Source organism: Erpetoichthys calabaricus, chromosome 7, assembly GCF_900747795.2.
Source record: "Erpetoichthys calabaricus chromosome 7, fErpCal1.3, whole genome shotgun sequence".
NCBI lineage: Eukaryota > Metazoa > Chordata > Cladistia > Polypteriformes > Polypteridae > Erpetoichthys > Erpetoichthys calabaricus.
In genome coordinates, this window is record NC_041400.2 from 172,589,472 (window position 1) to 172,877,829 (window position 288,358).

The 288,358-nt window shown below is 39.2% G+C and overlaps 2 protein-coding genes and 1 pseudogene across 3 annotated transcripts; 1 reads left to right on the forward strand and 2 right to left on the reverse strand.

Annotated features, from left to right (window-relative positions):
• Window positions 1-7,498: 7,498 nt before the first annotated feature.
• Window positions 7,499-121,860, reverse strand: serinc5 (serine incorporator 5). The gene is made up of 12 exons (XM_028805727.2): window positions 121,405-121,860; window positions 86,720-86,887; window positions 68,409-68,587; window positions 63,589-63,671; window positions 55,040-55,133; window positions 52,158-52,369; window positions 49,995-50,090; window positions 45,181-45,307; window positions 42,202-42,271; window positions 41,626-41,665; window positions 14,460-14,604; window positions 7,499-11,805 (listed from the first exon to the last, which is right to left on the reverse strand). Exons 1-12 carry the CDS (start codon window positions 121,429-121,431, stop codon window positions 11,658-11,660), a joined length of 1,389 nt encoding a protein of 462 aa, XP_028661560.1. The 5' UTR covers window positions 121,432-121,860; the 3' UTR covers window positions 7,499-11,657.
• Window positions 121,861-177,250: 55,390 nt separating this feature from the next.
• LOC114655163 (40S ribosomal protein S29-like) lies at window positions 177,251-177,589 on the forward strand (annotated as a pseudogene).
• Window positions 177,590-177,704: 115 nt separating this feature from the next.
• On the reverse strand, window positions 177,705-205,559 carry cdk7 (cyclin-dependent kinase 7). 2 transcript variants are annotated; one of them, XM_028805728.2, is made up of 12 exons: window positions 205,402-205,559; window positions 201,246-201,305; window positions 198,966-198,999; window positions 197,576-197,643; window positions 196,530-196,598; window positions 195,377-195,487; window positions 192,428-192,546; window positions 190,661-190,760; window positions 189,349-189,435; window positions 187,776-187,925; window positions 186,431-186,575; window positions 177,705-177,923 (listed from the first exon to the last, which is right to left on the reverse strand). In XM_028805728.2, exons 1-12 carry the CDS (start codon window positions 205,465-205,467, stop codon window positions 177,895-177,897), a joined length of 1,038 nt encoding a protein of 345 aa, XP_028661561.1. In that variant the 5' UTR covers window positions 205,468-205,559; the 3' UTR covers window positions 177,705-177,894. The 2 variants fall into 2 exon arrangements, with proteins under 2 accessions (XP_028661561.1, XP_051785482.1); XM_051929522.1 differs by lacking the exon at window positions 198,966-198,999 and having other exon boundaries at window positions 205,402-205,438.
• Between the last annotated feature and the right edge of the window lie 82,799 nt (window positions 205,560-288,358).

Below are 288,358 nucleotides of genomic sequence, written 5' to 3' on the forward strand. Positions count from 1 at the left end.
AGCATCTGAATTTGAAGGTTATACCTATGACACCTGTTGGTGGCCAGCCACGAATGTGCAACATCTGGCTCAGAAGTGATCTCCTTGCAGTGTGAGCTAAAGAGAAAACTTCTGATCAGTTGTGAACTCGCAACATTTAGCTCAGAAGTGGCCACCTTGCAGCTTCAGCTAATAAGAGAGCACATTTAGTCAGCCATGCAGAGACGGCTTCTGAACAATGTGAGTGGAGCGCTTCCTGATCATGTCAGTGGATCTCTTCCTGTGTCGACCGCCACCTTTCCTGTGTAATGTCATTACTATGACCCACCTTTCCACTTTGTAACTGCCATTCTAGTCGCCAAGTGAAGTGCCATGGACTCACACCATGAAGTATATAAGTTCAAAGATTTGCACTGTGTGACACGAAGCATCTTAGTTTGAAGGTTATAGCTATGGCAACTGTCGGTGGCCAGCCACGAATGTGCAACATCTGGCTCAGAAGTGAACTCCTTGCAGTGTGAGCTAAAGAGAAAACTTCTGATCAGTTGTGAACTCGCAACATTTAGCTCAGAAGTGGTCTCCTTGTAAATGAGCTAATAGTAGAGCTCCTTTAGTCAGCCGTGTTAGAGACCGCATCTGGTTACTGTGAGTGAAGCGCTTCCTGATCACGTCAGCTCAGCTAAATCTCTTTCTGTGTTGGCCTTTGTAACCAAAGGTTAAAAGTGTGCCACTGTGAACCTTTTTATTCCACAGATAAATGGGTTCTGACTCGGGAGTCCAAAAAACACAGAAGTCCCAAAAATATTTTCAGAAGTTGCCCTGCTAGGATTTTACCATCCAAACCTGACTACAGTCGTGGACAAACGTTTTGAGAATGACACAAGTATTGGTTTGCACACAGTTTGCTGCTTCAGTGTTTTTTAGATCTTTTTGTCAGATGTTTCTATGGTATACTGAAGTATAATTACAAACATTTCATAAGTTTCAAAAGCTTTTATTGACAGTTACATTACATTTATGCAAACAATCAATATTTGCAGTGTTGGCCCTTCTTTCTTTGTCAAGACCCCTGCAAGTTGCCCTGGCATGCTGTCAATCAACTTCTGGGCTAAATCCTGACTAACGCCAGCTGTCCATTTTTGTATAATCAATGTTTGGAGTTTGTAAGAATTTGTGGCTTTTTGTTTGTCCACCCGCCTCTTGAGGATTGACCACAAGTTCTCAATGGTTATTAAGGTCTGGGGAGTTTCCTGGCCATGGACCTAAAAATGTCGATGTTTTGTTCCCCGAGCCACTTAGTTATCACTTTTGCCTTATGGCCTGGTGCTCCATCATGCTGGAAAAGGCATTGTTGGTCACCAAACTGTTCTTGGATGGTTGGGAGAAGTTGCTCCCGGAGGATGTTTTGGGTGACAAGGCCTTCAAAAAACACAGCTGAGTCAGGCTGACAGGGAGAACACATTACTGCCATGCAAGCAACCTGACAATGGAGATGAGAAGTGTGAAAGACGGCCGGCATCCTTACCCGGCCGGTATGCCCTCAGGATGGGAGGTCAGGGGAGACAGCATATACAGGGCTTTATCTCCCCCAGGATCCTAGATAGCTCAGATTCCCACATGGGTGCCTGCAGGGCATGCTGGGTAGTGTAGTCCCGGGAGGACAGCCCTGTTGGGTCCTGTGGGGGCCACCAGGGGAAGCTGCAGGATTGTGGAGTCTCTACATCACTCAGAAGACAGACCATGTATGTGGAAGACAGGGAGCACTTTCTGGGCGGCTAAAATAAAAGGAGCTGCCTGCCTCACATCATGGAGCCTGAATAGGGAGGAAGAGGAGGATGAAGCTTGCGAGAGGAGCAGAGGAGGAAGTGAGAGACAGACAGAGGAAAAGACAGAGTGTGCTGTGTTGTGCTTGCTGTACTTGTGGCTGAGGTGGGGAGAAACCCTTATAAAATAGTTTTTTCCAAATACTGTATAAACTCTTTCCCTTTTAACCTGTGTCCGTGCCTGCTTCCTGCACTTGAGGACGCTGCTGCTATGCCAGCACTGTAGTGTACTGTCTAACCTTACGTGCGTACTTTAAGTAAATCTGGAGGATTCCACCAGGTGGCAGTGTCAGAAATCATCACGGTGAAAAAGCAATGTCCAGTTTTGCTGTGTTGTGTGTTGAGGGAAGAAAGAAGTTAAACATAAAAACTCTTTGCATTCTGATGCTGTTGTGAAGATGAAAAAAAAAAAAAAGAAAAAGACGGCAATAGCGACATAGAGGATGGTATGTGAGGCCTTTAAATGTATCGCGTCATTACGATGGGGAATATGCAACGCTTATATTGCCTATGTGAGAAATAGATGAAGAAAAGCACCATGAAGACTATGTAATCACTTTGAAGCATTCATCAAACATTGAAACGCACAGATTGATCCTGGATTGGAGCAGCAACAGGGTCGCTGTCACATGTTGATAGTAAACAACGCTGCTTACGTCACGTACCAAAATTTGAACACACACGACGCCCAAATATTTGCTGCTACTGCAACTCGTGCATGCGTCACATTAATTTCTGACAACATGCTCAGAGGACGTGTCAAAAGAATGCTGGGAATGTGTGGCAGCCATAATGCATGCGCATAAGTGTTCTGAGCGTGAAGTATAAACTGGCCCTAACACCGAGGCCTTTTACTCAATGAATTATTCAGCAGAAGTGTGTCAGGAAACACTACGGTGGCTCCTTCATACCAGCAGCTATACGATAGCGTAATACCTCACTGGGACTGCTTGCTTAACATAAGCCACGTCAGGCATTTTCATCTTTTTTGTGTGTATTTGAGGGGGTTTGTGTATTATTGTTTGCAATAATTCTTGAGCTTCTCTTATCTATTATATAGTGCCATTCATATTTATCTCTCTACCTGTCTGTCCATTTCAAGGCAGTAAATAAAAATGAACTTCAAAGCACATAATACAGGACGCCTTTCTAGTTGAGGTGTCTCCAAATAATAGGGTACATATACAAACATTCAAAATAAACTTTATTATCATTGTATATTTGGCACGACACCTGTATCTCCTTAACAAGGGGGGCACAGGCCGGTCAGGTCATAGAGTAATCTTGTGGTATTAAGGTCTGATGCTAATAAAGTTGGCAGTTGACTGGCAGTTACAGTGAAAATGTAGTTGGCATCCACCTCTTTTTCCATAAAACACAAGTTGGGATTTTAATAAATTTGACTGAGAATTTGTTACATCTCACCTGAAGAAGGGGCCTGAGTTGCCTAGAAAGCGTGCATATTGTAATCTTTTTAATTAGCCAATAAAAGGTGTCATTTTGCTTGACTTTTCACTATTTGTCAATCAAAATTCTCATAAATTTTCTTTTTTTCACAGTGCTGCCCAAAAAACAAAATAATGAATGATTAAAAATTAAATTCTAAAAACTGAAGTGTCAGCAATCTGTGAGTATTCATCACTCGTGTTCAGCGTCTGGTTGAACCGTCTCTCGCAGCTGTTACAGCAAGGCGTCTTTCAGGATACATCTCGGTTGATTTGCACAAAGTGATGGAGCAGGAATTGTCTGTTCCTGCCTAAAAAAATGCCCAACCTGTGCCAGGTTGCAAAGGAGAAGCCGTGGAAAGTAATTTGTAGGTCTTACCACAAATGTTTAATGAGTTTAAGGTCAAGACTCCAGTATTGTGCTTTGTGTCATTGTCCAGATAGATAGATAGATAGACAGACAGAGAAACTTCCTTCCCTGTTTAAGGTTTCTAGCAAAAGCACAACGTGTTGCATGTTGGTCAGACACGCAAGTGTGAATTTTACTTTACTCTTCACTCATGATAGAAAATTCTGTTCTTAGTGCACCCTCTAGTGGTCAGGGACACCTACTGTACTAGCAAAAATGAGAAATCCGAACTTCCTCAAAGTATAAAAAAAGTAATTTAAAAAGCAAACATCTATCCATTAATTTATCAGAACAGTTTAAATATCTTGGGGTAAATATCACAAGTAAATATAAAGATCTTCTTCAACACAATTTTACTATCAGTATAGAAAAAAAAATCAGACAAGATGTGAGCAGATGGTTTACCCTCCATCTTGCATTAGCAGGGAGAATCAATACAGATGTCAATCAATCAAGATGACCATCCTTCCCGTGCTTCTTTTTCTATTTCAGAGCATCCACATATTCATTAACAAATCATTCTGTAAGAGACTAGACTCAATTATAGCCCTATTTATCTGGAATTGAAGTCATCCACACATCCAAAGGGTCACTCTACAAAGACCATAACAGAAGGTGGCATGGCACTACCTTACTTTCAGTTTTATTATTGGGCGGCAAACCATAAAGACCTGGGGCCTCATGTATAAACAGTGCGTATGCAGAATAAGCCCATTTCCACGCTCACATCACAATGTATAAAACCTAAACTTGGCGTAAAGTCATGCACATTTTCACGCCAGCTAAGTGTTTGGCGTACACAAGTTCTCTGCTCAGTTTTGCATACTGGCAACACCCAGCGTCAAAGCAGTGCTGCTGTTCCTGTGTGGTTTCCCTTTCTTTTTTAAATCCACATCCCTGACGCGACTATCAAATACACTGAAATTAACCGCATAAAACACCTGGCCTAACAAGGCAATGTTCTTCACCAAGTACTCTGTAATTAAGAACTTTACCTACCATCAGTGTTCCCTAGCCTTTGTGGGGTCATGGCCAAGTGTTTCACATGCCAGTGTGCGTTTGTGACCCACCTTAACCCCACTGTGAATTTAAGAGTGATCATCTGAGTGGGAGGGAAATGGGATGAACGGAGTGTGATGGTCAAAGTTTGGGATTCTGTGTGATCACCAGAGCTTCAAGTGCAATCATCAATGCTTTTCCACCTCAGTGAATCTGGCACAACCATCAGAGACTGGTTTAGGGAGGTCAACCGCAATCCCCCCGCAGCCAGGTGTTACATGGGTGTCCCCTTGGCCTGGTCCAGCCACTTGGGTCCTCAACAATGAGGATCCTGCGAGCTGGATCACCCTCGGGTAATCGCGCCACATGGCCAAAGTGCCATAACTGACGCTCCCTCACAGTGCAGGTAATGTGCCTCATTCGGGACTCCACTAGCAACACAGAGTCAAACCAGCAGTACCCAAGGATTCTCCGAAGAGACACAGTACTGATGGAGTCCAGTCTTCATCTCAGGTCACTGCATAGCGTCGATGTCTCGCAACCACATAGCAAGACAGGAAGCACCAGGACACTAAAGACTTGGACCATCGTCCTTTTGCACAGATACTGTATCCTTTCCTGCGACCTCATGACCCCCCCCGTTCTCCCAATCCGTCTACTGACTCCATACGGAGAGTCACCAGAGACATGAATGTCACTGCTGGGGTAAGTAAACCTCTTGACAAGGTCGACATTCTCTTCGCAGACAGACACACTGCTGATGCCTGAGTGTCGAGAGATTTTTATCCCACGAACCCCAAGAGCAAAACTAAATAAATTACCTAATGTCTATCTATCAATCTAATATGTTAAAAAACAAAACAAACAAAAAAAAAAAAAAACCTTTTCTGTGAATGTTATACGCTTGGAATGGAAAAATACTTGCTACAGTAAAGGGGTGCACAGTAGACGAGCCATGCATTAAGAAAAAACACAGAATTATACTATTCATGTGTAGCTTCAGTGAGCGCAGTGATCGATATATATATACACATTTTTTTTAAAAATTACTACTACTTTGGGACCGTTTGTTATCTTTTGTTTGTGGGTATCATTCCGCCTGCATCGTTTGTTGCTTGTGGTGCAGTGGTTAGCACTGCTGCCTTACAGCTCAGATCACATTTTTGGCCACAATAATCAGTCCAGAATAGTTGTCTGATGCTTCCCTGGCTGACAGGAACATTTAAAAGACCATTGCACCATCATAATCCACTCAAAACTAGCGCAGCTCCTCCTTTCCCATTGACTTCCAAAGCATTTGGCAGAGATGAGCGAAGTCCCGGCCCAATTCTGTGATTTCTTCAAACTCACAGTGAAGTAAACACGCGGTTCGCTCATCACTAGTCAAGAATGAAGATGCAAAGACTCTCTGCAAGAAAGAAAACTGACTTTTATTAAATGATAAATAAAATAAACTCAAGGGGAATATTCAGTAGACAGAATAGTTAACAGACTTCATTTTCAATTTTCTCTCGCACACGTTTTTGAGAAAATGAAATGCAGGAACTTGTTCCTGGAATGAAAAATGAATATAATAAATGAAGACGACTGAATATGCCCCAGAAAAATAAATAGCACCATAGAGAATTATAGTTGTGTAGGAATGCATTGTTTTAAAGTGATTAATACAAATGATGAACAGCACTGAGGGTTTTAATAATGAAACTAAATGATTTTACAGTTTTTGTTTAACCAACACAAAAGCTTTTGGTCTGTACTCATGCATAATTTGAGGTAAACTTGTTTAAGAAAAAATCTGGAATTATACACTGTATGAAATATATAACACAATTACGCAAAATCCTACATTTCAATAAACAAATGTTTTGTACAAATACCATTACTGTAATACAAATACAAAAACTGTGTGTATGTGTGTGCATATCTGTATATAAAACATAATATACACACACACACACCAACACATAAGACACTTATATATAAAGCGTTAATGTATAATTTTTAACAATATAAATTATTACATAATGATATTAATATCATAAAAAACAGGTGCAGATGGAGATCTAGAAGAAGAGAAATTTAAACTGGCAACAATAAGTGTCTCTAACTATACTAATATTTTGTACTGGATAAATGAATTTTGATTTGTCATAGAGAGTATATCAGTAATGCATGAAGCAAAACTGTGAAAATAGCACATGAAATCCAAACTCTGCTTATAGGTGTGGTATTACAATTCATTCTAATTCTATTATATTTACTCTTCCTTATCATGAGAACAATATGAAATTAAATTAAAACAAAGTGTTTTCTTTTCTCTTAAATATTATTCATAAGTATTAATCAATAAATTGTTGTCTATTCCCGCAATATAGATTTTTTTTAATCATTTAATTGAGTTTTGGTATCTTCAATACATTCTAATTTATTTTCTAACCTTTTTATTTGGTTTATAGAGGCACTGCCTTTAGCTTAAAATATTAAAAGGTAAATTTGTTGTGAATTTATGATTAAGAACAATGGTAACACATTAATTTATATAATGCAAAAAAAGCACCCGTTACTCAACTACTCTTATGTAACAAAACCTTAAAGGCCATGGGTGGCTGTCAAAAAACAGGACCTGTTAAAGCCCACTGAGGCATCCCTTTTGTTTAAATGTAACTTCTGTGCAATGTGGCCTACTAAAATAACTTCACTTTGGAACAGTCAGAAGTGTCTTCTGTGAGACACCTTTCTCTTGATAGTGCATATTTCAGTATATGACCTGTGAATCCTTCATATTCGTGAGTAAGTAGTTTTATGAGACAGGGATGAATATCCACTTTACTAATTCTTTGTAAGTGTTATGAACGAAGCCTTTGCTAAGGTCTTATTACCTATGAGTAAATGAGTGATTGATGTATTTTAAAGTACCTAAAGTCTTTCCAGATTATTAATGTTCAATCAAATAAAACACAAGTTATAAATGTCAAACCATAATAAAAATTGTCCTATGTGAACATATAACTATAAAAACATAATGGATAAAAGTAGTTACTTTTTCACAGTCATGCTATATATTTACTTGCCACATGAAACTGCACTTATAAAGTGTTTTATATAAAAATAAAAAAATGACCTAGCTTGCACATGCACTTATAATGGAGGTTAAGGGTCCCAATGTTTAAGAAAAAGAGCCATCAGCGTTTCTGAGGAATGCTTGTGACAACAAAAGTGAAGCAGCAGTAATACATTTTATCACAGATTTCAGGTACAATTTCCTTGAGGCCAGGATGAGATTCATACTCGCAGTGGGTGATGTATGTAATGTTTTGACACCAAGTTTTAGTACTAATCGATTCATACACGGAGAGAATGTCCGAATTCCATGTAGACTTGAGTGCTGTGAGGCTGGAATGACAGCTCTGTGATACCAGTCTGCCCATGCTAAAACATCAGTACTAAACTTCAGCTCGATTAAAACTAAATGCAAGTCCCTAACATCTGTTCAGCTCTTGTCACTTGATTGCACACTACATGAGAGCTCTCTAACTTTCCTCTGCTAGACCACTGGAGCACATGCATGCATTGTGATACTGAAAACAGCAGGCAGTATCTGTTGAAACTAATACAATCTTCATTTTCTTTTTGAGTGTGTGTGGATTTAGCTGGTTCATATCCCAGGTCCTAAATGTGTCTGTGTGGGCTTCCTCTGGGTACTCTGGTTTCCTTGCACAGTCCAAAGACATGCAAGTTGGGTGGATTAGTGTTGTTAAAATGGCCCTAGTGACTGTCTGTGTGTCTACCCTGTGCTTGACTGGCACCCTGTCCAGAGATTGTGGATTGTTCCTACCTTGCCAATGTTTGTGAGGATGGTCTCAAGCTTCCCCTTGACCCTGCTCTGGATAAAGCAGGTTTGGAAAATGGATGGATGGGAATAAGCTGCTACATAGTGAAAGACAGTGAGTGACCACAAGTGTGACTTTTGTCAGTAAGCATTTCCTAGTTGTCTACAGCACAGGTTCTTAAACTATGAGTTGCGACCCACTATGGATTGGGTATTATCTGAAACTGGGGCGCACAAAGTTGATTCACAATAGTACATGATGGAAAAGGGTCACATATTGTTTGTGGGGAAAGCTGCTTCTGTGACTCTCCATGCGGATAGGGTTCCCAAACAAGACCCAAAACACCAGAAATGACTGTTGGAGGCAAATATGGAACTTGAAAACATTAAATTGACAAAGTTGGGTCACAGGAAAAAAAAAAGGTTCTGGTCTACAGAACAGAGTCAGAAATCAATTATCTGGACATTCCCATTCAATAATGTCAACAGCAGCATCTGGAGACTGCTTTCGAGGTTGGACCACAACAGTGCTTCTGAAGGGTGCCACAGAGGAAGACCACAGAGGTCGTCACCTTTTAAAATGGCCAAATCTCACAATAATGTTTTGCTTTTTGCGCCTTTATTCCTGATTAATGATTTTTCAGTCAATTTGGTGAAATCCTTCAAAATTTTGGGAACAACTACAGTATAACAAACACTCGCCGCTGGTACATTAATACAACTTCCATCACAAGAAGGCTCAGCAGCAGTTGTACTTCTTACACCAACTAAGGAAATTAAATATTTCCCAACCAATACTAGTTCAGCTTTACAAAGCCATAATTGAAAGTGTAATCACATTCTTTATTGTTGTCTGGTTTGGTTCAGCAACAGCACACTCTAAACATAAATTAGTGTCTTGTGAGGTCTGCTGAGAAAATAATTGTCTGTGCTCTTCCATCTGTGGCAGACCTGTACACATCTCGTGTCAATAACCATGTCGCAAAGATCACCACAGATTGATCTCACCCAGCTCATCACTTATTCCAAAAAATCCCCTCTGGTAAACGTTTCTGGTCAATTAAAATCAAAACTAACAGGCACCTCAAAAGTTTCTTTCCCAGAGCCATAGCCCACTCAAACCAGTAACTTAGCCTGTCTTACAACAGTTATTATTATGTTCTCTCATAAACTGCATAAAGGTGTGTGTGTATAGTGTAAGTTGTGATTTATTTCCTATAGTGAAAGCATTTCTCATTTTACACCTTCCCCATAACAACATAACACCTGTAATATTGATATTAATGTTTGAAATTAATTATTGATGTAATATTTTAATTTCTTATTTTGTCTTTTATTTTTCTTCTCTCCATTATGTAAAGCACTTTGAGCTACTTTTTGTATGAAAATGTGCTATATAAATAAATGTTGTTGTTGTTATAGTATGTGTACATGTACTGTATGTGTATGCACATGCACACACACTACAAACTTACACTTTCTCTTGCTTATAATCATTTGCACATCTCCTTTATAACTTTACAATATAATTGCAACTCTGAAGTTTTTCTTTTTAACTTATGCTATTTAAGTTATTTGTATGTGATGTTATGTTCTGTTATAAAGATCTCCAAATCTACCAAGTCAAATTCCCATACATTAAGTACTGGCGAATAAAAGGGATTCTGATTCCTAAAACAACATGTGTATGCCTTTTAGCAATATGTGTGCAATCTCAAGATATGGATCGATACTCCAACAATTTTGACTTTAAGAAATTACTTATGGTTAATGCTTTGTTTTATGCTGGGACATTGGTTCCCCTAATATGCAAGAATATACTATGTATGTTTTTAATTTATAAAAAATGCTCCACTTTAGAATGAAATTTTACACATCAAATTAGTATATATCATGACTGTGAAGAAATAAGTTTAATCAAAAAAAAAACAAAAAAAAAACAAAAAAAAAACCCCTATTTATTCAGCAATTAATACACATCTCCACACCTCCATCACAGAAAGTGACACACATTCTTAATTCTTTTGGTTATGAAATTTCACAAAAAGTTCAACTTAGTGAACAGGTCTTCACTTTGTGGGATATGCAATGGCATATGAAGTGTGAACTTTTTAAATTCACCAAGTGTTTTTATCTTCAATTTCGCTGTATATCAAATTTTTACAAAAAGCTAAATTTCTTTACAGTAAATGTTAAAGACAGACACTAGTACTATACGTGACTATTATAATAATGTGGCATCCTGAGGAAATAAAACAAAAATAATAAAAATGGAAAACTTCACTTTAAAAAATTACTTTAAAGATTTTAGTTTTTGTAATAAAGAAATGGGCAGTTTCATGACGATTATATTAACAATTCACAAAATTAAAATATAAATGCAAAGGAGAACCATAGCTTGTTCACACTGGGAATTTTAATCTAAATCCACATTTTTCCTATAGCTCAATGACTCCTACTTAGTGTTATAAAGTCAGTTCATTATTAGAATGAAAATGCAAAAGAGAGAACAAATTTATATTTAAATAAAACAAAAATATCAATCACAATATAGGAATTTACAAAACCAAGTATGACTGACCCAAGTCATATTTTGTTCACCATATGGCTTTATAAATGGCTACAAATGTACCACTCCCAATATATTTCTAATTAATGTTCATTTCAAAACACTTACTGTACCTTTTTTGGCTGGGATATAAAATATATTTAAACACTTGATCTTGTTTGCTTTATTCTAACATAAAACATGATTTGTCTCCCCTCTAACAACCTTTAATTATAAATGCAAAAAGAAAAGTGACAAGAAGACTGTAGATAAAATTTGACCTAGTGAAGTAAAATGTCAGTGCTGGAAAAAAAAATGCAAATAGTTCTTTTAATGACTCTCCATGCATGCCTTCCCAAATGCTTGATAGGTGTACCAAACCAAAGTCAGGTTTCATATTGTCCCAGTCCAGAAATGCCACAGTGGTTTTAAAAATCTTGAAAAAGAAATTCTGTTTAGGGGCACCCTTGGCAAAAGCAAATACAGAGAAATTACTTCTTTAAGCATTGTATTCAAAAAGTCCATAAAAGTCGTACCATTTATAAAAAATAAACTGTCTACAGAAAATTGAAAAAGGTTGACAACAAAAGGTTAATTCACCAAAATACACATAACTTCAGTTTCTTCACTGCAGGAATTCTCTGTTTGGGCAAACAATAGGAGCAACAAGGGTCCATGTGTATAGCAGAAGACAGGCCCAGCAGGAAGCCATCTTGATCCAGTATGTAGACCAGCTTCCATGAAATAACTTCTCAATTTTGGCATCATAATAGCTGTAGAATAATAAGAAAGGATTATAATTTCACAATAATACTGATATATCAGATTGCAGAAATTAAAACATCTCTCCAATGATATCAAATTAAAACAAGGATGTTTCACAAAAATGCAATTGTCACATGCAGCAGTCAAGTGCTGGTACTGTTTGATGTCTCATGTTTTACATACCATGACAGAAAAGGAAAAAGAAAAGAACTGCAGGAATTGCAGCTGAACTCTCCATAGTTGTTAACCCTTCATAGAGCATCGGCTCCATCAGGCTGCATGCTATTTTGCTGTCATTAAAAGGGACAAGCATGACTGTGCTGGAAGGTCGGCACTCAGTTGGTAAATGTGACATCAGCAGCAATTTTCAGTCATTTAAACTGACAGGTCCAGTAACGATATCAGCAAATGCATCTCTGCAAATCTGACATGTCCCACGGCTAGAAGTCACATAAATATGATATTAGCTGAACCTGCATGTCTTTAGACAGTGGGAGTAAACTGGAGCACCTGGTGGAAATCCATGCAGACATGGGGAGGAACATGCAAACTCCACTCAGAAAGGACCTTGGAAGTGAACCCCAGCTTCCTTGTAGCAAGGCAGCAGCACTAACACTGAGCCACCATGCACCCACTTAATTTGTCCACAAGACTGTACTCCAAAACTCTACTGGGTCGCCACTGGTCTTTTTAATAAATTGTACTGTGGCCATTGCATTTTACGTGCTTATAACAAGTTAGGTATTTCTAGAGTAATCTTTATAATTGTGCTGTCATTAGATTATCAGACATTTACCCGTTTAGCTCCGAGGACTGTTGATTTAGTTAAAGTAGTTTAAACCACCACATACAGATCTCAACGGTCAGTTGCTGACCTAGTCACTGCTGATTGCAGAGAACATAGCTATCCCTTTCTTTTACAACACATCACAAATGATCAGTTTTGGCACTCCGGTTCTAACTTAATATTGTCATTTAGTTTGAAGAATGCTTGTTTTTCTTGTGTAGAATATTCTCCACTTCTCATATTGGCGTTAGCCTACTGACTGACTGATGATAAACATCTGTAATGCTTATGCTCCCTTGAAATATGACATACAATGTTGTACGATTCTAAAACATTGCAAGGATATATAAACAGAAAGGACCTGTAATATATAGACATAGACTGTATTTTTTCAATCTATACAACTTTTATTCTCAAATCCCCAGTGTGTGTATATAACTTAAAACTTAAATTTTAACTGCATTTGTAAGGGTAGCACTCTTAGTAAAAGAAAAAAAAACATCAGTCCAAGCATCCTTGTTTAAAAGATGTTGGTGTTATTCAAAGCAAACAGTTCACACAAAATAAGGAAAAAATTTGATAATTTGATAAGACATGCAAAAAAAAAGGGAAAAATCTTGTTTACAGGTCTATATGTTAACTTTTTCACTGTACAAACGCACACAATAGTCAGAAAAGGTTATGCCCTTAATACCTATCTGACTAACAGTTCATGCTGTTTCTAGCTGTCTACATTCAATTTAATTGTCACACAGTGCTAACATTAAGAACATTCTATTACTTTTAACTTATAATGGGTACAAGAAAATCTTCCATTATCTATGTTAAAGCTACTTTATATATGTTGTGGCGGACGGGATGCCTTGAGGATGGAAGGACCAGCAGACAATACCTCCCACAGGACACGAAAGGGAAAGCTCCCCTAGTTTGCATCAGGGCTATGGAATTGGAGCTTGGAAGCTTAACCCACTGCCAGGGGGTGCCTGGACAATTGTGGTGCTCTGGACAGCGGAAATGCAGCCAGAAGATGATCTGGGGACACCTGGAGTACTTCCGAGTGCCCATGCAGCACTTCCGACACACCCAGGAGTGCTGCCGGAACCTAATGGGATTGCACCTGGATATAATATAAAAGAGGCCACCTCACTCCACTTTGAGAGCTGGAGTTGGGAGGTGGAGGACAGAGCTTGTGAGGAGAGGAGGTGGCAGAAGATTAAGCAAAGGAGAGAGAAGAAACGAAGGAAAAGAGAAAGAAGGGACTGAACCTTCATGGGGGATTTGTGCACTGTGTGCAGTGCTTTAAAGGCAAAAGAAGAGTAAAAATAAAAGTGTGTGTGCTTTTTGGACTTGTGTGTCACTGTGTCAGGGCTGAACTTCCACAATGTATATATATTCAAACGACGCAAAAGCTTACCAATAGCATTAACTTAAAGGATTTGGCTCTGTTATATAAAATATACAAGCAAAAAAGATAGTGACAGATGAAGTGTTCAGACATACACTGCTGCTGCAGAATGTGAATTTCCCCTTGGGATTAATAAAGTATCTATCTATCTATCTATCTACACCCATACACAGCCTGGATTCACATGAGATTTAACTTCTTCTTTCGGCTGCTCCCATTAGGGGTTGCCACAGCAGATCATCTTCTTCCATATCTTTCTATCCTCTGCATCTTGTTCTGTCACACCCATCACCTGCATGTCTTCTCTCACCACATCCATCAACCTCCTCTTAGGCCTTCCTCTTTTTCTCTTGCTTGGCAGCTCTATCCTTAGCATCCTTCTCCCAATATACTCAGCATCTCTCCTCTGCACATGTCCAAACCAAATGAGATTTTAAATGAGATTTAACAATAGGAGGATAATAACTTACTGAAACCAATTAGTGACCGTCATCATCACATACAGTGATCCAAGAAAGAAGATGAAATGGAAGAAAGAATAGCTGTAGACTGTGCCTTGTTTCTCATCAAGAATTATTTTCTGCCCACCGTTTTCATTACCCACTTCATAATCACCTGTGCAGAATAAACAAAAAAAAATGAAATGAACATTAAACTGAAATTATTTCTCAATATATTGTAATAATACTTTTTGTACGCCTTTTAATTACAGTAAGTACAGATACTGTACTAAGTTGTATTGATTGAAATAGTATCTAAATGTTTGTTTTTTTTAAGCCAGGTCTGGTGGTTTCAGATAAGGGAAAAGAATGTAACTATGGAGTACTAGCACATCAGCATCATCACTGAGCAAAAGGGTGTCAATGGCTTAAAAGGTCAAGGTGGTATCTTCTAATAAAGTACTGCAGTGATTACATATTTTTGTTCAAACCAGTTTGTTACTTTGAGGTCTATCACTGCTTTTAACAGAAAATCTATTTTTTATAAGCAAAAATTGCACTTTTGACTGCATTTAAAATAGGAAAGTGACTTGGCCAGTTTAAGGCTTTCAACTTATTGACACGGTCCTCGATACTATTTTTTGTTTAAAAACACAGACATTAGTCTCCTTTTTGCTTTTCACTGACACTACCCAGGCATTTTCTACCCCCAAAAAACAGAGACTTTTGAAAACTCTCTCCACAGCCATATACTTCTTAAATCACTTGTTCAGCATTGCAATGCTGATGGGTGAAAATGTAGACTTTTAAAAAAACAGATACTAATTGATTTGCTTATTACATTGCCCATCCTGACTTGCTTGTTACAACGTCACATTCCCACTTGGTCAACCCTCACAGAAGAAAACCATATTCCAACATGGTGGGCAAAGAAGAGATGCTTTCAAAGGCACTTGTTGTGCTGCTTACTGGTATTGATTTAAGTTGCATTTTGTAAAAGTTTGAATGCTGCAAACATGCGAGTAGTAAAGGAGCGTCACTTTTATACATCATAATTTTGACAGGTGTTTGTCCCGCCCCCCTGGCATTTCCGGTACTCACAGTCTGCCACTTGAGTTAATTTGGGTGTTTCCCTGCGCGCTGATCTCTGCCTGTTGTCGGGTGCGCTGTTTGACCGGCATCAGCCCTTTTGTCAGTCGTGCGTATGGAAAATGGTCGGCTGCTCTTAGCCTTGATCCTAAAAACTGGGTCTGTTCATCTTTGTGATCCGAACCGGTCCTTCGGGCCCCCCCCCCCCCCTGTAAGGCGTCAAAAGGTAAGTCAGTGATTTTGGGGCGGAGCAGGCATCCTGCTCGTGGCTGCGCACAGCGCCGGGGTGTGTACAGAGAGTACAGAGAGCTTGAGTGAGCCTGCTCTTATCTGTTTACAGCGCCGGGGTGTGTACAGAGAGTACAGAGAGCTTGAGTGAGCCTGCTCTTATCTGTTTACAGCGCCCGGGTGTGTAGAGATTACAGAGAGCTTGAGTGACAGACCCCTGCAAGAGGATGGAAAGGAAAACTTTAGAGAGGCTCTATTACACACCCAAGGAGCCTGGCAGTGCATCCCAAACACGTCCAGAGCATACCGTTACCTTGACAGCCATGTAAAACCATGCCCTTTATAAAGCAAGGCGTAATGTAGATACCAAAGTGATTTAAAACAACAAGTTTTATTGAATGAATCAAAAATATACCAAAAAAAAAAAAGTGGTTTAAACAATTTTTATTGAAGCAAAATTCCAAACATAGCAAAATAACATGTTGTCTTCACTTTCCGGGTTACACACTGTTATACATTAATTGCTTAAAAGTATGAATAAAAGCAGGTTATACAGTTGTAAAATAGCCACAGAAGCTTGTTTGAATATAGATTAGCAATTCAATTTAAAAAGTAGCAAAAATACAAGAATTGTATACACTGTTGAAAACACAAAATCAAATTGCAAACCAGGTCCCAACCCATCAGTGAGCCGGTAATACATCTAAATAAAATGTTTAAGCCAACACATGTTTAATATATTTGTATTTCACTAAATTATGTAAGCCTATTTTCTCTGTTTGGAACAGAGCCGACCACATAAAGCTGGTCTTCACAGGCTGAATTAGTTGTGCGTAAGCATCAATGGGTATCTCGCCCTTCTCAAACTCTGCTATAATATCATCCACATCATTCTTGATAGCTTTACGAAAACAAGGCAAGTTATACATTTTTAGCAAAGCACGCACACAGGACACAAGTCTATCCTTTCTAGCCCTTTCGAGCATAAATAAGCTCTGTTTATATGCAATAAATGGTTTAGTGAACCAGATATTACAAATGTGTCCATCTGGTATGCATTTGGTCTCTTGACATTCATCACATTTTTCCCCTAAATGTTCAACAGAGCTAAAAACATAAGCCCAGACGACTGAGCGACCGATTATGGTCATAATGAATCTTTTTTCTAGCGGATATAATATAAGGAGAATATGTTCTATAGGTATTACGTGTCACGATGGGTTGGGACCAGGTTTTCCTTGTTCTAGCTGCCAAGTCTTGGATCCTCTGACAACAAAACAAAACAAAATACAACAGTTAGTCAACAGAAAATATAACACATACAGGTCTTGTTTAGCATGGATAAGGCCTTTTGATTAGATTTCTGTAAATCGATGTTGGTTTTAAAAAATAACTGTAATGGTGATTAGAGACAAGTTGAAAAGCAGCTGCCCGAATCTTGGGTTTTGTTGCATGATGCATCTTTTGTATAAGCTGAAAACTGTTTACTACGGCAACAAACTGTTTCAGACAGTTAAGAATATAAATTTTAGTCGGTTGCACAATTCTTAATCCACACAGGGGTTTAACCATAGAAAACACCGTTTGAATTAATCTTTTAATACTGATCTGTTGACAGATGTTGGAAACACAAGGGTACATTTCCTCAGAATCAGATTCTAGTAAAAGGCAAGTGTAACCATCCTGAGATTCGTCACCCAAACGGCATGCTAAACAAGACCCCATTAATACACCTCTTACACAGGTGCTAACGACGGAAGCTACAACAGCGTTCACACAATGTTTCATTAAAATCAATCCGGCTCTGTGACTGCGATGGCTGTCAGGTGTTTGGGAAATTACACACAGGTCTTGAGACTTCAGACTTGATGTTGAACAATCTTTTAAAACGTGTTTAAAGACCTCACCGGCCATCTTAAAGTCACTCTAGGGAAAAAGAAAAGTTATATCCCCACACGAAAAAATGCATACACCTAACGGGCTATCAGTAAAACATAACAGAATTCTGGACAATATATCAGAAGCTATCTGGATAGCCTTCTCAACACAATCGTCTGCAGTGTTGGAACAGATATGGGCTATGCGACTTAAAAGACACAAAAATGTATCACGTGTCATTACAGGAACGGTATTCCCTATTGATCTATAGATACATCTAGTCACACGTGAAATAGCCAGTATGCTTTTTACATCGGCCCTTCTATCTGAAAAAAGGAAACACTCCACCAAGCCAGGCATTCTTTCAGTAAGCCTTTCAATGTCACGCATTAATTCTTTAACATCAGGGTTTAAATCATCTTTCTTTTTAGCGATAAGACCTTTCAATGTTGCAGAAATTACTTCTTTTGCATAATACTTGGGCTCCGCACATGCAATCTGTCAAGTTAAAATAAAATAAAATGAGAACCTATTATTGTACCGCCCTGTAGATAGGGTTAACGGAAAATTTCTTAAACCCAGACTCCAGACTCACCATGTCCAAGGTCTTGTCGTCTAGGACAGGTGCATCAGTCTTTTTCACGCCAGATGTCGTCGGGCCTCCAGCCAGCCAGCAATCGCTCGGTCAGAAGAATGGTTTAGCTGTAAACAAGTGTTAGTGCCTCCATTCTGACCTTAATAGCGGTGGGCGATGCCAACCTGCTAAGTATCAGTCATAACGGAGTGGACACCTTAGCTCATCACAACATACCCAATTCTTGTTATTGAGGAGGCCTGAGGTTTTCGATGCAAAAATCGTTCTTTAAATATGCTTTTGGGCGAAGCTTTTTACAACGCTCGGCCAATCAAAGCCTTTAAAGATAAGATTTTTTTAAGATAACCCGCCAGCATATTTTTAACCAATCAATAAACACAAGCCTCATGTTAAGCTAGCCAATGGCATTACACCGGTCTGGTTCGGGCATGCGCTGACTGCAACGAGCCCGTCCCATGTTCATGCCAGCCAATCAGGATACAGACCTGTTGGCGGGAGTGTGAAATGTGTAAGGATTGAAGGCAACATGGCGTTGCTGTCAAAAAGTACGAGCGACTCTGTCTATGGAAAATGTATTAGCATATGGATTAAACAGCAACAGACAAAAATATTGTAACACATACAATAATGCTTCGGTTATTCGGGCGGTTGTTTTTCTAAACCAGGAGATTTCACGGCGCATCCGAGCAGAAGTGCAAAGTAAGACAAGTCCTTTTAAAATTGTGTATATTATCATGATTGTGCATCACGTTGTGATATGCTATTATAGAACCATAATTTAAAGGTAAAATGAAATGCTCTTGTTGTCATTTTTAATACGTGCCATTTAATTTATGATAGGCCTATTAGTTGGTAAGACAGGCCAGGGCAGGCGGTCTTGTATGATAAATAATAAAAAAAAAAAAAAAAACGATAAAGCGTTAATATTTATGTATATACAAGTCATGATGGTGTGTACACGTTTCATTAGTCTTTTTAACCCATGGTATGATGAACTTGTGCCTTAAAATAAGAAAAAAAAAAAAAAATCGGCGCATTTTGGTACGTATGTTGACCTTGTAGCGTTGCACGCAGAGCTGTCATTTTCTAAGCCATCAGATCAGGGTTCGCATCGGAGCCGAAGAGCAAAATTGGGACATGTACTTTTAAATTCTGTATATTATTATGATATGATATGTCATAAATGAAATGGTAAAATGGAATTCTAGGTTTCTTTACAAAATTAACATCTGTTGCCGATCGTTGAGATAAGATGTGTGTACTTGACCCCGCGGGGCTTCTTGGAACATTCTAGAGGCACCCATAGAATAAAATTTGATAAAAAAATTCATTGGAATATACGTTTCACCGGCTGTCTATAAGTGATAACGATGTAACGATGGACCATTCTAGAGGTACCCTGATACATGACATAAAATGATAAAATTCCATGGAATATTTTTATTTACGTTTTCACCGTGTGTTTATAAACGATAATATTTGATTAATGTTAGATGGTTATCGGCCTAATATATAACTGACTTGAGCCGAATTACACATTAAAATATTTTAATGCATTCTGCATTCCTGGAACATTATGGCTCGCTTCTTAGATTCGGTTGAATTTGATGCTCAGCTTTCCGATCGACATAGAATTAGTACCGAATCGTCCGGTAAGATTTGTATAATATATATACACGTATAATTAGTGAAAAGAAAAAAAAAAAAAAAAAAAAAACCTATTGGTTTACACCTTAAAGGTTATAAGGATATTTATATGTACACTGTTAATAATAAAAATACATCCACCACCTTATTATTATTTTTAACAATATTTCAGCACGTGAGAAATTGCTTGAATCTCGATTAACGACAGTCTCACCGAGAAAAGCCACCACAAAACCGCCAAGACGAGTTGCAACCACCTTATTAGGAAGTGTGACGGTACCTCGGCAACCTACAGGTATGAAAATAAGAAAAAATAAAATTTTGTTGTTAATATCAAAATCTAGAGTGTGTTTGTATTTGGCGTTCACATCACAGACAATAAGGACCTGTGATCTTCAGGGGTCAGCCTGTATGTGTTTGTGCTTTATTTATTTATATTTTCTTTCTTTATTTATTTATTTATTTATGACGTTATGATCTGCTTCTTATATCCTGTAAGTGCCTTGTGCATGGAATAGGCTCTATATAAATAGAATGTATTATTATTTTATTATTATTATAGCGCTCAATGTACCCTAGCGTTAGGCAAGAGCAACACATGGATAGGGGGCCCGGCTTGCATAACCCAGTGTGCAAGCCATTGATAAGAACTTTGCTGACCAACGCCCGGACGTGGACTGCTAACATTGCTTAGCCCTGTGTGCACCCGACTGATAAGAACTTTGCCGCCCAAAGGTCTCAGAAAATGAGCAAAACTGTATAGATGAAAAGATTGGGTGTGTGTCGCTATTTCGCGGGGCCCTTTTGGGTCGGCGAGCTTAATGAATTGCTGTACGTATCCATATTTATATTATATAGCTATTAAGATTGTGGTTGATTTAATTTTTTTTTTTCAGATTTTGGGCAATCCGTTGGTAGCATTTCCAAAGGAAAGAAAACAGAGAAAGCAACAACCAAGTCTGGAAAAACCATTCATTCAGATGATAAAGTTGATAGCCGTGTGCATCATTTAATCGAGAAATGGCTGATGTGTGCTATTAGAATTATTAATTCATTTAGCAATAGATGTAAAGGTATACAGTTTTTATCAGCCTTTATCGAGGAGATATTATGTCCTCAGAGTAATATTTTAAAGAAATATCTTCTGACCTGTATCTCAGGCATTTTTGATTCTGAGCACATACCGGTAGTTGAACTTCAGACAGCTTACCAAAGGCTGCATAGACTGGAAAGCATGATCTTAAAAGATTGCACAAGTCTGGGCACCGGTTCTGGTACAAATTCTATATGACTAAGGCAAGCTAAAATGAAAGCTAGTAACACATTTTTAAATATGATCAGAAAGATCAAAAATAAATACAAACGGCTGTCTGCTTATCAGAAAAGGCGATTGAAATGTACCCGGGGTCCTAGGGCTAATAGAACAAGAGACCAAACAGATTCTTCGGCTCTTAACGCACATGTTGAAATTGTAAGGGAATCCGAAAGACAGATGAAAAGGTTTAGAGCTACAGAGCATAACTATGAATTCCGTTTTATCGATTTGGATAGGATTAAGTCCTATACACAGGCCATAAACATTGTCCATCAAAGTATTCAGGGTCTTTTAGATGCATTATCCCCGAATATTGCACCTTGCGATTTTGTTCAATTGCGACTTATTTCCCCGAGTTTGCAAAACAATCTTTATTCCCAAAAAAAGAATCTAGACAGCTTTGACGCCACAGGCTTTTTAAATTACGTGTCTCAGATGCTGCAAAGTAATACAGAAATTATTACAGATTCTTCTCTCCGATTTGTAGTAACCATTGTGAAAAACATGCGTGGTGGTGCAAGACTTAGAATTAACACATTACTCTTCAGTAAAATTATTAATACTAAACGACGTCTATTAGTAGATTTCTCACATCGGGGTAATTTATGTTTTGCAGGCGCTGTCATCCGCTTACTCAGTCGGAAAGATAAACCGGATAGCTGCATTCTGCAAAAAGCTAGACAAATGCATAAACAATTGGGGTTTTCGGGTGACAAGAAAATATCTTTTTCAGATGTAGAAAAATTTGAGCATCTATTAGATGTTTCTATAAAGGTACTATACATGCATGAGAGTACGTGGAAATACTTCACAACGGGTCCTACGCCTCCAAACTCTAAAGTGATTTTCCTACTCTTACACAATGAGCATTATTATGGGATTTTAAACGTGAAGAAATTTATCGGGGCTAATTATTTTTGCGAAATTTGCCATGCTGCTTATTCTCACAAAGATCGCCATGTTTGTGCCAATACATGCAGGGCCTGCCATGATGCTTCCTGCATTGAAGTAACAGGCTGTTTAACCAGATGCCGGATATGCAAAATCATCTGTCAATCAAACGATTGCCATGAGAGGCACCAAAACAAACAAGCATGCCAGTGGAAAGAATACTGTACTTACTGTCAGTGTTATACAGAGCTTACCCACCGTTGCAAACCAAGGCTATGTCCTCATTGTAAAGAAACAATCACAAGCTGCGACAAGCACTTATGTTATATGCAACCGTTATTAAAGAGTCCTGTGTCAAAAAAATATATATTTTATGATTTTGAATGTCGGCAAGACACGGGTATACACGAACCGAATTACATATACGCTTTACACATGGATGGTAACACAAGCTGGGAATTTGCCGGAAACGAATGTGTTGAAAGATTTATATCAACTTTTATAGATAGTAAGTTTAAGAATTACACTTTTATTGCACACGATGCAAAATCCTATGACAGTTATTTTGTAATTAGTCAATTAATAAAAGAAAAAATGAAAATGGATTTGTTAACGATCGGTGGAAAAATCATGTCGATAACGGTGAAAGGTTTAAACATCAGATTCATAGACTCTTTGAACTTTTTAGCATCAAAATTGTCTAAATTACCGCAGGCTTTGGGTTTTAAAGGGGCTAAAGGATACTTTCCTCATTTTTTTAACACGATTGAGAACCAAAATTATGTCGGGCCTAGACCGGCTGTAGAATTTTATGGTGTGGAAAGTATGATGCCAGACGAAAAGAAAGAATTTCTTTTATGGTATTCTAATCACAAGAATGACGCATTTGATTTTCAAAAGGAATTAAAAATGTACTGTCGCTTAGATGTAGAGATTCTAAGGTCGGCTTGTATTTTGTTCAGACAAGAGGTTATGGAGATCACCAAAACGTCAAAGGTGTATTTAGACGAGCAGTTTCAGATCAAATACAAAATATTATCGATTGATCCTTTTCAATATGTTACTTTAGCGAGTGTTTGTATGGCAATGTTTAGACTTAAATTTTTGCGTGAGCAAACCATAGCTTTGCCGTTACAAGACAGTTATCACAGAATACAGAAGCGCTACTCTACACCGGCCATTCAATGGATCATGTATTTAGAGGCCCAAGATAAACTAGATATTCGGCACGCGCTAAAACCCGGAGGTGAAATGCGTATTGGAAAATATTATCTAGACGGCTATGCTGAAAATAACGGCATAAAGATGGCATTTGAATTTAACGGTTGTTTTTTTCACGGGTGTAATATCTGTTATAATGAAAAATCATGGAATAGTGTTACAAACACGTCATTCGGTTCGCTTTATTCAAGAACTATGGAAAAAGTTCACTACTTAAAAATGCAGGGTTTTCAGGTGCATCAAATCTGGGAACATAATTGGCGACAAATGGTTCGTGAAAACACCAGTGTGCAGAATTTCCTGAAAACCGCACGACTCCCAGAGGCTTTGAACCCTCGGGAATCTCTCTTTGGTGGACGAACAAATGCAGCACGTTTATATTACAAGGTTTGCGCTGGTGAAAAAATCCATTACTATGATTTTACGAGTTTATATCCATATGTGAATAAAACCAAAAGATATCCAATCGGTCATCCAAAAATTATTTATAAGGACTTTGGACCGTTAGAAACGTATTTTGGATTAGCCTGGGTGAGGGTGTATCCACCCAGAAATCTTCTATTCCCTGTTTTGCCATGCAAAATAAACAAAAAATTATATTTTACGCTTTGCTATACTTGTGCTGTGTCACAACAGCAGCGCCCCTGCACACACTCTCACGAGGAACGAGCGATAACCGGTTGCTGGACAACACCGGAATTGTTTGCAGCCGTACAGCAGGGTTACAGAATTGAAAGCATTTATGAGATATGGCACTTTGAACAAAGCTCTACTGAACTTTTTTCAGAGTATATTAATGCCCATTTAAAAGCTAAGCAAGAATCGTCGGGTTATCCTGAGAGCTGTCTAAACACAGAACAGTGTAAACTGTATGTGTCCATGTTTTATGAAAAGGAAGGTGTACAATTAAGTGAGCACCTGATTAAAAAAAATCCGGCCCGAAGACAAATTGCAAAACTTTTTTTAAATTCCTTGTGGGGTAAGTTTGCACAAAGACCTAATTTGCCACGGACATCTGTAGTTACGGACCCAGAAAAACTGTTTGAATTACTTTTCGCCCCAAACTATGAGGTATCTACTTGTGATTTTATTGATGATGAATGTGCGTGTGTGACTTGGACATATGATAAAGATCGTTACAATACACCTTCCAATGTTAACATTTTTATTGCGAGTTTTACTACAGCTTATGCAAGATTAGAATTGTATAATCTTTTAAACAAACTGAACGAAAGAATACTATACTATGACACGGATTCAATTCTTTATATTTCCAGAGCAAACGAGTGGGACCCAGAAACCGGTTGCTATTTAGGAGAATTGACGAGCGAGCTTCCAACAAATGAATACATCACAGAATTTGTAAGCAGTGGCCCGAAAAGTTATGCTTACAAGTTATCAAACGGTGAAACCTGTCTAAAAGTTAAAGGTATAACATTGAATGTTAAGAACTGTGAAAAGGTGAATTTTGAAAGCTTGAAAGAACTGGTTTTTGAGTATGCAGAAAATATAAATGGGTGTTCACAACATAAAAATATTAAAATCGAAGATATTGGCATTGTCAGGGTGAAACGCAACTGGCATATAGAAACCAGAAAAATAAAAAAAACACAGCAAGTTGTATATGACAAGCGTGTATTAACTAAACATTTTACGTCGTTACCTTTTGGCTATTGATACTGAGAAAAAAAATAATAATAATTGTTAGAGAGGTATCAATTATAAAGAGCCACGGATCACATTTAAGGGTGCACCTCCCAGCATGCATGAGAGTGTCTATTATGGGATGTTAAAAAGTGAAGAAGGTGCGCGAGGGTCGCAATAGTCAATCCGCAAAAAGAAACATTTATTTGTTTTAAGTAAGAATCAGCAGTGTACCGAGTTAAGATAAGTGTGCGTTGATGACCAGAGGTGGGTTCGTTTGCATTTTCCTTGTATTTTATGTTTTATATGTTAAGATGTAAAGTCGTTTAAATGTACTGATTACGTTATTGATTTGAATTCTATACTGCCGGTAAGCTAATGCTTAATTTCAGTAATACTGCCATCTAGTGGACTTTGGGTACTTTATCAATAAGTTTTATATATTCTTTTTTATTGTAGACCACACACACAAATACAAATACACCTATACCTATACCTATTCGAATGCAGGTGTATATCTCCAAATAAATAAGTTCAATTTCAAACTAAGCTGCTGTGTGGAATATTCTGCATCATTTGCCAGTGTCCTGACCGACACTCCGGAGTGAACACTATAAGTCCTGAACATACGAAAGATAAAGTGGTCCTTTGCTACAAATTTTGGTCCTTCGAGCCGGAAAGTGTGTTTACAAAGGAAGAAGGATGTCGGAGTATCAGTCCTACAGTGACCGTCCTCGACGCTTGACCCGTCCACCAGCCTATCTTAAAGAATTTGAAGTTCAGTATCCTGGTCAAGTTCCTTTACCACCTGTGGCCCATACCGCACGCCCATCACCTGATAAGGAAAGGTATCAAGAGTATACCAATAAATACTACATCCCAATGAAGTCAACAAATCACTTTACAGCCTCATCTCCTACCAGTCAGTACAGTTCCTATGGAGGAGAGAATAGATTGTACACTACAGTAGATCGGTGGGATGTACAAGATGTGAAAACACCTTTACTTCAAACAGAAGATACTGATTTCTTACCACTGAGATACAACTTAGTTATTCACGACCTTGAACTTGAGAATCAACAGTTAAGACAGACTACACAGTCCATGAGAGAGGAGATCGGGCACTTATGAGAGATGCAGGTAGGCATTCAAGAGCAGTTAAAATTAAATCAACAACTGCCCTCAACCCACAGGCAACTGACCCAAGATCAAGTTCCCCCAGTGCCTGCACCCAGAACTCGTATTAGATCAGCAGAGAAGATTGCCTTTAACTTTGATCGAAATACTCCACCACTACCCGCTCCGAGGCGTAGACAAGTGGCAGATAAACAAGGAAGCGCCTCTCGATGACAACGAACCTAGTACGGGCCGAAACTTCATTCATCATAGACCATCAGAAGAGCAGCAAGCTCTTATGGTTCCAGAACCCCCAGGCATTCAATACGTATGTGAAGAATCTTCTCCTATGTATGGATCTGTAAACCATTGCTCTCCACAACCAAGTTTTTTATTGCATACTCCTATTAGACAATATCAAGATCTTCGGAAGTCGGAGCCACTAGAACTGACTCAAACCTATTCAGTACCACACGAACAACACTGTTCTTATCCTCCCATGTTGCACTCTGCTCAAACGGAACAGCAGCACAGTGTTATTAAGCAAGAAATGACGTATAGAGGTCCAAAACCAACAATTCCACATTTCAGTCATAGGGATCCCAGTGAGTTTGCCCATCTCAGATTAGCTTTGATGAACCTACTGCCAGAAGATGCCACCGAGCTCTTTAAATATCAGGTGTTGTTGGATCATCTGAAGCTAGAAGAGGCACGTCTAATAGCTGATTCATTTCTGAACTCGGTTACTCCCTACACAGACACAATGGCAGCATTAACAGAAAGATTCGGACAACCTCATCACCTAGCTTTAAGCAAAATAGCCGCAGTTATGGACTCGCCTGATATTCAACCTGGTGATGCAGCAGGATTTGAAAAGTTTGCCCTTCAGATACAAGCCTTAGTGGGCCTACTCCAAACTTTAGGTCCAAAAGGTGATATCGAATTACATTGTGGCTCACATGTCGCTCGTTTACTAACCAAATTACCTTCGGAGTTGCGATCATCTTTTAGAAGACAAATGTGCTACCAACCAGGCACTATTTATTCCCTTCTGGATTTAGCAAAATGGCTTAAATTTGAATCTTGGTGCCAAAACTATGAAGGCCAGACCAGAGGCAAAGGACACAAGGATCGAGCGATGCACAGACCAGACAATAGAAGAGATATAGGAGCTAAAACCCGACAGACCACTATCTTTCATGGCACAGAGCAATCTTCAGCGTCACCTACTTTGACATCATCAGCATCCGTGTCACAGTCTACAAGTAAGAAGCCTGAGAAGAGCAAAGTTTTCTGCCCATACTGTGATAGCACTGAGCATTACCTGAGTCAATGCTCTCAATTTCAACAACTTAATAAGGAGCAGATAATCAACTGGATTAAAACTAAGAATAGATGCTGGAGGTGTTAACGAGCCCATCAAGCAGCTCAGTGCACACTGAAGAAGCCATGTCATCTCTGTAACAGGAAGCATCTTCAAATCCTGCATGAAGTAAATGACAGATCACCAAAGGAAGAAACTTGTTTAGTGAGTTCTACAAGTGAAACTCTTTACCTAGATAAACATGAAGGCTCCAGCCATGTCCTCCTTAAAATAATCAAAGTTCGTCTACAACACCAAGATAAAGTTTTAGACACTTATGCTATTCTTGATGATGGATCAGAGAGAACAATCCTGTTATCTGATGCTACCCAGAAACTAGGTCTGAAAGGAGAACCAGAGGATCTAATACTAAGGACTATTAGACAAGATGTGAAGACACTGCATGGTGCTTCAGTATCCTTCAGAATAGCTTCAGTTTCACAACCTAAAAAGAATGATCTTATCACAAGAGCCTTTACAGCTGATCAACTGAGTCTGGCAGAACATTCATACCCAATAGCAGACCTACAGCAACGATACAATCACTTAAAGGGTCTTCCACTACAACCTGTTCATAAAGCATGCCCTCTCTTGTTAATTGGAGCTGATCATCCACACTTGATCACCCCTATTGCACCTGTGCGCCTTGGACCACCAGGGGGTCCTGCAGCAGTTAAGACCAGATTAGGGTGGACATTACAAGGTCCAGCACAACTACTTAAGGAGAACCTGCAACCACAGCAATGCCTTCATATTACCCTCACCCCTTTAATGTCTGAACTTTTCAGAAATGTTGAAAGACTCTGGCAAACAGACATCATACCTTACAGAAATGAGAGACTCCTAACAAGGTCTAAACAAGATCAAGAGGCCATAGATCTACTGCATGCGAAAACGATAAAGGTAATGGTAGATGGTGTAAACCGTTATGCCACACCACTGCTACGCAAGAAAGATATACCTTGTCTACAAGCATACCAAGAAGCTGTTATGCCGAGTTTGCGAAGCATTGAAAGACGTCTGTCAAAGGACTCTACAAAGGCAGCTGCATACAATGAAGAAATTAAAAAACTGGAGGAGGCTGGATATGTTATTAAGTTACCAGCAGAAACAATCACCTCCTCTGAAGAATCTTGGTTTATTCCTCACCATCTGGTTCAGCATAATGGTAAGAACCGGGTTGTATTCAATTGCTCCTTTAAATATCATGGACATAGCCTGAATGAATACCTGCTCCCTGGGCCAGCCCTCAGTCCGTCCCTATTAGGAGTGCTCTTACGTTTTAGGGAACATCCTGTAGCAGTAGGTAGCGACATTAAAGGAATGTTTCATCAAATCCGCCTTTTACCTGAAGATAAACCTCTTCTCCGTTTTGTATGGCGTAATTTGGAAAGTAGCATTTCCCCCCTTATCTATGAATGGCAAGTACTTCCCTTTGGCACCACCTGTAGTCCTTGTTGTGCAATTTTTGCTCTTCAACGACATGTAATGGACAACACTGAATCAGGGGATGAGATCCGATCCTTAGTTGAAAGGAACTTCTATGTAGACAACTATTTGCAGAGTCTACCATCGACCCAGAGGGCAAAGCAACTGATAGACAAACTAAGAGATCTTTTGTCAAATGGTGGATTTGACCTTCGTCAATGGACTAGCAATTTTCCCAAGATACTAGAACATCTGCCACAAGAAGCTCGTTCAATCAGTACAGAACTCTGGTTGTCTCAGGATCGATCAGATTCCACCGAATCCACTTTAGGCTTGAAGTGGCATTGTTCCTCAGACACGTTCAAGTACAAGTCTCATCCAGTGCAGAAGACAACTGTTACTATGCGCCACATATACAGAGTACTCGCCAGTCAGTATGATCCTTTGGGGTATATTCTTCCATTCACCACACGTGCCAAAGTCCTGGTCCAAAAATTGTGGGATAAACAAAGAGATTGGGATGACCCTATGTTGCCTGAAGATCTATTAAGAGCCTGGAATGAATGGGAAGGAGAACTTCACGCTCTGGATAACGTTAGTATCCCAAGATGTTATACACCTGTTGATATGGACTTATTTCCTATTACCAGACAGATTCACATATTCTGTGATGCCTCTGAACAAGCTTATGGGTCCGTTTCTTACCTAAGAACCGAAGATAAAGATGGTAATATTCATCTTACCTTCATTATGGCCAGATCTAGAGTTGCACCAAAGCGTCGACAAACCATACCAAGACTAGAGCTATGTGCTACATTAAATGGAGCACAGGTAGCTAAACTCTTAGAAAATGAGCTTACTTTAATAATAAACCAAGTGGTTCTGTGGTCTGATTCCACAACGGTGTTATCCTGGCTTCAGTCTGAATCCTGCCACTTTAAAGTATTTGTGGGAACCAGAATAGCTGAAATCCAAGAATTAACAGATCGCCATTCTTGGAGGTATGTGGACTCCAACAGGAATCCAGCAGATGATATCACACGGGGTCAAACACTAGCTGAATTGTCTGTACCACACAGATGGAATCAAGGCCCATCATTCCTTTTTAAACCTGAGTCAGAATGGCCAGTAAGGCCAAATATTACGGTTCCAGAAGTTGAAGCAGAGCAACGGAAGAGTGTCTTCTGTGGTAGTACAGTGACGTGTCATCTAATTCCTAACCCTAAGGAATACCATACATGGATGGAATTAGTAGAAGCTGTAGTTCAAAGCAGGAGTGACCAAACCATTCCTACCGCTGAAGACTATCGAATGTCAGAATTTCTTATCTTTCAAAATTCACAGTTAGACAGTTTTCCTGAGGAATATATGTTGCTGAAGAATGGAAAGCCTGTTCCTGCCACCAGCCGACTTCTTACTTTAGCACCAGAGTTTGACACATCATGTCAGCTTATCCGAGTTGGAGGGCGATTGCGCCGTATTGAAGAGATTGAGCAGTCATCAATTCATCCTATTGTTTTAGACCCTCACCATCCAGTCACTAAATTAATTATTCAAGAATATGATGCCAAACTTCATCATCCAGGTCCAGAGAGAGTGTTTGCCGAATTAAGGAGAAATGTCTGGATCCTAAGAGGCAGAGAAGCAGTTCGCAAATTCCAACATACTTGCACTGATTGCCGTAAACAAAAGGCAAAGCCCCTTATCCCTAAAATGGCAGACCTACCCCTAGCAAGATTGAGGCTTCAAAAACCTGCTTTTTTCAGCACTGGCATGGACTGCTTTGGACCATTTCAGGTTAAGATAGGTAGGCGTTGTGAGAAGAGATGGGGCATTATCTTTAAGTGTCTCACTACCCGATGTGTGCATTTGGATGTTCTCAATAGTATTGACACAGATTCCTTCCTAATGGCACTCCGAAGGTTCATAGCTCGAAGGGGCACACCCTACGAGCTATTGTCTGACCAAGGCACAAATTTCCGTGGTGGAGAGAGGGAGTTAACAGAAACATTTTCCACCCTTAGTTCAGAGCTTCAGAAATTGCTTGCAAAGCAAAAAATCAATTTCCGATTTAACCCACCAGGAGCACCACATTTTGGTGGCGCATGGGAGAGAGAAATTCGGTCCGTGAAGCAGGCCCTTTACACCACAATAGGTTCACAGTCGGTGTCTGAAGAAGTGCTTAAAACCGTTCTCATTGAAATAGAAGGAATCTTGAACAGTAAGCCTCTGGGGTATGTGTCATCAAACATTGCCGACTTGGACCCAGTTACACCTAATTTCCTACTGATGGGGCGGCCTGATAGTTCTCTACCACAGGTTGTCTATCCCGTTAATGAGCTGATGGGGCAGCGGAGATGGAGACAGAGTCAAGTGCTTACTGAACAATTCTGGTCAAGTTTTGTTAAATACTATCTACCCAGTTTACAGGCCAGACAGAAGTGGCATAAGGAGCCTGAAAACCTACTAGAAGGGATGGTAGTCATGCTCATTGATCCTCAGCTTCCTCGAGCACTTTGGTCAATAGGCCGAATTGTTAGAACCTTCCCCAGCCCAGATGGTCATGTAAGAGCTGTAGAGGTGAAGGTGAAGGATAGACTCTATACTAGGCCTGTTGCTCGTCTTATTCCCCTTCCAGACATTCAACATCAGGACTCTGATATTAATAAATCATAAGTTTGATAATATTTTTTGTTTGAAATAAATAGCAAATATGCATAGCATATTTGGGGGCGGCAATGTTAGAGAGGTATCAATTATAAAGAGCCACGGATCACATTTAAGGGTGCACCTCCCAGCATGCATGAGAGTGTCTATTATGGGATGTTAAAAAGTGAAGAAGGTGCGCGAGGGTCGCAATAGTCAATCCGCAAAAAGAAACATTTATTTGTTTTAAGTAAGAATCAGCAGTGTACCGAGTTAAGATAAGTGTGCGTTGATGACCAGAGGTGGGTTCGTTTGCATTTTCCTTGTATTTTATGTTTTATATGTTAAGATGTAAAGTCGTTTAAATGTACTGATTACGTTATTGATTTGAATTCTATACTGCCGGTAAGCTAATGCTTAATTTCAGTAATACTGCCATCTAGTGGACTTTGGGTACTTTATCAATAAGTTTTATGTATTCTTTTTTATTGTAGACCACACACACAACTACAAATACACCTATACCTATTCGAATGCAGGTGTATATCTCCAAATAAATAAGTTCAATTTCAAACTAAGCTGCTGTGTGGAATATTCTGCATCATTTGCCAGTGTCCTGACCGACACTCCGGAGTGAACACTATAAGTCCTGAACATACGAAAGATAAAGTGGTCCTTTGCTACAATAATAGTAAAATAAAATAATAATGGACATTCGTTTACCTGAACATACGAAAGATAAAGTGGTCCTTTGCTACAATAATAGTAAAATAAAATAATAATGGACATTCGTTTACAACACCCATTTTCCTGTATCTTAAGCGGGCCGAGCAACTGTGGGAAATCTTTTTTTGTGAAAACATTGTTAGAATCCGGGACGGAGATGATGTCACACAAACCTCAAAATATCCTGTATTGTTATTCCGTTTGGCAACCTCTCTATACAGAATTAATGAAAAAATTCAGATGTATAAAATTTGTCGAAGGTCTCCCGGACTCTCTAAATGACGACACGTTGTTGCCCCGTGCTAAGATAAACTTGGTGGTTGTCGATGACCTCATGCAATCAGCCTGTAAAAGTAATGAGCTGGAATTGGCATTCACAAAGTATGTTCATCATAGAAATCTGAGCGTAATCTATATTGTGCAGAATCTTTTTTGCCAGGGAAAACAGAGCCGTACTATAGCTTTAAATGCAAAATACATTGTTTTGTTTAAGAACCCCAGAGACAGGCAACAGATATCAATATTGGCCCGACAGATGTACCCCAGAAGGTGGCGCTACTTCCTGGAAGCTTATGAGGATGCAACTAAGTCAGCCTTTGGCTTTCTACTGGTAGATTTAAATACTAATACGCCCGACGAGTTTCGTCTCAGAGCATCCATATACCCGTCGCAGCGCCCGGTGGCTTACGTGTTTAAAAACCCAAAGGATAAAAAAATGTGATTTTAGTGGCCCCTGTGTCATTTTATAAAAGACGTCTTCCCGAACACCATGTCCTCCAGGATTAAACGAAATTTACAACTCATGCGATTGCTTATAAAGGCAAAACCAAAGCAGAGAAAGTCCATTTTGTGTGCAGCTTCTGATGATTTAATTCTGGCTATTTGTGAAATTGCGCTAAATGCAATTAAGGGTAGCCTACCATTAAATTCCAGACAGATCGGCATTCTTAAAAAGAAACGCATTATTATAAAAAATCTGAGCAATAAAAAAGTTGCCATTAAACGAAAGAAACGTATTATAAATCAGTCTGGTGGATTTATCGGCCAACTACTTGGCATAGCGATTCCTTTACTCACCGGTCTAATTGCAAATCGGTAAAAATGGAGCACGCTGAGAAAATGTACCTTGTACCAGAAAAACAACTGGAGCAGATCAAAACATATGCCGGTGAAGAAACAGATATGACAAAAAACACTATGCAAACGCTTGACCATGAGATGAGAAGTATTGTACAAAATAGTGCCCTATCACCGAATGAAAAACTGGAACTGTATTTTCACACTTTGCAGCGCTATCTGAGTCTATTGAGACAACGGGAATCACAGAAGTCTACATTGACTCTCATCCTACCAGAAACTGAAGCGCCACACCAGACCCCCGCATTGCAACCGACCACAGACAGGGTTGATGTTGTCATAAGAGACGTTTTGGATGCCGTCTCTCAGAGACACCGTAAAAATACGGAAATGCTAATTCGGAAAATGACACAAAACTCGACCACAACGTCCTGGAATGAAAGAGGAGAATTTTTATATAAAGGCACACCCGTTATTGGCACAAATATGATCGATCTGATCAAGTTCGCCACGCAGACAGGGACACTAAATAAGAGTGGAAAACCAAAAGGTTGGGATTTATTCTTTAACGCTATGGCCGAAATTAATGTGCCCGGGTCCATTTTTCCGAACTTGGGTGTTCGGGCTTTATTTCAAGAGATTAAAAATGACCCCAATGCGCTTCAAGCCAGCCGTAAACAGCTTCGTCCTCCTGTATCACGTGATTTTCCAACAAGGCAGGACAGGGCCTCCGGTTCAGTAGCTGAAACACCCAGGCTGGTTAGACAGATCAGAAAACGGCCAGTCTTTAGAAAAAGTCAACTATTAAAAAAACACACATGGCTCACAGTATGAATAAAAGTGTTTCAAAAATAAATGTAGAAAAATAGTGTTTTAATATGGCTGTTTATTAGTATGTACTATTGCTATTATTGTTATTATCATTTTAGATCATTTTGTTTGTTTGATTGTATCATGAAGCTGTGAAAATACTTTTACACCCTGTATTAAGGCTTTGAAAAATAAGGAAGCTGCTTATATCATATACAGTTTTATTTGGGTGTATTATCACTATTATTTTCATTTAGATGATTTCGTTTGTTTGACTGTATCATGATTCTGTTAACTGTGTGAAAAATGCTTTTACACTGTGTGTTATCACCATGTGAACATTTACAAATAAATAAAAAATATAATATTTATACAAACAGACCCTATTATTTTTTTATCTGTCTGATTATTGGATTATTCACTATAATGACCACAGACACGTTTTATGTTGGTTAATATCTCATTTATTTATGTATTTTCAAATAAGGGGATACAGATAGTTGCAACATGTTTTGTTTTTTTTGTTTTTTTCTGCATATAATATTCAGCAAAAGCAAACACACGACTGACTTATTTCTGATTTCTGGGTAAACATATCCAGTTTCATATTTTCAGTTTGTCCCCTTTTTATTTGATGAAAATATCTAACTACCATCTGGTCATTTAGACGAACATCTCCTGGGTACAAGTCCAATATTTGGTTCATGGTAAGTCCTTTGCTTTTTTGATTCAGATAAAAAACACAGTGGTGACCACAACTGGTTGAGAAAAACCCCTGTAACTGAATACTGTTATAAGTGATGCATTTAGCATTAATCTTCAAAAATTTCATAATAACTTTGGGAAATATTTCAGAATCTGGCGGGGTTCCATACGAGTCAAAAAATTCAGCTTTTCCATGATTTGCAAGGTAAATGGCAATCCAGTGCTTTCCGGGTTTATCATGGGGATCTGTGTTTACGATCATAAACAGAGGTCTGTCAACCAACTTCTCCTTGGGCAGTTGATCTGAAGGGAATACATCCAGAAAATGGATGCGTGTCAGCGGCCCAGATGTAAGGGCGGTCCTGAGCTGCACAGTGTCCAGAGGCTGCATGTCTGAACATGTCTACGGCTTAACTGTAGTCGTAAATAACTTGCCGATGCATGTTAATTTCAATGATGTTGTCAAAAACTGCATACACAATCATATTCACTGTATCTTGCAGCGGTTGAGCAAATCTTATTTCGGCCCTGAGGTTGCCTGTTTTGATGAGTGAATAGTGTCCTGTTGATTCCATATCAGGGCTTAGGTTGAATGCAAAAAGTGAATAGCCTTTAGCAAACTCTTCACGATCAACTAACAGGGCCTTATCTTTCATCCTCTTGTCAGCGGTCTCCACCAGTTGAAAATGTTCTCTGACACAGTGTCCACTAGCAAAATCAGGCTGCAGAGGCTTGCTGGGTATCTGCTCTCCATCCAGGTAAAGAGCCATGAAGTTGATGTTGTTATGTTTAAAATTAAAGGGGTTGTGTGTAAAGTTGCCACTGAAAGCTGCATTGTCAACAAATCCCAAAACAACCAATTTTGGCAGCTGTCCCAGAAACAGGTTTTCCTGGTTGCAGACACGGCTACCGGTAGGTATGCTGAACACTTTCATTTGAACCCGGTCGATTGGGTATTTTGCGTTGCTGGTCATCAAGGCCTCAGCATGACCCAGTCTGACTGCCGGGTTGACTTGAACTCTTTTCACAAATAATGATGCTGATAATATGCGGACCTTAAATTCATCACCATTGCTCATCAGACAAAAGTCATCCTTATTTCGCACCAACTTTAGTTTTACATCAACCCCATTAATTAATAATTTCTCTTGAAAGAAGAGATCTGCATGGATGTGACCCAATAAATCAACCCTGTGGCTTCTGGACGTGTAAGCAGCCCTTTTATTGAACCCCAAATTTGGGCCATCCAGTGCAGTGGCTTCGTGGTGACCGGGTGTGTCTTTATAAAACAGGCCAGCTGAAAATTGTGTTTTCAGGGTCTCGTCTCCGTAATTTAGTACGGTTTCGATAAACGCTCGATATGGGTAACAGTTACTGCTCTGGCTGATCAATCTGTCCCCGATGGTGATGTCCACCTGACTGAACAAAGAAGCAATCGGGTAGTTTACCATGGCAACACGTGAATCGGCGGCCAGAGTTGTTCCATCATTTTTATGTATTTTACAGCTTAAGTAGAGGAGTGTGTTGTTGAGGTCCAGGTATTGATCATTTCCGGCAATCGAAAACTCAAGTGGGGCATTTTCTGACAATGCTGTGAGAGGCGGCACTTCGGCATAGTAGCTTTTTTCAATGCTGGTTTGTGTTGGTGACAGCTGGAATACGTCCAGTTCCGATTTTGCAAATTCATCTGACGCACAGTGTACAAAAGCCATGTTTAGAATATATCACTAGAATTTTGCTTAGTTCTGGATCTTCTCTTGGTTGACTTTCTTTTTCTTTTGGCAGAGTGTCGAGCTTTTTTCCTCATTGCTGTCTTCCTGGGCCGTGCAGGTGGCCCGAGCAGTGCTAGATGGGGTGTGTGTCTTTTTCTTTTAACACCTCTCTTTATAACAATCATACCAGAACCTTCTTGTTGGGGTGTTGCAACTTTATTCATTACAGCACCAGCCACGTGACTCATGACATCATTAGCAATGCTTTTCGCTGCAGACTTGACATGAGGTTTAGCAATTTCTAGCCCACGCCTAAACAGAGGCACTGCTTTTCTGAAGAGAGCTTTAAAAATACCACCAATACCACCACCGTACTGGACAGGGAGACCATGAAACCCTGGTAGACCATTGCCAGCTTGTATCTTGTAATAAGATGCGTAGGTGCGTGGATCTCCATAGTTTTTTGTTACAAGCATGTTTAAAAATTGATAGATCTTGCTGGACGAAAATGCAACTTGATTATTACTTTACCATACTGGAACGGAACTGGTTTATTCTGGTCCGTCTTAATTTCAATCCTTATAGTATTGAAGCTTTGCACGGTGAGTGGTAAGTAGTGTGGCTTTTCAAAAAATATGGTGACATTTGCACCGTCTTCGCCTTTTATGTTTACACATCTCAGTAATGGCGCATGCGTATCTCCAACAAGTTGTGGTTCGATAATATCTGTATACACGAACATGGTGGAAAAACCACCTGTGATATCTGCCGAGTTGGGTGACTTGTGAGACGGCTTATCATGATCAAACCCGAGAATGTAAGACAGCTCCCCGGACACTTGGAGCAAAATGCTTTTATCACTAATCAGGCGAACGGTTCTACTGGCAGGATTGTATTTAAGTATTGCCTTAGGTGATGACGGGGTGTTATTAATGACATGATTCATTTCCGACAACAATGTTTCAATATTCCTGAAATAGCCTTTGTTTAAAGTGTATGTCCATTTTGTTGATCTTGTTTCCTCATTCATTAGCGTAAATTGTGTTGGTTGAGTGATGGAATTGAACGTTTTTGGGTATGTCAGTTCCACCAACGCCACTTCCCAGTCTCTGGACAGTTCTATTGTCTTGGCTAGCTGAACGGTGAATGATGCTATCGTGTTGTTGGGAAAAGTCCAGGCCGATGAATTACTCGGCAGTGTCACATAAAAGCCATTTCTGAATGTAGACATTTTTTTTTTTTTTTTCTTGCTTTCTCAACTTCTTATGTCTTTCAATTTTGAAGCCTTGACCCAACTGTTAAATTTCTTGTCCCAGCCAAGCCATTTTACCAATACATGCTTGTTTCTACCACGCCCACGACTGGCTAGAATTTTCTGGATGCGGTACACCTGGTTAGCATCGGGGTTTATTTTTTGTAACTCTTCTGCATAAAACGTCCCTTGAATTTCATCACCTGCATAATCTTTTAGTTTGTAGACAGGTTTGATCCGTTTTAAGCAGTCCACGATAATAAATATTTCATCTGTAAATGACTGCTCATAGCCTTTTTCGAATACACCTTTTAATTTTGAAACACGGACATGATCCCCTATTTTCAAAGTGCACAGAGTAGATTTTCTTTGCCCTGACCTGCCATAGACTGTTTTCCAAACACTCAGAGCATTTTCAGGAGTCACATCTACAGGGCTTGTTTTAATCGTGGAGTGAAAACTGTGGTTATAACTCTGCAGAAAGTCTGACAGGACATCTATATACCGAAAAGTATTGGCATATGTAAAATATTTCCACATTTTGGACTTTAAGGTTCTATTGAACCGTTCTACTATGCTGGCCTTTACATTGCTGTTCGTGACAAAATGTACAATATTGTTCTGTCTGAGTAGTTTTTGGACCAATGTGTTATGAAATTCTTTGCCTTGATCTGTCTGTAGCTTCTTAGGAACTCGACCCTGTCTAAAGATCAAACTAAAACCCCGAGAAACTTCTTTCCCTGTCTTGGCCTTTAATGGCACAGCCCAAGCATATTTTGACAGCACATCGATACACGTGAGGATAAATTTATATCCATCATTGAATCTTGAGTAATAAGACATCTCTACCAGATCGGCTTGCCACTGGTCATCGACCGTTGAAACAATGGTTCTGTTTCTCTTGAACCTCAGCCGTGCTGGTTTGTGCACGCTGTAAGTGTATTGCCCAATCAGCCATTCCAGCACATTTTTTCGCTTAACATTTTTCCGACGACTTGATACATTTCTCAAGAAGCTGTTAATACCACCGAAACTGCCAGGCTCCTTGGGTGTGTAATAGAGCCTCTCTAAAGTTTTCCTTTCCATCCTCTTGCAGGGGTCTGTCACTCAAGCTCTCTGTAATCTCTGTACACACCCGGGCGCTGTAAACAGATAAGAGCAGGCTCACTCAACCTCTCTGTACTCTCTGTACACACCCCGGCGCTGTGCGCAGCCACGAGCAGGATGCCTGCTCCGCCCCAAAATCACTGACTTACCTTTTGACGCCTTACAGGGGGGGGCCCCGAAGGACCGGTTCGGATCACAAAGATGAACAGACCCAGTTTTTAGGATCAAGGCTAAGAGCAGCCGACCATTTTCCATACGCACAACTGACAAAAGGGCTGATGCCGGTCAAACAGCGCACCCGACAACAGGCAGAGATCAGCGCGCAGGGAAACACCCAAATTAACTCAAGTGGCAGACTGTGAGTACCGGAAATGCCAGGGGGGCGGGACAAACACCTGTCAAAATTATGATGTATAAAAGTGACGCTCCTTTACTACTCATGCGTTAAAGGCAAATAATTTACTGGTCACTACAGTTGTGAAATAAATCCCGTGGATTGTGCTACCATAACTTCAAGGATTTTTCAGACAACGTGCACATGACCAGTGCAGGCAAATGTCTACATAATAAATACTAAATTTTAGTTATTTAAGTGTGGACGGAGATACCTTTCTAAATAATGTGAAAATGCTAGTATGGATGGAGATCGTTTCTGCTTAAAAAAAAAATTTTTACATGAAAATATAGTAGTATGGATGTTAAAAAAAAAATTCTCAGTAAAATTTATAAAGACACCTACTTGTTTGCACATCTAGACCACACAAATGTATTCTACATTTTAACACTCTCTCTCATTAAGATGCTCAGTAATCAGTACAATAATGTGCAAATAGATAAAAGTATCAGAAAATAACTAGCAGGACTGGTAGGATTTACCGCAGCATTCTACGCCTATACTCATTTAAGAGCACGAATAACAATAAATGGAATTTAATATTTACAGGACATCTCCAAGTGTCAAACCATTTTAATAGAGTTCAAAAAGGAATGAAAAGAAAATGTTCATACTCTGTCCTGCGGTGGGCTGGCACCCTGCCCAGGATTGGTTCCTGCCTTGTGCCCTGTGTTGGCTGGGATTGGCTCCAGCAGACCCCCGTGACCCTGTGTTCGGATTCAGCGGGTTGGGGAATGGATGGATGGATGGATGTTCATACTCAAAAGACCCCAGATCACCTTGCAAATTTTCTGATAAAAGTAAAATTTCTAAGATGGCAGTACAAAGTCTGGTTCAAGCCACATAATTCAGATTAGCAGAACGAATTGACTTGAAATGAAGGAATTATTTAAAATGAAAGCCTATAGCTGCCCTTGCACTCCTTGACCAGGATTGCCTAAAGATATTTAACTTCTATCAGATGATTTCATTTTTCAATTTGCTATTTACTTCACCATGACACTGGGCAACTGAATTTTTTTAAAACACATGTTGTATTTTATAAACTAAAGAATGAAAAATCATGTTTAGTGTGTGACAGCCCAAAATAATTACTCTTGCTGACAGATTATTTTTTGGCAAGATTTAAACATAACATACAGTAGTTAGAACATGTCACATTAGAATTTTTATTTTATTTTCCTTTTCAATGTTGCCATAAAGTGAACTTGAAATTTCTGAAATGTGCATTTTTTTTTATTGTGTTTGGTGGATTGTTAACAGGTCTTAGCCATTATTTTTTGTTATTTATTCATCTTATACAATTTCTTGTATTAGGAATTTGTTATTTCTCGCGTACCCTTTGGGGTCAGCGACCCTGGAACAATTGCAGGTTAAAGGCCTTGCTCAAGGGCCCAACGGAGTAGGATCCCTTTTGGCAGTAACAAGTTTCAAACTGACAACCTTCCGGATAACCAGAGCAGATCCTAAGCCTCAGAGTCACCATTAATAAAATGAAAAGACTTATAGAAACAAAACTGCAGTAGTAACACACATAATAAGAAGCTTAAAGACTGACTAATAGGCATGTAAATGAATGTACATAACCAAGATTTATTTAAAAAAAATACCTGAATCCAATAATTATTAAATACAGTGGAGTAATTCTATCAGTTAAACTGAAAATTACGAATAACACACAAATAGTTCTAAGTGAGTTGACAATGACAATAACTGATAAAAAAATGAATTATGATTGAAAGACAAATCACTGCTTAAATCTGCAACATGCTAGACACAAGTTGGAAAACACTACACATAACTAGAAGATGAGAGGCGCTAAGGAGCTGAAGGTAGACTTCAGTAGAAGGAGACACAAAAAGGATGCCCTTTTGTTCATTCTCAGTACCACTTGTGAATGAATATAAAAATTTTCCTAAATATTTTTCCAAAAGCTTGGCTGGATGGATTAGGGGGCCTCCACTTCTACATGGATATTCAACAGCTGTCTATATAACTAACAAGCTATTTAAATGATCTTGGCAAGAAAACAAATGCAACATTGAAATGTTTCAAGTTAAATAATGGCTTAAAGAAGTTACCTCTGAAGTTTTACTAACTTTTTGTTACTTTTTTCGGTACAATGTTCATAGACATAACAGCAAATGTCTTGTACCTTTGCTGGTTTCACTTATGTCATGCAAGAAGAACTTGAGGAATGTAGAGTTACAGCTTTGCTTCAAAATTCTTCAGTCATATGAAACAAACCTAACAGGTGCATAATTTGATGTGCTATTCGTTTAGATAGTAATATGGGCAGAGGTTTTTTAAATAGCATTTTTTTAAATAGCAAAATATAATAAAACTCATTACCATCATCATCGGGGGCACAACAGAAGCAGCAACGGGCTACCTATTAAAAAAAACAACAAATTATATTTTTTTGATTACTGCTTCAAGTACTATGTGGCAGTTTTTAAAGACCACAAACTCCATGAGTCAAGTATACTGTATCACCTTAATGAAAATTTTGTAATAACAAATCCCCTTTTCATTTATTAGATTTGTGGAATTTGGCCACCATTCAGTATACATTAAACAGTAACTTAATAAAATATGGCAAGCAGCGATTACAATTAATATTGCATACATAAGAAAATCAAAATATCATCCTAATATTAAATGAAAAACACTACACTTTCATGAATGAAATCTCCTTCATATAATGCCACATATCCTAGGTTACTGCTATGGTAGTAAAAAGGTATTAAACTGAGTTATGAACTTTAGGTAACTCCCTACAGTTAGGGTCAACGTGATGTAGCAGCACTGTAAGGCTATCACAAGGATATCCCACCTTGCAACATTCTTACTAGAATAACAGTCTTACTTTGTAAGGGGTAAAAAATTAAAAAAAGCTTAAAAAAACGTTCAAAGAAACTTACTAACCTCGTTTTCAGGAACAGAAGTCTTGCATACTCGTAAAGCTTCAGAACTTGATCGAGTTGTTGAAGTTAAACTAAAAACATTAAAAACAGTTCCCTATTTTGAATCCAAAATAGAATAAGATTTTTGAATTCTTAAGTTTCCACAAACTTTCATTTGTTCATTCACCCAGTGCTGAATGAAGGAAACGAATGACATGGCATCATTCTATCACAGGGCCCACTTACAGACACACATACACACACATTTCCTAAAAGAACCAAATTTATTCACTTCCATCAATCCATTGCAATGGCTCTACTGCTGAAAGGCAGCAGGATTAAGCAGTGCACCTCATTTTACATATTTTCTTATGTTGCAGCCTTATGCTACAATCAATTAAATTCATTTTTCCCTGCATAAAGCAGAACTCAAACCAGTGAATGAGAAAGCAAAAACAAGAATTTAGAAAAATCAGAAAATTTGTTAAAAATAAAAAAACTGAAATATCACACTGGCACAAGTATTCAGACCCTTTACTCATGTACTTTATTAAAGCTCCTTTGGCAGCAATTCCAGATTTAAATCTTCTTGGGTACAACATAATAGACCATGCCCCCTGGATTTTTTGTCATTCTTCTCTACAGATCCTCTCAAGCTCTTTCAAGTTGGATGGCGACCATCAGTGGACAACTATTTTCATGTATGACATGTTCGACTGATTTCAAGACCCAGCTCACGCTAAGCAGCTCTCCTGTTGATTCTGCTTAGGGTCATTGTCTAATTGGAAGGTTACTGTTCAGCCCAGTCTAATGTCCAAAGTGCCCTGGAGCAGGTTTTCAGTAAGGATATCTCTACTTTGCTCTATATGGCTTTTTCTCAAATCTGGCTAGCCTCCCAGTCCCTAATACTGAAAATACAATGTCATAGCAAGATGCGGACACCACCATGCTTCACTGTTGGAATAGCACAGGTGATGAGTAATGCCTGGTCTCCTTCAAACTAATTCTCAGAATTAAGGACAAATATTTCAATCTGGGTTTCAAAGAAATTGTTTCTCACAGTTTGAGAGTCCTTTAGGTGCCTTTTTGCAAACTCCAAATGAGCTTTCATGTGTCATCTGTCTACTCTGCTATAGAGCCTAGATTAGCGGCTACATTTTACACAAATTCTGTGGAGCTCAGCCAGAGTAAACATCAGGTTATTCATCACCTCTCTCTTACCAAGGCCCTTCTCCTCCAATTGATCAATTTAGTGGGGCAGCCAGCTCTGGGAAGAGTCGTGGGTGTTCCAAATTTATTCCATTTAAAAATTCCACCCATCCATTTTCCAACCCGCAATATCCTAACACAGGGTCACGGGGGTCTGCTGGAGCCAATCCCAGCCAACACAGGGCGCAAGACAGGAACAAATCCCGGGCAGGGTGCCAGCCCACTGCAGAACACACACACACACACTAGGGACAATTCAGGATCGCCAATGCACCTAACCTGCATGTCTTTGGACCGTGGGAGGAAACCGGAGCACCCGGAGGAAACCCGCGCAAACATGGGAGAGAACATGCAAACTCCACGCAGGGAAGACCTGGGAAGTGAACCAAGGCCACCTTACTGCGAGGCAGCAGTGCTACCACTGCGCCACCGTGCTACCCCATTTAAAAGTTACTGAGGTCATTGTGCACTTCAATGCTTCAGAACCTTTTTGGTAGCGTCCCCAGATTTAAACCTCCACACAATCCTTTATCTAAGCTCTGCAGGCAATTACTTTGGACTTCATGGCCTGGTTTTTTCTCTGACACATGTTGTCAACTGTGGGACCTTCTATAGACAGGTGTGTGCTTTTCCTAATCATGTCCAATCAATTGAACTGACCATAGGTAGATTACGAACAAAGAGTAGAAACATCAATGATGATTATCATGTGTCACAGCAAATGAACAGAAAATGAGAACCCCAAACAGCTCGACATCTTGCATAACTAGATACCAAGATGAGTCAAACAGCATCATATGTGGGGGTTTTCTCATACTGGTGAGTTGGGAGCATCAGACACAAAAAAACTAAAGTGACATCAAAGGGTTCAAATTCAAATGTTAAATGTGTACTTCTGCTATACAGATAATAAAGTATGAGGATTCACTTTCTCACAAATGTTCTGTAAGTTTAACCTTCATTAATTTGCATTTAATAAGTACTACTTAGTTTTTTTTAGATCACTTGGATTTATACACTTCAGTTTAATTTCTCTCTATTATTCATATATACACACACACACACACACACACATATTATATATATATATATATATATATATATATATATATATATATATATATATATATATATATATATATATACACACACACACACATATATATATATTATATATACACACACATACATATATAACATATGGTTACATGGTCGGCCTGTGACTCTGTGCTAAAATAAGTACACCCTCGGGATGAATGAGAGACGGTTAAAATTGCATCTTAAAAATTTGTGGAAAAACTTGCACATTTATCTAAGAAAATACAAAACAACGAAACCACCAAGAAAACATATTTTATACTATAAGAAGTTTTATTAGATTTGATAAAAAAAAGTTAAATGTTATTTCCACACTGAAAAAAGTAACATCACCTTAAGAATGTACAGCCTTTGTCAGTTGTGCAAAAGGTAAATAAGAAGGGAAAAACAAAGCCTAGGAATATGAAAACTTTAAAAAAAAAAAAAAAAAAAAAAAAGTGGGTGCAAAAACTGACCCATGTTTTCTTTTTCATTCACGCACAAGATGAAGCCTATATCTTATATAGTCAGTGTTTTTTTTTTTGTTTTTTTTTTTACTCTAATCTTTTTATTTTTTTCAGTGTGGATGTCACACATATAGTTTTTCCTTTGCAGAAAATACAAACATATATAATTTTGCTCTACCAATCAAAAAGGTTTTAAACAAAACAACAGTAGAGATCATTAAGTACACTTTGAATGTATCCAGACTTACCAGGAGTATAAAATGCAGGCAAACAATATAATTGTTCCCAAAGTTGGCACGATTTTGTTGTCACCCTCCAGGCTTGTACCAAAGGACGGAGCACAAATGGAAACATTCACATTATTGGGTCCTAGTACTGAAATATATTTAAAAACAAATCACAACACTGATATTCAATAAAAGTTGCTCTAAACTTGTGTTAACAAACTAAATTTAATCTCATCACCAAAATACAGAAAATACTATGTCAAGCTTATCCCTGTATACTGATGTTTATTACTTTGGATAAAAAAGTTTTATTACAGAAGAACATGTCGGACAGATAGTAGTAGCAGGAAGACACAAAAGGAGAATTTTAGAATTTTAATTTACAGGCAACAAATATCAAATAAAACTTAAATGTTATTGTTTATATCTATCCAGAAACTAACAAATTAATAAAAACTGATCAAAATGATTCAATATTTCAAAATGATTAACCTTACTTTTTTTTTTTTTAATTTATTAAAGAAAATGGTTTTAAAGCACATGAACAGTCCAAGTTAGCATACATAAATGTTTATTATTATAAGGATAAATGTCTTGTTCAGGATAACAAAATTCACATTGTCCTTTAGTTTGCAGATACCATTCCTCTCAGCAGTTGTATCCATTTACATTCATTACATATTGATAAAAAGAGCTACTGTGAGGTTCATTAAAAATGTATTGTTCTTTTACAGGAGAAGTAACTCCTTTGTGGCCATGACTTGTTTCATTATAACAATTTTGTACATGAAAAGGAATGAGTGACCTTTAGGACTGCACAGAGTAGTGTTCGGTACTAAAATTTTGACTTTGGTATCAAAGCCAGTTTTCTGAGCTCAGTACCGGTACCAAAACAGTTCCAAAGCAAACATTGGATAACTCCTCCCAAACCCCCATCACAGAGCTGCTTCATTCATCAGCCCATAAACATGGGTGCCTCCCTACGCCACTACACAATTGCATGCCTTCCTGCTCTGCTGCACAAGGGGAGTTGGGTTCACTCCTTTCCTTTGAATGCCCTACACGTTTATATTAATATATTATAGAAAATTAACTTAGGGACCAATTAGCTTTAAAATTACTAAAAAAATTATACTTATGTTTTCATTTTTAAGTAGCTTATAAGCCCTTGTTTGTAATCATAAAGGCTGCTTTTTGCTTGCAAACAATCTGTCGTTTCTTTCTTGCTGCTAAGTTTAAAACTTCAGAAAGACTGTGCAAAGTCAAGGACACTATGTGCTCTGGGAGAGTTAAACAGTTCAGAAGACCAGCTGCTAAGACTTTAACCTTGAGAAAGCTAAATAGACTATTAGTTTAGAGAGAAAATTTTATATATATATATATATATATATATATATATATAGTATATTGTGATGGATGCCTGGCAGCTCAACCCGGCCGGGACGCCCTGAGAAGGAAAACATGGGGGAAGGTAGCTTTTCTGGGTCACTGCCTCCCCCAAGACGCTAGATGGCAGCTCCCCTAGACTGCAGCAGTATCCCAGGTTCCCACAGGGCACAATGGAACATGGAATTCAGAAACACAGCCCTGCTGGGTGCTGTGAGTGCTGCCAGGGGACGCTGTGGGAAGATGGTGGGAGTCTAAGTGCTCACTTTGCCCGGAAGTATTAACGGATCATGTGGGCAGAAACCCAGAAGTACTTCCGGGCTGACAAGAAAACTAAAGTTCTCCATCTGATCTGGAAGTGCTGGCAAGTCACAAGGACGGAAGGAAGGATGCACTTCTGGGTCAAGGACTATATAAAGAACTGTTAGAGACCCAGCAAGTGAGTCTGAGTCAGAAGGAGATGGACAACGCTTGCTGGGAGGTGTGGAGAAGAAAGAATATTGTGTTTATTGTTTGCTTATTGTGTTCATTGTGGTAAAGGTGCTTTGGAGCACTGGAAAGAAGGAAGAAGAAAATGAAAACAACTTCTTAGTGTTTTAACCTGTGTCCAGAGCATCTGTCTGTTGGGTAAAAGGGGCGACATTGCCACCTAGTGTCCATACACTTACTATATATATAGTAAGGGAGGTGGCTGAGTCAGTGTGATTAGGATCAGATTGATCTATACACATACTAAATCAACAGGACATACATTTAACTGGGACAATGTACAAGTAAAATTTAAGGCCAGTACTAAAAGTGCCAGAGAGCTGGCCGAACCTTGGCTATCAAATGAGAACGCCATTAACAGACACTTGGACATAAATCCAGCATATGCAAACTTAAGAAGAACATGTTCATAATAAATAAACTGTACACCCAATTCCCTCCCCCCCCCTCCTGATCACACTGAGTTAGCCACCTCCCCCACCCCCCAACTCCACGTAATAATTTTTTGCTATATATTGCCTTTGATTCTTTTAAGTCTAAGCATTATCCTCTGATGAAGACCCCTGGCAGGGGTTGAAAGCTCAGGAATAAAAACTACTTCATGATACGTGATTCATTTTTCTCCCTTTATGGATCTCCAGCTGCAAATATGCAAACCATATCACAGACCTTCTCTTCCATATTATATATATATTACACACATGCATACACACACACACATGCATACATACACAGAGTAATTTTAGATATGTACATTAATGCTTTTTATGTATTAAAGCTTTTAAATCAAGTTAAAGTAAAATGTGTTACAATTAATTAGCTTTAGGCTTAATAAGAATTAATAAAATAAAAAGCTTGTGTGTGTATCCTTTTAATTCCACTAAAAAGCTATCTGCATTTATCAGCTCAAGGCCCTTCGCTTTCACTCAAAGCAACCAGGCCTTTACCTGCCTGCTCAGACAGCAGCATTAGGTAATGACAGGCTAAGCGTAGTGTGTTCTTTAAGAAAACTTAGCACCATTGTCTCAAAAAGTACATCTGCATAAAAACAGCATTGAAGGATGCGTGTGTAACATGAGACCATTCATTTGAGCAGCCCAGTATCTTGTGTGTGGGTCCTTGTGATTCCACTTTATTGATAGGAACTGATCATTAAACAAGTCTATGTCACCTGCATAGGGTAAGGAGTACTTAATAAACAAGAAAGTTTTGGCAAGTTTCAGTCAGATGATAGATGTAAGGCCAGGTGAAGGGCTTTTGTAATGGTGGGTTTGGACATTAGGTAATGGTAGGAAGAACTACTGTAGAATGAGCAGAGTCTTCTGCATAGATGATAAGAAATGTACTATAAACCTATGCATTTCCTAGTTTAAACACTTGATCCATGGTCAAGTCTCTTTGTTACATTGCTGTCTATAAACATGTTTTTCTGCATTCCTATCTGGACTCCAAGACTACCTTCTTTAAAGAGAGACAGAGAGAGCTTTTCTCCACAACAATATAAGGTGTCCCACTTGCTGATTTGTGTAAAATATAATAAATATATTCAATTTAACAGTTGAAGAGTGGGTTTCACCCCTGAAGTTCCAATTACACTAATCAGTGGCTGAGCACAAGGTGCTTGAAAACTACCATTTACTATTGGTACCGAAATTAAAGAAATGATGGTACCATGCCGTTTTAAAAATTGTTTTTAATTTTGTACTGTTTCAGTACCAGTATACTGCCCAGCTGTAGCACAGAGTAAGTATGCAGCACTATGAACCACCTTCATGAATGCCTAAATTAAGTAAACGAGTGAAGTGCATATTGAATGGATAAGTCCAGGAAAGTTACAGTAAAATACTGAATATCCCATGTAAAAAATGGAGAACTGAAGCTTGAACTCTCTATCCTAACAATCCAATCTGAAGCTGAGTAAGTACAACTGACCAAAAGTTCAACTTTCACTTAAGCAGATGATATAGAACAGTACAATACAGCAGTGAAAATGTGCAGTAAATGGGAACTGGGAAATCAAAGTGCTTAAAATGGGGACAACACTACTCAGGTCCTGGTGACTGCCACTGCAGTCCAGTAAAGACAGCATTCAGAAGCAACAAAATAGGCAAGGAGTATAGCGGGTATATATAAGGACAAAAATATATGGCTTGAAATTAGATGACAAGACTACAAATTCGATCATCATGTTCACTAGAAAGTCAACCACTGCACCCAGAAATGGTGTTTGCTATGGACAATCCATAGTATAATATCCATCCATCCATTTTCCAACCCGCTGAATCCGAACACAGGGTCACAGGGGTCTGCTGGTGCCAATCCCAGCCAACACAGGGCACAAGGCAGGAACCAATCCCGGGCAGGATGCCAACCCACCGCAGCCATAGTATAATATCAATTCAATTACTCAAACTTCAATCACACGTGCCATTTCTCCAATTATTTCCCTCAGGTATCTTTCACACAAGCTACATGAAAGCTGAAATTGTCAAATTAATTACAGCCAGTAGGTGGCACCCTCTCTCTAGCACAACATCCAGTGTATCTAAAAAGTCCAAATAACCTGCATAGTTTTTAGCTGCAAATGAACATACAAGTTTATATCTATGCAATTCAAAGTCACTTACAATCAACCATACAGGCTTCAACATGGATAGACATGAAATAGAATCCAATCCTTCATTCACTTACATTTTCATTAATATTCAGTATTTAATGTAAGATCGACCCAAAGAGACCTCCAAATTAATAGTGCATATATAAATATTGTTATATTTATTTAAACAAAGCAAAGCAGATATAGTGACATGCTCATGGTCACAGAGTTAAGTTGGTGTTAAGGAGTGAATCTGCAATCTTATTCTTTAAAATGTAACACATTAATTAGTCACAGCTCAATAAAGTTACTAAAATGCCATTTGTGTCTTAGGAGGTATGCAAATAAAATTAAGCAGACTTACTGTACTCTGTAGGTTTACTTGCAAGGGCTGAATAAGTAAGGTACATGACATATACACTGATGACTCCAGACTGCAAAAGACCAGAGTTTGGCTGAACTGGGAAAAAATAACATTTATATTATTATTATTTGTACTACTATTAGTAAAACAAAACATCAATTTATATAAATACAATAGACAAAAAGTTTAATACAACAAATCTGAAGAGACGATATACAAATCTGAGATAGATTCTTACAAAAAGATTAGGCAGTCCAACTCATAAGAGACCCAACTGCCAATAACAGCAAATTAACTTATTATTATATTCATTTAGGAGATCAGAGTAGATTATCAAAGAAAGCAGATCCCAAACTAGCCTTAGTTACTCCAAATTGCAAATGATCATTATTTTTAAAAGTAATTGATCATTAGATTATACTCCTTCCTCAGTGACTGAAATATCCAACTTTTTAAAGCAAAATGTTGTCCTCAAACACAATTATTTTCCACCTGAATTAATTTAGTCCTGCATATAGATGTAAAACGTATTCAACTGTTATGTCTCCATTTCAGTTCTTTACTGTTTGTTTTCTGGTGATAAACTGTTGAATAGAAAGGGTGATTAAAACTATAAGGAGAAATGCAAAAGCAGTTTTAAAGGCAGAGGAATTTCCAGCCAGGCCACAGAGCTGACAAATTTGAGGCTTTTGTTTTTGTGTGGTAGATGGGACAGATAATTACTAAGAATCCAGTACCAATCCAACCAGATAGACATTTTCAAGCCATATAAAAAGAGTAAAAATAAAGGGATAATAAATTGTATATACGAGGGACGTTCAAAAAGTTTCCACACTTTTATATTTTCATTGGAAATGATGAAGGCCGAAGGAGTAGTAATTGGTCATGTCTGAGAGTGTCATGTGACTAGTTCTGTCTGACAAGCCGGCTGCCCTTGCAGTTTAGTATAAGAGTTGTCACCCTGTGGTGATAATGGCTGCGAAACTTATAAATTGTACCAAAGAGGAACAGAGTTCTGTCAAATTCATCTCTGCATGTGTGCTTGGTATCGGGGATAAAGATCTCTCTCATAGAATCATCTATGAGTCGATTGAAATGTTCGAAAATGGCCATACTAGTGTGATGGATGCAGAGCGCTCCGGACGTCAAGCTACATGTGATGATGATGTCAAAGCAGCAGCGCATTAGTGGTTACGCGCTCAACCAAAAACATTTTTTGGTGATGGCAATAAAAACTTGGTACGATGGTGGGAAAATTGCATTGCAAAGGAAGGTGACTATGTAGAAAAGTGATGTAATTTGTTTTTGAAATTCTTAACAGATTAAAAAAAAAAAAAAAAGTGTGGAAAAACTATCTGAGCATCCCTTGTAGATTAATCTGAGGAGAACAGTATATAGCTAAGAACTGCAAGGGATACAAGAACTAATTTATTTAAACATGTGATGAAATGAAGCTTGAAAACAAGAAAACAGATAAACTGTTTAAGAGAACATATTTCGGTATGCACCATATATTATAAAATTAAAGCCTACCATTGATGTAAAATTATCAGTGAACAAATCCACTCAGTATTTTTAAATCATTTACATTTTTTCTTCATATTGTTTGGGACAAAGACATTTTTTCCTTGATTTACTCATCTGCTCCTCAGTTTAAAATTACAAATCAAACAATTCAGACGGAATTCAAATGCACATTGCAGTCTTTCATTTAAGGGTTATTTGCACACATTTCAGTCACACCATGTAGAAGTGACACTTTTTCTGCATGGTCCCCCCATTTCATGGCACCATAATGTTTACACACACTCATATCTATATATATGTAGATTGTGATTGTACATGTTGGTACAAAAACATTCTTTCCTTGAAAATGCAATCTCTGTAATTAAATTATGAAGCACCTTTTACTGAGAACACCACATGGCAATACAGTACTTGTGCAATACAACACAATTGCACACAATTTGTGCAAAAGTAAAGTCATTTGCTGAGCCAGTAGTGAGCTTGGTATCTACAGCAACAATTCTCCCCAACAGGAAAAACTCATTTACAAAATTACTTTGTAAATGATCAAGGCTTAATAGACACTGTATTGGTAGATCACAAACGAGTCAATTAAAGCCATAAAAAAAGAGCTAAAGAAATAAAGGATTAACTTACGTTTCTGTATACAAGGTGCAATAGCCAGCAGTGAGACAAACAAGCATAGCCCACCATTGACTCCTAAGAATATCTTGTTGAGGGTGCAGCCCTCAGGATGAGTGTGGAAAACGGCCATAACAACTAAGGCTCCAACTGCAACAGAGTACAGCACTAAGGTAACAAATGCCAGTGCAGCATACCACAACCTGTTGTGCTTGGTACCTGATGTCCTGTAAAAGGAAAATGAGTGATGACTCACAATATTACCTTGATGAAGCATACAAATAAAGTATAACAAATGTAACACAGAGTAATGAGAAGCACAGGTCTAAATCTGCAGTGTCACAACTTATCTGTCTATTATATAAAAAATATTAGGACGAGACAAGACTTTTTCAGAAAGACGACACGTGACTTTCTCAGAGAGACACTTTCATGTCCCGTGAGACAAGACTTTGTGCCAAGAGATTTAACCACGCCCGGGACCAGAATATATTGTTCGGATTTAAACTTTAAGTTGGAGACTTGTAGATCGTCTAATTCGTGTTGCCATCAGGGAAGAGTAGTGTTTCTTTCCAATGAAGAGGCATATCCTCGAGAATTAAAAGATTTGTTGTTTGGTGAATGTGAAATCCGCATACACTGTCACGCTTGGGTCACAGAGTTACACAGGAGACACAGGAGATTTTAAAGACAGAAACATTATCTCAAACACTTCAAACAAACATAAGTCTCCTTCAGGAGAAAATCTTCCTCTTCATAAGGGCGCACCTTGGCAGCGGGACCCCCAACAGGAGCAGGGGATGTCTGGGGGAGAAGAGAGATAAGGCAGTGAGACAAAACGGCAGCTGCTGTATAGGCTTTTAAATGTTCAAAACACGGCGCGAGATGCAGATCATGTGGCACGCCAGCAGCAGCTGATCAAGCAAAGAGGAGGTTATATATATATTTATATAATTTATTTATATAATGTTTCCCATTATATCACTGTTTAAGAGGGGGCTTCGGAGGAGCGACCACATTTCCTTGGTGTGCGTTCAGCCACCCTCTTCACAATGCCAGTGCCACGCTGCTAGGCCCATAGCACTGGTGACCGAAGCCCGCTAATTTTTAGAAATATTATTTTTCCTCTATTATTAATGCAAATCATTTCTTTTGCAAGTAAATTAATCAGGCACTACACAGTACACGTTGTTATACGTACACAGATCTTTGCTTGTGATTCATCAGAGCATTACATTAGATTAGATCAATTTTATTAATCCCATAGGATTAATTGATTGATTAATTGATTACATCTTTCCTGAAGAAGGGGCCCGAGTTGCCTGGAAAGCTTGCATATTGTAATCTTTTTAGTTAGCCAATAAAAGGTGTTATTTTGCTTGACTTCTCACTAATTAATCACATGGGGAAATTCAAATGCATGCAGCAGCAGAAAGATGGAAATAGAACAAGAATACAAACTAATCAGATAAAAATAATACAGCCAATCAATCAATCATTAATTAAATAAATAAACCTGATGAGTACATTGGGTGGAGGCATTGAATTTCCTAATAACAGTGGGTAGAAATGACCTCCAGTCACGTTTCTTGGGAAACCATGGTGAAATGAGCCTGTGGCTAAAAGTGCTCCAAAAGTGTGGCTCTTGGAGGGGATGGAAGGGATTTTTTTCATGACGGAATACAATTTTGTCAGAATCCTCTCTTCCACAACAGCTTCCAGTGTGTCCAGGGTTCGTCCTGTGCTGGAGAAGGTTTTCCTCATAAGTTTGTTCAGGTATTGGGCTTCTTTTAGGTTGCTTACCCAGGAAGCCACAGCACTGAACACTACACTGGCTACTATGGACTGATAGAAGATTTCCATTCAGCTTGCTGCACACATCAAAAGACCAGAGTCTTCTTAGCAAGTAGTCTGCTCTGGCCCTTCTTGTGTTGATGGACCAGTGCAGTTTGTTATTTATATGAACCTCAGGTACTTGTAGCTCTGCACCACTTCCACATCCTCCCCATAGATGGTGACTGGTCTCAAAGGCTTCTAGCATGCTGGAAATTCACCACTAGTTCTATTATCCTGCTGATGTTGAGCTGCAGGTTGCTGTCACTGTACCACTAGATGAAGTCCTTCACCACCTTCATATACTCCAATTCATATCCATTATTAATGCTGCCTATGACGGATGAATTATCTGAGAATTTATGTAGATGACAAGCACTGGTATTGTGCTGGAAGTCTGTTGCATAGAAGATAAACATGAAGGGAGAAAGGACAGTTCTCTGAGGTGCTCCAGTGTTATACACCACCATTTTTGACACACGGCTTCTCAGCCTCTGCTGTCTGTTGGTCAGGTAGTCCATGATTCAGGACCACTTACTCACCAAATCACATCAGTTCAATTTAAAATACATTAAGACATCCCTGCATGCGTAGCCAGTGCAGGGCAAGGCAGACTCACTCACATAAACATTTACTCATAATTAATTAGTTACTCATTCATTTAATTAGCTAAAACTAATGGTTAGTGAATCATATTTAGCTGATTGGAGAATGATTCCTCCAATTATAAAGCATTTAGGCTTCAGAGGCTAGTCATAAAAATAAACAAAGCATGAGCTCTCCAATAAAATGTACAGAACACACAAATGGTTGGCTTGTAAATCTATCAACATTAAAAAGTTTAAACTTAAAATAATTCATCTAAATACATGACACATGCAATACTATTACAAAAATGGAACACTGGAACCCGGCAGAAAAACTAACCTGCTCAAGTTCATGCTCCACAGATGTTCTAGGAAATTAACCTGTAATCTCTGAATTTCATGAAAAAGCTCTATGCAGTAAGCCACAAACCAATTGCTGTAAACTGTAATTTGGTTTTTAAAAAAAGGCTATCTTACCAGTTCTTGTTCCATTTGTGGGCAAATTCCACTAGTAGAATGAGTTGGATTATTAAAAAAAGGAATCCTCCTGTTGCTCCCACATATCGCCATACTGCAAATAAAACCAGGACAGTGATGCTTTAAAAACAGTCCTAAAGGATCCACCTGTGCATTTGGCTCTCTCTTAAACAAACAATGCACCCAAAAATGGTATTTTGGCAGTGTTGGCCATTTGGATCTGTCATATATTTAACTTTATGATGTCCGTTCTCTGCAAAAACCACGAGAATATTTTTTTTTCTCAGCCATTAATACAAACTACACGGAGTAAGTGGCATATTAAAAATATTATTTTTGGATAAGCTAACAAAGGTCAGAAACCTGTTCAACTATATCAAGAAACCAAGTAAGGCCAAGTGAACAACAAAGACAAGGATGTACCAAGATGTCATATGTAATATGTTACCAGGAGATGATTAACAGATCAGCAGATGTCATGTAAACACATGACTGGACAAGCTTGCCAAGGTATCATGCAAAGTTCTGTTTGTGATTATGTTTTTCGATGGTCTTTATATAAAAAAACATTCACATGTTACTTACAGTGCATCCGGAAAGCATTCACAGCACATCACTTTTTCCATATTTTGTTATGTTACAGCATTATTCCAAAATGGATTAAATTCATTTTTTTCCTCTGAATTCTACACACAACACCCCATAATAACAACATGAAAAAAGTTTATTTGATGTTTTTGGATAGATAGATACTTTATTAATCCCAAGGGGAAATTCACATACTCCAACAGCAGCATACTGATACAAAAAAAAAAAAACATTTATAAAAAAAATAATTATTTGCAAATTTATTAAAAATAAAAAAACTGAGAAATCCCATGTACATAATTATTCACAGCCTTTGCTCAATACATTGTTGATGCACCTTTGGCAGCAATTACAGCCTCAAGTCTTTTTGAATATGATGCCACAAGCTTGGCACACCTATCCTTGGCCAGTTTCACCCATTCCTCTTTGCAGCACCTCTCAAGCTCCATCAGGTTGCATGGGAAGCGTCGGTGCACAGCCATTTTAAGATCTCTCCAGAGATGTTCAATCGGATTCAAGTCTGGGCTCTGGCTGGGCCACTCAAGGACATTCACAGAGTTGTCCTGAAGCCACTCCTTTGATATCTTGGCTGTGTGCTTAGGGTTGTTGTCCTGCTGAAAGATGAACCGTCGCCCCAGTCTGAGGTCAAGAGCGCTCTGGAGCAGATTTGAATCCAGGATGTCTCTGTACATTGCTGCAGTCATCTTTCCCTTTATCCTGACTAGTCTCCCAGTCCCTGCCGCTGAAAAACATCCCCACAGCATGATGCTGCCACCACCATGCTTCACTGTAGGGATGGTATTGGCCTGGTGATGAGCGGTGCCTGGTTTCCTCCAAACGTGACGCCTGGCATTCACACCAAAAAGTTCAATCTGTGTCTCATCAGACCAGAGAATTTTCTTTCTCATGGTCTGAGAGTCCTTCAGGTGCCTTTTGGCAAACTCCAGGCGGGCTGCCATGTGCCTTTTACTAAGGAGTGGCTTCCGTCTGGCCACTCTACCATACAGGCCTGATTGGTGGATTGCTGCAGAGATGGTTGTGCTTCTGGAAGGTTCTCCTCTCTCCACAGAGGACCTCTGGAGCTCTGACAGAGTGACCATCGGGTTCTTGGTCACCTCCCTGACTAAGGCCCTTCTCCCCCGATCGTTCAGTTTAGAGGCCCGGCCAGCTCTAGGAAGAGTCCTAGTGGTTTCGAACTTCTTCCACTTACGGATGATGATGGCCACTGTGCTCATTGGGACCTTCAAAGCAGCACAAATTTTTCTGTAACCTTTCCCAGATTTGTGCTTCGAGACAATCCTGTCTCGGAGGTCTACAGACAATTCCTTTGACTTCATGCTTGGTTTGTGCTCTGACATGAACTGTCAACTGTGGGACCTTATATAGACAGGTGTGTGCCTTTCCAAATCATGTCCAGTCAACTGAATTTACCACAGGTGGACTCCAATTAAGCTGCAGAAACATCTCAAGGATGATCAGGGGAAACAGGATGCACCTGAACTCAATTTTGAGCTTCACAGCAAAGGCTGTGAATACTTATGTACATGTGCTTTCTCAATTTTTTTATTTTTAATAAATTTGCAAAAATCTCAAGTAAACTTTTTTCACGTTGTCATTATGGGGTGTTGTGTGTAGAATTCTGAGGAAAAAAATGAATTTAATCCATTTTGGAATAAGGCTGTAACATAACAAAATGTGGAAAAAGTGATGCGCTGTGAACACTTTCCGGATGCACTGTATATATAAGCCACATTGAATGTTGTTTGCCTATATTTATTTACTTATCTTCCTACAGCATAAAGTCACAAGTAGACTGCAGAACTTCATAGGCATGTCAATCAAACATAGGAAGCTCTGAGGTCTACCTGTGACTTTATGCTGTAGGAAGATAAGCAAAATAAATAGCTTTTACATTTAAATGTTTTTTATAGAACGACCACCAAAAAACAATCAGAAACAGAACTTTGCACAATACTTGGCAAGCTCTGTAGGCCCTGCTGTTCGTTTGTGTGTGGCAAATTCACTAGCTGGATGATGCTCAACCACTTGCTGCATCCAAACGGTGCCATCTTTCGCCTTTATGCCTGGTGTAGTTGTGTTGTTCTTATGTGTGACTGGATGTTTCTTGCAGGGAGGGCTTCTGTTATCTTTCTCAAATGTAGAACCCTCATCCGAGTTCACCCCTGTTATACCGCGCCTTTATTTGAAATTTATTTGAAAACTAACAGTGTCAGATCGGGGGGAGTGTGAACATGACTGAGAGAATAAAACTGAATAATAAAAAAAAATGCTAATCTTTACAAGTACCATAAATTTACACCGGCTGTTACAGACTCAAATGATGTATATTTTTATTCTATGATAATAAGAATAAGAGCAGGTCACTACTCAAAACAGTAAATGCAGGAAAGACCCGGGATTGAACCTGCAACCTCTTGATTATTAGACAGCAGTTCTTACCTCTGCACCAGCCAAGCGGACATGTCAGCATTGTCCCCTAAGCCAATTTCTTTTTCTTCGGTTATATTATTGAATAAAAGTGCACTTGTTTTGTTACAGTCATATGAAAAAGTTTGGGAACATCTCTTAATTCTTTGGATTTTTGTTTATCATTGGCTGAGCTTTCAAAGTAGCAACTTCCTTTTAATACATGACAAGCCTTATGGAAACAGTAGTATTTCAGCAGTGACATTAAGTTTATTGGATTAACAGATAATATGCAATATGCATCATAACAAAATTAGACAGGTGCAAAAATTTGGGCACTCCAACAGAGCATATGACATCAATACTTGGTTGAGCCTCATTTTCAAATATAACAGCTTCTAGACGCCTCCTATAGCCTTTGATGAGCGTCTGGATTCTGGATGGAGGTATTTTTGACCATTCTTCCATAAAAAATGTCTCTAGTTCAACAAGCGACTCTGTTTGTGGCGTGAGTGCAGAAAGGGCTTCTTTCTCATCACCCTGCCATACAGATGTTCTTTGTGCAAATCGCACTGAATTGGTGTATCTGTACATCGTTCTACATCTGCAGCAAGATGTTCTTGCAGGTCTTTGGAGGTGATCTGTGGGTTGTCTGTAACCATTCTCACAATCCTGCGCATATGCCGCTCCTGTATTTTTCTTGGCCTGCAAGACCTGGGTTTAAAGCAACTGTGCCTGTGGCCTTCCATTTCCTGATTACATTCCTTACAGTTAAAACTGACAGTTTAAACCTCTGAGATAGCTTTTTGTAGCCTTTCCTTAAACCATGATAATGAACCATCTTTGTTTTCAGATCTTTTGAGAGTTGCTTTGAGGATCCCATGTTGTCACTCTTCAGAGGAGAGTCAAAGGGAAGCATAACTTGCAATTGACCACCTTAAATACTTTTTCTCATGATTGGACACACCTGTCTATGAAGTTCAAGGCTTAACGAGCTAATCCAACCAATTTGGTGTTGCACATAATCAGCATTGAGCAGTTACATGCATTCAAATTAGCAAAATTACTAGGGTACCCAAATTTTTGCACAGCCAGTTTTTCACATTTGATTTAAATTCATACAACTAAATACTGCTTCATTAAAAATCTTTGTTCGGAAAACACCCCAGTACTCAGATGTTCCTAGGAAATGAAAGACATACCACTGTTACCTTTTCTGTTGAAAGTAAAGTAAATTATTATGCAGGCTGAGAGGGGTTCCCAAACTTTTTCATATGATTGTATACGTGCGCCTTTTGTGAAAGTGTTTATTTTATATTTGGACTTCAGTCTTCACATATTATACACTTCATGTCAACATTTTGTCATTAGTACATGCAAAAAGATTGTTTTTGTTATGTGTTCAGCATTTCTTGCCTTGCATTTCCTGTCATTCTACATTTACCCAGATCATTGTAGACATGGAACTCACATTAAATGTATGTATTCTAAATAACAATATATTTTTTACCCTAAACAATTCCAGGTACCTCACACCCAGACAAACAGACATAAGCTGGAAGAACTTGAGTCTCGTCGGTGGGGGATGGGATAGCAGGCTGCTTGTGCTGATTGACACATTTGCAAAATAAAGAAGCTGATGAGGAGGTGTGAAGGAATTTAAGGGATTACTATTTTTTTCGTAAGCTTCAGGGATTCTAGTGTTAACCATCATTGTTTCATTATTTAGTTTAATTCACTTTACACAAAGGAAAATATAGAATCACAACATTAAGAGTGATAACCGCAACATCTGAACAAATGAAACTACAGTAAGGTTATGAATGGGTGGCTCAAGAACATTAGAATATAAGATAGGAGTGGATATATACAATAACACTGTACAGTTAAAAGAGACATGAACAAGAATGAAAAAGGAACTAAGATGGATTTGTAATTAATGTAAATAGGACTAAAAATAACACTATGATAAAGTTGAAAGTACAAGGAAACATCTACTGAAGATGCATTTAAAATGTGTGTGTCAGAGATAAACGTCAGTGAGCATAAGTGAATTATGAAGAAATGTGGTAGGGACAAATTTTTAAATAACAAAAAATCCCTAGAAAGTATATTGAGAGAGAAACTGGAAATAGTGTTAAGAATTCTGGAATGAAGACAAAGCACAGTTTATGCTGCAGTAACTGACATTATTTTCCACTAGAAAATCACAACCACACTTTGCATCACCACCAGCTTATTTCATATTGTGTAAGCTTATTTCTTAAGGGCTGATCAAAGCTGGATGAGCTCAATAAAATTCTATGGATGTTCTTTGGTGGAGTAGACCACACAGATGCATCACACATAAAATTGGGAGCAAAAATGGATTCAGCAGTAAAAAAGAAATAAACAATTGCTGATTTTGACTAAAAAGGGATTTAGTAATGGCTTCCTCTAAGTATGGGGTGGACAAAGGTACATTAGGCAGTGCCTCCTTTGGATTATATATTGGACTGCAAAAACCTATGTTAAAATAAAAAAAAAGGAAAAAACATGCTCTGCGATACCTTTATATTAAAAAAATCCTTTGGCCTGTGTTTTGTTTTGATACAAGTTCTAGATGACCTTATTTTCCACTTTATTACTATTTATCATGTGTACCTTAACAAAAAATCTTAAATCTCATTCTCTGACTACACTGTCAGGTACTGTAGTTCAAAGCTTCATCCCCCGACCCTTTAACATCTACAATACCTGGAAAATAGATAAAAAGGACATGAAAGAGTTCAATTTTTATTTATGTATTACACATAATATGCCCAAATTTTAAGGAAGCAGAGTACAATGAATTTTGGTTATAAACTAGTAGTACCTGATAATGCATGATGTGTACTGTAGTTTAAGGAGGCACATAAACTTGTAGTTATACTCAATTCTTTCTAGTCAGCTATCTTCAGGTCATTATTTTGGTGTGCTCTCTTCATGATGGGAAAATGGCCAAGAGAGCATGCCTTTGCAAATCTCCCTCTTATTGTCGCTCTGCAGCTCTTAACACACACCCACAAAACCCACCTGGACACTTCTTGGGCCAATGAAACATCTCGGGCACATCTCCGCACATCAAGTTCAGTATTATTTTTGTTTCAAACAAACAAGAAAGAAAGAATGTAATTAAGTAATTGAGTTATAAAACTGGCCTTCTTTAGTCAATTCTGACCAATCAGACAAAACCGATTTCCTCCACTTCCTCACTCTTTAAACTTTGTAAAAGCATACAGCTAATTTTACAGCTAAAGACATAGAAAAATATAGTGTCACACCATATGGCCGTAAAAATGTACAGGTCATTGTAATCAAGGCTCTGTTAGTCTGGTGTGGGTCATGGGTATACATGTTTTAACTGCCAGTAAAGAGTAGAACAAACCGATATTTGAGTCTTAGTGGCCTCTTGTTTCCAGGGTACCACGCAGTACTTTTGAACTGCTGTTCATTTATTATCATGATGCTCATTTCCCCCAATATGCTTGTCCTTTATGTGTTGGTGCTTCACACTGTTCATTATGTCACGGGGAAAACTCATCATTCAATTATTGGTACTTCATGGTGACCGATTGGAACATAATATGGGGAAGTTTGTGTAGTGCAATTGGGATTGAAGAAATCAGTCATTTTATATAGTGCATTTGGATTGAAGAAATTGGTTGTAAAATGAAAATACCAACTCTTCTATTATTCATACCCACTTAATAAATTAGAGGGAACAGAACATTAGCTGTAAGTACAAATGGCCTTAAATGACTGTATAGGGTGGTCCAGATCTAACTATGCAACTTTTAATTTAATGCAATAATTGCATAGTTAGATCTGGACCACCCTGTATTTATCAACCTATATGCCAAATGTTACTCTCTCTCTTTTTTTATATATATTGTGGTATGCGGCTGGGGGTCAGACCCGGCCGGGACGCCTGGAAGGACTGGGTTATGGCTTATTTATCCTCCGGGCCACGAGGGGGCAACCGCCCTGGAGTAGAAGAGGCCCACGGAAGGGGAGCAGGGACGCTCAAGACCGTTGGGGCCTCTGGTCACCGCCAGGGGGTGCCCCGAGCCTCATGGAGCCCGGGACTTATTCACTTCTGCCACACCCATGGAGGACGATCCTTCCAGGGTCATCCGGAGTGCTTCCGGGTGCTCTCCTGATGCTTCCGCCACACCAGGACGTGACGTCAGGTAGAACACCTGGAGCTCATCCGGGTGAGGATAAAGGAGGCCGCCTCCCTCCTGTCAGAGAGCTGGAGTCGGGAGCAGGAGCAGGACGAAGCTCCTGGAGAGAGAGTGCAGGTGGCCCAGGGACAAGGAGAGAGAAGGCCCAGGAGAAGGGAGACTGGGGCTATAAGCACGTTGCGAGTTGTGTGGGACTGAGTAGTGTTGTTGTGTGGAGAAGAAAATAAAAGTATCTTGATAAAGATGTGGTCTCAGTCTGGTGGTGTCCAGGCAAGTCTCACAATATAAAACACTCCACCACAGCCTGGTAACACACAAACACACTCTGTGTTACAACTAACACAGACTCAGGGGCTTTCAAACACATATATAATTTAAAAAAATGCTACAATAAAAAAATACAGTATTATGCTTACAGTGCATTACTCCATCAGTGTTCAAAGAATTCTCAAATGACTGTAACCCTTAACCATTTAATACTGGTTTAATTCAGTAATTAATATTATGTTTTAGTCCTAATATAAAAGGAAGTGAAAATGTATCAGGATGTGGGCAGTGGAAGTGAACAATGCTTAGCTTGCTGTTCAACAAATGTCACGGCTTTTATTCTTTTTGGTACCATAACAGTTTATAGTAGTTTTTATTCTGATCATAAGGTTTACATTGCTATGAACACCTAAGCTGAAGTCATTTTGTGCAAGCATTTGCCTGCGTTTGTTGCGTTGGTATTCTGTATCTTGCACTTGATGCTCAGTAGATGGTGTTGCTGTTCTTTGTTTTTTCCCCTATATTTGGCCTCTGCAATGTGATTCTCACTTTTCAGATGGTGCTGCTATACTTTCCTTTCTACCATGTCATCCTGTCAGGCTAGTCGTAAGAAAGTCCCAATAACTCATTACTTTACGGAGTTCCCCGCTGGCCATATTTTTTGCTTCACCAGCATGTATCACGTCATCAGCTTTCACTTTTGATCAATATTTGCGTGCCAGTGGTTTGTAAGCAATCACATTAAAAGATGGACACACCCCTTAGCATTTTATACATATAGATTGTTGGAAAGGAGATTGCTAACACATAATAAGTAGACAACTGCTAACTTCAAAGTATACCAAATCACCTGTAAAACTGAGAATATGATTAAAAAAAAGAAAAGAAACCTTAAACTTTCAAACTTTCGTCTTTAAACTGTACTACAAGAAATGTGATTCTACTAAGGGAGAAATCAATGCAAAATCTTACAAGTATTTTAAAATGTTAAATCTTAAACTTTCCCATACTTCATTCATGTGATTATCTTACACTCATGAAGGAAAACAGTTTAATTTATACCTTCAAGGAATGTATCCTGATCTGGAATGAAGAATGCTCCTGAACAGCATGCAGTCAAAACCACAAATTTAATAAACCAGAACCTAAAATAAAAAATAAAAATATTAGGTATTATCAGGCCTCACCCTCCACATCAAGCATGCAAAACTGGAAATAATACATATTTTTAAATACAAATGAGTAGTGAACACAATGACACAGTAAAACAAATCCATATTAGTACAAGACAAGCTAAAAATACAACATTTAGTCAAGTATAGCATGATTTTAAGCATTATTTAAAAGATAAACAGATTCGGGCAATGTTAGATAACTCAATAATTTACAATTCTAGAGCTCTGACCATTTAAAAACAAAACATAAACACAAAATGCCATGTAACACAAAAAGATGCTCAAAGGCCCTTGTATATGTCTAAGCATTAAATAACAGTATGTCTGTGTATTTTTCTTAGGATAGTTTCTCTTTAGGACAATATGCACAAGACAGCCTACTGTGGAACCCAAAAATTTGACCCCAAGGGTTCCACTGTTTGTTTTCTGTGCGCTACAGTTTGCACACCAGTGCCACCTACTGGCAACAGACAAGCCAGACTAGCAGACAAAACGACCCGAGCCTAACAGGCAGCACTGCATGCTACTTCTATCTACTGTAGTATACAAAGGAGTATCATGTACCTTTGCCTTATGCTTGATTGAGAGTGGGATTGCGGGGATTGCGGTGCAACACAAAGGAGCATCAAAGGATTGTTGTATAACTTTTGCTTTGTTGGCTTTCTTCCTAGTTTAAGTACTACAAACTGTCTACCTTGAACTAAGAGGATGAGTCCAACACGAAAGCATTCATGGTTACAACCCGGCATGGAGTTACTGCAATTCAGGAATCAAACTGGACCCAAAAAGAACAAAATCTCAACTCATGAGAACAGAGACATTGATAGAAAGGCAGTGTGAATGATGGATGGGACAACCATTTATAACAACTGGGTCAATATTCAAAAAACACATTAACCCAGCCTTTTCAAATGGTGGCCCACAGGCCACATGTGGCCCAGAAGCAACCTCTGAGTTGCCCACTGGCCCAGCCCATGGTCCTGTCTGAAACACAGAGAAAAAGCGAGAAAAACACATTTTGTGAGCCTTCAGAAATTCCTACATAAATTCCTACAGTAGTACACACTGTGAACGTAACACTCTGAGTAGCCTAGCAACATTCCACCCACAATGCAGCACATGGTTGTGTGTCTACAAGTGGTGGCAGTATGTCTTTGATACAGTGTTTGTTTTTTTTTTTATAACAGTACCTTGGCCATGGAAGCTGGTCGTAGAACTGCATACATATTAAATGATTCAATAATTAATTGTGTGCCAAGTCTTAGTTATATTGTAGTTTCATCAAGTGAGTGCAAATGTGGGTTTTCAAAGATTGTTACTCCAATTAGAGCCTCATTACTGACAAGCACTGTCTCTGCACTTCTCTCCATAAGACTGGTTGGCCGTCAACTTGCACGCTTCGATCCTGGGGATTCATGGCTGTTACGAGGACAATGACCAGCCATTGACATTCAACGCAAACGACGAAGTAGAAAGGCTGCATTTGATGACAACAGTCAAAAAGCTAGGAATTTTCTTTAAAACTCAATCATATTAAACACTCATTACTTTGCAGGACTACATAACTTTTTTTGTAGAATGTAGAGCTCATTATTATCCTGGGGTTAATATTCTTTGATTTCGGAAATTCTATGTTTGTAATTTTAAAATGTCAAGCACAATATTAGGCAGTACAATACGCCTACGCAGGTGGTGCAATGATAGCATCACTGCCTCACAATAAGGAGATATTGAGTTCACATCCTGGGTCTTCCCTGTGGAAATTCACAAAGTGTCATGAGTAAAGTGCTATGTAAATGTGAAGAATTATTATTATACTTGACGAGTTCTCAATTTCAAATTTTAAATGGTATGTTTTTTTTAACAAATAAACAAAACCTGTAGTACTTGGATTGTCGGCCTCTATATACCTTCATGGTACCTCAACTTGATCCAAACACCACATATGTGTACCGTCACCCTTTTGTTTACAAAAAAAGCACTGCTAACCATACATGTGGTGATTTAAAACTAATCCTAGCTGTATGTTACCTCAATGTGCAGTAGATGTTGTATTCATTTGTGTTAGCTATTGTTATGACTTGTTATGGGTTTGTGCACATGTAGCTTTGACAGCATTGATAGTCATTTTTTATTCTGTTAAGTTTCACTTTGTGATGTGCTTGGGTCATATATGACCAAAATATTTATTTTATTTCAAAAGGGAAACAAATGTTACTGCTAATACTGTGCACTATTTTGTTTTTACGCACTTTGAGATGTGCCTAGGTCAGATATGACCAAAATGTTTATTTTTCTTCTAGACAAAGAGCCGTTTCGACAACGTAAGATGAAACGGGCACGAGTGGAATAGTATAATATATAATAAGTATAAGCACCACAAACCTGATACAGGTGTATTGAATGAATGCGTAATTAGGCCTTGAGCTGTACTCGAAATCGCCTTTCAGACCTCTAGAGCTTTAATCGAAGCCGCCTTTCTCTTTGAATTTTTGCGGCCGTAAATCCGCCGCCTCCCGCGATGTTGGGGTTGGATGTCGGTCGCGGTCGCCTTTCTCTTTGAATTTTCGCGGCTGTGGTCGCCTTTCTCTTTGAATTTTCGCGCCCGTAAATCCGCCGCCTGCCATGATGTCGGTCTCGTAGGGTTTTTCGGGCAGCTGCGCAGAAAGCTACTGCGCATTCGGCTTCGGAAATGCGCAGAAGGCCACTGCGCATTCGGCTTCAGACGGACGTGAGTGAGTGAGGAGACTGGCGAATTATGTATTAAGATTTCAAAAATGGAAATAAAGTATTGCTCCTACTGTACATATTATGTTCAGTTATAGATTTTTTTAATTGTTTTTTATGCACTTTTTGATGTGCCGGTGTCAGATGTGACCAAATTTAAAAGGGAAACAATCAATAAATAGTACTTATTTTTCAATATATTCATTTGAGTTGGTTTAAATTTTCTTATTACTAGCTGCTTAGCAGATGCTGAAAATGTCTGGCCCAGCTAAATTTCTTGGTTTGAAAATCAGGCCCAACTGAATTTCTAATTGAATAGCCCTGACATAAACCTTTGTTTTCTTCCTTAATCCATTCTATAAGTATACAAGTAATTACTGAAACAACTTTAACACTAATTCAAGTTTAATTCAACTGAAGTACACTAATTAAGAAAAGGGAACATGACATGATTTTAAGAACTGTAAAGGACATGTCACATTACACGACTTTTCCATTAGATTTTCAGTCCCAGACTTCATTTACATAAGTCAGGGGCAGGTGTTGGGCTCAAGTGATCACCAGTTGTTTAGTTTGACATACCAAGATACCCAGTCCAACCACTCTGTGACTCGCCCTGACAAAATCAAATAGGTCTGACCTTGTTTCAAGCTGTAGGGGAAGGCTTGTGCACGTGTGGGAGCAGACAGCCAATGAGCACTCACTAAGAGGTACAATGCATATAATGCAGTTAAGAGGAATAAGGAACAGGGGCGTTTTGGACCCGACCTGACAAATAGAAGATGTTTGGGGAACAGAAAAAGATGTCAGAAAAAGGGTCATGTTAGCAATACTCTGAAAATGTGAAAGCTATTAAGCAGTAGTCTAATATGCTCAGTTGATGAGATCAGCAACCACAGTTGTCAAATTTGACATCCCCTCTGAATAGAAGTCGAATAATATGACAACTTCAGACAATCAAAATACATACATACAAGAGAAAACCTGACAGGGAAGAAAGAACCAAAAATTATTGTGCCATTTAGTACTTCTACTGACACAATACAGTGACATACTGCTCTGCCAATTTTTGAAATCTTGCTAAATTTGCATGCACCTTGATTTTTTTCATATAAAATCATCATTCACTAATTTATTGATTGTGCTTTTAAGTATTATTGCTCTTAAGTACATTACCTTTTATCAAAATTCAAAATGTAAAAGTATGCCTTATTATAAAGTAATTCAGAGGTACATTTAACTTCCATGACATCTGCTTGAATGTCAGTTTTAAGATGTATTGTACAAACAGTCAACTAACTGACTGGGGTGGCATGCTGGTGCAACAGTAGTGCTGCTGCCTCACACTAAGGACTGTGGTTTACATTCCTGGGTACTTCCTACATGGAGTTTGTACCTTCTCTCCATGTCTGTATGAGTTTTCTCCAGGTACTCCAGTTTCCTCCCACAGTGAAAAGATATGCAGGTTTGATGGATGGGTGTTGCTAAGTTGGCCCTACTCTGTGTGTGTGTGTGTATATGTGTGTTCACCCTATAATGGACTGGCACCTTGCCCATAGATTGTTCCGGCCTTGCAGTGCTTGATGGGATAGGCTCCAGTTTCCCTGTGACCCTGCTCAGCAATAATGGGTTTAAAAATGGATGGATGGATGGAAATTAACTGAGTTAATGTACGTGTCATTACTGCATTTAAACAAAGTTACTTATAGCTTAAATATGTGGAGGAACAAAAGCAAATAAATTGATTCTAGGAAGGTGACATTCTGTATTTGAAAGAAACTTTTGAGAGCTCTAGATTAGAAATAAATGGGTAAATTGGACTGACATATATAACATTCTGCTATATGATGAGGAACATTCTCTTTAATCTTTTAATGCAAAAATAACAAAAAACATAAAACAATTAAAAACACATTTCATATGTAAGTGAAATTGTTTAACTGTTTAAATCATCATGAAGGAAAGACATACATTACATACCCATTATGTATGTGGGCTCTGCAGCTTTTGCTGTCACGAACTTTGATCATGAGAAGAAAAAATACAAAAAAGAAGCATGCCATTCCAAAACAGACTTTATAGACAGCGGAATATCCCACGAGTTTTTCACAATATACTCCTGCCTGCAGATGTTCACAGAGGTCATTGTAGAACGGTATCTAAGAAAAAGAACAATGAGAATTAAGAAAATAAGTAAATAAAAGCAAAAAAATTACAATATGTAGAGAAGATTACCATAAAATAAGTAAACTCTGTAAATAAAAATATTGACATTTTGTGTTACACTTTTGAATATTTACAATCTTTAAATGTTTAATTCATTAGAATACAAGGACCCCAAATTTCCTAGAAGCGGTCAACAGCACAGGAGTAGAATGAATTTATTGAATATGCTGCTAGGTGTCAAATGCCTACAGTTTGGTGAATCAGTGTGCAAAATGGCATCATGCGGAGTTGATTGAGTGCAAATTTCTGGCATTTATCCTACAACTGTGCACAAGACTACTGTGATCTTTCTCACTAAGCCAAAAAAAAGTAGGTAAGGTCCTATCAAACATCAGGAAATGATGGCCACATTTTTTATCATTGATGGACTTGATCATAAAGAGTTTGTTTCCTGTGGGCAGACTGTTTATCAGCAACATTACAAGGAGCTGCTGAGGTGTCTATGGGCAAAACTGCACTTTGCACCATTACAACATTGCTGCACACACTGCGTTGTCAGAGTGTTTTAACAAAAAACAATGTGGTTGTTACTTCACACCCTCCATATTCACTAGATCTCACTCCCTGTGAGCAAGTTCTTTTAATTTTCAAAATTAAAACTGAAACTGAAGGGAAGAAGATTAGCCACCATGGGAGAAATTAAAGGAAAAAAAATGTAGAGGCTCTAGACATGGGAATAAAAGATGAGTATAGGAAATGTTAACAGCAATGTGAGAAGCTCTGGGACAAGTGCATTGCATCTCAAGGAGAGGATTCTGAAGGTGACTAAAAGGAAATTGTTACAAGTTTTATAAAAGTTCTCCCTCATATACAGTGGGGGAAATAAGTATTTCATCCCCTGCTGAACTTGGAGAGAGACAGAATATCTGACTGTTCATTTCTTTGTAAGTGAGCAAACTTACAAATTCAGCAGAGGATCAAATACTCATTCCCCCTGTGTACAATACCACACAAAATCCATCAATTCTGAGCTTTCCTCTCATGCGTGGTTCAAACATCCAGAATTACTCAATCATCTGTGAATAAAGACTTCTGGTGTCTGGTGAAATTTAAAATACATTTTGAGTTTTGTTTTGATTTAAAGATTTAACAAGTCAGTTATTTAAAATATTTACCATCTCAATTATGGCCGTAGATGCTATAAGTTTTCACTGCAATTCATTTCTTAATTATTGGCTACTCCATGCAAATAACTAAAATGTATTTATTCTATATATTTGCTCACTTGTCATATTCAGGATGCATTTATTGTGTATTACTTCCCACAAAGGCACATTTTATCTAGTACCAGGGTCACACAGATTTTGTCATTATCTTAAATTTTAGGCAATTTAAATGCAACTAGGAATGTGCGTCTGGCATTTTATCATGTGTGGCTATTACCTGGAAAGCAAAGACTCCATACATTAAAGTAAGTAGACAGAAAACTCTTCTGTGAATTAAACTTACAAGGGATAAAAAGACTTGGGCTTACTATACATCCAAGAAAAGTAAAATACCAAAATGATTCAATACCTTTAATCAAGTAGTGAAATAGAAAGCAACAAAATAATGAAGTAATTAAGGCCATGTCACATTTTGTGACTTTTCCAGTGATTTTCAATAATAGCCTTCATTTATTTAACTTTAGTGAGTCAAAGGTAGTCGGTGACATGGTCTTCTGACTGCCAGCCACGTAGTATGACATACCCAATGATTCACTCTAATTAGTCCACTACTCTCCCCAACAAAATCAAATGGGTATGATTTTGTCTTCAGTCATAGTGGTGGGCTATGAGTGTATAAGAATTGACAAACAATGAGTGCTTATCTGTAAGTACAATTCATATAATTCATACAGTATAATGCAGCAACAATGAATAAGGAAAGTGGGTGTTTGGAACTCACAAACAGAAAAGAAGTTCATCCGTCTTAAGTCTCATGTTTTACATTCTGTGACAGAATGGAAAAAGTAAAGAACCACAACTGCAGCACAAGTCACTTCAGCTGTTAGCCCTTTGTACAGCACCATGTCTGTCAGGCAGCACAGTACTAGATGTCAGAAAAAGGGGTGAATAATACTGTGCTGGAAAGTCAATATTAAATCACTAAATGGGACATGCTCAGTGATTTTCAGTTATTTAAATTGACATCAGCCGGGCAACTCTAACCCACCCAGCAAGTACAAGTCGCATACTGTGAAATCGGCTTTAGCCTTTGCTTAAGGGCTCGTTTATACTTCACTCTCAGAATGCGTACGTGCCCGCATCATGGCTGCCATGCGTTCCCAGAGTTCATTTGATGTGTCCTCTGAGCAGGTCCTCAGAAATTAACGCAATGCGTGCGCGAGTTGCAGTACCAGAAAAAAGTCGGGTGGAGCAGTGTGCTAAAAGTTGGAATGTGACGTCAAGAGTCTCTGGTTACTATCTACATGTGACAGAAAGCCGCTTTGCGGATCCTACGAGATCGGTGTGCGCGCTTCGATGTTTGATGAATGGTTCGAAGTGGTGAAGCAAAATGCCAACATACAGATGCATTTGTGGTGCTTTTATATTCAAGTGTTGCATATTCCCGATCGTAATGACATAATACAGTACATTTTAAAAGTCTCACATACCGTCTTCTGTGCCGTCTTTTTTTCTAGTGTTTCCTCCGGTACTGACAGCAGTGGCAAACAGCAATAGATCACCACACTGAGCACATTAAATGTACGATATTCCAACTCTCTGCACATTTAGAATCCTTAAATTTATACTCGATGTCACTTTCATGATGAAATGCATTAAAGTATGTATGTTACTTGTTACAAATAAATCTGTAATTTAGTTTAAATAATGAATACTGTTAATAATTACACACATGGGGATGACACGGTGGCGGAGCGTTAGCGCTGCTGTCTCACAGGGAGTCACGTCGCTGGTATTCCCTGCCTGGAGTTTGTATGTTTTCCTGCTGGGTTTCCACAGTGTGCTCTGCTTTCCTGCCAAAGACATGCAGATTTGATTACACTAAAATGCCGCTAGTGTATGTGAGTGCTTGCATTCACCTTGCGATGAGCTGATGCCTTGTCCAGGAATTGTTTCTGCCTTGTGCCCAATTCTAGCTGAAATGGACAAATCCCTGGACTGATGGATTTAATCATTAAACATCCTTTTCAGAGATATTGCGGTAAACTGTCATCGGAATTTAATGGGTGTTCCAGGCAATTCACAACACAGCGAAGCCGAACCTGTTCTAACTGTGATAATATCTCGCACTGCCACCTGGTGGATGTCTCCAGATTTACGTAAAGTATGCGCGCAAGTATAAACAGTACAATGCTTGCGTAGCAGGAGTGTCCACTGCAGCATACGTCACGTCACGTGAAGTATAAATCCAGCCTAAGAGTGACTGATTGCATGGAAAACATAAGCCACTGTTCTGGGGGAGAAGGTGGTTTCTTTCACTGAAGAACACCTTTATTTTTCTTTTGAGGTTATACTGCTCTCATAAAGAAATGGAAAAATGCAGTACTTTACTAGCTAAGAAAATAAGCCATATGCAATAGTTTTTATTTAGACACAAGGATAAAGTCTTGCAACTCTACACTTTTGAGGTATGCAGATACAGTCCATTCACAAATACGTGAAATAATACATACAGTTAGAGTACATTTTATATTTGAGCCACTCATTTGTCCAAAACTAGTAGTGGATTCTTACAGCATTTGGACATGATTTATAGTTATTAAATGAAACTACAATAAACCCCCTAAAGCAGTGTATGCTCTGCAAATACAAGCCCTATACAATCTTTGAAGTTCTGGATCCTTTCTTATGACTTGTGATTAATAAGCTCTGCCTCATCTGGCTTATCATAGTACAAAGGTTGAAAAAGAGTGAATACACAATGTTACTGTGAATGATAAGCTCTGACAGCCCTTATATTTATAAAACGAAATAAATAAAATGAAAAAACAGAAGGCAATTTTACTTGTTACACAATTCATCTGCATAAATGTAAATCATTTAACAGTTTGCTTTAAAACACTGGCAGGTGTGTATACAAGCAGTTCTTTCTGGCTACATGTTACATTAAAAAAAGCTCTAATATTAAAATTATTAGGTACTTTTTTGCACCCTGGCATACAAAAATGAACAAAAATATTCTAAAATGATAAGTTTAACAAAAATGGGGCCATCTAGTCAGGTCACTTTGGTTCCTAACACATCCAGAAAAAAACGGAGTACGCAGATTGTGAATTGTTCAGAAAAATCCAATTTTCAACATTTTGAATGGCCAATGAATCTCTGTCAGTCCTCACTTAACGTTTATGCAAGAGTCTGCAATTTTCATCTGGTGCTTATAGTGGCTTACAAGTGTAACAGCTGACTTATCATTAATGACAAATGTTTAGAAATGTGTGTGTTACTGTACGAGAGGTTTTGCTTATTAGCCAATAAAGGAGTTATCCTACAACTATAATGTATTGTGGAGTACCATACATAGTATGATCAGATTTGCAATTGATTAGAAAATGCTTAGATTAAACAAATGAATTAACTTAAAAATACTAAAATGATAAAGGCTGTCTGGAGCAATGGATAAGGATGGGTTTCAAAGGAGACAACAATCGACAGTATATTAAGTTAATTTAAAATCATAGACCGTTCATAAAATGGGATAACTAAGAAAAAGAAAAAAAACTGAATAATGGATTTAATATAACGTGTTGTTCTGACAATAAATGGTACAGGGCAGGAGTCCTTTGCTAGACAGCATCCCAGAGCCCCTGCTGTTTCATTCAAACACACATATACACACAAGCCCACACTCACACAGACACTCTCACTTTGGGCTATGTCAGAAATACCAGCTAAGTGAGAATAAAGCCACACCGCTAATCACTCCCTCACTGTAACCATCTCCATAATAATATACACCACATGGCCAAAAGTGATGGGACACCCATCCAAATGACTGATTTCAGGTGTTTCAGCAACACCCTCTGTTAATTAATAAAATCAAGTGCATAGCCATGCAATCTTCATTAATAAACACTGGCAGTAGAATGTGTTCTACTGAAGAGCTCAGGAACTTTAAACATGGCACTTGTCACAGAATGCTCCCTTTACCACAAGTCAGTAAATGAAATTTATGCTCTGCCTGATCTTCCCCAGTCAAATATGCGGTGACAGCTATTATTGTGAAGTGGAAGCATTGAGGAGCAACAATAGCTCAGCCACAAAGAAGTAGACCAAGCAAACTCACAAAGTGAGGGCCGACAAGTATGAAGCACATAGTGTGTGTAAATCGCATATCCACTGTTGAATCACTCATATCCAAGTTCCAAACTATTTCTGGAAGCAATATCAACGCAAGAACAGTGCATCGGGAGCTTCATGAAATGAGTTCACATGGCCATGCAGATGTACACAAACCTAAGACCACTGTACACAATGTTAAGCATCAGCTGGAGGGGTGTAAAGCATACTGCCATTGGACTTTTAGAGCAGTGGAAACATGTTCTCTGGAGTGATGAATTGCCAGGAGAACTTCTGGATAGACTGGATAGTGTCTACTATACAAGTTTGGTGGAGAAGGGATCATAAGTCTGGGACTGTTTTTCAGGGGTTGGGTTAGGCCTCTTAGTTCTAGTGAAGGGTACTATTAATGCTGTAGCATACAAAGACATTTTGTGTGCATCCAACTTTTTGGCAACAATTTGAAGAAGGCCCTTTCCTGTTCAAGCATGACTCTGCACCTGTGCACAAAGCAAAGTCTGTAAAGACATTGAGAAGTTTGGTATGGAGGAACTATTACTGAGCTATTGAGCTACTCATTGCAGGACTTCATCTATACTATCTGTTGCATGACTTTAATCAGTGTTACAATCACTTCTAATCCATTAATGATGTAATTTGGTGTACTCTTGGACGGAATTAAAGTGTCTAAGTCGATTGTAACAGCCCTTGTCACACTACTAGCACACAGACTGATCTTGCTTAACTGGAATAATCTCCCCAGTAATCTCCAACCACCTTTTATCACAAATTAGGAAAAAAAATGTTAAATTCTTTCTTAGAGTATACGATCAAATTTTATGTTTTTTACTTTTTTTTTTTTTTTTTAAACATGGTAAGAATTCATTAATATTATTTTAGAGTAGGCACACTGGGCCTGTGATTTTTGACTCTTTTGTTATTAATTGTTTTATCATATTTAAAAAAGTTAGTTTGTTTTTTTTGTTGAGTCTCTATTCTTTTCTCCTTTTCTTTGGTGGGTCGTATCTTGTTTAGCCTTTTGTTGTTTTGCTTTTCTCCTTTGCTATCATTTTGAAATAAAATGGTTGTATCTCTCATTATGATATGTTTAATTTGGTAGTATGTCACTGTAATTTTCTACGTTTGGAAAATATATGTAAAAAAATAAATAAATAAATAAAATGATTTGGTATAGCAGAATACCGTATTTTTCGCACCATAAGACACACTTTTTTTTCCCCAAAAGAAGGTTGGAAATGTCTGTGCGTCTTATGGAGCGAATATTGCGTCACAGACCATGATGTGTATTACCCGACAAAAGTTGACATCCAGGGGTAGAGTGCGACAAAACTCACTGATATGTTACAGGCATTCCCTCTGTGCTTGGAGGAATGTTAGACTCATTGACTCGGCATCTAATCCTTGCGTGTGCGTGAGTTGCAAAATGTAAACAAATGTACACAAAGGCAAGATGGCATCGACATCTCCCGAGGGAGCGAAGCGAGTGCAGAAAACAAATGTTTTGCGCATTATCACTGAGTCGGACTCTGATTTTCAAAATCTGATTTTGTTGAGAGTGATCAGGAAATTGAACAAGAGAGTGAGGAACTGGCATCAGCTGATCGGGACACCATTCGTGCAGCCGATGCACCTATGGCAAGGTTCGTGTGGGAGGAATACCTAGACATTGATCCGTGGGAGCCTAACTGGCTACCAGACTTCACAAGACAGTATGGCTTGCTGTTGGACACCACAGATTACCAGCCGCTGGACTACTTCAGGCTGTTCTTTCCTGAAGCTGCCTTTCAGCTACTGTCAGACGAGACAAACAGGTATGCAGAGCAATTTTTTGAATCGAGGGCTGTGCTTGCACCGCATTCTCGTTTTTCAAACTGGAAACCCACAACAAAACACGAGATGAAGGGCTTTGTGGCATTACGAATATAGATGGGACTAGACTGGCGATATAACTTCAGGGAGCATTGGTCCAAACGTGCGTGATGATAGGTACGTGCTCCCGCAAAGTGATTATGAGCAACTGAGCTTCTTAAATTCTGACACTAGCGATGAGGAGTTCTTGGGGTTTCCATAAAACCAGAAGAGTGCTTGAACCTTAAAGTCTCTCCTTATTTGTTAATGACATTGATGATGTTTCTTAATACCGCTGTTGAATTTACATGGTTGAAATATTATTCTGCTATATTTTATTAAACATATTAGTACACCATTTGGTTCAGAATATTTTTTTTCTTGTTTTCCTCCTCTAAACCTAGGTGCGTCTCATGGTCAGGTGTGTCTTATGGAGCAGAAAATACGGTATGTATCACCGCATTCTGAAGCCAGAGCTGCAGTTGAAAAGTTTTTTTTTTAGAACTAGTCAGAAACTAGAAACCAAATCACATAGCTCATTCAAACTTGTGATTTCAATTTGTGTAACTGGAATCAGTCTTGCCATACTACTAATACTAGAGGGGATGATAAATTGGACAAGTGACATGGAAACATCTCTGGCATCTACATATCCTGTCGTAGAGCAGCACTGGATGTGTCTGACCATGCTGTGGTTTAGTTACTACCCAAAACCAAGCAGAAACCGAAACAAGGAAAAACAGACATAAAGAAAACACAAAACTGGTGTATTGGCAGTGTAGTAGAACTGCAGGAGTGCTTCTGTTGTACTGACGGGGATGTGTCGACATACTGACAGACACTACATCAGGCCACTTATACTGTGAGTGAATATAATAAATTGTGTGAATCAATGAACATTAAACAAAGAATTTTCAAAGTGTACCCAAATAGTACGCTATGGACTACTATACAGGACTACAGCTTTTAGGTAAACAAAATGGTCAATGGGAAAATAAGGTAGAACATGGTGTTTTACCGCAAAGGAATGAGAAGTAAATCAAATAAATTTAAATAATGTACAAGAAAAGAAACAAAATAAAATCAAGATATGGTTTAACAATAACAATCCAAATTAGGTCTGGAAAGATCTGAAAACAATCGTAGGATTGGATTCTATAAAAAGTGTAACCTTTCCAATAGATAAGGACCACAAGCTTTTAGATGATGAACTAAATATTTTTTTTTTTTTTTTTTTTTTTTTTTAAAACAAGACATGAAACCAATGTACCCATAATCCACAAGTAAGGGAGAGGCTTTATAAAAATCCCAGAAATATTACTGGGATTAAGATCAGTATAACTGAAGTGTAGAAATCAACATGGTAGGTAAAAACCAAAAAGGCAGTGAGGCCAGGTGGCATATCAGGTTGGCTTCTGAAGTCCTGTTTTAAGATGCTCTCTCCGGTTTTTCCTTTGGTTTTTAACTAAGTCCCTGAGCTTCGATATCATACATGAACTGTGGAAACAGTCAATCATTACCCAGCTCAGAAGGTTTCTAAGCCAAGCAGTCTGAATAATTATAGGCCAGTGGTGCTCACCTCCATTCCAAGTAAATGCTTTGAACATCTGTCATTAAAATGTTCTTCATCAGAGACTAAGTCCTTTCAAGACAACCAACAATTTGCTAACTGTGCAAAGCAAACCAAGGAAGATGCTCTGCTGGTTATCCTACATCAAATCTACACTTTTCTCAGTAAGCCTGGTTTATATATCAGAGCACTATTTTTAGATGTTAGTTCAGCATTCAGTACCATCTAGCCTCACATACTGATTGTGAAACTGAACAGTATGAATGCTGACCAATTTATTACATAATGGATTCGGGACTTTTAAATCGTTAAAAAGAAAAAGCCAAAAAACAACAACAGTGCCCTCCATAATGTTTAGGAAAAAGATCAATTTTCCTTGACTTTAAACTGCTTCACAGTTTAAAATCACAAATCAACCAAGTCAGATGCAATTACAGTGCACATTGAAATCTGTAGTTGCCATTGTCTAACATGAGTACAAGAGCTAATGCCAATGTAAGTCAAAGAAGCCATTATGATGCTGAAAAACATGAATACAGCCATTAGTGACATTGGTCAAACCTTAGGATTACCTAAATCAACAGTCTGGCATAACACACCAGTGAGCTCAGTAATCACAAAGGGACTGGTAGGCCAAAGGGAGACCTCCACTGCTGATGACACAATAATCCTCACTAAGGTAAAGAAAAAGCCCCAAACACCTGTCCAACAGATCAGAAACAGTCTTCAGGGGGCAGATGTGTGATTGTCAGAGTTGACTATTCACAGAAGATGTCGTGAACAGAAATACAGAGGCAACACTACAAAGATGCAAACCACTAGTCTGCCACAAAAACAGGATGGCGAGATTACAGTTGGCAAAAAAAGGACTTAAAAGAGCCTACAGAGTTCTGGAAAAAAGGCCTTGTGGTCAGAAAAGACAAAGATGAACATGCATCAGAGTGATGGCAGAATCAAAATGTGGAGACAAAAAGGAACTGCCCAAGATCAAAAGCGTACCACCTGATCTGTTAAGCATGGTGGCGGGGGTGTTATGGCTTGGGCATGTATGGCTGCCACAGATGCTGGCACACTTATCTTTGTTGATGACGTAAGTGCTGATGGAAGCTGCATAATGAATTCTGAAATATACAGAATCATCTTATCTGTTCAATTTACAGTAAAGGCCTCCAAACTCATTTGATGGCACTTCATTCTGCAACAAGATAATGATCCCAAACATAATGCTAACGCAATACAGGAGTTTTGAAAACTAAAAAATGGAAAATGCTCGAATGGCCAAGCCAGTTACTGGATTCAAATCCAATACAGCAGGCTTGCCATATGCTGAAGAGAAAACTTAGGGGCACAAGTCCCCAAAACAAGCAGGAGAGAAGATCCTCGGCACCTGGAGATGTCTATGAATCGCAGACTTCAAGCAGTCATTGTATGTAAGGGATATGCAACAAAGTACAAACATTACAGTGCCCTGAAATTGGGGATCATGCAGAAAAAGTGCTTTCATTTCTACATGGTGTGACCAAAATGTATGCAAATATCCTTAAATGAAAGTTTGCAACATTCACTTTAATCACATCTGAATTGCTTGATTTGCAATTTTAAACTATGGAGTAAAAGAGTAAATCAAGAAAAATATATCTTTGTCACAACCATTATGGAGGACACTGTATATATCACTTTTTCAGAAGTTATTCTTTGACAAATCAAAATTTGAAAAAAAGCTCCAGCAGACTATCAAACCTGCAGCTGAAGTTCTTGGAGCTGACAGATTATTTGGTGCTTGTCTGTGGTCAATGTTGAAAAAGCTGGAAATCATGTCAACAGACACAGAGATTACCTTCAATAGATCAGGGATGGTCAAATCACTCCAGAAATTAATTTCTTCCCAGTCCCTTACATCTTTTAATAAGGAATATTGGAGATAACAAAATTTCTAGGCATGTAGTGTCATTTTAGGTAAAAACTTACTACCAAACAGCTTAAAGTAGTTGGCAAAGAACTTGTTTTTAAATGATGTAAAAATTTTATTCTATTTTTTTATTTCTCTCCATTATTGCTTTGATGGATGAATGGATAGATAGAACTTTATGACACTGAGAAGCCAAATTCCATGTTTTCTTGTGTAAAGATGACTAAATAAAAACTTTGAAACAATTGATCATCTCTGGAGGGTGTGTATTACCAATGGTCTCCAATAAACATGAGAGACCTCAAGAGAAACGACAGAGAAGGACAGGAACTCCCCAAATCTAGGGGTTTAGGGTTTCTTTATTTAGTCATGTTTACACAAGAAAACATGAAATTTGCCTTCTCAGTTGCATCTAATAACAGACAGAATGAAATAAAACAAATAGAAACAAGAAAGGTTAAGGTAAGGCAGTTAAGGTAATACATATTTACACACACACACACACAAGAAAAAGGTTACAGGATATATATCAAAACCTTAATCATTATCTCCAATATTTCTTATTGAAAAGTCGTATGGCACTAGGAAGAAAGCAGTTTCTGGAGTGATTTGTGTGGGTTTTCAAAGCGATTATCCTTCCTGGTTTACTGAACTTTAGTTCTACATGTAATGGAGGTCTGTCATCAGTTGAGATGATTTCCAGTTTCTTTAACATTGCCCTCCGACACACACTAGTCAGATCATCTACATCAGCCCCAATAACTTTAGCTGCATACTTTGTAATCTGCTGGAGCTTTTTTGAATTTTGGTTTGTCAGACTATTAAACCAGGCAATGAAACTGAAAGTGATCACATACTGGATCAGACTGGGATAAAAGGACAACTTGAGGTCCTTGTCTACTTTAAATAGTTTGAGTTTATGGAGGAGAAATAAGCGCTGGTTGCATTTAGAGAATAATTTTTTTGTATTTGTATTCCAGTTAAGATTGTTATCTAGGTAAGTTCCTAAGTATTTATATTCAGTCACTATTTCTACCTCCTCTCCCAGAACTACAATAGGTGAACATACAGATTTCTGTCTCTTAAAATCAAATAGCTTATAGCAACATACCCCAAAACACTCCAGGCTGCAATGGCTGCCACAGGTGATTCAACTAAGTTCTGAGTAAAGAGTCTGAATACTTCAGTCAATATGAGATTTCAGTTTATTTTTTTAAAAAAAATGATAAAACTTCTGAAATCCTGTTAGTTACTCTGGGATATTCATTATTTTTTTTATTTTAACGATTTTAAATTATTTAGGCTTAAACATAAGAAAATGTGAAAAAGTAAAAAGGGTCTTAATACTTTCTAAATGCACTATATGGAGCTAGATTTCAGAGAAAGACATTATTTCTGGTTGTGGTAACAAGAACACTGAGTTTAGTAAAGAGAAACGCTAGTCCTTTAATACAATGACGATCAGTTCATCTACAGTAGATAGTTTCAAGAACTTTGAAAGTCACAAAAACCATCAAGTACTATAATGAAGGCAGCTTTTGTTAGAACTGTAACAGGAAAGGCAGAATAAGAGATACCTCTGTTGCCCAGAATAAAATTATTACAGTTACTAGCCTCAGAAGTTACCACCTAAGATAACAGCACAAACAAATGCTTTATGAAGTTCAAGTCGCAGACACATTTCAACATCAACTTTTCAGAGAAGATGGCATGAAAGAGGCCTTTTTGGTAGAATTGCTAAAAACAACTCGACACTAAAGGAGACAGATAAGAAGAAGTGAAAAAATTAATCCTGTGTGTGTGGTTCTCGCCATGAAGCACAGGAAGCTGGTGAGATGGTATGGGACAGCTTTTCTGGTGACACTTAGGTGATTTTTTTAGGACTGAAGACAAAGTTAACCACCAAGGCTACCATTTTGCAGCAACACATAATCTTATTTGGTTTGTGCTTAGACAGACCATCATTTGTTTTCAACAGGATACAGACCCAAAATGCACCTCTGTACTGTACGTGTGATGGGGTGATGCAGCAGAGGATTTTGATCGCACAGGCACCCAACCTAAGTCCAACTGAGATAGTGTAGGATGATTAAAAACAGTCAAAAAGTGCTCAATATACAGTATGCTAGAACAACTTCAAGACTGCTGGATGAGGACCTAGGGCTGCTACCTCATGGAACTGGTTAAACATTCTGTCCTCAAAGGAAAAAGGGGCTATTTTGAAGTACCTCAAATATAAAATATTATAAACATGACATCACATAATTCCCTGTGTGTTATCTTAAAAAAAACAAAAAAATAACAAAATGAGACTGCCTGATTTGAATGGCATAGTTTAAGACTCAAACATTAAAATATACAGTAAAGACAATAGTTTAGCAAATTTCTCCGAAAAATACTTACAAACCATATATGCAATAACTAATTTTTAGTGAGAATAGCACAGCTCAGAAGACCTGTAAGTAGTTAACCAAACTAAATACTTTTTTTGCCATAACAAAATCAGTTTGGCAAAGCTCAAGCAACAGAAACATCAATGAAATTGAACAACATAAAATAAACAATTTATGAAATGTGTAAAGGGAAAAAAGTTAAGCTCATTTATTTTGCTTGTCTGAAGATATTAACTATATTTAACTGTAGAGTTTCTTTTGTGATTGTCCTTTTCCCCCTCAGTTTTTATAGTTAAGCAATTCACATCTTTGGGTCAGTTTTTCTGCAAGAAATGAAATCTTTTACCCTGATAATTTATCAAAAGGCTCCAATACATTAAATACAAAGAAACACGCTACAAAGTGAAGAACACCAAGCAGCTCTTATAATGCTCCACAGTAGGTGGCTTTTAAATTTGAATAACACCAGTTCACTGCATTTAACAAAGGCTAAGCACCCAAGAACAAATGAATGAATCACAGAATGGACTGCAGCCTTTTAGACAAAAGCAGTATTGATATGCAGCTCTTTTCAAAATCCATTGAGGTTGTCATCGGCATGGAAGTGAAATTAGCACCATACAGGCATTAAAATAAATAAATAAATAAAAATACATTTATATTTTACTCTTGATTAACTTATATTCCACAATGTGTGCTCTTGCCTTGCCTTGACAATTTGAGAAAAAAAGTTCCTTTGTGTTTTGTAACAATTCGTAACTGCTTTAATAATGGCTTCATTTTTAATATTCTGAGGCTGCTATTTATCTAGTATGTCGTGGGCAGTAGAATTTTTTTTTTGTTTACTGCAACCCTGGAACAGTCTGATTAGTGAAACTGAATAACCACAATGAAAATGATTTAAAATGTGTGCTTAAATGGACTATGTGATGGTCTGGCATTTTATCTTCATTTTATGCCTGCCTTACACCCTTTGCACTATAAATCAACATTACCCTTTAAAAAATTGCACCGTTAGGATTTTGGTTACTATTGGAATTTTGTAGAGTTGTGAGGTCATGGAATTAATAATAAAGTAATAACCATATTTCATATAAATGAATACATGATTAGCTATTAAGATATTATTTATTATTAAGATAACTTATATGGCTACTGAATGAGGCACAATATCAAAAGACATGATACACATTTAATTTAAAAAAATTCTTTATTCCATATATGAGCCTGCACTCAGGTATGCTCTTTGTCTCCTACTGAAGTTACGAAACTGTCTCTTAAAATGAAATAACTTATAGCAACATACCCCAAAACACTCCAGGCTGCAATGGCTGCCACAGGTGATTCAACTAAGTTCTGAGTAAAGAGTCTGAATACTTTAGCCAATATGAGATTTCAGTTTATTTTAAAAAAAAAATGATAAATCTTCTGAAATCCTGTCTATTGTTTTTGACAGAAACAAGAGGATAGGTGCTATGAATTTGCCTAATCTACTCTACCTAGACCCCCGGATCATTTTCAACTTACACTGTTAAACAGTCCAACATCAAGACCCCACTGTTTGGCGAAATAATTCTAACACTACATTGCCAAATGAACAGTTTGCCTGGATTTGCCACCAGAGTAACTTTCTCAGTGTCACACAGTGAGGCAGAGGTAGGAATTGAATTTAAAAGACTTGTGATTTTGAGTCCAATGCTTTGGCTGTAAGGCCATGCTGCCTTGTTAAGCCATGGCAGCTATACTTGCGCTTTTCATTCAAATTTAAGAAAACGTGGCTTTTTGGGTCCATGTAACTAGATGTGAAACCTACATAATGTGAACAGCCTGCTTTCTTTATATTGTTGAATAAATTGGTTCATATCCCAGGTCCTCCCTGTGTGGTGGTGCTTTGTGTAGTGAGAAAAGCACTATATAAATGAAATGAATTATTATTATCAAATTTAATGACTTACTTGGAATAACTTCAAAGTCATCAATATCTCAACTTAAATGAAAAACACATTTGGCTATGCATCCAGCATAACACACCTATTATGTGGATTGAACTGATCACAGGTGCACTTGAAATACAATGAGATTTTGCAAAAGAGTACAGGCAATTAAACAAAAAAGCAAACTGTGAATCGCTTTATGCATGAAAGATCTAAACTGTATGCATGATAGGCAAATAAACCTTCTAAAAATGTCCATTACTGATTTAAACAAAACACGCTACTTATCGCTCTAATTTACTGCCATAATTAACAGGAAATATATATTGTTTACTGTTGAAGATCTTCAATTATGGAATCTGATATAAAGTCAAGAAATTTAATGGTACTGATGTACAGTATAGGTTGATGGCATGTGGTTTCAATGCTTTCATGCTAAAGATTACATAGTGTAACACACAACATGGGTTGGCTGGCATTCTAGCCGGGATGGATAGCTCCAGAAATATTACAACAAACCACCCCCTCAAAATCAGACCAGAATTATGAAAAAACACAAAAACCTTTGATTACTTCTCTTTAGCCAAGTCAGTCACAATGAAGCATTATACAGGTGTATTACCGTAGGTGTGGAGCTCCTGTAGCGTTTCTTGACACACTTCTGTTGAATACTTCGTTGTCTGAAAGTCCTCAGTGTTGGTGTGTCAGAGAGAGGATATTCAGCATTGTTCATAATGGCACTCAGTTTGTCATTATTCTCTCTTCAGCTACCACCTCCAGTAGTCAAAGAGGGCACCTCTCAACTGTGCCTGCCATCTTAACTAACTTGTCAATTCAGTGGACCTCTCTTGAACTGATGTTACCAGCCCAGCACACCAGAGTGTACAAAATTATACAGGCAGTCACAGAATTATAGAATATGTAAAGGGAGCCAGTTTTACAAAGAAAGAACTGTCTGTTCTGCCATCTTGTTGATGTTGATGACCCCCTCCCAGTACTTCTAGCAGAGTACCATCTCCACATACTACCTGAATAGCTCCTTGATTTTGCTGATGTCAAATTGCAGACAATTCTCTTTACACAAGATAACAAGGTTCTCCACCTCACTCCTATACTCGGTCTTATCCCCTTTATCAGGGAAGTGACCTGATGTGGTGTTATACTTATATGTAGTCTAAGGTGTACAAGTTGAACAGAAAAAGAGGTCTGACTGTTCCTTGTGGTGCTCCAGTGTTGTTCACATCCACATTGGAGATAAAGTCCTTGAGCCTCATAAACTGTAACCTGCCGGACAGACAGTCCGGAACACCATATATTTTATAAAGTGGATACAAGTGTACAACATTTAAAAAAGTACTATGACCTGCTTTAAGTAATCACGCAGTGACAGGAAAAAATTGGCCAACAGTCCTACATACAGAGTAAGGGAGGCAGCTCAGCAATTACTTTGAATTGCCTTTTTACTCCCTTCATCTATGCCTTGTGATTAAATTTGGTCACTAGGATACTAGGCCTAAAACTAACTGAAAGAATCCAAACCTAGTGGAATCATTTCCTTTTCATTATATTACACATTCACTCCAAGTGTGTGGCATTAACAAAGCCAATTTACATTTCTTTTCTTTCCAATCCAAACGATTTACATGGCACACCAGCCAGCACGTGCAGACAAGTATTACACAACTAAATTCTATTCACTCAAAAAGATTTTACTTCCTTTTAAAAACGAAAAAAAAAACCACAACACTACTACAACCTTAAAATACTCAGAGAAATATATACTGTATGGGTAGTACCATCATTTCCTTTGCAAGCCCACCTGCTTACTGATTGATGTCTGTTTAAGGAAGTTTAACAAACAAAACAAAAATCAATGTTCTGGAACAATGATGAAAAATACTTTCTATTTTGGTTTATTTTGTTAATTTGCTGCATGTTATTTTCTTTCTGTTCTAATAAATGCTTTGATAATTGCTGGTGTGAAGGGTGTAACATAGAATATTATTATTATATGGTTAATTCGCACTCAGTTTAAAAATAAAATAAAATCACAGCTTGGCAGTGTTAGACCAAAAGAAAATAAGAACAACAACCAAAATAAATAAATTATACATACTATAACAGGTAGGGGCACCACCAAGGCCCAAACCCTGGACACAACAAAAATAAATACAATCACAGGTTTAAAATAGAGGTTTAAATTATAAAAATACCTCACAAAGGTTTCTCCAAGTTTGCACAAATATGATTACAAACAGTATTCTTTTCTTCCTTCTCTTCTCTCTCCATCCACCTTCCTCCAGTCAATGCTGCCTTCCTTCCTCCTAACTATGACTCCAAAGGAGGAGGCTGGATGGCTTCCTTCTATGTCTAACCTGGGAGTATATTCCAGTGCCAGGGCATAGCCTGATGAAACCATTTCCGGATCAAATGGATCAAATCCCCACAGAACCCCCTGGCAGCACCAATGGGACCCTGCAGGGCTGACTCATGGCACTACAACTCCCACCATGCCCAACAGGTGTCCACAGGTTTACTGAAGTCCTGGGATACTGCCATCTAGTGGATGAGGGGGGGTAAACATTTCCCAAAATGGAAGCTTTCCCCCCACTGCTTCTTTATTTTGTCCTCCTGTCCGGTTAAGGGTTTCATACACATCCTGGATGCCAGTCCATCGTTGGCCTTCCATTACGGCTTCCCTTCTCGGCAAGGGTCCCCATTTTTTCTTCGAGTGGGATGCTGGATAATTCTGCCTGGCACTTACAATGCATACATGCACACACATTTATTTACATTCACACAGTATATGCTGTATATTTAATAAGAGAACCTAAACACTTCTTTCAGAAGTATCTGATTTATCCAGCTGTTTTCAAATTTGCAAAACCTTTCACGTGAAGAAGAGCTTTTTTATTTTTGTGCCGAATGCACTTTAAGGTGCAGTAATGACTTGAGTGTTAGACTTAAAATCAGAAGGTCATCTTAGTCACATTAAAAATTTAAAAAAAAAAAAAAACACACAAATTGAATACTCTGTACTTGGAAACTCTCTTCAGATAATGTCACTATAGAAAGGCACAAGTTTTTTTTTTTAATAATGGTTAATTTACAGTACTATTTAAAACAAGATATGTAAAAAAGACAGTAAAGTGTTTGCTGTATACTTACATGTGTTTTCATTCCTTCTGCTACTGTAGGAGACATCATAACAACACAAATGACTGTGACTAATAGGAAGTAAATCGCATACATAATCCGTGTTCCAGTGGACTGCTTAATTTTTGGGCAGCAACTGCAGCATAAGGAGCAGGCGGCTGATCCACAGCAACAGGCCAGCTAAAGAGAAGGAAAAACAAAAATAATTAAATTGTATATATTAGTGCTGGGCGGTATGACCAAAATTCTACATCACAGTATTTTTCAAAATTATACCGGTTTCATGGTATTGGACAGTATATTTTTCTCATGCATGAGTGGATGTTAAATACATTTTCCACTGCAATTACTGGTTAAGAATAACCTATTCCACTGTCATGAGAATTGTACATTGTACAAAAAAACATTTTAATGTGCACACAGGTTTGCATGGCACCATAAAGTGATAGTTTTCAAGGAGGTGGCACTAATGAAGAGAAGGAATCACATTGCATGACAGATGCAGTCAAAATATAGAGCCTTTTTATTGAACAATGTTTGCAAACAACTTAAACTATAATTTTGACAACATATTTTCAACCATCCAAAGAGGCAATTAGACTTACCATATATACTCGAATATAAGCCGAGTTTTTCAGCACCCAAAATGTGCTCAAAAACGTCACCCTTGGCTTATATTCAAGCCAGGTCCTGCTGCCCCCGCCAACCCGCACGTGTTCAGTCTCTCCCTGTGCATTCCCTGTGCAGCGAGCGCGAGAGACACACACACACACACGCACGCGCAAGAGAGAGAGGGACACGCGTACGAGAAAGACACGCGCGTGCGAGTGCGAGAGAGAGCGAGTAAGAGAGATACCATAATGTTTTTGTTGACCCTCTTCTCCACTTACAGAGCTAGCTTACTGTTTTTCTTTGAAATAAATACTCAAAAACATTTAACCTACTGATGCCTCAATTAATGTATGGTAATTTTATTGGTATTTATTTTGATTATTGAAACTTACCAGTAGCTGCTACATTTCCCACCCTAGGCTTATACTCGAGTCAATAAGTTTTTCCAGTTTTTGTAGGTAAAAATTAGGTACCTTGGCTTATATTCAGGTCGGCTTATATTCGAGTAAAATATCCAGAGGTGCTTGTCAAAAGTTGTATTGCACTGAACATGTCTTAGAAAAAGAATAAATAGTAAATATTTTTTGTAAACCAACTACACTTTGTTAATGTTAATCTCTATCTACTGACATGTTAAAGTGACTTTTTAAACAACTTTAGCATCATTAAACTGCATAATATTTAAACTAATAAATAAAAACAATAAAATAAATGATAGATAGATAGATAGATAGATAGATAGATAGATAGATAGATAGATAGATAGATAGATAGATAGATAGATAGATAGATAGATAGATAGATAGATAGATAGATAGATAGATAGATAGATAGATAGATAGATAGATAGATAGATACTTTAGTGCAATTTCCAGTAATAACACTATTACTTCCAAGACTTCAAAGCCCAGGTGCATTACACAGTATTCACCAAACAAAAATAAAATAAAATAAAACAAGTGCAACTTGGTGATGACATCTTTACCAACTGAACCATCATTAAGGCAAACTGCATTAATATGGACCTTGCTTCTAGCAAAGCTATATACATAAATAATAAAACTGCAACTTACATTTATAATGCTATTTGTGGTATAGCCCTACGGAATCGTATTAGGGCCATGGTGAAGAAAAAAAAATACGGACACAGTGAAGAAAAAAAAAAACTATATGTCGAGATTAAAGTCGACATTTCCACTTTATTCTCTTAGTTTATTTTGTCATTAAGTAGAATGTCGTAAACTAAAATTCATCCTAAAAATCAATGTTTAATTCACTAGATTTTCTCAAACCCCGTCATTAAATTATGTATCACATTAAATGCTTTGTGTTAAGTGTTCCCCGACCCAGTTGTTAATTGCTACGCTCTTCTTAAACTGACTTCCTCTTGCACTAAGAGGCAGCAATCGCCGCACAGAATACATTTACTTCATGATATTCCTGCTCTCTGAAAATGTAGAATGCTAAGATAATTTTTCATGATGAAATGCATTAAAGCAGGTATTAAACTTGCACGGTAGTGTGGCGGTAGTGCTGCTCCCTCGCAGTAAGGGATCTCCAGGTCTACATTCAATGTAGAGAACTTTATGGCAGGTGTGACGAGGTTCCAAAAAACTGGATGAATGAATGGGTATCGCACAGGTTTAACTTAAATATTGTGTAAATGTTGGGTTTGTGATCTGGTGGTCGAAGACACCAACACAGAATTCAATGGATGTTCTTCTCAGTGGGCTTTCTTTATTGCATGCGTGCTGTATCTTTCTGATGTATTAAACCCCCAGTTCCGATCCTTCCTTTTTCTTTCTCCACATAACCAATCGCCACATGACAAACGTCCTTGTGAAATTAAAACTAGTTATAAACTTAGACCACGGAGTGTTTAGAACTTTAAAAAAAAAAATCTTCATTATACATGTTTTAATTATGCCGTCCATTCAGGGTTGTGCCCATCCCAGCAAGCATTGTGTGCAAGGCAGGAGGAAATCCTGAACGTGGCACCAGCACATCACAGGGTGAATACGAGCATTACATACACTATCAGGGTTACTATAGCATAACAAAACCCGCCATCCTACATAACTTTGAAAGGAAACTGAAACACGCTGAGTAAACCCAGCAGAAAAACATGCAAATTCAAAGCAGGGAACACCCGGGACCGCATTGCTGCGAGACAGCAGTGCAACCTCCACGCCACCGTGACCCCACATGATTAATACATGCTTTAGTGCATTTCATCATGAAAATTATATCAAGTATTTATCTTAGTATTCTAAATGTTCAGGGAGCAGGAATATCATGAAATTAATGTATTCTGTGTGCTGTCTGCACCTCCTCTTAGTGCAAGAGGAAGTCAGTTTAAGAAGCACGTAGCAATTACCATGGCTCCGGGAACACAACACAAAGCATTTAATGTGCTACATAACTTATGACGGGGTTTGAGAAAATCTAGTAAATTAAATATTCATTTTAAGATGAAGCTTAGTTTACGATGTTCTACTTTAATAACAAATTATGAGAATAAAGTCAACATGTCGACTTTAACCTCGACAAACGTCGAGAATAAAGTGGAAATGTCGAGAATAAAGTCAACAGGTCATCACACTATTACACAGTACCCAGGTACATTACACAGTATTGAAAAAAATACAACTTGGCTTGCAGTATTATCCAGTAGTATAGAAACAGTATTCACACATTTGAACATAATGGTCCACATCCGACCTTTTAAATCCAAAGTATCTCCAGACAACAGACGTGACTCCTTTTCCAGTAAAAGTTCTTTTGTGTCATCATGTTCAACTTTATTGTCTGCTACAGCTTCAGTTTTGGAATGTTCTCTCTGTCTGTTTTCACCACGGATACTTCCACTACCACATGTACTCCATTGTATGCTTGTTTAGTGGTGTAGCAGTGAAAAAGGTCCCCCTTAAACAGTTTCCCTCTGTGCCACGTTCTGAACGTTGTTTAGGCAATTTAAACCGGTGTTGCGGTACAAGAAAAATCCATATCATAACAAAAATAAATGTATGTATATATACAGTAAATGTATAAAACCAGTTATTATATTAGATAGAACTTTATTTGTCCCCAGAGGAAATTTTAAATATCGATCCATCCATTATCCAACCCACTATATCCTAACTACAGGGTCACGGGGTCTGCTGGAGCCAATCCCAGCCAACACAGAGCACAAGGCGGGAAACAAACCCCAGGCAGGACGCCAGCCCACTGCAGAATTTTAAATATTAAAATGTAAATATTAATTATTGTGTTAAAAATAAAAAAGGACTTCATTATTTTTGCAGCTGGTAGTAGGTCTTCTTTGACAGACTATACAGACTTTATCTATTCATTCATATTCTTTGCTTGCTTTTTCCTAGTTAGGATTAAAAGGAGCCAAAACTTATTCATCTAGATTAGTCCATCGCAGTGCAATGAACAATATTCTACATAACAATCTTCTTTATGCTGTATTTATTAATTATTTATTTTAACATGCAGTACAATTTCACTTGAACAACACAAGCATATTTTAACACTAAACAGAAAGGCAAAGTAGATTCCTATGAGCCTATTACTGGCATCTTTTTTTTGTTTTACTTTACCTTACAGGTATTTTCATTTTCAGTTCACCAGTAAGGCTTCACCCTGTGTACTGTGTATAGTTTTGTTCTGCAGACTACAAAAGAAGAAATAGCAGTGCAAGAGAAAGTCCAGAGGAGAGCAGCTTGGCTGATTCCAGGCCTAAGAGATAAAGCTACGAGGAGAAATGGAAGGAGTTGAACTATTGCAGTTTAAGCAATTATTTAAGATTACAAAGGGAACAATTACAGTGGTCTCTTCCATTACTTAAAGGTATATTCTATAACAAGAACAGATGGACAAAACTGGAAACTTATTAAGGGCAAACTTTGCACAAATGTTAAAATATTTTTCTTCTAAGAACCACAGACACACTGAATATATGAGGTGCGACACAAAAAAAAAAAAAAAACGAGACTAACCCTATAGCTTGGGACCCAAGATTGGGAGGGGAGAGACAAAGAGATTGTTACAGAACATGCTCTAACTTGTAAAAGTGAGAAAAGGCTCGACTCGTCCGCTTCACTCAGTACGAGTGGACGCAAGTTCAAATATATACATTTTCTTATACTCGTTCAGAAAATGATGGACTGCAAGAATCCGCGATGGAGATGTTTCAATTATTGACTGAGGCTTACGGTGAAGGGTGCATGTGTCATGCATGTGTTTTTGAACAGCATAAGCCAGTGCTCAGAGGAACCTACTTTTTGTCAGTAGAACAACCTTTCAGAAAACGATCTACGGAATTACTTAGAACGTTGGCAGCATCATATTCAGCTGTGTGTCAACTCAGAAGGGAACTATTTTGAAGGTGATCATGGTTAATTTTTATAATTTGTTAAATAAAAAGATTTACAGGCACAGTCTTGTTTTTTTTTTTTTGTCAGACCTTATATCTATACTAATAAAAGGTGTGGTACCCAGCCAGGACGGCCCAAGAAGACCAGAGGAGGGCTTGTGCCTCCTCCAGACCTCGAGGGGGCGACCGCCCTGTAGGGGCCCGTGGTCACCACCAGGGGGACCCCGGACCTCAGCACTTCCGCCACACCAGGAAGTGCTGGGGGGAAGAAGAACAGGGACTCCCGGACTGCTTCCGGGGATACAGCCGGCACTTCCGCCACACTGGGGCGTGTCGGTAGGAGATTGCCGGGGACGCACCTGGAGCACATCCGGGTGCTTATTTAAAGGGGCCGCCTCCCTTCAGTGGATGACTTGAGTTGGGAGCACAGACAGGACGAGGTCTCTGGAGGAGAGAAGGAGGCGGACTGAAGAAAAGAGAGAGAAGGCACTGTGTTGGCCTGGACTGTGGGGTATTGGGGTCTGTGAGTGAATTATTGGATTATGGAGTACCTCAATAAACGTGTATGGGGTAATACAAATGTGTTTGCCTATCTGTGTCCAGGTCAAGTTCCACAAAGGCAATGCCCTCACGGACTCACTCATCACTAATTCTCCAACTTCCCGTGTAGGTAGAAGGCTGAAATTTGGCAGGCTCATTCCTTACAGCTTACTTACAAAAGTTAAGTAGGTTTCATGTAACAGTCATAACGGTCGACAATGTCCGCCATGGTAAACTTTTGTATTTATGGGCCCATCTTCATGAAGTTTGGTAGGCGGCTTCCCTGCGCTAACCGAAACCGATGTACATACTTATTTCGGAAGCTGTGAGAAAACAGTAAAAAGGAGGCGTGTCAGATGTCGTCGTACATTTTCTGATGCAGCTAGACGGAAACAACTTCGTGACGCTGCCGCCAAATACTCGCAGGCAAATCCACAAGTTCATAGAGCTTCTGTTTGTAGGTACAATCCCAATAATGAAAAGCGGCTCATACGAAAACAACAAAACAGTACACATTGGATCCAAGGATGTTGACTATGAGTATTGTCAAGCTCATAGGTGGAAATGCGAGTCTCCTGGTTTGTGCTGTAATGGTGGTAAAGTCTGTCTCACTCCTTTACATAAGCTTCCTGACCTTCTTAAGGGCCTGTTAAATGGCAAACATCCTCAAAGTGAGCATTTCTTGAACAACAGTCGAAAGTATAACAGTGCATTTCAAATGACGTCATTTGGTGCTAACCAAATCGTTGAGGGAAATTTTATGCCTTCATTTAAAGTCCAGGGACAAGTGTATCACTTGATTGGCAGTCTTTTACCTATGCCGACTGAGGAAAACAAATTTCTGCAACTTTACTTCGTCTGGCACGATGAAAAGGAAGCACAAATGCGGTGCGCTAATAGGCCGTCCATAGTTCCTGTCTCTTCATTCCCTTCCTTGCTTCGCCACAGTATTCACGTCTCCCTGCTGATAACTGCAGCCTTTTTATTTAATCCACGGCTTCTCCTCTGTTTTATTGTTCGTTTATTACGATTATAGTTATTGTGTAGGTATTTTAGACTTAGTTCAACCGTACCCCCATTAACATGTCTATCGAGGTGATCACCATCGATCTAACAACTGTTCACTTACCGAGTGGTTTCCATGCCCGGAGATGGCGCCTGCCTTTTCCATTCTCTGTGTTACATATTGCACGGCTATATCAGGCTCACTCTTGATATCCGGAGGAAGATTGTGTCTTATGTATTGAATGACTGGGACAGGTTCAAGGTGTGGACTGATGACGGTACAGGAGATAATTATACTACACAGGAGCACTATAAGAGTGAAATGCTAAAGCCCTTCACCTATGGTTCTGCATGTGAGTTGATGGCTACCACTGAATTGTTCGGTTGTCGCTTTCAAGTGTACCGAAATGGCCAAATATTTTACACCTTTGGACAACCGCCAATGCCTCTTAAACATCTTAGATTCACAGGTGATGATTTGAGTAGTGGACACTTTGATGTTTATGAATGTTTAAACTCTCAAAAGCTGGATGCAAAGTTATCGATGAAACCCATTTCAATTCAAACGCCTCCAATTTCCAGTAAGGCTCTGCTTCGCAATGACAATTAATATGTCTCAGGGACAGACCCTACAAAAGGTTGGTATTGATTTGAGGCAAGATTGCTTTTCACATGGCCAACTGTACGTTGCATGCTCAAGAGTGAGCTCAGCACACAGCCTGTTCATATTACAACCGGAGGGCTGAACTGACAACGTGGTATACAAAGAGATCCTTAAAAAATAATTATTTGTATATTTTCCCTCAGTTTAAAAAGGTTTACTTTTCTTCTTAATAAAAATTTTATGGCAGTACTTCGCCGCTGCAAAGCGCGGGTATTTGCTAGTTACTGATAATTAACTGTTTTAGGCTTCAAATCACTTGGATGATATCCTTAGAAAAGAAAAAAAAAAAACCTAGGATATGGGAATGACCTGACATGGCAGAGTTAAAACGAGAACAAGCCATGAAATTAAATTAGTGGCAAGGACTGTTTTCTAATTAAGCAATTGGATTAGAAAAGAAACCTGCAGCCACTGCGGCCCTTTGAGACCGACATTGCTCACCCCGATCTAAACTAAAACAATACATTAGCACTCAACCATGCAGCAAGACTTGTAGAATTTATTTTGTTCTTGCCTTACCTTTTTAAACTTGTATGTGACTATTTATTTTTGGTGTATGTATTTACTGTACATATGTATAATATGTATATTGGTGCATTTATGGAAGCTGTATAGCATTTTGGCCAACTTCTGTTCTTTTAAATTTTCTCTATAAATAAAACTGACTTGACTTAGTTTCTGGTCTGGAGGACTTCCTTATAATGGCTTACTGCTTTAGACAAGTCTATCTGATGTAATGCCAGGACAAATGGCAGGTTTATTTCTGCTATAAAACCAAGTAGCATTCCCTGTAATTACTTTAATAAAATAAATAATATATATATATATATATATATATTTATAAAAATTATTAGTTTGCATTATGTTATGTTATAAACTGCTCTGCTTATTTAACAGGTGCTTACTTAATTAGCTCTGTAGTAAGGCAGTAGCTTAACACAGAAAGCATCTGTTGGGTAATTTCCCAGTGCAATCAACAATGTTTGTCATCCGATATGAGTGATTAGCTAGTTATGCACAATGGAGACCTAATGCCATTATGCAGCAAGCGAGTTAGACATACTTCTTTTAGCTAAAGGTCCTTGAGGATGAATTATTTGTAAGCACATAAGTATTCAACATTTATATTATGAAAATAAACCTTTGTGCATTAATTAAAATCTAAAAGAGACAATGTTGCTCTAATCATGGACAGTCACGTAACTTTTGCTCGTTACCTATGGGTTACCACAAAATCGTCCACTGCAATCACAGATCTAGCTGCAGTATCAGTGTCATTGCTCTGTGAACTAAGTAGTATAGCATTGTCGGCCAGGAAAAAGATGTAGACAAAGTGTAATCAGAACAGCAAATTATATGTGTTTCTGCTAAGAATGTGATCTTCCAAAGCTTTAAATCCTCACAAGCTATAATCCATCAGATCTGTTTGTCTAGGAATGTCAACATTTTTTACAACATTGTGTTGGGATTGATATTCACTTAAGCAATTTTAACATTTTTCTTTGTTTGGTCTCAAAAGAAGTGTGTTATTTATTCAAATCTCAACTTGCAATAACGTCTTCAAAGTCCTTCCTTTATTTCTTAAAGGTTTATAAATAAAATTATCATCCAGCCATCCTGCCCGTCCTGATTGTTCCTTAATTGTGCTTGTGGTGATTAACAACACGAACCATCAACACACACTAGATCTGATGAAATATTAAATAAAATCACATGAACCTTGTGAACGATGCTTTTACACTCTTCCCAGGGTAAATCCCTGTAACTGTGGAACTCTATCCATAATGAACTTATGTTTATACATTAATTTCATATTTGTTCCTACTTTCCATGTCTGTTGCTACTTTTTAATCACATCCTGGATGCTCCCTGCATGGAGTTTGCAAGTTCTCCCCAAGTCCAGGAGGGTTCCTCCCACAGCCCAAGAAATCCTCAAGCTAAATGCTAAACTGGTGCTAAATGTGTGTGCATAGTCACCTTGTGATGGAGTGGCATCATGTCCAGGTGATAATCCTGACTCACTCCAGATGATTGCAGAGATAGGATTCAGCTGCCCCTTGGCTCTGCACAGGACAAGCAAGTTTTGAAAATGGTTGGATGAATAGTTATTTGATGTTATCACACTGTCACTTTGTTTAGTATTATTTTAACTATGAGTGCCACTTCTTTTGTTGTGTGTCCCAGGGGCATTTCTATATTGTTTACGGCAGCCATCCCATTACTAATTATTTAGTTTGTGACCTGTGCTTCATTGCTGCACCGTATAAAACACATTAGTGCACATTCAAACAAATCCACCAGCCTTGAGCGTTTCATAAATGTTATCATATTAGTGATATTATTATTATTGATATTAAAAAAAGGTTTGAACTCTCTTTCAAATTATCTTTACAGAAGTGTTATGAATATACAGTATATTAGCATTGGTATGTACAATAGAAAATTGATTTTTGTCTTTATTGAAAAACATTTGTTTTGGTGGAATTTTTTGTATTTTTTCCTCCTTTGCTTTTATTGTATTAAATGCAAAGTAAATGTTCAGCTTTGTTTGTCCTTTGGTTAGTCGCAATACTGCCCAAGAGATACAGTGGAACCTTGGTTCACGAACGTCTCGGTACATGTACAAATCGGTTTACGACCAAAAAGTTCGCCAAACTTCTGCCTCGGTTCACGACCACACACTCGGTATACGAACAAGCTTCCTGTGCAGCGAGCGAGCGAGAGAGAGAGAGCACGACACACACACACACACACATACGCAGGCAGCGCGAGAGACACGCGCACACACACCCAGGCAGCGCACACACACAGGCAGCGCAAGAGAGAGACAGACGCACACACACAGGCAGCACGTGAGAGAGGGGGCTGGACGCATAAGGTAGGAAGGCAGTTAAAGAATGCACTGGACTTGATTTTGTTTTCACTACTGTTTACAGTGATCGGTTTGTAGTGTGCATTGTTGCAATGTTACTTTTCTTGGTGGTTTATTAAATTACGGATTTTTTTCAAATGTTCATTTTTTTCCCTGTGCTTAAAACTCATTAAAAAAAAAAGTGTTTTTAGCCAGCGGTTGGTAGCGCTATAGCACAAACTATTGCAGTGTTAGTTTTCACTGTTGTTCAAGGTTTTCTCAGTGTTATTCAATGTTTTTACATTTAGTTTACTATTACGCTGTGCATTCTATGGTTTAATTAACTATATTTATGCTTAAAAACTTAAAAAAATCTATATATTTACATACAGTTCGTATGGTCTGGAACAGATTAATTGTATTTACATACAATCCTATGGGGGAAATTGCTTCGGTTCACGACCAAATCGGTTTACGACCAGAGTTTTGGAACGAATTATGGTCGTGAACCGAGATTCCACTGTATGTGATAAATCAGGTGTATAGAAATGTAATAATAAAGTACCCATTAAATAAAAGTGTCAGCACTGTCAAACACAACTCCAGCCAATTTTCAACCAAGCACAAATAACGTGCTGCCCCATCACTGTTTAGACACAGTCATTTCTTGACTATTTGAAGAAAATGCTGAGCATAAGGATCAAATGAAAGGTCATTGTGATCTCGCAGCAGAAGTGCAAGCAGGGATCTCAATTTTATTCACAAAAATATTGTCACTACTCTGCAATCAAACAGCAGTCTCTCTTCAGATCCTTATTATATGCCTGCAAGTGAGGTATAGCTTTCTTTTATTTATAGGGTTTTTGCTTAGTAATCTGAAGAAAAAAAAATCAGTTTGAACAAATTTTCAAACAGATTATTTTAATTTTCTTCTTATTTTAGTAGCTATTTATTTTTCCTGGTATGCAGTGTAATAAACCAGAACCAGGAGTATTGCCAGCCAATAGTTTCAGTCTATTCTATGCTGTTCAGTGCCATTATCGACTAGATTTTAAACTTACCATTTTGTTCTATTAATGTTTCCACCACCTACTCCGGAATAACATGTTCTCGGGGAAAATTCCATAAATCCATTCTCATAATTTCTACTGTATGTTTGAAACTTGTTTCAGGACCCCTCAAATGAAAATTTCAACCATGGTGTTTTTCAAACTAGTTCCTCTTCCAGTTCACCGATTTTAGCACACACCTTAGAAATCACGAACAGTGTAATGAAGTGTATGCCAGGAAAACCATAAGGGGCTAAATAATAAGAACTGGACTGCAAGGGGGAAAAATAATAATAATCTTTTTGAACGAATTAATACAGGATGGGGCCCCATACTACGGAAATAAGAGTGGGGGGAAAAAAATTAAAATAATCTGTTCGAACTAGTTATGTACAGTAATCCCTCCTCCATCGCAGGGTTGCGTTCCAGAGCCACCCACGAAATAAGAAAATCCGCGAAGTAGAAACCATATGGTTATTTTTATATTGTCATGCTTGGGTCACAGATTTGCGCAGAAACACAGGAGGTTGTAGAGAGACAGGAACGTTATTCAAACACTGCAAACAAACATTTGTCTCTTTTTCAAAAGTTTAAACTGTGCTCCATGACAAGACAGAGATGACAGTTCCGTCTCACAATTAAAAGAATGCAAACATATCTTCCTCTTCAAAGGAGTGCGTGTCAGGAGCACAGAATGTCAGAAAGACAGAGGAAAGCAAACAAATCAATAGGGCTGTTTGGCTTTTAAGTATGCGAAGCACTGCGGCACAAAGCTGTTGAAGGCGGCAGCTCACACCCCCTCCGTCAGGAGCAGACAAAGAGAGAGAGAGACAGAGAAAAACAAACAAGCAAAAATCAATACGTGCCCTTCGAGCTTTTAAGTATGCGAAGCACCGTGCAGCATGTCGCTTCAGGAAGCAGCTGCACAGAAGGTAGCAACGTGAAGATAATCTTTCAGCATTTTTAGATGAGCGTCCGTATCGTCTAGGTGTGCGAACAGCCCCCCTGCTCAATCCCCCTACGTCAGGATCAGAGAAAGTCAGCGCAAGAGAGAGAGGAAGAAAAGTAAGTTGGGTTTCTTCTCAGCCATCTGCCAATAGCGTCCCTTGAATGAAATCAACTGGGCAAACCAACTGAGGAAGCATGTACCAGAAATTAAAAGACCCATTGTCCGCAGAAATCCGCGAACCAGCAAAAAATCCGCGATATATATTTAAATATGCTTACATATAAAATCCGCGATAGAGTGAAGCCGCGAAAGGCGAAGCGCGATATAGCGAGGGATCACTGTAATCTGTTCAAACAGATTTTGCTCGACACTCTGTACATTAATAAGGGACAAAAGGAAGAAAAAATTTTAAACACCTGTGTACCCTAATTTTGCAGCTTATGGTATGGTCCCGAAAGCTATCTGTGTATGCATATTTTTGAGAATAATAATGGGCATCCAGTCCTTTAAAAAACACTTGGTAAAGACAATATTAATTTTGGTTCTTACTATTGCTGTATGAGTTGCTTTACAAAATTTTTCCTGCTATTACCTGTATAACATGAATTATGAAAAACCTAGAATTTAAGCACATCTCTGTATTCATAACATTGAAAACATAGTACTTCACAAATTCTTTTTCATTGTCTATATTGAGTCGGCCTAATTTTATATTTCCACAGCTCTGTTCATGTTTGAATATTTAGGCCACGAGGACCTCTGCAAATGTCATTCAGGAGATGCTGCAGCTGAATGGATGAACAGTAGAGCTGCTCTCCATTGCGTTGATCATTGTGTGCGTTTGTCATTGTATGGTGGTTACACTGAAATACTCAAAAGTTTTGTGCTCTTCTTTCAATCACATTACATGCTTTGATAGTGGTAGGTTTTACTTTAACAGTTGTCAGTTTCTTCCAATTAAAAACATTTTTATGTTGGCGTACATCTGCTACATTTATGGTTGCATGCATTTGCTATCAAGCACTTTTTGCCAATGTCTTGAATAAAATGAAACTGCAAAATAAAAAATTAACAAAATGTATTAGTTAAAGTTTGTCGTATGGAACCATATTAGAATTCATTTGAACATGCTTCTCTGATAAAAAACACAAAAAACTGGCACAGAGGTTCAGAAGTAACTGTTGCCTCCCAGCTGCAGCTATCCTGGTCTAATTTCCTACATGGCTACTGTCTACAGGGAATTTGCAAGCCTTCAGATACTACACTTGCCTGCCACAACTACATTGGTGAAGTTCGAGTCTAAATACATGCATGGTTATTCTGTGGCACAGGGTTAAGTCTTGGATTGTGCCCAGGGTTGCTTGAAAAGGCGCATGATGTTTGCTTAATTGACTGTTGGCAGATGGGTGTTCAAAGTTCTACAGAAAAAGAGAAGCAACAAAATACAACTTAAAGCCAGCTTTTTATTATGTCAGCAGCACGAACAGAGCGCACACAGTGCTCTGTGCTTCTAAAGTAATACCCTGGTGGGGGGGTGTGGGGGAAGCGGAAACTTTTTGTCAACCCCCATTGATACTTGCCAACAGTGCTACAATGCATACACCGCATGCTATTTCCAGGATAGAAAGATCTGAAAGGAAATGACCACGGATAAATGTCAGCTACTTATTTGAGTTTTTGAAACAAGGATTTTGCAAAGTTACTTTTTTAAAATAGTAAATAATCTGGGAAAAATTGAATTTCATAGAGAAATATTTGCTAATTAAATAAGTAGCTTAAACAATGGGGTGTTGCGCATGTCCAAGTACCCCTTAATGCAGTGCTACCCAAACTCTGTCCTGGGGACCCCTGTGGCTGCAGGTTTTTGTTCCAAGCAGCTTCTGTTTTTAATTGGAGTCCTGGCCTTATTAAGTGGACTGAAATTTCCCAAATTCTGTGTTTTGGGAACAATATAGAAATTAGAAAACTGAGTTTGGTGGAAACATTTTATTAAAATGTAGTAAACAGTTAAATGGGAATCATTTTTTTTTTCTTTTTAACAATTTTTTCTTTGTTTTCGTTCTTCTTTTCCAGGTGTTCTAATTGTATAATGTATTTACTAATTAGTGGGTCTGATACTAAAGTATTTGCAGCCTTTGATTATTCAGTGTTGTTTGCCTGGGTGTCTGCTCTGCTCATCATTATTAAGATACAACGTAGGGGGAAAACTGCACAGAGAAAGGGCAAATTATAATCAAAGCAACAAATAAGAGTTAAGCATTTAAATCTATAACAAAAGCAGAAAAATTCCTAAATGTCTTATAAATGTAAAAATCATGCTGCTGTGCTTTTCTGAATGTAGAATAAGAGAAAAAAAATACCAGCTAATCAAATGAGATCAGTGTTGTCAGGTATTGTCACTGATTAGGAATCTGGTTGGAACAAAAACCTGCAGTCACAGGGGGTCCCCAGGACCGAGTTTGAGAAACACTGCCTTCATGTGTAAATATCACAAAGGCTTCATTTGTTTTCATTTTATCAGAGTAGCCTAGAAAAACTTCTGGTCACATAGCCAATGTGGAAATAAAACAACATTTGCTTAGTTTTACCAAATTTTTCTTTTAATGGGTCACACACTCAGTATCATGCACTTCCAGTCACAGCCCTACAGAAGGCAAAACAGAGTTTATTCCTGTATCATTAATTTATATATTTATGATTGTATTATTTATTTTTATTATTTGTCTTCTTCTTCTTAAAACTATTCAGTTAATAAAGCTACTGTAATAATCATAACCTGCATGTCTTTTTCCATTCAAACGACTGTAAACCTTTTCCCCACCCCTGTATATTCTCTGACTCTCTTAAATCCAGTATTTAAATTACTCTTTACATAGATTCAAATTGTGCTCTTATGTACTCACTTTGAAAAACAAGTCACATTACAAGGTTCTTTATATACAAGTATAAATCCTGTCAGAATAAAAAACTAAGAAACCAAATACTGTATACACTGCATTTCAATTTACAAATATTACAGCTTTTTAGTTAATGGGTCAGTATGATCAAGAAGTCGGAAATTTAAAACTGCATTAACTGTGTGTCATACGCTTTGTTTGCTAGTATATATAATTGACATATTAAATGAGTTTCTGAGGCCTGTGCATATGCTAAGGAGGTTTAAAGAAAATAATGACACCACATCAGCAAATATAGTTCGCTTTTCAATTTCTTAATACCACAAACTTCAAAACTTTAAATCTCAGGTGTCATACTAGAAACAGTGTACATTTACAGCACTACAGCATTTATCATACTGCTTGAACCAACAAAAAAATTATAGTAAACAGTGGTAACAGTTACAGTAAATGCTAAATGTACAGAGACATGTTTTCAATCTTAGTAAAGTCGCAAGCAGGAAGCCTGTTGGTTGTTTAGTGCCATTGTATATGGGCACTGAAGCGGAATGTACCTTTTTGTCATTCATGCAACAGAAGACATTGTATTTGGCTAAGCTACATCTTCTATTGTTATAATGCTGAACCTTACAGATGACCCTGGTGTAGGCTTTTCTTGCATGTGACACCACCGTATCATATCAAGAGGAAGCCATGGAAATTCCTTTCTTTTGCACAAACAGCTTTGCATTTTGTTCAGTTTTAAGTAATTTAGACACTGACATTTAGCTTTTCAGTTATAGTCAAATTGTGGACATTTTATATTATAAGGACTGAAATAAAATGTATGCAGATGAATAATGGGAAAAAAGGAAGTGGGCAATAACAGAGAACAAAATGCCAATCTGGGGAGGCCAAGACAATACCTGGCATTTGATGCAAACCATGCTAAATATTGCACTGAGGGAAAGACAAATTAACCATTAGTGCAGAAGCAAAAACTTCCAGTTTCATACAGACAACAGACATTGAAGGTATTCAATACCATCTGTAATCACCTCTTAGCAGTACTTCACCCAAAAAATTATATTTGTTATAAGGTACTTATGGTATGGCCAAGAAAAATTTAATCTCATATGTTTCGGTTAGAATGGGAGCCTGTAGTGGCCAGAGTGGGACAACATGCAAACAAAATAAAAAAAAATTTTGTTCATGAAAAAAAAAAAAATCTCATGCTACTTTTGTGGATTATGATACAGTATTTGCAGTTGTATGCTCATAATGTGTAAAATTCCTCCCTTTTTTACTAAAATAGTAATACATAAATACCCCCAAGCAATGGAAGTAGTCCACAACAGGAAGCCCCTTCACACAGGGTTACACTTTTGAACTGATGAACACCAAGTTCAATGATCAAAACTTCTGACCCTAAAGCATGAACCCCAAGTGAACAGGGCATCATATTTATGGACTACTTTAATTTTATGGAGGAATTAATTTCTCAATATTTTAACAAAAAAGACACTTTGCATGTTGTGACCATCTAGTATAACTGGATGATCTGACGTGTGGATTATGCAAAACTAGTAATAGAGGATTTGGTTTTTTTCTTTTCATGGACGCTTTTAATATTGTTTGTTGTTGTCCAGCCCTGGCTACCATAGTTTCCCATTCTATTAACTAAAACTTTGCTATTCCCATTTTCCGCAAAAAAAAATTAGATTACATTTTTTTCTTAGCCATTAATATAAATTACATGAGGTAACACATACACTTATATAATTTTTGGGCAGAGTATTCCTTTAAGATTTTGTTTCTTAGGAATATACAAAGCCATATTTTTCAGATACGGCAAAACACAAAAACTACTCAAATAGAAAGTCTGCAACCGGCACTCTCAAAGTGATATACTGTATTGTTTTAAAAAAAGCATATAAAATAAAATTTCAAGAAATATACACTAGCATTTAAAAAGCAAAAATACAAAAAAAGGATACACAAAGATCTTGTTTAATTATATTGCAATTGTTAACAAATGACATAGTTTTTTGTTCGGCTTTTTCCCAATAATCCGTGCAGGTGTACTTTCAAAAAAGAAAAGCAACAAAGAGTTTCTAGATACTCACAAGTGTAAATTTTTACTTTCATATGATGACATGAAACTGTTTTAAGTGGTTTCCTGATTCCCTGCTTGCAAATTGTGCAGATTTAAAACCAAGTTATTTAAGATGCACATCCTGTTCTTTCATTTTACCTCAAACAGCAGCATTCTGTTTGTTTAGTAAGCCTGCAAAGACGACTTCCCCAGCACTGGCTTAAATCCTGTATTTGTTCAATAAGCAGTCAGTTTCAGATATACATATTTGTGCAATAACTAAATGCTTCCGTGCTTCAAGAACAACACTTTTTTTAATATCTTTGAAAATTATACTTGACTAAAATAAATTCTGACCTCACTACTGTGCCCAAATATTTGAAAATATAAATGCCGCTGACAGTCATTGTAAGCTAGTGACTCTCCTAGAAGCACTGGATAGTCAACAGAATAAAACACACATACACATGTATGGGATGAATGAGTAACATGAGAAACTCCACACAGACAGCTACCGGTCTCACTTTCTCTTTAAACAAACAATTGCTTGATTTAAGATCTCAACTATAATTATTCATCTCTGGGTGTGCCGTATTGTGTATGTGAAAAACCATTCAGCATGACGGGCAAGGTGGAGATGAACACAAGTCAGGAAGAACAGTCACGAAAGAAGAAAAATGCACAGACTTTCTATGTATAGAAGAATTATTTATGTGGATCTCTGCTTGTGCTTTATTAGTTCAAAGCACAGTAACTGACAAAATCGAGTTCATCTACACCTCAGCTGAAATGTTAATAAAAGCACCTTTCTCTGGAAACATTTTCCTAATGCACTCTTTAGAAACGGTAGCTAGTTTCTTTCATTTAAAAAAAGAAATGTTTTGGTTTCTTTCATTTCATCTTAAATTAAATATATATAATAAATAAATAGATATAATTACTCTGTATTATTACTCTGTACATTTAGCATTTTCCATAAATGTTGCCACTGTCTACCATAATTTTTTGTTGGTTCAAGCAGCATGATAAATGTTTTAGTGCTATAAATGTATACTGTTTCTAGTATTGCACTCAAGATTTAAAGATTTCCTGTTTGTGGTACTAAAAAATTGCAAACAGAATTATATTTGCTGATGTGGTATTGTGTTTTCTTTAAAAAAATAAATAATATACACACACACACACACATATATATATAGATTATAGAGACAGAGAGAGAGATTTTTCTATCTCTCTATAGATAGATAGATACTTTATCAGTATGCTGCTGCTGGAGTATGTGAATTTCCCCTTGGGATTAATGAAGAAAATATTAAAGAATGATAACACCGCAGGTACAACAGACAATACTTTTGTATAATGTTAACGTTTACCACCCCCGGGTGGAAATGAAGAGTTGCATAGTGTGGGGGAGGAACGATCTCCTCAGTCTGTCAGTGGAGCAGGACATTGACAGAAGTCTGTCGCTGAAGTTGCTCCTCTGTCTGGAGATGACACTGTTTAGTGGATGCAGTGGATTCTCCATTATTGACAGGAGTCTGCTCAGTGCCTGTCACTCCGCCACAGATGTCAAACTGTCCAGCTCCGTGCCTACAATAAAGCCTGCCTTCCTCACCAGTTGGTCCAGGCGTGAGGCATCCCTCTTCTTTATGCTGCTTCCCTAGCACACCGCCGCGTAGAAGAGGGCGCTCGCCACAACCATCTCATAGAACATCTGCAGCATCTTATTGCAGATGTTGAAGGACGCCAGCCTTCTAAGGAAGTATAACCGGCTCTGTCCTTTCTTACACAGAGCATCAGTATTGGCAGTCCAGTCCAATTTATCATCCAGCTGCACTCCCAGGTATTTATAGGTCTGTACCCTCTAAACACAGTCACCTCTGATGATCACAAGGTCCATGAGGGGCCTGGGCATCATAAAATCCATCACCAGCTCCTTGGTTTTGCTGGTGTTCAGGTGTAGGTGGTTTGAGTCGCACCATTTAACAAAGTCCTTGATTAGGTCCCTATACTCCTCCTCCTGCCCACTCCTGATGTAGCCCACAATAGCAGTGTCGTCAGCGAACTTTTGCACGTGGCACGACTCCGAGTTGTATTGGAAGTCCAATGTATATAGGCTGAACAGGACCGGAGAAAGTACAGTCCCCTGCGGCGCTCCTGTATTGCTGACCACAATGTCAGACCTGCAGTTCCCGAGACGCACATACTGAGGTCTGTCTATAAGATAGTTCACGATCCATGCCACCAGGTATAAATCTACTCCCATCTCTGTCAGCTTGTCCCTAAGGAGCAGAGGTTGGATGGTGTTGAAGGCGCTAGAGAAGTCCAGAAACATAATTCTAAATTCATAATTTATATATAATTCTAACATATGTACACACGTCATAGTTTTGTATATCCCAGGTGATGATGAGCTTATTAAAGCCCAGTTTAAGAAAAATAAACATTGAATCACAAGGCCAAATCTGACTTTACAGTTCTGCTAAAAGTCTTAAAAAAAACTTGTCAAGGTTTCAATGATTAGCAGTTTGTGGTCACTTAATTTATTGTTAACATGTCCTGGGCCTAGATGCAAGTTTGTTTTTTATTTGTTTTTTTTCTGTGTTAAACCATTGCCTTTACTTTAGTACAGAACACAATATAAGAAAGTAAGAAAAACAGGAAATCAATAAATCAAGAAATACAGGAAATCAAAGAATGATCCACCACTTCCCTGTTCTGATTTAAGAACAGCAAAAGAAAATTATAATAGCAACATGCTATTAACACTAGGTGGAAGAGTGCAAGTCAATTTAATTTCTTTTATGTAGGACGTTTCTTTTAGTAAAGACCAAGTGCCCTTGGACAAGCTGTCAGCTAAAAAGCAACAACAAAAATGATTAAACAATAAATGTCCTTTTCATATAGTTATGAACACAGAGAATGTGAACATTACATAGTGTACTTGTTTAGGGCTGTATAACACAATTGGTGAGGAGTGGAACTAGACACCTACAGGGACAAGGGTTCAAAACACTTTTGTGTTTATTGTGTTATCATGATTAGGCCGGGTAAAAATATCGATTTTCTGATTAATCATTATTTTTCATTTATATAATTCAATATCAATTCTTAAAAGTATGAAGATCAATCTTGTGAATCTCTTATCCTGCTCAATTACTATACAGTATGTAGATTTTTGCTTATCTTTTTTCATTTAAACAATTCAATATCAATTCTTAAAAGTCTGAAGATCAACCTCGTGAATCTCTTATCCTGCTCAATTACTATATGTAGATTTTTACTTATCTTCGTTTTTGGCATCCAATCCAGTAGTTGTAGCTAATGCGCTGTGATGTAGCGGGTCCATAGCTCAAGTCAAAAAGGCCACTTTTTAAATAAATAATCGCCGCCTTCGTGGCTTAGGGAGGGGGCGTGGTAGTGTGGAGGGAGCGGTTCCCGGGTAAATTTGTGACGTTGGCGGTCCTCACTTAAGTGCACAGGTGAGGAGTCGTCCGCATCCGTAATTGATGCTGGGAGCTGCTAATTGTCACACCTGATCCACGTCCCTGTGATAAATAATAGAAGCGCGAGGCAGCTAGGAGAGGAAGGAAAGAAAAAAGAAGGAAAGAAAAAAAACAGAAAAAGACGAATGGAGGTTACAGGAGTAGAAGAAGAAGGCAGGAAGCAGGGAGGAGAAAGCCGCTGCATGAACGAGCGAAGGTGCAGCTGAGCAGTGAGCCTGGGTGTTTTGCCGGCACCCCGGGAGCAGTTGGTAGTGGTCGTTCCCGCTGAGCATTAGTGAAGAGCGGGAGTGACCGGACGGAGGATGGCTCACCGCATTAGGCCGAGAAGGCAGCGGGAGTTGGGACTTGGGTAGTGAAAGCCCCAGCGTGAGCGCCTGGGTCGCTTGGGAGCCCAAGTCACGGTCTGGTGAAGCCTACTGGAGCCAGGGATCGGAAAGGCGAACAGACCAGCAGAAGGCGGCAGAAAGAAGGTCAGCTGCAGGTAGGGTGGCTGCCCTGGTGCATAGCCTTGACGGGAGAAGCAGAGGGGTCACCAGTAGAAAGGCACCGGGATCTGTTTGTAAAAGGACGGCTTCCAGCCATTATTTTAACCTCGAGTTTTAAAAAGGATTTTTTTTCTATTGTGTTTTTAACCTCCACGTGTTCACTTGTTTTTATTGGATTATTTATTTGAAGAGTTTTGAAGCACTGCACTATTTATTTGAACATTGTTTTGTAGATTTTTAAAATAAAAGCACTTTGCACATTTTGCACCATCCCCTTGCTTCATTATTGTGCCTCACTGTGTAGCTCATCGGTGATATTACCGATGGTGTTGGGTTCAGAGCTCCAAGAAGGAAGATGGGAGCATGGAGCAGAACCCGCATCGTCACATGCATTTTACTATCTTGCATAAAATAGTTTATCCTCTGTAACTGAAATCAGATTACTACAAATTCATATGGTGCATCAGTAAAGAACAACTGGATAAAAGCAAAGCCATAGGTAAACAGTGAAACTCTAATGTTAATCATTGGTGTAACATAACAAATTGAGTATTTATCCTGATGTCAAGCATAACACGTAATCTCAATTGATGTCCAAACAAGTACAGCCTAAATCTACACTGGAGATGGCATTGAGCTCCAAGCTTCTTTTTAAATCTATAGCAGTTTTTATAGCAGCTAAAGATCAAAGAACCTACACCACTGTTGAAAATTAGGGCTTTGGACAAACAGGCTTTTGAACTGCGGTATGCTATACCAACCAAAAAGCTATTGAGTGAAGTTATTGTATTGAGGCATTGCCACATCTCTCAGGTCAGCAGAGAGAGTAGCCACAATTTGCAACAGTGGAATATCCAGGGCAGCAGATTCCTATGTGACAATCAAACAATCCTACATGACATTAAAAACAGCTGGGCACATGTGGCAGAAGTGTTGCAGACAAGTGCACTGCATGCCAGTCACACTGGAAGCAACCTTGCTGCCTATATACAGAGCTACTGAGCAACTCTCTTTTGTTCTCCATTGCATGACCACATCAATCACAAGTTAGTATGCTGGCAAGTCCAGTAAATGAGTCACGTGACTAGCTGTACTGCTATGGTGAAAAAAAAGTTTGCAACGCACCTCACCTGGTAAAGCAAGCAGGTAATTGTTGAATTTTTCAGAGCAGCCTGCAATACAAAAGTGAGTATGTGTGCAAAGCAGCTGACTTGAAATAGCTCCATAAGAGTGGTGTTATAGGTCATGACGGCCAGTTCTTTTTTTTTTATGTTCCATTCATTCAATGCTGCTGTCAGAAAGTATCAGCTCTAGCTCTAGCTCTAGAGCCTCATTTTACAATGTTTCCTGTTTGTCTGAAGACTGTGAGGACACATGATCAAGACTAAGGAATCCATTCCCAGACGGGTTTATCCATTCCCGGGAATTCGGGAATCACGCATTTCATTCTCGGGAATCCCGGGCATGACACAGTGCATGGGCATCTCACATGTGAACTGTTTTAAACGATCGACACTTATCTATAATAATAAAAGGCAAAGCCCTCACTGACTGACTGACTCACTGACTGACTGACTCACTCATCACTAATTCTCCAACTTCCCGTGTAGGTGGAAGGCTGAAATTTGGCAGGCTCATTCCTTACAGCTTACTTACAAAAGTTAGGCAGGTTTCATTTCGAAATTCAAAGCGTAATGGTCATAACTGGAACATATTTTTTGTCCATACACTGTAATGGAGGAGGCGGAGTCACGTATCGCGTCATCACGCCTCCTACGTAATCACGTGAACTAAAAACAAGGAAGAGATTTACAGCACGAGTCACACGCGGGAACGAAGGTAAATGACGTTAATTTTTGACTGTCTTTTAATGCTGTGTAAGCATACATATTAACACATGTGCAATTAAACGTGTGCATTTACGGGGTGATTTCTCAGGCTTAAAAGCTCGCCTTTTATCAAACGCGGGAACAAAGGTAACTGACGTTGTTCACTGTCTTTTAATACTGTGTAACCATACATATTAACACATGTGCAATTAAACGTGTGCATTTACGGGGTGATTTCTCAGGCTTAAAAGCTCGCCTTTTACTAAAAAGGTAAATGCAAAACTATTTTCAATCAGTTTATTGAAACGCTCCCGTTAAGGATTGCAATAACATATTCGCGAGATAAAAGAACGAAGTAGGGGGAAATGGAGGAAGAGCCGCAAACAGCGAACAGCAAAAAATTAATTAAACAATTGACAACGGAGCGACTTAAGCATACAAGCATGTTCATAAGGGAAACAAAGCACAGTGTAAAATGTAAGTTTAAATTAAGTTTATAGAAACGCTCCCGCTGCGGATTGCAATAACATATTCGCGAGATAAAACTTTAATGAGAAGACACGAGGTATAAACGAACCACACGCCGTGGCGCAACGTTAGGGGCAACAGTTTCAACCATTCTATGATCTGCTTCTCGCAACTGAAAGACGGCACATGGCGGATGTTAGCCGACTTGCTGACCGCAACGTTAGGGGCTTCAACTATGGCGCTGACGCCACATCTCAGTGCCAACACTTTGCAGACTGTACTTAAAAGACACGCCCTCCTCACTGGACAGTTAAAAAGACCAATCAAAGTAACGATGACATCAAGTATTACCCAATCAAAAGTAGGAAAGGAGGCATCTTCATAAAATGCGTGTGGGATGATTTGCATGAGACGCTGCTTTAAAAAAAAAATTATAAAAAAAATACGGGATAAATCCCGTCCAGTATTGATTCAAAACGGGACGCGCAATTTCATTCTCAAACGCGGCACCATTCCGTATTTTAAAGGACGGGTGGCAACCCTACAGTGCCAGGTAACCACCCATACAATCACATTGTGATTCAGACTAGGAATGCAATGAATGTAATTACCCCGATTTACATACAAGGCGAAAGTCTTGCAACATTCAAAGATGATGGTTTGGGATAAGTACACCATACAACATAAAAGAGCTTATGAAGCCTTGAACCGAAAAAAGCAAGATCTCAGAGATCGTAAAAAAAAAAAAAAGGAGGTAATGTCGTTTTACTCGCTGTAGATTTTAGTCAAACATTACCAGTTATTCCACGAGGGAGACCAGCAGATGAACTCAACGCGTGTTTAAAATCCATGCTTCTCCCACGCTCGGTTATATGTCGCGTGTTCTCGGGTAGGTGCACCAAAAAATGTATACATTTAAGCATGTAATGGGCAAACAAAAAATGAGGTATACCCGAAGGCACTGCAGTAGTACTTAATGTAACTTTACTTCTTAAATGTTAATGTTTTACTGTTTAATAATTTATACGCTTCTTATATGTTGTTCAAATTCTTTTATCAAAATACCACTGACAGCGCAATGCACGATAACATGGAGTGAATACACCATACGCATCCGCCCACGGCTGCCCTGCTGTGCGCAGATAGGAGTTGATTCTACAATAAAATAAAATAAAGATAAAAAGAGTAAAACAATCATCACCCATAAAGCGGATAGTAGACGTGACGTACTATATGTGTACCACATTTCAAGTGTATAGGTGAAACGGTTTGCGAGCTACAGGTCATTTAAAATCCTGGACAGACACACAAATTGCCACGGTAGCAAATTACAGAAGAAGATTTTACTGTTTAATAATTTATATTTATATGAAATGTGCTTCTTATATATTACTTCATATTCTCATATGATAATGATGTTAATGTTTATATTGATTTCTGTGTTATTAAAACTGCATGTATGTGTGTATATGTATATATATATATATATATATATATTATATATATATATATATATATATATATATATATACTAGCAAAATACCCGCGCTTCGCAGCGGAGAAGTAGTGTGTTAAAGAGGTTATGAAAAAAAAAGGAAACATTTTAAAAATAACGTAACATGATTGTCAATGAAAGCCCGTTTCAGTCAGTAAGTCTTATGTGTGTGTTTATGTATGTGTGTATATATATATGTAGATGTGTATATGTAGATATGTATATATATGTATATGTATAAATGTTTATGTGTGTGTATATATATATATATATATATATATATAAAAAAGACAGCAACAGTTATAACAATGACAACACAATTACATTGACAATCATGTTACGTTATTTTTAAAATGTTTCCTTTTTTTTTTCATAACCTCTTTAACACACTACTTCTCCGCTGCGAAGCGCGGGTATTTTGCTAGTTTATAATAAAACTACTGCAATATGTTGACACAAATAAAAGACTAACCTTATCGACAAGCAGTACTTGCTGTCATATAAGTGCATGTATCTTTAGTTGCGGTATTAAGAACGTAGAAAGCACAACGTCCTCACAAGTGGCGCAGTGGTAGTGCTGCTGCTTTGCAGTAAGGAGACTGTGGAAGATTGCGGGTTCGCTTCCCGGTTCCTCCTTGTGTGGATAGCGCTTTGCGTACTGAGAAAAGCGCTATATAAATGTATTATTATTAACGTGTCCAGCTTGCGGTCGTCCAGGCAAGAACGCACCTTCATGCAGAGTACTCCAGCCACTAAGAAAGCATGCTCTGCCTCCACTGAAATAGGCGGTACAATCATCAGATACTGATACACTTGTTCTAAACAACGCCCGTGCTTGCCGTTGCTCTGAAACACCGCCATTTCAGCTTTTACTGATGCATCCAGTTTCTTGTTATCATTCTGTGATGGCAAGTTTCTTGGCACAGATAATGCGGATGCAACAGACTGATGCATTGCAATTTCAAGTTGCTGTTGAAAGCTGTTGTCTGATGAAGTGCAAGCTGTAGCAATGGCACCACCTTAATTATTTTCAACTATAACTCTGTTATTTCTTGATCGATTTTTACACGCTATATAAGCGAGCTTGGCCGTTCCCGTTTTCCCGGGAATTACAGCAGTTTCATTCCCGGGAATCGGGAGCCCGGGAATGGATTCCCTACTCAAGACTGATTAGCGTGACTGCTACAAGTAAGCAACTGAAGATATTCACTGAAGATATTTATAGAAAGACACAAGTCTTCCCTCTGTATCTTCAATTTCAACCAATTCAAGACTATTTTCAATGTCCAATAGGGGAATAAACTTGGCTAACAGTTTTGTTGAAGGGTGTCTACATGGAGATTCATAACACACAAATAAGTTACTCAATAACATTTATTATTTAAGTAGCAATATTTGATAATTTTATAATATTATTTGCAAGACGATATAAATGCTTTATAAAGTAGATGCCATTGCATTGTATTAAAACAAGGACCCCGCCGACACAAAATGTATGGACTCTGATATGGTGATAAATACGTTAAATTATAGTGAATCTTGCATGAGTGCAGTGCTGTGAAAAAGTTTTTTGTTTTTTATTTAAAAAGAGCAATGATATTTTGTTCCATATCTTCCAAATGATGTTAACTGCTCATTACTAATCAAATATTTCTTCTTAAATGTCATTCAATGCTTATGCATATGTTAAGAAATCACTATGTAGACACCCTTCAAATAAAGTGTTACTGAAATTTGTCACATTATATTAATGTTCTCTGTGCAGTTAAGTAATTTCTAAAAAAGCCATCACTTCAAAAATATCAGTGCATGCTAATTCAGTCAAGATAAAATCGATATAGAATCGGGGCATTGTGAATCTGAATCGAATCGAATCGGGAATCTGTGCTAATACCCAGCCTTAATCATCATCATATCACTTAACCTGTTCACATGAAGAAAATATTTTTAAAAGTGTCATATATGTAATGGTATAATAAAGTATCAATTCAGGTTTCTCCATTTTGGTTTGTGTAAAATGTAGTCAATTTAAAAACATCACTATCACTCATTAACTGTGCTTATGCCTACGTTAACTGTAAAATTCAGCATTCAACATTTACTTTATACACAATCAGATAATGTAAGACACTTAAAATTGTAAAAAAGTAAATAAAAATAAAACAATGCTCGCAATGTAGTGAAACTAAAGCCCCCATCACACTACATGACTTTTCCAGCAATTTTCAGTGGCAGACTTCATTTACACAATCTTAGCAAGTCAGGGACAATAGTGGTGCACTCCTCTGACCAGCAATCATAGTTTGATATTTCCAATGGCCCACTGAGACTGATTTGCATCTCGTCCTGGCTAAAATCAAACCGTTTTCATTTTATGTTAAGCCATACAGACAGGCTCATGCATGTGTGACGGAAAGAGTGGAGAGCTAATGAGCATTCACTCAGAAGTACAAAGCATGAAACGCAGTCACAAGTAAACCGAGAAAGTGCAAACAGAAAAGAGACGCATCTGTCTGATGTCTTGTATTTGTCGTACCATAAACAAAAGTAATTGAAAAAGGAAAATAAAAGGGTTGAAACTGCAAATGAAATTGCTATACCTGGAAAGCCCTTGTGCAGGCACTATCATGAACAGGCAACATGTTAGCAGCTGTCAGAATGAAGTAAGCTCACAATGCTTTGGAAAGGGGAAACTGTGTTGAAAGGTTGGCACTGAGTCGTGCGATTTGTTATCTCCTTGGGATTACCTGTGTTGTAATCTGAAATTCTCATTAAATTAGAGTGTACTCACACTAGGCACATTTGTTCACCATCCATATTCCCCCACTGGCCTGCACTCACACTGCGCTTTAATGTTCTGGGCCCAAGCACGCTTTTGTCATCACCATGCGACGTTGTGTAAAGCCAAATCATGATCTGAATACGGAGTGACAGCATGCATGTCAAAATCATTTTCCTTACTTTGTGTTTTTTTGGAGTCATACAAGGCAGAATAACACTCTACCCTCTTACAGATTTATTGATTGTGCAGCACAACATTTTTCTGTTAATCGTGCTGCACGTACAATGAGATTTTGATGGAGACAAATGATGTTATTGGAGGCAGCTTCTTGCCAACTACAATTCACATTTGTCTGTAAGGTGAGAATAAAAACTTGCTTTTAACTCAAATGGTATGGAATGAGACATCTCATCACTGACATCACGTCTGTTTTCTGTGCTTAGGCACGTTTAGTGATCACACTGTTCCAGAATATCCTAAGTGGACCTGGGCACTGAGCGATCACACTAGTCAAATGACCTAGACTTTGAGGGGTTACATACGGACAAACTTACATGGGCACATAACAAAATGCTAGTGTGAGTACACCCTAAGCATCCTACTTCTCCCAAGGTCTTGCAATGTGCACATTGCTTGACATGGAATTATATTTCATTATACACAAAAGTAAAATAAATAAATAATTATGTACCAGATATTAAAGGACAGAGAAACTAAAATAGAAATTGCTAGAGAAGCCAAAATGAACAGCAAGCATTTTTTTCAGTACTACTCCAGTAAAAAGATATATCTTATGATTTCACTTTCAAAGTGCAAAAATGAAAGAAATATGGATTTAGTTGTGTTTAAAACAACAATTACAAAGACAACATGTCAAAGTCATTAAAGGCAGGGGTGCCAGTGATGATCGGAGATACTGCAATAACTGTATGTTTTGGTTCCAATCACAATAACAAAATGCACCATAACATGCTGAAATCCAATTATGGGTCACAGGGGACTGGAGACTATCCCAGAAGTCAGGAAACAGCACTGAACTGGGTGCCAGTTCATCATCGGGCTGATTTACGCTCACACAGGGAATCACAAATTAACTTAACGTAACTTGCTCAGTGTATATTTAAGTAATCAAAATCTTAAGCTCAGGAAAAAAACAGGTCACCCTGCTATATTAAATACCCAAATAAATTGGTATAAGCATTTGAAAAGTAGACAGAATCTTTTAGGCATATGGAACTTTATTTTTTTTTTTATCAGAGTATAGCATCAAGTCAATGAACTTCTGGGCTATTAATCTGGTCAGTTAAAGTTGCAGAGGGGGTTGTTAATCAGTTTCAGCTGCTTTGGTGTTAATGAAATTAACAACGGGTGCACTAGAGGGGCAACAATGAGACGACCCCCAAAACAAGAATGGTTTCAAAGGAGGAGACCACTGCCATTTTTCCCTCCTCATCTTTTCTGACTGTTCTTTCTCTAATTTTGCATGTCACTACTGGTAGCATGAGGCCATACCTGGACCCTACAGAGGTTGCACAGGTAGTCCACCTTTTCCAGGATGGCATATCAATACGTGCCACTGCCAGAAGGTTTGCGGTGTCTCCCAGCACAGTCTCAAGAGCATGGAGGAGATTCCAGGAGACAGGCAGTTACTCTAGGAGAGCTGGACATGGCTGGAGAAGGTCCTTAACCCATCAGCGGGACTGGCAAGGAGGAACAGGATGTGCACTGCCAGAGCCCTACAAAATGACCTCCAGCAGGCCACTGGTGTGAATGTCTCTGACCAAACAATCAGAAACATATTTCATGAGGGTGGCCTGAGGGCCCTGTGCTCACTGCCTGGCACCGTGGAGCTCAATTGGCATTTGCCATAGAATACCAAGATTGGCAGGTCCACCACTGGCACCCTGTGCTTTTCACAGATGAGAGCTGGTTCACCCTGAGCACGTGACAGACGTGAAAGGGTCTGGAGAAGCCGTGGAGAACGTTATGCTGCCTGTAAGATCGTTCAATATGACCGGTTTTGTGGTGGGTCAGTGATAGTTTAGGAAGGCATATTCATGGAGGGACGCACAGACCTCTACAGGCTAGACAACGGCACTGTAATAAAAAAGGTTTTCTCTGTAACAGGAGAAGGGATGAAATAAAGGAGTAAGGGGGGGGGGGGTTGGTCGCTTCAGTGCAAAACCAGCTACAAAGATTGGAATGTTTGGGATGATAGCGAAAGAATGTGCAAAAACTTGCTTCTCATAAAGAGTTTCAGAATGTTATGGGAGTACAGTCAAGGCCATGTACTTGTTTTTCACTTCGAGGGGCTTCATTGCAAGCAACGCTTGTTATTGTGTGTCTTCTGATACTAGGCACCATCTCAGTGAGGGCCAAGTAGAAGAAAAACAATACTGCGTCCCGTGGAAGGGTGTGTGCTGAAACTGATCACTTCTGTATACACTGCTTACACGTAAGCCATTTTGGGTAAGGACACTCAATTAGTATATAAGGGAAGGTTCCGCCCTCAGTTTCTTCGGAAGCTCAACCGTGGGGAACGTGCACACCGCCCGGTATTGGACCAGGCTCACGAGTTGATCCTCTGACGAGACTGACACGCGGGCTCCCTCAGTCTACTGGTCTAGGATGATGGCTCTGGGTCTTTTGATATTACTGTAAGTATAGTATACAGTAATCCCTCCTCCATCGCGGGGGTTGCGTTCCAGAGCCACCCGCGAAATAGGAAAATCCGCGAAGTAGAAACCATATGTTTATATGGTTATTTTTATATTGTCATGCTTAGGTCACAGATTTGCGCAGAAACACAGGAGGTTGTAGAGAGACAGGAACGTTATTCAAACACTGCAAACAAATATTTGTCTCTTTTTCAAAAGTTTAAACTGTGCTCCATAACAAGACAGAGATGACAGTTCTGTCTCACAATTAAAAGAATGCAAACATATCTTCCTTTTCAAAGGAGTGCAAAGCAAGCAGTCAAAAAAAAAATCAATAGGGCTTTTTGGCTTTTAAGTATGCGAAGCACCGCCGGTACAAAGCTGTTGAAGGCGGCAGCTCACACCCCCTCTGTCAGGAGCAGGAAGAGAGAGAGAGAGAGAGAGAGCCACAGAAAAGCAAAGTCAAAAATCAATATGTGCCCTTTGAGCTTTTAAGTATGCGAAGCACCGTGCAGCATGTCCTTCAGGAAGCAGCTGCACACAGCCCCCCTGCTCACACCCCCCTACGTCAGCGCAAGAGAGAGAGAGAGAGAGAGAGAGAAAGTAAGTTGGGTAGCTTCTCAGCCATCTGCTAATAGCGTCCCTTGTATGAAATCAACTGGGCAAACCAACTGAGGAAGCATGTACCAGAAATTAAAAGACCCATTGTCCGCAGAAACCCGCGAAGCAGCGAAAAATCCGCGATATATATTTAAATATGCTTACATATAAAATCCTCGATGGAGTGAAGCCGCGAAAGGCGAAGCGCGATATAGCGAGGGATCACTGTAATTCATATATCTGTATTAATGTAAGTCAATAGTATAAATCATATATCTTTATATATATTACTGTAAGTCAATAGTATAATTCATATATATATATATATATATATATATATATATATATATATATATATTACTGTAAGTCAATAGTACAATTCCTATATCTGCATGTATATTGCTATTATATTGTATGTAACTGATATTATATTTGAACAAGTAAACAATTGAAGTATTGGACCTTTCCTCTATGATTCTTGCCTGCTTATTTTCTGTTAAAACCTTTGAACCATTTTCCCAAACTAAAACAGGCACCTTGACTGCCATTAGGTATCAGGATGAAATCCTTGGACATACTGTCAGACCCTATACTGGTGCAGTGAGTCCTGGGTTCCTCCTGGTGCACGACAATGTCCAGTCTCATGTGGCGAGAGTATGCAGGCAGTTACTGGAGGATGAAGGAATTGATACCATTGACTGGCCCCCACACTCGCCTGACCTAAATCCAATAGAACACCTCTGGGACATTATGTTTCGGTCCATCTGATGACACCAGGTTGCACCTCAGACTGTCCAGGAGCTCAGTGATGCCCTGGTCTAGATCTGGGAGGAGATCCCCAGGACACCATCCATCGTCTCATTAGTAGCATACCCCCCACCCCCCAACGTTGTCAGGCATGCATACAAGCACATGGAGGCCATACAAACCTACTGAGTACGATTTTGAGTTACTGCAATGAAATTTCGGCAAAATGGACTAGCCTGCCGCATCATTTTTTCACTTTGATTTTCGGAGTGTCTATGAATTCAGCCCTCTGTAGGTTGATCATTTTCATTTCCATCAAACGATGTGGCATTCTTTCATTCCTAACACATTACCCATTTCATATCAGTAGAGATATCCAACATGATTATTTTTCCCATTGAGATCTGATGTCTTTTCAAAGTGTTCCCTTAAGTTTTTTGAGCAGTTTATTTTTAAGCCACGCTGATTTGCACTGTCCAGGGCTGTTGTCTGCTTTGCACCCATCGCTGCCAGAACAGGCTACAGCCCATGCGACTCAGAACTGGATTAAGCGAGTCTGGGAATGACATGACAGTTTGAAACCTGATTTGTCCCAAGGAGATGCAGGAGTCAGGCCTATCCCAGCAGCATCAGACATACAAGGACGACAGGGTGTCGATTCCTTTTATGTTCACCTACGGAGAGCTGATCAGCAGTCACCATTTAATCTAATGCACAAATCTTTGAGGTAAGCGAGGGAAACCCGAGTACACAGAGAAAGACTCACAAGGACAAAGGGTATGCAATGACCACCCAGACCATGACTGAGCCTAGAGCTGAATTTAGTCTTCAATGAGTCAACACACAGCTCTGCCTTCAGACACTATTATTATTTTAATTGGGTTGAGTGTAAAAATAATATTATTATTACTATTTATATAGTGCTTTTCCAAACTACTCAAAGCACTTTACATAGACAGGGGGGAAACTCTTCCACCACCACCACCACCAATGTGTAGCATCCACCTTGATGATGTGATGGCAGCCATTCTTATATCAGTAAGCTCACCACAGTGTTAGTTATTAGGTGATGAAGAGATGAGAGACGGCCAATAAGAAACGGGATGATTAGGGGGCCAGAATGACACGGTCGTGATGGGCAATTTAGCCAGAGCACTGGGGTACACCACTCTTTTCGAAAGATCCACAGGGATCTTTTAAGACCGATGAGAATTGGGACATCGGTTTTACTTCTCACCTGAAGCATGGCACCCTTTTTTTTTTTTTTTTTTACAGCACAGTGTTCCCCCATCATGGCACTGGGACGTTGGAAGCCACCTACTGATCAACACCTCTTCCAGCAGGGTCGCTTGCGGCCATCTCAGCAGCACTGGGTGCAAGGACAATAACCAACTCTGAATGGAGTGCCAGCCCATTGGCAGTGAAGCTCACTCACACACTTTATTTTCTCCAGAATGATTTACAGTATCCACAAAACTTAACATGAACAGTTTAGCAATGTGGGAAGTAAACCTAGGAAGTTAGATGGTATAACTACATTAATGCACAAACTCTACCCGTTACACTCACAAATTATAAATTCAACCCACTCTGCTGCTAAACACTATGCCACAACAACCAAAAATTGTATTATTATTTGTAAACCTCACTGGGCAGGCAGCATGTCCAAGAATGTAAACCACTGGGATTGACGTAATAGGATTTTGCCTGAAGAAGGAGCCCGAGTTGCCTTGAAAGCTTGCATATTGTAATCTTTTTAGTTTGCCAATAAAAGGTGTCATTTTGCTTGACTTCTCATTGCAGCCACTGGGATTGTAAGCCACAGTGATGTCGCGTATAACCCCCACACTGCCTCAGTGTTAAAGTCACTCAGTCGGGCTGCTGGTGCTTCATCTGTAAACATACGGAAACGATTATATTATGCACCTGTGACCATGACTATGGTTAAGCAGGTTCAAAAATGGATGGTTGGACCTGCGACTTGTTGGTAGTTTACTATAAAATACATGAAAGCCCAAGCCCTTGAATTACATTTACATATTTAACTGATGTCTTTATCCAAGGTAACTTAAAACATTTATGATACAATTGGTTCCATTTCTTTGGGGTTTCCAATTGGAATACAGGCAGGTCAAGTGACTTGCTCATGGTCACAAAGTATCAGTAGCAGGATTTGAACACACAGCCTCAGGGTCTGAGGTCCATAGTCTTAAACCACTACACTAACTTAAATTTTGTGACTCAGGAAACCAAAGCTACCTGTGACCATAACCAAGATAAATCAGGTTCAAAAATGGATGGCTGGACCAGCGACTTGTGGGTAGGTTAGAACACGTGAAAGCCCAAGCCACTAAATAAAAGTGCATCAAGAAAGCAAAACCTCGACACTCTTATTAAAACCTAAAAATGTCCTGCTCTAGATTTTAAGTTATACTGATACCGCGAGTTTTTGGTTTTAAACCATTAATTAACAACAAGTGGGGTTTTCTGTAAAATGTACGATGTGTGTGGTCGTTAACAGGGATTTGGGGACAGCGGCTCCTGACGTCCCGTCCCGGGACCCTCGCAATAAGATTTAATTCTCCATTCGTGTATTCGGAACAATAAGGCCACGGAAAATGGATAATAAATACAGATGGGGTCCTCTTTATAAAACACGATCACTGGAATAATATTAAAGTTGCAGATCAGTTCAGACAGATAGATACTTTATTAATCCCAAGGGGAAAATCACAAATCAATGGCCATTTTAATATTTTTAAGGAGAATGGAAGTGGTTTCTCTGCGCGGATTGTATTATTATTATTATGTAATATGTATGTGCATTACATATTGATGTGTAAACGCAAACACGCACATCAACCCACCCCGGTTTTTCCACACCAACTCCGTCCACACTTCTCGGTCAGTCTGCGTGCCGTCACTCGAGCAGCTGCAGCATCTTAACAATGTTAACCCCCTGCCCCCCGGGACGCGAGCCGTTCGTTTAAAGGAATTATCCCACCTTAATTCTGACTATAAAAGCTTCAAACGGAGCAAAAATGCAACAAACACCCAAAAGCATTTACAACGGACAACAAACATGTTTTTCCTTGTTTTTGCTTACCTGGTGTAAACAACACGGGATGCACATTTTCTCAATCTGATCCTTCTAACGTCTCCGATACGTGTTTTGGAAAAGTGTAAAGGTGAAAAATAAAATCCAGGAAAGAAGAAGAGCCGTGCGAAGGAACAAACCCTCTCAAGTCCGTTGGACGGTCACTTTGAGGAAAAGACCGCGGCGCGGTGATGGCGCTCCGCCACTGCTGGAAAGACCGGGCGGACACGCAGGCGCGACAAAACAAAAAGGCTGCGCCTAAAAAAAGCACCTCTGGAAAGGACGGAGGAAAATCCGAGCACTGTCCACCTTCAATCTCATCGGTGTCCCGTCGATGTGTGGTGTTAAAACACCACTGCCGCAGAAAATCCTCCAACAGCAAATGGCAGTACCTTCCACACTCTGCTACTGGTATGAATCCAAGTGTGCGAATTATTTTCGCATATTTTCCTCCCTCAAACCACTTCCGTTTTCGTCAGTTGTTTAGGTCGTTCCGGTTAAAGTAGAAGAATTCCGCGCAGTTACCTATTGGCCTTTGCGTACTAATGTCAAAACCCATAAAGTATAGCAGATGCTTTCAATCGCGAAAAGAAAAGCACAAAAAGACAGGATCGTTTTCAATAGTTAGCTACATTTATTTGAATTCAGTCACATGACATGATTATACGTCTCATATACCAATATTACGCTCTTTTATAGGAGAGAGGTTCTCTAGATTTAACAGCGTCCACTGCAAGGGTTCCTAAACCTTTTTAAGCCAAGCTTCCCCTAAAATTTTGTACCGCCTAGTCCGCCCATTGGGCCCCCACTTCTACTGATATAACGCAGTACTGCGAATCAATATCTTGGAATTTAGTTTCGGCTAACAACAGAGCTATTTATTCAAAGCAAATGCTCAACTATAACCGAATATTGGCAGAGTTTACTGTACCAGTCAAAAGTTTAAACACATCCAGAGTTTTCAAGTTCTTAATAGAATTTTTTTATCAATATACCATTAAATTCATTTAAACAAAAACCTCCAAGACATTACTAGTGTTTTACTGTTGTTGCTTGAAATGACTGATTAATATTTTTCTCATAGCCTATGTCTGCAAAGCCTCATTTTCAGCAGCCATTCCTACAGTGTCCTAATGGTCAGCTCCTTTAGCCTTATCCTTAATTAGTCAGTTATGGATGCTGACCATAAGCCGCATTTCCAGTCAACTTCCATTCAAAGTCTGCATTCTTCTGCTTGTTTTAATCTTTTCCTTTTATCTGCAAGTGTCAGATATGGCTTTGTCTTTGAAACACTGAAATGTATTGTGACGTGTCTTGCCATTGCATGGGCTATAGGGAAGGGAAGCAGTGTTGGGGTGGAGTCTTGAGGGAACCCTGTTTGTAAGGGCTTGGGGCACCTCCCTAGAGAGAGATGAGTGACAGGGATCTGGGTTAATTAATGGGGCGTGATAAAAAGGGGTGTGTGGCCGGAAGTTTGAGTTGGAGGCTGGAGAAAGTGAGGAGAACAGTATAAGGTGTAAAGAAGGGAAGTAACTGTTTTGAGAGTAAGAGAGGTAGATAGGACGAAGGTGATTAGTCTTTGTTATTTTGGAGGTGTCCCCGTGACCCAGACAACGGGCGGCTGTAGGGCACCGTTTATATCATGGCAGATTGAATAAAAAGCCAGTCGGCATTTTGGAAGACTTCCCCGGACAAGCGGCTCCTGAGTGTGTTATTCGACGGGACGTCACAGTATAAAAAATGTCGTCATTTCTACATGGTATGACAAAATGTAAGTAAATACCATCCATCCATTTTCCAACCCGCTGAATCCCAACACAGGGTCACGGGGGTCTGCTGGAGCCAATCCCAGCCAACACTGGGCACGAACCAATTCCGGGCAGGGTGCCAACCCACCACAGGACACACTCAAACACACCCACACACCAAGCACACACTAGGGCCAATTTAGAATCGCCAATCCACCTAACCTGCATGTCTTTGGACTGTGGGAGGATACCGGAGCACCCGGAGGAAACCCACGCAGACATGGGGAAAACATGCAAACTCCACGCAGGGAGGACCCGGGAAGTGAACCCAGGTCTCCCAACTGCGAGGCAGCAGCGCTATCCACTGCGCCACCTGTAAGTAAATACCCATTAATGAAAGTCTGCAATGTGCACTTTAATTGCATTTGAAATGTCAGTCAGTCATTCTCCAACCCACTATATCCTAACACAGGGTCACAGGGGTCTGCTGGAGCCAATCCCAGCCAACACAGGGCGCAAGGCAGGAACAAATACCTGGGCAGGGCGCCAGCCCACCGCAGGGCACACGCACACACCCACACACCAAGCACACACTAGAGACAATTTAGGATCGCCAATGCACCTAACCTGCATGTCTTTGGACTGTGGGAGGAAACCCATGCAGACATGGAGAGAACATGCAAATTCCACGCAGGGAGGACCCGGAAAGTGAACCCATGTCTCCTAACTGCGAGGCAGCAGCGCTACCAGTGTGCCACCATGCTGCCCGCATCTGAAATGTTTGATTTGTAATTGCAAACTGTGGAGCAGAGGGGTGAATCAAGAAAAAATGTGTCTTTCTCCCAAACAACATGGATGACAGTGTAGGCTGGAGTCCTGGAGAAAACCAACCTACAAGTATATTAGATTAGATTAGATTAGATACATTTTATTAATCCCATGGGAAATTAAAAAACAAAATCTACACAAAATCTAAAATTACTTGCAAATGACATAATCCTGTCTAGACATGGCACTACGCACTGAACAGCTCCGTTTCCAGTCATAAAGCTGAAGTGTCCCAATCAGTGATTGTTTATCAAATGTTTTTGCAACATTACACAATGCTGGAAGAAGATAAGATAAAGACAGGAAAAGAAATTGGGGCATACATAGTCCCAGAAAGTGTCTCCAGGGCTCCCATAATTACCCGTCTAGGTCCTGACTAGATATCACAATGGAGGTTTCCAATGCAGTGGCAGACAATTTACAAATAGAGCAAGTTCTCAAGTCTGGAAAAGTGAAGTTGTCAAGAAACCAGTCGGTCCATAGCTGGATGCAAAATGGACTCTGCCTCTTTAAATTCAGCAGCCAGGAATTGAAAGGCATACATTTATTTATTTAGCAACTCTTATCCAAACCATGTTATAAATCACAAGTGTATAAAGACAAATACCAAGGCAACCATGCAAGTGGTTGCTAAGGTACAGCATCAGTAATGCCTAAATGTCAGAATACATCAGAGTTTAGCAGAAGGTTTAACAGACCAGTCTTCACGAGGAGAGGATGAGCTGGAAGTGAAAAGCATAGAAAGTGGTCCATCATGGAAAGAAAAGTAGCCTAGAGAGGACCACATATCTGGAAGGGAAACAGAGAAGTCATACTTTAGGTATAAGGAGTTAGGCTACCTGTCCATACTGCAAGACCAAATCATGTCTGTTTAGTAAGCCACGAGCCGAATAATCGGCTGGTAGTTCTTCAAATGAGAGCTGTATAAAACATTTTTTATACTGTGGCATTATTTTGTGAAAATTTTGAGCAGTGGCCTCTATAAATGTATATAATAATAATTGTTTTAATTTATATAGTGTTTTCTCACTACTCAAAGCACTTTACATAGTGAGTGGGGAGCCACTTCAACCACCACCAAGGTGCAACATTCACCTGCATAATGCAAATGCAGTCATGTTTTGTGCCAATAAGCTCACTACACATTAGCTGTTAGGTGGCGAGTGGGTGGGAGAGATAGCCAATTAGAGACAGGGAATGATTAGGGGGTGTGAGAGACAGCCGGAAGAAGGACCGGTGGGGAGAGGGTACGCAAAGGGCATTATCTCCACCAGAATGCTATACTGTATGGCAATCCCCCTGGGTTGCAGCAGTGTCCTGGATTTCCACAGGGCATCATGGGACTTGGAGTTCTTGGACTCAGCCCTGTTGGGTACCATGGGTGCCACCAGGGGGTGCTGCAAATTGTTTTCAACTTGTTTCTGGTTTTAACTACATTTCTTATCTCATGGTCCTCTTCCTGCCTTCCTGCAGAATACCATGTGACTGCTACACATTGGTAGTGGTGGTTGAAGTGTTTTCCCTACTACTGTATCATATAAAGCATTTTGAGCAGGTTAGAAAAGCGTTACATACATTTAATCACTTTTATTAATTAGTATCTCTGCTTACCTGTCAAAGACAGGTAATAGGATACATTAAAAATGTGTGATATCTTTTGCCCTACGTGTACCCTCAATGTTGCTCCTACGCCTTTCCTTGGTATCCCTGTGTGTTTCAATCTCTCTTGCCCCGCACTTTCTCTCTCAATCACGTTTCCGTAAACCCTGCTTCTCAGAGTAAGTCATTTCGAGGCACCTTGAGTCTCCTCCTGTCTATTTTTTGACTACTACCAATGGTAGACGGGTTTCCATTACCCATTGTGAAAACATTGTATCCTTACAAATAGTTCTAGTCTTTGAAGGTGATGTGGGTTGCACCTTATTACTATTTAGCGTCCCAATGTGGCTAGGTTAGTTGCATTTTTCCTATCAATCGTATTCATATAATTCTTGTTTCTCAAACTATGTCATTACGAGGTGCATTGGTCTTATTACCAACAATGGTAAACGGACAACCATTACCTGCTGTGAAAACATCATTCGTTGTCTTGCAAATATTTCTCAATTTTGAAGGCCACTCAGGTTGTGCCTCATTACTATTAAGCAACCCAACATGGCACGTTAACGTACTCACTTTGTTGTCATTGAAATGCTCCATTTTAACTCCTTTTTGAAGTTCACATCCCTAAAGAGCCATGTCATTATCCCTATCACTGAGCCTCTTATTATTATTATTATTATTATTATTATCATTAAATTAACCAATCAGACATTAGCCAAATTGACCAATCAAATTGCTCAGATGGACTGAACACAAACACAAACAGCAGCATTTTATTATGTACAGGTAGCAGATAGATATATTATTATAGTTTAAAAGGCATGAATTCATACCTTTCAGTATACAGTATTTTCTTTTTAAATCTCAATTAAACATTGCATAGTTTATTTGTGCAATAATTTGAAATCTCTCATTTTATATAAAAAAAACCTTGGGACGAGATAAGACATTACCTTCTCAGAATGACAAAAGACACTTTCACATCCCACGAGACTAGACTTTGTGCCAAGAGATTCAACCACGCCCGGGGCCGGAAAAAGACAAAGAGTAGATGACAAAGAAGAAAGACAAAGAGTAGATGACAAAGAAGAACGTTGTAAAGAATTAAAAAATGTTGGCATGATACACATACAGAGGAGGTTAGAGATAATGGAAGTAGGAAAATTTGAAAGTCTCAAAAAAAATAATAGTAAAGATGCATTAGCGCAAACAAACGGAAAATATTACTCAGTGAAATAACGGAACAGCGAAAAGAGATCAAATAGTGATTGAGAAGAGAGACAAGGCAGTGAGACAAAAGGACAGCTGCTGTACAGGCTTTTAAACATTCGAAGCACCGCACAAGATGCAGATCACGCGGCATGATGGCAGCAGCAGGAACCCAGCAGCTGATCGAGCAAAGAGGAGGTAAAAAAAAAAAAACTGTATTTGTCTCCCATTGTATCACCATTTAAGAGGGGGTTTCACAGGAGCAACCGCGTCTCCTGGAGTGTGTTCACAACGCGAGCGACAGAGACGCAAAGTGGCAGGCACGTAGCACAGGCCAGGGGGTTTGGCGAGTAAAGCGAGCAGTGGGGAACCCCCTAGTAATGTATATAAAATGCTAAGATCTGTCCATCTGTCACACAATTACTTGTGAACTAATGGGGCTAGACCCCAATCTTGGCCTTAATTGAAAGCCTGCGACTTGATATGTTCTGCAGATTAAAAAAAATTTAGATAGCATCAACCTGGTGGCCATGACCTGTAGTCGTGTGTTTATAGTATAAGATGAACGCTGTATAGCGCCCGACCCAAAACAGATTGGCCACGGGAGGCACGTGTAAAATGAATAAACTGTTTATTATTCTTCAGCTGGAGGGCACGTCTTCCCCATTATCCCTAAAGCCACAACACAGTCCCAAGCACAGTATACAAATACCACCAAGCACTCTTCTTCTCTCTCTGGCACCACCACTCCTCCCAGGCAACCTTGTCCTCCTCCACCAGACTCTGGCTGCCGAGTGGTGGTCGCTCCTTTTATAGTTCACCCGGAAGTGCTCCAGGTGCTTGATCACCGAGTTCCAGCAGCACTTCCGGGTGTGATGGATATGCTGCCCACACGGGCTCAGGAGTCCCAAACATAGCACCCCCTGGCGGTGCCTGCGGGACCCAACAGGGCTGCACTCAACTCCAATTCCCATGGAGCCCTGTGGGAAACCGAGGCATCACTCCAACCCAGGGGGGCGGCCATCTAGCGACCAGGGGGAGGTATTGCACTGTCCAGGGCTACTCCCCCTGGATATAGTGTGCAGGGGCATCCCGACTGGGCATGGACCCCGGCCGCCTGCCACAATGGCAAAGAGATCAAGAAACCAAATAACAGCCGACATAATGGTAGAAAGAAAAAGAAGAACAGTGACACCTTTATCAGTACGCACACAATTTTGTACTAGTCAAACCAGAATCTCATGGCCCAGTGATGAAGATCAAGAAAGAATAAGCAGACAAGACGCTGAAGCACATACATAAGCAAGGCACAATCCTGAATTTTCCCTGATATGCTCTTAAAGCTGAAAAAACTTTAGGTTGCAATAACCTGGTGACCACTTTACTGGTTGCCAGAAAAGTTTATTGTATGAAAAACCTCATCCCTGCAAGTCCATCCTTTTCTGATCCTCCGGGGAATTAAGAATTCATAATCAGGTGCAAGTATTCTGTTCCTTGATCGCTGAATTTAAATAAAGTTCAATAAAGGACGTCAAAATGATCTGATGTTGTGTATTTACGGCAAAATGATCACAAAACCAAGTGATGACCACCATAGTGGAGGAGAGAAAAAAAAAAGAGTCGTGACATCTGCTGAGCGTCAAGCAAATGCTGGAGGTGGGGGAGTGTAGCACAGGTGTTGGAGGTGGTTAGGTGGTCAAGCAAAGCAAATAAAAAAAAATAATTTTCTTTGAGTGCTCCTAGTACTACAGTGTTATACCGTGTTAGCCATTATGGATGTAGTGAGAAGTTAAGCAAAATGACCCCTTTTATTGGCTAACTAAAAAGATAATATGCAAGCTTTCGAGCCAACTCAGGCCCCGTCTTCAGGCAAGTAACGTAATACGGAGACTGGAATTCCCTGTGTTTATATAGACACCAGGACAGATACAGCATTGGAAAAACTTTAAGTGAGATGTCTTAGATGTAAAAAATTAATAGACCTCTCCAGGCTAAGATAGCAAGAAAGGAGAACAATGTATAGTCAAGATCGTTTGATAAGATAACTGTCCAACAAAGTCTTTTTGAAGCTTCTGATGGGTTTTTCAATACAATGTGGATCTGTAGTCAGGTTGTCTGAGTCAGTCCGAGAGATTCAAACAATCCTCATATCTGGCCATAAAACTTTTGTCTCTATTTAAACCATGTTGTAATGTGTTAAATTGTAGCATGAGTTTAACTTTCAGGGCTCCTGTAGGACACAAAAGTAAGCTTCAGTTCTTTGCAGTTTCGGCACAATTGTCTAAAGAGTGGAATCCCTTTGCTGCATAAAACAGACAATGGAATGAGATAAGAAGCATTGTTTACCTGAAACTAAATATCTTCTGTCCGGAAAGAGAGTTTCAGATACAAGAGCATCAGATTTCACAGTTTCATAAGGGCATCTTTATTTAGCTACCTAAGATCTGTGTCACTCATTCATTTAAGAGTGCTCTTCACTCTTTCAAAAATGACACATCCAGCATCTGAAGCAGACTAATTCAGAACAGTACTTTAAGGTCAAAAATCACATATTAATGAGAGGCAAGTCAGGCAGCAGTCGGAGGGCAGAGTTTCTTGGGGCCTCATTGGGTTTTTTAAGTCATTACTTCTATGTCCCGTTATGCATCTGTTGTTTAAGACTGCTTCCTCCACCACCACCCCACTTTTCACACGTTGTCTGTAACCATGGGGTATATAAAATTATGCCTGTTTCACTGTGACAAGAAGTGCTAAAGAGTGAATTAGTAGGATATGCTAGATTCCTTTTACTTGGAAACAAAACATTATAACTCATACAAGCAAATGAAAGTAACACAGCAAGAGCAATAGTATGCTTCAGAAACAATCCATGAAAAATGGCACACAACCCCCACTTGACAAACAGAGCCATACATCTAAAGATCCCCAGCAGGACATCAGTTCCATGTGCATTATGGAGAGTGAGGTCTAGCCTGTGTGTTCCAACAGTGCTCACAGTAGCAGCAAATAAAACATCCATCCATTTTCCAACCCGCTGAATCCGAACACAGGGTCACGGGGGTCTGCTGGAGCCAATCCCAGCCAACACAGGGCAGGAACCAATCCTGGGCAGGGTGCCATCCCACTGCAGGACACACACAAACACACCCACACACCAAGCCCAATTTAGAATCGCCAATCCACCTAACCTGCATGTCTTTGGACTGTGGGAGGAAACTGGAGCGCCCGGAGGAAACCCATGCAGCCACGGGGAGAACATGCAAACTCCACGCAGGGAGGACCCGGGAAGCAAACCCGGGTCTCCTAACTGCGAGGCAGCAGCACTACCACTGCGCCACCGTGCCGCCCCGCAAATAAAACAGAACTCTTATAATCCTGTACTGAAGACCTGCTTCTGCTTTGGTCATTCCAGTCGTCAATTTTACAACTTGCTCAAACTAATTCTGCATCTTTTGGTCCAAAAATTTGAGGGGAGTTCAAAAAGCTCATTCACTTTAATAGAAATTAATAATAATTCTTTGCATTTATATATTGCTTTTCTCACTACTCAAAGTGCTTAGCAATTGCAGGTTAAGGGCCTTGCTCAAAGGCCCAACAGATCAGAGATCCTTTTGGCATTTTACAGGATTAGAACCGGCAACCTTCCGATTGCCAGTGCAGATCCCTAGCCTCAGAGCCACCACTCCGATAAAAGGAACTAAAAAAAATAGTAAGTAGCTTTCCTCTTGACATCAGGGATCATGTAAACAGTTTAATTCCTGAGAACCCCAAAATGGGTTACTTCTACATGCTTCCTAAAATCCACAAAGAAGGGAACCCAGGAAGACCTATAATCTCAGGAATTGGCTCCCTTACAGAAAATGTTTCAGGTTGGGTGGAGCAGATCCTTAAACCCCTCACCCGTAACACAACCAGCTACATCCAGGACACCACTGACTTCTTAAAAAAACTGTCTGCTTTAGGCCCCTTACCTGAGGGAACCTTACTGGCCACAATGGATGTTGAGGCACTTTACACTAACATCCCCCATGATGATGGCATATTGGCATGTGAAATGTACCTCAAACAACATGATTTACCCACAAAGTCAGTAATAGAAATGATAAAATTCACTCTGACACATAATCTATTCTCTTTTGGACAGGATTGCTACTTACAACAAATGGGGACTGCAATGGGATGTCGGTTTGCACCTCACTATGCAAATCTTTTTATGGCAAAATTGGAGGAAGATTTCATGTCAATGTGCATCGTAAAACCAATGTTGTATCTCCGTTACATAGATGACATCTTCATAATCTGGACTGCCAGTGAAAAGGACCTCCTCCATTTTCATAATCAATATAATTGTTTTCACCCCAACATAAAGCTGAAGCTGAATTACTCAAAAACAGAAGTCAGCTTCCTTGACACCACCGTTCAACTGAAAGACAACACCCTTGTAACTTCTATTTTTCACAAACCGACAGACAGACGGACCTACCTGAAAAATGATAGCTTCCGCCCCAAGCATATAAGGCGCTCCATTATTTTCAGCCAAGCAATACGGTACAATCGTATTTGCTCAGACCCAACAGACCGGGATCAACAACTGCAGGAGCTCAGACAAGATTTCATCAAACAAGGTTACACCCTGAAAACAACAGACACTCAAATAAGAAGAGCTACTGCCATACCCAGAGACAACCTTCTGGAATATAAAAACAAAGACAACAAGGATCGCATCCCCCTTGTTGTCACCTACAACCCACATCTTGAAACACTTCGAAAAATTATAAAAGAACTTCAGCCAATACTAAACAATGACCAAACACTGAAAAATGTATTTCCTGAACCTCCCCTCCTGGCATACAGACAACCACCAAACCTTCAACAATTAATTGTCCGAGGCTCCCTAAGTGAACCAACAGAAAATGGCACATCTCCATGCCTACAGAAAAGATGCAAAACATGTGCCCACATCTATGATACAGACCGTATAGTTATACCACACTGCCGACTCGAACATCACATCAAGGGATCATTTTCCTGCAGATCATCTAATGTAGTCTACCTAATTTTCTGCATGAAATGTCCTGACACTGCACTCTATGTGGGAGAAACTGGACAAACACTCCGCCAGAGAATGAACTTACACAGGTTCCACATTAAACATGGCAACACAGATGTTCCTGTGGCGGCCCACTTCAACAGCCATGGACACTGTGAGAAGGACTTTAAGGTCACAGTGCTTATGGGCAACTTCAAAACACAGCAAGAGAGAAAAGAATGGGAAGTTAAACTCATGCTAAAATTTAATACTTTACAACATGGATTGAATAAAGACAAGAGTTTTTTGGCCAGATATGAGGATTGTTTACATCTCTCAGAATGACAGACAACCTGTCTACAGACCCACATTGTTTTGAAAAACTCATTACAAACTTCAAAAGACTTTGTTGGACAGTTATCTTATCCAGAGATCTTGACAATACATTGTTATTTTCTCTCTTGCTAAATTAACCCTAGCCTGAATGAATCTATTAATTTTTTACATACAAAATCTCTCATTTAAATATTTACCAATGTTGTTTCTTGTCCTAGAGTGTGTACATAAACATAGGAAACTTCAGTTTCTGTATTACATCTTGCCTGAAGAAGGGGCCTGAGTTGCCTCGAAAGCTTGCATATTGTAATCTTTCTAGTTAGCCAATAAAAGGTGTCATTTTGCTTGGCTTTTCTCTAAAGCGATAGTCCTGAAATTTCCACATAATTGCCTCCAACCTTAATGCACATTTGCAATCTGTGGATTCTTTTATCAAAACGTCCCCAAAAACCATTGTTTTTCAGCTTTTCCAGCTCTTCCTTCACTGCCTTGATCATGTCTTCTCAATCCTCTTTGCATTTTACCACAGATGTTGGCCTTGATTTTGGTGAAGGGCCGAAAGTCACAGGGGGGTCAGGTCAGCTGGGTAGGATGGGGCATCCAAAAGGTTGATCCCAGAGGAACCAATGAAGAGGATGGTCTTGGTGGCCAGAAATGCATGAGAGTTATCATGGTGAAGAAACCAGTGGCTCAACTTGCACTTGGGGTGAGCCCTCTTTAAGATTTTGGCAAACCTCAGTTAAACATTTCTTTGTGCAAATGTCTGAAACCAGAAAAACATTTTTACACAGTTCTCTGAGCCGACGCTTAGTCGACAAGATGATCTTCCAGCTTCTTGAAGCCTTCTGCTGCTGATAAACCACAATGAAAATGTAGAAGCACATGAGCATTCATTCCTTATCAGAGAAATTTAGTCACCCGGACATGGAAAGATACTTGAGATTACTATGTTACACCCAAGCACAGATAGAGTCTGGACAGTTTTCTATGTTACGCCCGGGCACAGATGGACACCAAATGGGTTTATTATAGTATGCCTGGCCACTGACAGATGCTGGGCAGATTACTTTTTTTATGCACCCATCCCAAAAGGACACTGGCTGCTGGATAGTTTTTACGCCCAAGCTTTCAGACTCCTTAACACCATGCTGCCCCCTGGGATCTTCCACAAGGCCTCAACCACCTCTAAAAACAGAACTTTTATACATGCGAGCCACTTTCCTGCAAAGACAAGTGTGCATGTAGAAAAGAACTGAAAATCTCATACTGACATTTAAGTATTTTGACATTCTTGATATCCTTCTGTTGTGAAACATTCTGACCTGTCATTGTTTATACATGTCTTAAGCAACTATTATCATACACTGATAATTTCTGCATTATCTACAGTATATCTATTATTCCATCCATCCATCCATTATCCAACTCGCTATATCCTAACTACAGGGTTTGCTGGAGCGAATCCCAGCCAACATAGGGCACAAGGCAGGAAACAAACCCCAGGCAGGGCACCAGCCCACCGCAGGGTGCACACACATACGCACACACACCAAGCACACACTAGGGAACATTTTGAATCGCCAATACACCTAACCTGTGTTTCTTTGGATTGTGGGAGGAAACCGGAGCACCCGGAGGAAACCCATGCAGACACTGTGAGAACATGCAACAAGATCTTCCAACTGCGAGGCAGCAGCGCTACCCACTGAGCCACCGTGCTGCCATTATCTATTATTTATTAATTAATTTATTTATTTATTTAATTATTATGTTACATATCTATTGACTATATTTATGTTTCTAGATTGCAAATACCATACATTGCATCAATGTTCATATTGCTTACTACACGTCGATATTGCTACTACTTCTTTGTCTTGTCTTTGCACAATGTCTTGTCTTGTCTGTGTTTTAATTTTAAATTTAAATTTAAATTTTAATTCTATTTTTAATTAATTATTTAATTCTGTTTTAATTTATTATTTGCACTTCATGTTGTTAGACTGTGGACCCTGAGCTTCGCAATTTCATCTATCTGTATACTTATATATGGCTGAGATGACAATAAAGTTTGCTTTGGCTTTGGCTTGGCTTTGTCATTTTAATTAAGAGATAATAACAATAATAAATACATTCAGGCTTCTGTATCTGCGAGTTCTGCACCTGCAGATTCAACTGACCGTGGATCGAAAATATAAAAAAAAAATCCAGAAAGTTCCATAAAGCAACATTGGAATTTGCTCCATGCCAAGCACTGCATTGAATCCACATGAATGAAGTCATGTGTAGGGGGAGATGGCGTCAAGTGGATGCGTCAGCCCTCCGCTTTCACCCCTCGAGACTCAGTAATGATCTTTCTATTGTTTCATCTACATAAACCTTGTTACAATTTTTATTTCATCTATAGTCAAGTCTGATAGTCTTCTTGGCGCACCACTAGAAGCTGCAAGTGATTGCGACAGGGGTAGTATGAGGACCTCACTAAGCCATTCAATCGGTACTAGTGATGGGCGGTGTGTACAAAGTGCAGGGAACTTAATAAATGCAAGCTCAAAGGGAATGTAAAATACTATCTCTCCACAAGAAAATAAAGTTCTAGATTTTTTGAAAAGTGGCATGTCACTTGCTGAAGTGAAATATGAGGTTGATAAGAATGAGTTGATCTTTCGCACAATAAAGCAGGAAGAAACTGAAATTCATGTGTTAGTGTTGTTCATGATATTGTAAGTATTCTAGAAATAATTTAAAGTATACTGGAGGATTTACATAAATTACACTGCCCAGCCAGGGTGCCTGTTGAGGGACAATACCTCACCTGGACACGAGAGGGCAGCTGCCCTGGTTTGCTTTAGGGCCACGGAGCTTGGAAGTTCAACCCTGTGGGGGTCTGTGTCCACCGCCAGAGGGTGCCTGGATAGTTCCAGAGACATGGACTGCAGCACTACCACCACACCAGGACGTGCTGCCTGAACAGGAAGCAGGTACACCCGGAGTACTTCCGGGTGCCCTTGTAGCACTTCTGCCAAAACCAAGAAGTGCTGCAGGAAGGTCATCATGGAGCACCTGGAGCACATCCTGGTGCAGTATAAAAAGGGGCTGCCTCACTCCATTTGGAGAGCTGGAGTCGGGAGGCAGAGGACAAAGCTTACGAGCGGAGGAGTGTGGGCAGCAGAGAAGAAGGAAAGAAAAGGAGAAGAAAAGACTGTGAGCAATAGTGCTGGTGGGTTGTGCACTGTGAGTGCTGTGCAATGGACTGTCTGTAGTCGGACCGATCTTCCACACATGCAAATACTATACAATTTTATATAAGGGACTTGAGCATCCATGGATTTTGGTATCCACATGGCATCCTGGAACTTATTCCCCATGGATACCAATGACGACTGTATTTTATTTATAGAGTGGATTTGCCATGATTTAAATCCTTTCACATATACTCACAAGGGAACCAGAAAAAAGCAAAAAAAGGAACAGACATACTAAATAATACTTTTAATCCTTATATCTATGTACATCTAACAGACGACGCTTTACATTTCACAAATCTGAATTTTATTTCATGTATTCCCAAGCCTTGTGGAGGATAAAGCTAAATGTTCAATGCATTCTATTATTTACATGCAATTCAAATAAAGCCCAACCAGGTGTAACCGATAGACGAGCAGAAATATATAGAATACTAGTTGATTACCCAGTGGCTTCGCTCACTGAGTGCAAGGGAAAAAAATAAAATGTAGTCTATAAGTTATTAAACAGTAAAACATTAACATTTAAGAAGTAAAGATATATTGAGCACAACTGGAGTGGTTTGGAGTAAACTACATTTTAAAGGTGCAATAACACAACAGGTAAGTAGTACTGACGGCAGCTAAAATGTATTTGGATTATCTGTCGGTAGTAGATCCCTTATGAAAGGCGCTACACGACCACTGTGGTATAGAACTTACATTTTCTATGTGATCGTCCAAATTTCTGCCTGACAATCTTGCACTATGTGCCTGTGATTTACTTCTTAAAATAATTCATCACAAAAGGAACCTTGAATGTTGTGGGGTTTTAGTGATCTGAATGCACCTTAAGGGACAGTAAGTAGTCGTGCAGGGCAATTTACAAACAGAGTCCAGCTTCGATGGTGCCGATTACACTCATTCGCAAAGATTTCCACTCTCCCAGGAGCCGACGGGGCACTTGAAGTGTCACAAACAGTGCGAGAAGAGAGGACGCTGCCCAAAACTGCGAAGCTCTTGACCCCGCGGAGCAGCCCGACATTCTGCGCCTCCCCAAGTCCACTTTGATCTTACGCACATTGTTTACAGCTCGCCACAGTTAAAAAGTAGAAAGACGCAAAGCTGTTTTCCTCATCTCTTCTACTATCAAGTACTGCCAACTAAAAAAAAGTTACAATGTGGCAGTTTCTGCGACAGTCACATAGACGAATAAATAAAACTTCTCTGTCAGAATGCGCCTGGCGGCGGACGGCTCAACGCTGTAGTCCAGACAGGAGGGCTGGGAGAGGACGATGCAGGGCGCACTTATACGTAATTTCCATTTCATATGTAATTTCCGTTTCAAACGCGAAAATAATTTTATATATATAGATATAGATTGCCATGTGCACATAATTTCCCACCGGAACACAGGAAGGCACGGTTTACGAACACCTTATTTCTTTTTCCCTCTGCAGAAAGGAAGATTGACAGCTTTACCACCCTTGACATCACGTCCAGTGTCTGTTCACCTGGACCCTGCCGCAAGTCCTTATCACTAGAAGCATTTGCCATCTTGGAGCAGTAACTTTTGAGACTTGTGTCTACGAAGACGTTTCTTTCTATTTTTAATGTGTTTAAAACCTGCTTTTTTTCAGTAATATGGGGTTTGCCTACAGGTGTCCCAATCCTTTATGGTTGTCTGTGGTTTCTCTTACAAGATATATATTTTTTCTATTTCATTTTACCTTTATAAAGTTATAGTTTCAGTTTGCTTGTTTCTGAAACTATACCACATTTGTTAAAGAATTCTTATCAGCAGTGCTGTTTGCAATGTGACCACAACTGGAAGAAAAACTGAAGTGCATTTTATTACCACAGGCATTGCAAAATACACTCCAATAGATGACATTTTATGAATGTTAACGCTGAATGTGCTCAGCAGAATGTAACTGCCAGATGGACAGGAATCAGATTAAACAAGGTGCTGGAAACATTCCTCAGGGATTTTGGTCCATATTGACACGATAGGATCACACAATTTCTGCAGATTTGTCAGCTACACATCCATGATATGAATATCCTGTTCCACCACATCCCAAAGGTGTGCTATTGGATTGAGATCTGGTGACTATGGAGGCCATTTGAGTACAGTGAACTCATTGTCATGTTTGAGATGATTTGAGCTTTGCGATATGGCATGCTATCCTGCTGGAAGTAACCATCAGAAGATGGGTACTCTGCATTCAAAAAGGGTTCAACATGTCCAGCAACAATACTCAGGTAATCTGTGGCATTTAAACAATGCAGATATGGTACTAAGGGGCCCAAAGTGTGCCAAGAAAATATCCCCCACACCATTGCACTACCACCACCACCAGCCTGAACCATTGTTACAAGGTAGGATACTTTCATGTTGTTGTTAACAAATTCTAACCTTACCGTATGAATGTCACAGCAGAAATCAAGACTCATCATACCAGGCAATGCTTTCCAGTCTTCCATTATCCAAGCCTGTGCGAATTTTAACTTCGGTTGCCTGTTCTTAGCTGACAGGAGTGGCACCCGGTGTGGTCTGCTTCAAAGTTTGATGCTCTACAGCATACCTTGGTTATAACGAGTGGTTGTTTCAGTTATTGTTGCCTTTACATCAGCTCAAACCAGTCTGGCCATTCTCCTCTGACCTCTGGCATCAACAAGGCATTTTCATCCAGACAGCTGCCACTCAACTGGTAGCCTTTAGTGTGCTTCATAGGATAGTTATGGCTATAGTATGACATAATCTCCAATGATTCCACACATCATATGTCTTCAGTTTAAAAGGTTTAGTAAAAATTCTAAGCAAAACAGTTCACACTAAAATAAAGAAAATTGATATTACAAAGAAAAGAAAAGTTCTTGTTTAAGGAAAATTCTGTTTCAGGCTTATTTAGCTCATTTGTTACATGTAGAATGTTAAGAATGGTCAGAAAACTGTATGCCAATCTCCTATTTTCAGACTTATCTAACCGTCCATGCTAGCAGTAAGACTATTCTGGCTTAAATAACATTCCGTTTTACAGACAGAGCAAGGAAAGTTCTATTTCATGTTAACTTACAGGGGAGTAAAAGACTATACCATAATCTAAATAACTATGAGAAACTGATATCCTATTGAAATTAGGCAGACACTGCATGAATGGAACATTTAACATTAGTTTTATAAGATTGGCTGTTGACAGCATATTTTCCCTTTTTCAAACCATTCTCTGTAAACCCTAGAGATGGTTGTGCATGAAAATCCGAGTAGATCAGCAGTTTCTGAAATACTCAGACCAGCCCATCTGGCACCAACAAACATGCCACGTTCAAAGTCACTTAAATCACCTTTCTTCCCCATTCTAATGCTCTGTTTGAACTTCAGCGAGTCGTGTTGACAATATCTGCATGCCGAAATGCATTGAGTTGCTGCTGTGTGATTGGATGATAACATACGTATTTGCATTAACACGCAGTTAATAAAGTGGCCAATAGATGGCATATCGCAACCGTTAATGTTTAATATGCCCAACAAATTGTTACTGCCAGAAGGACAGAAATCTTCATTTATATAAATACTAGCTGTCCCCATGGCTCCACCCATGTAGTAGTGAAACAGGACAAACTTTAAAAATCAATTAAAAATTCTGGCCAAGTGGAAGGTAGGTATGTTCCAACGTCATACGTTGGCACTGTATCTGATCGTGTTCAGCTCTGATGGGAGAGCATGGGAAGAAAAGCATGTGGCCGTGATATCTCTGGCAATCAGCAGCTACCCTCTAAAACACACACAGCTCTGATGGCTCTCTCAAAAATGTCAAACGTTACTCCTTAACAATCTGTAGATGATAATGTCTGTTGAACAAACAGGTATCGCTAGCTAAGTGGAGGAAAGGTATGCTCCAACACGTGGCAAGAGGTAATATAAAAATAAATAAAACGGTAGCGCAAGCAAACTATGATACTTAGCACAATGAGAGAAGTCACAAAATCAACCGGAAGTTTCAAGCAAATGATAGAAAAAAACCCAATCTAAATCCGTTAAGTAGTTCTCGCGTGATAAGCGGACAGACATACTGTACAGACAGACAGATGTTGGATTTTATATACTAGCTGCGTAAGCCCATGCTGTAAAAAGCCTGGGCTCCTAGAAACTATTGAAATCATCAGAAAAAAAATTGAAATGAAGAGACGTCAGGTAATTGAAAGGAACTACTCTGGGCATCTCTCTCTTAGGAGGATTCGTTTTGCTGATGTGCTCGCATCGCTTGTGCATTAGTGGCAGGAAGAAATGTAAAAGGGATACTGTTTTTCCGATCTTAGCGGTTAAGAGACTTTGTCTTTCTTCTGAGGTTTCGTTTTGCTGACATTCTAGCCTCGCTTGTGTTATTAGCGGTTAAGCGAGTTTTCTGTTTCCTCGGAGGTGGAGCCCTTATCCCGACTGCCCTTCTCACTTCCAGGCCAGACAGACACACATTTCCACGCATAGACATTTATATATAAGATATATACCTGTATAGGTATATACAGCATACGAGGTGTGATCAGTAAGTATGGTGAATGTTGATGAAGAGCACCATCCAAGAGCATCGCAAAAAAATTCAATGCAAGTTCTGACATGTCCATCCTAGAGCCTAGTTTGTGACAAGTTTCAACTTGTTTGGTATTGTCAGTCGTTTGTGAGCCACTATTAGGTTCAAGTGTGCTTTTCAAGTTTGTCATTAATAATGGATATCGAGGCATTAACATGAAATTTTGTTTCAAATTGCAAAAAGCTCAGGAAACCCATCACATGTGAAAATCGGTCTATGGTGACACTGCACCGACAATGAAGACTGTTTACAAGTAGTTTGATCGATTTCGTAATGGATCTGATTCAGTTGAAGACGAGAAAAGATCAGTACGTCCTTCAACATCAATAACCTTGGAAAATGTTGAAATGGTTTCATTCTTCATCATGACAATGCTCCTTGTCACACATCCCTTCTAGTACGACAATTTCTCTCGAATAAAAACATTACGCTGTGTCCGCATCCACCTTATTCGCCGGATCTGGTACTGTGCGACTTCTGGCTGTTCCCTAAATTGAAAATGACCATGAAAGGCAAATGATTTCAATCGATTGAGGACATCCAGGCAGCCACAACAGCCCAACTAAAGACACTCTCGAAAGAAAACTTCCAGAACTGCTTTGCAAAGTGGCAGGAGCATTGGGATAAGTACATTCGAAGTGGAGGAGAGTATTTTGAGGGTGACTAGTAGTAAATCTTTTACTGCAATAAACGTTACTTTTTTAAAACATTCACCATATTTTTTGATCACACCTCATATGTGTGAGGGTGAGTCAAATGAAAACCTTAAAATTGTGATAGAAATTCTAAACACCATACTATTATCATATAAGTTGGCAATAACTTTAGGTGCATCAGGCAGATGAAAGCACCTTGCAGATGTCATAGTAGCACTATAATGATGGCTGTACAACTGGAAATGTGCACCAAAAAGCAGCTGTGTTCTGTAATCCGCTTTGTGAGCAGTGAAGGGGTAAAACCTACCAAAATGTATCAGCAAATAAAGGATGAGTCACCCCAGCAAGTGTACAATTTCAGTAGGAAGTTTTGAAACAGTGAGTTCTGTGACCGACTCTCCTTGACTAGGTCAGACACACCACATCTTCAGGCCTCCACAGAAACCATCTTCAACCCACAATCACATTCAAATGACGTGGACCTCAGAGTGGGGGTGTCTTGTTGCAGCATGACAATGCCTGGCCCCATACTGCCTGTACAGCAGTTGTAGCCATGCTCAAAGCTGCACGGGTGTCTCCAATATTGTATATATTGTTTGATGTTGTTTTTTCAAGTTTATTACTATATTAGTTATATCTTATGTTTATGCAAGTAAGAATCTCATTATACTGTGTACACATGGCAATAACTTTGAATTTGAAGTTGATATTGAAATTCAGATTTGCAGGTCTTTAGTAATACGATAAACACATCACATAATAAATATGGAGGAGCTGGTACTGGATGTGCGTTAGTTCTGTTTGACTTGTGATGCTTCTTGCATGTATTTCTGCACATTGTACCCTCCTGGTGACACCCACTTGTCATACACAGTACTGTAAATGTGCCTGGTGATGTATCTGCCCTGAGTAAAAATGTTATTTCATAATAGGAACTTTCAGGCTAAACTGCAGTTGTCTCCTCACTTTCATACAGTCTGTAGCTCTGCCCTCTAGAGAGATACTCCAGCTTTTAAACTGCCAATGCATTGATTTAGCTTCAGTAATGCTACATCTTACAAAGACATTTACCACAAATATAGAAATACGATAATGTAATGGAACATTTAGGAGAAATACAAAACAGTAATTTAATGAGCAGTCTATCTGTTACAGGAAGCAATGGCTTAGCTGTGAAAAGTAAGTTATGGCTTTAATTATTTTAATGTTGCAAAATATTTACCATATGTCTTTATTGTGTGTGAGTGTGTGTGTTTACAACTGAAACTGTGATTCAGAGCAGAGACAGATAGTAAACAAAATAAAAGCCACAAAAGAGAACTGCTTGTAGAAGAAGATCTGAAAGTCCCCGGCCTGTCAGTTCAGGATGTTATTTCCCACTCAGACTTTTGCACATTTTGGATTAAGTGGAAATCGGAGTACCTTAAAATTCCACCTTGTGGTAGCACTTTTCTAGAATCAAATCAGTTGCAGTAATTTTTCTGAATAATAATTAGCTTATTTAAAAAAAAACAGCATGGGAGTATATGCAGCCTTTTGAGTCTGCCCTGCTGTTCAGTTCTGGTTTCTCTGTGGAATTTGTCATGTTATCTGAGCGTTCTTAGGAGTCATCTTTGAGGAGTAATGCTTTTTTCCAAAAGTCAAAATACATGATGCATGGAGTTTATTAGAAATTAAAAATCTGTCCTGGATGAATTTAGCTTGTGGTGGATGGGTGTCTTAGCACCAAATATTAGAAGCCTTCATACAGTGCATCCGGAAAGTATTCACAGCGCATCACTTTTTCCACATTTTGTTATGTTACAGCCTTATTCCAAAATGAATTAAATTAATTTTTTTCCTCAGAATTCTACACACAACACTCCATAATGACAACGTGAAAAAAGTTTACTTGAGGTTTGTGCAAATTTATTAAAAAAAAAAAACTGAGAAATCACTCTGAATGCACTGTAGATAGATAGATAGATAGATAGATAGATAGATAGATAGATAGATAGATAGATAGATAGATAGATAGATAGATAGATAGATAGATAGATAGATAGATAGATAGATAGATAGATAGATAGATAGATATGCACAGTTACAGAAGCAGGCAAGAATGATCATAATCTTAAGTATATTAACATAGATAGATAGATAGATAGATAGATAGATAGATAGATAGATAGATAGATAGATAGATAGATAGATAGATAGATAGATAGTGTGACAGATTAAGGTCTCCGTGACCCCTTGAACCCTCAGACTAGACATCAGACACCAGATAAAAGTCCAAATAATAGTTTATTATTAATAATAATAATAATAATAAATGTGCACAAAGCACCCTCCACTCCACAATACTCAAATAATAATATTTCCATAAACAATAACCAATCCTCCACTCCCAGACGCGTTGCCACCCTTCCACCCAGCTCAGCTCAATGTCTGGGATTTCCCATCGTCCTTTTATATTCCCTGACCCGGAAGTGTTTCCCATCTTACTTCCGGGTCAGATAAAAAGTCCTTCTTTTCAACCCGGAAACACGATGTTCCCTCTGGTCGTATGATTATGACGTGCTTCCGGGTTATAGGGCACGTATAAGTCCTTGAGCCTCCCTGCAGCGTCCTCTGGTTGGCCCCACGGTGTCCAGCAGGGTTGGGAATAAAAACTCTATTGTCCATAATTCCCTGCTGGTCTTCGGGGCACTTCCATGCTACAGGGAGGGCTCCATCTAGCGGCCTGGGGGTATTGGCCGGGGTAAATGGCCGGCCATCCCTCACAATAGATAGATAGATAGATAGATAGATAGATAGATAGATAGATAGATAGATAGATAGATAGATAGATAGATAGATAGATAGATAGATAGATAGATAGATAGATATGCACAGTTACAGAAGCAGGCAAGAATGATCATAATCTTAAGTATATTACCAAAGTACGAATACAAATATAACAGAAATTATACATAAGCATATTAGCAAAATGTCGGTATTTACTAAGTGTAAAGTAATTAGAATTGTACCTACTTATCAGTTGCAGTTTCACAGCATAGTATTTCAGTCATTGGCACAGTATATAGCACCTAGTGTCATTGTCTGTTAAGTTGTCTGCTAGATCAGCTCAGTACCATTCAGCACACATGGAACTAAACCACCACAGCTAGACAGGTGACTCATTATGGAGCCTGATGGCTGATGGCACTCCTTGAAGCAACGCAGTGGTTTCAGTCTGTTACTAAATGCACTCCTCTCTTTAGCCAAAACCTCATAAGGGGGTGAGAGTCATTACCCAGGATATCATGCAGCTTCCTGGGTGACATCTTGTTCTACCACTTCCTCCAGTGAGTCCAGTCTGACTACCAAGATTGAACTAGTCTTTAGGAGAATGTGATTATGCAAAATAGGAAGAGAGGCCACTTATAAAATTAATGTGTGTTTTTTTCTCAAGGTGCTCAGTTTCCTCCCACATCACAAAAATGTCTGGTGAAATGGAATCTCTAAATTGGTCCAGTGTGGAAGTGAAAGTGAAAGTGTCTTCCAATGGACTGGTTCCCAATGCTGCCAAGATAGGTTCTATCTCTCCATGGTAGTCGAAGCTATTGGTACGATCAACAAAGGATGCAAAGAGAATCTGATGGAGCTGCTCTTCTGGTCTCTATTTTTGAGGAGCTTCCTGCATTGTGGGATGGGGGTCAAGTGATGAAAGAAGTGCATGCACAAACTGAAGCATAAAAGGAGAAAGATGAGGCAGAGGCCTAAGTAAATCCATGCCTTTCAAACCTGTTTGCAGGACTTGACAAAACTCTGGATTTAAAAGCTTCTGGAAGTCTGACACTTTGATTTTTATCCCTCAAGAAATGTTCAGTCTTTGGGCTTTTAATTTGATATGCCATAATAAAAATGTATCCTCTAAACTCTGAAGGAGGGAAAATGGATCTGAAGGAGCTGGCTACTTCATCATGTTGCAGAAAAAGTACTTTCGGAATCACAAGCTGGCTTTTTTCCCCAAACGCAGCACAATTGATATGATCTTCATCATCCACCAACTCCTAGAAAAGGCTCGGGAACACCAGTGTAACATTAGCTTTGTCACCATCCACCTGCGGAAAGCATTTGACACCGTCAACTGTGAGATGCTCCATCTCTTCCATGATGGAACGAGGGTGAAGGTCCTTGTTGGTGGGACAACATCTGCTCCCTTTGAAATCACTGTTGGTTTCAAGCAAGGCTGTGTCCTGGCTCTGGTGCTTTTCAACATTTACCTTGTCACTGTCACTATTCTCTCCAGAAGTGTGTCGGACAGCACTAAAGGAGTGTGGATCCAGTACTGACTGGACAGCAATATGTTCAACCTCTGAAGATTATCAGCCCACTCAAAAACCTCCTCAACAATCATTTACGAGCTCCAGTATGCTGACGATGTTGCTGGCATAGCCTTCAGAGAAAGCCTTCAGAGGAACATTGAGTCTTTACACTCAGCCTATTCTTGGATGCACCAGGAAATCAGCACCTCCAAGACACTGACCCGTCAGACTGCCTTCCAGCACCCAGATCCTCCAGTGGACATCAAGATTGGCAACAAGACACTGGGGAACATGCAATCTTTCGCCTACCTTGGAAGTATAATATGTAGTGATGCCTTTGTGACTGAAGAAAATTGGGAACAGCCCCCAACTAGCTTCCTCTACATTTGGCCACCTATGCAAGTTTGTCTTCTGTAACCGAAATCTCCGCATAGCAACCAAGGTTGTGATATATCACGCAGTATGTATATCAACACTTCTTTATTGATGCGAGTCCTGGAATCCCTACCACAAGCAAATCCGCACTTTAGAAGCATTCCTCATCCGCTGCCCCCAAAAGATCCTGTGCATCACATAGGAGGACGAGGTTCCCTGCACTAAAATTCTGGCACACTGCTCATCAAAAAGCATTGAGGCCATGTTGCTCAACCGTGTCCTCCGCTGTACCAGACACGTTATCCGAATGGATGAGTCTCAGCTTCCCTGGATGGTCCTGTATGGTGAGCTTGCTGAAGGATCCCAACCTCAAGGTGGACCGAAGAAATGCTGGAAGGACTACTTGAGACATTCTCTTAAGGCCTGCTCCATTCCACATATGCAGTGTAGCAGTAGAGCGTATTAGTGCTCCCTTGAACCCTCAGGTACCACTCCAAACACCAGGTAAAAGTACAATTATTATTTATTATATAATAATAACGTGCAGTAAGCACCCTCCACTCCACATTACTCATATAATCAATACACACTTTTCTCTACAATCACAATACCAATCCTCCTCTCCCAGACACTTCGCCACCCTACCTCCCAGCTCAGCTCAGCGTCTGGGCTTTCCCAGAGTCCTTTTATACTCCCTGACCCGGAGATGTTCCTGCCCAACAGTCCACAAGTCCTTATTACTTCCGGGTCAGGGTAACAGTCCTTTTCTTCAACCTGGAAGTACGTCATTTCTCCTGTTCACGTGACCAGGACGTACTTCCAGGTTATAGGGCACATAAGAGTCCTTGAGCCTCCCTGCAGCGTCCTCTGGTGGACCCCACGGTGTCCAGCAGGGTTGGGAATAAAAACTCCACTGTCCATAATTCCCTGCTGGTCTTTGGGGCACTCCCCTGCTACAGGGAGAGCTCCATCTAGCGGCCTGGGGGTGCTGGCCGGGATAAACAGCCGGCCATCTCCCACAGCAGCTTGAGAAACTTGCTGAGGACCGCACACTTTGGAGACAGACAATAAATGAAGGAATCCATCACTATGAACAACAACAGACACATCAACAAGAAGACAAGAGAATGGCAAGACATCACCAACAAAATTAAGCCACTGCACCTGGGGGTGCCTTTCCTGAATTGTCCTGCTCCCCAACCGGTGCACACTCAAGAGGTGGAGTGATGGAGATGGACAAATGGATGGATAGCATCATTATCAGATCAACAGGCAGCCATGACGTGATGGCCTTCCACATCCCAAAGGCATGTTTGTTAGATTAGCTGGTATCTCTAAATTGTGAATGTGATGGTGTGAATCCTGCATACCGTCATCAGTCATGGAGAATTTGCATGTTCTTCCCATGTCTGTATGGGTTTTCCTTCCACATTCCAAAGACAAGCAGGTTGGGTCAACTGTCATCTGTAAATTTTGCCTCTGATGTGTGCATGAGTGTGGGTGTGTGAATGGGAACTGGTGCCTGGTGCTCCTGTGATAACCTCCAGCCCTAATAATCTTCATGCGGACTAAGTGGGTAATGGATGGATGGATGGCTGGAAGTTTGTATTTTCAGAAGCCTATTATGCCAATCTTATCAAAAGTTAATTTCGCTTTGAGACGTGTATTCTCTGGGACTTTCCTCCTAATGCAGTGAAGGAGCTCTTGTCAGTTTTGACATTCATATCCAGAATGGAAACAGAGTTGTTCTTTTTATAAAATTCTGTAAGGCCCTGTCATTGCATTTACACTGTTGTACTGTTCACTCACTTGAACTTCCAGCTGTGACAACTTTACCAGATACATTGTAAGCCTAACTAGAATGTTATCTCACTTTTGTCATATGTCCTCCTTTGTTATTTTATATTCTAGAGCTGTTTCATTTCTTAAGCCCCCTTTCATGGTACTCGTTATACTTCCTACCTCTTTCTGGTATTCATCTGTGCTGCATCCTTTGCTGTTGTACATTCTTATTGCACCAATGCAATCGTCTATTTGATACTATATTTTAATCTTGTTTGTTCTATAAATGGTATGCTCTATTAAATAAAAATTGATTATGAATAAAAAAAGCCTTGGAGAAACTGGAAACACATCTCCAAAACACTTTGAAATGCATGCCATTTTGCATTATTCATTTCAAAATGAAAGATGCATGATCTCATGGAGACCACAGGATTATGGAATTGGGGGCTTTTCCACAAACTAACTAGTGAGGTCAGACCAGAATTTTTTCTGCTCATAATAAAAGTAAAAATTTAATTTTTTTTCAGTGGTTTACTGTAACACATCCAAACTCTGAATCATTTCATTAAAAATTCACAGTCATAGTATGCACCCGTTCTGAAATTCTGCCCATCTGTCCTGGTCATGGCTCCTTGTCGACATGAGTTTATTAGCTGGCTAACCTCACTGAATGCTGCTTCTGAGGAGGAAGCCATTAATGAGGCCTAATGCCTAAAATAAGATAATGCTACATACTGTATTTGGAATGTGCTTGTGAAATATGTGGTATTAGTGGCTTTGCAGTTTTATGTTTCACATCATTTATTAAGCAGACAGCTAGACAAGCCACCTCAGCATTACTCTGTGTTCTATTCATACCCTTTAATGAAGGGGCCAGAATCAGAATCACTTTATTGCTAGCATGTGAAACATACCAGAATTGACTATGAGTAGGTGCAAAACATGGGATGTAAGTTATTATCAACTCAAGACAATTTCATCCCCCCATTAACCTGCCACTGTGCAAACCACTATACAAATACAATAATGTCTTGAACAAAACATTTTCAAACTTTAATAGTTCTTATATAATATGCTACCATGACTCTCCATTTGTCTGTCCAGAACTTTAAATGACCTGTAGCTTGCAAACCGTTTGACCTATTGACCTGACATTTGGTGCACATATACTATACTATATACATACTTTGACTATGTGACGTCTGCTATCCACTTTCAGGGTGATGATTGACCGCCAAGGTTATTCCCCTTTTTATTTTTATTTTATTTTATTATAGAATCGATTCTCGGCAGCGGCCAGCGTATGGGCGCCATTCTCATTCCCTACCACCTTCGCTGTCACTTCCCCTACCTCTTCATATCTTAAATCACTCTTGAGGCAGATTAAGGACTTAAGTGCCAGCTTAAGTGAAAAATTAAGAAAACGTACTAAGTAATTGCAACACAAACACTGACTTAATCAGTTTTAATGCGAAAAGATGCCAGAGAAAGAAGAGAAGAAGCGGGCTGTTAGAGTGGAGAACAGAAGAGCTGCTCAAGAAGCAGTAAGCACATCAACTTCTAAGCAAACGAATGCTAAATGTATAGAGAAAGAGCATGAAAACTATGAGTGCCCATGTCAAGTGGATTCACCGCACGTTATTGTGCAGTGCGCCGTTACTGGTACAAAATAATATAGATATGAAGTAGTACAAGTTGAGCAAGTATGAAGTATTTATGAACAGACAAACTGTACAATTACCAGTTGTTGCAAAAACAGGTAACTTGGATCTGAATAATTTGAGGAAAGAAGCTGAGGAGATGGCATGTAGTTTGGGTTGCAATCAACCTGCACCTCCTTTGTGATAGCAATTTAAAATTAATGAACATATGACTGCTGGGGTGAGTGGACTCAGCTGCAATCTTTCCTGCTCTCTTTTTTGCTCTGGCGATGTTGGGAGACAACAGCCAATGATTCTCCCAGTTGTACAAATCACCTGCTGCAACCGAGTCTTAGAAAGAAAGGAGGCAGAAGGAAACCAGATGGTGATGGAAGAGGTCATAATAATCTCAATGATGGCTGAGTAAAAATGTAACAATATATGCCTTGATATGCCAAGCTTCTTAAGCTTGTGAAGGATAAACAATTTCTGCCTGGCTTTCTTGATGATGGAGGTGACGTGATTGTCTAATTTTAACGTATTAGTGAAAGTAGAAGATGAGACATAATTTGAAAAAATAAAACCAAAACCAAAAGTCAGTCCTGTCTTTCTTCTCACCAAAACCTGAATGATAAATTGTAGTCGGATCCCAAAATACAAGATTCAAAATGAGAGATAGACAAACTAAAACACTAGCCGCGTTCCCATTGTAGTCATGTGCAACATAGAAGCAACACTTCTAAAAAGTCGACAAAACACAAATTGTCTGTGTTTCCATTGAGTGATTTTATGTGAATAAAGTTTGTTTTATCATTTGAAATTAAAAACGATATAATGGGCGTTGGTTCTGTTATTTCAATTGCGTCTACAATTGCTGTGTTAGTTTTTAATCGGAGGCAACGAGAGCAAGTGAATACAATAAAGGGAAGGTCAACTCCCTATACTTGGCAGAGGCCATGTATTAAGAATTTCTTTGAAATCGTTCATAGTGATTTTGCTGAAGAGCTGTGGACACAAAATTTTAGGATGAGCAGCTCAACCTTCATGGAATTATGCAGCGCAATTGGTCCTCTTGTGTCCCCTGCCGTAGCATATACGAGGGAGCGAGTCCTGACTGAGAAGCCAATAGCCATCATGCTTTATAAACTGGCTACCTGTGCAGAGCACACAAAATACCTAGTTGCTAAGGTTGAAATGAAGCAGATGTGTAATGAACACCCCCTTAAAAAGTGTGGACAAACTAGTGAGAAAGCCCAAACACCCCTAATATGAAGCAGTGATAAGATCAATGGGTAAACCAGTAGGACAGCCCTATTAACGAAGCAATGTTTTGAATAATGGAAGAATCGACATGTATATGAAGTTACTGGTGGTTGTAATCAACTGGCTAGGATGATAGAATTCTGCATATTAAGGGTCAGATGACATGATGTATTAAATAAAGGATGTTAATAGAACAGTATAAAAGGGAATGAATTGTTTTATTGATTGCTCACTCCATGGACTAAGACATTTGTGCATATCTATGTGCAAATAAAGAATTGTTCTGCATTCTCATCTGGTCTTCATGAATGACTTCTTTGAAAACAGAGGAAAGTTTTTCCACCACACAGGCCAGCATCACATCTTGTGCCTTGGATTGGAATTCTCATAGAAAATGAAAAGAGTGGAAGACCAGGCCTGGCATGGAGAAGAACCCTTCAGTCAAAGCTGAAGACCATCAGGATGTCCTGGAGAGAGACGAAATGGTCAGCCTAAAACAGACAATGATGGAGACTTGTAGTGCAGGCGCTAAGCTCCGATCAGAGTGTAAAGAGATGAATGAATGATTGTGGAGTTGCACTGTGTTAAAATGTAAGAGAATGTAAGATTGATTCATCATGGTGTTTATGGCCCTCAACCCCAAGACCTCATCATTAGGAACAGAACCATGTTAGGGACAGTTAATAGGCTGTGGTTTAGATAGATAGATAGATAGATAGATAGATAGATAGATAGATAGATAGATAGATAGATAGATAGATAGATAGATAGATAGATAGATAGATAGATAGATAGATAGATAGATAGATAGATACTTTATTAATCCCAAGTTTAATATACATATACAGCCTTTCATAATGTATGTAAATGAAATATTTTCAATTTTTGTTTTTTTATTGAATAGTGGCTACTAGGCTATGATCAGATAAGTACATATTTGCATAAGCCTCTCACGTTTGCTTAGATTTTTCTCTGGATTTCATTATAGGAAAATGCGCAACTCCATATTGGCCTCTGTGAGTGTGTGTGGGTCTCATGAGTTTGCCCTTTCGAGTTTGACTCCATGCTGTTGGTGAGTGTACCCCGTGATGGACTGATGCTCTAAACATCATTGGCTTCTGTCTTGTGTAGCAAGGTTAACAATTATTGTTGTAGGTTATATATGTAATTTTTAGTGTTTCCCCAAAATTATTCACTAGTGAAACACGTGGACCTACAGCCTGAATATAAAATGCAAATAAAAGCCAAGTGAAAGATAAGGAGTTCATTATACTTGTTATGTTTTCTAAAAAGTTACTTCTTTCAGTTCCTCTAAGAAGTGAGAATGTATTTTATTAAGCCTAGCTGCTTATGTAGAGCAAGCAGAAGTTTTCTATTTTAATAACACATTATTTTGTTTTCAATATGAAAAAATACATCGATGTAAGGATGTAAAAGCAATGCTTTCATAAACTTTGTTGCTGTGCATTTCTGTCTCTTTCTCATTCTTGCATTCTGTATTCTGGGCTTTGCCTTACATGCTTATGAGCCATTGTGTTTGGCTGCTGCTCAATTCTTTGATATGTAGTATTACTTCTTGCATGTCAATGTAGTTCAGCGTCTTGTCTTCTTATTCTTTCTTGTTCTTTGTCACTTAATTGCCTTCAGCAATTTGCTTGACACTCAGCAGATGTTGCGGTGGTAACAAGCTAAATGGAGAAATGCTGGTCTCTTTTGTCATTTGCATGTTGTTGCTAATTAGGAGCAATTAAAAACCAAGACTAAAATAAGCAATAAGAGTGAGACAACTAAAGTGAAGCAGAAGTGTTACTTGAGCAATAAGTGCTTTTTATTAAGCAACTGGGTTGGAGCAAAAACCTGCAGCCACTGCGGCCCTCCAGGACTGTGATTGAAGACCCCTGCCCTGGAGGATCAGAAAAGGATGGACTTGCAGGGACGAGGTTTTTCATACAATAAACTTTTCTGGCAACCAGTAAAGTGGCTACCAGGTTATTGCAACCTAAAGTTTTTTCAGCTTTAAGAGTATATCAGGGCCTATTCAGGACTGTGCCTTGCTTGTGTATGTGCTTCGGTGTCTTGTCTGCTTATTCTTTCTTGATCTTCGTCACTGGGCCATGAGATTCTGGTTTGGCTAGTAAAACATTTTGTGTGTACTGATAAAGGTGTCACTGCTCTTCTTTTTTCTTTCTGCCATTATGTTGGTTATTATCCATCCATCCATTTTCCAACCCGCTGAATCCGAACACAGGGTCACAGGGGTCTGCTGGAGCCAATCCCAGCCAACACAGGGCACGAACCAATCCTGGGCAGGGTGCCAACCCACCGCAGGACACACACAAACACACCCACACACCAATCACACACTAGGGCCAATTTAGAATCGCCAATTCACTTAACCTGCATGTCTTTGGACTGTGGGAGGAAACCGGAGCACCCGGAGGAAACCCACGCAGACACGGGGAGAACATACAAACTCCACGCAGGGAGGACCTGGGAAGCGAACCCGGGTCTCCTAACTGCGAGGCAGCAGCGCTACCACTGCACCACCGAGCCGCCCATTGGTTATTATTTGGTTTCTTAATCACTTTGCCATAAATGCATGACTACAGGTCATGGCCACCAGGTTGATGCTACCTACATTTTTTTTAATCTACAGAACATATCAATTCATAGGCTTTTGATTAAGACCAAGATCAGGGTCTAGCCCCATTAGTTCATGGGTGATTGTGTGACAGATGGACAGATCTTAGCATTTTATATACATTACTAGGGGGTTCCCCCCTGCTTGCTTCGCTTGCCAACCTCCCTGGCCTGTGCTACACGCCAGCCACTTCACATCTCTCTTGCTCGCATTGTTAAGAGGGTGGCTGAACACACCCCAAGGAGATGTGGTCGCTCCTTCGAAACCCCCTTTTAAATGGTGATACAATGGGAAACAAATACAGGTTTTTTTTTACCTCCTCTTTGCTGTGCTGTTGCTGCCGTGCCGCGTGATCTGCATGTTGTGCAACGCTTCTAACATTTAATAGCGTGTACAGCAGCTGTCCTGCTCTTTGTCTTTTATTTCCAGCCCCAGGCGTGGTTAAATCTTTTGACACAAAGTCTCATCTTGTGGGATGTGAGTTCTTGATATTTTTTAGTTTAAAATTTAAAAGCGGAATAAGAATGTGAAAATCTAACAACATCACATTAAAGTTTCATAAGTTCTGAAAAGAATGATACCAAACATATATATATATAGGTTTTAAAATAAGCCCGATTTAAAGCATGACAGAAAACGTCACATAAAATCGTTGCACAAAATTGTTGCACTTTTAGGCTTAGGATTTTATATATATACTAGACATTAAGCCCATTACAATAACGGGCGCTAGAACAGTAGTCCATAAACATTAGTAGGAACAGTCTATATTAAATGGCAAAGGACCTTTTACCTCATTAAATTTTTTCCGTAAAATGCCTGTAATTTTCTCTGACAGTAATACTGGCTTTGCTGTCCGTAATATGCGTTTAATTTTCTGTCACAACAGTGGGCAATCAGCAGATTCTCCCCAGCAACTGATGTAATGTGCGCGAAAATAAATCTACTTTTACTTTACACTTTACCGGGCCAAGCTTTCTTAATCGCAAATCTGACATCCTCAGAGTGAACACTTGCACAACAATGGGGAAGCTGGTCTCCGCGTCTCAGTACCCGATTGGATTTTTCGTGTTTTCTGTTTTAGGTCTTACCTCATTTACCGAAATCCGATTGAATCTGCCGCGCGATATTTTATAGGTCCCGCCCTCTATGTCTTATGTGACACGTCAGGCGGCCTTTGAAGCGTTGCACTGTGCCCCGCGCATGCGCACTTCACCAGAAGACACACACACACGGACACTGGACGCACACAGGGGTTTTATTAAAGAGGATAGAGTAGATATATATGTAGACTCTTTGTATTTGTACAGATGTTGAGAGAGTTTATGTTGAAGGCTCCTTTCTCTGATCTCATTCCCGTCTTTCAGCATGTTCAAGAGGCAGTTTGGAATTTGGAGCACCATGGATATATGCAGCCTTGCAGTTAGGAGACCGTTAGGTTCGCTTCCCGGGTCCTCCCTGCATGTAGTTTGCATGTTCTCCCCGTGGCTGCGTGGGTTCCCTCCGGGCGCTCCGGTTTCCTCCCACAGTCCAAAGACATGCAGGTTAGGTGGATTGGCGATCCTAAATTGTGCTTAGTGAGTGCTTGGTGTGTGGGTGTGTTTGTGTGTGTCCTGCGGTGGGTTGGCACCCTGCCCGGGATTAGTTCCTGCCTTGTGCCCTGTGTTGGCTGGGATTGGCTCCAGCAGACCCCCGTGACCCTGTGGTCGGATTCAGTGGGTTGGAAAATGGATGGATGGATGGATGGATATATGCAGGGCTTTATTTCATTATTTACTCTCCCAGGGAGTGTCAAGCTCATAAAGCGGAACGGTAATTCAGAGCAGCTTGCCAAGAGTACTTGTCCTTTGTTGCCTGAAGCAAAGAATAATCTGAGAAGAATAATGCAGGTTACACTTGCACCCAATTGGCACTGCCTCCCTGAGACCCTAGGATTACATTAAACAGATCCAATAAGTTGATGGATAGAAGCGTCCAGCCTTAAACTTTTATTAACCTGCTTTTATTTTGCCCCCCGCCTGTCAGTTTCAGAAAGGAGATTGAACTGCTTGAACAGTGAGCTTTGTCTTAAAGAGGCGTCACGCACGTGCGAGTAGGAGGACGTTGTATGGACCAAGCGAAAGTAATTCCACGCCAGGGCAGGGAGTGTCGGGGTACACTAAACCTTCTCCTTTTATTTCTGCAGACCAGCCGTGGAAAAACCTGTCTGACTCAGCATCGAAGACGTCACTTCTGGTTCCGGCGCCCAGACTGACGTCAGAAGAAGGTCACTTCTGGTTCCCATATGTCACTTCCGGTCTGATCACTTAAAACTGCCATCTTTCTAAACCTTCATCAGTTCATATCAGGACTCCAACAGAGTCCTCTAAAAAAGAAACCCATTACAGCCAGGGGTAACATACGGGTGGCTGCCCCAAACCTTTTTAAGTGTGTTGAGTCTGATCCTTTCACAGAAGCGTCTCACTTGTCTCATGTCACCATTAAAATGTCCCACCACCACAGACAAACTCAGACCACAATTTCTGTGAGCTTTTATGTAAATAAATCTTCTGCCTAAAAGCTTACAAGGTTTTGTTAATGTCCCTTTTATTTCATTAGTGTGGCTTGACTTATTTAGTGAATCTGTGACAACTTACACGTCACAAAACTATACTATTTATAAATACTGGCAAATTAATCTGTTTGGTTTAGGTTAAACACTAGACACTCATCCCTACTTAATCATATGGGAGTGCCTTCGTAACTTTAAGGGAATGACCTTTATTTTTCAAAAAAACGTTTTTCTATAGTTTACAAGTATATCTACATACAGTATTACAACAAGCAGCTTATACAACTCACCCTCTGTCATACAGTGGATGACCAGTCCCTCCAGTGACAACATGATAATACAGCCATCTTGGAGACCTGGAACAATAGATGATTGAGAGTCAAATGAACAAAGAATTAAGTCACCCGTCCAGAAATGCACTTGACCAGCACTACGGCCTGACATCAGTGAACATGAATTGAATTAAGCGGGTAGCAGAAATGAATTGATGGATGACCTCACTCAGTTGTTCTGAAGAGATCGCTTTGTTTTCTAGTACAAATACTTTCTCTTGTTGTAAAAATATGTAATATTTCTAACTCATGTTGCGTTTTATGAAAATCTTGCATTGCTTTTGTATTTCTTTCCCTGCTTATTCCATAGATTCAGTTACCCTGTAAATGTGCTCAGACCTTTGTCCAATTCTCAAATTTTACAGAATAACAAATCCTCCACTGAAATCTTGTTCTCTGTGGTATTTTAATTTCAAACCACTGAAGCTAAGTATTATTTTTTCATGTGACATTAGACATATATAAATATGACTGCACAACTTAAACAAGTTCAGACTGTATATGACTGAATATGCCACTCAGCTTCTGATCCAGGCTTTGGCCTTGTCACATACAATACAATACAATACAGTTTATTTTTTGTATAGCCCAAAATCACACAAGAAGTGCCGCAATGGGCTTTAACAGGCCCTGCCTCTTGACAGCCCCCCAGCCTTGACTCTCTAAGAAGACAAGGAAAAACTCCCAAAATAAAACCTAGTAGGGAAAAATGGAAGAAACCTTGGGAAAGGCAGTTCAAAGAGAGACCCCTTTCCAGGTAGGTTTGCCGTGCAGTGGGTGTCAAAAAGAAGGAGGTCAAATACAATACAATACAATACAATACACAGAACAGAACAAATCCTCAATACATTATAAAAATAAAAAGTTTAGAAGTACGGAGCAGAATTTAACAATAGATGATATCACATAATATAATTTGGATTTGTTTAGAGTCCTGGAGACCTCATCCATCAAGCTGCCTCCCCCATTTGGCCATTCCACGGCTGAAACAGCACTGGGCCAGCCAATCCGATGAAAGGACCCCTCCTTCCCATGATTCCTGCGATCCTCCATCAGGGATGACTTTACCTTAGGCAGGCAAAACAACTTGGCAGGTGGGCCATGGCACCAAGTGCCACATTTGAGTACAGAGAAGAGAAACAGAATAGGTGAGGGTTAGTATCCAATTCTAACTATCATGTTACTTATGTTTAAGTGCTAATGACTAACAACAGAGATGCAGTCTGTACAGTTAATCAGCAGCTCTAGTCAGGGTATGCTAAACTGAAGTAGTGAGTCTTCAGTCGGGATTTAAAAGCTGAGACCAAAGGGGCATCTCTTATAGTAGCAGGCAGACCATTCCACCGTTTAGGGGCCCTGTAATTAAAAGCTCGACCTCCCACTGTTGTTTTATTAATCCTTGGAATCATAAGCAGACCAGCATCTTGAGATCTTAATGTGCGCTCTGGTTTGTAAGTCATGATAAGTTCAGACAAGTAAGCTGGACCTCGGCCATTTAATGCTTTATATGTTAAAAGAAGGATTTTGAAATCTGCCCTAAACTTAACCAGGATCCAGTGTAAGGATTTAAGAACTGGAGTTATGTGTTCGTATTTTCTTGTTCTTGTAATAATTCTTGCGGCCGCATTTTGGATTAGCTGGAGGCTGTATAAAGAACAGTTTGAACATCCAGTGAACACAGTATTGCAGTAGTCAGTCCTACTAGAAATAAATGCATGAATTAATTTCTCAGAATCTTGTTTATTTAGAAAGCGCCTTAATTTCCTAACATTTTTAAGATGGAAGAAACATGATTTGGACAACTTTGTAATGTGTGCTTTAAATGACATGCTTGAGTCAAAGATAACTCCTAGATTGTGGGCTGATTCAGTGAAATTAATGGGCATTCCAACTGAGTTAAATGATAACAAAATATTGTTGTGATCAGTGTCATTCCCTCCAACAATTAACATCTGGACTAGCGGCAAATTCAGCAGCACATGTGGGGTTCAATTAGCAGAGGCAGGTGACATGTTACTCCTCTCTGTGGATCACAACACTGTCTTCCTGTAGCAGCACATAATACATTAAATTTCTTGATGCTTGCATACAGAGTAGTCAGTGGATCTGGAACCTATATATGGAGACACTTGTGAGGTCCTAGGCTTCTTTTGGACCACTAAGGTTGGGAGTATGCTCTGGTTACAGCATGTTGCCACACCCACCACACCACGACCACTTAGGTCAGCTGAAAAACAACATCTGGTGATACCACAACAAATCTCAATCCATATTCGTTTCATGTGCATCTCCTAGCTGGGCCATCTCCATTTGAAATTATGATTCTTAAAAACATTGAAGGAGTCATCTGAAGACTCGGCGAATAGCTGTCTGATAACTGTTAGATTTTCACTACCTAGGAATTGAAACTAGCTGGCATTTTGTTGTAGGTTCTTTACTTCTGATGATCAATATTGCAACCTTGTCCTGTAACACTTGTTCCCAAATGGTCCCAAGACTTATGTTTACTCGATTATGTTGTAAGTCACTTTGGATACAAGCATCTGCTAAGCAAATAAATGTGAAAAAAATATTAGAACATAGCAGAATTGAACATTCTCAAATCCGCTTCTCTGGGCCTATCCCAGCAACACTAAACACAAGACAGGAGCCAGCGGAGTGTTTCATCCATTGTAGGGTCTGGTTTCCTCTAGGGGGCGCTAGCTCCCTGATTGGAATAAGTTATTTTACAATTGTGGCATCTTAAGTAACCCGAAGCTATATAGATATAATATTAAAAGGCGATACCCCTCCCATAGTGATACAGCGGTAAGAAATCACATAAGAGAAAATCACTTAGCTTTCTTTAATGACGATTTACGTGGCATAACAGACAAGGAAGTCAATGACAAGACTATTATCGAAGTGGGATCTCAATGTATACAGTCTGCCATTTTCATTGCTGTGCTGGAAGGATTTTCAGGATCGGATGACGTTATCTCAAATCCGTCCATCGGCTTCAAAGTGTGCTGGGCAGTGTTCCAAGGTTTTATGTGCAGGCCCCCACTTGGGTAAATCATGCCATTCCAAACAAGGAAAAGTAGATCCAATGTCATGCTGACTCTGTCACACAGAAATAGTACAATGCCCATTTTCGTAGTTGTCCCTTTCTTGTCTTCTAATGCTTGCCTAGCAGTTCTAAATGATGAGCCCCTGTGTGCTAAATCTGGCCTTGTGTTAGCTGTACATTTCAATTCAATTTCAATTCAATTCTTTATTGCCATGTGTAGAAGTACAAGTGCCATGTCAAATGAAATGCTTGCTTGCATGTGCCCCTGCAGACAGTGAACATAGAAAAAAAAAACACAATAAATAAATGAATATAAATAAGTAAATAAATAAAACCAGAATCCTAGGAATAAATAGAGACAGTGGCAGAAGTATATGTGCAGGTAGCAGTGGAGGTGACACAAGGTTACCGATTGTTCATGAGTCTGATTGCAGTTGGGTAGAAACTGTTCCTGAACCTGGAGGTGCGTGTCCGAATGGACTTTAGTTGCTTCCCAGATGGGAGGAGGGTGAAAAGTGACCGTGCAGGGTGGCTGGGGTCTCGCACTGATACAGTTCACTTTCCTGAGACAGGGTGTAGTGTGGATGTCACGGATCGCAGGGAGCTGTGTGCCTGTTATCTGCTGTGCTGTATTCACCACCCGCTGCAGTCCTGAACTGAGCAGTTGCTGTACCAGGATGTGATGCATCCTGTCAAGATGGATTCCACGGTACACCTGTAGAATCTGCACAGGGTTGTGGAGGACATCTGGGCCTTACTCAGTCTCCTGAGGAAGTAGAGGCGTTGTTGGGCTTTCTTGACTACTGCCGCAGTGTGACTTGACCATTTAAGGTCTTCAATGAGGGTGACTCCGAGGAACCTAAAGCTGCTGACCTGCTCCACAGCCTCACCTCCGATGTAGATGGGGCTGTGCTCTGTTGCCTGTTTGTGGAAATCCACAATCATCTCCTTAGTTGAGCTAACGTTGAGGGTGAGGTTGTTGTCCTGACACCATTTTGCCAGGAGTCTGACCTTCTCACTGTAGGCCGTCTCATCATCCTCGCTGATCAGACCTATTACAGCGGTATTGCCAGCAAACTTGAGGATGGTGTTAGAGCTGTACTTAGCTACGCAGTTATGTGTGTAGAGAGAGTAAAGCAGGGGGCTCAGCACGCTGCCCTGCGGGGTGCCAGTGTTGATGGTGATGATGGAGGAGGTTTTTCTACCAAAACGCACTTGCTGAGGTCTGCCGGTGAGGAAGTCCAGTACCCAGTTGCACAGTGAAGAGCTAAGCCCCATATCCAGGAGATTAGTGATGAGCTGGGGTGGAATGACGGTGTTAAATGCAGAGCTGTAGTCCACAAACAGCAGCCTGGCATAACAGTTCTTGTTTTCCAGATGAGACAGGGTGGTGTGAAGTGTTATGGAGATGGCATCTTCAGTGGACCTGTTACAACAGTAGGCAAACTGGAGGGGGTCCAAACTATCAGGGATGATTTCCTTAATGTGTTCTAGCACCAGCCTCTCAAAGCACTTCATGGCTATGGGAATAAGTGCTACTGGGCGGTAATCATTAGGGCAGTCTACTTTATTTTTCTTTGGGACAGGGATGATGGCTGTGTGCTTGAAGCAGGTGGGGACAGATAAAACTCTCAGAGATGTGTTAAAAATATCCGTAAAGACAGCAGCTAGCTGGTCGCAACATGTGAGTGGATTTATAAAATATTTTTTGTAGAAAGAACAGTGACATATTAAACTTATGTACTTATTACAGGGTCCATTCACATGCACTTTTCCAATTTAGACTTGCCATTTAAGCTAGCACACTTGTGGGTATGCAGGAAACAAGTGGTGCAATTGTAGAAGGACCCACTTAGACATCAGGTGAACATGCAAACTCCATACAGACAACAAAGTGTGGGTTTCTAACAGAGGGTTCCACTTCTGAGAGATGGTGGCGTTAGCCCCACAGATTTTATAGTGATGATGATATCATTTTTAAATGGAGTATTCAAAAGCCAAATAAGTGAACTTGTAACACAGAAGATCTTATGTGACAAAGTGGTACGCTTTGTATCCTACAAAATGAGATACAACTGACACGGACTATTGAAGACAGTCATCCCTGCATTCACACACTTTCACAAGAGAGTTTCATGAGAGTCTCACAGCAGCAGACAAATTGATGAGAACAAACCTGATATCCAGCTGCTTTTTAAGAATTCCCACGTAAGCCCAAGAGATTTAATTCCTCCATCAGGCCTCTGGTCACAAGGTCATGTCTGGTGCCGGTCTTGGATCATTGGTCTCTTCACCCCGTCAATGGCAAGTGGGTACAATTTACAACAATGAAATGTTGGTAGGCCAACATTAGCAGCCAATATGCATTGTCATCAGCCTTGGCTGTCAACTCGCAAACATTTCTTCCCATCACCCGCCCACCGCAGCTTGCCCCTTTCAACCTTTCTTTCCAGCTAAATTAACCCATTAGCACGCATATAACAAAACAAATGCAAATATCTGCATTTCAATGCACCCGGCTGCCGATTAGTAATGCATGAGCGGACAGACGCCCCTGTTGTTTGCTCTTGCCATGCCCCTCTCACGCGGCTCTGTCCCATGGAGTGCAGTGAGATAAAGACAGGGTTTTTCAATGCTAATGGTGGCAATTTGGGTTTCTCAAGTCTTTCAAATTATCCTTTTGAAAAACATTCTAGTACTTGTCCAAAAGGCCTTCCTTTTGTCATAGCAAAAGACAAGCTGAAAATTTCACAGTGTAACAGCTGGGCATGCGGTACATAGTGCCACATTTGTTACCATACAACACATCAAAAATAATAAAATTTGAAAAATAATAGTCCTTGTGTTTTTTACTTTCTCGTATACAAAGTATAGGGAAAGTATTGTAACCGTCCAAAAATTCAACCTCGAGATTTTGATGAATCTCATCATTTTAGACCTCCCAGAGTCCAAAAATACCATTTCTGGAATTACATCTGTGTGTGTGTGTGTGTATTTAAACACGATAACTTGAGTACGCTTTCAGTTAAGTCAACCAAATTTTGCATACAAGTATTAGGTACAAAATGTAGGTTTCTATCAACTTTTGGGCTATTTCCACTAACAAGAAGTGGTACTTTACCTTTTATTCATGCAGCTGCAGAGTCGGATTTATTCAACTTTACTTTTATAATAATTGTTCAATATATTATTAATTTCATTTGATTTGTTATTGATGGTTCTTTAATGTACATAATATAAAAATATAATTATTGTCTTGCAGTTTACTCCTTAAATATCCCTCCCCATATCTGAGTATACGAGAAAGTCTAGAGGAGACCACTCCCGATTTTTTCAGTTTAAAATATGGTATTAATCATATCTCTCTATTATAATAAAAAAATCCTGGGATGAGACAAGACCTTTTAGCCTGGGATGAGATGTGACTTTTTCAGAGAGATAATAATAATAATAATAATAATAATAATAATACATTTTATTTATATAGCGCCTTTCCCATGCTCAAGGCACAATACTTTCAAGTCCCGCAAGACGAGACTTTGTAACAAGAGATTTAACCACACCCGGGGCCGGAAATAAAAGACAAAGAGTAGATGACAAAGTAGAACGTTGTAAAAAATTCAAAAACGTTGGTGCGAAACAAATGCAGAAAGGCAGAAAAAACTGATAGTAAAGATTGCATTAATGCAAACAAATGGAAATTATTACTCAGTGAAATAACGGAACAGCGAAAAGAGATTGAATATATTGTTTGGATTTAAACTTTAAGTCGGAGACTTGTAGATCATCTAATTCGTGTTGCCATCAGGGATAAGTAGTGTTTCTTCCCAATGAAGAGGTGTATCTGTGAGAATTAAAAGATTTGTTGTTTGGTGTAAGTGAAATCCACATACACGAGCGGCAGAGAAGTGAAGTGGCTGGTGCATAGCGCAGGTCGGGGGGTTGGCGAGCAAAGCAAGCAGGGGGCGAACCCCCCCTAGTATTAACTTATTTAGTTCAGGGTTGATGGGTCAGGATATCCTGACAGCACTGCAATTGACTGGCTATGAGACATCTTGAGTTCTTTAATCATTCCCAGTGGTTTTTCCTGGACTCCCAAAGGTTGTAACAGTACAGGGCTGCGTGAACTACAACAGTATGTTGTATATCAGACCTGGGTCTGATTCTGTCTGGCCCATGGAGGGTTGCTTGCCTGGGTGTGTCAGTCTGCATCAGAGCTAGATGTGACTGGGCAGATGCAGATCAAAATTGATATGTATGAGAAATTGTGGGAGATTGCATGAGGAAGGACAGGATATAAAAGAGGGAAACTGCGGGAGATCACCTCCGAGAAAGGAGGGAAACAGAGATTGTTCATGTTATATTGAATAAAGGAAGACAACACCTGTTGTTAATCTGCGTCCCATCTGCATTTTGTGTAAAGACACAACAAAAATTAGCAGCAAAAAATGAAAAGTTGATGCGAAAAACAGATCATTCAACCAATCCTTTGAGGATTTTTTATGGAGGCTAGCAGTAAAGCAATCTGTTTGCAAGGAGCACATGGCTGTATTTAAAGACTACAACTTGAGCCATCACTTCGAGACCAAGCACGACAAAAAATACTAAAATTTATCTGAAGAGGAGATGGTGAGGACTGCAGAGGAATTGCTACCTAAACTGCAAAAACAGCAAAGTCTTTTTACAAAGCTTCATATAGCAAAGGAAAGAACAGTAAAAAAAACAGCTACTGTATATATTAGCTACACAAAATTGCCAAAAGAAGCAAACATTTTTCTGAAGGATAATTTGTTAAAGAGTGCTTATTGGAGTCGGTGGCAATCCTCTGCCTATAGAAGAAGGATGCATTTGAGCATCTGTCCCTGATATTGTTTTCTCCTGGTTACACTGCTTAATCCTAAACAAGGCTGCGGGGGGCTGGAGCCCATCAAGCAAGCAGAGCCGGTGCCACCATATTAAGTCGAATTAGACATTCGCCTAGGGTGCAGATCATGGTTGGGGTGGGGGTCCCAGCCACATGGGTTAGCTACCAAACAGTTAGTTGGTGCACTAATAAGCTTGGCCTAGGGCACAAAATAACCTAGCACCAGCACTGCCAGCAAGCACAGGGTACAAGGCAGTCCATCGCAGACGAACACACTCACACACACTAACACACCCACAAGCGTTCAGTTTAGCATTGTCAGTCCACTAAACCTGCATGTGTTTGGACTGGGGAAGGAAACCCACGCAGCCATGGGGAGAACATGCAAACTCCATCCAAGGAGGACCCGGGATGTGAACCCTGGTCTCCATACTTTGTAGAGATATGTGACTATCCCTATATGTGAATTTCCCCTTGAGATTAATAAAGTATCTATCTATCTATCTATCTATCTATCTATCTATCTATCTATCTATCTATCTATCTATCTATCTATCTATCTATCTATCTATCTATCTATCTATCTATCTATCTATCTAATACATTAAAAATCAATCAGTTCAAGCAGTAATAGCCATTAGAAACACTAGTCATGTACTTTTAAATCTATTTAACTGTTTCTGGATTAAAAAAAGGTATCAATTTCTTTCAAAAGTATGAACATATCTGCGTATGTCCAGACTTTTCACTGGCAGTGTATGTGCTGTGAAAGTAAAAAAGCAAAACAGTGGTGAGACACACAAAAGGACTGCAGACTAAAATTAGAGGAAACAGGAGAACAACAGAGGGCTTTACCTCTGGGAGGATACCTTTCACCTGAGAATGATTTGTCAGACTCTGTGCCATCGGCTTCCTTGCAGCATCTCACTGTGGATCTTTGAAATCAGATCTTGTCACATTTCCAAAGCTCTGGTGTTTTTCAAGCATAGCTTTATTAGTCCTTTCTATTCTTGATTTATTTTGGAAAATGTTTCCATTGTCAATTATTCATACCGTGGAAAAGTACAATTCTTTTTCTTTCTCTAATGACTGCACTATAAAAAGTAAAGTGAAACAAAATGAAAATATCAGTCCCAACATATATGGCCTGTTTGTTCTAGTTAAGGGCTACTGGAAGTTGGAGCCTACCTTGGCGGCACTGCAGCTCAAATGAGATTCTGAACCATTGCTAACGGTCACTCATTGAGATTAATTTAGAGTCGCCCAAATATTTGACTTCCAGTTCTTTATAATGTGGGAGGAGAAACTGGGGAACCTGGGAAAAAACCCACATGGACATGCAGAGAATTTCTACACAGACAGTGAACGGACTAGGGCTCAGAACACAGAACACTAATAATAATAATAATAAGTTACATTTATTGAGTGCCTTTCACAAACCCAAGGTTGCTTTACATGCAGACTAAAAACAAAAATTACACAGATGACAAAAGTTCGTAGAAGAGGAAAGTTTTCAGTTGAGACTTAAAAGTGCAGAAAGAGGAGCAATCTCAGAGAGACTGAGGAAGAGAGTTCCAGAGTTGAGGGACCATAACACTGAAGGACCTGCCTCCTAGGGTGGAGAGTCTGGTGCGTGATACAGTAAGGAGATTACTGCTTGAGGATCTGAGAGAGCGACAAGGAGTGTAAGGAGCTGAGTGAGGTAGATGGGGGGCAAGGTTATGTAGGGCTTTGAAGGTGAGAAGCAGAATCTTGAATTTAATCCTTGATGGAACCGGTAACCAGTGAAGCTGGGAGAGAACAGGGGAGATGTGAGCAAAACGCTTTGTGTGGGTGAGGACTCTAGTCGCGGAGTTCTGAATGTTCTGTAGCTTCTGTATAGATTTTGCAGGTGAAGAGAGAATTACAGTAATCAATACAAGACATTATGAAACAATGAACCAGAATTTAAGGATCATTAAAGGACAGAAATGGACGGAGGCAGGCAATGTGACAGAGATGATAGAATGAAATTTTGGAAAGAGACCTAATGTGTAGCTCAAAGTCAAGATTTCTGACAACAGGAGAAGGTTTGACAAGTGGACCATCAACCGAAACAGAGAAATTGGATGCCTTGTAAAGAAGGGAGTTTGGGCCTACCAGTAACATTTCAGTTTTATTGGCATTAATTTTAAGAAAGTTATTTTCCATCCATAGCTTAAGATCAGTGATGTAGTCAGTGAGTGTGCTGGGAGGTGAATCTGTAGGGGAGTCTGTACTAAGATATAACTGTATATCGTCTGCATAATGGTGGAAATTAAGGCCATGTCTGTGAATAATCTGACCCAAAGGAAGGATATAAAGCAGAAAAAGTAATGGCCCAAGGACTGAACCCTGAGGGACACCCCATGACACAGGTGAGGTGGAGGATTTATATCGGCAGAGTGTGACAAACTGTTGCCTATTAGAAACATAAGATGTGAGCTACTGAAGGGATAAGCCAGAGATGCCTACAGCAGAGAGACGTGACAGGAGGATTTCATGATTAACAGTGTCAAATGCTGCACTTAAGTCAAGAAGGAGGAGAGTATTAAGTGAACCGCAATCTGCAGCCCAAAGAAGATCATTAACTACATGGAGAAGAGCTGTCTCAGTGCTGTGCTATGTACAAAAGCCAAACTGAAAAGGCTCGTAGAGTGTATTGTCTAGAAGAAAATCAAGGAGTTGTGTAGCAACCACACGTTCTATCACCTTAGCCAAAAAAGGGAGATTAGAGATAGGCCTGTAACTGGAGAGAAAGGAAGGATCCAGTGAGGTTTTTTAAGGATTGGGGTAACTGCAGCAGTTTTGAGGGCAGTAGGGACTAGAGCTGTAAGAGAGCTGTGTCTCTAAGTGCCCCAGTACTGATGGGCTGAATGGTCTCCTCTCTGTGTCAGTGGTTCTCAAGCTCAGTCCTCAGGGTTTGCTGTGGCTGTTAGTTTTCTTCCCAACCAACAACTGCGTTTAATTGTGCTCATTCAAGCATGCTGTTATCCCCCCAGTTTCTATGTTTTGGTACGTGGAATGGAGTTCAAGGTAAATCAGATTTACACTTAAGGATGTGGCTTGCTTTTATAATTTTGGTGCAGCCTGCTACATGTTACAGGAAGGGAAATGCATGGCAAGATAGGATCGCACAGTTATTAAAATTTAATTTGTCTCACTCGAAAATTCCCAAAGTCATTGTGATTCATCAAAGCAGTTAAAATTACTAATGACCTCCTTATGGCAGCTGATTCTGGTTTAATTACTGTTCTCATCCTCCTTGATCTGAGTGCAGCCTTTGATACTATTTGTCACACTACTCAATAGATTATCTGCGACTGGCATTACCCACACTCCGCTAGATTGGTTCAGATCCTACCTCTCAGGCCGCACTCAGTTTGTTCAGCTTAAAACTTTCACATCCCAACCCACCGCTGTTACTTCAGGTGGGCTCTGTCCTGGGGCCCCTCCTTTTCATTATTTACCTCCTTCCCCTTGGTAATATCTTTCGTAAATATAACATTAGTTTCCACTGTTATGCTGATGACCCCCAGCTCTATCTCACTAGCAAACCTACTGCTTCCTTTCCACCCTCCTCACTTACTGATTGCATAGCAGAAATCAAATCCTGGTTTTCTTCAAATTATCTTAAATTAAATAGTGACAAACTGAGGTTCTCCTCATTGGTACAAAATCAACATTATCCAAAACTGATCATTTTTCATTTGTTATTGATAATTCCTCTGTCTCCCCTTCCCCACAGATTAAGAGTCCGGGTGTCATCCTTGACAGTGCTCATATCCTTTCAGTCCCACATCAATAACATCTCCCGGTCTGCATATTTCCACTTGCGTAACATTATTCGTATTCGCCCCTCCCTCACTCCCCACACCACTACTATCCTTGTTCATAGCCTTGTCACTTCTCGTCTGGATTATTGCAATTCCCTTTTCTTTGGACTTTCTCGCAAATCTCTTTATAAGCTTCAACTGGTCCAGAATTCAGCTGCCCGCCTCATTACTAGAGCCCCCTCTGTTCACCATATCACTCCCCTTTTGCAGCAGCTTCACTGGCTTCCAGTTAAGTTCCGCATTCAATTCAAAATTCTTCTGTTAACTTTTAAGGCTATCTACAACCTCACCCCTCCATATCTATCTGACCTCCTCCATGCTGCCATTCCCTTCCGTACCCTTAGATCCTCTTCCTCCATCCACTTGACTGTCCCCTTCGTCCTTCTGAATGCTCTGCTCCCCAGCTTTGGAACTCACTACCACCTGAGCTTAGAAATATTGAATCATTTTCACTTTTCATATTTAAACTCATTTGTTTACTGCTTTTTCTCTTTGATTACAATTGCTCTGTCTGATTTTAATTTTTGTATTTTAGTTTTGTTTATAATCTGTGTTTTATCTATTGTTCGGTGTCCTTGAGTGCTTAGAAAGGTGCTTACAAATAAATACAATGTATTATTATGTATTATTATTAAATATAGTCCTACTGTCTTGACTCCCACTATGGAAAAACATATGCAATGATCCATGTTTATGACTCAGCCGCGTCACTACCTTACAGCACATGTGTGTGGCAACCATTTGATGTAAGCTGAATGTGTATGGAAGCGCTCTCCACCAATTCCAGATTGGGCAACGCAATCCAATACCACAAGTGTAGTATAAGAACATAAGAAATTTGACAAATGAGAGGAGACCATTAAGTCCATCAAGCCAGTTTGTTTAGTTAATAACTAAGCTGCCCTAATAGCTCATCCTGATTCTTCTTAAAGGTTGTCAGGATTTCTGCTTCAACTCCATGTCTTAGTAGTTTCTTCCAGATCCCCACAACTCTTTGCATAAAGAAGTGCTTCTTGTCTTCAGTCCTAAATGTACTTCGCCTTAATGTCCACTGGTGTCCTCAAGTGTGTGATTCACCATTACTTTGAGTGCATTCTGGTAGATCTGCTTTATCGATGCCTTTGAGGATTTTGAACACTTGGATCAGGTCCCCAGGCAGTCTCTTCTGCTTTCAGCTATAAACAGGTTTAACTCCCTGAGTCTGTCAGAGTAGGACATGTCCTTAAACCCTGTAAAGCACTTGGTTGCTCTCTTCTGCACAGCTTGATGTGCTGCTATGACCATCTTGTAGTGCGGTGAACAGAACTGCACACAATACTCCAGATGCAATTTTATTAGTGTATTGTGTATTCCAAGGGTATTAAGCCCACGTTATACTTGATGCTTCCACTCTTAGGCCACACAGCAGAAATGATGTCAGATTTGGAGGCTCACATGTTGTTTTTTCCACGTGCTGAGCTTGGAAATTTTTCTATGTGGCGTAGTAAACATGGTGGTCATGTATCCAATGTGGTTAATTTCAAGGGGAGGCTGGTTTAGGTGGGTGCCAGAATGACGAAAGAAGGATTGAATATGACACAACAGGTCATCCATCCATCCATCCATTATCCAACCTGCTATATCCTAACTACAGGGTCACGGGGGTCGGCTGGAGCCAATCCCAGCCAACACAGGGCACAAGGCAGGAAACAAACCCCGGGCAGGGCGCCAGCCCACCGCAGTACAATTGATGTGTTTGGTAATTTGTTAAGCTTTTGCTTCATGCCCCATAGCCTCCAATGTAAGCACTAGAGCGGGAAGGATTATTTTTTTTAATTTGTAGAATGCACTTAACTTTAGAACACAATTTCTTGTGGCAAATGTTATGTCATTTTCTAACCTGCTTGATTTAGACCTGGGTCTCGGTTGCTGGGTTATGTTAATAGATTTTATGATTGATTTTGCGGTGTCCACATTTAAGTTGTGCACTGCACAGTTTGAGAAGAGTGAATATTGTTGAATTCTATTCCTAACCTAAGATATTGCAGAGATTTTTCATCATTACCTAAGCACAGACACCTTGAAAATAGCAGACAGCATAGGGTGCAAGGCAGGAGCAAACCCTACACAGGCTGCCAGTCAATCGCAGGGCAAGCACACACCTACACCAAACACACTAGGGCCAATTTAGCATTGCCAATTCACATAACCTGCATGTTCTTGGCCAGCGGACAATCCACACGGGGAAACCAGGTCTCTGTACTGTGATTCATTTTCATATTGTGACCACTGCTGCAGGGTGCCACCGTGTCCCCCTCTTAAAAAACAGATTTTCAATGGAAAAGAAACACACTCTTTGTGGGAGCAGCTGGCGGCTTCGTGCGGGGTTATGACCATTTAAAAGACTGAGCCTTAGCCATCCTGAGGGCTCTCACTCACCCGTCTCTCTTCCCCCAGACTCCCTCTGCTCCGGCCGCTGCTTCCAAGCCGCTGTACCCCCTTGATGAAGAAGACTTTGTGTTCTTTTTCACATGAGTCGGGTCCGATGCGTCACGTTTGACGGCTGTTCCTTGTGAGGACGGTTTGCTTCTATAAAAGACTTGCGTTTGTAACTGGCAGAACAGCAATAAAGTTTCTACTCCTTGGAAAACCTGTTGAACTCTCCTGTGCACCTTTGTGACCCAAGCTTGACAATATATACCATATTTTTAAAGAAATAACTTTGAGTTGAAAAATATAAAACTTATCCTTTTTAAGGCTTGGGACCTAGGACTTTAAACTCTGAGGCTGTGGGGTCAAGTCCTGATACTGACAATGCATGACCATGAACAACTAACTTTACCTGCCTGTGCTCCAACTGGAAAAACAAAAAGAAATGTAACCAATTGTAGCCTCAACTGTTGCAAGTTGCCTCGGATAAAGGCATCAGCCAAATAAGTAAATAATAAAAATAAACATTAAGTAATGTGAATCTTCACAGCTATAACTGGGGTGCTGTACTGCGGTTTCTGCAGGAATGTTTTACATAATCACCTTGTAGTTCATCTCGGGAAGGTTAAGCCAGCAGTGTCGATTTTCCCAAAACCAAAACATAAGGCAGTGAAAAACAGAAAAATATTTTGCGAGAGCCGTGTAATTAAAGGCAGGACAAAAACCCCTTAGGTCAGCACAAGAGAGCTGCAACAAGTTGGATCATTTTATGAGTCACGCATGACGCCCTACAGATGTTTGCAGACATAACAAAAATATGCTCACCATATAATTAAAGCAAGAATTGCACTGCTATGACAAGGTTAACCATTTTGGATAAGAAACTATAAAACAGAATGCTCCACATTTAAGACAAAGATTTATATATCATGTATTGCAGAGATCTTCAAGTCCGGTCCAGGAGGACCTGCAGGACTTTTTTCCCAACCCAGTTTCCTAATTAGAAGCCATTTATCCCTGCTGAAGTAATGATTTCTCAAGCAACATTTTTGTGCTTCATTTGAGTTAATCTGCTTGTTAAGACTGCCAACCTTGAATTGCTCTTTTATTTTAGTCTTAAATGGCTGCCTTTGCTCTTTTTATTTGCTTCTTGCTGTGATCCTAAGAATTACCTACAGATGCTCTGAAATCACTTCAGTGACTCACCAATACAAGAAAACACTCACATATGATTCACCATTTGACTCGTCTTCATGTCTAGTTATGCAAGATGTCACTCTTTCTGCGGTTGCCCGCTATTTTTGCTCCCCTTGACCTGAAAAATCCTTATTTTAAATTAGGATTGATTTAAATCCAAATCATATTTTTTGATATCGTCTTCTGTTAAATTCTGGTCCGTACTTGTAAAATTTTTATTTTTATACTGTATTGAGCATTTGTTCTGTTCTGTGTATTGTATTGTATTGTATTGACCCCCTTCTTTTTGACACCCACTGCACGCCCAACCTACCTGGAATGGGGTCTCTCTATGAACTGCCTTTCCAAAGGTTTCTTCCATTTTTTCCCTACAAGGGTTCTTTTGGGAGTTTTTCCTTTTCTTCTTAGAAAGTCAAGGCTGGGGGGCTATCAAGAGGCAGGGCCTGTTAAAGCCCATTGCGGCACTTCTTGTGTGATTTTGGGCTATACAAAAATAAATTGTATTGTATTGTATTGTATTGGGGCGGCACGGTGGCGCAGTGGGTAACGCTGCTGCCTCGCAGTTGGGAGACCTGGGGACCTTGGTTCGCTTCCCGGGTCCTCCCTGCATGGAGTTTGCATGTTCTCCCCGTGTCTGCGTGGGTTTCCTTCCACAGTCCAAAGACATGCAGGTTAGGTGGATTGGCGATTCTAAATTGGCCCTAGTGTGTGCTTGGTATGTAGGTGTGTTTGTGTGTGTCCTGCGGTGGGCTGGCACCCTGCCCGGGATTGGTTCCTGCCCTGTGTTGGCTGGGATTGGCTCCAGCAGACCCCCGTGACCCTGTGTTCGGATTCAGCGGGTTGGATAATGAATGGATGGATGGATGTATTGTATTGTAGACTTTTTTTGGGCCCTGAGATTTGAGATTCAAACCTAAATTGAGGTTATGTTCATATGGTGGCTAATGGGGAGCAAATGCGCAATATGACATTGTTACAGGAAACTCACCTGACATGTCTGCTGCCATAAAACTGAAGCCCTTCAGTGTGTGTCTTCTGCAGAGCTCAGCTTCTTTTGTACACTCGTCTAATTGAAGCACATTCTTTTTGTAGCCTGCATAGTAGCACATACTTTTCAAGTATTTTTCCTACTGTTCGATAATAGCTGTTTTGCTTATTGAGCTGTGTTTAGTAAATAAACCAAAATAATTACGGAAAATACGGCAGTGTACAAACACAACTGTAACGGACCCTCAATAGGCTCTTTCGCACCACAGGAACTTTTTTCACAAACCAGGGACTTTTTAGAAACTCTCAAATTTTTGTAGAATAGGCTATATGCACATGGTAGTGCGGACGTATTTTTAGTGAAATCTGGGCCAGCTCAGACACTTCTATTGTCCACACTGCAGTTGTGATTTTTATTTATTAGTGAGAATGTCTGAGAAAAAACAAGTACAGATAGCTCTACGGCTGAATGTTGTTGTGTACTTTTATGTCAAGCTTCCAGTAAGCACAACAAGGCAATCAGTTTTCATACATTTCCCTCCAATGCAGAAACCCGTTCTCAATGGATCATCGTTATCTGGAGAGAGAGCTTTACGGTTAGTCCCCATACCACAGTTCGTAGCCGGCGTTATACAAAAGAGGATTTTCGTCTGCCAGGGCAGTGACTGTTGAAGAAGGCAGTGGTTCTTGTGTTGTCCGAGTGGAACAATTTCTCTGTTCCACTTTCAAGACCGGGGATTTGGGAGAGGAGAAAGTAAGTGATGGAGAATGACGCACCGGGCAAGAAGGAGGATGATAAAATCCTTGAGGTCCACAATTATGCTTTGCCTCTCGATCCAGCAGTTGTCGACCTAGTGCTTGATAACATCCTCATCCTTTAGCTGAGGAAATGAAATTGAGATCCTTACAAGGAAGCAGTGGTTTTTGGCATTAACCGTTTTGCTGGCTCGGAGACAGACTCATGTTATTATGTTTTCTAGCATCTGCACCAAGTGCCACAATGGGGCGGATTCTCTGCTCTTTACATGCCTCTTTGAGGTGGCTTGCTATCCTTAATGGGACTGCATGCCTTTTGCTGCACTAGTTGGAATAAGCGACTGTGCAGAGTTGACATTTTTTATAGGCACTCCTGCTATTGATGATGTAACGCCAGCTCATTCTTTTGGTGACTCAGCCCTGATGGCTGAGCAACAGCCCTTGTCTAGTGCTTTTGCAGGATTAAGCTTGCATACATATTCACCTGTCCCTGAATAAAGTTTAATGAATAATTATTGAAACTCTGTTTTGTTAAAGAAGCCTAATGTAATCACTTGTCACATGTACATTCATAGTAGGAACAAATTTTTAATGCGTCTGGATTGTACCTACATAATTGTGGATGCAGCTTGAAACATGTAGTTTTAAGCCCTTCTCCTTTTTAGCTCCTGATATTTGACGCAATGCTTGAATAATGCAACTTATGTCGCTTACGATAAGTCAGGGCTTGTCTTGAAGAGGCTGGGTGAAAAACGCCAGAGCTAGTCTGTTCTGTTATCAGCACCGGAAATGGAGAAGCTGGCTGACGCAAAATGCACAAGAGAGTGTGCATATGGCCTATTCCCACCACAGCAACTCGAGCTAGTTGTAGTTCTGAATACATTTTTTAGGTCCTACTCCAAGGCAGGGTTACCAGGTCCTTAAAAAAAATTATTGGCCAAGAAAAGGTCCACTCAAAAATCGAGTACTAGCCCAGCACCTCATGCTGACAAACAAAGCGTGTTGTGGTGTCAAGGACTGCAGATTAGGTACTTACCAACAAATGCGGACCTGACAACACTGCATCAGGGTATACATTTTTTGCTCAACCAGGAACTATTGTGGGTGGGTACCATCTAACAAATCTGTTAGTAGTTTGGACTTAGTTAGTTAGTCAGTAAAGACAGATCACCACACTTTGCATAAAATAGCTGCCTCCCTGGTGCTCCGTGCCTTGGGCCACATAAAAGATGCAGGGTTCCCCCGTGAACTCCTAATCACACTGCATCCGGGCACTTCCCGCATGAAGGCCGTGCACACACCATAATGCAAAGCACACACACACACACGCACACACACACACACACAATCAGCTGCCAAAACAAATTTATACTTGTTGCAGCCCCTTCAATTGGAGTGTCGATATTCTCCTAGTTAGTTGATGACCGCTTCTGGTCTTTGTCGCATACCTAACAATGTCACAGCAGAAGTGAGACTCTGCTGGGGGAAGAAGGAGGAGCTGGTTATTATTACAGGTTGCTTAGTATGTCAAATTAGTTGTGACCAACTGTGTAATGAAGTTCCTGCCCGGTTTTACATTTCCAGACTATTTCATGGAATCCCCTTTTTACTGATAGCCAGTAACGTGCTGCGCAACGCTGCTGGTACCCTGTGAAGGCTTTACAGGTATGGTAAGCTCAGCCCTTGTTTTCATGTTCAGTTGTGGTCTGTAAAACACACATCATAGATAGGCGATGCTTTTTCAAGTCCAAACAACCTGCTTTCCTTACTCCTCGTCACTGCTTTACATGCTTTGTACTACCAGCTGAGTGCTCAGTGGTTCTTGAGGCTCACACACAGAGCTCATCCCTGCGACTTGCTGGGTATGTCTGATTGGCAGTCACGGAGTACGCAGTGACTGCTTCCGACTTTCTAAGATTACGCAAAAGACGTTGGCAACAGAAAACAGTTGGAATTGTTGTATAACAGGACACTGCCCCAGCATCACCTTTGCCCAGCCTGTATGGTAACTAACGACATCTTACTAGATATACTAAGTTTTTATTAGTATGAAAAAAAATTAATTTATTCATTAAAAACTTTTCATACATTTATGTGGACAAAAAGAGAGGAGTAACATTTGTTTCAGTCATACATGCTACATGTTGCAGGCTCAACTTTTAATGGAGGATTGTGGGGTGGGGAGCTAAATACCGCAGGCGGACTTGAAGTTACCACAAATACAGTTATGGTTCCAGTTTCTGAAATATAATTAGTCAGCCTCAGCAGATTGTTAGTCAGACTAGCGTTATTTTCATAATAAATAAATACAGAAAGCTAAAATAACATAACATTCTCAAACCTGCTAAATCCATACTAGCGACCTGGAGGGACTGGGGCAATTCTAGCAGCATCAAGTACAAGTAGGAAGCCAATCCTGGACATGGCACTGGGGCTAATTTCAGAGCCTACCTACTCACCCACATTTACTGCCATACTGGGTCAGACTGGAACGAATAATTAACTTCACATGTAAATTTCTTGGACTAAGAGGAGAAAAAAATAAAACAAATCAGAGAATTCATGCAGATGTGAATGAAACATGAAAACTCCACAGGGACAACGGCTCCACAACCCAGCATGCTAGATTCATAAGGTTGCAGCACTAACCACCATGCATGCCACTGTGATTTCTAAATACAAAAAACAGCACATCAAAAATGGAAACTAAACTTTATGCAAAAAACATGTGCACCATTTGCCAATAAAAATCCACTTCAAATAAAATAGAACCTCAAAGCACACATACATTTCTGAAATGCCTGCCAGCTAACATGAGTCACGGAGGCCAGTAAAAGTGCTGCTTTTCCAAAGTGATCTTTTTCCAATTCAAGTTTACTTCATGCTTCATGACTATGCAAACGTCATAAATAATGGATGTTGCAAGATGCAGATTGAGTGATATAATGCAATAGATGTACACTGGATAAAAATATGATCAATTAGTCCATCCATCCATTATCCAACCCGCTATATCCTAACCACAGGGTCACGGGGGTCTGCTGGAGCCAATCCCAGCCAACACGGGGCGCAAGGCAGGAAACAAACCCCGGGCAGGGCGCCAGCCCATCGCAGTGATCAGGTAGTGCTCTTTTAAAAATGCTATACCACATTTGTATATTTAATAAAAGTATTTGTGTAAGTGAAAGAGCAAGCTGACTAATCTGGAATGTGTAAGATTAATTTCCTAACGTTTGGTTTTTCAATTAAGTAAAAATATTTATTTTATCCAATCTCTTCTTCAAAAATGCATATAACATATTTTCTGTCATATCCTATATTTTAGTCATAAATTCTGTCATATAAGGAGATTATGGAACACTTTTCATTTTAATCACACATACATCCATGATAAGACACACTCCAGAGACCTGAAGCTATTCAAATAATATTCCACCCAAAAATGGTATTATCTTTATGTTACTTACCTTGTCTTACCATTGTAGCGGCGGGTGAGAAAAATGTTTACTTCATGTTTTCATGTAGAACTGAGAGAAAACAATTTGACATACCGGAAGTCAATAGTGACCACTGCTATAAAGTGGCAAACACATCCATGGGAGAGAAAAAGAATTAAATAAAATAAAAATCTTACATTACTCATGTGGTATAATTCACGTGTCAAACAGTCAATATTGGGAGTCTTTTTGTGATAATTCTGGAAGTATCTGTGTAACAATATTTTAGCAAAAAAAGCATTTGTTTTGCATGTTTTGAGCAAGCAACTTGCTGACTTATGAACTGTGACACAGGTAACGCTAGATTTTTTTCTCTTCGTGGATTTTTTTTTTTTACATTGTTTGCCATTGTGCAGCATTGGGTACTATTATATTAGATTAGATAAAATGTATTAATCCCACAGGGAAATTCAGATTTTTACATACAGCAGCAGAAATGTAAAAAACAAGAACACAGACCCACAGGACAAATAATAAAGCCAAACAATCAATAGATAAATAAAAGTAAATACAGGTATATTGTGCAGATATTTCAAAATGAACTTAACATTGCCTGATGGCAGTGGGCAGAAAAGACCCACCAGAAGCGCTTCTTAGCACACTGGGGTGGAATGAGCCTGCGGCCAAAAGTGCTTCAAGAGAGTGCCCCCCAAAAGGGATTTTTCATGACAGAATCCAATTTTGCCACCATCCTCTTTTCTACAATTGGTTTGTATTATTTCATCAACGTTTTCCTCTCCATTCCATTCTGCATGAAAACATCTATTATTAAAAAAAAAAAAATCTTGCAACGAGACGAGATGTTTGGAAGAGAGGTCTTTTGAAGAGACACTTTCACGTCCCGTGATAAATGTTTGAAGTGCCACACGAAATGCAGATTACGCAACAAGGCAGCAGCAGCAAGCCAGCATCTGATCGAGAAACGAGGAGATAAAAAAAGTATTTGTTTTCCATTGTATTACTGTTTAAAAGGGGCTTCAGAGGAGCGGCTCCATCTCCTTGGGGTGCATTCAGCCCACCTCTTCACAATGGCACGCAGTGCTGGGTGGGGCGAAGCTCCCTAGTGAGATTAATTTCTTTCTCAGCCACCAAGTATATGGGGTAAGTAACCTTATTCCATTAAAATTGAATTGAGCTTTCCGATCTTGTCGAGACAGAGAGAAGATGGGTCACCAGCAGCTCTACTGGAGTCACCCTAGAAAATTCGGACAGGGTTCACGCTCCTGCCGAGTATGTTCTAACAGGCATGGACTGATCCAAAAATAAGGACTGAACATGTGCCGTCAATGTTTCCGACTGTACGCCAAAGATATTGGCTTTGTTAAGCTTGATTAAAGAAAAGCCTCCTTGGATTTGATATGACTTGCAGTCAACATGGCGTGTCACACTGAAGTTTAAACAAAATGGACATTTGCTGTATGCATAGTTTGGAATAATACAATTTTGGATTACAGTAAAAAAAAAAAAAAAAAAAAAAATTGAAGACCAACTCTTTGAGGTTTGCCATTACCTATTGGCATAACTCCACTTCTGCTGGACAAATTAAATACATATTCACAAGTACACTAAACAATTAAAACAAATAGCAAAGCGTTACGAAAATCAAATTTATTAACATACAAACAAAAAAATGTTTTTACAATAAATATTAATGTTCTGCCTTTCATGCAGAATAGTAGGTTTGTTACAATATGTAACTGGAATGGTTTGCTCTTCTCATCTGCCACAGTCCTGTTCAGCTGAACAGTAAAACTTGCCGGTCATCAGCATTCATGATTAATATTCAAAAAACTAGTTTCTTAGCAAGGGTTCCTGTAAATACAAGAGAGGTTATGAAGCAAAAGTTTTTTTCATCCAATAATCTAGTTAACCTAGTGTACTAATAAAAGTGTGATATATCCTTGGTATTAATCAATAAAACAAACTGCAACAATGAATAATCTAATCAGATTAACCTATTCATTTATTATCCAAACACAGTTAGTTCAATACAGGAGACTGTCCAATGCTGACAGAGTGGGCTTTAGCACAACACAGATCAGGGACCAACCCTGGAGTGAGCGCCTGCCTATGGCAGGGGACTATCAAGCAAATACCCAGGCTCACTCAAACAGGTATACACAGTATATAAAAGTCACAAAATCTAACTAGAAGCTGCAGATTTATGAAATGTGTGAGGTTGTCAGACCACCCTGAGACAACTAAACATAAAAATCAACAGTAAAGCTAACGCAAAAGTAGAGGCTACTGGGCCAAAATCGTTATGTAAAATTAGAGGAGTAAAACTGATCAAACAGTAATACTGACATGTCATTTTAATTATAAGTTGCCTTTCAAATACATATTGTATGAACTACTACGCTGTATGTAACTGTGGCATCATTTATTATTATTTATTTTGCAGATGCCTTTTACAAAGCAGTTTATAATTCATACAAGCATCCAAAGCAACAGAGAACAAGATTAAAAACTGAGGAAGAGGGAGTAAGACTACAACTGACATATTATTGTACTTGCAACTAGACCACATAAACATCAGTATCCTAAACTCTGTCTGTACATTAACCAGTTTCAAAATATTTAATGAAAAGGAGAGTTTTCAAAAGACACCTAAACATGAGCAAACTGGGTACAGGCTCGAATAGCCAAAGGGAGATCATTCAACAGCTTTGCAGCAAGACCAGAGAAGCACTGTCTAGACTTGGCACATCTGGCAAGAGGTGAAACAGTCAGCAGAGGCAGAATGGACATGACTTAAAGGGACATATAGAGGGGCCAAAGACTAGAGAGATTGAGGAGCAGAATCATTCAGAGAACCACAGGTCGAGAAAAGAGTTTTGAACTGGACCCTTGCAGCAACAGGAGGATAGTGAAGAGACAAAAGCAGAGCAATAGTAGGAGTGAAATGAGGAACAGAGAACACCAGTTGAGCAGCTGTCATCAGGAGGAGTCAGAGAGCATCTACAGGAGTTGTAATAGTCCAGCTAAGAGAGCCAGTTCCTGAACAAGGAGTTGTTTGGCATAGTTACCGAGGAAAGAGTACATCTTCTGAATCTTATGAAGAAAGGACCAATGAGATTGGGCCACTTCAGCTAGCTGTGCTACCCATCTAAAACTGGTTAAAATCGAAGAAATCAACGTAGACCACAGTGTTAATCGTTGCAGTGCGCCATGCAATGCATATTTCATTACATATGCCATTTGGTATGGGATTAGTAAAAGCAGTGTTAAGGATTGTGATGCGGCATCTATTGGAATGATGAATGCAATGCATTTAATTACAAGGTTTGTGAAGTGCCATCTTTTGGAATGACAGAAACATAGCAACCAGACAGACACTTGTGCTTTTATTATGGTGGATCAATGAAAGTGAGGAATTCAGAGTCACGCAGAGATTCCTCACCATGACTGATGGTGAAAGGGGGACATTTCATGACAAATACATACATTATACATATTCAAAAATAATCACAATATGAATAGTTACATCATTGGCATAAAAATAGATTAAAAGGTTTCATACTAAATAGTCCAATATTTACCTGAAACTATTAAAATAAATGGCCCAAATACATATTGTACATTTTCTTATGACATTTCTAGCAGGTCACATTACTGTAAAAACTGAACAGCTTTATATATTCTAGTTATTAATGATAATCCCTGAATTCAGCTTGCATGCTCTTCTTGGCTGAAGAGGACACCATACTGTATTTGTGATTATGGCAACTGCATTTAAAGGAATGAAGAAAACCCAATCTGTCAGAGATGGCGTTCACTATGTATAAATAACTGAGGCGTGACAACTGAAAAGGGGTCAGTTAGTCTTTTGAATCCCAATTTCTCAAGAACCTCTTTATACAACCTCCAAGAAACATTGAATTTGATACTCATTTTTTGGAAAGATACTGTATGTATTTTTTTTTTGTACTGAACTTCTGATCGAGCAAATAGGAAGTAAAAAAAAAAAATTCAAGATTTTTGTCCCACTACTATTTTCTAATGTTAAATAACTACTTTGTCTTGTCATATTTCATGGGAGCAGTAAGAGATGAATCTCTGAATAATAACAGACAGAAAATTACAATGAACTCTCTGATTACATCTTGCCTGAAGAAGGGCCTGAGTTGCCTTGAAAGCTTGCATATTGTAATCTTTTTAGTTAGCCAATAAAACATGTCATTTTGCTTGACTTCTCACTAAATCCATAATGGCTAACACAGTACAACACCCTAGTACTAATGAGCTCTACAGAGTACTATACACCTACAAAGAATCTCAAGGGAAAAATAGTTATAATGGTTACATGGAACTCCACTGCAATTTCTTTTAAGCCCTTAGAGCTGTGATCCAGTCTTGCCTGCCCAGCTCTCAGCTGTGCTGGTATGTACAAGGTTAGAAAAAGTTCTTTTGTCTACTGTATCTGTGTAAAACTGATAAAGTCCTGCTCCAGCAAGAGGACACGCAGTGAACAAGTAGAGAACAAACATCCTGGCCTCAGGGACCTGTTTATCAGTAACCTGTAAGAACATGAAATTTGACCATGTGCTTCTGTAATTATCTGTGTATTTTAGAATTGTAATCAAGCTACTGAATTCAGTTACTGCCTTCTCTGTAATGCATGGCTCCATGCTGGTTAAGAATAAAGGCTTCTCCTCCATCCTAGACACAGCTCCATGAATTTACCTTTTTTCACCACCTCTACATGAACAAACAGTGTTTCACGGCAGTTCTTTTTTTCAATGTTAGAACATAGCAGCTGGAAATTCTTTAGCATATTTTTTCTCACCAATGAAAACTAATTCTAAAATAGTCATATTGTAAATGAACTTAAGTTTATTAAGCAGATAATGCATTTCTTCTTAAACCTCATTCAAACATGTAAATCATGACAGCTCATGTTTAAATATATTTTCAATACAGAAAAATAAACCAGTCATAAAGCAGTAGTGCTCCAATTAAAAATGAAAATAAAAATAAAAATCACAACACACTTTCTAGAAGAAAATCTATAATTGCCCTAAAATGGTAAAATGCATTTATGTGGCTATTCCTTCATTGTAGATATGTCTTATATGTATAAACAAAATGTACACACACTTAGACTCTCATTTACAAAATAAAATGTTTGGGAATTTAAGATGTGCCTTACTTTTAAATAGGACCTGGTACAGTCCTCTACTGACCAAAGACTAAGTGAAAGCACCATATCAGCTCCTAAATTGACTTGTTCCAATTTGTATACATTAGGTGGAATGGCAGCATTACACCTCTCTTTTTTTGTCATAAGACCCAAAGAGTTAAATGTATTACTATAGATGTCACCTCAAGATTATTAAAACACCCAGCTGCACGTTCCAAATCACCTTCCGAATGTACAGAAGAATTGCTTCCAGGTCCATGGAGTTGTGAGCCAGAGGTGCTAACTATATATTTCAAGCAATAATGTTTTCTTTTAATACATTAAGTAATCAGGTCTATTTACATGTAACGTTTTTAATAAGGTAGACTGAAAGATGCTACAACATCTCTTAACAAAATTAGTGGCAGAGATGCAAAGTAGCTGGTGTGTAGCGCAGGCTGGGGTTGGGGTTGGCAAGCGAAGCCCCCTAGTTTATTTTAAGATTAGTCTGAAATTTCTAATATATTTACACCACTGTAAGTTGTCAGAAAGCTATCTTTCCCTTAAACTTTAGCCTAGATACGGAACTGCGTCTGTTCCTTTTTATAGGCACAATAAAAAAAAGGCACTTTACATTCATCTAGAAAAAAAAAAGTTTTAATTCTCTGTGCACCATAATTTGTCAAACTACAGGACCATGCATTTAACCATATGTGCCTGTAATTATTTTACATCCTTTATTTTATGAGGGCAACTTAAAACTAAGTTATTCATTTACTTTCTGAAACCTTTAATTCAAATGTAGGAAACTAAGACCACTTGCAGGAGAGCCAATCAACTTAACACATGCTTTTGGCATACTGAAGAAAAATAGAGAAATGACAAAAAATACCTGTGGACATTGGGCATACAGTATATGCCAACTGCAAATATACACTGCTTGAGCCAGGTTTTGAATCCAGTGCCACCACTACCTCATTCCCACAACTGAAAGGTACAGTGGTAACGCTAATGGATTCCTTGCTGCTAGCATTTAACCCAAATGAGAAAGCATCTGCAGCATCCATATTTTTAACCCATATAAGTAAATGTTTGAACCAATGCATATTTATAATTTGAAAAATTAAAGCCTCAACTATTGGTTTTGGATGCAAGCCATAACAGCGATGCAGATTGCATACTTCTGTTCAGCCCTCTCACCATTTATTACGTAAATGGAGACCAACTTTTCTGTGAAATCACAAATAAATACGATATTACCACATTTGAAGCGCTTATAGTAGTTTACAGTTTCATGGTGTAAAAACAACAACACATATAGTTCTTTGCAATAGACCGATATACCATAATTGTTTCAACATTTATGACCATGTCCCAAAACCAATATACTACTACTTAATGAGAGATACAGTAACATTGAGTAATCATTTCTTTGTGTATTTGTACAAAAATTACAAATGTGCCATATAAAGGGGGATCTTGTATGCAGATAGGTCACAGATTTATACTAGTTCTTATTTAAAATACAAACACTGTATGCCAATTGAAATGAAATTCAGTGCCTATTCTAGGGAAGTACATTATGCTTATATCAGAGATTGTGATACTGTATGAATTGTTAACTGCCTGCACACAGTTCTCCACCTTACTCCATGTTAACCAAGCCATTCACTAGAAGGAGTTTAAAATACCATCCTAGGATTATGTCTGGGGTGAATTCCTGGATCACGTCTGGGGTCAGGAATGACATTGCTATCATCATTTCCATCTTATATTAAAGGAACAAGCAACAATACAGAAAGTGGTCTACCATAACACAAATCAAGAAGCCATGAACACAATAACAGGCCTCCCTGCTGCCTCCTTTCAGATTGGGAGACTTCTAGTAAACATCTCATTGTCCCTAAATGCCATTCCTCCAATAAGACTCTGGAGTATTTCTCTCCAGGGTGTTTTCAAGCCAACAGAGAACCACACAGTCCTGATAAGTACAAAAGCAACTACCCTCTACTGTTTCTGCAGAATGTAACATTTATCCAGTAAATGCTTCTGCTTGTAGCTCTTATGAGGCCCACAGGCTACATCCTCTGCCAGTGACAGCTCAGTTGCATGCTCATGTTTATATTAGTTGTCACTGCCATTTTATAATCCGTCAAGACTTTGTATGGCTCTGCACAGTGGAGACCCTATTCTATTCAGACGAAATATTTCTTTACAGTACCTAAAACATTTCTACAATGATATACTTTTATCATAGCGATTATTACATTGTGAAATCTATGGTAGAATAGGACCATATCCTCAAGAAATTCTGTTGCCGAGACAGAGACTGCACACAATGTTTTAAGTGAGAAAAACAGATGAAGTGATGAACAAGTATGTCTTAACTGTGGCCACAGCACAGATAAAAATATCTAATTCTGCACAAGAATCCTTTATAAGCAACAGAGAAGTTGATATTAAAATTTCTTTTTGCAATAGAATAAATTTCCTTATGCCAAAAAAAAGTTTAAAAGTACATAGCGCATTTTGTAATTCTGTACTCATGTCACCCTCTTCTAAAAAGTAAACACTTTTTTCGTGGGGTGAATGCATAAAAGTTATTGTAAAAAAGTGAATAATGTATGAAGCAGCAGTATGCTCATAAAACAAAAAGCTATACAAGCAGTGGTCTTTAGTTCTTTGTGGTGGTGCATGCAAATAAGTCGTTAAAGTTCTATCTACTCATAAAAAGCACATCCCTAGGAAAAAAAAAATGCAGCCTGTCAAGAAATTTATGGTTTGTGACATTATATACAAAAACATATTAAGAGATCTGTCACTGTCCAGTATTTCCTATTCCTCTTTCCAGGAGTTATATTAGATATGTCTCATTAACAGGAAGCAAAAGATAAAATTATCTCCACACAGACCTCTATCGGAAAATTCCAATTTCTAGAGACAAAGGACACCAGAATACCAACTCTCTTAAACAGTTCAGTAAACTCATAACCTGTAGTTTAAGTACTCAGGTAACTTTCAAATAAGGGTACAAAATTAAATAAAAATGCTCATTGTCAACACTAATTGAGGGATTCTCTATCTCTATCCTTGAAGGGCAGCAGGAGTTTGAGGTTGTCCAACAATCTTCCATAAGCATAAGCAGATCTGGCAAACAGTGGCTCAAACAAATGTTAACATATGGGTTCTAAATGTTTATTTAAATTTTGACCTTAAGACAGCTGATGATATGCATTCTGTTTTGTCTTGAAAAAAGTCTCTTTAATTTGTAACTAAAACTACAGATTTGAAGATGATGTGCAAGTATCATTAGTCATCTGGCAATTTTTCATTAGACTTCACACACTTGAATGTAAGACAGTGTAATAATGTAATGCTTCTAGAGTACTGTACTGCACATGTGCGTCTGTTAGTTAACTGGACAGTTCTGTTTTGTGAGTGCTGCAATTAACAAAGACCTCCTTGACTCCTCAGCTGTCGACGGAGTTACTGAACATAGATATATACAGTCATTATTGTCAAATGTATAAAGTACAGATGTTGTAATAGAATTCATTCCCATTTGAAATGCTGATATGAGGACTTGAAACTAAGACAAAAGTGGTAGCACATCTAAGAGAAGCAGTGTTGTGCAGTGGACAAGAAAGCTGAAGAGACAACTAACACAGAATGTACCCTGGGATGGAAATTAAAAAGCTACTACCTCCCAGCAGATGTCAAACCAAGAAACAAGAGCAATTAGAAATAATTAAATTACTGGAACCAAGAGGAAGATGGTTCTGGCATGTTACAAAGATCAACGTGTTGTTTTCACTCCTACTTTACATTTATGTGTAACAATTCTTTTTATTTTTTTGTATGGTTTGTACAATGTTAAAGAGCAGAAAAAGTATTGCACAGTTAAATATTTAACAAATATTTAACATAGAAAAGCATTCTTAAATCTGTTGAAGACCATTTAAAAAGGATGTTGGTTGAAAAAAATAAAGCTCGTCAAGGAAAATGGAGTGTCCTGGAGAACTCAGGATGCTGGATTCATGAGGCAGCAGTGCTTACCACTTTGCTGCCCATGGTAAATATATAGGTGATAAAAATTGTATGTAAATACAGTCTTACAAGTGGTGTTCATAATTTTAATATATTAAGCTATTTTTTCAAAATAAAAAAATAGCATTTTAATTATTCTTTATGCACTATAAAAAATATTAAGCTGTTGTAATTAATATGTCATATTTATTTTTTTAGCCTACATTTACTTGTTGTTTAATATATTTTCATATCCTTGAGTATAAGATATACTTTACTGCAAGGTTTTGATAAGCTCTTATCAAATCTATCTGACAAACTTGTCTATGCACTGGTAATGGATGATGATGGATCATGGCTCTGTGCAAAAGCACCGCATATATTAGTGTAGTAGCCAAATCCAGTTATTTATTGTTTTATTATAGGCCTAAAGATACAAAAGAGACAAACTAGGAACTAAATTGCATGACTGTCATTGAAGAGACTATGGTTACCACTTACCACAAACGATATGCTTACCTCAGGTGATGCAATAAAATGTTTCAGTATGAAAATCTCTATCAGAAGATAAAAGAACACCTTAAGCACAGCCAATTTTCTTAGTAAAAGTCAAAGCCTTATTTGTTTTGATGATGAATATTCACATGGATTCTATACATTTACCTACTTTGATTAGTTTTTTTCCAACCAATTTCATATGCATACTAAATACAAGATGGAATAAAGGATACAATAGCTCACAAGAACTACTAATCTTCCAGGTAAACATGGAAACATAAAAAATATTCATAAAATAAATAAATGCATAAACAAACAAACAAACAAACAAACATTTTACCAATTACATTTAAACCTATCTTCTAAACATAAACCATTCACATAATCTAACATTAATCAAACAAATACATCAGAACAAAGTTACAAGATAACAATTTCCCTAATATAACACTCCCAATAAGCACTAAACAAACCACAAATCTACAATGATCGACCATCCAGTACATTGTTGGTTAAAAATCGAGAAATGAAATACTAAAACTGTACTTTGTTTCTTAGTATGATACTCTGGAGCTGAATAACAAACATTAAACAAAATACTTCTAAGATTAAGGAGAGGAGGGTTGTATCAGTTTCTAAAGTGAAGAACTAAAGTACATGCAGTATACTTCACCTTGCTCAGTGCCATCTCGTTTTCTCTTAATACCCAAGTGATGGTTTTGTTGTTCTTTCAGGGCTTCTGTTGAACAATTTGGTCTCGGTAGCTGTGGTCCTGGAGTAGGACCAGGTCTGTTACTGAAGTACCTTTTCTTCAATGCCTTAAAAAACATAGTAGTATAAAAAGTGTATTTATAAAAAAAAAGAAAAAGAAAAAGGAAAGAAAAAAGTAATGTGTCTTGCATGTGCATCAGAAGGTCACCCTCATAGTTCCACCCCAGGCTGAAAAGGGTTGCTGCCGCTAACTGTATTGTCTTCCATTACTTCCATACTACCAAGAAACTGCCCAGTGAAAAAAAAGGAACTCCACCACTACTGGTCCCTGGGCCACAAAAGCATGAACATCCAGATGGAGGTGTCACTTCACGACCGAGCAACCAGAGAAACTGCGCTCCTTCGTAACCTAAGAACTTCCAAGATGAATTTATCCTGAGCTAACAGAAGGCTATTATTTGTTACACTTTTGACGCCGTTGTAAGATTGTTTTCTTTTGTTCAATTTGAAATAAACAGGGATCGCTGGGCTGGTGCCCCAACATTTACTTTGTCAAGAATTCTACAAATCTTAGCAATAAATTACTTGAATGTTTATCCATCCATCTTGAAATCCACCAGTTCAGGGGGTATGGGATGGCAGAGAAAATCCTAGCAGCTATAGATCAGAAAAGGTCTTAAAATGCTTTTCACCAGGAAATTTTTAAAATTCAGGATTAGCAAATACTAAATCTGCTAAATTATTTATACTCTGATTTTATCAGGTACAAAGTATAAACCACCCTTAGTCACGGTGATGTACATTCATTTATAATTGGCTAGTTTTAAATTTTCATTTAATCTAATATGAATGTCTATGAGACATAGTTGTTTATTGTCATATGTGATTGGTAGAATTGTTATATATAGCAATCTCACATACATGAATGCTAAATTGAGACAAACACCCAATATACTGTACAATATACACAAAATCCACAAAGTAATCCGACAAGTACTAAAGATCATTAGTGCAAAAACCTTATAGACAAGACAGATACTAAACAGTGAGGAAAACTGGCAACTACTGATCTTATAATCCATGGAACTGCCTTGGTAAAATTCAGCAAGTCTTCAAATTTTATGTTCAAATGCTGCAAAACAAATCTAGAATAAATACAAAAAAGGGCATATTCATATTCTGCCTCAGCTATCACATCTGGGGCAACTCCTACCTGATAAAAATGGATCCATATATGCACTACTTTAGCAAATAAATAAGTAATAACTATAAACATATTACAAAATATAAAACTGAAAATAGGTTACCTGAGTCGCTGTTGTTCTGGTACAGGGATTAAATGTGAACAGTCCCTGCAAAAGTTCTAGTAAATCATCTCCAGCTGCACTAAATATATGCTCCAGTGGTGTTCCAGGAAACATTTTGAATGATATGTAGTCAGGAAGGCTGGTCATACCCTGAAATAAATATTGATAAACATCAAAAACATACGGTTTTAGAAATATTTCATACATAATAGTCACATAAAACGTGAGATCTATAGTGCATATTTAGTTATTCTATTCAGAATTATACCTAGCATATTAGGCAGGCATTTAAATACACAAAAAAACTAATTCAAGACATGAAAACAGATAGTTAGATTTTTTTTTTTTTTTTAAATTGTCAGCTGACCTAGCTGATCTAGTTGGAATCTGGAACTTAAAACCCTGACACATCAAGAAATGATTCATGTTTATAAAATTAGCATACAACTGCATATATTTACATGATGTGTCTAAAGCATTAGATGTTGGGTTTTATTTACATGTCACTTAGTGCTACAATTCAACTGTACTCAGATTAAAATCAGCATACAGTAATCCCTCCTCCATCGCAGGGGTTGCGTTCCAGAGCCACCCGCGAAATAAGAAAATCCGCGAAGTAGAAACCATATGTTTATATGGTTATTTTTATATTGTCATGCTTGGGTCACAGATTTGCGCAGAAACACAGGAGGTTGTAGAGAGACAGGAACGTTATTCAAACACTGCAAACAAACATTTGTCTCGTTTTCAAAAGTTTAAACTGTGCTCCATGACAAGACAGAGATGACAGTTCTGTCTCACAATTAAAAGAATGCAAACATATCTTCCTCTTCAAAGGAGTGCGTGTCAGGAGCACAGAATGTCACATAGATAGAGAAAACAATCTCTAGCAAACAAATCAATGGTGCGGTTTGGCTTTTAAGTATGCGAAGCACCGCGGCGCAAAGCTGTTGAAGGCGGCAGTTCACACCCCCTTCGTCAGGAGCAGGGAGAGAGAGAGAGAGAGAGAGTTTGTTTTTCAGTCAAAAATCAATACGTGCCCTTTGAGCTTTTAAGTATGCGAAGCACTGTGCAGCATGTTGTTTCAGGAAGCAGCTGCACAAAAGATAGCAACGTGAAGATAATCTTTCAGCATTTTTAGACGAGCGTCCGTATCGTCTAGGTGTGCGAACAGCCCCCCTGCTCAATCCCCATACGTCAGGATCACAGATAGTCAGCGCAAGAGAGAGAGAAAAGTAAGCAATCTAGCTTCTTAGCCATCTGCCAATAGCGTCCCTTGTATGAAATCAACTGGGCAAACCAACTGAGGAAGCATGTACCAGAAATTAAAAGACCCATTGTCCGCAGAAATCCGCGAACCAGCAAAAAATCCGTGACATATATTTAAATATGCTTACATATAAAATCCGCGATGGAGTGAAGCCGCGAAAGGCGAAGCGCGATATAGCGAGGGAATCACTGTATAACAACATTCTAGGCTTACAAATAGAAGTATACCTCAGAAAAATACAACTATAGTGAATAAAACAAGCAAACAGACAAGCAATACATATACACACAAAAATAAACTTACAGGCCACTTCTCCTCTGTTGGAGTGCCCAGTGCTTCAAATATACGTGTTAACTGATCTAGATCAGTGTCTCCAGGTAAAAATGGCACCTGAGTGAGAAGCAGAGAAAAAGTGCATAGGAACATCAATACTGTTTAAACCGAGATGTATACTGCATACACACACCCTGTAAAAGGGACAGTGCCTATGTACAGTACTAATGACATGAAGTGATTGCAGTTCCTGCTAGGACTTTCTATGCAGAGGTGTTAACAGACTGGACACATTCCGGCTTATTTAATTTTGTTGTTAGAACAGAGGTTACAAATCAGAAATCCAATTATAGCTTTACAATACTAAATTAATAAACTTTCTGCTTCATTTTTTCCAGTGACACAAGAGTGAGTTGCTCCAAGATCCTCTAGTGACACCCAACAATGTAGAAAAGGAAATTTCAAGACAATATGAAGGTAAAGTTCTTTTCACAGAAACATCTGTGAGAAGACATGGAACATACTAATCAGATTACATCAACAACATTCACCTTTTTGTCAAAAAGAGCTTTATAAATTTAATGCATCACTACTGGGACCATTTTGTCTCCAAATACTAATACTGTACTAAACTAAAAGGTCTCTAGTGATTCTCAGTCCTAATGAATACAGTATGTTGAGAATCTTTTAGAAGAAACTTTGTGAGCTTAAGGGTTTGTCTTTACCACTTTTATAGCTCATGGAGAAAATTCTTTGTTAGTGACAGAAGACATACACAGGAACAAAGATCTTGAGTAGGTTGTATTTGAATGAAATATTTTAGCAGCACCAAAACAGCAGTATTATAAATAGAACCAAAACAACGTAGACAACCAAAAAATCTACAAACATACAAATAAAAAACGTACAAACACGCACTTGGGATAAAGGTACAATTACAGAAATGCTTGTGAATGGGTTTGGCTTGCTTAAATACACACGACTCTTCTCTTCTGCGTCTACCAAAGTTTGAGATTTATACCAAAAATTATGTGATAATGTGGCACATTGATGGAGTCAAGAGATAAACAAGATACATTAATAAGACATAGTGACTACATAAAATGACAGATATAATGTAAAATGTTTAATGCCAAAAACAGATAACTTATGTTGTGTGGAATTACTGGACATCAGGGTGTGTACCTGTAAACACTTGCATCTCACTAACTATGCATTCACATTACCCACGCAGAACCTAACCCCCAGCCAGACCCCCTTATATCACAGAAAATTTTGCCAAATGAAGGTTGATATTTTTTTAGTTGAAGAAGTAACTCTGAATGTATAAATTAATGCTTACCCTAAGGAGTAATTCAGCCAATATACAACCTACTGCCCACATATCCACACCAACTCCATACATTCTTGCACCAAACAAGAGCTCTGGTGATCTGTACCATCTTAAAAAAATAAACATAAAAATAGTAAAGATGTAAGTTTAAGTTTCCAATACAACAGATACAAACCTACAAATTTATTAATTTCCTCCATATTTTCCATACCTTATTATGCCAATATTTCATTAGGACTGGGGGATGGAGGCGGGGATTGGCAGTTTCTGGTTCAAGGATGGGGTGGGCAGCAGAACATAAGGCTCGCTCGCTCGCTCACTCACTCAGATCTACATACTAATTTAGAGTAATCAACTAATTTCATGTGCATTTATTTAGGATGTGAAAGAACACTACTAGTTCCTACAGAAACTCCATGTGAACAAAATAAGAAAGCACTAACTAAACACAGACAATGTTCTGGTCAAAATTTGAACCTAGGAGTCGTGACCTGTCAGATAGCAACACTAACCTATTGTGCCACCTCAAAACCACAGATACAAAAAATATTTCTCTTACATATAAAACCACACACAGACACACACCAAAAATATAGGATAGGACAAAATCCTGTAAACAGAAAATGATTTGAAAAAATGTAACAAAAAAAGTCATCTCACTGTACATTTTAGAAAAGGCAACAATCTATTTACTAATCAAGAATGCAATTAATATTTTATAAATTAGATAAATGTAGGTAGTTAGGCGATACAAATTAATTATAAAATGTTTTCTCATAGTTTGTTGCTTAAATTATAAATGCTACCATCCTGAAAGCAATAAGTAAATAAATGCTGCCATACAATGGCTGGCCATCTTATTAGGGAGTCCAGCCCTTCTTGTGTAATTGACTGATCTATCAGTGACATTGTTTATATTTATTATAATGTTATTTACAAGCAGGCAGCATTAATGAATAATATGTGAGTGGGCAAATCAGAAGAAGAAAGGGCTATAGTATAGATTTTATTTTGTTCTAAGCAAGATCTAAAGGAGAATTACGTATTATCTACAATATTGACAAGTCAGAGTATGAATTTAGAGATCCCAATAATAGGCTGTACTTAGACTTATACTGTATACACAACTAGGAATATTTCCCTTTGACTTCTACAGAGCTTTCAAATTGTAGATACTTATTATATCCTAACCAGTCAAATATTTCCAAGAAAATAAATTACCAAGAGACATTGAAATGTTAAAACAGCTTCCTTGGTTTAAAACATTGTTTTGGTAAAGTAAATCCATACATGGCAGAAGTGTGATTAAATGGATATAAAATATTGATTTGAAGAAGAAAAAAAAAAAAAAGGCTAAGAAATTTTAAGATCTGTTCAAGAAACACAATGATGAATTAGACCTTAATGCAACTAAGTCTCAGCACAAGCAAGAATCAGTGTAACAAGATGGAAAGGGCTGTTTAATGAGTTGATATACTTTACATCATTCAATTTGCAGTTCTTGCCAGACAAAATGAAGTTAGACATTATGCAGTTTCTTGGAACTTTTCAAATTTTGAGAGGTCAAATTCTCAACAAATACAGGTTCTTCAGAGGAGAAATAAGGAAGCCAACTCTTGGTAATGATGTGTAAATAATGAATGATATGCACATCACTTAACTGAAACTCTGCATAACCACATGTAAAAGACTTTTTTTAAAACCTTGCAGAAAAACATGACAAAATCAATATTAAAATTTAACAATCCAGAAGAAACAAATTAATAACAAACTTACCTTGTTACAACTTGATGAGTATAAACCCTGTTGGGACTGCCGAAAGCTTTTGCCAAACCAAAGTCAGCAATTTTTAAAACTCCGTTTTCATCAAGTAACAAATTATTAGGTTTTAAGTCCTAAAAACAAATATTTAAACATGTTTGCAATAGATAACAATGATCATTTATGAATTACAATAACTTCAACTTAAAATTTCTTTTTTAAAAGGTAAAACAAGTCTTCTTTATGGGAATAATAATGTATTCAGCATAGAACACACATGATAATGTTTTAATAGAGTTAACCACTAAATATGGTAGGATCCATACTATTAACAGCATAAAGAATTTTCATGATAAACAATAGTGAGAAAGACACAGTAACAGAGAAACCTACATATACTGATTTGTGCTTAAAGTACAGAAATATTCTGATAAATGGAATGAGAAAAACAATATTCATCATAGTGTTTTATTTCATACTAAAATGGAGTTTTGAATTAGTGGCTTGTTTGTAGAAAGAAAAAAAAGTGTTGCACAGCCTTGTCATACACAGCTGAGGTCACGTGGACCAAACAACTGGGATAATGAAAAAGAAACACAGACCTGTTTCAGAAAACTTTTGCATAATAAGGGATTAAAATTTAATACAGTAATCCCTCCTCCATCGCGGGGGTTGCATTCCAGAGCCACCCGCGAAATAAGAAAATCCGCGAAGTAGAAACCATATGTTTATATGGTTATTTTTATATTGTCATGCTTGGGTCACAGATTTGCGCAGAAACACAGGAGGTTGTAGAGAGACAGGAACGTTATTCAAACACTGCAAACAAACATTTGTCTCTTTTTCAAAAGTTTAAACTGTGCTCCATGACAAGACAGAGATGACAATTCCGTCTCACAATTAAAAGAATGCAAACATATCTTCCTCTTCAAAGGAGTGCGTGTCAGGAGCAGTGACTGTCACAGAGATAGAGAGAAAAGCAAACAAATCAATAGGGCTGTTTGGCTTAAGTATGCGAAGCACCGCGGCACAAAACTGTTGGAGGCGGCAGCTCACACCCCCTCCGTCAGGAGCAGAGAGAGAGAGAGAGAGAGAGAGAGAGAGAGAGAGAGAGAGAGAGAGAGAGAGAGAGAGACAGAGTTTGTTTTTCAAGCACAAATCAATACGTGCCCTTCGAGCTTTTAAGTATGCGAAGAACCGTGCAGCATGTTGTTTCAGGAAGCAGCTGCACAAAAGATAGCAACGTGAAGATAATCTTTCAGCATTTTTAGACGAGCGTCCGTATCGTCTAGGTGTGCGAACAGCCCCCCTGCTCAATCCCCCTACGTCAGGATCAGAGAAAGTCAGCGCAAGAGAAAGAGAAAAGTAAGCTGGGTAGCTTCTCAGCCATCTGCCAATAGCGTCCCTTGTATGAAATCAACTGGGCAAACCAACATGAAGCATGTACCAGAAATTAAAAGACCCATTGTCCGCAGAAACCCGCGAAGCAGCGAAAAATCTGTGATATATATTTAAATATGCTTACATATAAAATCCGCGATGGAGTGAAGCCGCGAAAGGCGAAGCGCGATATAGCGAGGGATTACTGTACATCCCCAACACTTTATATTCAGTAGTATTTGCAGCAGGCTCTGGCAAGTTTAGGCAATACCAATGAATGTGTTGCATACAAAACATTTTATTAAAATTCTGGCAAAACATGTACTTTGTTTATTAGTACAATGTATTAGTAATATTTTAAAAAGAAAAAAAAAATGTGGTTGTAATAATTTCAGAATCAGGTAGATACCTCCTGTACAAAAAGTTTGTCCAACTCTGGATCTGGCCATTTCCACTGAATGTGTGTTCATTACTAAGGTCAGAATTCATCTTCAAAGATCAGTAGCAAATAGAATTGCTACATGCTGATTGTTCTTCCTGCAAAAACTATGTTTATCCAACAGGATTTTGGCAAGCCCACTGAAGCCTTTTTGAAATCAATTAAAAAAAGGAAACCTTAGGGGTAGGCATCTGACCAAGTCTTTTAAACTGTTACAATGTATCCCCAAAACTAGGCCTTTCCTGTATTGCATCTTCAAAATGTATGCATGTACAACCTGAGACACAGCAGAGCGGACAGTATCATCACTCACAAAACAAGGTTTTTCAACAGCTTTTTCCCCCGCCACAGTCAGACTGATGGCAAAACAAAATTACTGAATATGTGTAATAACCTCACACTACCTCGCTTCACTTATCATGTAAACGACAAGTGAAAAATGTGCAATATTTTAACTGTGCAATACCTAAAATATACTGTATTTTTTGTGTAGATATTACCTCCTTTCTGTAAAGTGCAGGTATAATCTATATCATTTATTATATTGTTTTACTGTTTTTTCATTTTTTTTTAATGTTTTACTATGACTCGGACAGAGCTCTGCACAAGAATTCCAGTGAGCTTTGACTGTTGGTTTTATGCACAAATGGCAAATAAAAGAACCTTGAACCAAAACCCTATAATCCGGTTTATACTCATTTCCCAAAATGTAGAATCCCATGTCACTTCCCACTTCTAGGCCTCATTGGCCAAATAGGTTTGCCAAGGGAGGCACACACTAATTCATGGAGTACACTCCATGGAAGAATACCATGTTCTTGGTTGGTAAATGAGCAAGTCTCCTCTTAAGCTCCAGAGCATAAAGGCATCTTGAAGTTCTCATGCACCGTAGTATAAGATACAAACCCAGGGAAAATGTCCTATCAGGTTCCATTAATATATGTGCCTTCAAATTCAAGTTAGGAAAAAATACTGTGTTTGAAATGTTATGAATTTGTGTCAGTATTTAGAATCAACTGCGTATGTGAATTGTACCACATACTCAATGAAGGCATTCTTTTTTTAAAAAGACATACTAGACAAAATGGGTATACTCAGGATATTAAATGTAGCACACAGCAAAAAAGAACACAAAGAGGTCTTACCCTGTGTAAAATCCAGTGTTGATGCATGTATTCAAGACCTTGAAGCGTCATTAACATGTATGCTTTTATATTAGCAGGAGTTAATACGAGGCTTGTGTCTTTGATTATGACCTTAAAATAAAAATAAAATTATAATTACATTTAAAGCTGCACATTTGGTTAATATCCTTTTGCAGCCCTGATCACAGGCTTAACCTGCCATAATACCTAACTTCTACTCTACGGTACAAAGAAGCTAATAAATGCTCACTACAACTAATTACCCACATATTCATCTTTTTAGTAACAGAAGTGTTATATTACCAACAGACATAGCTGCTTAAGAAAGAAAAATCAACCCAGTCTTCACAGTAGATAGCTGAGTTATACTTACAATAAGCTATGCAATCATCAATTTTCACAACCTGCTTATTCAGGGAAGGGTTGCGGGGCAGTTGGAGCCTATCCCACAAGCATAAGGCAGGAACAACATCTGCATGGGGAACCATTCCATCATAAGGTGAAAACACACACACACACAAGGGCCAATTGAGCAATGCCAATCCACCTAACCTGTAAGTCTTTGGACTTCAGGAGGAAACCAGAGCATCTGGAGGAAACTGACATAGGGAGAACTTGCAAAATTCATACAAGAGGTAACTAGGATGTGAATCCTGGTCTCCTTACTGCAAGGTAATTTGTTGGGAGGGAACAACCACTATAATTCCTGATTAGAATTCTGCTATTTCAGCCCTAATCAAAGCAAAAAATAATAAATAAGCATTGACTGCAATTAGTTTGGGTTGTGATTTTTTTATTGTTTTTATGTAAATGGCAATTAACAAGTGGAGATGAAGTAGTTTATGCAACAAAGTTAACTTGGATGTTTTATTGTAATGTTGCACAAATTCTTTAAGTTGGAGTAAGGCACATGGGGCTGGGCACTTGATGAAAGAATCATCATCAAGGTTTCGGGGTGGGGAGAAAAAAACAAAGAATGTGATGTACAAAAAAAAAAAAAAAAAAAAAAAACCAAACTGATAAAATAATGGTATTCACAAAGTGATGCTTGCACTGAACAAGGTTCAGACCTAAATAATGATATGGTATGCAGTTTACTTATAAAAACAAGTAAAATTAAAAAGACTACAAAATGTAATGAAATAAATCTTACCTCTAAATCTGTTTCCATGAAGTCAAAAACAAGACTTATATTAGATTTGTGTCCAAAAGCATCAAGAAGCTGTCAAACAGATTGACAAATTTGTTCAGAGTAGCTCAGACCATACACAATTCAGCACGCCAATTAAAAAATTGTTTTGACTTTTCTTTTGGTCATTTACATGAATTACCCCATAAAATGTTATTATTCTCCTATTTTTACATAGGCATAGTTTTATATCAAGCTGTAAAATTTTGAATTTCACTGAAGGCAAAGTATGAGCATTTGCACAATTTACAAATACAACACAGCACTAGAAAGTTAATAAACATGCAACATTATTATTATTTACATAAATAAGCACAGATGTATGTTTGTGAACAACAGACATATCCATAAAATTTGTGCAATGAACTCACTAACAATTTAAGTTTAAAAGAAAGATGACTAAAAAAGGGACTTTCAGGTTAAATTAAAGAAAACATGGTTTAATGTTAAAGTGTCCAACTTGAAACCACAAAGCTGTAACTTCATTCCCTAGCACTGACTTACTATGTGATTCCAAGTCACTTCATTTCTCAGTAATCAACTGAAAAATGTACACTAACCATGCTATAGATTCATGATTTGAAAGATGATTTAGATTAAACTGTTACCTATTTAAATAAATGTTATTGAAGGGTGATCCACCTGCATGGCCAAACTGAAATAAAGAGCTTTTAGATTAGGGGGTGTGGGTGAATAAAATCTCCAAGATGGAAGATAGAGAGATAGGAAAGAATAGACAGGGAGAGTAAAGTGTTCCTTTATGGTTTGAATGCCACATGGGAGCATACAATTCCTCTTTCCCTGAACAATCTTACCCAGGCTGTGTAAACTAACATACCCAAGGTTCCAGTTATGCCACCTGGGCAAATCACCTATCAACAATGTGTTTAAAAACCTATTATCAAAAATAATTGTTTGGGCTATTGACAACAATTCTTCAATTATTCAAGGTCAAAAGCTAAAAAGCTTTAGCAAAAGTACTCAACAATATATACCTTTCATATACTTACACCAATGATATTTGGATGACTTAATTCTTGAAGAAGTTTGATTTCTCGAAGGGCTGTCCTATTAATACCTGCCAAAATATTAGCATGTTATGCCACTGAATAATCTCACTTATACGTAGTATTAAGTTTATCAATACAGATACACAACTATTTTTTATTTTCATATTCAAGGAAATTTTTACTTAATTATATAAAAAAAATGCAAAATTAAATACTGAAAAACTGACAGAAAAACAGATTTTTTTTTTTAATTTTCTGTATAAGACTGCTGTCGCTCATTTATATAACTCACATTAGACTCATTCCACATTTTAAATGTTACTCATCACTTTAAAATAGGTAATTTTTACATGGAAAAAAACATAATATTTGAATATGTTTAATCATTGTATTATGTGTAACAATTTAAAAATAACTAATTAAATAATTAGGACACATCTCTAAATGAGAAACTGAAAAACATTAAAACTACATTAATGTTTCTGTATCTCACTTATAAAAAAACTTTTACTTCATATTCATCAACTAGCATCCAGAACAAAGGACTGTTTTTGTATAAAACAACTGCCGTTGAAATTAAACTTACAGACTCAGCTATGTCCCCCAGCTGTTATATTTATTAACATGTTGGTAAAATACAACTTCTATTGAAGATGCACTTGTTTAATAAGAAGTAAAAGGACCGAATGACATGTACAATACTTTGTGTATAGTAATTAATTATGATTTGGCACAGCAGTTTAGCGCTTTAATCAAACCTTTAAACTAAAAGATGCTCATCAACAACTTAAAATTAAAGAAATGCTTTATAAAGTCTGCAGAGCTATAATTTAAAAGGTAGTAATTAGAGGATGTCCTTTTATCGTTCACTTAGAAGCTTAAGTATAGTTAATGTAATAGAAATTAAATAGCTGAAATTCTCCAAAGCACTGAAACTTAAATAAAAAAAGGGCTAAATTTTTACTTTAATCTTTTTTCACTTCAGAAATTTATTTGCTTAATTACTCAAAAGTTCCTTCCTATTTGTGAATGTAGACAATCAGCCAAACACAGGCAAACAATGAATTGCAAAAAAATCCTTTCAATTTTTGCTGAAACAGTATAAATATGATAATTCAAAAGGCACAAGTTCTCATGGGAAATTTCACATTTGTAAGAACAGATTTTCTCGTCTTAAAAATTTTAAACTAACTCGCTATTCTTTTTGATGTGGCAGCACAAGTAGCAGGACATGGTAACACCCTGGGTGAGATGTCAGTCCATAAGAGGATGCAAAAATATACACACATTTGAACAGAAGGTATACAGAGTGTTGGACAGTATGAAAAAGAAGCCATTTTGAAAAAAAATCCTTGTTATGAAACTTTATTAAACAATTATCAAAGCTTACCATCTTTAGCTTCTAATCTATGGCCAAGCTTAATCTGAAGGATAGAAAAAAAAAAGCCAAAAAATAAATAAAAGAACTTACAAGGCAATATTTTCAAAACGAATCACAATGTAAATTTGCATTAGTAGAAAATTATATTAATAGATAACAAAAACAGCACACCTCTATACCAGGTATTCTTAAAAAAGGTCTCAAGAAAACCTTTGCCAGGTGTTTTGCCACCTTTTTCTGACAATTTCTTTTAAGACTCCTAATATTTACCTTTGGCATCAACAAGATTTTACGATTTATAGGAATTCATAAAATGTCTGAGATTAGTTCTCTTTGTGTGAAACAGAGGTGTTAAATGAACAGAAAAGCTGAGTCACAAAATTGCAAACAGGTTTTTAGGAATAATTTTAGAATTACTGGTGTATATTTAATTTCTTTAGATCTCTCATTTAGTTTATATTATATAGTAAGCATTCAAGTAACTAAGATACAATTAGATCAAACAATTATATTTCTTAAAGCAAGTAATTCAAGAGTAATTGAACCCCATATACTCAATTTATATTTATTTTTGTATAGCACTCTTTACTGAGCATAGACACAAAACAAAGTATGTACCAAGTTTACAGGTAATAAACACATTACAAACTTTACAAATTACATAATGCACACATACAATTACAGATTTACACACAGTATATAAAGTAGTTCCAAAATGATTAATATACAAGGATAACAACAATGCAAGTCTGTTAATATTATTGTTACAATATGGCCAATTGTCAACAGAGGACAGAAAAAACAAAAATGTAGACAGCAAAATCTCTGAAAAAAATTAAGTGCTCAGGGCTGCACATTCAGTGATAACAGACAAAGTCAGACATGGTCACAGTTCTGATGACCAAATCCTACTGGCCCCCCACTCCCTCCTTGGCATTATACAGTACTATAGGAGCAGTAAAATACACAGAATTCACAAAGCAAACCAGAGTAAGGATTATAAAAAGTGACATTTAATAGTAATGAAGTATGCCCAGTTGACCAAATTAAAAGACTAACAAAAAGCATTGCAAAATTAACTATTTTCTATGGAATACAAAGTCTGTGTCATGTAAAGTCTACAAACAGTGCATTAAGCTGGACCTTAAAATTAGCTAGCACATTATGCGTTTTACCAATTAAAAAATTAAAGAAGTTACTTAAAAGTATAACAAAAATAAGTACGGATGAGGTTTAGATCATCAATGCACAGATTACATCAATTGACCATCAATTTCAATTACAACACAATGGAGAAAAAAAACAAGGCATCACATAAATTCCTACTTTGTTCCCAGGGCTAATGAGAAAGGCACCAGCCTCTGTCACTTCAAAATAGATTAAGTGGGTTTGAGAATGTTATGTAGCATCATTGAAATTAATTGTTTTAACGAACTACAATATACCAGGCAATAGGTGTCCTTTGACAGGCATGGTCTACGCCAGACTCTATGCAATTACCTCCTTCCAAGACCCCCTTTTTTTCTTTTTTTTTTAAAATTAAAAAAAAAAATCAACAACAGCAAAATGCTTAACAGAGACCATCCCAACAGTTGTATTCTTAATAATGGGTAACATTTCTGCTTGTTTTCCGACAGTCACGGCATTGAAAGACACCAATTTATATGGTAGCCCTCATACCCATTTTGTGTCAATGCAGTCTGCTAAAACACTATGTGAGTGAAACCACAAATGTGTTCTCCGAAAGAGGAGCTATAATAATTCACACCTGTTATTCCAAACAAGCTTTTAAAAAAAAAAAAAAAACACTAAAACTAATACAATAGTAAGAGTTAAAGCACAAAGATCTGCTGGAATATGTTTTATGCAGTTTTCGAGACAGACAAGTTAAAAAGAATTGGTGTTTGAGGGTACAAATTACATGAACATGAGAAATAGGTTTACATGATTTTGTCATGTAAGGAGAAATGCCATGATGTCTAAGTAAACAAGCGCTCTATTACTGAGGTAGTGTTTTTGAGGGAAGATAAAGGAGCTGTGTATCGAAGTGGTGGTGAGAAATTTAGAGAAGGAAATTGCAATTCTGGTTAAGCTGGCAATAGTTATAAAGGGTGCAAAGCATAGTAAAAACATTAAATTTAGACAAGGCCAAAAAGTCTATCATAAAGTGGAGGTTATTACAGCTTCAGGGGATCTATCCCCACGAAAACCTACTGCTACCTTTAAGCTTTATTAGATGAAAAAACAAATGACAGCACCCTAAAACAAAAGATGAAAAAAATAACTCACCTTCTTAATAGCAACGATAGTATTTGTATGTTTGTCCTTTGCTTTATATACTGTAGCAAACTAAGGAAGAGATATACATTAGCATACATACATTCATGCAGATATTGTATTTGTTTCCTAACACAACATTCCATGAACTGTTTTATTGTTAACTTCAGTACATATAGTATCACCTAATAAGCTCATCGGAGCAGATAAAAAGCAGGAATGGGTGATACAGAACACCCTTGAGATGATGGAACAAAGAAAGAAATATAAAAATTCTTCTTCAGCAGACTATCTGGAATATACTGTATATTAAGATTTACACACATAAATTCAAAAGGAATGTGGAACAGCCAAAGAAGAAAACTTTGAAAAGGAATATAAAGAAAGAATTGGTGAGAATGCACAGACTGTTACTATATAAACAATTAAAAGAACTAACTCCTAAGAATAGTAATATAACAACTGGCATTAATGATAAGCATGGGGATGTAATCACAGATGGCACAGAAATTTGAAAGGATGAGCAGAGTATACTTAGACTTTAGAAGGATCAGGCTGAGAAGAAATATTAGTAGAACTATATATCAACGTCAACAGACACTTGGACATATATCCAGCATATGCAAACTTAAGAAGAACATATTCATAATAAACAAGACTTTACACCCAATATACCCCCCCCCCCCCCGATCACACTTACTTAGCCACCTCTCCCACCCCATGTAATATTTTGCTATATATTGCCTTTAATTCTTGTAAGTCTAAGCATTATCCTCTGATGAAGACCCCTGTCAGGGGTTGAAAGCTCAGGAATAAAAACTATTTTATGATACGTGATTAATTTTTTTCTCCCTTTGTGGATCTCCAGCTTCAAAATATATATATATATATATTTTAGGGCGGCACGGTGGCGCAGTGGTAGCAACACATTAAATGGGGGGGGGGGGGGGGGGGGGGGGGGGGGGGGGGGGGGGGGGGGGGGGGGGGGGTTGATGAAAACACCATCAACAGACACTTGGACATAAATCCAGCATATGCTAACTTAAGAAGAACATGTACATAATAAATAAACTGTACAAACCCCCCCCCCCACCTCTTGATCATACGGACTTAGTCACCTCAAACCCCCCACTTAATGTGTTGCTATATATTGCCTTTGATTCTTGTAAGTCTAAGCATTATCCTCTGATGAAGACCCCTGATAGGGGTTGAAAGCTCAGGAATAAAAACTACTTTATGATACGTGATTCATTTTTTCTCCCTTCGTGGATCTCCAGCTGCAAATATGCAAACCGTATCACAGACCTTCTCTTCCATATATTATATATATATATGAAGAAGAAATTAGATAATTGCAGATCTGCCCTGTAAAAAGCAGAAGGAACTGACCAAATACTGGAAAAATTCCTAAAGCAATAACAGGACAGAGGAATAGAATTAGTAACAAAACTAATGAATGGAATATGTGGTCAGCAACACAGGAGCACCGCAGGGGACTGTACTTTCTCCGGTCCTGTTCAGCCTATATACATCGGACTTCCAATACAACTTGGAGTCCTGCCACGTGCAAAAGTTCGCTGATGACACTGCTATCGTGGGCTGCATCAGGAGTGGGCAGAAGGAGGAGTATACGGACCTAATCAAGGACTTTGTTAAATGGTGTGACTCAAACCACTTACACCTGAACACCAACAAAACCAAGGAGCTGGTGGTGGATTTTAGGAGGCCCAGGCCCCTCATGGACCTCGTGATCATCAGAGGTGACTGTGTGCAAAGGGTGCAGACCTATAAATACCTGGGAGTGCAGCTGGATGATAAATTAGACTGGACTGCCAATACTGATGCTCTGTGTAAGAAAGGACAGAGCCGACTATACTTCCTTAGAAGGCTGGCGTCCTTCAACATCTGCAATAAGATGCTGCAGATGTTCTATCAGACAGTTGTGGCGAGCGCCCTCTTCTATGCGGTGGTGTGCTGGGGAGGCAGCATAAAGAAGAGGGACGCTTCACGCCTGGATAAACTGGTGAGGAAGGCAGGCTCTATTGTAGGCATGGAACTGGACAGTTTGACATCTGTGGCAGAGCGACGGGCACTGAGCAGGCTCCTGTCAATAATGGAGAATCCACTGCATCCACTAAACAGTATCATCTCCAGACAGAAGGGCAGCTTCAGCGACAGACTGCTGTCACTGTCCTGCTCCACTGACGGACTGAGATCATCGTTCCTCCCCCACACTATATGACTCTTCAATTCCAACCGGGGGGGTAAAGGTTAACATCATTCAAAGTTATTGTCTGTCTGTATATCTGCATTGTTATCACTCTTTAATTTAATATTTTCTTTATCTGTATGCTGCTGCTGGAGTATGTGAATTTCCCCTTGAGATTAATAAAGTATCTATCGATCTATCTATCTATGTAATACAGGGATAATTCCAGAAGACTTTCTAAAAATGTACTGTATATTTAGTCCAATTCCAAAAGCAACCAAAGCAAAAAACTATGATGACTTTCAAATAATTGACTTAATGTCACAAACATCTAAAATACTGCTTAACCTGATAAATAAGAGTTGAAGAAACAATAGAACAAAATCTATCAGAGAATCAAGTTGGTTTTAGGATAGGAAAAGGAACGACAGATACAATTTTCCAAATAAGCATACTCAGTGAAATAGCTTTTGGAAGACGTAAAGCCTTATATTTATGCTATATTGATAACAGAAAAAGCATTCAATTAAACAAAGCATAATAAATTACTAGAGCTATTGCAATATATACCAGATATAAGAAAATCAATCAAAGCTATATATTGAATAAGGAATCTTGTACTAGAACTGCAAAAGGAAACACAAGATACTTTGTAATAAAAAAATGAGTAAGGCAGGGATGTATTTTATTACCTATATTGTTCAGATTATAAAGTGAACATTTAATAACAGCTGCACTGGAAGTGAATAAAGGAATAAACATTGGGGAGGAATACAGCACTAAACAACATAATACATGCAGATGACACAGTAGGCTACTGATTGCAGAGAACAAATTAGACCTACAGAAGCAAAATGTTAATGTAATTGAAGAAGGAAATGAAAATGGAATAGAATTAAACATAAAAACCAGATAAAAGTGTAATGATATTTTCTAAGACCACTGTAAAAACGTGAGATATTGACCAAAGCTATGAAACCCGCGCAGGTTAAAGAGTACAAATACTTGCGAAGCTGAATAATAGAAACTGGGAAAAGTATAGAAGAAGTTAGAAAAACAAACAGGAACAGACATGATGCTGTTTGGAAACACTAACAAATGACATGAGATTTAAATTGCTGAAGTGTTCCATTTTCTCAGTTTTGGGCTATGGGTGAGAAACATGGGCACTGAGTAAAACTGAAAAGTTAAAGCAGGCGCATTACAGTAATGGTACTAAAGACGAATTCCACACATAAGATTGAAAAACAAAGAAATTAACAAAAGATGTATTACTCTGAACGAGAAAAAATACTATTAGATTTAAAATAAAGAAAGATGAAGTATGCTGAACATGTGATGAGGGAATCAGCTGGTAGTCTGGCCTGGAAGACCTTTGAGTCAAGCAAGGACAGTAAAAACAGCAAAGGAAGACCAACAAGAACCTGGCTAGAAAGAATCACGAAAAGACCAGGAGTAGAAAAAGAAGAGAAATGAGAAGGCTAGCAGACTAGATGAAACCCGAGTAAATTGGAGAACCGTGATGGACAACACTCTGATTAATGAGGATTACGAATATGATGATGACGAACAGCTTTATAGCCTGAAATGGAAACAACTTTCATTTTAATGCCTAAAGTCTATTTCCCTTTGACAACCACAAAAATCAAAGTAATTGTACTGTTGCAGTAATTGCATTTTCTAAATAAAAAAAAAATACTTTCAAAATATTATTTAATTCATGCAAGGTTAGGTATAAAATTTATTTCTGCTAATGCCAACTTACAACTTTTATTTAACTAACGTTTATATATGTGTATGCCTAAATTGGTGTGAGTATATTTATTATAATATATATATATACTAAAGCACAGCATAAGCAATACTATAAATTAGCATGTTCAACAATCTCAATACAATCATCGCGTGTTCACTGAGGAAAAAAATAAAGAGTCTTTGTGCATTACTCGTTTTACTTACTTGACCCTCCCCAAGAAAATCAAGTTTTTCGTATCTTTTAGATCGTGCTTTTACATCCACCGCCATCACTATACTCGTAGAAATAAGGTTTAAAAACTGTCACTATAGGAAGACTTCCTGTGTACTAGTTAAAGGCCAGTAACCGGTTCCGGGTTGCAGCGTGTAGGGTGGATTGAATTAAACGTCACTGGGCTAGTTCTTGTCTGTGATTAGTTCTCTTTCGACGCCCTTCGTAAATGATTGGCTTGAAGGAAATGATTGACATCTAAAGGCGGTTTGTAGCCTTGGAAACACTGTCCTCTGCCGACTATCCATGGTTTAAAGGGTTTATTAAACTTACAGTAAATTTAGCTGTTGTGATGAGTATCTCCTATTTCCATATTTTTTTTACTCTGAAGTATTAATCAAAACTTGATAACTGTATATGTTCTGCTGCTCTGCAAATGTTTGTATTGTCAGCACTTAACTTTTTCAGCTAAATTTAAAATTACAGCTCGAGCTCAGTAGTCGCTGACTACAAACCTACTGGAATACGCAGTTTGAAAATTGATATTTAATTTAATTGTATCGTTATATTTTAACATTCCACAAATGAGTCCAGAGTTTTCGCCTGACAGGTTTTGCTCAAGCTAAAACAGAACAATGCATTCATCCCTTATATATATATTTTATTATATTTTTTTTTTACATAATTAAGGAGTGGTATAGCAAGACGGTTTAGAACTGCTGAACCAAAAGGCAAGATCTGTTTTTGATTTTCATTGTATAACAGGCATTTGCCTGTGTGCACTTATTTATTCTATTGTTTGCCTTAGTTTTTTCCCAGGTAACTCAGTTTTAACCCACGTCTTAGTTTTCAATTTTACGTGGTGTGATTGTGTCCTTCGATGCTGTTTATTGGCTCGTTGCTATCAGGATAAAACTTTCCACAACCGTGTAATTGCCTAAGTGGGATCAGAAAATGGATGGATGAATACTTGCTAGGAAACTGGCTTTAAATACCAACCCAGTTTTACAGTGCCTGATAAAGTAGGAGATGGAAAAATTAAGTTTATTTTTTTAATGATAGATTTATTAGCAGACCCCCGTGACCCTGTGTTCGGATTCAGCGGGTTGGAAAATGGATGGATGGATGTCTACAATTAAACGTTTCATTGTGATGATATATTCACTAAGCAAATCATTAGGGTCACCTGTGCACTTGGCTATCCATGAAATTGTCTATTCAGCCAATCATGTGGTAGCAGCAAAATACATGAAATCATGCAGATACAGGTCAGGAGCTTCAATTAATGTTCACGACCAGTACCAGAATGGGAAAAAGTGTGACCTCAGTGATTTCAACTGGTTCATGATTGTTGGTGCAAGATGGGCAGCTCTGAGCATTTCTGTAACTGCTGATCTCCTGGATTTTCATACGCAATAGTCTGTACTGAGAATGGTGAAAAAACAATGCAGTGCTGCTGACAGAAATGCCTTACTAATAAAAGGGATCAGAGAAAAATGGCCAGACTGGTTCAAACTGACAGAAAGGCTACAGTAACTCAGAAAACCACTCTGTGCAACTGTGGTGAACAGAAAAGTACTTCAGAATGCACAACATGTTGACACTTGAGATGGATTGGCCACAACAGCAGAAGAGCTTATGAAAAAAATTGCCTGGTCTGATGAATCTCAATTTCTGCTGAGGCACACAGATATCAGAATCAGAATTTAATGCCAACAGCATGAATCCATGCACCCAACATGCCTTGTGTCATGTCATATGTGTGATGGTGGTGGTGGTGGTGTAATGGAGTGGGGAATTGTTTCTTGGCACACTTTGGGCCCATTCATACCAATCAATCATTGTTTAAATACCACAGCCTATATGAGTATTGTTGCTTACCCTGTCCCTTCATGGCCACAGATTACCCATCTTCAAATGGCTAATTTCAGCATGATAATGCAGCATGTCACAAAGCAAAAGTCATCTCAAACTATTTTCAGTAACATGAAAATGACTTCAGAGTTCCTCAGTGGTCTCCCCAGTCTCCAGACCAGAATCCAATAGAACACCTTTGGAATGTGGTAGCATTAGAGAGTCACAACTGGAATGTGCAGCTGACAAATTTGCAGAAATAGTGTGATGTAATCCTGTCAGCATGGACCAGAATCTCAATGGAATATTTCCAACATGTTGTGGAATCCATGCCATGAAGAATTCAGGATGTTTTGAGAGCAAAAGTAGGCCCTACTCAGTCTTGATATACTTTTCCTAATAATTTGCTCATTGAGTGCATATTACATAGCCTATTTACATCAGTTTACATTTTAAATACCCCCCCCCCCCCCCCCCCCCCAACTATTTTTTTTAACTAATTCTTTCACATAAAGCTCATCAAGTAACCTGTAAGTAAACCGTTTTTCCTTTAGTTTAGTTGCATGAAAAATCATTTGTCTTTTCTGCGGGGGATGCCATCATGCAATGTCAGTGGTTCTTTTAGTTAGTTATTAGTTGCTCAAAGCAAGCAAATGTATATTGCAAAATTCCTTCAGCCATATACATTACAAGTACAGTAAACAAAAAAATTCAAGTGACTCAGTACTTTGAGTAATATTTCTGAGAAATTTCAGCACTGACTTTTGAAGTGATGATCAGGCAAGATCTATGATCAGCATAGGCTCACATGTGACTGATTGCTTATCATAGCTTGGCTGACCACAGAGGCCAAAAGCAGTCAGAAATTCATTTTATTATTCTTAAATATCTGGGAAAGGTTAGACATCAGTTTTTTATACCAGTTACCAAAGCAGTATAATTAGTAAGGTAGTAGAGGAGAACCAGACTCATATTGCAACTTGCAGAATTCAAAGGATGACTGAGGCGGCACGGTGGCGCAGTGGGTAGCGCTGCTGCCTCGCAGTTGGGAGACCTGGGGACCCGGGTTCGCTTCCCGGGCCCTCCCTGCGTGGAGTTTGCATGTTCTCCCCGTGTCTGCGTGGGTTTCCTCCGGGCGCTCCGGTTTCCTCCCACAGTCCAAAGACATGCAGGTTAGGTGGATTGGCGATTCTAAATTGGCCCTAGTATGTGCTTGGTGTGTTTGTGTGTGTTCTGCGGTGGGTTGGCACCCTGCCCGGGATTGGTTCCTGCCTTGTGCCCTGTGTTGGCTGGGATTGGCTCCAGCAGACCCCCGTGACCCTGTGTTCGGATTCAGCGGGTTGGAAAATGGATGGATGGAAGGATGACTGAAGCAGATTTAGAGTCACTGAAGTAGATTGACTCAGCAGGCAGTAACAAAAACTAAGCTCTTAAAGTAAATCTTATTTGACCCAACCAGTTTCCATTAATGGCAGAAAACCCAATTAAACATTTGTGTTCACTAATTTCAAATCATTATGTGTATCTGTCCTCCCTAGTGTCTGCAAGAAGTCCCTTATTTATTAATGTTCTGGGCTAGGTCCACTTCCACCATAATTAAAAGAAATGCAAGACTATATGATTACAACCATTGCACATATGTAATCCATAACATTTTCTAAACCCGCTTAATCCAGAGCAGGGTCATTATTAATAAAATACGTACAAAATAAAAACAAGCTATACTTAGAGCGGGTTGGACAATGACTGACTGACTGACTTAGAACACAAGCTGTTAAGTATTGTCATCTTATTTTTTCTTGTACCATCTCTCAGTCTACCAGTAACATAAATAAATATGTTGTACAAACCAAACATACTTTTAGGTCAAAATGACAACACAGTGGGTAATACTTTTCCCTCATAGCTCCAGGAAGTGAAGTTCAGATGTGTGTAGACTTTATAAATTATCACCAAGTTTGCTTGGCTTCCCTTCCTTTCTCCTGTTCAGTGTTGGTTCTTGCAGTCCTGTTACAACACATTCTTAGGATCCTGAATTGGGATCAAGTGGGTTAGAAAATAGGTGGATGGATGGAAAATCTCAGCATTTTACGTTGTCTCTTTATATTATTAGTTCTTAGTTTTTGGACACTATTTTAATAGTAGAGGGTCACCACACAAATGTTGGGGCAATTCGAAGAATGAAACATAGTAGAGAGATTGACAAAGTGAAAACACAAAATTCTTAAACACACAATATAAATAATGTGACTCTGCTGGAGCTTAGCACAGACTTTTCTGCTATGACAAGGCATATATTAGCTTTTAATCTTTTTTTTTTAAGTCAAATATTACTTTCCTGCTATGACAAGGCATATATTAGCTTTTAATCTTTTTTTAAGTCAAATATTATGTGTCAAATAAACACAGTATATTTTGTTTTGACGTTTTTTAATTTGATATATATTTCATATTTGATATTAAGTATAACCTTTAAAGTTTGATGGATCTGAATGTATGCCATACTAATTTCCTTGTGGAGTGGCTTTGCCAACTTCTCAACTCTCAGTATTCTTCCTCTATTTTGCCTACCATTTCTCTCTCTTTCTCTGTTTACCTCTAGTTCTCTCCTTTCCCATTAACTCCTGTCCCCCACTCTAAACTCAGTTACATTTTTACATTTTGGTAACTGGTAGACTTCAAGCTCCATCCTGAGGTTACTTCTGGGACAAGCTCTAAAGTCATTTACATGACATTCCATTACATTTCTGTAGACAATAGTGCCACTTGATCACAGTGACATCTAGTGGTACATGAAGAAACTACACATCTGAGCCCTGAGTAGCATTTACAAGGTGAAAGCAGCTTTATAAGAAACGTCTGGTAATGACTACTCTTTGTTTTGGTCCATAGGAATTGTAGTGATTATTTGCTGCTCCTCCAAAGCTTCACTCTTTTATGCAGTTTTAACTAAAACTTAATGGTGTTTGGAATGCCTGGCCTCTAATGCCTTGACTAATTGCTGACTGTAACCTCCCCAACACCACTCTCTCTTTCTCTGGAGTAATCAAAGTATTTCCTTGAAGGACACACACTGCAGTGAGTGGGCCTTACTGCCCCTTAATGGAGGGATTCAATGTCAGATTTTTGTATTTCTTGTTGTAGCCACGGTGCCAATTCAATTTAACTCACCTACAGGGGTCAAGTCTAGTGGCTGGTCCTTCCTTAGCTAACATTAAAGCAAGTGGCTCAGTATAAATCTGCATTCCACCCTTGTCGTCAACTGTTTCCAGCAGGGGGCGCTTTCTCCATGAGATTGTGTTCTTTATAGAAATGCAGGACATACTTGAACCTGTATATATACCCCTTTAGTAACCGTGTTGGAAGTAATCAGAAAAGAGAAAAACTTTACTTAAAATGATATATATATATATGGAAGAGAAGGTCTGTGATACGGTTTGCATATTTGCAGCTGGAGATCCACAAAGGGAGAAAAAATGAATCACGTATCATAAAGTAGTTTTTATTCCTGAGCTTTCAACCCCTACCAGGGGTCTTCATCAGAGGATAATGCTTAGACTTACAAGAATCAAAGGCAATATATAGCAACACATTAAGTGGGGGGGTTGACTAAGTCAGTATGATCAAGGAAGGGTGGGGGGTTTGTATAGTTTATTTATTATGTACATGTTCTTCTTAAGTTAGCATATGCTGGATTTATGTCCAAGTGTCTGTTGATGGCGTTTTCATTTGATAGCCAAGACTCGGCCAACTCTCTGGCACTTTTAGTACTGGCCTTAAATTTTACTTTTAAATTGTCCCAGTTGAATGTGTGTCCTGTTGATTTAGTATGTGCATAGATCAATGATAGTGCGTCCTTTCTTCTGACGGTGTTGCGATGTTCCTGTACACGTGTTGAGATTCTTTTTGAAGTTTGTCCTATGTATACCGCTGAGCAAGAATTGCATGGAACAATGTAAAAGTAAAATTTAAGGCCAGTACTAAAAGTGCCAGAGAACTGGCCGAGTCTTGGCTATCAAATGAAAACGCCATCAACAGACACTTGGACATAAATCCAGCATATGCTAACTTAAGAAGAACATGTACATAATAAATAAACTGACTTAGTCTCCTCCTCCAACACCCAACTAAATGTGTTGCTATATATTGCCTTTGATATATATATATATATTTATATATATATATATATATATATATATATATATATATATATATATATATATATATATATATATATATATATCCATCCATCCATCCATCCATTTTCCAACCTGCTGAATCCGAACACAGGGTCACGGGGGTCTGCTGGAGCCAATCCCAGCCAACACAGGGCACAAGGCAGGAAACAAACCTGGGCAGGGTGCCAACCCACCGCAGGACACACACAAGCACACCCACACACCAAGCACACACTAGGGCCAATTTAGAATCACCAATCCACCTAACCTGCATGTCTTTGGACTGTGGGAGGAAACCGGAGCGCCCGGAGGAAACCCACACAGACACGGGTAGAACATGCAAACTCCACGCAGGGAGGACCCGGGAAGCGAACCCAGGATATATATATATATATATATATATATATATATATATATATATATATATATATATATATATATATATATATATATTTAACTTGCTTTAAAATGCAGCTTTCACTCTCAATATACAATGTAGTATAATAATTTACTGTGGTAGAAATCAACATCTTAGTTAAAGAAAGAAACTTATCCTCTAACAGGACAAATCAGAAATCAGGCAGGAGAAAAGTTGTTCATTGTATGTTTTTAATTACTCCTCGGCAAAATGCCTTAGAGGGAGCATTCTTTAAAAGCAGTCTGTTACAGAATGGTCAGAATGATTAGAGAGACAAATATGCAGATTAATTTTATAAACTATTAAATTTACATACTTGTACAATGTCAATCAATGCATACATTTATTCTGGTTGGTTCATTGGTTGGCACCTAAATGATCTATATAAAATAAAAGTCTGTTTTACTATATGCTTATTATTCTTATATCCTTTGGGTTGAGCCACCGCCATTGAAATTTCTGTGTATATAACAACTGTCCAATCTTATTGAATACATGTTATCTGATCTCTTAGTCATCTTTCAGTACATTTTATGTATTACATTTTTGTCTCTGTTGTTCACTTGACATTTATCTGGTTTTCTTGCTATGCCTGAACAGATTTCTGACATGTATTAACCATTTGTGCTATTTCTTTAAGATGAATGCTATGTTACTCTAAAATTATTCTTCCACAGTACATATCTAGGTCAAAGAAAATCCATCTGCAAGAAGAATACTGCCTGCACTCTGCTGAACCACATATCCAGTCACCAGCTTTCCCCACTGAAGAACTAGATGATTGTACTGCTGCAATGGCTTCTCTTTGGACTGGATATAGATAGATAGATAGATAGATAGATAGATAGATAGATAGATAGATAGATAGATAGATAGATAGATAGATAGATAGATAGATAGATACTTTATGTATGTATACATGATTATACTACATTGTATATTGAGAGAGAAAGCTGCATTTAAAAGCAAGTTAAATATTTATATATCTCTATTTGTACCATATTTCTCTCATCTGGTTATTTCCACCATGGTTACTAAATGGTTCAAGAATGTCCTCCATCCATGCATTCATCTATCCTCTTCCGCTTATCCGAGATCAGGTTGCGGGGGCAGCAGCTTAAGCAGAGATGCCCAGACTTCCCTCTCCCCCACCACTTCTACTATCTCTTCTGGGGGAATCCTGAGGCGTTCCAAGGCCAGCCGAGAGACATAGTCCCTCCAGTGTGTTCTGGGTCTTCCCCAGGGCCTCCTCCTGGTTAGACATGCCCAGAACACTTCACCAGGGAGGCGTCCAGGAGGCATCCTGATCAGATGCCCGAGCCATCTCATCTGACTCCTTTCGATGCGGTGGAGCAGTGGCTCTACTCTGAGCTCCTCCCAGATGACCGAGCTTCTCACCCTGTCTTTAAGGGAAAGCCCAGACACCCTGCAGAGGAAACTCATTTCAGCTGCTTGTATTTGCGAGCTCATTCTTTCGGTCACTTCCCACAGCTTTGCCTTTTGGCTCGGCTCCTTTTTCACCATGACAGACCGATGCAGAGCCTGCATCACTGCGGACGTTGCACCAATCCACCTGTCGATCTCCTGCTCCATTCTTCCCTCACTCATGAACAAGACTCTGAGATACTTGAACTCCTCCACTTTGGGCAGGATCTTGCCCCCAACCCTGAGAGGGCACTTGACTTACTACTGGCAATGCGGACCAAGCTCTGACACTGGTTGTACAGGGACCGAACAGCCCTTACCAGGGGTCCGGTACCCCATACTCTTGGAGCACCCCCCACAGGATTCCCTGAGGGACACGGTGGAACGCTTTTTCCAAGTCCACAAAACACATGACTGGTTGGGCAAGCTCCCATGCACCCTTCAGGACCCTGCCAAAGGTGTAGAGGTGGTCCACTGTTCTGCAACTAGGACAAAAACCACACTGTTCCTCCTGAATCCGAGGTTCGACTATCTGATGGACCCTCCTCTCCAGTACCCCCAAATAGACTTTTACAGGGAGGCTGAGGAGTGTGATCCCTCCCTTTTTGAAGAGGGGGACCACCACCCAAGTCTGCCAATCCAGAGGCATTGTCCCCGATGTCCATGCGATGTTGCAGAGATGTGTCAACCAAGACAGTCCTGCAACATCCAGAGCCTTGAGGAACTCCGGGTGTTTGTCATCCATCCCCGGGGTCATGCCACCAAGGAGTTTTTTGACCACCTCTGAGTCTTCAAGCTCTGTATTCTTAATTGGAAGGCATGTTAGTGGGATTGAGGAGGTCTTCAAAGTACTCCCCCCACCGACCCACAATGTTCCAAGTCAAGGTCAGCAGCGCACCATCCCAACCATACACATACACCCTCACCTGAGACGCCAGATGGTGGACCAGAATCTCCTCAAAGCCGTCCGAAAGTCGTTCTCCATGGCCTCCCCAAACTCCTCCCACACCCAAGTTTTTGCCTCAGCAACCACCGAAGCTGCATTCCGCTTGGCCTGCCAGTGCCTATTAGCTGCCACTGGAGCCCCACAGGACAAAAAGGTCCTGTAGGACTCCTTGTTTAGCTTGACAGCATCCCTTACCGCTGGTGTCCACCAATGGGTTCGGGGATTGCCGCCACAACAGGCACGACCACCTTACGGCCACTGCTCTGGTCAGCTGCCTCAACAATAGAGGCATGGAACATGGCCCATTCGGACTCAATGTCTCCCACCTCCCACAGTACATGGTCAAAGTTCTACCTGAGGTGGGAGTTGAAGGTACTTCTGACAGGGGATTCTGCCACACGTTCCCAGCAGACCCTCACAATACGTTTGGGCCTACCAGGCCTGACTGGCATCCTCCCCCACCATCGACCCCAACTCACCACCAGGTGGTGATCAGTTGACAGCTCCACCCCTCTCTTCGCAGCAAGTCCAACGACACGACCACAAAGTCGATCATCGAACTGAGGCCTAGGGTGTCCTGGTGCCAAGTGCACATATGGACACACCTATGCCTGAACATGGTGTTCATTATGGACAATCCGTGATGAGCACAGAAGTCCAATAACAAAACACCACTTGGGTTCAGATTGGGGGGGCCATTCCTCCCATTCACGCCCTTCCAGGTCTCACTGTCATTACCCACGTGAGCATTGAAGTCTCCCAGCAGAATGAGGGAGTCCCCAGAAGGTGTGAAGAATGTCCTGCATTTCTAAAAAGAACACAATCCCAGTGAGCAAGTGCCCCCTGCTGGAGACAACAAGTAACATGAGATTTCTTTTTGTTTTTTCCATGGACGCTTTTCACATCATTTGCTGTCGTACAGCATTAATCATGTTTGGCTTCAATTATAACATAAACCTTTTTATGCCTATTCTGAATGAATAGATGAGATTAACTTATTTTATCACCCATCATAACAAAATACATAGGGTATATAACATAAAAAAAAACCCCTACGTGGGTTTCATGCCTAGACTCTCTTCAGAACCTAATGATTTCTAAGTCATTGTACCCTCTTGAAGCCTGTAGTAAAATTATTTTACTTATTTTACTGTCACAAGAACATTTATTGCATAAAATTGATTATGTTAAAGTCATACAAATTAAGTAATAAAAGAAACATAATAATTATAACCACCATTCTCCAGCAACCCACATCCAGTTCAACAAAACCACATTTAGACATATTTATTTTTTTATACATTTTTAAGATTAAAATATTAATCTTACTAGGGGGCTTCGCCCCCTGCTCGCTTCGCTCGCCAACCCCCGTGTTTGGTTTTCCGGATACTCACTTTTAAGATTTTTTTTTCTTGGAATTGTTTCTGTTTCATTAGTTTCACTTTTATTTCAGAACTTCTGTAAAAACAATATTTGTAATCTTGCAAGTCCCAATATGCTGAATCTTTTTAATGAGGTCAGGATAGGTTTTTCTGTTTGGAATCTCAGCACAGACAAAACGATCTACATCATCAGCAGTTAATAATTTTTTGTTACAAAGTAACCAATAAATGCATGTGCGGTAAACTCCGTTTTTGAAATTCTCAAGATTCTTTATTTGTCACATGCATAGTTATACAGGACAACACGCAGTGAAATGCATCCTGATCCACTTATCAAAAACTGTGCAAAGTTAGAAGAATATCAAATTAACAAAAAGTCATAGATTGAAAGATAACAGTATAGTAGAACATAATAAATAAGTAAAATTATGTGAATAAAGTAGAATTAAGTGTTAAGGTGCAATAGTGTAGTAATTATTGTGCAAAACCAAAGTTAGACTGGTGCATAGTTAAATGAGGCAGTTTGTATGTTTGTGCTACTGCGATCTTTACTTTCTTTTTTAATATTTTCTAATTTTCCTACTTTCATATCCTTTAACATTCTCCACATGTGTATAGCTCCAACATTTTTTTTTTTTTGGAGCCTTTCTAATTTCACTGATTTCATAGTCTCTAACCTGCTCTGCATGTGTTTAGCGCCAACGTTTGTAAACGTCTTTATGAAGTTCTACTTTGTCTTTTACTCATTGTCTTTTAATTCTGAGCCGGATTGGACGTGCTTTTTTTTTCAATTCCACTTGTTCCGGGCTGATAATTACTTTCCTTATTTTCTGAATTTGCACCTCGATTATTCTTTTTTGCTCTTTTTTCTCTCCAACGCATTTGAGTCTATTTTCTCTGCGCTGCTTTCTTCTTCACTTAGATGTCGACATTTCATTTATAACGTACTGTCCTTATACGCTTTATATGCGCTGAGAGCCCTGGATCTGTGTATGCTCAAATCCTTCACAAGATTGAATGTTTTGCTGCCTATTGTCCTATTTGATAGATTGTAAGTAGGGCGTGTCTTGCAAGAATCTCATGTTCTACGTCATCGCGAGACGGTCCTGGGTCTCTTTTCTCCGTGCTTTTCTTTCTTCTTCGTTTAGTCGTCGACATTTCATTTCTACCCTATTCATTTCATTTCTACCCTATTCATTTCTACCGTATTGACCTTATACACTTTATATGCACTGAGAGCCCTGGAGCTGTGTGTGCTGCATGACTGCCTTTACACTACTGATTTGTTTTTTTTGATATTGCTTATAAGTAGGGCGTGTCTTGCAAGACTCTCGTTCTATGTTCCCGTGAGATGCACCATGGTAGGTCTCTTTCGTCTCGCGGGTCTTTTAAATGTCTTCCTAGAAGATCACGTATCATAGACTTGCTTTTTGCTTTCCAGGACAGGATTTCTTTTTATAATAGAGAGATGTCACTTGAATTTAAATAACTTTGGAGTGTCTACAGTACAACAATGGCATTTATGCAATACCATGTTGGACATCTTTGCTGCCACATACTGGTTTGGAGTGATATAGCTGGTTTCTAACTAAAGACCCTGGTATCCCTCTTAAATGGGGGTGTCCCTAGATTACTCAAAAGAATTTCTAGAACAACATGGCTTGTTAAGCAAATGACATAGGTATTGATCTAGGCAGAGACTGGAGAAATTATATACCTCTGGGCAAATCAGAATAAAATGAAGTATGGTCTTGATTCCTAACTGCTGCCTGTTTTTTTTAATGCTTTCAGCACCTGACCACTGTGGCTACAGGGTGTAAATTGTACCTGGCCCAGATTCCCATAGGCCTGAGGCCTGTAACAGATATTTATACTTCTCTTTCTGTATGGTGTAAAATGAAAAGACCTTGAAACAAAAAAAGAGGTTTGGGACAGCCACCTGTATACTTGAATAAGGCTACAAAAGTAAGTTTTGGTTGCACAGAAGTGTACAGATTGAGTCCACAACAGTACTGAGTTCATGCAGGAAGTGGTCTGGGTGTTATGGCAGTTCGGTGGAAATGCTGTCATGGAGGCCAGAACCAGAAGTGAAATCATGGGGGCCGGAACTGGAGGTGATATTTTCATGGATACTGGAAGTGACATGTTTGTGGATACCAGAACCGGAAGTGACATCATGGGAGTCAGGCAGAATTTCCTGTGTCTGGTCTGCGGAGATTAAAGAGAAAGGTTTAATGTACCCTGCCACCCCCTGGTCTGGCGTTGAATTGCCTTCTTTTAGTCCTTCTAGCTGCCTCTCATGCGCACTTGTGTGACAATGGCTTATATGCTTCTTATACTCCTGAGGAGTTTTTGCAATTTGTTTTGCTCATCGCAATATATGAATACACTTATAAACACCTTTATATTTATAGAACCTTGTCCAGAGTTGTGTCCTGCCTTTTGTCCATTTCTGCTTGCATAGGCTATAATGGAATGAGTGAGCCTAAGAATGTTATTTCACATATGCATCATTTTTTTTATTTTAAGATGACAGTTACAGGTCAAATGCAAAAATATAACATGGTGACATACAACATTTACATTGTGGGAGATGGCCGGTCGTTCATCCCGGCCAATACCCCCAGGCCACTAGATGGAGCCCTCCCTGTAGCATGGAAGTGCCCCAAAGACCAGCAGGGAATCATGGACAATGGAGTTTTTATTCCCGACCCTGCTGGACACCGTGGGGCCCACCAGAGGACGTTGCAGGGAGGCTCAAGGACTTACATGTGCCCTATAACCCGGAAGTGTGTCTTAATTACTGCGACAGAGGAAACGATGTACTTCCAGGATGAAGAAGGAGAGTTTTCATCCGACCTGGAAGTGCTAAAGAGTCACATGGACAAGGGTTCAGGAGCACTTCCGGGTCATGGACTATAAAAGACTTTGGGAAACCCCAGACGAGTGAACTGAGCTGGGAGGAAGTGTGGCTAAGTGTCTGGGAGTGGAGGATTGGTGATTGGTGATTGATTATTGATTATTGTGTATTATATGAGTAGTGTGGAGTGGAGGGTGCTTTGTGCACTTATTATTATAAAATAAAAAAGTCATGGACTTTTACCTGGTGTTTGGTGTGGTACCTGAGGGTTCAAGGGAGCAATAGCGCCCCCTACTGTTACAACATATATTTTTAATTAAACAATAATTTCTTTTCATTTTGATCATTACAAATATCTGCTGCACTCTCATAGTACTACATGTGCTATTAATATTGTAGAATTGAACAGTAACTAAATAAACTAGATATTTAATTTTTATTCTGACTGAGACAAGTATTAAATATTTCCATGTATTTTTATTTTGTACTTTCTTTTCTCAGGTTGCTGATCTGTGGATATCAACTTGGAAATAAATACCGGAAACAAAGGCAAGTGTTGAAAACTCAAACTAATATTTTGGTAATAGACTCCCTATAGTGCTCAACATAAAAGGGTCTGTAAATTGCATTTTTGTCTGTGCATGCAGCTGTAAGATCATAGCAAAAGCCTTAGTTCAGAAAAATAGTAGAACAATTATAGTATGTTCTCAGGGTGCACAAAAAGGCTTTCCACTTTTTTTTGAAAAAGAAATTGATTTTTTTTTTTTGCTTTCGATCAAATTGAAAACGATAGCAGTAAATGCCATGTGAATGAGTTTGAGCTCTCTTCCATTTTTTCCAAGGTGTATAATTTAAACCTTTCAGGCTTTGGAGAATGATTTCATTTTACTCATACAGTTAAGGGGAGCTGCAGTTAAGAATGGGTATTTAATTTTTATTGCTGCCTTATCCCAACCTTTTGTATAAAAACATGAACATCCACAATGAAATATAAAGATGACAAAGTACATTATTGTTTTTTCACTGGAAAAACAAAGGTTTTGTTGAGTAAGTTGTATTATAATGTTAAAATTGTAGCAAGGTCTGCAGTAAGAATTAAGTTATTTTGGAGAATTTAATTCAATTCAGTTTATTTTTGTACAACACACTTCACTGAGTGTTGTAACAAGTTCACTGTAAATGCAATTACAAACTTTACAAATCTCTAATTACATAATGCATATACATAAAGATACAGATTTGGTTAAACAGACAGGAAAACAAAGTAGTTCAGAACAGATTAATACAAATGCAACCTAACATATATGTGTTATGGCCGCATGCAGGAATGACAGGTCTCATGATAAAATTTGGTGCACTAACCTGTTTAATCCAACAAAAAATGTAACCAATGCTTCATAGTGTTAGGTGTCTTGCCCTCTGGCTTTCAAATTAAAAAAAAAGGTTTTACTTTAGCTGAAGGATCAGGGTCTGTTTGCTGGGGGGTTAGTTTCCATCCAGCAGGTCGCCCTTACCAAAAAGATATCTCCTTTTGAGCAGTCACGTTTCTTATGGTCAGGAAGCCAGAAGGGTCAGGATTAAGTGCCCTCACTGAGTGGTTTCTCAGTGCAGGAGGAGAGAAGGAGAAGACAATGTTAGCAGTAGTGCCCCCTCTTGTTCTGACGGGTTATTACATACATTGATTGAGCTCATGAAGATATCCTCCGATATGCATGCGTGACACTGTCTTTTAATTAATTGTTGAATTATGTGTGAATGTGTTTATGCTTTAGCTTGTCATTTGCCTGGGTGTATGAGATCATTTGATGTACAGTATATACTTTTATATTACAATTGAAATAACTTGAACAAGCCTCAGAACTGGGTGAAAACTTGGAAAATGCAGTTTAATGCAGAAAAGTGCAAAGTGCTACACATGGGCAAAAAGAACATCAGAAACCTCTGAAAAAGATCTAGAGGTTTACGTTGACACAACATTTTCATCATCTAAGTAATGCACAGAAACTATTAAAAAGGAAAAAATGTTAGGTTATACGAGGTGAGACACAAAAATAACCGGATTGGTAAAAAAAAATATTTATTGATGAATTACAGCATTCTAAACTTTGTCACCTTCTATATACTCCTCCTCCTGATCTCTACACCACTCCATATGTATCTTCCATTGATTGAAACAGTGCTGGAAGACTTCTTGCTTGAGGTCCTTCAACAGACTTGCCGTTTTTGTCTTCACTTCATCCATTGAAGAAAAATGTGTTCCCTTCAGGTCACTTTTGATTTTTGGGAACAAGTAAAAATCACAGGGAGCTAAATGGGGTGAATAGGGAGGATGATCGAGGACAGGAATGTTTTTGTCAATCAAAAACTGCATTACGGAAAAAGAGAAAATTTGCAAGAAATTTGATGTTGATTTGCTGTTCGTTTTTTTCAACCAACATTATCGCGGCAACTTGTGTAGCAATGTTTCTGCAAATAATGACTGGGCTATTCACAGGATATACCTAGCTGGTTGGCGGTTTGAGAGGGCATGCAGGAGGAGATATAGTTCTATGATTCACGTCCGCCGACCTCCAGACAGTTTTCCAGGAAAGCCCCAAGCCCAGTCCAGTTATTTTTGTGTCTCACCTCGTATTGTAAAAACTGTTGAATATAAATTGAGGGACATTATGCTTACTATATAATATACTAAAGGACCAAATCTGGAGTATTTTGTGCAGTTCTGGTCATCATGCTACAAAAAAGACATAGCAGCACTTGAAGCTGTGCAGAGGAGAGCTTTGAAGTGCATCCCCCCAACAACCATTACCTCAATTATAAAATATAAGAGCAGGCTATTTATTTTTTAACATTTATAAAACTTCGCTCACCCACCCCCTCCCCCCAACCCCCCAGGGCATGCTACGCGCCAGCCACTTCGCATCTCTGCCGCTTGTGTTATGAAGGGGTGGGGAGAACGCACTAAGGAGATGTGGTCGGATCAGGTGCTGGCTTGCTGCTGCTTCTGCCAAGTTGCGTATTCTGCTTGTCATGTTGTGTGTCAATCATTTAAAAGCCAGTACAGCAGCTGTCCTTTTGTCTCACCGCCTTGTCTCGCGGGTTGAAGTGACATCTTTCCAGTGGCCCTTCTGCAGACTTTCTTAAGCCTGAAGTCATGAAATGGACTCAAGCAAGAACAGAGAGCTGTAAATTAATTAATGGTGACTTTGATGGACAGAAGAACTCTCCTGAGGCATTGATTTTGTAACGGGAAGTGATTTTAATCCAATCAGGAGATGTTATACATTCCCTTAAAATTAGTTACAATCATCCAGTCTGGAGATATTCTCTGGGCACTCACTGAACTCCCTGGGGATTTCCTTGTGACACCCTCTTTAGGATTCTTGCAGGGTGTGGCAAATCTGCAAAATGACATTCTGAAACCTGCTCTCTGGATCCAAAAAAAAAATAATGGTGAGCCATTCACTTTCTGAGGGAAGCTGAACTTGACAATTCTCTTCTATTTGTGGAACAGAATGGTTAGATCCAGCTTGCCAAGCCAATGTTGTGAGCCGATAGTCGGAGTCTGCTGAGAAGCAGCCATTATTTCAAGAAGGGAATCTCAGTATCTGAACTCTTGTGCCAGAAAGAGTAGTACATTTCCCTATGAAGTTACAGATGAAACAGCAATGGGCTTAACTGAAAGAAGCACTGCACACCACAAATAAAGGATCATGCAGCAAAGAGAAAGAGTACAGTCCAACACAAAAAAAAAAAATCTTCCTCGAAACCTGGAGCTAAGATAAATTAAAATTCCAAATAGCAAATAAAAACCCTGCCTCTCTGTTTTATATATTTGTCTGTATAGTCTGTCTGTGTCCTATCTTATATGTCAACATATTTATGCAGTTATCATATTTCTATAATCCTTGTTTTTATCAGTGAATTGTATTATTTTGTTTCTTAAAACAAGTGTGCTTCAGTTACCTTGATATAAGTTGGGCTGCCAGAGACCACCTCCTACAACAGAGAAACGTAAGGAAAATAAAGTTGGAGCCTTGCTGAATTATTTCATTAATTATCAGTATTTCTAATGGCAAAGCTGATAATTAAATAACCACAATAAGTCACGCATGATAAATCACAAACTTTACTACCACATTTTGCCAAAGATTAACCTAGACTATAAATCTAAATTTCTTAAGTTTACAGTTTAAAATCAGTGTAAGTTTCATCAGTGTAAGTAACTTTTTTAGAAAATGAAAAGTCCCGGACCAGACGATCTTAGTAGAAGGTTCTTGACATCTAGTGCAGAGCCACTTAGCTCCATTTTGTAGTTTGTCTTTTTAGGTTGTCATTAGAAGAGCAGAAGGTTCCAAATCTATGGAAACATGTTACAGCAGTTCCAGTAGCTGTAAACTTACGGCCAATGAGTGTGACATCAGTAGGTATGAAATCCTTTGTACAATGTATAAAAGAGGAAGCTGACAGAGAAAACCCAGGGTTTATTAGGTCCATTTCAGTTTTCCTACCAGTTTAACAGAGGTACGAAGGGTGCGAGTGACACTTTGCTTCATCTGTTGTATAACCACTTGAAAGACATCAAGACTTACTCAAAGCTCCTATTTATAGACTTCTCATCAGCTTTTAATATCATCCAGTCCCCTGTTCTTGCAGAGAGATTTATTAAAGTTTTTAATCTGGACTTTAGTTTGGTAGGGTGACTGATTCACTTTTAACAGAAAGGATTCAATGAGTGAAGGCCAAAGGTTATCTGTCTCACATGCTGTCCTCATCCACAGGGTCCCCTTAGGGTTGCATTCTTTCACCTTTTTTGTACATTCTCTACACTAATGATTGTTGCAGGATATTTGAAAACAGGTTTGTCTTAAAATTTGCTGATGATTCAGTGATTGTAATCCTATTTAATGAGAGTGAATAGTAGATGATTTTGTTATCTGGTATAATGAGTCATTTCTACACCTACAAGTTACAAAAATACAAAAACTAATCATTTTAGAAGACTTGAGATTTGTCTACGAAAAAGCAATCATCAAAGTCCAGGCAATGGGGATTGTTAAAAGATATAAATATCTGGGGACAATCATTGACCCAAAGCTGACTTTTAGTGAAAATACAGAAGTCGTCTGCAAAAAGGGACAGCAGCATCTATACTGTCTTTTTAGTTTTGTGTCCTACTATCTTTTATAAATGTTGTATTGATTCTGGATTTACTTACAGTCATGTGAAAAAGTATGTACACCCCATGAAATAATTTTTCTTTTTTAACATACAGTATGTGGACATATCAAGATTTGATCTTCATTTAAAACAGAATCTGTAGATAAAGGTGATATAACAAACATCATGCCAAATTTATGTTTTATGTCCATTCTATTATTAAATAAACATAAATGTAGATTTTACATGTAGAAAAAATAAATACATCCCTACATTTATCTCTAATTTAAATTCCTAACCTTACAATAAGATACGCCAGAACTGTCTTATTCAAACCTCACTTATTTGGTTTGCTCATTGTTGTTGAAGTGTGTTTTATCACCATGCCTAGATCTTAAGAGCTCTCTGAGTCCTTCGGAAACAAGACTCTAGATGCCTGTGAATCTAGGAAAGAAGTTAAAAAGATTTCCAAATAATTAGAAATCAGTCATTCCACTGTCTGGAAGATCATCTACAAATGGAGAAGTTTTCAGACACCTTCCAGCTTGGCCAGACCGGACAGCAAGTTCATGCCAAGAGCAGAATGTAAAATGCTGAATAAAGCCTTAAAGAATCCCAACATTTAATTACAAGACCTACAGGTAGCTCTTACCACTATTGATTTTAAAGTGCAGGAGTCTAGCATTAGAAAGAGGCTGCACAAATTAGATCTATGTGAGAAATATGCTAGGAGAAAACCTTTGCTGTTCCGAAGAACACCAGTGCAAGACTAAAGTTTGCCCATGAACACCTAGGCAAAGGTCAGAATTTCTGGGTTAATGTGATCTGGACAGATGAAGCAAAGATAGTTATTTGTCCAAAGCACCAAAGACAGCAATTGACCAGAAGAACCTGATACCAACTGTAAAGCATGGTGGTGAAAATGTTATGGTTTGGGATTCATTGTTGTATTAAGGGGTGCTTGAGGATAATGTGAAAGCATCTGTAAGAAGACTGAAGCTCAACTAAACATGAAACTTACAGCATGACAATGACCCTTAACATAGCATCATATCCACCAAGTGATGGCTGAAGAGAAAAAAATGCAGGGTTCTGGAATGACCAAGTCAAAGCCCAAATATGAATTTCACTTACCTCAAAGGTCTTTGTTCTCTCAGCTCGCCCTCACCTTCTTCATTTCCCTTTCAATCTCTGTGTCCTCTTGCCTCCAATGTTCTCTTAATTTCAAGCACAACAGTCAATTTACTGGAAGGGACATTTAAGCCCTGCCCAGGGACTCCTTCTGGAAACATCCCAAAAGTCTCTAAAACCCCTAGTCACTCTGGAGGTGAGGAATGCTTTCTGTCCATTTTCCTAAAACTCATCTTAGTGGTTCAAGGTGTCCATGCATGCCTAAACCCCAGCTTTAAAAGGGTAGGGAAATCCAGGTGGCCTGGGCAGTGTAATTTAAAACATTTGTACTGAGAATCCTGTAATAGTCCTACCTACTGCCATACTGCCTCTCATACCTATTTTACCACCTTCCACACCCCTGGAGTTTTCAGTTTTGGTGCATTCCCTAAGCTTCTCTAGTGGTATAAAGCTTTTTGTCCAGACATGGCACCCTACATTACTATTGGCATATTTTCTTAGTGGTGTGTGACAGTACTTCACCCATCCTACACTATGCACGAACTTGACTGCACTCTGTGTACTGAACACGTGTAACTCCAGCCTAGATAGATAAACTTATGAATTTAAATTTGTGCCCAAGATTCAGAGAAATATAAACAAGCAATTAAATTTTTATCATAAACACGATGTATTTGTTATTTGATCTGTCTCCAAAAATGCATGTACAGTACATAAATATGATTAATACTTGAGTTTTTTCTGTCATTATGTGTAATAAAGAAAAGCTTTTTTCACTGAGGTCTATTTTTGTCTGTTTTCTATTAAATAGTTGCAGCAGTGAACTCTTCATGAGATGAAACTGCAAACCTGTAACCTGGCAACAAGAGCCATTCAGCATTTCCTATTATCTTTGAGAGAATCTGAGGTTAATGATAGAAGCTTCAGGTCAGCAACACGGGTTATTTTAATTTATTGCTCAATTTTGTCATTAAGCTTATTTTCTTTCTATTGCAGTGAAATCAATGTAACATTTTGTGAGGTGTATTTAGGACCTTTGCGGTAAGCTTAACGAAGCCCAGTTTGTGATGTGATTAAGCTTGACATTCATAATGAGCACAGAAAGATTCCACAGGAGTGCAATTTCTGTTTAAAACCATTCCAGGCTAACAACAGTTATAATATAAATTGATCAGCTAAAATCACCAATTCTGTGACTTCTTCTTTGGACACATTACAAATTCATTCAACTTTAATAACTATTAACCACGAGAAGATTGCATTTGAAAGAACAATTGCAAAGAAAAATGACACCTGCCACTTCCAGCAATAGAGAAGTGCTAGATGATTAGAATGATAAATTATAATTAATATAGTCCATCTCAACAATATAACACAAACGTGCTGGAACAGTTCAATTTTCATTGAGATATCTCTTACATAGTATGCCAAACAAACTTTTCTTTTTTTAAACTCTTCCATTGTAAAGCATTGGCAAGTTTTTAAATTGTGTGTCTTTAAACAGAGAGATGATCTGTGTGACTTCAACTACAGATTAGTTTACTGTTTCAGATTTACCCTGAGAGAGGTCATGTCAACCTGTGGATTTTCTACATCTTCCCCTTTAATCATTCAACAGAACAAATGCACAGTACAAGTTAGTCAAAGGCACACAAGTAAGTCACACTTCTGCTACACCTGCTTACTTCTGCTGCTTGGGGTAAGATAACAGTAAAAGTAAAAGGTGACTAATATGAATGAGAAATTTCAGTTTTAGATGAAAGAAAAAATTGGCAGCCTTTGTGAAAACATGTTTTTCACTTTCTCGTTATGGGTTATCAAGTGTAGATTAATGGACAAAAATGGCAAATGTATCCATTTAAAATTAGTCAGACAGACAGATAGATAGATAGATAGATAGATAGATAGATAGATAGATAGATAGATAGATAGATAGATAGATAGATAGATAGATAGATAGATAGATAGATAGGCTTTATTTGTTCCCATGGAAAAATTAAAAATTTTACACAAGCTCAAGAAAGAAAAAAATATTGTTACACACGTGCACGTAGAAAGCACCTTTGTATCTCTGATAAGGTAAATGATTCCATTAGGGAAAGAGAAGGGGCATTGTCTCTAATGACCTTGTCTTTCCCTTAGGACCGCAGTCAGAGGATACCTGACCATGTCCCACAATCCTCTTGAGCCCCATCCCTATCAGGCCGAGGACATATAAATAGCCACTTTTGTTTTAGACCAATATTAAGGCAAGCCAGAGAGAATGCTACAGAGATGCATTTCATTATAAGGGCTCTATGTTTGTTAACGGCACAGGTCAAGTATTTTTGTTTTGTACAAGTTATTATACTATTTAATAGAGAATACCAGGTTGATTCCTAAAACTTTGAAGCTGTGTTCCTCCTTTATTCCATTAAATATAAATATTATAGCATACCAACAACAAACCTTCAAAAACACATGAACTTTTTGCTTGGATAATCTAGAGCTGATGATGTCAATAAGAGGCTTGTAGGTGGCAGTAAGATGGTTAGATTTGTCTAGATGAACATTTAAAGGCATTCACATTTGAATACAGCGGGTCCAGATGGTAGTGTTAACAAAAGGAATATGCCATGCTGTTCCATCTTAGGTTCTCTGGTTGATGTCACCAGCATTCGGAATAACTCATCTTTACAGTACTAATAACAGAGTAAATAATTTCTGTTGCCAAGTTTAAAAATAAACCTTAACAGGATGATGCACTCCCATCCTAGGTAGCAACATGGATGAATTCAGTCAGCTTTTTAAATCTGGATCACACATATCAGCTTTAAATGTAATGTGCTTGCTTCTTATATTTTTCATTCGTGTAAATCACGGGGTCCTCCTGTTTTTTTGACTCTGTTTGATTGTATTAGATAAAATCTGTCCAGCATTAAATAACATCTGAAATAGAAGGTTTAAGCTGGCGAATTCCAGTAACAAAAATCCCACTGTACCTGAACTCTGCATATCTTGTGATGAGATATGACAGTTTTTTCAACTTAAAAAGCATTCAGATATTTCTCATTATCTGGCATTTGGCCAGTTTTAAATCCCTTCCTCTATACTTTTTATTCTTGATTGAGATATTCACACTTGCTGTCATCAGATGAACTGCTCATCTCATAAGGTATAAGAGAGCTCTTTTGGAAGGAGTGATTGCAGTACTACCAGCTGAGTGTGGGAGATTGTTAATATATCCCACATAACATTACTTAGAATCACTTACATTCACAGATGTTGTAGACATAAGGTACCCTTTAAATCTGCTATTCTCAACCTTGTGACCTTGTGACATTTGTCAAGTTCACAGATTGTATACTACAGAATAAAGTGTGCCAAAAATGAATGGGTCTAAATACTTTCTTAATACACTGTATCTGAAAATGACTGTAAGAGGAAATTAATTATGCAATAGGATATAGCGGGTTGGCTAATGGATGGATGGATGTTTGTTCTGTAAACACTGAGTGAACAAATATGTTCTCAGTATTTACGGCTGCATTTTCTACACATTATAATGATTATGTATTTCTCAGACACTATAATTTATAGGTAAACCTCCTGAGCTGCTCTCCATCATGGTCTAAAGCAGTCAACAATTTTACCTAGAGATTTAAACAGAAATTTGAACCATCAATCAGGTACTTCTTTCAAAAATGTAATTAGTTACCGACCATTCACAACCAACAAAAACAACAGGACATCAACTGATCCCATTTGTACATCATTTAAACTTGAATCTACTGTCTATTAAATCTACTGTTAAAGAGTTACCACAAGCCTATTTGGCCATGATTTTGTGAACTACTCTTGAAGAGCATTTATTTTATGTAGTCTATTAATGCATGCAATTTGCATTTTATTATTGCCATTATTTTTGAGTGTGACTCATTGTTACAAAAATTTTAAAACAATATGACAACTGACTCCTGGAAGAAGTAATTAATATGTTTTAAATGCTCCAGATTTCAAAGCAATTAACTAACTCCCAGAACACACCTAAATGTTACACATTTTCTAACTTGTTTTTTATAACAATGCATTTGAGTTCTGGAAATGAATTTCAGCACCTTTTTTCATTATGCATATCCATCATCTTTTTTATCTGCAGGCAGCTGCCTAAGGAACTGGACTGTAACAATAGGTTTTCTGGTTTAGTTGTAACCTCTGCACTATTGTATGATACAGACTGTAAAAAAAAATGTGTAAACAAGTTCACCTGATTTATCATGTAAAGTGGCTTTAAATGGCCACTGCTGTATGGAAGGTATTTTTTGCTTGATTTCATCTTTTACCAGTGGATTCACTGCACTTTGTAAGAAAGTCATGCTTTGGTATTTTAATATTGTCCAATAGTTTAACCTAGTGTAACTTTCCATGTGACACAAATTGTTACCACTTGTATAAACCAGATGCCTCTCATCAAGGAATCCCAGAAAGTTGCTCCTGAAAGATACACGGGAAATTATGCTCTTGCCAAAAAAATAGTTGTCTTCATTAGTTCCTTGACATGTTTAAGCTTAAATGACTGCTCTCTGAAAGTGTATGTTGTGGACAGCTCTTCACCTTTTTTAAGTGAATTCCATGCTATCTTTGATGCACCACAGAGGAAAGCAACAATTTTTGTAATGGGGTGCCTAGTCAGACTGGAAATTTCAGACTGCAGGATGAGGTACAAAACAGGAGCTGAGGCTTATGAAGTCCTGACAGTAAGGGAGCATTAGTGACAGTAATTACACTAGAGGCATAAAAGTAGTCTTCTTAGCATCTTTGATGAGAAAAAAACACACCTAAAATGTTGATTTGTTTTCAAAAAGACAAAATGTTATGTGTAACAGAGACATGTAAATACCAAGACATAAATACATTTGGAAAGGTATGTCTAGTGTCCACTGCTGTACTGATGCATATTTATTACATTTCCTTTGTGTGATATGTTTTAAAACAGTCACCAATGCACAGCCCGACACAATCAGGACACTAGAAGTGTGTTTCTTTGCACATATTTCTGTTGCTTGCACATGAGAGAATTGAATGAGTGTTTGATCCGCATGATCGATATTCCCCTTGTGTTATTGTAGGCTACCACAGCACAAGGTTTAGTGCCTTCCACATTTTCCTCTAACATAAACATTGACAGTTGCTGCATTGTGAATAGTGCTTAGGAGGCTAATGTCTTTCTTGTCCTTCCACGTAGGAAGAAAACAACCACAACAACAACAAAAACATTTTATTGTATACCTTATTTTCATACACTGGATATAGGTCAAAGCACTTTACAAAATGTCAAAGAAATCATTTTAAGCAAAGAAAAACAAACTAGAATTAGTTAAGAATAAAAATTAATAAATAACATAAAAAATAAATAATACATATGTAAAATTCATGTATAAATAATAGAACAGTAGAGTTCTTCTATATAGAATCAGTTTTTAAGTCTCTGAAGATAAGTCTGATGATTAGATCAGATGGCTAGCAAAGACAGAAAAAAAACTCAAAATAGACTGGAGGGGAAAAAAAATCTGCCTGGGTTCCAAAGCTAAAAGGCCCGCAGCCATCCTGTGTAAATGCCCAAGGCGAAGCACCTGAGATAAAGCTTGCTGTGTGAACTTTAATTTCATTCATTCAGGTTGTATGTTTTCATTTGTAAACTCCTAGTGTTTGATATGGATGTGGTTGGATGCTTTTACACAGTCCTCTCAGTGGTGGAAAACTGAGTTAAGCTGAAGGAAAGGTGAATGGTTGTAAGCTGAAGTCCAAAAATCATGCAGCCTGTCTCTGCTGAGGTGAGTATTGTGGGGTGTGTATGTGACACAAAATTAATAGGCATAGGTAGAGGAAATTTACCAATAACAAAACAAAAAAAAATTTAGAAGGCATCTATAATGCCTTGCCTTTCATGAAAAAGTCACACATTACATAAAAGTTTAAAAGTAATTCACGATCCAACCTTTTTATCATGAATCTGCCCTTCAAAGTTGATTTGATCAAAGAATTACATACAGTAGATTGACAAATACAAAGCAGCACAATTCAGTGACACTATGTCATTTCCTAACCCACTTAATCCAGACCAGTGTCGAAGGGGGGTGCTGGAGTCTCTCTGATCCAGCACAGGGGGCAAGGCAAGAATAAACCCAGAATAGGGCACCAGTCCATCATACGCACTCATCCACACACTAAATGGCCAATTTAGTATTGCCAGTTCACATAACCTGCATGTCTTTGGACAGTGGGATGAATCCCACAAAGACACTGGGAGAACATGCAAACTCCATGCATGGTGAATCCAGAACATGAACCCTGGTCTCTTTAATGCAAGGCAGCACAACTACCTCAGTGCCACCATGCCACCCATAGTGAGTCACATGCATCATAAAAAACATATACAACTATAAATGTGTGCAGGTATCATTGATCTACACTGATAAAGCAATCTGAAATTCTACGTTTTGCTTCTCGTTGCTTTACTGATAGACTCTGTTTCTTTAAAGCAATGGAAATTCACAAAAGTAAAAGGCTGTGTAGTTTATAGTGCAGGCTGAATTATTTTAAATCTAGATAGTACTATAACAATCCACAACCGAAATCAGGCTTGGATAATAAAAGAACTGCTTAATAGGCTTGTAAGTGGAGGTATGATGTGGTCACATCTGCTCAGTTGTGCCACAGGTTTACATTTATAGACATTAACATTTGGATGGAACCGTTCCAGCTTGTTGTGTCCACAGATGGAACATGCTGATAAAAGTTTGTTGCTTCCAAAGTTCTTCTGGTTGAATGGTCAGAATGATGCAGCATTAGAGTATTGGTGACAGAATGAATCACTCTGTTGTTGAGTATATAAACATTAATAAGGACGATGTGACTTATCTCTCTAGGCAGTAAAATGGACAAATTCAGTCAGTATTTTAATGTCTGAATTACACATTTTAGGTTTAATTGTAATGTGTTGACTGTTTTACCATTGTTCGTTCACAAAGATGTCCAGTTGCCCCCCTTTCTTTTTCACTCCATCAAATGAAACCCATCCAGCATTAAAATAGCATCTAAAATTAGAAATTTAAACCAGTCCTCCACAGTAGCCAAAATGCCACAGTACTTGAACTACTGCGATTAGCCATGAGATGTTGACAGTTCATCCATTTTATTTAAAAGCATTTGAACATTTCTTATTACATGAAGGCAGGCCTGATCTAAAACCTCTCCAACCTTACTTTTATTGTCACTGCCAATCTTAACCCTTCCCATGCTCAGACAAGCTGCTTCGCTGATAAGGTGTAATAGAGCTCCCTAGGAGATAGTGATCTCAGCGCTGCCAGCTGATAATGTGAATATTTAATAAATAATACTTCATGTTTCTCTGAGTCTCTTATATTCTAAGATGCTGTAGATATATGGCAGCCCTCAGATCCTCTATGCCCACCCTGTGATATCTCCCAAGTTCATAGCTTCTCCTTAAAGAGAGTCGAGATGAGCGAATGACAGCAGTTCGAAAATCCATTTTAAAATTTATAGTGATAATCCAGATGCCAGATCACATTTAATTTTCACATTAATATTATTTGTTAAAAAAAAGTTTATCAAAAAATTAAAAACAAAAAAAGAGAGAAAAGGAAGTTATATAAAAAAGGAATTACAATTTGACAGAACATAATATATTTAGAAATAAATTGTAATTATTAACATTTTAAATACATTTTACTCATACACATTTTTACTTTAAAGATATAATTATAACTAATCTCCTATATCACCTTTGGGTTGTATATTTTTATAAATTTCCCCAAGAGTATGAAATACAGTAGGTAACAGAGAATGCTTAAGAAATGTAATTGGATGCCAGGAATTGACTGAATGTGCTATTTCATAAATATTGCCGCATCTTTCACTTTTAATTCAGTTCAGTTTTAATTCTTGGGACCTTTATAGATTTATTTTCAAGATAAACACTGTGATAATAATTTTATTTCACCAGGGGGCACTGTAACACCATTTTCTTTAATATCTCTGAAGCTGAGGGACTATTGTAGAATACAAATTTAATAAGAGAAAAGTATAATTGGAAATGGACACCGAAAGTAAAATTTTAAAGCAAAAAATAAAACACTTAATCTTAAATAATAATTTTATTGTAGGGAAAAGTCATATAATGCAGTGACTCAGTTACACTCTCATAACTTCATATGTGGCATGTGCACATTACCCTGTATCTGTATGGGTTTTTTCACATGTTCTGGTTTTCCTTCCACCGCACAAAGACATGAAGTTGTCGTTAAATAGTCTCTTTAAACAAGCACAGTGTTGGTAGAATCGATTTCTATCTATCTATCTATCTATCTATCTATCTATCTATCTATCTATCTATCTATCTATCTATCTATCTATCTATCATATAGTTCCTTTTCTATCTATCTATCTATCTATCTATCTATCTATCTATCTATCTATCTATCTATCTATCTATCTATCTATCTATCTATCTATCTATCTATCTATCTATCTATCATGGGAGACTCTGATGTCAACTGGCAGAAGGTTCTATGGTCTGATGAGACCAAAATTGAGGTTTTTGGCCTTTAGACTAAAACAACATTATTGAAAACTGTACCTAATCAAAAACAAACCATAAAGTATGGAGGTGGCAGCATCATGCTATGGAAATGCTTCTCTGCAGAAAGCCCTAGAATACTTGTGAGGGAAAAATGAATGCAGGAAAACACTGGGAAATCCTGAAGAAAAGCTGATGCATTCTTTAAGAAACCTGTGCCTTGGGAGATTTGATTTACAGAAATTTAAAGAAATCAAACACAGAGCCAAAACTACACAGAACAGGTTAAAAGCCACAACATTTAATGTCCTGGAGTAGCTGAGTTAAAATCCAGATCTCAATCCAATTGAGACTTAGTAGCTTAACTCAAAAAAGGATGTTCACTCACAATGTGAATTTCCCCCTGGGATTAATAAAGTATCTATCTATCTATCTATCTATCTATCTATCTATCTATCTATCTATCTATCTATCTATCTATCTATCTATCTATCTATCTATCTATCTAATCCCCATGCATGATAAGTTTTACTAAGGAGAATGGGGAAAAAAAGTCAGAGTCCAGATGTGCATAGCTGAAAGAGAGACCTGAGCACTCAGATTCAAAGCTATTATGACTGACAAAGGTGCATCTACTAAATACTGACTTTAAGAGGTCGAATATTTATGTGATAAGTTATTTTGTGTATTATATTTGTATTTAAGTTTGTTCACTTTATAGAGATCTGTTTTCACTTTGACATTAAGGAGTCTTTTTCTGTTGATCAGTTAAAACAAAAAACGAATTAAATACAATGTTATTAAGTGTTGTACAACAATAAAATTGAATACTTCTAAGGGGTGAATACATTTTGTATGCACTCTCTCTCTCTCTCTCTCTCTCTCTCTATATATATATATATATAAAGTAATAATACAGTAATAATGATAATAATAAAATATTTCTGCATAGAACAATAAACAGATTAACACAGGATATACAAATGCATTGAATAGAATAGAAGAAAGAATAAACTAGAGGATACTGTAATTCCAAACTCAATACTAAATGAAATGCCTGAACAAATCACATAATTTATGATACAACACACACACTAATTATCCTGAGCATCTAGACAGAGAGGCAAACTGAAAGAAGGGGCAGTCAGTAAGGTTAAGGTAAATGTCTTCCTGAACATATGAGTTTTAAGTTGTTTTTTAAAAGAATGAATGGAGTCAGCTGATCTTATTAATTTCATGAGGTCATTCCAAAGTCTGGGCACTATACAGCTAAAGGCCCTGCCACCCATAGAGTGCAGGTTAGGGTTAATGGAGGATGAGTATCCACAAGGGACAAATGCACGGGCACACATACCCCGTAAAATACATTTTTATTTAACAACCCCTACCCCCACCTCCCTGCACCTATAAATAAATAAATAATAATATGGGGCACACCAAGATTGCCAGAATCAGAGTGGATGAGCAGGAGCATAGTGATGGAGAAGGTCATTGTTAGGCCATTTACACACACACACGCTATCATCTTTGTCTATGTATAGCTTATTTCTCAAGTCTCATGTTAAAATGATCCTGCAAAATGTGCGTGTTCTGTGTTAAGTTGAATTTATGCAATCGCATTATAATGAATTTTCACTTTTAGGCAAAAAACACAGGTGACAGAATTATCCAAAATGGTCCTTTTCTTTACCTCCTTCCTCCTTTCCCCAGCTATACAGTGATATTTTTGTTAATACTAAACAGCTGTTAATTAAATGCAATCACTTGCTTTGTACATTTCGTAGTATAAGCACATTGTATTCATTTTAAAGGCTTCTGTAGGGAGCTCATTTATTGAAATAGGCTCCTACTGAAAAGGGTAGCGTGTAGTGGTGATTGAAGTATTTCTCTTGCTAATCTAACTGGAACACTCTTTAACCACTGGAGAGTGTGATTTCTTTATCCCTGTAGGAAGTGCTATTATTGGTAAGGTTGCTATTAAGAGGAAGTGAACTATTATTGAAAAAAATGTTAAGAATCAATTTACCCAAGAAAAAACTGAAACATTTGTAAGGAAGTAGGGGTAATTTGCCTCTCTGTATTGTTCTGTAATTGTTCGAATCAAAATTGTCCAGCTGTTTATATTCCCATAATAATAACTGTAAAAGCTCAAAGTAGACTTACAAAATTGGGTAACAAATTTTAATGCTGTTTTTACAAACAAGTTGAATGTGATCCATGGACAAATTGCAGTACTGAAGCTTTTTTGAGGAAGTATTCACTGACACTTCTTTGTATATTATTTACTGTATGCAGGCAGTGTGGTCAAGTGGCCAAGAAACTAAATGGCTGTTTACTTCTTATTATCCTCTGACACTGAATTCACTTGACCTGTACTCTGACTGTGAAAACATAAAAAATCTGTAAATAATTGAACTATAGCTCCTCTTTTATAAATTAACTTGGGATTATTTTTATTCTAGTCAAGTGCTGTACAAAATGAAGTTTTCTTGTTTATACACACATAGATAGATAGATAGATAGATAGATAGATAGATAGATAGATAGATAGATAGATAGATAGATAGATAGATAGATAGATATTAATGGAAGCAAAGGTCTGTGATACGGTTTTCATATTAGCAGCTGGAGATCCACAAAGGGAGAAAAATTAATCACGTATCATAAAGTAGTTTTTATTCCTGAGCTTTCAGCCCCTACCAGGAGTCTTCATCAGAGGATAATGCTCAGACTTACAAGAATCAAAGGCAATATATAGCACAATTCATGGGGGGGGGTTACAGGTCGTAACGTTTTATTTATTATGAACATGTTCTACTTAAGTTTGCATATGCTGGGTTTATGTCCAAATGTCTGTTAATGGCGTTTTTGTCTGATAGCCAAGATTCAGCCAGTTCTCCAGCACTTTTAGTACTGGCCTTAAATCTTACTTGTACATTGTCCCAGTTAAACGTATGTCCTGTTGATTTTGTATGTGTATAGATCTGTGATCGTGAGTCCTTCCTTCTAACAGCGTTGCGATGTTCCTGTATGCGAGTTGCAATTCTTTTTGAAGTTTGTCCTATGTATACCGCTGGGCAAGAACTGCATGGAATGCTATAAACTGCATTTCGTGTTTCTGCTGTTGATTTCTTGTTTTTAGCGTTGAAAAGGACAGTGCGCAGATTGTTCGCAGGTTTGTGTGCAATTCTGATGCCTGATTTGGACAGGATGCATGCTGCGCCTTCAGACACACCGTGTTGATAAGGGCGTGTGTACCAAGTGGGATGGGGGGGTCTGGTTCGAGTCAATTGTTTGCTGAGTTTTTTGGCGTCTTCTGTGTAGGCATTGTTTAATGAATTAATTTTTTTTATTATTTTGATTGATTTTTAAAGTTTGTCCTGTTTCACTACTGCGTGGGTGGAGCTATGGAGGACTGCTAGTAAATAAATAATTACAGTTAGTCACAGTCCTTAAACAACTATGAACAGCTCACCAACCAATGCCATTTTTACATTGCTTGAATTGGAATCTTCTGTGTATGAAAGCTATTGAGTCACCAGAAAACTATTTGTGCTCCATTTTAAACTACATGATGTTGTAAGGTGCTGTTAAAAAGCAGGTGTTTAATGTAGTCTACTGTGCTAATTACATTTTATTATCACTGTTATTTTTGAATATGACTTAATGTTACAAAAGTTTTTAATAAACAAAAATGTGATGACCGATTCTTGGGTGAATCTACTAAAAAATTAAATATGCACATGAATGTTATGCCGCGTGTACATTTTCTAAGGTGTTTTTTATGTAAACTACAGACATGTTGCTCCTAGAACCATTCGTTCCTGAATAACATTTTGTGTAATACAGTATGTCATCCACTGGTTCATGCTCAGTGAGTGAGCTACAACAAGAAAATGTCCCCGGAAACCAAAAGTAACATCATGAATTTGCAGCGAAAGCATTAAATACTATAAAAAACATAATTTTCAAAAAATAAAATGTAGAAAATGAACAAAAATTGAGCAAAAGGTAAATTCACACTGTAATTAATCATTATGCTCTGTGTTCGGCATTGGACGAACTCTCAGGGCTTTAGCCACATAATTCTGATAAGCAAGGTGAACATCTATTTCTACCCTTCTGCAAATACAATTTATAGAAATGTGGGTCTCCTTTATCACACTAATGTTTCACTGCCTTTATAAGACCATTTGTCCATTCTGCTTGCTGCAGCTACTTGGAGAAAAGGGCAAGTAGTCATTTAACCCGACTTTGCTTGAAACGATCAGAAGCATACATTTGTTAAAGCAGCTGTCAGGACCACTTTACACTGAGTAGAGGTCTTTTTTCTCTCTCTCTCTCTCTCTCTCTCAGAGGTACGTTTCTTCTGAACCTTTTGAACCATGAAGTGACTGACAAACTAGGGTCAGCAGTTACAGAACAGCTGACAAGGTCAAAGTTCAGAGTTAATATACCAAGCTTGAAGCACATTCAACAGTTGAAGATGAATGCTGGAACATTATCCCCTTTGGTCCAGTGGTAGTGAACAGAAGAAGGATCAGATGGCCTAAGGAATCAAGCCTGTTTGATGAGGCTTGGCAGGTGGTTTCATTTCAGTGCTGATCATGTTGCTGGCTCATCAGACATTGTAAATTGAATTGAAGGCTGAGGATTTAGCATTGAATGTTTTTGGAAATTCTGAAAAAAATGTTTTTCTTTATTGAAGGTGTCATGCATGTGTGTCACCTTCTGGGCTCATCTGAGGTATGCACTACCACTCCGGGACACCAGGGGGGTACAACCACTAACTCTTGTATCTCTCTTATCACCCACAGCTCAGAGAAGATACCCACTGAAGGCAACTGACCATGCCCTTTCAAGTTCAGGAGCTATAAAAGCAAGGCACTCTCAAGAGGTTGCATCTCATTCAGGAGATTAGTGCACCATCTTACAGAGCTCTGATCCTGTGAAAAGACCGCTCTCCAGAGCCTATTGCTGTGAGGCCAATGGCTAAAATTTTGGCATTTGTTAACCTTGTGCTATCACACACATTTCGTTTTCAGCTGTGTTTTTCATTTCAAATAAATAGAGTAGCCTGGTTGGCACCCAACATTCCATCTGAGTCCTGTCCTTCCCTCAATCGACGACAAAGGACAACTTAAGTGGGCAAATTTACCTGCCAATATGATTGCAAAAAAAATATTCAAATTCCATTACTGCATATGACTTTAGTATTTTGGAGTTTCAGCTTTTTTGAAGTACGTCAGTCCTTCCCACATCATTACATAAAAACTGCCAGCATCATACATGCGTGTACACTACTGGTCAAAAGTTTCAGAACATTTCTAGTGTTTGTTGAAGTTTGAGCAGTTCAAGTCCAGTGAATAACCTGAAATGGTACAAAGGTAAGTGGAAAGCTCCCAGAAGTTAAAAAAAGTTTTGATTACCAACAATGAAAAATAGTATAAATTTAAGTTATACAAGAAGGGTTCTTTAAGGGACCAAGAAATGGGCGAACAGCTTACAGCTTTTCTGCAGCAATGAAGGTTAATTAAGCATTGAAAGACGATACAAACAATTCCTACAGGTGTCCCAACTTCTGTTGATTACTTACAAACCTCTGCAAGTATGAAAGTATAGCTGGAACAAATTGTGCAGCTACACCATCTAAATCATTATACGGTGTGACCAGTAGGGGCTGCTGCAGCACACCAAACCCCAAACATAATCTTACAAACACAGACACTGGTTCAAACATGAACCTTTAATTTATAAATCTAGCATTAACATATGTCTCTCTATGTATAATATCACACATTACCACAGTATATGTTCTCTCTTTTTTCTTTTTGTGTTAATCTGCATTACCACCACCTGATCAAGGCACCATGTAACGCCTTGTGTTGATGGATTGAAGGCGGGTGTCTTAGCTGTCCACAAGACCGTCATCATCAATTACTATCATGTGAAGCCTGTGTCACAAAAGCAGACCACAGACATAAAAAGGTTTGGAGCAGCCACTCATATATTGTGCTTTGGCTGCAAAAGGGATTTAAATTGATCGAGATGATCACAGGTTGGAGTCCACAACAGAACTAAATCCAACAGGAAAGATAGCGACTTTAAAGCCCGGGTCCAGAAGTGATGTCATTGGGACCAGAACTGGGAGTGACGTCTTCTAGACCAGAAGTGAGGTCATCATTGGTGCTGGAAGTGATGTCTTTCATCCCGGAAGTGACATCATCACTGGCGCCAGGACCTGGTGAGATTTCCCGTGGATGGTCTGCAGAAGACTGAGAAAGAGAGTTAGTGCAGCTCACCACCCCCTGGTCTGGTGTCGTAGTACTATTCTTAAGGCCTTTCAGATATCTCCCAAGCGCATGTGTGTGTCACCTAAAAACAAAGTGGACAGATTTAGGAACATTTATGTTAGGTAGAATGCCCAGTGGGATCTGGGTGGTCTTTTTGGCCTGGGAACCCCTGCAGATTTTATTTTTTTCTCCAGACTAACAGGAGTTTTTTTTCTGTCCTCCTGACCATCTGTCCTTATCTTTTGCCTTTTGTTACTTATCCTTTAATATTGTTGCCTAATCTTATTTGTTTTTCATTTCATATGACTAGCACTGCTGCCTCGGAGTAAGGAAACCTGTGTTCACTTCCCGGGTCCTCCCTGCGTGGAGTTTGCATGTTCTCCCTGTGTCTGCGTGGGTTTCCTCCAGGTGCTCCAGTTTCTTCATACAGTCCAAAGACATGCAGGTTAGGTGCATTGTCGATTTGTAAATTGTCCCTAGTGTGTGCATGGTGTGTGTGTTTGTGTGCCCTGCGGTGGGCTGGCACCCTGCCCGGGGTTTGTTCCTGCCTTGCGCCCTGTGTTGGCTGGGATTGGCTCCAGCAGACCCCCCGTGACTCTGTAGTTAGGATATAGCGGGTTGGATAATGGATGGATGGATGGATTTCATATAACCTTCTGTTTGTCATTTTGTAAAGCACTTTGAGCTATATTGCCTGTATGAAAATGTGCTATATACATAAATGTTGTTATTTTCTTTTTTCCACTTCTCCCTGTCCAGCTTCTCTTCTGACTCTGACTCCATTCTATTGAACCAGAGCTGCTTCCTTTACCTGGGAGTACTTCCTGTGCCACAACACTGTCCCTTGGAAGCACTTCCAGATTAGTTGGAAATCACATGAAGTACGGACCATTAATCCTTTTGGCACCTGCTGGCAGTACCTATGGAATCCAACAGGGCTGCCCCACAGGACTACAGTTCCCAACATGCCCAGCAGGTATCAGCAGAGGTACCATAACCCAAGGACTCTGCCATCTAGTGCTTTGGTGGAGTAAATAACCTAAGTAAGTTGATTCTCCCTTTGCCTCCATTGTACTGGCATCCTGGGCGTATAAGGATCCTTAATCAAGTCCTTCCAGGATGACAGCATATCCATTCCTGTCCATCTCCTGGCTGTGGCAGGGACCACCCGACCTAATTGGTGGGCTGGCCTCGCATTTAGGTGTAGAATCTTTAACCGGTCCAGCCAGGATGCCAGCCCGTGGCTGCCAACGGAAAATACTGTACTGTAAATTGCTATCACAATAGCGAGGAAAAGGCAATTGACAAAGGAAGACAGACAGACCATTATAGCTCTCAAAAGTGTAGGTCTCTCCTTTACAGAAATTAGAAAGAAAATCAAGGTGTCAGTTTCCTACACCATCAAAAGAATCTTGAAAACTGAAGGAATGTATGGAGGGGAAAGTCAGTCACTCTCAATTTGTGAACAGACTTGCATTTTAAGAACTGGGTCGTGACACCACAAAGGTTCCAAAGAAACACAATGCTTCAAAGGAAATTCTAGTAAAGATGAAGAAGCAATCAGGAAATGTTTCAAAGTGTTTTGTTAGGCTCTGGAACTCTACCACACCACAATGAAAGCCATTACCCCCAAATGACATTTAGAACAGTGGCGAATCTTCACAAGAAAGGCCAACATGCCAAAGTTAACTCAAGGCATAGCGATTGTACATTCAAGAAACCACAGATGATCCCAGAAGAACATCCTCTAGCCTCCATCATGATCAGTGTTCATGACTCCACATTAAGAAAGAGAGAGAGGAGTTAGAGGTTGGGAACATGTGCTGATACACCACACAATGAACCACCTGGGACCTGAGTGCAACAGGTGACACCACAGCACCACATTGGAACAGTGTGAGTTTTTTATTTACAGTGGCTGGAGTGCCAATCCTGTCTCCAGCCCCCAAGTTTTCCTTCCAAGTCGTAGGACCTGGCAGGGCTGGATGCAGATTAATTAATTAGTCATACCCAGGATGAAGAAATTGCAGGTTAAGGGCCTTGCTCAAGGGTGCAACAGACTCCCTTCTGGCATTTATGGGATTCAAACTAGCAACTTTCTGATTGCTGATACAGATCCCTGGCCCCAGGGCCACCATTCCGCCTATTAAGGGACTGAATAAAAATGAGATTCATGTCCAAGAGTACAATCAGTGCTCAACTCACTTGCAAAGGAACACCCAGATGATTCCCAAGCCTTTTGCAATAATGTCCTATGATCAGAAGACCCAAAAGTAGAACTCTAGATGACACAGATCCAAGTCAAGTCAAGTCAAATTGGGGAGCATGCACTGGTACAGTGCGTTGCCTCACCCACTACACCATGAAACAACTCCGGATCCCGGTTGGCATCCCCCCTGGCAGACACGTGGTCCAGTCCCACCGTCCGGAAATGACCCTCTATCTGCCGCAGCCAGGTGTTATGTGGGCAACCCCTTGGCCTGGTCCAGCCACTCAGGTCCCCAACAATGAGGATCTTACGAGCTGGATCACTCTCGGGGAAACGCGCCACATGGCCGTAGTGCCGTAACTGACGCTCCCTCACAATACAGGTAATGTGCCTCATTCGGGATTCCATGAGCAACCACTCATTCGACACACAGTCAAACCAACGGTACCCAAGGATTTTCCGGAGAGACACAGTACAAAAGGAGTCCAGTCTTCGTCTCAGGTCACTGGATAGCGTCCATGTCTCACAACCATATAGCAAGACAGGAAGAACCAGGACTCTAAAGACTTGGACCTTCGTCCTTTTGCATAGATATCGAGAGCGCCACACACCCCTTTCCAGTGACCTTATGACCCCCCATGCTCTCCCAGTCCGTCTACTGACTTCATAGGAAGAGTCACCAGAGACATGAATGTCACTGCCAAGGTAAGTAAATCTCTCGACAAGGTCAACACTCTCTCCGCAGACAGATACGCTGCTGATGACTGTGCCCAAGAGGTCATTAAAGGCCTGGATGTTGGTTTTTATCCAGGACACTCGCATGCCCAGACACTCAGACTCCTCGCTCAGTCTCTTGAGCTCCCCAATCAGAGCCTCCATTGACTCCGTGAAGATCACAGCATCATCTGCAAAGTCAAGATCCGTGAATCTTTCTTCACCAACAGATGCCCCACAGCCGCTGGACCCCATGACCCTGCCCAACACCCAGTCCATACAAGCATTGAACAGAGTAGGAGCAAGAACACACCCCTGACGAACCCCAGAATCAACTGGGAAAAATGCAGAGGTCCTGGCTCCACTCTGCACAGCACTCACAGTATCACTGTACAGGCCAGCCATGATATCCAGCAACCTCAAGGGGATCCCGCGAACCCTCAGGATGTCCCACAGGGCAGCTCGATCAACTGAGTCAAATGCTTTACGAAAATCGACAAAGGCTGCAAAAAAACTCTGCTGATATTTGCGTTTGCGCTCCATGAGAACCCTCAGTGCCAGGATGCGGTCGATGGTAGACTTCTTAGGCGTAAAACCAGACTGTTCCGGTCGCTAGTAGGTGAGCAAGTGATCACGGATCCTATTGAGGACGACCCTAGCAAGGACCTTACCTGACACTGAGAGCAGTATTATCTCCCTGTAGTTGCTGCAATCCAGGCGATCACCCTTACCTTTCCAGATAGGGATGACAAGTCCCATTTTCTAGTTAGTTGGGATGATGCCAGTCATCCCAAATGGAAGCAAAGATTGCTTGCAATGCCAGGAGGACAGCCTTACCACCAGCCTGGAGAAGTTCACACCGGATACCACAGATCCTTGCAGCCTTTCCCCCCTCAGCTGGTTCACCACCTGTGCAATCTCAGTGAGATTGGGTGGTTCACAGCTAATTGGAGGATCAGCCTCAAGAACCGTGAACCCAGAGATATCCAACGTCCTAGCCGGAGGATCAGCTTTGAACAACTGCTCAAAGTAGCCATCCCAGCAGGTCACAAGTGCAGTGTCATCCATTAGGACCGTTCCATCAGCCGCCCTGACTGCGACTCTCCGAGGAACAGATTCAGATATGCGTAATGATTAGATTCCTCTGTAAGCAGGACGTGAGTCGCTAGACCACAGATGGTGTGTCACTTGCTCACAGATTCCTCTAACAAACGCTTCTTTATCTGCCCTCAGAGCCCTCGCAGCCGTCCTTCTCAGTTCTCGGTACAGACCAGAGTTGCCATTGAGTCGTGCTCTGCGACTCCTCTCGATGGTATCCAGGGTGCCCTGCAAGATGAAACACCTCCTTCTGGGAACACCGATAACACCAACACAACCCTCAGCAACCTTCAGGGCCTTGTCACAGAAGGTCTCCCACATCACATTAGGATCGGCAGACGTACCCAAATCTGCAAATTCCTCACAAGAACTGCGTGCAAACTCATTAGAAACAGCCTGGTCTTGGAGTCTGGCCAAGTCCAGGTTCATTTTCCTAGTAGGTGGTAACCTACTGGACCTAAGCTGGATCCCAAGAGTAGCAACAACAAGTCTGTGGTCAGAATTCACAAACTTGGCACTTCTGTAGACCCTGCAGTTTTGCAGCGTCTGTCCACGAGGATGTGATTGATCTCCTTCACCTGCTCCATTAGTATTGGTGTACCAAGTCCAACAATGCGGTTCTGGGCACCGGAACCGGGGTCCAGCGATTTGCAGCCCCTGACCTTTTGCAAAGTCAAGGAACATGGAGCCCCTTTCACCACGGTCACCAGACCCATGGGGACCGAGGTAATCCTCATAGCCAGCCCTGTCAGTGCAGTGACTGCATTGAAGTCACCCATAACCAAAGGAGTGTCACCCCATGGGCACCTATCAACCACCGAACGAAGCTGCGAATAAAATGTCTCCCTCACCGAGACATCACTCACCGCATTCAGAGCATACACTGAGACAACAGACAAGGCACTTAAGGAGTGCCGTAATCTGAGTCTCATAATATGTTCATTGAAAAGAGTGACATCGGACACCATCGGAAGAAGCCAATTCGTTACAGCAACAGCTACTCCCTGAGTATGACAGCCATCAGACCGACCAGACCAGTAAAAGGTGTATCCACCTACAGAGACCTGGCCAGTCCCCAGTCTGCGCACCTCAGAGAGTGCCGCCACTGAAATGCGGAGTTTACGCAGCTCCTCTGACAGCAGAGGAAGATGATCATCTTGCCGGGGAGACAAGACGTTCCATGTGCCTACCCGTATGGGCCGCCTCAAATTGGGACCCAAGTGCTGCCGTGCAGCGGGCAACACCTCAGCACCACACCAGTTCCAATCCCCAACAGACCTGACCCCATTGGCTCTTCAACGGTTTCAACTCTTCTTGGGATGGAGCTTCCGAGAGCTTTCTCCCCATCCCCTTCATAATGCGAGCAGCATTCCTATGGGCAGCTGCAACAGAGCTACTCCCACGGAGAGCAGAAAGGAGTCCTGTCTTTCTTCTCAGAGCTGTGTGAAGCTTTTTTATGGTGGCCAATCCTGCCACCAACCCCCATGTTTTCCCTACAAGTTGGAGGACCGCTTGCAGGGCCGGACACAGTTTAACGTCATACCCAGGACAGGCCAACATGGATCCCACTGTCTGAATTAGACATTAAGGTACCTAAAGTATAATTTGTGTGTGATAGTGTGATGAAGTAGGGATGTTTTGCTGCCTCAGGACAAATTCTGAACTTTACTAGAGTTTTCTTAAGTTAAGAAAAAAGTTAAGTTTTCTTAAGGAGATTGTCCAGTCATCTGTCTAAGTATGATCCTGAACTGTAATTGGGTTATACCACAGGACAATAACCCAAAACACAAAAGCAAATCTACAACTGATTGGCCCAGAAGAAGTACAATTAAAGTTTTGGTGTGACCTACTCAAAGTACTGACTTGAATCTGATATGGATGCCTGGGCAGGTCCTGAAATGAGTACTTCACACGTGCAAACCTACCAATGTGTCTGAATCAAAGCAATTCTGTAATGAAGACTGGGATAAAATACCTCAACAGCGATGTGAAACACTGATATCAAATTATAGGAAGCATTGGTTGTGATTATTGCTACTAAAGGTATTGCAACCACCTAGATTTACTCTTCACTTTCCACCAGCAATGTTGCTTTTTATCCATCAATCCATTTTTCAACCATCTTTAATACAGTTCAGAGGCAAAGGGAACTGGAGGTCATTCTTGTATAATGCAAGAACTAATTCTGAATTGGGTGCCAGGCTATGACAGGGTACACTCATGTACATCTGCATTTATTTATATAGCACCAATTTAAAATCACCAGTTAACCCAACCCAACATATCTTTGCGATGAAAACTGGAGTACCTTAGAAAAACCCACTTAGACATTGAAGGAACACTCAAACTCCACAAAGATTGTGATTGTGTTGGAATTTACACCCAATCTTCCAGAGTTGTGAGGCAGCATGAATCACTGTGCCACCTTTGCCTTCTTAACAATAGAAAATGCGAGTAATTGCGTTTAAGTTAACACTTAAATATGACAATTCTTTCAAGACCTTAGACATGGATGTGTTGAGTAAGTGAGAGTGCAGATACTGTATGTGCTGCAACACATGTGTCTCAGAGGGTCACCTTCCAGGTTCATCCGAGGCAAGCAATACCAACCTGGGGTAAGAGGGGGAACTGTCATTAACAGTATAGTCTCTTTCTGTCCCTACAGCACAGAGAAGCCCAATGAGGGAAAATGACTCTGCTCCTTCCAGCTGAAGGGTTATAAATTCAAGGTGGCCTCTCTTTTGGATGAAGATTCAGCACAGGACAGAGCTCTACCTGAGACGTGGCCAATCAGCAGAGACACTGCAGCCTTGTGTTTTTGTTTGATTTATCACCACCAAGTGCTATTTCTGTTTCAACTGGCACCATTATTAAATGGGGCAACCCAACTGGAATCCCAACATTTATTTTGCATCTCTTGTAATACCTCACTCAACCACAGTGCATACTGTAAGTAGGCTCTCTGTGTCCCTATCCATGGTGGTCTATGCCTTTTTCCCAATCCTTACAACATATGCTCCAGCCCCCCCACCGGTTTGAGAATGTTATTATGTTTTTCAAGTAGAAAGTTTACAGCAATTGACCAAAATTACCGAAGCTGAAAGGTATGCACTGAACTGTATATTTTTATCAAAGTTTTAGACGGTTTGCAAAAACTTTGGACACAAGACAAGCATGCTTATTTTTATATCCTGCTTTAAAATTTTAAATCTATTTTACGAGGGTAATAAAACACTACAGGGTATTGTATGTGGGCGCACTTATTGTGAAGTGTCATGTGTTATTGCTTTCTCATATTTCAGAGGGAAAAAATGTCCTTTTAATGGTATCTCAGCTGTGAATCACCTCAGAGCAATCAATCTGAAGCAAAACATAATATGGGGGCTAATCAGGACATAACTGCCAACTTTCAAGAACAGAAGCAAAAAAAAAAATCAAAATTTAAATTTTAGTTAGAATTGCCCTGAAGAAATAAAACATTTTCAGGATGTTGAAAGTTTTTCAAAACATTGTGTGATTTTAGCCTTTAAAATTGTTATTCAATTGCTCGATAGTACAATCAAATTAAGAAGAAAATGGTGCAAATACTTTTTAAAGTTATAATATCTTTTGGGTTTATAAGCAAATTTGTTAAGCGCAAGTCTAACACATTGTATCTGTTAAACGTAATGCCAAAATAACAGTAACAACAACAACATTTTTATTTCTGTAGCACATTTTCATACAAGGAATGTAGCTTTACAAAATTTAAAAGAAGAGTTACAAGAGAATAAACAGTGAGTTATAAATAGATAGTCATATATAACTAAATAAATAATATATCAAAAATAATGTATAAGGAATCAGTTTGCTAACCCTAACCCTAAACCTAACTTACATAGCACAGATATACAAGTAGTAGAATTCTAATTCGAAGATCAGTTTTTTTTTTTTAAAGTTCATTTAGATAAGTCGGATCCTACGGTCAGCTGGCCAGAGAAAACTCCAGGGCCGAAATGCTGGAGGAAAAACAAAATCTGCAGGGGTTCCATGCCAAAAGACCATCAAGCCCCCAGAAAAGAATTAATAGGGATTAACAGAAAGATATGGAAGAAGATGATCTGCTGTGGCAACCCATAACGGGAGCAGCAGAAAGAAGAAGAATAATGATAGAACATTCATGAAGTATATGGTATTGCAATGCATATATAATCTACTAGCTGAAATACCCGGCGTTGCCCGGGAGGAAAATAAAGTGTTTTTTTTTTGTTTGAGAAAAATATAATTAAAAACAAACAAACAAGACTCACTAATGTACTTGTCTTGCTGTCTTGTACGTACCCTGTATGTTATCATCCAGTTGATGCTTGGAATTGGACAACTCTATTTAATTTCAAAAGCAACAGGGATGCGGTGGTGCTCAAACATAAAAAATGCTGGCAGTCTCCTCCAGTTCGAACTCTGGTGGTAGTTCCAAGTGTCAACTGGATGACAACATGCATACAAGACCACAAGACCAGAATGGGATGGGTTAGGGTTGATTTCACCCTACAGTATTTTTAGTCGACCTATGAGAAACATGCGTAGCAAGTTTCATGAAAATCGCTCCAGCCGTTCAGAAGTGATGCTTGAACATACATACACACACACACACACACACACGTATATTGACTTTTATAAATAAAGATGACAGACAGAACAGAAGTGAATTAAGGAAAGGCTAAACTGAAAAAGTGGGTTTCTACTAGTTTTTTAAATTGATTGATGGTATTAGCCTGGCATATCTTTATTGGTGAAGTATTCCAAATATTTGATGCATAACAGCAAAAGGCCACCTCACCACTTCTTTTATGCTTAGCTCTCGGTATAATAAGCAAACCAGTATTAGACAATCTGAGCTAACAACTGGGGATGTAAGGGGACGGGCACTCCAAAATATACAAGGGAGCAGGATTATTCACATACTATTAGCAGTATTTTAAAATCTGTTCTAAAGGACTCGGATAACCAACGTAACAATGCTAAAACTGGTGAGATGTGATCAGATTTTCATTTGCTGGTTATGATTCTAGCTGCTGCATTTTGAACTAACTGCAACCGGCTGATGTCTTTCTGAGGTAGTCCTGTTAGGAGAGCATTACAGTAATCTACTGTATTTGACTAAAAACAAAAGCGTGAAAGAATTTTTCAGGGTCTTGCAATGTTATAAGATATCTAACTTTTGCAATATTTCTTAAGTTAAAAAATGCAGTCCCAGTAATATAGTTAATGTGTGATTTAAAGTTTAGATCAAAGTCCATGATTACACCTAAGTTCTCAACTTCTGCCTTTACTTTGAGTGCCAAGGGGTCAAGTTTATTTCTAAAATCTTCACTATTTCCATTTTTCCCAACAGCAAAAATGTAGCTTTTTTTCTAATTTAGCCTGGAGAAAATTACTATTCACCCATTCAATAATATAAGACAAACATTGGATCAAAGGGCACAGAGAGTCAGGTTCATTGGGTGCTACAGATAAGTAAATCTGTGTGTCATCTGTATAACTGTGGTAGCTCACCTTGTGTTTGGAGATAATCTCGACTAGCAGTAGCATGTAAATTGAAAATAATAATGGGCCCAGAATAGATCCTTGTGGTACTCCATACAAAATATTATGGATTCTTGAGCTATAACCACTATAACGAACAAAACAATTCCTGAAACCAATATGACATTACTGGAGAGACCCACCCATCAGCATTAAACCGCAGGTCATTAATTACTTTAACCAATGCCATTTCTGTGCTGTGATTTGGTCTAAAACCTGACTGAAACTTATCAAAAAGGTCATGTTTATTCAAGTAATTATTTAATTGGTTAAAAACTACTTTTTCTGGAAATTTACTTAAAGAACGCAGGTTAGAACTAGGTCGAAAGTTTTAAAGACAGAGGGGTCAATATTATTATACTTGAGCAAGGGTTTAACTACTGCTGTCTTTAGAGAAACTGAGAAGACCTCAGTATCTGGTGAGGAGTTCACTATATCAAGTACACTATCAATGAGCACATCAGAAACTTCTTTTAAAAAGCATGTTGGGACTGAGTCAATAGTACAAGTGGAGGTCAAGTGTACAAGTATGTTACAAGTAACATACAGCAATTGATCCAGCTGAGCCAACAGTCACTTACAGGACTGAGAGATGTCACAAGTTCTGATCGCGAGTCAGTGTCCACTCTATCTGAACCTGGGTAGTAACTGGAGTTGCCCCTTGAGTTGCTGGTCTTTGTCACAATAGCCCTGTGTACTAGCCGGGGTCATCTAGAATGAGATTATCTAACAAGCCTTTGATCGTCCACTAGTGCTCATTATTGCTTAGCTTATCTTTGGCAGAAAAAATGTGTACAGTCCCTTTGTGGTTTGGACTGGCCTACCAGTTGCCCATAAACCAACTATCCATGCATCTTCCCTTCAGTCCATGTACACATAATATCCGCTACTAATTTATAAGTAACGTATGTTGTAATACAACATATTAACTTACATAAAGGTAATGGCTGTACAGATGCTGTCCTGTCCCCTTAACTCTCTCTGATACTCCTGAAGATTCTCAGCAACTATGTGGTGCTGCTGCATGTGGATACAGCTTCGAACAGTCACATGTAGTTTTACCAGAGCAACCAGTGAGAAGATAGAGAGACACAGACGCAAAAGCTTTGTGAAAAGACCAATGCACGATAAGGACCTACTCAGAACGAGTTCAGGTTCTCCTTCCTAATTGACTTCAATGTACAATTCCAATTCCAAAAAGTTGGGATGTTGTGTAAAATGTAAATAAAACAGAATTCAATAATTTGCAAATCTCATAAACTCATACTTTTGTCACAACAGAACATAGAAAACACATCAAATGTTGAAAGTCTCAGAAGTCTCCAAGAAGTAAAGATAAGCAGAGGTTCACCAATCTGCAGAAAACTGCGTCGACAAATTGTTTGTGCGTACTATTTTATCACACCTTCAGTATGACTGGCAAACACTATTGGAATTACGTTCATCAGCCAGTTCGGATTTTACAACAGTTTTTGATATCGCGGACACTGTACTGCCTGGAGTCTTTTGCTTACTCGTGCGACGCCGAAGGAAAACAAAGAGGGGGAAACGTGCCAGAGTTCTGTGCCGAACCCGACAGAGAAACAACAAGCCTCCTCTGCCTAGCATCCTAACGTTCAGTCTCTGGACAACAAATTAGATGAGCTGCGCTCACGGATAAAGCACCAAAAAGACATCACGAACTGCTGCGTTTTGGCATTCACAGAGACGTGGTTGGAGCCCAGCATACCCGACTCCACAGTCACACCAGACAGCATCATAGTTTATCGGAGAGACAGAACAAAGGACTCAGGCAAGTCAAGGGGAGGGGGTGTGTGCTTTATGGTTAACTCTTCATGGGCTACGGATGTGTGTCTCTTAAAAACACACTGCTCACCGGTTCTCGAGCTGCTGACCATTAAAGTTAGACCCTTTTACCTCCCGAGGGAGTTCAGTTCAGTTCTCCTTTCAGTTGTTTACATCCCCCTCACAAGCTGATAAAGCTTCGGCTATGGATGAACTGTATGATGTTATCAGTGGACTAGAGAACACTAACTCAGAAGCAGCATTTATTGTGCTGGGAGACTTTAACAGAGCAAACATGAAGAAAGTTCTCCCTAAGTACTATCAGCACATCTCTCCCCCCACAAGAGGTGATCAAACACTGGATTATTGTTACACCTTATTCAAGGACTCCTACAAACCCCTCCCTCGACCAGCTTTTGGAAATGCAGACCATTGCTCTATTTTGCTGCTGCCCGCATATAAACAAAGACTTAAACAGGAAAAAATGGTTTACAGGAACATCTACAAATGGGACAGTGAAGCTGAGGGGGTCTTACAGGACTGCTTTGAAACAACTGATTGGCAGATGTTTGAGGATGCAGCTGATGGCAACACCAATGAATTCACAGACTCTGTCACAGGATATATCAGCAAATGCATTGACGATGTTGTCACTAAAACCTCCATTTGCATATATCCTAACCAGAAGCCTTGGGTAAATAGGGAGATTCGGGCTAAGCTCAAGGCGCGGACCTCTGCCTTTGGCTCAGGGGACTCTGATGCATACAAAGCAGCCAGATACGACCTCCGGAGGTCCGTCAAGAAAGCCAAATGGGACTACAGGGACAAAGTGGAGTCAAGCTACCACAGCTCTGACACCAAGCGCCTGTGGAATGGACTGTGCTGCATCACTGACTATAAAAAGAAAAACACAGTCAGTGTTCAGCCCACTGCATGTCTTGCAGACAAACTCAACACTTTCTATGCTCGTTTTGATCCAGCCAACAAAGAACAGGTGCTATATCCTCAAGGGGGCAGTGAGTCTGTCACTCTGATCCTTGAAATGTCTGACATGAGAAGGTCCTTCAAAAAGGTCAATCCTCGCAAAGCTCCGGGACCAGATGGCATCCCAGGCCGTGCCCACAGGGTGTGTGCTGACCAGCTAGCAGGTGTGTTCACCAACATCTTCAGTCTCTCCCTGAGGCAGTCAGTGGTCCCCACTTCCTTCAAGGCATCCACCATCATTCCTGTCCCAAAGAAACCGGTGGTCTCCTGTCTGAATGACTATCGCCCAGTTGCACTGACATCGGTCATTATGAAGTGCTTCGAGCAACTGGTCAAAAGTTACATCTGCTCCTCACTCCCCAACATGTTGGATCCTCTCCAATTTGCTTACAGAGCAAACAGATCTACAGATGATGCCATTGCACTAACAATAAACACTGCCCTCACCCACCTGGAAAGAGGAAATATATATGTAAGAATGCTGTTCATAGATTACAGCTCGGCATTCAACACCATCATCCCCTCAAAACTTGTCTTGAAGCTTGACGACCTTGGGTTGGGGACGACCATCTGTAAATGGATTTTCTCTTTCCTCACAAACAGGCCCCAGATGGTGAGAGTCGGCAAACACACGTCCTCATCACTCATTTTAAACACAGGAGTGCCGCAGGGCTGTGTGCTTAGCCCCCTCTTATATTCCTTATTCACCCACGACTGTGTTGCAAAACATGGCACAAACATCATCATCATGTTTGCAGACGACACAACCATCATAGGCCTTATCACTGACAATGATGAGACGGCCTACAGAGAGAAGGTGCTGGCATTGAGTAATTGGTGCCTGGATAATAACTTGTCTCTTAACGTCAGCAAAACCAAGGAGATGATCGTGGACTATCGGAAACAGCAAGGCAGAGAACACCAGGCCATCTACATCAGCGGCGTAGAAGTTGAAAGGGTTAACAGCTTCAAGTTCCTCGGAGTAAACATCACCAGTGATCTCTCGTGGACCCTTCACATAGACACTGTGGTTAAGAAAGCTCGCCAGCGGCTCTATTTCCTGAGGAGGCTGAGGAAGTTTGGCATGAATGCCAACATCACCTCAAACTTTTACAGGAGTGTGGTCGAGAGTCTGCTGACGGGCTGCATTACCGTCTGGTATGGGAGCTGCTCTGCCAGCAGCCGGAAATCACTAGAGAGTGGTGAAGGCAGTAGAGCACATCACGGGCAAGAGTCTCCCTGCCATTAAAGACATTTACCTCCATCGGTGCTTGCATAAGACAAGCAGCATCATAATGGACCACAGCCATCCATCACACCAGCTGTTCTCCTTGTTACCGTCTGGCAGACAATACAGGAGTCTGGCTGCTCGGACTACAAGACTTAAGAACAGTTTTTACCACCAGGCCATTCAACTCCTCAACAGCAACACCTGAACACTTACATACACTTACATTACATCTACATTACACTACTCACACACAAACTGTACCTGCACACACTCTGAATACTGACTGGAACATGCATCTGCACTTTATGGAATATGCATTTATACTTATAAAACATTATCTGTGCAATAACTGTCATTTGTACTTGCGGCTCAATCAACTCATATTGCTCTATAACTTCTTTTAAAACGTACACATTTTATTTTATATGGCTTGTCTATTTTTAACTTGTAATTTTTTTTTTAATTATTTTTTAGCTTTATTGGATCTAGGCTGAGTGACTTGTTTTTCTCGTCATACACATTTCATTGTTTGTTGACCCTGTGTTAACCTATATATGACAAATAAACCTAAACCTAAATTGTGGAATAATTTCAGAATAATGTTCTTCAATGTAAAATTGCAAAGACTTTGAATATCTCATCATCTACAGTACATAATATCATCAAATGACTGGAGAATCTAGAGAAATCTCTGTGTGCACAGGACAAGACTGAACATTAATATTGGATGCCCATGATCTTCTGGCCTACAGGCTGAACTGCATTAAAAACAGGCCTGATTCTGTCATGGAAATCACTGCATGGGCTCAGGAACACTTCCAGAAATCATTGTCTGTGAACACAATTTGCTGTGCCATCCACAAATGCAGGTTAAAGCTCTATCGTGCAAAGAAGAAGCCATATGTGAACATGATCCAGAAATGCCACAATCTTCTCTGGGCCAAAGCTTATTTAAAATGGACTGAGGCAAAGTGGAAAACTGTTCTGTGGTCAGAAGAAATGAAATTTGATATTCTTTTTGGAAAACATGAACACCATGTCCTCCGAACTAAAGAGGAGAGTGACCATCCGGCTTGTTATCAGTGCTCAGTTCAAAAGCCTCCATTGCTGGTATGGGGGGCATTAGTGCCTATGGAATGGGCAGCTTGCGCATCTGGAAAGGCACCATCAATGCTAAGAGGTAGATACAGGTTTTAGAGCAACATATGCTCCCATCAAGACAAAGTCTTTTTCAGGGAAGGCCTTGCATATTTTAGCAAGACAATGCTAAACCACATACTGCATCTATTAGAAGAGCGTGGCTTCATAGTAACGAGTCTGCAGTCCAGACCTTTCACCAATTGAAAACATGAAATGAAAAATACAACAAAGACGACCCAGGGCTATTGAGCAGCTAGAATATCAGACAAGAATGGGACAACATTCCTCTCCCAAATGTCCAGCAACTGGTCTCCTCAGTTCCCATTCGTTTACAGACTGTGGTTAATACAAGAGGAGATGCTACACAGTCTGCGGTGGGCTGGCATCCTGCCTGTGGTTTGTTCCTGCCTTGCACCCTGTGTTGGCTGGGATTGGCTCCAGCAGACCCCGTGACCCTGTAGTTAGGATATAGCGGGTTGGATAATGGCTGGATGGATGCTATACAGTGGTAACAATGGCCCTGTCCCAGCTTTTTTGAGACATGTTGCTGCTGTCAAGTTCAAAATAATCTTATTTTTTTCCTAAATTGGTACATGAAGCTGTGTGCCACCATCTTACATAGGCAAGTCGTGACTACACAATAAGCCACATCATCGGCAATAAGCATAGTAACAATTAACATTGCAGCCACAGGCATTCAAAAATTGTCTCAAGATGTTGACAACTATCCAAAAATGCAAAAACCGCAAATTTTATGTATTTTTCTTATTGAATATATTTTGGAAAATTTTATAGGAACCATGGATTCCTCAGACTTTTATTTTTAATTGAATCAAGTGTTAAATTCCTTTTTTAAGCAACTATTTTTACATTAACCATTTCTTTTAAATTCCAGGTAATTACTGGGTTGTGTTTAATTAACCAGGGGAGTCCTAGAATAATTGGCAGAGTGGGCGGCTCAATTAAATAAAATGAGCTCATTTCACTGTGTAGGGTACCCACTATCAAACTCATTAGCATTGATTTCCACTCAATTAGCCCTGTTCCAATTACTGTCTAATCTAATGCTTTTGTTTCCCGCATTTAAAAAGCTTTAATCCATATTTTTACATTAGAGTGATATCAAGAAAGATACCTGCAGCTCTTGGGTTTAAAACAGATTAACCTGAAAATTATTCACCCTGCCAGGACAAGACTCCTAGGATTAATATTTGTTGTGATAAGTTTCAGGCCTCCTAGTGCCACTGTCAAAGGCTGTATTTTTGTATTTTGTAGCTCAGTCACTGATTTCACAGATGTCTTCTCTCACTGCAGTGCCCAGAATTTGAGTGGTGCTGATGCTTTTAATCTGCTAACCATGGGTGCCTGATTTACATAAACTCCCTCTGATTGAACGCTGAATGTACATTAACAGAAGCTGGAGCTTGTGACGACAGTGGGAGAAACCTGTCTGCAGTATTATTTGTCTCTTTTCAATAGGATGTATTAATTACTCTGCCAGTTTAATGAAGGCTTCCAGATGTGACCCACATATCTACAAAGAAACTCATATTCTAAACGTATAGATCACACATTTTTGGTGTTCCTAGTATAATGTCTGAGCCTCAATTACTGTTGGAAGCAGTTTGTTGATATGTGTCAATAGTCTGTTGTCGTTAAGCATTTGATTTGATTAATTTGGCTACTATTATCAGTGCTTAAAGTGAAACCAAATTTACTCTGTAAATGGCAATACACTAGTATTCAATCCAAGAGTGGTCTCCATTGAGTGCCATGATATGTTTGATGGCACACCAGGAGGGAGGTCTCCTGTCAGTATTTCCAGATCCGTGGTTTTTCTGCCCATTTGGGCTATTTTTGATCATTGTACGTGAGGAAGAAAATGGGCTTTTGCAGCTTTAGGTGTTGTTGGGGCTAACTTTTAAAAACAACGTGGTATTTTGGGCTATTATTCAACCTCTCTCCCACACATTTTTACCATGTTTTTCATCCATCTGGCACCCCTTCTATTTGTATTTGTAAATGTTCTTCAATATTGTAAAATCTCTGACTTCCCCAACCCATTGTGTGATTGTATATACTTAATCTATCACAATGAAATACCTCTGAAGAGACTCCCCTCCATGGGCATTGATTATGTACCCAACCCTCTCACTCTGAAACTGTCCTCTGCCATCTAGTGTTTCATTTTGTCTACTTCAGGCATTGGGCTACCTTTTTGGGCATATTTTCTATTTTATGTCTGTCCTTGGACCATAACTCTTAGGGACCTGTTAACCCCTGTGATAATTCAGGAGCCGTGATACACTGGTATGCTAAAAAAAGGTGTCGGTACTATATAGTAAATCCCCCTTCAAACTTCAACAATAGCATTCAGTTTAGGTGGGAGGGGTGCCCTATGAAGCTTCACGTGCTGGTACCCTAAGGACAGGTGCCAGTACTCTAGGTAGAATTTTGAAGAGGTGAGTACCAACCCACTTCACACACTGACTATTATCTAGAATCATGCTATGTGGTTAGCAGTTAACAAGATCCAAGATTATGTTCCACTTCACAGCACTGGGTTTATATTAGTGGAGAGCCCTTGGCTTACAAATGTTTGGGAACCATTGGTCTAACATCTATATATATAATTCACTAAGCCAGGAGACAAGTAGCCGACCATGGAAAGCACGCCGGAAGGGGCGTGGATTCACATAATTCACTAAGCCAGAAGACAAGTAGCCAACCATGGAAAGCATGCCGGAAGGGGCGTGGATTCACTAAGCCGCCGACAAGTAAGACGCCCAAGACCATTGGATACGACGACAACTCGCAGAGCCACGCCCACCAACTCGGACGCGACAAGTCTGAAAAAACGACATCATTTATGTTCGGCTGGGCTACAGTACAGACGCACCTCTGAGCCACGTTGACTTTTCGGTTACGAGGCACCACCGCATGCACCATAGCAAACTGTTTTACAGGCTACATACAGCAATTCGCATCCGCGACAAACATGCGTTTTCGGTTACGAGGCACGACTGCGTGCACCATAGCAAACTGTTTGTTTTTGGTTACGAGGCACGACCGCGTGCACCATAGCAAACTGTTTTACACGCTACATACAGCAGTTCCTGCAGGAACATGGAAGACGTTTCCCCGCACACCAACACTCCTTTTTTCTCGGCCCACGTCTACCCTCGCTCTCTAGGCATTCACACTGCCTGCTCATGTGCCCGGACGCAAAAACTCACCGACCACCCAGTTAGTCCCTTTCGTCTGTGCTAGGAGTCCACATGCACCTCTGAGCCACGTTCACTTTTCATTATTCTTTTCGGTTTCGACATCCGACCGCATCCACCATCAAAAGCCATGGGAAAGGAACAACGAAGCCCCGCCCAGAAACTCTACCCCCCTCCTCCCACGTGATCAGGAATGCACCTCAGAGCACTGCCCGCCAACTTGAACAGCTCATCAAACACATACTCACTCGCTTTGGTCTGTCCTGCTGTCCAAATCCAGCTGTGAGCCACGTTGACTGTTCTTTTGCCCACCATGGCTACCGCTTCAAATGTATTTCATGGAGACAACACTTCTTTCAATGTTATACAAATTCCTGCATCAGGTAACTGTTTGTTTCTGTCAGTCGGGTTTTTTTGGAAAAATGTCATTGACGAGACTGTTGTTCTCAAACTTCGCAAAATTGCTGTTGACTTTGTTTGCCAACATTGGGATAACTTCAGCGACGTGGTGTCCGTTGTTGTTAGTCACAGAGGCATTGTTATACAGTCTGCTCAACAATACGCTGACTACATGACTTCGTCCGGAGTCTATGGTGGTGAGGCAGAAATTGTGGCAATGTCCCAAATCCTTCCAGCTACTATCAGCATTTACTTCCAAGAACGTCCTCAGGCCTCTCCTCGAGTTTACAATCCGGCCCAACGTCTCTCCATATCCCTGCTCTTTAGCGGTCCTTTGGATCATGGGCATTACGAGGTTCTCATGCCTCTCAAATACCCACGTGATAACCTACTGGTAACATCTTTTGACGCTGTCGGTATGTGCACACAGGGTGGACACCCACTTGCTAGCCACACTAATGTGACGTCACCTGCCCACTCTCCTCTTCCTGAAAAACATTTTAAGACACACTCCCCTGAACACACGCATTCCACACAGGACTTTCAATGCACCTTTTGTTCTAAAAGCTTCCGAGTGCAGAGATATTTGAACGCACATTTAAAAAAACACAACACTAAACGAATTATGCAATGTGAACATTGCCAACAATGCTTCAAAACAACTCGCGCTCTCAACAAACACTTACGAACTCATTCCACTCTCACCTTCAATTGCACATTTTGTAACGAAGACTTCACAGGTGAGATGGATCTCCACAACCATATGCAGATCCATTCAACAGAAAGATTTGTATGCAAAATTTGCGACAAACACTTTCACGCACGCAGATACCTTACTAACCATCTCAAAACACATTCCCTGATGAATTCTTTTCAGTGTCAACACTGCTCCAAAACCTTCATGCGCCAGAAATCTCTCAAAGCACATTTAAACACCCACTCCACTGAATAAACAGAGCTAGGGGAGACATTCCTACAACCGTAGCGTCTACAGGAATAGCTGCAACATTATTACCGGGTGGACGAACTGCCCATTCTGTTTTTAAAATACCGTTGAAGCTCAATACTACTTCCACATGCAACATCAAACCTTCTTCACCACAAGCACAACATCTTCTACAATCCAAAGTTATTATATGGCACGAGGCGCCAATGACACACGCATACGCATTCCAGGCAGTTGACAGATTATTACGTGACCTCACTGGTGACACGCAGCCTTTTGGAGGCAAAACAATACTATTGGGTGGAGATTTCCGACAAATTCTCCCCGTCATTATGTGTGGCTCCCGCGCCCTTACTGTCGCCAGTTGCATTAACAAGCACCCTTTGTGGCGTCACATGCATGTTCTTACACTGACAACAAATATGAGAGCTCTTCTTGAAGAACAACATTTCGCACAATGGCTCCTTGAAGTTGGGGACGGGATAAACGGAACACCTGTGACATTGCCTTCACATTGTTTTCCTTTAATTTCTGATCCCGTTCAACAACTGTATGGCGACATCGACTTCTCAACTGTCACTCTGGAACAACTCAGCACGCGAGCTATATTAAGCGTCACCAACGAAGACTCGCTATTCCTTAATGAACAAGTGCTAAAACATCCCTAACAATGAGGTGACTTTCACGAGCGTGGACTGCATCGTCACAGATGATCCTGCAGATCAACTTTCATTCCCCGAAGAATTTCTTAATAGTCTTACTCCTACTGGCATGCCTCCACATAAACTCAAAATTAAAAATGGATCCATCATCATGCTTCTCAGAAACCTCCTGCCTGCAAAAGGTCTTTGTAATGGCACGAGACTGTCTGTTAGCGCCATTCATCGCAATGTACTGGAGTGTAAAACTATCACATCTGTAACCTCACAAACTGTCCTTATTCCCCGGATATGCCTGACCCCGTCAGATTCAAATTTGCCTTTTACTTTTACCCGAAGACAATTTCCTGTTCGATTGGCATTTGCGATGACAATTAATAAGGCACAGGGACAATCTTTCAAAAAGATATGTCTTTATCTGCCAAAACCAGTCTTCACTCACGAACAATTATATGTTGCTCTCTCCAGAGTTCCATCTTTTTATTCACTTTCTGTTGTATCCTCAAACCCTCCCTTTTTAGACAACTGTGTCTTTCCAGAAGTGTTCAAGCATCAATAAATAATTATGCGGTGTTTGTTATGCCGCGGGTTCACTATTGTGTTGTATTTTGCTCTCTCCAGAGTTCCATCTTTTCATTCAGTTACTGTTGTATTCTCAGACCAACCCATTTTAGACAACTGTATCTTTCCGGAAGTGTTTACCATTCAATAAATAATTATGCATGAGATTGAGCATTGACGGGTCTGTGATGCCCTTGGATGTCCCGTACTGCATGCACACTACACTGAATGGATCGACCGGGGCTTGCATTTGTTCCCCACGAACGAGGAATTCCCAGGAAGTGCTGTTCATACGCTCGCACTGATTACGTCCCTACCCTTTGTACACCCCAGCCCCATTCGCTACTATCATGGTCAGGTGACACAAAACACGGCATCAATCCAGCTCTAAGCCGCGTTGACTGTTCATTTGCCGTCCATGGCCACCACTTCAAATGTATTTCATGGAAACAACACTTCTTTCAATGTTATACAGATTCCTGCATCAAGTAACTGCACGTGCGATACACTGAATGGATCAATGGCGTATGTAAGCCGTTGAACCCCATTCGTGCTGCAAACCGGGGAATTACCAGTAACTGCGAGTCATACGCTCGCACTGATTATGCCTCTGCCCTTTGTACACACCCCCCTCCCGCCCCCTGATACTACCGTGGTCGGGTAACTTGGTGGATTATATATAGAAAAGCAGCCAAAACTGCAAAGAACAATGAAAAGTCTACGTGACTCACAGGTGCATGTGGACTGTGCCCGAGCGCCGTCCACCCCCATCCCTCGGTCTGAGAGGAGAAGGCGCGATGGCGGTCCGCCAGTTTTCTGTCACGGACAATTATGTGTTGGTTCGTTCCGTGCATTGTTACAATGTTACTTTTCTTGGTGATTTATTACATTACCCATGTCTCAAATGTTAATTTTCTCCCTGTACTTAAAAATCATTAAAAAAACTGCCTGATTATGTGGCGTATAGTACGCCGTGGGTTGGCTAGTATTAAATAAAGCCCTTGGTTAAATAGGTGACAGCAGAAAGACAAATTTAGTTATGAGCCCTTTAAACTAAAGTTGAGGTTTCGGGACTGAAGGAGTGCCTTGCGCTGCTAGGTCGGACCTCTTATAGGATGGCCTCCAATAGTTTCAGAGGGCACCTTTGACCCATAAAGTGTTTTCCAGGCAGTTACTATAAGCAGTTTCTAGCCTGAGCTTAAAATCTCTGTCCAACCAGCATATCTCAACAGCTTCAATTCCTTATCCAGGCAGTTTATGATGGGCTCCCTAGTCAGTATAACCTCCATATAGGGGGCAAAGTAGAGATACCAGCTTTCCTATTATGCTCCAAACATGGAACCTTTGGCCATATTTTGAGTCACTGCTCCAAGGAGTGGTAGACCAGGAGACATAGTTGCCCCCCCCTGCATTATTGCAGTCACTACCTTGAGGCCAGATATTGACATCACCTCAAAATCGATCAAACATGCTGTTCTGTTGTAGCAGGTGGTCCCATGGGAAGATTGTATGGATAAGGCTTTTGAAAGAAAACTCAACAAGTATGTGGGATTAGTCAGTGACTACAGTCAAGGCGATTGGAAAGCAAAGTGTCTAACAGAAGAGGTAGGATGCAGGGGTTTCATAGGCTGATCCTTGGCCAACACCCTTGGGTCACTGGGCATCAAAGGAAAGAAGAGCAGCATCAATGAAGTGGCACAGAAAGCATATAGATGGCTGTGGCTCAAGAGAGGAGAGTCATGGGAGTGTAGTATGATTGCAAGCTGAGTCCTGATCAGCCTCAGCAGGGACACCTGGAGAAGAGTGCATGATGTTGAAAGAAACCTGAATCAGGAACATCACTGAAGATGTGGCCAGAAGCATCACAAGACGTATTTACTGGATCATTTATTTAATTATTTGAATTAATATTATTTGTCATAAATCAAAAGCAACATCTTATTACTCATAGATAGATAGATAGATAGATAGATAGATAGATAGATAGATAGATAGATAGATAGATAGATAGATAGATAGATAGATAGATAGATAGATAGATAGATAGTACTTCACTTTTGCAAGGGGAAATTTAGCTTACCATGTTCCGGCCTTGGTAACTCCTGGGACCATCCTGCTGTAATACACCCTAGTGGTCTAAAAGGTCATGTGATCCTGGTCCCCTGCCTTCTCTTAAAGAGTCAGACAACCTCTTTGGTTACCTGTCTAACATAAAGGTGAGTAGAAAGCTTCATATAGTTAACGTGTTACTTACTTCCACTTAACACCTTTGACAAGTCTACATCTACACTTTTTTGCACCACTGTTCTCCATCAATATTTAATATTAATCAACTTCTTGGCACCATCCATTACACTGAGGTATATTACCCCCTATCAAAGGTGGTCTAGAGCTATTGGTGATATTATGTTCCACTTACAACCCACTAGGACATTTTACGTTTTAATTTGATGTTAAACCACTTGCATTTTTGGCCCCTACTAGGCCTTCCGTTACACCCTGATATGACTCAAGGGATTTACTGAAGCATTATGAGATGTTTTTATGTGTAACTAAAAGAGGGCTAGGGCCATTTTAAAAAAAAAAATCAGGTTAAAATATGTTTTAGTCCTTACTATAATTCTATTAATATTGATTTATGTTGCGCAAAACAGTGTCAAATTAATCAATCAATATTTTTATTGTATGCAATTCATAAAATACTCCATCATAAAGAGCTTTAGAAAGCAAACAATGAAGCATTTCAAAATACCATATATACTCGTGTATAAGTCGGGTCTTGAAACCCGAAAAATTGATTAAAAACCAGACCCCGACTTATACGCCCGTTCAAAAATACGACACTTTTTTTTTTCACATCAGTTTCTTAGACACATTGAATTCTGTTGCAGCAGTGCAGTTGCCAATTTCTTTTGCCACTTCAATGACTTTTAATTTAATTCCAGCTTCATATTTTCTTCTGATCGAACGCTCCATTGCAGAGAAGGGATGCTCTTACGATAAAGGTGTATAAGGGTGTGAGATACAAAAAATACAAATCAGTGCAAACGTCGCTTTGGAATAGTTTGGGTATTACTGTCTGGTCACGTTGGCACAATGCATAGAAAATGTATTAATTCCAAAGGAAATTGCAGGGTTACAGCAGCACAAAAAATGGCACAAATATATGTGACAAGAATGCTCATAATCTTAAGTTTGCTAACAAGATATAAGTACATGTATAACAAGAATATCTATCTATATAAGTACTGTAGATTAACAAAGTGTAAAGTAATTACAATTGCACATATTTATAAGTTACAATTTCACAGTACAAGATGTTTGTCATTTGTCATGGGATATTGCACCAGTACCATTTAGTTCACAGGGAACATTACCACCTAGGTCAAGTTTGGGATGAGTTAAAGAGCCTGATGGAACGACCTCCCATAGCACTCCTTGGAGCAACACATTTGTTTCAGTCTGTTACCACAGACTGCAGTTTTGGTGTCCATGCTATGAAAAGGACATAGCAGTGCTAGAAAAAGTCCAGATAGGAGTGATTAGGGCTACACAGGATGAATTATGAAGAAAGATTGAAAGAGCTGAGCCATTGCAGTTTAATCAAAAGGAGATAAAGAGGAGACATGACTGAAGTCTTTAAAATTCTAAAAGGAGTTAGTCCAGTGGATCAAGACCATTACTTTAAAATGAGTTCATCAAGAAAATGGCGACATAAGTTGGAAACCTGTTAATGGTAAATTACACACAAACACTAGGAGGCTTCTCTTCACACTAATGACCATAGTGGAATAAGTTACCAGGTAGTGTGGTTGACAGTAGGACTTCAGGGACCTTCAAAACCTGACTTGATGTTATTTTGAAGGAATTAATTGGATAGGACAGACAAGCTTTGTTGGACTGAATGGCCTGATCTCACCTAAATTTCTCTAATTTTCTAATGTTCTATATATTATCGAAATTTCCATTTTTTTAGAACTACTATCCATGTGGATTTAGTATAGTGTGTCAGAGGTAAAAACTGCCTGGCACCCTTCTGTTTAAAGACCACCGCCTTAGCCACTACGCTCCATTGCCTGCCTCAGCTAGATAAGTAAATGTAAATGTAAGCAAAGTCTTCACAACAGAGTGTATGCTTCACTGCCACCTGAATTCTTAATAAAAGGCTTTTTTTCTTTCTCAAAGGATGAGGCCTAATTTATTGATAAAAATAGTATGTTTTTTTGTACAGTAAGTCATACTGGCATAAGTCACATCACTGGAGGCTGACGACTTTTTTTTGCTTCTCTGCTAAGACCTCATTACTTCAAACCCCTTGTCCTTTTAGTCTTAACTCAGAGTGAAATATCTATAATTAAACCTGAGCTACACTTTTCCTTTTTCACTCAAGTAACTAATTAAATGCCTATTAAAGCTACATAAAATGGAAAAATGAAAAAAAAAACAAACACACATACCTCAAAAGGATTTCATGCTGCAATACCAGAGAAATGCTCCTCTAAGCTCTTTAATGGCCTTTGAGTCATTAATCATTGTAACCTGTCAAGTCTTTCAAATGATTTCAGAGCCTATTTTCTATAAGTAATCTAAAATGGAATTCACTCTTCCCTGCCACACAATTCTGAAGCGATCATTACTGCTTAATATAGTTGTACTTATTGATGAGTCCGGCCGCCTCCACTACCCACCGGTTTGGTAACAATGTATACTTCTTCATGTTTATTAATATGTTTTTCTTCTTAGGGTTTTCAGATGAATTTGAAATTAAAATAAATTCGGTTCACTTGAAACAAAAATTGAGCTCTCTGTTGAAAACATAAGCAGTGCAGGAATGTTTTCTGAATAAATCCAGCACTGGACCCCTCTTGGCCTTATTGATTTTTCTTCAACCACTTATATTTTTATCATATATCTTTAGTGCATTGGTGGCAGGGCAGTTATTAGTACTGCTGTCTCACAGATCCAGTGTCCTGTGTTTAAATCTCAAATTAATCATTAACAGCATGGAGTTTGCATATTCTCCTGGTGTATGTGTAGATTTTCCTCCCACATCCAAAAAAGACATGGCCAGGCTAATTCTTCTTCTTCTTCTGGCTGCTCCCGTCAGGGGTTGCCACAGTGGATCATCTTCTTCCATATCGTCCTGTCCTCTGCATCTTGGTCTGTAACACCCATCACCTGCATGTCCTCTCTCACCACATCCATAAACCTTTTCTTAGGCCTTCCTCTTTGTTTCTTCCCTGTCAGCTCTATCCTTAACATCCTTCTCCCAATATACTCAGCATCTCTCCTCTGCACATGTCCAAACCAACACAATCTCGCCTCTCTGACTTTGTCTCCCAACCGTCCAACCTGAGCTGACCCTCTAATGTTCTCATTTCTAATCCTGTCCATCCTCGTCACACCTAATGCAAATCTTAGCATCTTTAACTCTGCCACCTCCAGCTCTGTCTCCTGCTTTCTGGTCAGTGCCACCGACTCCAACCCATATAACATAGCTGGTCTCACTACCGTCCTGTTGACCTTCCCTTTCATTTTTGCTGATACCCATCGGTCACAAATTACTCCTGACACTCTTCTCCACCCATTCCACCCTGCCTGCACTCTCTTTTTCACTTCTCTTCCACAATCCCCATTACTCTGTACTGTTGATCCCAAGTGTTTAAACTCATCCATCTTCACCAACTCTACTCCCTGCATCCTCACCATTCCACTGACCTACCTCTCATTCACACACATGTATTCTGTCTTTTTCCTACTGACCTTCATTCCTCTCCTCTCTAGAGCATATCTCCACCTCTCCAGGGTCTCCTCAACCTGCTCCCTACTATCGCTACAGATCACAATGTCATCAGCAAACATCATAGTCCACGGGGACTCCTGTCTAATCTTGTCTGTCAACCTGTCCATCACCATTGCAAATAAGAAAGGGCTCAGAGCCGATCCCTGATGTAATCCCTCCTCCACCTTGAATGCATCCGTCACTCCTACCGCAGACCTCACCACGGTTACACTTCCCTCGTATATATCCTGTACAACTCTTACGTACTTCTCTGCCACTCCCGACTTCCTCATACACTACCACAACTCCTCTGGAGGTACCCTGTCATATGCTTTCTCCAGGTCCACAAAGATGCAATGCAACTCCTTCTGGCTTTCTCTCTACTTCTCCATCAACACCCTCAGAGTAAACATTGCATCTGTTGTGATCTTTCTTGGCATGAAACCATACTGCGGTTCACTAATCATCACCTCACTTCTTAACCTAGCTTCCACTACACTTTCCCATAACTTCATGCTGTGGCTCATCAATTTTATTCCCCTGTAGTTACTGCAGTCCTGCATATCCCCGTTATACTTAAATATCGGCACCAGTACACTTCTTCTCCACTCCTCAGGCATCCTCTCACTTTCCAAGATTCCATTAAACAATCTGATTAAAAGTTCCACTTCCATCTCTCATCAACACCTCCAATCTTCCACAGGTATATCATCTGGACCAATGTCCTTTCCATCCTTCATCCTCTTCATAGCTATCCTTACTTCCTCCTTGCTAATCCGTTGACAAACTGAAACATTTTCAGAAAGGTTGGCAGATTTATTAAAAATCAAAAACTGAAATCTCTCTTTCATACAAGTATCGAGACCCTTAATTCAGTACATTGCAATATTCCCTTTGGCAGCAATTACAGCTTTGAGTTTTCTTGGGTAAGTCTCTACAAGCTTTGCACACCTGGATATGGGCAGTTTATCGCATTCAAAAGTCAAAGTCAAAGTGAACTTTATTGTCATCTCAATCATATACAAGTATACAGATAGACGACATTGCAAAGCTCAGAGTCCACAGTGTAACAACATGAAATGCAAATAATAAATTAAAAATAGAATTTAAATTTAAATTTAAAATTAAAACACAAACAAGAAAAGACATTGTGCAATGAGAAGACAAAGAGTAGCATCAATATTGACGTGTAGTAAGCAATATGAACATTGATGCAATGTATGGTATTTGCAATCTAGATATATAAATATAGTCAATAAATATGTAATATAATAAATAAATAATAGATATAATACAGAAATGATCAGTGTATGATAATAGTTGTTTAAGATGTGTAAACAATGACAGGTCAGAATGTTTCACAGCAGAAGGATATCAAGAGTGTCAAAATACTTAAAGGTCAGTATGAGATTTTCAGTTCTTTTCTACCTGCACACTCGTCTTTGCAGGACAGGGGCTCGCATGTATAAAAGTTCTGTTTTCAGTGGTGGTTGAGGCTGTGTGGAAGATCCCAGGGGGCAGCATGGTGTTAAGGAGTCTGACAGCTTGGGAGTAAAAACTATCCTGCAGCCTGGCAGATCTGGCTCTGATGCTGCAGTATCTTCTCTTGGATGGCAGAAGTGTGAAAAGTCCATGTGAGGGGTGTAAGGGGTCCTGCACAATGCTGCAGGCCTTGCGGACACTGCATTTGTAAAATATGTCCTGTAGTGAAGGGAGAGACACCCTAATAATGTTCTCTGCTGTCTTCACTATTCTTTGCAGGCACTTGTGGTCGTATATGTTGCAGTTGCCAAACCAGACCGTGATGCAGCTGGTCAGGACATTCTCAATGGTGCCTCTGTAGAACATGGTGAGGATGGAAGGGGGAAGACTTGCTCGCTTCAGCCGCCTCAGGAAGTATAATCTTTGCTGGGCTTTCTGGATTAGTGATGAGATGTTATGCATCCACATAAGTTCCTCAGTTATGTGCACACCGAGGAACTTGGTACTCCTAACAGTGGAGTACCAATCCACATCTAAATCGTTGATGCTGAGTGGGATGTGGGCAGGATGTGATTTTCTGAAGTCCACAATTATCTCTTTTGTCTTGTCGACATTAAGAGATAGACTGTTGTCTTCACACCATGCGGACAGCCGTTCCACCTCATCTCTGTATGTTGTTTCATCATCCAGGCATATCAGTCCTAGCACCATCGTATCATCCATAAACTTGATGATATGGTTGGTGTTGTGCGTGGCTGTGCAGTCGTGAGTCAGCAGGGTGAACAGCAGTGGACTAAGCACGCAGCCCTGCGATGCTCCAGTGCTCAGTGTGATGATGCTGAAAGTATTGCAGCCCATCCGAACTGACTGGGGATTCTCTGTCAAGAAGTCCAGGATACAATTACAGAGGGTGGTGTTCAGGCCCAACTGGCTCAGTTTTACAACCAGCTTTTGAGGGATGATTGAGTTGAAGGCGGAGCTAAAGTCTATGAATAGCATCCTGACATGTGTGTCTTTTTTATCCAGATGTGTCAGGGAGAGGTGAAGGGCAGAGCATATGGCATGTTCAGTTGACCTGTTTGAGCGGTATGCAAACTGAAGAGGGTCAAGGGAGGCAGGGAGATTAGTCTTTATGTGTGACATGACTAACCTTTCAATGCACTTCATGATGATTGACGTGACTGCAACTGGTCGGTAGTCATTCAAGCATGACACTGATGACTTCTTCTGGTATGATGGTGGTCGACTTGAAGCATGCTGGGACTGATGACTGGCTCAGAGATGTGCTGAATGTCTGTGAGGACACCAGCCAGTTGACTGGCACATTCTTTGAGCGCACAACCAGGTATGTTGTCAGGTCCTGCAGCCTTGCGTAGATTGACTCTAGATAGAGTCCTCTTCATGTCAGTTATGGAGAGACAGAGTACCTGGTCAGTGGAGGGAGGTGTTGCTTTTCTCGCAGGCTCTTTGTTCTGCGCCTCAAACCGTGAGAAGAAATTGTTCAGCTCATCTGGTAGGAAGGCATCACCATCACTGCTGTGTTGGTTGAACTTGTAGTTTGTAATTGTCTGAACGCCCTGCCACATATGACATGTGTCTCTGGTGCTGCTGAAGTGTTTGTTAATCCTCTGCACGTATGCCCATTTAGCTCTCCTTATAGTGCGAGACAGGTTGGCTCTGGCCACACTGAGGGTGCCCTTGTCTCCAGATCTAAAGGCTGCATTTCTGATCTTGAGCAGCTTATGCACTTCTCTCATTATCCAAGGCTTTTGGTTGGCTCTTGTGGTAACATCCTTGGTAACAGTAACATCCTCTATGCATTTGGAGATGTAGCCGGTCACAGAGTCTGTGTACTCCTCCAGATTGATGGAGTCACCATCCATAGCAGCCGCCCTGAAAATGTCGAAGTAGTCTTGGAGAGCTGAAACAGCACCAACCTGCCACACTCTGATGTTCTTGCGGGCTGGTTTAGTGTGCTTCAGCAGGGACTTGTATGTGAGGTGGGGCGGGGTAGGGCCTTGTAGGCGTCAGGAGTGCTGTGTAAACATTGTCCAGACAGCTTCCCACTCTAGTAGCAAAGTTCACATTCTGGAAGAATTTTGGGAGAACTGACTTAAAGTTGGCATGATTGAAGTCTCCAGCAATAATGAAAAATGCCTCGGGGTGTGTCGTTTGCAGTTTGCTGATGATCTCGTAGAATTCTGTTAGTGCCTGGTTAGCATTTGTGCTAGGCGGGAGGTAGACGGTAACCACCAGCATGCAGCTGTACTCCCTCGGCAGGTAGAAAGGCTGGCAGCTTACCGATAAAACCTCTATCAGCGGGACAGAGTCACACAACTGCAGCCACATTCGTACACTGCTCCCTGTTCACATAAACACACAGTCAAGAACCCCCCCCCAAACCCCCCGCGGGTCTTACTGGATAAAGATGCGTCTGTCCGCTCGGAAGATGGTCAGCCTGTCTAGCTGGATGATCGAGTCTACAATGTTTTCCTGGAGTCATGTCTCAGTGAAAATAAAGATGCAACAGTCTCTCATTTCCCACTGCTTGGCCCACTGCAGCTTTATGTAATCAGGCTTGTTGTCTAGCGATCAGATGCAGAAATGATGGTATCGCAGGTCTGGTGGGGTTAGTTTTTAGCCTTGTACTAACACCGCCGCGTTTTCCTCGTTTCTGCTTCCAATCACCGCACTTGCGTTTCCGGCAGCTCAGCTTCTCAGGCTGCCGAAGTAAGCAAAGGCTGCGGCGCGTCTCTGTCACCTCGCTGGATATTTCGGAGCAGTTTCTTCGGAAATCAAGCAGGATTTGCCACTCGTAAATGTATGTCTGTGTACCACTATCACTTAAATCTACTTCTTTTCTTATACTAGTTGACAAAGATGAACAAACATTAACACTAAACACCACGGACTCAGGAGCTCTGTAAGCCACGGCCTGCACAGGCACCACCATCTTGCTTGTTTCGGCATTCTTACTGACAGATCCTCTCAACTTCTGTTAGATTGTTAGATTGGATGAAGTCACTCCAGCATTGTCTTGGCTGTGTGCTTCTGGTCATTGTCATGCTGAAAAATGAACTGTCACACCAGCCTGAGATCATGTGCACTCTGGAGCAGGCTTTCTTTCAGGACCTCACTGTATTTATCTAAATTCATCCTTCCTAACTACTGTCCTTTTCCCTGCTTCTGAGAAGCACCGCATAGTATGATGCTGCTACCACCATGCTTCATCGTTTACAAATTTATTCAAAATCAAAAACTGAAATCTCTCATTCATATAATTATTCAGACCCCCAATTCAGCACTTTGTAAGAGCACCTTTGCAGCTTTGAGTCTTCTTGGTTAAATCTTTACAAGCTTTGCACACTTGAGTTTTGCTTCCTGGCAGGTCCTCTTAAGCTCCATTAGATTGAATAGGAAGTGTCTGTGAACTGCCATCTTCAGACATCTCCACACCTTCACACCCTGGGGTGTGGATCACACTATGGGATTTAAGTCTAGGCCGTGGTTGGGTCACTTCAGTGTTGTCTTGGCTGTACGTTTCAGATTATTCTCGCACAGAAAGACGAACCATTGCCCCAGCCTGATGTCACATGCATTCTGAAGCAAGTTTTCTTCAAGGACCTTTCTGCATTTGGCCGCACTCATCCTTCCCTCAGTTCTTACCAGTCTCTCTGTCCCTGTGCCAGACGCTGAGAAGAAGATCCATATCATGATGCTGCCACCTCCATGCTTCTTCACAGGGAAGGTGTTAGGCAGTTGATGAGCAGTGCCTGTTCTCAGACAGACATAAAGCTTGGAGTTTTGCCCAAAGAATTCCAGTTTTGTTTCATCAGACCAGAAAATCGTTGTCCTCATGCTTTCAGACACCATATGCCTTTTTCTCAAGAGTGGCTTCCATCTAGCTACTCTACTATACAGTAAATGCCTGGTTGATGGAATGCTGCCGAGATGGTTGTCCTTCCAATAGGTTCTCTCATTTGAGCAGAGGATTTCTGAAGCTTTATTATAGTGATCATTGGTCTTCACCTTGACCAAGGCTCCTCTTGATTCCTCACTCAGTTTGTCTGGTCAGCCAACTTTAGGAAGAATCGTGGTGATTCCAAAATTTGTCTCTTCAAAAGTACTAAGGCCATTGTGCTCCTGGGAACACTCAAGGGTTTAGGAATTGTTTTATTCCCTTGCTCTGATCTACGCCTCACCACAATTTTATCCCAGAGGTCTGCAGATAGTTCCTTGGACTTCATGACTTAGTTTTGTCCTTACATGCATTGTGAATTACGGTAACATATATAAAGGTGCGTGTCTTTATAAAGATGTCCAATCAATTACATTTTTGACAGGTGGACTCCAATCAAGTTCTGGACACATTTAAAGAAGAATTAAGGCAAACAGGATGCACCTGACCACAATATGGAATGGGACAGCAAATGGGTCTGAATGATCTCGTGAATGACAGATTTCACTGTTTGATGTTTAATAAATTTGCAAGCCTTTCAGAAAATATGTTTTCATTTTGTAATTATGGGATATTGAGTGTAGACTGATTAGCAAAAATTGAAAATGTATACATTTAAACTTAAATCTACAACACAATAAAGGACCCAGAATGTGAAGGAGTCTGGGTACTTTATGACTCCACCATAGTTCCTTGTCCATTTGGCAGGGTTCATGCCACACTTACTCACCTAAACCCTATTTTACTCACCTCCTTAACTTCCTTCCACTAGTTCACTATCTGTCCAACTTCAAGTTCAAATAATTACTTAGAGAGTGGCTTACTTATACCTCAGCCTGAGAATTATTTCTGATGTTCCATGTACTGTGTAGAAACACAATGACCACTACAGCTTGAGGTCCATTTGGTGTTATCATTGTATAGATGGCCAGATAACTCCCATGTCACCTCTCCATTATAATGGGTTATAACATAATGGGTTTCTGTGCTGCCGCCTCTTATTCTCGAGCAAACCTATTTTTATTTTCTTCCCTCGTTTTCCATTATTCTGATGTCTCCAGACCAATATGGTCCACCTACACTGACAAAGCCAAGCAAGCAGTTTTCATATGAACCTTTTACAGTCCATGTCCCATGCCAAACTACACGATAATCTCTGCAACCAAAGTCCTGACTGAGCATTTTCCATGATCATGCTAGTCAAACTTCCAGTAACATGAAAGTTAAAGTATGACATACTGTTTGTGACTGTTGCTCAAATACAGGGTGAGTCAAAGTGATGTTAATACTAATGGTAACACTATGTATATACTTATGAACAATTTTTGTGGACGATTTATGTTCCACATATGGTACATGTGTTGAACATGACGGTGAACAGGTTGAGACATTCCTGTAAATCATCTTGTACATATGAAGTATGCTTTGTGAATAAATTGTTTCCGCCATTAAAATGTTAACATAATTTTGACTCACCTCGTAGTAAAGTGAAATATTACATTACAAAATTCTGATTGCGAGCTTCTCTCTCTTTGCTGGTGTTAGAAGCAAGTCTATCATTCAGTAACCGCCAAAGCAGCCCAGGGAAGGAAATATGGTCCATGCAGTGTCTCTTCCTTGGATAAAAGATTTTTAATAAGTAAAAAAAAAAAAACTCAGTTTGACACCCTTGAGCTCAGTGTCCTGTGGTGTGAGGGCTGCACTCCTGATGAACTAAAGTCAGTCCTGATTAGAGATTTATGAGCACTACAACTAATCATCACTCAAAAATCAGAGTGTACATTAATATGTCAAGATGCCAGCCTACTTAAGATTCCAAGGATTAATAAAATAAAAGCTGAAGGTTAAGATTTTAGTTACAGGACCCTGAAGCTCTGGAATTGTCTGTGTGCTACTAAAAGAGATGTCCCTTCAGTCTCAGCTTTGGAATCAGGCTGAAGACTCACTAATTCATTTTAGCATACCCTGACTAGAGCTGCTGATTAGCTGTGCACACTGCATATCTGTTTATTAGTCACCAGTACAAAAATATAAGTATTACAATAATTATGAACTGTTACTGACCCTCCTCTGTTCTGATTCTCTTCTCGGTATCATACTATGACACTTGGTGCCACTGCACTATGTCCAAGCTGTTTTCTTATCCATGGAAAGTAACGTGAAATATTAGGAACCTTGGAATCAATGGATGTAAAGGTTCTGTCATAAGACTGAAAGGCTCAACACAGACTGTACTGTAGAATAACCAGGACAGGATGGGTGGCCAGTTGTCTGAGGTCATCAGGACTCTTTTTCTGATATAAATGTCCATAGACTCTCCAGAGATTTATTTTCTCCAGGATTGCTTGACTTTTTGATTTCTTATTCTCCTTCGTCAACTGGTCATAGCTCAATGGTAATCTTAATGGACTGGGATCCATTTTGTTATAACTTGGAGTAACAAAGCGTGCATATCCCAAAACCACTTTCAAAAGCACCCACCGGATTTTTCGTCATACCCACAGGATTTTAATAAGATAAAAATTTATTGCCATAAAAAAGCTCTGTCACACTATGAAGCTCCGAAGAGCACAAAAGGCAAGGCAATCCAAAGTGCACATAGTAAACTCACCAGTTTTATCACCTCTTTTAATAAAGAGTCATCTGTTTCATTAGATCTGATTTTAGGGTTAAATAACACACTTCAGAACAAAAAATTTGTAGTGGCTCTATTTTACGTTTGCTTTATGTGTTTCATTTTTTAAATCTAGGAGGTAGATCCAAGACAAATTTCATGAAAGTTATGGTACCAGCATCGCATATGTGTAGTGCTTACTATTAAACATCACATTTACAAGCATTGTCATTTTAGAAATTAAGTATTTCTGCAAAATTCAAATGAGTACCTTCTCTTCTACTCTACTTGACAAAACATAGATATCAGAAAAGCAAGAACAGTCAGCTGAAACTGTTCAACTTAATCACACACTTCTGTGGATGCTTGGTTTGTTCCCCACCTGACTGGCCAAAGTTCATTGCTGTGAGACGTGCAATAAAGCTACATGAGCAGAAGAAAAAAAGGCTAATGTCCTTAACATAAAAAAAGATAATCTGATAATGTGTTTAAGGATGCGGCAATCAGGTTATTTTATCAACAAAACTGATCATCGATTTCATGTTACTAGAATTAATCGACGCCAGTACTGATTTGTTTTCTTTATCCTTTTAATTTATTTTTGCACTAAGCTCTTTATAAACAGCCATGTAGAAACCTTACACTCTATATTTTAAGTGGTATTTGTATAATTAAACTTATGGTGACGGGTGTTACCTGTTCATTTTTTGGTGTTCACTACCCATAAAAATACTAAAATAATTTACCGTATATACTCACGTATAAGTCAGGTCTTGAAACTCAAAAAATCGATCATAAAATCAGACCCCAACTTATACGCCCATTCAAAAATACAACACTTTTTTTTTTACATCTTCTTGCCTCCTCCAATCTTTCATCAGTTTCTCAGACACATCGAATTTTGTTACAGCTGTGCAGTGACCAATTTCTTTCGCCACTTCAATGACTTTTAACTTAACACCAGCTTCATATTTTCTTCTGATCGAACGATCCAGTGTAGATAAGGGATGCTCTTATAATAAAGGTGTAGGAGGAGGGTGTGAGATACAAAAAACACAAATCAGTGTGAATGTTGCTTCGGAATAGTTCAGGTATTACTGTGTGGTCACGTAGGCACAATACATAGAAAAAAAAGGCAGTGTGCTCCATGGTTACTCTCTCAGGTGGGTGTTAGCATATCATAATCTCTTGGACCAATAGCGTGAGTTTTCCTCATTTGACTTATATGACTGACATTATAAAATACCGGAAATTATATGGTAAAATCAAGTCCCAACTTATCCACGGGAGAACTTATCCGTGAGTATATACAGTAAATCTCCTTATAACATACTTTTTTTAAACTAATAAAACATGTTCAAAAATATTTATCTATATTACACAAACCATAAAGGAAAATAAAAATTCTTGTCATAATTACAAGTCACAATTGTAAGAAAATGTTCGTGCTTATCAAGACAAACATGCTTAACAAGTTTATAAGTAAAATCAACACACTTGACTCTTAAGCTAAAAAGCCTGTTGTTTATTAAGAAGCAAGCACAAAATATTCTTTATCTGTTTGTTTTCTAATTAACACTAGAATTACCAGAGCCTATGAAAAAACTCGTAGATCCGGCCCACCTTAAATCGCTTCTTAAAACCGTTCTCACCTCTCCGCCAGCGTCTTTTGTCATCTAAATGTACTGATAAAGACATGCTGCCAGCATCCGGCTATTCCATCTCCCCAACGACTTAGAACGTAAACGAGCTTTTCCCAGCTCATGCCTTGATTGATTATCTGGGAGTGAAGTGGAGTTTTAGAGTAGAAATAATAGATTGTTATTTGGAACACACGCATTTCATTTGTGTTGCATTTCTACAGTAATCTGTGTAAACACATTGTTAAAACAGAAACGTTTTATATATTCTAGTAGCAAATGACAAAATGTAGGCATAAACTATATAATGTATGAAGCCTGAAGTCCAAATATCAAAGAAACACTTTCACAAAAGGTACAAAAAAAAAAAGCCGCCTTAGTGTGTGACATTGACACGCAGTAGCTATCATTGCTTCCGTGGTGCAACAGTATCAGTTGCTGACTAGGAATCAGAAGGTCATGAGTTCGATCCTGTACAACTCCCTTTTGAGAAGTGTTCTTATTTTCACTATTTTAGAATAAAAAGATACATTTGATTTCAGTCTGTAACAGCCAGTGTAATTTATGATATTTGTAAAGGTTAGCTTTATTTTTTTTTTAAATTCACTTTTCATTGAATCAGTCGCGTTCCCTACCGCCCCCCATCTGACACTGCTGTTTTCACATAAAGATGCGCTATAGCTCTGCAGTGTATCACGATACATACGACCGCGTGTTTTTTTCCCCCAATATTGCCAGTTCCCACATGTTGCTGTATGCTGTTTCTTTTGTACTCCAGGACATGCAGAGGAAAGCATAGTAAAGAGTAGTAACTTCAGCGCTATATGCAATCATCAGACACTCCCCATCTGACACTGCTGTTTTCACATAAAGATGCGCTATAGCTCTGCAGTGTACTTGTGACTGCATTGTCGTACCAATGCTTGCGAACTGAAGTGTCTGCATGCACTTTTCGTGACATTACACTATATTTTTTGAGTATGCCCATGTAGCTCAAACACAGGAACATATGTTGATGTAAAAGTATAACAAAACAAGTGCACATTTATTCAAGACTATAACCGAAGCAAAAAGAAAGCAAGTTACAGTGTGTCGTGGATTCTTTGTTGTCCTGTGTCTTATGTCACTATGGTCCTGGAGAAATGTTGATTCGTTTCACTGTATGCTGTACTGCTGTATATGGATGAAATGACAATAAATACTCTTGATGCTTGATATTTTGTGACTGTCTTATATTACATTTACATTTACACTTTTTGCTTGGCAGGCACTTTTATCCAAAGTGACTTACTGTACAAGACAGGTAAACATAATCAAGTAACATTAGGCTAGGACTTGTCTTTGAATGATCATGGCCATCTTGTTTTGTGATGGAAAAATTAGACTTACGGGTCACATAGTCATTTAGGATAAAATGTTTTGATATGCTTTCCATATTAAAATATAGCATCAATCTTAGAAGTATAAAAGGGTTAATAAATCTGTTCAGGCCTGTCAGAAAACCAGGTAAAGGTTGTAACACACAAAATGTACTAAACGATGACTAAGAGATCATCAGATGTCCTGTAAACAAAATTGGACAGTTGTCACATACACAGATATTTCAAAGATAATAGCTAAACCCAAAGATATAAGAAAAACAAGATTATAATAAAAAGAGACTTTTATTTTCTAAGTTATCTAATGCATAAACCAGTGAACCAACCAGAGTAAAAAGTATGCATTGATTGACTCTGTCTTGTTTATAAAACGAACTTCTACCCTTTGTTTTTTGATCACTCTGACCATGCCGTAACAGACTGCTGTGAGGCACGCTCCCTCTAAGGCATTTGCCGAGGAGTAATTAAATGATGAAATGAACAGCTTTTCTCCTTTCCTGATTACTGACACAAAAATGTTATATCAGACTTGTCCCGGTTGAGGACAAATTTCTTTCTTTAATTTATATATCTGATTTCTACCACAGTTTTCAGCTGTGATACCTGTTGCCAGTCACATGACTTAAAGGTCATATGGCATGCTATGTCATCACTCTTCACATATTTAAGAGGATGACACCCAGCAGTGTGTTATCCAAGTTTTGGTTTCTTTTAAAAGACAAGTAAACTTTGTAGTGCCAATTATGGGGAAATAAATTAAGTTAGAGATAAGATATTTGTTACATTTTTCAACTTTAAATCATGCTAAGTGATTTGGCTCTGGGTATTGCTTTTAATTTCTTTTTATGGTTACTTAGACTCAGGCTTTTCCCTTGACAACTATTCAGTATATGTCTAAATACTATTCTCCATCTTATTTTATGGCTCAAATTGAACTCTGAACACCTGCCTTACCTCATGGTGTTCAGCACAGATGTGAAGATGAAAGTTATTTTCCAATGATTAATTAACATAAAACTTTTGACAGTATTTGAGAACTTAACAGTGTTTAACACATCTTGTTTCTGTATAACAATTTATTAATTTACAAAGAAAATAAATAAAATGTTCTGTATGTATCCCAATGTGACATATATGTAAACATGCATTAAAATGAATATTCAAACAATATTTGAAATATGAAATTTTGTTAGATGGATAGACTCCAACCCCCTGCAAATCTGAATTCAGTTACAAGAGTTTGAGAATGTTATTTTATTTTATATTCTAATGTCAATTAGTGGTTGACAGCCCTACTTCATCCTTATGCCCAGGATGGAGGAAATCACACCCAAGGTCACCTGATGTCACTTCCACTTCTCCCTAACTGCACTGCTTATGCCTCGGCCACAATAAATGAAGACATCGCTGGAAGATCATTATCATTTGACCGAGGGCAGCACAGAATGTTGGAGCCCCGACAGATCAGTCCTTTTCCCTTAATTCAAATGGAAGCTTTGTCTGTATTGTGATTAAATAAGGATTTTCCCACCTGGGACCCCAACACTGTTTATGCCTTTATGTCTTTACTGCTACATTGTTATGCACTGTAACTGGATATTTCTACTCCTACTATAGGCAATAATGAGATACTTGAAATTCATTTCAATATTAAAAAAAATAAAAAATAGGATGGACTGAGTCAAGGGTTTTTCTATCTGTATATAACATGTTTATCTTTTTGCCAATACAGTGTCACTCATGTGCATCGGAGGATCTCCTCACAGGCTCGATCGAGGTATGTAATAACCTGTCTGGACAAGAGGGGCCGCTGTCACTAACATTCTCTTCTCCTTGCCTCCCTGCAGTGCCGAGAAACCACCAGAGTCTGGGTACTTAGCCCCTCCCCCCTTCCGGTTCACCTGCTATAAGAAACCCGTCTGCCTTACAGGTGGCGTCTTTAGCAATCAGAGCTCTTGTCTGAGAGACCCTGAATCTCAATCATTTTGTTTTGCATTGAGCCTAAGGGGTAGGGGTAGGGGTAGGGGTAGGGTTAGGGTTAGGGTTAGGGCCAAGAGGCATTCTTTTTGTTGGATGATTCAGTTAATTAAACAGGAACCTGGTGGGCGTCTCAACTTTTACCACACAAATATAGTCAGGTCCATAAGTATTTGGACAGTGGCCCAATTTTCATAATTTTGGCTCTGTATGCCACCACAATGGATTTGAAATAAAGCAATCATGTGATTAAAGTGTAGACTTTCAGCTTTAAATTAAGGGGTTTACCAAAAAAATTTGTATGAGCTATATAGGAATTGACAGATTTTTATATAATGTCCCTGTATTTTCAGGGGCTCAAAAGTATATGGACATTTGACACACAAGCTATTCCATAGCCAGGTGGGGATGGGAGCAGTTCCCTCATTATTTCATTAACTATTAAAGAGGTAAAATGTTTGGAGTTGATTGCAAGCGTGGAATTTGCATTTGGAAGCTGTCACTGTGAAATCTCAATATAAGGTCCAAAGACTTAGTGATGCAAGTAAAAACAGGCCATCATTAGACTGAGAAAATAAAATAAACCCACCAGAGAGATGGTGGGTTTATACACTAGGATGGTCAGATCAACCATTTGGTATATTCTTACAAAGAAGGAACACAGCAACACCAGAAGATCTGGAAAACCACAGAAGACATCCATGCTGAATGATTGCAGAAATCTGTCCTTGGTGATGAAGAACCCCTTTCCCAACATTTAGCCAAACTAAGAACATTCTCAGGGAGGTAAACCTATCAATGCCAAAGTCTACAATCAAGAGATGACTTCATGAAGACAGAAGGTTTACCGTAACATGCAAACCACTGGTAAACCTCAAGCATAGGAAGGACAGAGTAGACTTCTCCTGCAAATATTTTTTCAAAAGCCTGTCGAGTCCTGGATCAGTTTTTTTTGGACAAAGGAAACTAAGATCAATATGTACTAGAATGATGGAAAGAGAAGAGAATGCAGAAGAAAAGGAATGACTCATGATCCTATGCATACTACATCATCTGTGAAGCAAGGTGGAGGCAGTTTTATGACATGGGCATGCCTGACTGCCAATGGAAGTGCGTCACTGGTGTTCATAGGTGATACAACTGCTAACTGAAGTAGCAGGATGAATTCTGAAGTGTACAGGGCTATGCTATTTGCTCAGATTCAGCCAAATGCTGCAAAACTGTTAGGACGACGCATCACAGTACAGATGGACAATGGGTCATACTATGACAGCAAACCGAGTGCTTTTCAATTCAAAGTAGTAGACTACTGTTTAATGGCCAAGTCTATCAACTGACGTCAACCCAATTGGACATGCATTTCACTTGCTGAAGACAAAACTGATGGCAGAAAGTCCAATGAACAAGAGAGCTGCAGTAAAGGGCTGGCCATGCATCACTAACCCTGCACTTGGAGATGGCCATGGGTTCCAAACTTTAGGCAGTCATTTAACTGTAAAGGATTTTCAACCAAATATAGAAAATGATCATTATATTTATGGTTATGGTAGTTTGTCCAAATACTTTTGAGCCCCTGAAAATAGGGAACCATGTATAAAACTGTCCGTCATTCCTGAATGGCACATACAATGTTTTTGGAAAACCCCTTAAATTAAAAGTCTACTCTTCAATAACATGATGACTGCTTTATTTCAAATCCATTGTGGTGGCATACAGAGCCAAAATTATGAAAATTGTGGTGCTGTCCAAATACTTATGGACCTAACTGTATGATTTCAATTTTAGTGAAATAATAGAGGAGGAGGAGGAGGATGAGGAGGAGGTTTGGAGTAGGAGTAAATTTCTATTTTTCTACACCTGCTTTACCAGTGCAGATGATTATGATTTTGTTATGAGTATTCATTTTTGGCTGTTTTCTATTTTCCTGATTTTATTTACAATATTGCTCTTTATTTTTCTTACTGTTTATTTATCACGTCACCTTTTCAGTTGAGCTTTTATTGTAACAATTACTTACATGTGTGCAATTTTACCTTCTGTGGCCATTTTGTGCACATCAATAGTGCTTGTTGCTTGTGTGACTGCCTTCATTATGATGTGTGACATTATTGCGTGATTAGCATTTGAGATGGTAGACTAAAGGGGTGACACGGTGGCGCAGTGGTAGCGCTGCTGCCTCGCAGTTAGGAGACCCGAGTTCGCTTCCCACGTCCTCCCTGCATGGAGTTTTCATGTTCTCCCCGTGTCTGCGTGGGTTTCCTCCGGGCACTCCGGTTTCCTCCCACAGTTCAAAGACATGCCGGTTAGGTGCATTGGCGATTCTAAATTGGCCCTAGTGTGTGCTTGGTATTTGTGTGTGTCCTGCGGTGGGTTGGCACCCTGCCCGGGATTGTTTCCTGCCTTGCGCCCTGTGTTGGCTGGGATTGGCTCAAGCAGACCCCCTTGACCCTGTGTTCAAATTCAGCGGGTTGGAAAATGGATGGATGGATGGATGGTAGACTAATAGGCCTGACGTTTATGGATTTTCTTCTAAAGATATAATGTCAGAAGGTTCATAGTGAAAAGATTCTAAAGTAGCCAGGACTTTTTTGTTTTGTTTTTGACTAAGAGTTCTGACACTCAATTTTGTTATGATTTTATTACAAATTTAATTTTTTGTTGCTGTACTATTGTTTTTTGAGAATTCTTTTGATATTCCTATTAGATTCTAGAAAGTGAGGATTTGAAACCTTACATTTTTATTTCACATAGTTGAATTATTTTTTAATCCTTTTTGTCACCATTTTGTTTATAGAGGATGCCACCATTTTGGTGGTTAAGTCATTGCATGGCAATTGATCAAGAATTGCTCCGCCAGTGACATCATTGCCCTGTAGGTATAAAGATCACAACATGCCTTTCTTTCCATCAGGGTTTATACGTTTTCATTATTTAATTGTTATTTATTAAGGGTTCTGGACAAAACAGTCACGGCTCTACATATGTATGACATTTTTGGCTTGTTGTGTATATTTAAGTTCACGGTTAAATATTTGTGCTTGTCTTTTGGTTGATATCTCTTCTTCTGCTCCCCTATTTAAAAAAAATTCTCAGCCCTTTTGGTGGAAGAATAGATTTTTGGAATGACACAGAATGTTTTGCTCCTTGTAATTGTGATCTTTTCTTTATTTAAAAAAGAATTGTTTTTGTAACCCTTTTGACATAGGATGCAGTCATTCACCTGAAACTGGCATGCGCACACCATAAATGTCTCTCTTTTATAAAAAAAATAATACAAGACTTTTTCCCTACGATGAGACGTGACCTTTGGAAGAAAGATCATTTCAAGAGAGACAGAGAAACACTTTCACGTCCCGCAAAACAGACAAGTCACATCATACTTACAACCTTTGGGAGCAAGTCCCGTGATACACATGCAGAGCAGGTTAGAAATAATGGAAGTAGGAAAATTTGATGTCTCAGAAAATTGAGAGTAAAGATCACATTAGTGCAAACAAATGTAAAATATTACTCGGTGAAATAAGGAACAGCGAAAAGAGATTGCATAGTGTTTGAGGATGTCTGGGAGACAAGAGAGACAAGGCAGTGAGACAAAAGGACAGCTGCTGTACAGGCTTTTAAACATTCGAAGCGCAGCATGAAATGCGGATCACGTGGCACGGCAGCAGCAAGCCAGCAGATGAAAGAGCAAAGAGGAGGTAAAAAAAAAACTTATTTGTTTCCCATTGTATCACCATTTAAGAGGGGTTTCGGAGGAGCGGCTGCATCTCCTTGGGGTGCATTCAGCCCCCCTATTCACAACGGTGCATAGTGCAGGCGAGGGGTGGGGGGTTGTCAAGTGAAGTGAGCAGGGGGCGAATCCCCCTAGTCTTACAAAATATATAATAATAATAATAATTCATTACATTGGATGGTAACACCAACATCCAAAAGATTTATTGCAAAACTGTAGCAATTTGCAAATTATTTGCTTTTTGCGCATGAATGTAGATTTCAAGCTGTGCAAAACACAATTTATATACATATTGGTAAGCAACATAACAAGCCCCATAGAAAGCAACTCTTCTATGTCCACTGTGTTGTTTTTCTTCCGTGAAGGGTGACCAATCACAGAATGAGACATTGTAATGAGCAAGATCCAATCAGGAAGTGAGGTTAGGAGCACGCATTGATACAGCGCATTGCTGCACCCACCACATGACAAACCAACTCAGGATCTCCAGATTAAGAACCGAGTGCAGCCATGCAACGGGTGACGCCTCAGCACCACACTAGTTCAGGTGAAATGGAACAGTGTGAGGTTTTTTATAGCGGCTGGAGTGCCAATTCTGCCACCAAACCTCAGGCTATTCCCTGCAGGTTGGAGGGCCTTCATCGGGGAAGGGCACATAATAAGCACAAACAAATCAGAGTCTGCATTTTTGAAGAAAGGGTTTTGCGCCTGTCCACACCTCAGCGCTGAGGCTGCTTTTTTAGAGGTATACATTCCTGGAGAGTGTTTGCAAAAGTCTCTTTTTCGGTAGCTGAAAACGCCAGACGAAATGAGAAAACAGAGACTAACGTCTGTTTTTAAATGAAAATGTAGTAGTGTAGATGGGGCCTTAAATGGGTCACCAGACCATCATAGGACACATCCACCATTCTTAACGCAGAATTTTCCTGTATGGGTTATGGTAAGAAACTGGAATAACCAGTCCATATCATTTTTAGGAAAGTCCGCGTAGGCAGTGACCAGGCAGATATCAAAGTTAGATCCTCCAGGCTTGAAGGCATCATCATTAATCACTACCCATTCCACATGTTCTTGAATCTTTATCAAGTCAAAAAAATATCTTGTTACCATTATTTTTATGATCCCCTTTTATTTTAATCTTTTGATACTTTAATACAAAAACAACATTCAAATGCTCAAATATTTAAACTTTGCAGGCTATGAATTTCTCACATACTGTATTTTCCATCAAAAGCAGTAAACAAGAATTATTATTTGGTTGTAGATTTCTTAGATTCTGAATGCAGCCAAATAGTAATTGAAATGCGCAAATGCAGTGTTGTTCCAAAACCCTAAGATTACGACAATGACTAAATCACTTCTAAATAGCTGGTGTAATTTGTCTGTCACTAAAGAGCTAAACAGCACTTTGATAGTCTAACATTTTAAACATCAATGTTTTGCTATTTATACACTGTATGGAAATGTAGAGAGATTGTTCACATGCACATTTTTACTGGGTTTCTCTAGATAGTGCAGTATCAAAGAGAGTACTTTGAATTTTAATCATAGCTTTTTCATCATAGTTATTTTTAGCAGCAATTGCATTGAGGTTTCTTCTGAAGTGTAAATAATCCCATCAAAGGAGAAAAAAATATAACCACCTTCATCTAACCTCCTAATAACAACGGTTAACAGACTTTTCTCCACCAGCCTTTTTAATTAGCATAAAATCAATTCAGTCATATCCACAGCTCACCTCCAGCTAAATTAACCCAATTATGACCCACTTCTAAGTATCTAAGCAATCTCCTATTGTGTCTTCAATGATTATTACGAGATAGCACACAATCTGTAGAAACGACAGAGTCCATTACTGCTCCATCTTCTAGGATTTCAATATTTTGTGAATGTAGAGAAAAGCCAAGCAAAATGACACCTTTTATTGGCTAACTAAAAAGATTACAATATGTAAGGTGTCATTTTGCTTGGCTTTTCTCTACATTCATAATGGCTAACACGGTACAACACCCTAGTACTACAAATATTTTGTGAAAAAAGCACAAGTACAGGAATTCAACAGCCATCTCTTATCTCCATAAAATGTAGCTTGCTACTATCAACAAACCAGATATTTGGAAGATAGATAGATAGATAGATAGATAGATAGATAGATAGATAGATAGATAGATAGATAGATAGATAGATGGTACTTCACTCTTGCAAGGGGAAATTTAGCTAACCATGTTCCTCCCTTGGTAACTCCTGGGACCATCCTGCTGTAATATACCCTAGTGGTCTAAAAGGTCATGTGATCCTGGTCCCCTGCCTTCTCTTAAAGAGTCACACAACCTCTTTGGTTACCTGTCCAACATAAAGGTGAGTAGAAAGCTTCATATAGTTAACGTGTTACTTACTTCCACTTAACACCTTTCACAAGTCGACATCTACACTTTTTTGCACCACTGTTTTCCATCAATATTTAATATTAATCAACTTCTTGGCACCATCCATTAAATATTACCCCCTATCAAAGGTGGTCTAGAGCTATTTGTGATATGTTCCACTTACAACCCACTAGGATATTTTACCTTTTGACTTGATGTTAAACCACCTGCATTTTTGGCCCCTACTAGGCCTTCCATTATACCCTGATATGACTCAAGGGATTTACTGAAGCATTTTGAGGTGCTTTTATGTGCAACTAAAAAAGGGCTAGGGCCATTTTTTAAAATCAGGTTAAAATATGTTTTAGTCTTTACTATAATTCTATTATGACTGATTTATGTTGCGCAAAACAGTGTCAAATTAATCAATCAATATTTTTATTGTATGCAATTCATAAAATACTCCATCATAAAGTGTTTTAGAAAGCAAACTATGAAGCATTTCAAAATAACGTATATACTCACATATAAATCGATCATATAATCAGACCCTGGCTTATACCCCCGTTAAAAAATTTGACACTTAATTTTTTTTTTTTACATCATCTTACCATCATCTTGATTACTCCAATCTCACATCAGTTTCTCAGACACATCGAATTTTGTTTTGCCACTTCAACGACTTTTAATTTAAAACCATCTTCATATTTTCTTCTGTTTGAACGCTCCATCATAGATAAGAGACGCTCTTACGATAAAGGTGTATGAGGGTGTGAGATACAAAAAACACAAAACAGTGCAAACGTCACTTCGGAATAGTTCAGGTATCACTGTGTGGTCACATAGGCATAATACATTGAAAAAAAGGGCAGTGTGCTCTGTGGTTACTCTCTCAGGTGGGCGTTAGCATATCATAATCTCTTGGACCAATAGCGTGAGTTTTCCGCATTCGACTTATACGACCAACATTATAAAATACCAGAAATTATACAGTAAAATCAAGCCCCAACTTATCTATGGGAGAACTTAAACGTGAGTATATACGGTATTTGGTTTTAATGTTACAATTACGGGCAAAGTGTACACAAGTTGAGAATTGAATAGTATGGTGGACAGCTTGAGAGACGGTATGGTACAGTTACTGTCATGAATATGAACAGTTTTATAATTTGCCACGATGACTATGTATATTTTTTCTTCCTTTTAAGAGTTTTTGTACACACAGAATTCATCTTTGTAATTGATTTTCTTATTGGGGTTCATTTTCAGTATTTTAAAAATATTTTGAGTTTTGGAGCTCCACCAGCTTTTTTCCCTATGGGCACCGGCATTTTCAGCTGCTTTGCTTTTGGTTTCTGGACACTAGTGTGACAGTATAGAGGTCAGGGTATGCCATCTTCCATTGTCCACATTTCTAAATTTGTAGCATCTTTGCAGGAGTTTTCTTTAATAACCTGGCAACACATTTTAGCACATGATTTTTGACTTTGGTTTATGAATTGGTTTAGGTGCACTATCATTTTTACTTCCAATTTCTTGGCCCTTCCCCGTCTCTAAACCTTATTACAGCATTTTTCTGTCTCCTGGTCCTTTTCATAACGTTTTGGCTATCTGCCTTTGTAAACAGTTCTGTTGCAATTGAACTGATTGAAATTCGAAAGGGAATGCAAGAGTGTTTTTTTAGACAAAATCTGAAAATAACTACCAATACAGACTCATGAAAAGAAATGGGACGGGGGGAGTTCCACAACGAAGCAGGTGCAAAGCTGAATAAGTACTTGCCAAGAGTTGCAAAGTGGGTCTTACAGATCGTAAGATTGTTGATGTCACAGGATTTTCGTGATCTGGTAGGTAAATAAGATAAAATGTACAATGACAGCTAATCTAGAGTGTTGAAATTTACAGCGGATAGCTAACCACTGTGGTTAAGCCAGATGGGGAGTCTGCAATTGCTCCATGTCTGAACTCTGATAGCAGTGAACTTGTGGCAGTCGGTTGATACTTCTAACAGGAAGACCACTGAGATGTCATTTCATTTCTCTTTTATTTTGGGTAGCTCCAAGAAGTTAGATTTCACAATATGCAATGTAGGGAAGAACAGGCCTAACCTACCAGTGTAGTGGTTAAGGCTTTGGACTTCAAACCTTGAAGTTGTGGGCTCAAATCCTGATGCTGACACTGTGTGATCATGAGCAAGTCAGTAGACCTGTGCTTCAATTGGAAAACCAAAAGAAATGTAGCCAACTGAGCACACAGCATGTGCTAAGGAAAAAGCTGAGTGAGTGAAAGGAAGTTTACAAAGCTAAAATAGGAAACAAACCTCACTCAGAATAACATGAAGGATGTCTGGAATGGAATGGGTATAATTATGGGACTCAAAGCAAACCAGGGCTCAGGGAAGCAGATGTGAAAAAAGCTAATGCTCTGAACCAATTTTTAATAGATTTTTCCCTCCCACTGCCACCTTCTTCCAATGGCTAGTCTCCCCACACCATCCCTACTACATCAACAACTCATACCATGTCAACTGGATTGGCCAGTGACAAGTCCACCTCTGATCATCAGTTTGGACAGTCCATAACTTAAGACCTAGTAAGGAGACAACTGAGGATACTCCACACAGGAAAAGCTGTAGGACCAGGTGGAGTCAGTTCTTGAGTTCTCAAGGCCTTCAGCTTTGTGGTGTCCTATGTCACCTGCTCAGTCTGTCCCTTAGGCGTCAGAAAGTGCCACTGCTGTGGAAAACATCCTGCATCGTTCACTTCAAGAGAGGCCCACCGAATCAATAGACTAATTAAATGGGCAAGGGCATTTATAGGATGCACTCTGGACACCCTGGAGGTTCATAGCAAAAGATGTTAACACAAAACTGTGTCCCATAATGAATAATGCTGCAGATCCTCCCTCTGACACACCAACACTGAGGGCTTTCAGCCATTCAGGAGAATTGTGTCAAGAAACATTATGGGTGCTCCTTTATACCTGCTGCGTAACTCCTCAACTCCTCTTTGTGACTGGGACAGCCAAGTTAGAACTTTTCTTTCTATTTAATTTTCTTACTTTATAGTCATTTTGGGATGTGCTCAGAGCAAAGTGTATGTGTTTATTTATTTATTTAAAGAGCTATTGTAAAAAGGCAAATGTCCCTTGGGGACAAAAAAAGTTATATCATCTATCTATATATAGATTTGTAATGTTGGAGTGAACATTAAGATCCCTGAGATCATCACAGCATTCAGATTTTTTATCATTATGCTTCGTAAAAGGAAATATCTCACTAAG

Coding starts and splice junctions, on each gene's coding strand:
- cdk7 (XM_028805728.2), bottom strand. CDS start 205,467: ATGGCGGTGGATGTAAAAGCACGATCTAAAAGATACGAAAAACTTGAT. Junction 192,547..195,376: donor AACACTGGATTTTACACAGG/GTAAGACCTCTT, acceptor ATTTGTTTTTAG/GACTTAAAACCTAATAATTT. Junction 190,761..192,427: donor ACTCATCAAGTTGTAACAAG/GTAAGTTTGTTA, acceptor TATTTTTTTAAG/ATGGTACAGATCACCAGAGC.
- serinc5 (XM_028805727.2), bottom strand. CDS start 121,431: ATGTGCATCCCGTGTTGTTTACACCAG. Junction 86,888..121,404: donor TCCCGTGTTGTTTACACCAG/GTAAGCAAAAAC, acceptor CCTTCTCTTTAG/CTGGCCTGTTGCTGTGGATC. Junction 45,308..49,994: donor AAGTAAACCTACAGAGTACA/GTAAGTCTGCTT, acceptor AATATATTTCAG/TACTAGGACCCAATAATGTG.